This window comes from Cervus canadensis, chromosome 14, assembly GCF_019320065.1.
Source record: "Cervus canadensis isolate Bull #8, Minnesota chromosome 14, ASM1932006v1, whole genome shotgun sequence".
Lineage (NCBI taxonomy): Eukaryota > Metazoa > Chordata > Mammalia > Artiodactyla > Cervidae > Cervus > Cervus canadensis.
The window spans coordinates 42,354,494-42,575,634 of NC_057399.1; the positions used below are offsets into that span (position 1 = coordinate 42,354,494).

Genomic DNA, 221,141 nt, shown 5'->3' on the forward strand with positions numbered 1-221,141 from the left:
ACTTTCCATCCAAATTTTAGGAAGCATGAGTATTCTAAACTTCAAACAGAAAAAAAGAAAAAGAAAATATTTCCTCTTGTAATAAAGAAAAATATAGTCTCCAAAATATTATTAAAATGACTTTGCTTTTAATTGCAATATAGAAATACTGTTTAAAACTATTAATAATTTCATGATTATAAACTATACTTTATGTTTTACTAACATAAACCTTAAGTGAAAAAGAAAAATAAAAAGTGGAAAACTTTCACAGCTAGAATGAAGTCGTCTTTTTTTTTTTTTTTTTTTTTCCATTTAATATTTGGGTAGGAACAATTCTTGGAAATGACTGCAAACGCAATAATTACCGGCTTAATTCTAACTAGATTTGCAGTCATTTCTTTCCGTGTTATTTTTGGCATGCTGACTGTAGAAGTGGCATTCTATAATGTTGATATAACCATTTTCTCAGAAAACAAGATTTGTGACAGTTTGCTGCATTCTGCTCCAGAGACAATCTGAGGCTTTCAAAGTGGGGCTAAAAATGCACACAAATCTTCCCCCACACAGCTGCTTCTTGTTTAACATTGTCAATTTTTTTTTTAATTAAAATTTCAGATTTTATGCTAGGCTTTTTTTTTCCCCCTTTGAAGCTCAAATGACACTCTGCCTCTTTTAGATATTTGGGAGTCTGCAAAAAGCTTGATAAAGGCCCCAATTGTTTCATCAGAAGAGTTCATTTTTAACTCTTAATACTATTCATCTATATTATATTTTATTCAACCTAAACTCCAACAGGCTCAAAGCCGTTTTGAGAGTGAACAGAGCATATAATTCGCCCCAATTCATAACTACGGGTGAAATAACACAGGTACTCCTTGAGTTCTCCCTATAAAAGTTTCCAGCCACATGGCTTTCAATGTCATCTGTATGCCAAGGACTCCCAATTTTTTATCTCAGCCCAAATTCCTGTCTCCCAAATTCCACAGTTATTTATCCAACTGCCGTCTCAATACTAAGACATCTTCCATCTAATAGATATTTCAAACTCATTATACCCAAACCTGATTTCTGAGCAGCCCTCCAAAATCTGCTCCGTCTCTTTCTCCCTTCATCTCAGTTAATGAAATCCACCCCTCCAGGGGGCCAGGACCGAACCCCAAATATAACGCGCTGGTCTCTGCCGCCATTTTGTCTGTATTCCTGCGATAGCCTCCTGTCTCCCTGTTCTGCCCTTGTCCACCGCGTGCCGTTCCCAGCATGACAGCCAGGGTAACCTTTTCAAAACACGTCACCTTGTGTCACTCCTTCAAGGAAAACTCTGCAATGGTTCCTTATTTCAGTCAGGGTAAAAGTCAAGTGCTTGAAAGGGCTTGATTACTTCCCAAAGGTACCTTATAAATCTCTCACAGGGAAACAGTTTCTGATGGGTCTCTTGCTTCTCTGCACACCTCGCAAGAAGTGGCACGAACTCTGCTGTAGACCATCTTTTCAAAAATGTTTGACTAGCAAGCAGCTTTGCAAAATAGTGTCTGCTTCCAAAGCAGAGGGCAGGTGTGCTCACTGTCCAGTGTGACAGAAAATGTCTCCCTCTAGAGCTGAGGGCAGGCAGGTGGGCTTGTAGTCCATTCTAAGAGATTTGGGTTCCCTGAGCTCAGGGTTCTCAGCTGTGGTGCAAACCCACTGGAGGAGCAGCATCCACGTGGGTGCCACACATCACTCCCATGGGGCTGGGAGGGAGAAAGGGACTGATGGAGATATGTTGGTGCTCACGCTGCTTGAGGGGGCATGAGCTTGCCATGAGTAATAAGGGGGTTTTGCCTCTGACTCAGGGGTCTCATGTCTTCTGCCAGAATCCACAAAACCATGCAGGTTCAACTTGTTAGCTTGCAAAAAAGAGCAGAATTGCAGACTTTCCACAGTTTTGACACTCTCTGACCCAATTTCTACGGCAGTCCCCCTTGCTCACTTCAGGTGGTCCTCTTGCTGTTCTTTGAAAGTATTTAATGCCTTTGCTTTGATTTTGTTTTCTGTCTGAAATATTCTTCCCCTATATATCTAGTTAGCTCCTTCCCCTCTGTCAAGTCTTGGCTCTAGTTTCACCCTCTCGATGAGGCAGGTTCTAATCATCTCACTGCCAGTCTCAACAGACACTCTTCCCTATCTCAACACTTCCAGTTCCCTTTTCTTGGATATTTTTTCTTTTTTCCATTGTACATATTCATTTTGTACATATTATACCAGGGTCAGCAAATGTTCTCTTAAAGACCAGACAGTAAATATTTTAAGTGTGTGGGCCTTAAGGTCTCTGTGGCAGATTCAAATCTGCCACTGTGGTAGGAAAGCAGCCATAGATAGTATGTAAATAAATGGGTGTGGCTATTTGCTAGTAACACTTCATTTACAAAAATGGGCAGCTGGCTTGTAGGCCTTAAATTGTCAACCCCTATACTATATAATTTATTTGTTACATTACTGTTTGTCTCATCCCACTAGAATATAAGCTAGATGAAGGTGAAACTGTTTTATTCACTAATATTTTCCAAATACCTAAAACAGTATCTGAAAGAAATAGTAGGGCCTCAATAAATTACTTGCTCAACAAAAGTACAATCAGGGAACTTACACTTATACATCAATTTTTAAGTAACTTAAATCAGAATTATGTAAGACCCATAGACAATATTTGATTTGGTTAGATAAATATAACTTTATAATGATCCCTTCTCCTTAACTGTCCCACTCACCAGTCTACAGGGCCAAACTTTCAGCCACCATGTTTGTTCCAAATGACTACGTTTCCTTGATCACAATTGTGTGAAGGTAGAGTCAGCACTCCTTCCAAGCTAGGTCAATAAAAACTCCCCCTGCGGGACTTGGAACCTGGACTGAGAGAACCAGTCATCTGTGTGGCTAGAACCAAGACACATAAACTTGGAAATATGGACACATGTGGTAGAATTGTACTTACCTGTCCCTTTGAAGCTGGGTGAAACCACATGACTTGCTTAGACCAACAAAACATAAAGGGAAAGGATTTGTATGAAAGTTCTGGGTGAAAGCTTTAAAAGCCAGTGTGCTTCTGACATAGAGCACCAACAGAGGAAAGGGAGAGTGGGATAACTGGGAGATTGGGATTGACATATATACACTACTATGTATATGTATATGTATATGTATAAAAGAGATAACTAATGAGAACCTATGGTATAGCATGGGGGGAAAAAGGTACCATCTGTTTGTAGGACATATATTAAGTAAACCTGAAAATTGTATTCCAATATACATTAGGTGCAGACACCTGTTGTGTTATACACCTGTTAGACACCTATTCACTTATACAGGATACCTAGAATAGGCAAATTCATAGAGTCAGAAAGTGCATTGGTAGATGCTAGGGGCCAGGGGTAGGAGGGGAATGGGGTTTTAGTGTTTCATGGGGGACAGAGTTTTAGTTTAGGAAAGTGAAAACTTGAGAGACGGATGATGGTGAGAGTTTCAAAACATTGTAATGTACTTATTGCCACTGAACTGTATAGCTAAATATGATTAAAATAGTATGTTTTATATTATGTGACTTTTACCACCATAAAAAAAGCCAGTGTGTTTTTCAACAAACAACAGGGACAACTGAATATCCACATGCAAAAGAATGAAGTTGAATCTCTACCTCATACCATATACAAAAATTAATTTCAATGGGTCAAACACCTAAATGTAAAAGCTAAAACTATAAAATTTGTTGAAGAAAAAATAGGAGTAAATCTCTGCAAACTTGGATTAGGCCATGATGTCTTAGCTATGACACCAAAATCATAAAGAACCAAAGGAAAAAAACCCAATAAATTAAACCTCATAAGAAGTAAATTTTGTGTGTCAAAGGACACTATCAACAAAAGAAAAATACAACTCATCAAATAGGAGAAAACATTTGCTAATCATATATATATCTGGTAAAAGTCTAGCATCATTAATAAATAAAGAACTCTTACAACCAAAAAATGAAAAGGCAAATAACCAAATTTTTAAAGGGGTAAAAATATAAATAGATGTTTCCATCAAAGAAGATATACAAAGAGCCAATGAACATAAGGAAAAACACCCACCATCATGAGTCATTTGAGAAATGCATATCAAAAAAGTCACAATGAGATACCATTCCATCTCCACTAAGACAGCTATGACCAAAAGCTGGAAAATAAAAGGTGTTGGTGAAGATGCTGAGAAATTGGAACCTTCATATGTTGACTGAAGGAATGTAACATAATACAACTACTTTGGAAAAACAGTTTGGCAGTTCCCCAAAAAGTTAAATGTAGACTTATTACCCAGAAATTCTCCTTCAGTTGATTATACCTAGGAAAATTTAAACTATTTGTTCACACAACAACATGTACTTGCATGTTCACAGCACCATTATTCACAAAAGCCAAAAAGTGGAAACATCTCAAACGTCCCTCAACTAGTGAACAGAGGGGGAGAAACATGGTATATTTATGCAATGGAATACTACTCAGCCACAGAAATGAATGAAATACTATTACATGCTACAACATATATGAAACTTGAAAACATCATGGTAAGCAAAAGAGCCAGACATCGAAGGTCACATGATTCCACTAATATGAAATGGCCAGATTTTACAAATCCTTGCAGATAGAAATTAGATCCGTGATTGCCAGGAGATGAGAGGAGAGAATCAGGACTGACTGATGGGTACAAAGTTTCTTTCTAGAGTGATAAAAATGTTCTAGAATTGACGGTGGGGATGGGTGTATAACAATGAATATATGAAAAAACACACTGAATTGTATACAGAAAATTGTGGACTTTGAGGTAACGAATTCTATGTGAATTATTGCTCAACTTAAAAATATGTATCAAAATTATGAGACACCACTTCACACATATCAAAATGGTTAAAATTAAGAATGACATCATCAAGAAGTGTTGAGGATGTAAAGAAATGGGAACCTGCACACACTGCTGATAGAATGTAAAATGGTAAAGTACATTTAGAATACAGGCAGTTTACTAAAAAGTTAAGCATACACTTACATATAATCCAGGAAATCCATCCCAGGGCATCTGCCCAGGAAAATGAAAACGTATGTACACACACAGACTTGTATGTAAATGTTCATAGTGCTGTTGTTCCTGAAAGTCAAAACTAGAAGCAATCCAGTGTCTACCAATGGGTGAATGGATAACTGACACACAGTAAATTCATACAAGCTGAAACTCCAATACTTTGGCCACCTCATGCGGAGAGTTGACTCGTTGGAAAAGACCCTGATGCTGGGAGGGATTGGGGGCAGGAGGAGAAGGGGATGACAGAGGATGAGATGGCTGGATGGCATCACCGACTCGATGGGCATGAGTTTGAGTAAACTCCGGGAGTTTGTGATGGACCGGGAGGCCCGGCGTGCTGCGATTCATGGGGTCGCAAAGAGTCAGACACGACTGAGCTGAACTGAAATTCATACAATGGAAAACAATTCAACAATGGAAAGGAATAAAGTACAAATATATCCAACATGGGTGAATTTCAGAAACATAATGCTAAGTGAAAGAAACCAGAAACCAGACTATATTTTGTTTGATTCCACTTGTATAAGGCTTATATCAAAGATAAAACTATAGAGACACACAGGTCAATGTTTCCCTGGGGCCAGGAGGTTACAGGGGTAGGGATTGACAGCAAATAGGCAAGGGGAAAATTTTAAGGTGACAGAAATGTTCTAAAATCAGATTGTGGTGATGGTGACACAAGACTGTACATTTACTAGATTTAGAATTGTATATTTCAAAGGAGTAAACTATAGTATTTAAATTATAGCTCAATAAATGTGTTTTAAAAAGTAGGTGTGTAATTTACCGTAGTAATGAGTATCATTCTAGATGGTGAGTGTTCCAATGGCCTCTACAATAGTGAACAGAGTTCACTATTGACCTAAAATACACATACAGCATGAGCAAGAAATAAACTAGTTATTTTAAGCGGCTGAGAATTGGTTGGTTGGTTGGTTTGTTACTATGGCATATCCACGCCCATTCTGATGAATACAGAAATCAATTCCCGAGATGGTACTGACTCAAGTCAATATTATTCATATGTTTAGTCAATTAAGTCAAGGGAGGTTGGATATGGAAATGAGAAAAATGTCTTAATATTTATTATCTGGCTGTGCTGGGTCTTAGTTGCAGCACACAGGATCTTTAGTTGACATGCATGATCTAGTTTCCTGACCAGGGATCAAGCCTGGTACCCCTGCATTAGGAGTGTGGAATCTCAGCCACTGGACCACCAGGGAAGTCCCTGAAAAGAATGTCTTAGAAATACTTTGGTGATGAATCAAATAGATAAAAAGCACACTAAATTTTTGAAAGAATTGTATTGCCAAAGAATTACCTACACTGAAAGAGATGTGATTTTTTGATAGAGTGATTCTTTGGTCCCAACATGGGGCAGGAAAGGGTTGAGAAATTTGCTTGGTTCCTGAGGAGGGCAATTTCCCTGATGGTCACTTCAGATGTGACCAAAAAATTATGGGTGACGATAATCTCTCAGAAGGTGAAGGCAGATGCCCCAGAGAACCATGGACTAAGGGCCCTCCTCTCAGGAAATGGGATCAAGGTCTAATCAAGAAGCATCTCCATCCCCAGGGGAGGAGCCTCAAAAGACAGGATTTTAGAATTGTGACAGTGTTTGCTGTGTGTTTCCCACACTCCGCTTTTCATTTTCAGAATGGGAGTGTTTATTGCGATGTTCCTGCCTCTATTCAACCAGTATATAAACTGTGCATAGAGGGCAAATAAGTTTTAGTTCATGGTCTCCAGATGAGTCAGAGCCGCATCTGGATTTGAAAGAAACCACAGAGCACGTCATGAATATGCCACAGGTGGATGGGCTTCTCTCCCTTGGGGCAGAAATGAGTTTATTTTGTGTGCAGGAAGGAGAGTGAACCAAGTATCTAGACCACGGTGGTCACTACAACTATTTCTGATATTTCTCCTTCCAAACACAATATAGGACTGCACTTTCCCACCCTGCTGAAGTTAGGTAAAGCTCTGTGATTTGCTTTGAACGTGAAATATGTTCAAAATTCCAGGTAGAGGCATTTTTTTTATTGAGGTAAATATAGTACATAACATTATATTAATGTCAAGTGTACAACATAAAAATTCAATCTTTGTATACACTACAAAATGATCTCCACCTTAAGGCTAGATACCACCTGTTACCACACAATCGATGCCCTAGAACCAATTCTTATATACCATGTTCCCTTCCTTTCTTACACCAGAAGGAAAAGATTCCAATAGCTCAGGGCCTTGGATGAGAACAATGTGGAGTGGATCGTTCACTGACCTGGAACTGAGATGGAGCATAAGAGAAAAATAATCCTTTGTTATGGACATCTCCCTCCCACCATGTAGCCTGTGAACCACAGAGGTTCATCTTCTGAAAAGGAAGTGGATGACCAGGGAAAGACAGAAAAAAAAAAAAAAACAGACTCTAAAGCTATTCTAATTTGAATTCAAATACTTCCTGAGGATTTTCCATATTCCTTCCCCTAGGTTCCACAAGACCCCCTTTATCTGTCTAAATATATCTGTCTAGATCTATTACATCTCAAGTTTTTGTTTTTACCCTAACTAGCTCAAGTTGCTTTCTTTACTTTCAACCCGAAGAGCTGTAACTAACACGTCCCCAAACCCATCAAACTGTTCACACCAAAAACCAAAAGACCGGCATGAAAGCAAGGACACATTGAGAAAACCATGGTGGATACAGCCTAAGTGGGGATGTGGCAGAGACAGGCTAACTGCTGCCCACACACCACTTCCCCTTCTCTGTGAGCCCACATTTCTCTGCCTCTCTTGTCATTAGCTAAGCCAAGGTGACTGAGCTCCAGCCAGTGGAGAACATGGAGAGAGAACATGGAGAACATGTTCTCAGAAGAACATGCAGAAGATCATAGGCACCAAGCCCCTCATACCACCCTCCACACTGCTTCCCCTTCGGCAGCTTGATGCTAAAGAAGAAAGTGAGCTTAGCAGCCATGCATAGAAGATGGCAGAGCCACAAGACTGAAAGAACCTGGGTTACTGAATCATGACAGGCAAAGCCACCCTCTGGCAGGAACACCTGGTTTGTGACAGATTTTAGCTTGCTCTAACTCATGCAGGACTTCCCTGGTGACTTAGACGGTAAAGCGTCTGCCTACAATGCAAGAGACCTGGGTTCAATCCCTGGGTCCGGAAGATCTCCTGGAGAAGGAAATGGCAATCCACTCCAGTATTCTTGCCTGGAAAATCCCATGGATGGAGGATCCTGGTAGGCTACAGTCCACGGGGTCACAAAAAGTCAGACACAACTGAGCGACTTCACTTTCACTCACTAACTCATCCAGAGAAGGAGTAGAAGCAGCCATTTGATGCTGAATTAGCCCTGGTTTTCACCTACCTCCTCCTCTGATCCCCCCTAGAGCTGAATGAGGCAGTGGAATCAACCCCTTTTTACAGAGGTGTTAGGCAACGCTCAGAGAAGTTCAGTTGTTGGGGAGGAGATCACATGTCACTTACTAGATAAGTTCAGCCTCAAATACAGACCTTCTGATTTCGAGACCAATTTTTTTCTACTGTAAAACACAAATGCTAAAGATTCCTCCTTAAATTGAACATACTAGCAGCTGATCTAAATCTCTGAACTACAAAACAGATTTTAAAAAGATGAATGAGAAGGCAATCCCCCCTTCAAGACAACTGCATCATCCATTTACTACTGCATGCTCAGAGCTCAGCCAAGAACATAGCACAATGAAGGGCCTTTACACATGCCTGTAAAGGTTTATTTAAAAAGTCTTACCAGGATGCTCAACACTGCTAGTCATCAGGGAAATGCAAATGAAAACCACAAAGAGATATCACGTCACACCTGTCTGAATGGCTATCACCAAAACGAAGACAAATAAATGTCAGCAAGAACGTGCAGAAAAGCAAACCCTCCTACATTGTTGGTGGGAAAGCACTGTGGAAAACAGTTTGAAGATTCCTCAAAAAACTAAAATAAAACTACCATATGACCCAGCGACTACACTCCTGGGTATAAGCCAAAGAAAATTAAAATACTACTTCAAAAAGATACATGCACCCCAATGTTCATAGAAGCATTATTTACAACAATCAAGACATGGAAGCAACCTAAGTGTCCAAAAACTGATAAATGGATATAGAAGATGTGTACACACACACATAACCACACACATGGTGGAATACTACTCAGCCATAAAAAATGAAATATTGCCATTTGCAACAACATGGATCAACTTGGAGAGTATTATGTTTGGTGAAATACATCAGAAAGAGAAAGACAAATACTATACGATACTACTTATATATGGAATCTAAACCTAGATGTCCATCACCAGATGAATGGATAAAAAAGCTGTGGTAGATATACACAATGGAATATTACTCAGCCACTAAAAAGAATACATTTGAATCAGTTCTAATGAGGTGGATGAAACTGGAGCCTATTATACAAAGCGAAGTAAGGCAGAAAGAAAAACACCAATACAGTATACTAACACATATATTTGGAATTTAGAAAGATGGTAACAATAACCCTGTATGCAAGACAGCAAGAGAGACACAGATGTATTGAACAGTCTTTTGGACTCTGTGCGAGAGGGCGAGGGCAGGATGATATGGGAGAATGGCATCGAAACATGTAAATTATCATATGTGAAACGAATCGCCAGTCCAGGTTTGATGCATGAGACAGGATGCTCGGGGCTGGTGCATTGGGATGACCCAGAGGGATGGGATGGGGAGGGAGGTGGGAGGGGGGTTCAGGATGGGGAACACATGTACACCCATGGCAGATTCAAATCAATGTGTGGCAAAACCAATACAATGTTGTAAAGTAAAATTAATTAATTAATTAATTTTAAAAAATACTACAAACTAGTGAATATAACAGTAAAGAAACAGATTCACAGATACAGAGAACAAACTAATAGTTACCAGTGGGGGAAAAGGAAGCGGGCAGGGGCAAGATAGGGATAGGAGATTGAAAGATACAAACTACTATATGTAAGATAAACTACAAGGATATATTATGCAGCACAAGGAATATAGCCAATATTTTATAATAACTATAAATGGAGTATAACCTTTAAAATTCTGAATCACCATGTTGTATACCTGAAACTAATGTAATACTGTAAGTCAGCTATAAATAAAAAACATCTTACCAAGAAACAAACATTCAAGTGTACATCACACTACAAATAAATATCAGCGAAACAGGTGCTGTGTACATCTTTCACATGTAGACCAATCAGAGGACTTTAATTCTATTAAGTGTAATTTATTTAAATAACAATTCAATTGCACATTGTAGGTAAACCAGTGCAGCAATATGAAAATAAAGAATTTCAAGAGTATCCAGCAACTTAAACACACATCTAATAATGCAGAGTATTCTGTAATACTAAGGAATGAAAAATGAAACACTGACTTTCAAGATGGGGTGATTTATTTGCACTTAAAAATACAGTTTCTAAGATGATATTTGTTTTCAAAAATGTCTTAATGTTAAAAATAGGCTACAGGAACGGATGTCTTCATGTTGAAAATTTATATCTCATATCAGCATGAGCTTACACATCACAGATGATAACATTACACAAAATCAGCAAATAAACACTCATTTGGGAACACAGTTTTGATATTAAAAACATCAGAAGTTCACAGTTTTCTTCTTTCTTTTTGACTTATACTGATAAAACGCTTTTATACCACAAGCCATTTCACTTTCTAGCACCACATCCAGCACCAGATCCAATGCCTACTTGATCAGCAGATGGATGCTATTAAACACATTCTTCTTACTTAGAAGTCACATCTTCCATTTCTAAACATATTTTGCTCTGTAAAACTGTGACCACTGGGAACGGGGAAGACAGGATTTAAGTTCAAATGTAATGAGAAGAGAAAAATTGAGATAAAATGCTGAAAACGGTTACCAATAAAACATTAGATTTCAAAGTACATACAGGTAGGTTTGAGGATTCAACAGGAAACCAACATTGATTTGCAAAAACGCTATGGCCTACAATTAAAATTCCCCTACATGTCAAGGTAACATGAAGGTTTTTTAGGTGACCAGATCTCTAGACAGATTTGTTTGTGCGTTTTAAGTCAAAGCAAAATTTTCCAAGTGAAGTACCTACAAAATAAATTTGCTTTGGAAATAAGCCTCAGTAATAAAATAATACTTCTCACTTATTAAATATATATTTCGCCTTTACATATGATTCAGCAACTTACATCAAAAAATTCAAGAGTTCTATAAACATCTGCAAATAAATATTTTAAAACACTAGTATACAAATGAATCTGCTGGTATTCATTCAGGTGTTTGGATGTTGGCAGTTAGCAAAGGAAAAAAATTTTAAAATAAACTACTTAGTTATAAAATTCTCCCCTAACATAACATGAGAATGCAATACACTATTGAGAATTAAGTAATTTTTCTGGGTAGCACATATCAGTGAAACACATGTGTCTTCCTTCTGCAAATCTTAGTTATACAGAACCCAATGGTACTGTCTTTGAAAGCCGTTAAAGTAATAGCCTAAGATTTTTAATGTTTACCATAATCTCTCTTTATGTGTAAATTACTTTCTTAAAGCACTATATAGGACACATTTGTCCACTATGAAGAAAAAAATCACTTCAAGAAAAAAAGTGAACTAGCAAAAATTATTTAAACTTTTTTACTATACCCAAAGTTGCCACTCGGACGCTTGGCTCCAATAAAGACAAGAACGAATTAAAATGCATGACTCTAAAGCAGGGAGAGTCTTCCCTTCAAAATGAAGAAGACCTTCCAGCACTTCAAAATAATGTAATTCCTTTGAAACTGAAACAAGCAATATTCTTTAACACGTTCATTTTATCCAATTTCTCTGGTTTTCAGTCCTGTTACACTGAGACTAACTTTTTTTTTCCCCTAAATGATGTAGCACAAACTAAAAACTTAAAACTAATTTACTAAAAAAAATATTAAATAGCCATAAAACAAAAGTTCCCACTGGGATATACCAGCATCCCTTATATTCATCATTTAAATTACGTGTGTCTAAGAACTACTGGATTAACATATAAGGTACATTATATATTAATATGCAACTAGGTTTAACTTAATGTCGGTATTAAAGTACCTTGAGTTTTCCTATGAAATATCTAACCTGTAGGCACTGGTATGCTCTCTTTATTAGCGAAATACAGTGAGGTGGCTGCTTTAATTTCTTCCACGCAGAGTCATGTTACAGTATCACTACACTGACACATCTGTAAACTGGACAGAATGAAGGATGGACTCCTGTGAAGCTAGATCCACATAGTCCTATGGGGTAGATCAGGCCAAGAACCTGCTCAGCCTTCTCAATCTCCTACATAGCCCCTGTACCATTTCTTTCTGTGGTTATGAAATTATAAACAGACTGGAATGGACTTAAACATCAAGGTCAAACAGCAACCACTCAACACAGAAGTTATTACTCCTCAAGCTAAATTCTGGTGTGTCCTTTTCATTACACTTCAACATTCTAAAGTAACTAAGTCTAAGGGATGTTTAAGAGACAAAACTACCAACAATGAGGAGCAGAAACAGGGTTTTACAACAAACAGTCTAATAATATAAAGAAAAAATATGTAAATAATTGGTCTGGGGGGAGGGAAATGGGAGAAAACCCTGTACTCCTTCTGAAAGAACAGTATAAAATAATTTTATCTATTTAATATTTGTAAGCTGTTTTCTGTCTATTTATGTATCTGACCAAGAAATGTTTAGTCGCTAAGTCATGTCCGACTCTTTGTGACCCCATGGACCGCAGCCTGCCAGGTTCCTCTATCCATGGGATTTCCCAGGCAAGAATACTGGAGTGGGTTGCCATTTCCTTCTCCAGGGGACCTCCCCATTGGCAGGTGGATTCTTTGCCATTGAGTCACCAAGGAAGCCCCATAGGAAATGTCTAAAGAGCTTTAAAATATGTCAGCTATACGTATGCATATCACTTAGGTATCATACACACATGAAACATATTAATAATAAGAAGCAAAGACAAATACACAACTTTAAATAAACTATTTGCCGAATTATTCTCTAAATGGGTAACTAGTGCCTAAAATTTTTAAAGGAGAATATTGGCCTAGCTGAGTCAATGATGAAACACTAATAATATAAGGAGATTGAAGTGGTCACCCAAATTTTCAGAATAATGTTAATCCTAGAAAATATTTTAATCATATAATCTAACATCTTAAAAGTGACAGTCTCTTCCTCTACAAATCTAAGAGTTTGTGCTGTTACATCTCAAAAAGTAAGGAATGTCTATAAAGTCAGATTAAGCTAATAATCCTAAAAATAAGATCTCTCAGTCTAGTATATAAGGAACTGAAGAAGGGAGAGAATAATAATGTTCAAACAGGTCAATGATCGATGACCATTTGCAGAAGAAATATAATGAAATAAAAGTTTATGAGAGCTTAAATAGAAAAAGCAAACCTCAAAGATACATATTTGAACCATGACAGGCAATATAGCTATGGTGACTTAAGGTGATCACAGTAGGCAGCAGGTATAAGTCAGAACCCCAGGAAGCATAACAGGGGAAGGCATATATAAATGAACACTCCCTGACTCTCAGCATCATTCCAACATGTGCCATGAGCCAAGTTCCAAGTGCTCTATGGTGACACGTGGCCAGTGGCTACCATAATTGGACAGAGCCGGACTGAAGGAGAAACAGCAGTGTTGAGAGGTTGGGGAGGATAAATTTCCTGAGATCCATTCCATGCCCTATGAATCACAAAATCTTAGGGCATCAGAATAGTCACTGGAGTCTTCATTATTTTAACTAAATGTATTTGAATTTATGATTTACAAATATGGATTAAGTTAGAAAAAACAGAAATACAAAAAAATTAATGAAGAATTAATCAGAATAATGCCAGAAATTTTTTCAGTTGACTATAAAGATCTTTTTGAAATTATTTTTAAAGTTCAAATGAAGAAAAATCTCTATTCAGAAACATCAACAGACTCAGTTTAAAGAATGGATGAGAAGGGAAATCATAATGAGTATTAACAGCAGCAACTATTAGTGCCTATCACAATGTAACTGCCTCTAAAAGTAGCTTCAAAAGAGAAAACACTTTTCTTTGAAAGGTGGTAACTTTCTTCTTTACACAATCCCACTGATTTGAGTCCGAACAAAGACTCACAGTGACCTCAAAGCTCAAACCATAAGCTTCCAGGTCAGGTAGGAATGATCGTCACATAGCTCTGCTAAACTCACTCCTTTGCAAAAGAGATTGTTATACTCTTGTTGTTTCAATGATTAATAATCTTTGACGCTGATTAATCTGGAATTCATCCACAGCTTCTACTCACTTATAGTAGAGACAAAGAATCAATGAACCTCCTTTTCCTTTATAACTTGGGACCTTCTTGTATCCAGAGAAGCAAAGAAACATTAAAACATATGTTCATATAAGAGCTGATACAGTTGATCTTCCATTATCAAGCAGAAATCATGCTTTCCTTGTCACCAAAATTACAAAGGCTAATCTATTTAAGTCTTAAGTTTGTGTCTGTTAGTTGCTGAGTCATCTCTGACTCTTTTCGACCCCATGGACTGTAGCCTGCCACGTTCCTCTGTCCATGGAATTCTCTAGGCAAGGATATTGGAGTGGGTAGCCATTCCCTTCTCCAAGGGATCTTAAGTTTACATAAAGCCAATCTCTGGCTTTTCATTAAAAAAAAAAAAAAAAAAAAATTTAAAGGCAATTATACCAAGAATTACACAAATTGCACCAGCTGTCAGACACATTGGCAGCCCACAAATGCCCCTTAAAACAGCAGATAAAACATTGTCATTTCAGGACTCATTCTTCACAGAAAGCACCCTGAGTCACAAAATAACTCCATAAATGCAGTATTAGCAGAGGTCACAAGAAACTAGTGTTGCCATGGTATCTTGAACATGGCAGGAAACAGATGAATATTTGTAGCATTAATGATAGTACAACATTTAAAAATCCATTGGATAGGGTAGCAGATAGGAAATAAAAATACAAATATAATAAGAGCAAATAAAAAAGGAAAAATCTTAATGGGAGATATTAATTTTTTATATTTGTTCTGGTAATGCTGAGTTAAAACAAAAATAACCTCCATTAACTTAAACCATTTCCATTTTACATCAGAAACAGCATTTTGTTTTTACTTACTTTTGCTCTGACTCACAGCTTCTCACAAAAGCAATGAGCTTTTTTTTTTTTTTAATTAAAAAAAAAATAATGCTACCAAAACTCTTCTAAGGAATTTGGAAACTTTTTTCCCAAGTAATATTTAAAGAAATTGTTGAACAGATTTTCCACTACTAATTGTAATGGCAGTTAATTTATTTCCTCTTTGGTCCTCACGTAAAGTTTTATAATTCATATGAATAGCATGTGAGGAAATCTACCACCTATATTATCTGAAAGGGTGGTATTCTGACTAGAGTTGAATTCATCATTTTCCATTGGAAATACATCCTCAGTATTGGCCAAGATTTAATATGGTGAAGAAAATAAGATCAAATACCTGCTGAATACAGGCTCTTAGGCGTGCGTGCATGTGTGCGAAGTCGTTTCTGTCATGTCCAATTCTTTGCGACCCTATGGACCATAGCCCACCAGGCTCCGCTGTCCATGGGTTCTCCAGGCAAGAAATACTGGAGCTGGGTTGCCAAGCCCTCCTCCAGGGGATCTTCCCAGCCCACAGGTCGAATCCACATCTCTTATGTCTCCTGCATTGGCAGGTGGGTGCTTCACCACAAGCACCACCTGGGAAGCCCACAGCCTCTTATAACAGGAAATAAACATCAAGGCGCAAATTCACAACATGAGCTCAAGTCAGTGCTAAACACTGAATAAATCCAAACTTGTCTGAATCTCCACGCTTCTTTCACTTTACATCAGAGACCACAGACTCAGCCAATACTTTAGTTTTGATACTGTAATCTGTACATAAAAATCATAATATTACAACAACTCATATTCACACAACCTTTCAATTTGCAAAAAAGCTACCACGCACGTTATTCCATTGAGCCCTCACAAATGCCAAGCTCTGTGTTGCATTGGGGAAACTGAGTCCTAAAAAGGGTGGATGACTTGCTCCATGTTGAGGAACTATTAACTAACAGAGCAGGGCTCCTGACTGCCAGTCTGGGGCTGTTTTTGTTCAACTGCAGAGGCTTCCAGGACAAGGTATTCTTCATAACAAAAATAAGACAAAATTCTGATTCATCGATTCATACATCGTTTTTTGTCTCTCTGTATGCAATATTGTCCTGAGCCATTGCATATACATATTGCAGAGCTGGGGTGGGGGTGCAGGGGTGGAGGCAGTGGTGATTGTAAAATAAAACACACAGTAAGTGGGAATGGTTTGGATTAAACATTTTAACATTGGTTGCTGAAAATAAATACCTAAGACACTGACCTACAATTATAAAACTGAAAGCGACCTTGGAAGTCATCTGTTCTTTTTCCATTTCACAGATGAGGAAAATACGGTGATGGAGAGAGCATGACACTCCCTAAAGGTCACCCTGGTAACTGCTGACAGCAGACCCAGCACCATACAGAGTCGGGCTCTCTTCCACTCTATGCCCTGATTGTGTCTGCAAATTAAAGGATAAGCACAGTCCAGATATTTACAAGGAAACATCACAGTGCTAGAAAGATTAGAAAACTAGACCTCACACACCAACATTATGAGTGTAAAAATTATTGATATTTTATATATCATTTAAAGCAGCAGGAACTTTATAAGAAAAATAATCAATGTATATTTTTTAGCTCTCACGATTAAGATTGAGGATAATCTAAAATATAAATTTTCCCTTTAGATACATGGAGTTTTTTGAGTTTTGTTATAGTAATGACAGACTTAAGTACATTCAAAAATAGGATAGTCTCTCAAAAATGTCACCTTTAACTTATATGAAGAATAAAAAACAATAATAACATCTCATCTTTTCTAGATACAGGTCTTTCAACCAATTACCTATGTTACCTGTCCTGTTCACACCCATTACTTGTCTTTTTCAGGAGTTTTCTGAAAATGATTAAGCTATTTTTGAATGTAGGTTTTTCTTATTTTGTTTCTGAAACTTAAATTCTAGGCAACAAACTATCTCTGAAGTTTAACTGCCCAACAAATCTAAATATGGCTCAGGTTATAAGCCATTTACTACTTACATGATATTCATTTCCACATTTAAAAAAATAAATAATCTATTTATACTTTATTGTACCTGTGAGTCCTTTAAAAGACTTCTTCACTCTCCAAATTAATATGAAATTCCTTTTTAAGAGGCAAAATATAAGAGTTTTCAAAATATTACTGACCATCATTCCATAGAGAAAAAAAAACACTTAAGTAGACCAAGAGTAAACCACACAAATTATAGAAAACATTGACAGCAAAATTAGTTTTCTGTCTCTCATTCACAAGATCATTTTTTCATTTTAATACGAGGCCTAATCTATAGTAGACACTGGTACGAATTGAGAGAAAAATCCATCCTTCATGTTCTGATCAATCTGAAGATGATTTTTTCCATAGATGAAGAGCTGCCTGAATTCTGAAGTGTAGTCTGGACTCCAGCGAGTAATCTTTGTAGTTATTTCTAAAGACAGATAACAATAAAATTTTAATGTCAAAATTCCTTTATAAACCAGGGCACTACCACCCTACTCCTCTCCCTCTCACCTTGCATTCTTTATTTACTTCTCAAACATCACTATGCTTAACAGTGGATTTTGTTAAAATGCAGATTCTATTCCTGGGAGGAGAGGGGGATGACAATATTCTGTATTTCTAGAAGTTTCCAGGTGGTGGTCTAAAAATCCTACTTTGAATAGCAAGGTTTGTACTTCTCCCAAACAGCAAGAAGGTTATGCTGAGGGCTTAAAAAATTTTGTGAACTATTTTTAAATAGCTGACCTCCTTTTCTAAACTGCAAATTTTAGGCAATCTCATATAAACAAGGTGAATAGGATCACTCACCCCCTCAAAAAAAAATTTAAGTTAAATACACACACACACTCTTGAAACAACAGTGACAACAAAGATAGTAGGATTATTTGGTAACAACAAAATTACTTACTCCAATTCTCACAGCAAATATCAATGGTTTGGTCAATAATTATTATGTGACAATGTCAGGAGGGGAATTAGAAATCCACAGATTACTTTAAAACTTCACTTATATCATCCATGTTGACTTCTCTTTGCTAGAATTGTTCAGACTCAGCAAAATGGAGTGGCTTGGATCTTGGACTCTACTTTCACACACACAACCTTGGCCCATGGGAAAGCTATATCTTTCTCTGCAGTGGCATTCACTTCTTTCTACAGTCCTTTATGTTATACAGGTCTAAGGATTACTTACTAGTAACCTTGCCAAGAGTTATTATTCATAAGCTAAGCCAACATCTTACTAGAATTTACCAAAAGATGTAATTGAGTATTTCTTTAATTAACCTCAGCAGCTTTGCAAAAGCTCCTACTGTACAAGGAAAACTGCAGATAATCAACAGTCTTGAAATTATGGGGAAGTTTGTCTATGTTGGCATCACTAGCACTGTCTTGAGTCAGTGTTGACTTTTTGATCACTGTTGGTCTTGCTCTTTCTCAGTGAATTACTGGTCTTTTATTTTCATTGCTATATATTTGCTTTATATATTACTTGAAAGTGAAAGTTGCTCAGTCGTGTCCGACTCTCTGCAACCCCATGGACTGTAGCCTGCCAGGCTCCTCTGTCCATGAAATTCTCCAGGCCAGAATACTGGACTGGGTAGCCATTCCCTTCTCCAGGGGATTTTCTCAACCCAGGTATCAAACCCAGGACTCCTGGATTGCAGGCAGATTCTTTACCATCTGATAACACTAAATATGTCCACATGATAAATACTCGGAAACAGAACTTTTAGTCCCAAATTTTCCAATGGCTAGGTTTGAAGATACATGAACGTTAGCTGAAATGGGAGTCATACTCACTCTCAAGAAACTAAAAGTGACTTTCTCATATCTCTAGCTTAAAAAAAAAAAAAAAAGTGGACTGGCTGACTCCACTTTCTCACTTCACTTGTCAAGTTGCTAATGATCATGCTGCCAAATTCAGCAGCCTCTTCTCTGGTCTCACCTTGCATGACCACTTGGCAACCATCGTCACAAATTCCCACTCTTCTTTTGAAACACTGTGTTCACTTGGCTTTCAAGGATGTCATCCTAACTCATGGCCACTTCTTAATCTTACTATTTAATCTCTAAAATAATTGCATAGCTCAAGGCCCTGTGCTGGATCTCCTTCTCTAGCCATACAACTTTCCCCAAATGACCCCACCACAGCTTTAAATATCACTGTCTCTGTCCTGGTGACATTCAAATATCTACAACTGGCCTTCACCTTTATACTGAACTTCATGCTCATATAAATGACTGTTAACTCACCATCTCCACATGAATACCTATAGGCACCTCAAAATAACACAGTCCAAACAGAAATATGTTTTTTTCCTCTCTTCAACCCTGCTCCTCTAAGTATTCCCCATTTCAGGAAAGCATCATTATCACCCTAGTATCTTGACACCCTCCTCCTCTTATCCCCAGCCAGGAATGCTCTTCATCCAGACTTCTGGTGATAGATCTTCTCAGGACTGGCTTTATTTATGCTAATCTCAACAACATAGCACCTCCTCAAGGAAACCTTTCAGAATCAACTCAATCTAAAGTAACACCCAGGTACCTTGTATCATATCATAAATCTCAACAAAGCATAAATCATTGCTATTTTTCTTATCTGTGTATTTACCAATACCCCACAATTTAGAAAGCAGAAATATTGCCTGTTGATGCATAGTTGTTTGCCTAGAACCTTCTCTAGTGTCTGGCACATAATAGGTACTCAGTGGATACTCGCTTAATTTAAGGAAATGAAGAAACCAATGAGCTATTAAGCTATTTATGGCCTAGAGCTATCATGCCATTCTTTCTCCACTGTAAGTAGTGTTCAAAGCAAGCAAACCACAGGGTTTGTGTCTGTAGTAAACGAACCATGATCACAGGAAATCTGAGTGCCACTGTCCACCAGGATTGATAAAGTGCTTTGAAATTGCCACAATACCCAGAAAGAAGAAAGAGTCAGGAAGATCCAAAGGGCTTCTTCAAATCAGAGGCTTTTTAATGAAATGAGAGAGATGGTGGAATATACCAAAGGTCAGCAAACTATAACCAAAATTATGGCCAACTCTGGGCACACATATTTATTTACATATTGTCTTCTATGGCCACTTTCAATACAATTGAGTACTTACAATGGAGACCCTCTGCTGAAAAGCCAAAAGTACTAACTGGCCCTTTATAGAAAAAGTTTTCTGATCCCTGATACAGAAGAGAATAGGTTAGAACTCTGTCCTGTAGGTAGCCCCAAATCACAACATTTGTAAACACTCACAGGGTCAGGCATTAAGAAGGTTGAAAACTGCATAATTCCAACAAAAGCCACAAGTAGAAATTAAGCATAAATTAGCAAAGGTAATATAATGACTTTTTCATTAGTGTGTTCGTTTTTAAGTGTATCAAGTTACTGCTGTTGTAAAAATTGTACTGATATTCCTGACTCCATAGCAATGGAGGAAAAGCTGTCATTACCACTTACCTTGCAGTTTCTAGGACCTTTATGGCCTTGTCAATCTCTCCTTGGTTTTTATACAAAAATGCCAATTCAAACAGAGTAAATGGCACTAGGTAGTGGTCATACTTCAGTAGCTTTTCACTAAAAGAGTGAATGAAAAGTAATTAAATCTAAACAGAACAAGGAACATATCATTCTTTTTCAACATATATATTTTTCCCCATTCTTATGAAAATAGGTACAGCACTAAGTCTACTACCAGAGAAAAGCTGTCATTATACAGTTAAAGAATATAATAAACCATGGCAATAAACAGTATGCTTTTATTTTTTATTTATTTATTTATTTTTAACAGTATGCTTTTAATATATTACTTTTTTTTTTTTTTATCTCACTGTATGGGATACAGGATCTTCGTTCCCCAATCAGGGATTGAACTCATGCCCCCTGCAGTGGAAGCATAAAGTCCTAACCACTGGAACACCAGGGATTTCTTCTATTACTCTTTTATTTTATTCCGTGGTCTAAATCCAGCACTGAACATTGTTTACTGCCTTTCACATAGACAAAAATATGCAGATTTTTGAGGATTATCCTAGGAAGGACAAGATCATGAACATGTTCAGAAATGATTCCATTTAGAAAATGACTCCACTTATTTTTCACTAAGTTTTAACTCTCTTTACACTGTCTTATAATGCTTCAAAACATCAAGAAAGAAGGGGCCAACACTTCCGTTTACAGCAGTATGATGAAAATCACCTGACTTCCCAACATCTAGAAGCACTAAAACAAGTAAGAGCAGCACCCTTTTAAAAGGAGAGCTCAGCTCACAAGAACACAGGGAGGACTCTCACACTGAAAACAAAGCCAGAACTCTAATCGTGTCGATGATGCCAAAGCACTCCTGGGTCTGTTTCAGCCAAGGCTTTGTGTCTCTGTGTCCACACAGGAGGTGAGACCTTGGGCCCACATAATACGTACAGCAGGGGCTGAGACCACTCCAAAAAGCTGGGGCCCAGCTCCATCAGAGAAAGGGTAGAAGACGAAAACCCACTCATGGCACAGGAGGAAGACAAGGGCAGTGGGCTCTGTGGCCTATATTCTGGGCTCAGCTGCTTCAATCAATGACTCTTTGTGTCCCTATGGACTGTAGACCATCAGGCTCCTCCACTCATGGGATTCTCCAGGCAAGAATACTGGAGTGGGTTTCCGTGCCCTCCTCCAGGGGATCTTCCCAACCCAGGGATCAAACCTGCATCTTTTATGTCTTCTGCATTGGCAGGTGGGTTCTTAACCACTAGCGCCCTGTGGGAAGGCTGACCTATTCTCTAGGTAGGAAGAAAAAGCAAATCCCTTAATAAATTAATAATCAATAGGCCTGTCCTCACCTGAATTTGCAATTCAAATTTATGTGGCCCAAATGATCCAAGAAGCTCTAAGCAATGAAATTAACATGAAAGTGGCCCAGGATAAGAAAACCCTTTGGGGCATCTGGCAGAAATAAAAGCACAAGTGCTTAGAAAGAGACTCTTCCTCAATCCTAGCCTCACTGGAGTCTCAAGATAAAACTCATTGAAGTTGAGTTCACAATCCAAAACTATAAAACACACCAGCAAACTATCCACTATGAGATTCAAAAGACACAACAAACAGCCCAAATAGGTCATACTTTTGATCCTAATAAAAATGTCAATAAACGAGAGCTCAATGGATACTTCTTTAACATATTTACTAAAGACAGCATATTATTAATTTGAGAAATAGACATTGTCTCTTTCCTCTTCTTATAAGGAAGCAGTCCTCCTACATACTCAGAAAATATGGTCAGAAAAAGAGGATCAGTAGTTATAGATGGGAAAGCACATGATATCGAACAGAAGACGTCAAGCAGAAGTCCGTGGCTGTGACTTATTTGGTATACAAAATGGTTTCCAAAAAATTGAGCCAAGGTTTAAAAATCAGAAGATGTTACATAAAATTCAGATTCCAGGCTTTCAATCATAAATTGTAGGGATTATTACTAGTGGGCCCACACTGTCAAGAGTAATAATCAATTTGAGTTCAGGAGTGGCAGTACTCTTTAGAGAGACCACACAATCTCCCTGATCTGCAGTGCCCACCAATTCCCATTCCCACCATCACTCAGAAAGGTTACTTGTCTGGCCCCTGTAGGTAACTGCATCTGCGACTCCAGATGCAGAGAAGAGGGCCAGGCAACAGAACATTGACTCAACTCACTAATTAGCAAAGGAGCAAGACATCATCATCAATGCTACTGAGGGGATAAAACTCATTCATCTACAGAAAAATGCCCCTTGCCAAAAGAGAAGCTGTTATAGCATTCATCACAGTTGTTCTTTCCTGCCAAATTTTCATTACAATGATGGTTAGTCTGTTTATTCAACTCTGAAACCCTAGGATTCAGGTTCACAGTTTCTGGCACATAGTGGGTACTCAAATATTGGTAGAATAAATGAAATAACAGACAAATGCACAAATCAAAAAAGTATCAGGTGTTCAGTATGACACTGCCAGAATTTAGACAGACACCTGTCAGCTTGGCTGTAAATTTAGCTTTCGTGAGTCACCTCTGAATACCAGGTGGAAAGGCATAAAGCCATGTTCACTTAGGTTATCATTTTTTTCTCAAAGAATAAAGAAAACATTACTGAATTCTCTTTCTGATAACACCAAGTAAAAAAAGGTTAGCAAGGGAGATAAAAGCATCACTTTCTCACAGCAATTCCCCAGAAACTGCAATTTGCACTCAAGCTGGCTTCATTGTCTGCTTTTACCTTTGGACAACGTGATTGAAGCACAATTCCGCTTGCAAGGGCCGCTGTAAGTTCTTCAGGCAGCATCCTTTTAGCAGTTTCACTAAGCAGTCGTCATCTACGGAGTAGTCACTGGAGTCTTAAAGCAAAACACATACAGTTCACTCACAAAAACAAAAATATCCTACTTAAGAGGCAGCACTAACAGCTGTTAGGTTTCAGAGGGATCATTGAAAAATTAAAAAAATATATATGTTTAGCATTTTTATGCCTCACTAAATTCAGTGAAATACTTCAAATGAAAAGAATATCGCGTTCAATACTTCAACACACCATTTGATTAAGGGGTTCACTCTAGCCTTTTTTCACTTTATCACTCTAGCCACCTAAAAAAGTTTTTTAGGTGCTCACCTCTGAGTTAAGTGACCTTAGGTAAAATAATAGGAAGTTTGAACTGTAAATAAAGTAAGAGCTTTATTAATTTAATGAAAGGTAAAGCAGTGAGGATCAAACAGGCCGCCTCTTCCTGTGGCTCTGGCCCCTTACTGGGCTGGCTTCGTGCAGAAGAGGGTAACGCTTCCATGTGGAGAAGCAGATGGCCTTCTCCCCATTAAAAATTCAGGACGGAGAACACCCTCCCCAGATCATTATGTTTACAGCTTACCAGTTCTCCCAGGTTAGGTGCTTTGGGGGACGAAATTATATCATAAAATTAGACAAAGTGGTTCTGAAATACGTGTAAGGCACCTAAAATCCCCACAAACTTCTAACTGCATGAGGCTAACATAGAGGATCTTCTTTCAGGACATTTTTTCCTTTTGGAAACGACTCTACCTTCTATAGCCCAAGGCTAATACATATTAACAGAAGGAACCATATCGTGTGTGACATCTATCTGACAAAGGTGGCCATTTCACATCTACCACTTTTAAATTTGGGTTTTTCTTTTTTGCAAGTTAAGTAGAAATAAGAAGTCATTCCAAGACAGATTGATAATTTATACATTTCAGGCTGTGACAACCCAGGTGGGAAGGGACAAAAAACCAAAATGATGAGACTCTGAGAGTCCTTCATACTGAAATACTCTTGCTTTCAGGACAAATGTCAGAAATCACCACTAACGCATGCTGGTGTTTTAATAAGTAAACAGCTTGTCTATGGGAGGTTAAAGATGCTACTTAACCAAGTCAAAGAAGGTTGCTTTATTTCTAGGTGCTGAAAATAGCTGATGATCACCTCTAACTTCCAAGATCTGACAAGTTATTCACTATGAAAATCATAGATATCAATACTACATTACCTTCCCTACTAAAGACCATTCCCCCCCAATTCAAAAAATTCTACTTATGCTTCTAATCAACAAACCAGACTGGGGCTATGTTTAGGATCTGCGGCTGATTGAATCTGCGAATGAGGAATCTGTGGATACAGAGGGCAGAGTACGGAATTTGAGCATCCAAAGACTGTGGTATCCACAGTGAGTGTTGGAATCAATTCCACTTGGAAAATAAGGGTCTTACTCAATGGTGGTATGTATTAGTCTACACTACAAAGGATGGACATTCAAACATTAGAATTTATTCTATTGAACTAAAACCCTCGTCCTTGTAGGAAAACAGAAGCAAGCTAGCCTACTCCTTTGGAGGAAAAAATACCCTACAAATGTTTTCACTTAACTAAAAAAAAAAGGTTTTTCTTTACCTCCCATTTCTCACATATACACTTACTTTAAAACATATTCATTTTTTCATCTAATTTGCAAATATGTGGCATTTAATCACAAATAATTCCCTTGATGACAGGAACAATGTTTTTTCTACTATCACAATGCTATACCTGGTATGAAAAATAAGTGTTCAAAGGAACAAATTAATGAAAAGTGGCCAAATTAGTTCCACAAAAATAAATACTAGTAAATTTGTTCAAAACCCTTAATAGATTTAACTGAACTGCAATTTTCTGAAACCCATTTTTTAAGTAAATTTTTATGGAGTCTTATCTCAGTTAAATTTTAAAATGATGTGGCATTACGTTGAATTTCCACTCAAAGCAAAGTAAATATTTTTCCTTTTGAAATTATTCTACATTAAAAATTGTAAAAAAAAAATCTTACATCCATTAGCATGCCTACTACCAAAAAACAAACAAAACAGATAAAGAAAATTACTAGCATTGTCAAGGATGGAGAGAAATTGAAACCTGTGTGCATTGTTGGTGGGAATGAATGGTACAGCCACTAGAGAAAACAGTATGTCAGTTCCTAAAAAAATTAAAAATAGAAATGTTACATGATCCAGCAAATCCACCTTGAGGCATATATCTAAAAGAACTGAAAGCAGTATCTGAATGAAATATTTGCATATACATGTTCATAGAAGTATTGTTCACAGTTGTCAAAAGCGGAAGCAACCCAAATATACATTGATGGATGAATAGATAAAATTTGGTATAAACATCCAGCGGAATATTATGCAGCCTTAAAAATGAAGGCAATTCTGACACATGCTGCAACATGGATGTACCTGGAGGACATTAGGATAAGGGAAATATTAGGCAGCACAAGAAGAAAAAGACTGCACGATTCCATCTATATAAAGTCTCTAGAGTAGTCAAATTCACAGTAATAAAGAGCAAAATGGTGACTGCCAACCACTGTGAAGAGCGGGAAATGGGGAGTTACTGTTTAAGGGGTATGAAAAAGTTCTCAAAACTGGCTGCACAACTGAGTGAATATACTTAGCACTACTGGACCATACAGTTTAAAAAATGGTTAATATGGCAAATTTTATATTATATGCATTTTCCTACAATTAAAAATGTAGAAGATAATGTAAAAATGTAAAGAGGTTTATCTATAATAAAGTTTAAAAATGTATATAAAATTTTAATCTAAATTATAATTTAGCTATACAATTATAAAATCTATATCTATAATAATATAATAGATCTAAAAATTTTAAATCTATATCTATAATATAATTATAGCTAATTAATAGATATTAAAAGTTAATTAATAGACGCTTACCCCTTGGAAGAAAAGTTTTGACCAACCTAGACAGCATGTTTAAAAGCAGAGACATTACTTTGCCAACAAAGGTCCGTCTAGTCAGGGCTATGATTTTTCCAGTGGTCATGAATGGATGTGAGAGTTGGACTATAAAGAAAGCTGAGCGCTGAAGAATTGATGCTTATGAACTGTGGTGTTGGAGAAGACTCTTGAGAGTCCCTTGGACTGTAAGAAGATCCAACCAGTCCATCCTAAAGGAGATCAGTCCTGGGTGTTCATTGGAAGGACTGATGTTGAAGCTGAAACTCCAATACTTTGGTCACCTGATGTGAAGAGCTGACTCACTGGAAAAGACCCTGATGCTGGGAGGGATTGAGGGCAGGAGGAGAAGGGGACGACACAGGATGAGATGGTTGGATGGCATCACTGACTCAATGGACATGAGTTTGGATAAACTCCAGGGGTTGATGATGGACAGGGTGGCCTGGTGTGCTGCAGTCCATGGGTCACAAAGAGTTGGACACAACTGAGTGACTGAACTGAACTATTGATGGGAATCTAAAGTTAGAATAATTTCAAATATGGAAAGCAATGTGTACAAATATCAAACCATTACACTGTACATCCAAAACTAATATAGTGTTATATGTCAATTATATCTCAATGAGAGAAAAGGTTATGATATAATAAATAAAAAATATAGGCTAGAGTATGTCCAGATACACTATGATCATAACTATAAAAATAAATCTGGGAGGGCATAAACAGAAACTCTAAATTAATTGCGCATAGTAAGAAAAACATGGGTGACTTTTTTTACCTACATTTTTCAAATGTAATGTTTAATTTTTTAAAGGTAATTGTAAAGAGAAATCTCATTAAACATTTCAGCCCCATGCTGTGGCCAAAGTAAAAAATGATCTAAATGAGGTGCTCATCCCTGGAGTCACAGACGATAATTTAATCCTCCGTGTGGGGAGTACAGAACATGCAGCCAGTACCCCTTCAGTGCCTGTTTTCCTCAAGTTAAGAAAAGTGAGTTAACTGTGAGAATTTTTCCTGGCTATTCGTGAATTTCTATGCCTTTTACAATGTTTATCACCCTAGAAATTTTGGTTTTACTCCTGTGGTTCCAGAGGATAAGACCATTGTCTTGGAGTAACATCTAAATGATTTGAGGGTTGATAAGGGTACAATTAAAAGATGCTTACTCCTTGGAAGGAAAGTTATGACCAACCTAGACAGCATTTTAAAAAGCACAGACATTACTTTGTCAACAAAGGTCCATCTAGTCAAGGCTATGGTTTTTCCAGTGGTCATGTATGGATGTGAGAGTTGGACTATAAAGAGGGCTGAGCACTGTTTAAAGTCCCTTGGACTGCAAGGAGATCCAACCAGTACATCCTAAAGGAGATCAGTCCTGGGTGTTCATTGGAAGGACTGATGTTGAAGCTGAAACTCCAGTATTTTGGCCACCTGATGCGAAGAGCTGACTCATTTGAAAAGACCCTGCTGTTGGGAAAGATTGAAGGCAGGAGGAGAAGGACGACAGAGGATGAGATGGTTGGATGGCATCACTGACTCAATGGACATGAGTTTGGGTAAACTCCGGGAGTCGGTGATGGACAGGGAGGCCTGGCGTGCTGCGGTTCATGGGATCGCAAAGAGTCAGGCACGACTGAGCGACTGAACTAACTAACTAAGGATACAGTAAAAGCTATCACGTATGGCATTGTTTAGCAAAAAGATAAAGCCTCTATTCATGACAGAGAACTAGAAAATGTCAGAGCAAGAAAACCCTGGGTTTCATTTTAAAAGAACCCAAAGGCCCTCCTGGTTATGGACAAGTTATGTTTCCAACAGACTCACAGCTGCAGAGCTGGGACACTAAGCCCAAATCAGCTGACTTTTCTCCTATGGCAGCTGCTTCCACTATAAGGAGCATCCAGTAAAGTGGAGAAGGGCTCCCAGTACAACCGAAAGTAATAAGCAAAAAAAATCAAATTGTGACAAGATTTCAACTTGAAAACAAATAATTCTCTGGGTCTGTAAAAACGCAATAGTCATTAGAGAGCAATAAAGGAGGCATGGAAAAAGTTAAAACCAACTAAAACCAGAAGTACACACCACTCCCCTTGTACTGCTCTAAAATTAAAACTGTCTTCTTCATCTTTTTCTTTTTTTTTTGTAACAGCTTTAAGATAAAATTCCCATAACATACAATTCACCCATGTAAAGTGTACAATTCACTGGTTTTGAGTATATTACAGTGGCGTGCACCATCATCAGAATCAACTTTAGAACATTTTCAGCACCTCCAAAAAGAAATATCATACTCCAGGATGAATTGAGAGTAGTAATAACAGATATCACTACCATGTGTAAAACAGATAGCTGGTGGGAATGTGCTATTTAGCATAGGGAGTTCAGCACAGCGCTCTGTGTCAGCCTAGAGAGGTAAGACAGACACGTGGGAGGGAGATCCAAGAAGGAGGGGATATATGTATGCATAGAGTTGATCCATGCTGTTGTACCACAGAAATTAACATGACATTGTGAAGCAATGACACTCCAATTAAAAGATAACAAATTTTTAAAAAATAAGCAATCATGAAAAGAAGAAATGCCACACCTTTGAGTGATCACACATCCCCAGTTCTCCACCCCTTGGGCAGCCACTAATCTGCTTTCTGTCCTTATGGACTGATTTATCCTCGATATTTTATATAAACGGAATCACACACTCTGTTGTCTTGCCTCCGGCTTCTTTCACGGAGCCTCACGTCCCCAGCGCTCATCCATGTTGTATCAGGTTTCTTCCCCCTATCTTGACTGCAATCAACCGGACACGTGCGGCTCAAGCTCTTTTGTCCTCATCATGCACACAGATCACATGAGCAGGTGTGCACGGGAAAGGACGGGAGGGGCAGCCGTAAAGATTTCCAGGCTCTCGCTTTTCATACTTACTCTCACTTTGTAGAGCTGCCTCGGCCTTTTCCACAGTTACCAACAGATTTTCAGAAAGGTCTTTTCTTTTACTCACTAGTGGAAAACCATTCCAAACATACATCATTTCCTAATGAGGAAAAATGAGAAACCATTCGCAGTTATGTGAGGTCATTCGGTGTTCTTTACAACCACAAAGCTACGTGTGAATGTTTTGCCTCAGTTGCTAGTGCTCTCAAGACATTTAGAGATCATTTTTCTTAGCTTTCTTCATTTGGAGTTTAGTGATTTAATCTCCCCATTTTCACTTTATTTAATGCTTTTAATGCTTTTTGCCTTTTATACTACAAAATAGTTCAGTATATATAGTATATTGTGTCTTCACTGAAAAATTAATTTACTCATTTAAGAAGTATTTACTAAGCACCTACCGGTATCCAATCCTTCTGGAAGGTAATAAGATTACAGATAGAAATAAATATAATATTTTTAAAAGATATTATGAACAATTCAAACATAAATTTTTGTTGTTACTCTTAAGTAAAGTAAAGGGAAACATTTTTTCTATATCTGCCAATTGTTTACATAAAATGTTTCCAAGGACATCACTGCAAATGAACATAGGAAATATTTTACCTGGCTCAGGTTCTTTTATACCATTAAAAACATGTGGTAGTCCAGTAATGCAATCCAATATGCAGAAAATACATTCATTTAAAGGCCATATGGCAGAATGACAGCCCTCATTGCAAATTACATTTAATAGGCTAACAGATGAGAATTTTTCTTTTTTTTTTTTGAACCAAAAGCAAATGTGCTCTTGCTTGAAAATATTTTTCTAATCTTCCTGGTAGTTCAGTTCATATTTTGAAAGGTATGAAGTAAGCAGGATAATTAGAATCTCCTTGGAAATAAATAAATGGTAAAATATGTTAAGATTGTTTGAACAGCCTCTTACAGGGAAGCAGTAGAAACAAGAAAAATACACTGGAGTTAAGTGACAGCAAAGTCATCTTCACCTTTTGGGACTGAAAACTAAGATCACAAGATTCTTGTTTTACATCTAAATTTTCTTATTGCTAATCGTGTAAGAGTTCAATAACTTTTGGAATATTTATTTAAACTGATGATTTTTTTAAATTTTATTTTTATTGATCGAACATTTTATCAGAAAAAGAAAAGTTTGTATCTGAACTGGTCATTTTGTGAAATACAGGATTTTGGTAAAATTCCTAGTTACCACAAATTCAAGCCAATTCTACACCCTTAGCCCTGGAGAAAGAAGTGCTCTGAGTCAACCTTCCTTAAGGCCCTTAGTAATCAGAGCAACATATACATCATATGTATACACCAGCATCTAAGTTTTACGATGGAGAAAGGACTATGGTGCGCTAGAAAAATCCCAGGGATGTTCTGTGACATGGAAAGAAAAAAATCTCCCAGCATTAATCACTTGATAGAAATGAGGTAGGAGTGGAGCTGAAAGGTGTCATGGGTAAAACAGTAGCAGGCTCCCATTTTAGCTGGAAAAGGAGGATGTTTGGTCATTTTTGTGACTTGCATGGTGTTCTTCTTCTTACCTGTGCTCAGAAATGATTGACAGAGTGGCCATATTTTTATCTCATTGCATCACAGGCACAGACCAGGCACAACCTGGTCTGAGGGTTCTGTTCTCTGAGATTGTTTTTCTTAAGTAGGAAACACCTGGGCTGAGGTACTAGGTGCAGGCTAGCCCCCAAAGGACACCTGTGAGGAGCTGCAGTTTTCTTCTCACAGAATAGTTAAAGAGCTCCTATAAGTCAATGTGGCTTCCCTGGTGGCTCAGCTGGTAAAGAATCCGCCTGCAATGCAGGAGACCTGGGTTCGATCCCTGGGCTGGGAAGATCCCTTGGAGAAGGGAATGGCTACCCACTCCAGTGTTCTGGCCTGGAAAATTCCATAGGCTGTATAGTCCATGGGGTCGCAAAGAGTCAGACATGACAGTGACTTTCACTCACTTTGTAACTTATAAGTCAATGATAAAATAATAAATAAACTAATAAAAAAATTAAGGAAGTAAGCCCATGAACAATAATTCACGAAATAAGAAGTAAAAATGAACAAGCACATGAAAAGCTCAATCACACATTAAAAAAATAAAACACTGTTGGTAGGAATTTAAATCAGTACAGCCCTTCTGGAGAGCAATCTGGCAATGTCCAAGTATTAAATGCATATGCCCTTCAACTTGGAATTCTACTTCTAAACATCTCTCCCAGAGAATTATATGCCCATGTACAAAGAGAACTATAGAAGAATATTCATTGTAGCCTGTTTGTGGTAATAAAAACTGGAAACTAAGCAACTATTAAAGGGAAATAATTGAATATACTCTGGAATAAAAAAAAAAAATCAGGAACCTCCAAAAAAAGACAGCAGATGTCAGCTTGCACTAAACAGTTTCCCTGTGTTACTTGACTACTCACACAAACTAGACCCCAAAAGTTACTGTAATTTGATATATTCAGTACTTTTTAAAGAAATCTGCATTAAAACCATTTAACTTGAAATTGTGGTTTTCGTGAAGCCTAACCTAAATGGCACATTGATCAAGAAGGGGAGCTCTAGCATTAGGCTACAACAAGCCATCAGCCACTTACGGCTCTGGAGCAACGCGGCTGGTTCAAACTGAGACACACTCTAAGCATAAAACACACACCAGGCTTCAGTGGATGAGCACAATATAAAAGAATGTGAAATCTCATTAATAAATTTTAGAGATTACATGCTCAAATGACAAAATTTTGCATGCATGCATGTGTGCTCAGTCGTTCAGTGGTTTCTGACTCTTTGCAACCCCATGTACTCTAGCCTGCCAGGCTCCTCGGTCCGTGGAATTTTCCAGGCAAGAATACTGGAATGGGTTGCCATCTCCTACTCCAAAAATTTTGCATAAACCGGGTTAAACAAATATTTTGAAAACGATTATCATGTGTCCTTCTACTTTTTAATTTTTTTACCTTTTAATTTTTAGGGTAGCAGCTAGAAAAGGTAGTTACATATGTGGCTTGCATTATAATTCAACTCAATTTCAATTATGCCAACTCACCTCTCTCTGTCTGAATTTCCTTATTTGTCAAATGAGGCTACAAAGAAAAATTCCTCTCATAGAGTTACTGTAAGACTTAAATGATATATTTTATAAACAGCCTTTATCAAACACAATGATTTTTAATTGAGGAAACTTCACAACAAAAGTTAGATGTTCTCCCTGCCCCTGATACTAGATAATATATTTCTAGGATGCAAAGAGTAAGTAAATAAAGGCAGATACCAGGGCAGGCAAAACGAGCTTCACGGGTGCTGACAACGAGGGAGAGTAGCGTCGAGCCTTCCTCACAGCAAACTTCTCAGTAGGGATTGATTTCCCAGCAATTCTCTGCTTCAAGCCATCCACCTGTCTGTGACGAGCATCAGTTTCAGTGAAAGGTTGTTAGAACACATGCAATATTTATACCTGTCCCTGTTATGCCGCGCTCCCCAGAGCAGTGGATCGGCACCACCAGGAACCCTGTTCAAAATCCAAATTTAGGCTCCACCCCAGACCTAATAGTGGTTTCCCTGGTGGCTCAGATGGTGAAGAATCTACCTGCAATGTGGGAGACCTGGGTTTGATCCCTGGGTCAAGAAGATCTCCTGGAGAAGGGAATGGCTACCCAACCAGTATTCTTGCCTGGAGAATTTCACGGACAAGACGAATCTGATGAGCTACAGCCCGTGGCTTCATTGGTAAAAGTGGCTCAAAAAGAGTCATCAACTCATGCATAATTTAAGAAGATATTTCCCAAGCATAAGTGATTTTGAAAATAATCAGCTAAGAACACATAGCATGCTTACAATCTTCCTCTCAAAATTCTAAGAAATTCCAATTATAAAATTCACAAGCACAGAAAAATGGGAACAGAGGCTACATATTCAAAGGGCACTTTCTCATACATAGTCTTGTAAATGCACCAATGGGTCACCAAGAAGGAACTTAGGGAAATATCTAATTACACCACTGAAAGAAAGGGGAAGATGCAATGAGAGAAAAAGCATTCCATATGAAGACAAGCTTGTGTTACGTTATTTCTAGGCACAATCTTGGGATATGGGTTTTTTTAATTGAAGTATAATTGACGTATAACATTACATTACTTTTAGGTGTACAAACATGGTTTTAAACCAGGATGCCCATCATGAATGTTAATTAATATCAGTGGAAGAGGCGGTGGACATATGAGGTGGGGGTTGAAGGAAGGGGTCAGAAGTGTGCAGTGGACATGAAACCTCCTGATTTAAGGATCAGAGTCTGTAATGAAGAGAACATTCATTTGGGGGGAATTCTCCTCTCAGTATCTCAACAAGTTAGATGCTATCACACATATAGCAGACTTCAAGCTTTTGCCTGAAAATAAGATTAGTTACATGTTTCACAGAAATTATTTTGATGCAGAGAAAATTTATTTTGGAGTGGAGGAAACTGAGATGTAAAAGATCCCGATATAGCTTAACATTCCATTCCATTTGTTGTCGTGTGTGTGAAACAAGGAAATGCATTTTACCAGTAGCAGGTGGCATTCCATGGCTCCCACTAATGTAGATTCTACAGTCAGTATATACATGGTCCAGTTTCTAAAAAGCATGACAAAGTTGTCCTGGTCATACTTTCAAATCTGTCCTGACAAGTCTGAGGGTGCAGACAAGCCATTACTTCTCATAACGTGGCCACAGAATATAGTATTCCATTAAAAGTGTTTGTCATCAATTATGTTTAAAGAATGCAGTGGTGCTTCTCTGTTCCCCGACCTGCCTCATCTCCAGAGGTCACATCCTCCTTTCTACCACAGCCACCTACTCCTACAGTTGCATCTTAGGCCATTTCATCATCTGTAACTTTTCTACATCAGAGCCCAAACTCAGGCACACCAACCACCCTCCTCATTATAACCTTGGCTGTTCTAATGAGACTTTCCGTCCTCTTGCCTTTCAACTCTCTCCCAACTCAGCAGTCTCCTTCCTCCCCGTCCCTCCATACTCCTGCTTAGGCTGCCCTGCAGACAATCTTTACTGCTGCAGGCTCCAGCTTATTTCCTAGACTCCCTTGCCAGTGCCTCGTTGTTGCACTCATCTTCCTGCAATGAGAAGTTGGTTGGTATCACTGTACATTCAACACCAACCTCCGATGAGCCCTCACACTGCCTGCCATTCCCCATCCTCTGCTTCTCTCTGTCCCACTCTCCGCAACAACGATTTCAAACATTCTCCATCCTCCTCAGACCTCCAGCCCACTCCTTTCTCCTTCGCTCTCAACAGACAGCTCGGACTCCACACACGAGCTGGCGTGCCTCTGAGCCTGCTCTGGACTTCTTTCTGCATGATACAACAGAGGACCTGCTCCTCCATCTAAATAAAGCCGGTCCTGCCATCAGTGCTTTGAAGTCTATCTCCTCCTGACTTTTCAAGAGCCTTACAAAGATCATTTATCCCATTTCGCACTTGAATGTACAACTGTCTTTCTGAACTGGGTCCTCCCCAGTGGTTTTGAGAATGCTCAGATCTCTCCCATTAATATATTCTTTGATATTACATCTCCCTCTAACTTTCTCTATTGCTTAATGTATTTATGCTTAACTCTGTTCATTTCTTTGTATCTCATTTGTTCTTTGGCCAACCCCAGTCTGGTTTCTACTTCCATTCTGTTACCTTATCATTTCCTGCATGGGATACTAATGATCTCTGTGTCACTAAAAGACATCTTGCCTTATTTTTTAAGCCTACAGCACACAGTATTTCCAGGCAGCCTCCCATCCAAGTACGAACCAGCCCCGACTCTGCTTAGCTTCAAGGATTAGACAATATCAGACGTGTTCAGGGTGGTATGGCCATAGATGTCGTCTGTTTTTTTCTTTTAATTCTGTATTCTGCGAGACAGGTTTTGAGTAATCCTGGATATTCGTTTTACTTTGGCCTATATACAAAATGTAGCATTATGTCCTGCCAATATTGGCTTTGCTTTAGTTCGTTTAACATGCAGTGCTCCTTCCTACAACAGGGTCCTCGCATATGCTATTCCTTTGGTCTGAAACTGTATCAACACAACTCTCCACCTGCTTCTGCAGCTCCTTCAGACCTCATCTCAACTATTATTCCCCCTATGCTCTTATCTATACCTCTCCTCTCAATGGGGAACAGAGGGACAGGGTAGTGTTGGTGATACAAGTATTATGGGTTTTTGCCTTGCTACTAGCAGTTCCAATCACTGGGAGAGGAAAGGACATAGGTTTACTGGGGAGTTTTGAATGTTTCGACATACCTAAGTGAAGGTGGTAAATGGGAGCTGGGTATATAGGTCTGGAACTCATCATGAGCTTACCTGAATAAAGTTACCACATCCTCTTTAGTTGCTACCACATCCTCTTCTGGAAGCATACTCAAAATTGCAGCTTTTAAGAACACATATGTTGCCTTGAGAAAAAGAAAAGCAGTAGTTAGAGGACACCCTAGTACATGATATTTCTACCTTGTAAATCAAGAATGACCCACAGGACTTCCCTGGTGGTCCAGTGGTTAAGAATTCACCTGCCAATGCAGGGGATGTGGGTTCGATCCCTGGTCTGGGAAGATCCCACACGCCACAGGGCAACTAAGGCTGGGCACCACAACTACTGAACCCAACAGCCACAACTACTGAAGCCCCCATGCCCTCAATCCCATGCTCCGCCACAAAAGAAGCCACGGCAACGAGAAGCCCATACACCACAACTAGATTAGTCCCCGCTCACCACAATCAGAGAAAGCCCACATGCAGCAATGAAGACCCAGTGCAGCCAAGAATAAATAAATAAACAACAATTTTCAGAAAAGAATGAACTACAAATCTTCCAGATATAGTATCTGAGGTATCAAAGACAAAAAAGGGAAATGAAACCTCTTGCTACCTGTTCCAAATAAGATCAACACTTTCCACCAAATCTTAGCCATTCTCCTATTACACAACTTTAATGTTCACAGATGAGGAAGTGGACAAAATGAAAAAGAGATCATTATCTCATTCCTCCCAATTTCTCACAAATGGATTAGAAGGTTTTTAGAACTTTTTAAAATTGAAGCTTAATTGATTTACAATACTATATGAGTTTCAAGTATACAATATAGCAATTCAATATTTTTACAGATTATACTCCTTTTAAAGTTGTTATAAGATATTGGCTATATTCCCTGTTTTTGCAACCTTGTTATCTTATTTATATCTATTACTGTGTACCTCAATCTCCTTTGCCTATCTTGCCACACCTGTTAGAGTGGCTATCATCAGAAAGACAACAAATAATAAATGTTGGCAAAGATGTAGAGAAAAGGGAACCTAGTATATTATTGGTGGGAATGTAAATTGGTACAGCCATTATGGAAAACAGTATGAAGATTCTTCAGAAAATTAAAATAGAACTACCTATGATCCAGCAATTCCATGAAAAGATATATACATCTCAATGCTCATAGCAACATTATTTACAAAAGTTAAGATACAAAAGCAACCTAAGTATCCATCAACAGATGAATGAATAAAGAATTAATTTTTATTATTATGAAAAGCTTCGTTATCAGGACATCAAAAAGTCTACGAAAAATTATCAAAACTTGATATTTGATCATTTTTATATATAACTGAAATTCATCTTCAGAAACAAAGCCTCTTTGTTGAAAAGGGCTGCTTAGATGGCTTTTTAAAGCATATAGTGCTAAGGACAGTGGTTATAAACAGCAGGTACTTAATGCATACTTCCTCCTTTGATGGATCTCTATGTTGAGAAAACAGTGTTGATATCATACTATTGAACAAATAATCCTAAATGAAAATCATTCTGTGCACTTATTAGCAAACAGATGACAGTATTGAAAGTACTACACTTACCTTGGACCATTTACTCTCTTTGCAAAGCAGATCTGAATAGTAATATGCCTCCTTCCAGTTTTGTTGGAATACAAAAATCCACATCAGCTCCCAGTAACAGAGATGGTGAAACTGTTTCCATTCTTCTTGAACTGAAATGCATTTTCGAAATATCTCTTGTGCCTATAAGTCAATTGCATAAAGCTGATCATCCAGATATTAGACAAGGAGATAATAACCTAATGGAAAAATACATAAAACACTTTGTACAAAAAGAACAAAATCATGACTCATTAAACCACTCAGTATGACATGCTCCTTTCCTTACATGCCAACAATGCAGTTAAATTCTGTCTCCTTATTTAACTTTGTAGGAGGGCCATCGAACTTTATAATGTGGGAGTAGCAAAGTTCCTTCCTTAAGTAAGACATAAAATACAGAAGTCCTTTAAGAAAAGACTGACAATAAATTTAGAACTTCCAGAGGGTAAGATATACCTTAAACCAAGTTTAAGGCAATGGACAGACTGGGAGAAGATATTGCTATATACATAACTGGCAAAGAATTAACACTTATCATACAATAATTTTACTAAAAAAGGCAAATCAATGGGAAAATTGTTAAAGATATAAATAGGAAATCAGAGAAAAATATATATGAGTGACAAATATACATATGAAGGCTTTTTTATTGGAAAATATAAATTAAAAATTAGATTATCATTTTTCAGCCATCATACTGGAAAAATAAAAGATAAATAATGACCAGAGTTGGCAAAAAGCATTGGAAATAAGTATTCTCGTATCTTTGGGCTTCCCAGGTGGCTCAGTGGTAAAGAATCTGCCTGACAAGCAGGAGATGCAGGTTCAATCCCTGGGTCGGGAAGATTCCCCTGGAGAAGGAAATGGTAACCCATTCCAGTACTCTTGTCTGGGAAATGCCACAGACAGAGGAGCCTGGTGGGCTATAGTCATATCTTTATAGGAGTTTAAATGGACTAGCTTGAAGTAAGGAGGGCAATCTGTCTGAATTTATTAAAATGCAAACATCTTTGACCTAGAAATCCTGTCAGACTGTCTTATATAAATATACCTTTGCACTGAGATGTACACATAATAATGTTTACAACAGCATTGTGTATAATAGCCAAATGTCTATCAATAGTGGACCACTTTAATAAGTACAGTTTATCCATCTCACGGAATGAAACCCAGCCATCAAAAAGAATGAGGACGATTTAGATATACTGACCTGGAAAGAAATCCAAGATGTATTGTAAGTGGAAAAAAAAATCAAATCAAGGAAAAATAAATATGTTTGTCCCCATTGTGTAGAAGAAAATTGTTTGTGAGTATATTTATATGAAAGGCTCTTCACTCTTTTTCTTCAAGGGATTTAGTGAATAATTTCCTTTGATGGGAAGCACACATGTAGTACAATGAAGTTACCTTTATGGAAGGTCTAGATTCCAAAGTCAGTAAGTAATACCAAGATGGATAGTAATCAAAGTTTTCTGAAGGTCCCTTAAATTGCCCACCTGTATTTCTATATCCAACCCTGAACTGCCTCAAATACTTCATACATAAATGTAGAGTATATCCTACTATACATAGTACATTCACATTATATTCTATAATCTACTACACATAGTAGAATGCACCCACAAAATTAAAGTTTGGCTTTTTAATTACATATTTTCCCTCTATTTTTGTCTAGCACATACAGCTGGATTTGCTCATGTGGAATGAGTTTGCTTCGCAACTCTACTAAACAGACAGGCCCCCAAAATGACCCCCTCAAATAAGTTACCTCTTCCACATTGCCTTTTAGCAGCTCTATCCGGCCATGATAGAACAACACAAGGGAGCCCTGCAGAGGAAGGGAGAAACAGACTGTTCAGTACTTAGCCCTGGTAGAATGATTATGGCTGAAAACAGACACTTGAAATTCTAAGCATACATTTGGAAACTGCTGGAGGTAGGGTTCAAGGAGACTCTCTGCTTCCACAACATTCACTTCTCCCGTACCTAGAAATTTAACAGGAAAAGCCTCAGTCTTCATGAAACATAGTCAATATTTATACCTATTTCTCCAAATGTCATTAAAATATATAGCAAAGACCTATTCATGGAAAACATGAAAACTATTCACTTGAAGACAAGTCCATCTATGACTTTAGTTTAAGAAAGCTCTAGGGCAAATTCGTAAGAGCAGACGTGGTTGCCTTCAATTCTTAATTGAAATTTCTGACTTGAATACCAATACGAACTATTTTTTATAAAAAAATTTAACTTTCTGCTAAAAAAGAAATGTAATATGCTAAAAATAGATCACCTTAAGCAAGTCTTATAGAATTTTTTTAGCTGAGAACAGATTAAAAAAAAATTCAATGAAAGAAACCCTCCACCCCTTCTGCTAAATGTCATTATGACAAAGTCACTATTTTCCATCTTTCTGAAAAAAAAAAGTAAATATAGACTCCTATCTCTTACTGATTTTCCTAAATTTTTACTTACTCAGATGAAAGATAATCAACTTTCAATGATGTAAAATGTAATCCAGTCCTTACCAAGTATCAGGGAGATGTAAGTATGAAAAGCTAGTATAGTTAAGCAGCATAGTGGAGACCTCATGCTTCTTCCTAAGGCGCCTTCCCGTAACTGCAGGATGCCCAACTCCTGTGGGAATTAGATGCATTTTAGAATGAAAAGAGCATCATATTCAGAGACTTTAAAATGCTAGCTCATATATCCCCACCCTCCATGAAGGTGGAGTTTATTTTTCAAGGGCTTAGAACAGCAGTAATAACTAGATAGCATCACCAACTTAATGGACATGAACTTGAGCAAACTCTGGGAGATGGTGGAGGACAGAGGAGCCTGGTGTGTTTCAGTCCATGGGGTGGCAAAGAGTCAGATATGACTTAGCAACTGAACAACAATGAACAACAACTAGAAACAAATTTTACATTTTAAATTGGCATAAGACAATCTCACATATTCTTATATCATGTGATCTTAGGGGGAAAAAGATAGGTTTCATTTTATAGAAAATGCTGTTATTTCTCTATATAAATATCAATTTATTTAAGCATGAGGATCTAATTATAAAATGCTATGGTGGGTATGAATATTTATGGTTCTATTTCTTCAAGGATCTTTCCATCAAACAGGTCAGACAGTATTTGAACACATTTATTGGACCATGGTGAGGGCCTTAAGAAAGTTAAGTAGTGATTCTGAAAGTTAGGAATGTTTGAGCCTTGTTGGGAGGGAATAAGGGAAAGCTGTGTGGAACGGGCGACACTGATCTCAAACCTAATGGATTAAGAGGCTCTTAAGAGACCTGATTTGGGAGGGTGCCAGTTGGGAAGTATATCTAAAACAGACACCAGCAAAATCACAGAAGCAGAAAAGCACAAGGTCTGCTTGGAAAACCACCAACTGCCCAGTTTAACAGAAACACTGGGGAAGCAAACACGACAGGCAGTAAGGCTAGAAACTTGGGCTAGAATCAGATGGTAGAGCCCCTGAATCCATGCTATACTTTGGACTTTATTCAAGGAGCAATTTGGAGCCACTAAGGAAATAAAGTGGAAGATGAATGGTCAAGGGGAAGGTTAACCATGAAACACAGAGTCTTACTTGATAGACCATAAATACATGATAGCCAATGAAGACCATAAATAGACGATCAATATATTACAGTTTATGAAGAATCTGGACAGTGGGATAAAAGTAGATGGGGAATTTACAGTGTCTTGTACTTGTTCTCAAACAATTCTTGAAACCTGCTCTTTTGACTAAAAGGGCCAATTTCTGCAATAAGGCAACTCTGGTAATAGCATGTTGAATGTTATGATTGGTAACTATTATATACTGCACAAACAACCACACACAAATATAACAAACAAAACTCATGGAATATACACCACCATATGTAAAATAGACAGCCAGTGGGAATTTGCTATATAACTCAGGGAACTCAAACCATGGCTCTGTGACAACCTTGGGGGGGATGGGGTAGGAGGTGGGAGGGAGGTATCAGAGGGAGGGGACATATGTATACCTATGGCTGATTCATAGTACGGTAGAAACCATTCAGTGTATGGTAGAAACCAACACAACATTGTAAAGAAATTATCCTCCAATTAAAAATACTTTTTTAAAAAAGGAAACTGATGGAAAACAAACTTCTTTGTTTAGTTTTATAGTAAAAACTTGTAAAAACACAAGAAAACCCAAAATACTGCAACCATGCTTGACCTACACAAACCATAAAATGGTAGACATGGAAATCTAGCCTAAGTTCTTGGTTTAGCAGGGGTTGCAAAAGCTTAAGGAAGTATATTTTAACCTCATATGAGTACTAAAGATCCAGCAAGCATCAACATTAGTCAAACATAAATTTTTAATCCCAGAATTTAGATAACATTAAGATAAAAAATTTTAACTTTCAATAGAAAAACCATCCCCTAACTCCCCCAAAATATGATTAAGACCCAAAGTCAGTTTATTGTTCTGCAAAGAAACTGCTAATAATTTTCATGCTAATTATGAGGACATGTTATACTTCCCTCATACTCAATAAACATTTTTTATCTTCTTTGTCAAAATTAAGAAAAAATTAATTTTGTACCCTATTTCCAGAAAATCCTATAAATTCTAGTAGTCTGATAATCCGTGCTGGTAAAAGGGACAGCATCTGTAAGAAAAAAAAAATACAAGTGTACTGTGTGTTAGAATACCTAACTATAGGGAAATGCTACACTCTAAAAACTTAAAATTTTAATGATTCAGTAACATGAAAAATTAGAACCAAGTTTAAACCACTAGACATGTCTCAATCACCACATACTGCACCTCCTATAATCATTACTCGTGACAATTTCATTTAGCTAACCTAAAAAATTAAAAACAGAACAAAGAATCTGGCCTTTTCAGGATGCTCTAAAGAATACTTATTCCTTTGATGTGAAGTGATAAAAGTGTTGAGAAGGTAACCCCCAGTGCCCACCTCCAAACAAGATTTATTTCAGCAACCTTTTCTAGGAAGCAAAAGTTGATATATTCTTCATGATACGCAGGCAAAACCCAGAAGTGGACAGCTATAGCACTACAGCCGCTCTCTGGGACATCTGAGTAGGACGAAGGGAAGTTCTCTCAGGGCAAAACTTCAAGCAGAGACCTGGTTGTTCACTTTGCTTGGAGAAGAAATGCCCATACATGCAATTATTGCTTGGAGAAGAAATGCCCGTATATGCAATTATATACAGATTCATAAGCCAATGGTTTGATTGGATGGTCAGGGATCTAGAAAGAACATGATAGGACGGAATTCCCTGGTGGTCCAGTGGTTAGAACTCCAAGCTTTCACTGCCAAGGGCCCAGGTTCAATCCCTGGTCAGGGAATTAAGATCCCACAAGCTGTGTGGTGCAGACAAAATAGAGAGAGAGAACAAAGAACATGATGGGAAAATTGATGCCAAGGAGATGTGGGTAAGAAGTATATGGATATATCTCTTTGAATGGGAAAAAAAAATGAAGATATTTGTGTCCCACGTGAATGTTCACCAAAGGCTGTCCTCAGCAGAGAAGATTTTAATAATCAAGTGGGTAGAGTGATCCATTCCGTGGACAGCCGACAGCTATTTCCTCAGCTACCTCTGTCATCAACCAATGGGCTCATAAACAAAGCGACCCTGGTTGTACATACCAATTTCAGTCAAACCTTAAAAAAACATCAAAATCTCTAAATAATATTGAAATTGGACGGATATTTATTCAAACTCTTCATCTACCCCAGAGCATTATTACTATCCTTCAAGCTCTATTATTCCCTAACCTAGTTTCAATTCCAGAACCACCATTGCTATAGCAACAGTATTTCTGATGTGGGAATGGACCTGAATTTCAAGCTCCTTCTTACAAAAAAAAAAAAGTTACTAGTCCATTCAGAGGGCTATACGCTGCCCTTATTGTACAATCCAAAACTCTTCTGAGCATGTGCAGAACTTTACAGCATATTCTGACCAGAGCCTCCCCTGGGTCACAACAGAATAAAGTGGATCCCACTCTAGCCACTTGTCAGACAAACCCAGGCAGAGGTTAAGGGTGAGGTTCAGATGCAACAGCAGAGGCACTGAAAACCGAAGGTTCTTTTATAAGATTCTGGTTACCTTCTGATTACTTACCAAATTAAAGGCCCCTATTCCAAGCTTGACACCCCCTTCAAACTCATAGAAGAACTGCTGCTCAACCTTGTTCTTCTGAATTACATGCAGGATTGAAAGACATTCTCTGGATTAAAGAAAACAGTTATACTATAAGTTTACTATGACACTGAAAATTAAAGTTAAGTCAAATTTTGCATTTAAGTACCATAAGATAGATGTCATTAGCCAAAACACTGGAGAATTTTTAAGTGGATGATGCTATGCTGAGTTTACTCTTAATGCTACCATTGTTTATCAGGATCAATCTTTCTGCATTTAAAGCAAGAGAGAGTTCAAATACCAGCAGGCATGACTCAGGAGCCTCTTGGAACCTCAGGACTGTGAGCTCCCAGTTTCTCAGCAATGAGTTAGAGGAGATTTTCTAAGAATGCTCAGCCTCTCAGCTGCTGTGCTCCCTTCAGCAACCTACATTCCACTAAGAAACCGAGATGCTACTGACAAAAACAGTTGAATTTCAGTGTGATTACTATGGCCTCAAATAGACCAAATAAAGAACTTAGAACTAGGAAAGATTGAAAGAGGAAAGTAAAGTTCATCACAACTGCCTGCAACTTTCCTCTTAATTTTCTCTCCTCACCCAAGCCAATCTTTCTGATTTTTCACTTTAATTACTTTCTATTCATTTCTCCCTTTCCCTTCGTATCTTGAATGCAGAGAGTATTTCATCTGTATTCATCAGAGAAATGCTGATGAAAACAATGATGTAAAAATTGGCAACAACCAGAAATTGTTTATCAAATTGACAGATACATTTGTTAAAGTAATAAGAAATAGCCAGATGTTACATATCACCTGATGTGATGCAATTATAAAGGATCCAACTTCATTTATGATATATTCTAGCCACATGCATCTAAGTTGAATCTAGTAAGCCTATATATCTAACTTCCAGTTTATAGGAAATATAAGGAGCTAGAGAAATGTTATCAACTGGAATTATATTTCCCCCAAATCCATATATTGAAGTTCTAACTGTGCCCCCCTCCCAAAGTGTGACTATATTTGGAAATAAGAGATTTTAGGAGGTAATTAAGATTAAATGAGGTCACTGTAAGTGGAATCTCTCTTTCTGCTCTGTGAGGAAAGAATGAGAAGGTGGCTGTCTGCAAGCCAAGAAGAGAGCCCTCACCAGAACCTGATATGCTCGTGCCCAGATCTTGGGACTTCCAACCTTCAGAACTGTGAAGAAATAAGTTTCTGTTGCTTAAGTCACTCCGTGTATGATATTCTATTATGGCAGCCAGAACCGGCGAGAGAACACGCTAAACTAAAACTCAAGGAAGCCACCAAACAAAGCTGTGTGTATACAACTAGAGGGCAACTGGACTGGGCTTTTCCACAACTGACATGAATATAGAAACTCTTGTATAAGAAGATATATTTAATGAACATAAACTGAATGCACAAGACAGTCTTGGGTTGGACCAAGGTGCTGACATTCCAGAAGTAAGAGAGTTGGGACCAACTGGCAAAATTTGAAGATGGATTGAATATTTGAAGATGGATTGAATATGAAATGAAGATTTGTTGACATGAAAAAAAAGATCATTAACTGCAAAAGCAAGTTATAAAACTGCACATAACAGTGGTCTCATTTTGGTTTTAAATATACATATCTTTAGATTCATGTAGAAAATATTCTGAAAAAGTATATATTAAGGTATTAACAATCATAATTACTAGATGTTAAGTACATGAGGTATATGTGGGTGTATTTTAATATTTGCTCATCCACATTTTCCTATTTTCTAAAATATATATCTTTTGTGATAAAAAGCATTATTTTAATTTTTTAAATGGAAAACCAGGGCTGGCAAAGGTAAGAACAAATAAACTCATTCATTTATTTATGATAAAATGGTATTTACAGTAAAGGGGTTGGCAAATATTGGAACATAGCCACATCTAGTTTTTAATAATGTGATTTTTTTTTAATCAATTTTTTTTTTGGTGACATGACACGCAGGATCCTAGTTCCCCAACCAGGGATCAAACCTGTGCCCCTTGTAGTAGAAGAACAGAGTCTTAATCACTGGACCACCAGGGAAGTCCTCACACCCATTTACTTAGAGTCTACGACTGCTTACACCCTGCAGTCAGCTACAGAGTTGAGTCATTGGGACAGAGATCTTATGGCCCACAAGCCTAAACACTTACTGTCTGGTGTTTTAAGGAAAAGTCTGCCAACCCAATTATTCTTCAGAGTAATTTTGCAATATATATCAGAAATCTTATACACAATGGTATCTTTGAATCAATAAATCTAATTTTATTCTAAGAAAATAGCATGGATACATAAAACTTGATCTATAAGGTAAGATATTGTATTACCACCTACAATGAAAACTTCTAAACAAATTAAAGCAGGCAACAACAGGAAATTAGTTAAGATGACAGTTGAATGCATGCATACATTTATGCATACACATGTGGCACATCCACGCAATGGAACACTACTGAGCCATGAAAAGCCATGATGAATTAAAAATATTTAATAACCAAAAATTTTCTGACATTAAGTGAAAAAGGAAATTTCAAAATGACAAAAGGCATACAGTTTCATTATATAGAAAGATAATTATATCTGCTTGTATACTTGCATAAAAAACTCAAATGTCAAAATATCACAGAATGGCAGGATACAAATATGATACTCAGAGTTCTTTTATATGTAAGTGATCTATTTGCCGAAAATATATGACTATTACAAAAATGTTCAGATAATATGGAGACAGCGTTAAGTATCCCTACATAACAATCCCACAGAGAGGTAGTCACTGTTAACAGTCTGGTACATAATTTTCCAGTTGTTTTTATGCTTTACTAAGAATGGAATCTTTAAAACACACAAATGGGGACTTCCCTGATGGTCCAGTGGTTAAGACTCTGTACTTCCACTACAGCGGACATGCCTGATCAAAGAACGAAGATCCCATGTGCCAGAGTCAAAAAATTTAAAAAAAAAAAAAACAATAAAAAAGTACATGATTTTAACTTTAATTACATGATTTTTTTTTTAATCTTTTCATTTATTTTTATTAGTTGGAGGCTAATTACTTTACAATATTGTAGTGGTTTTAATTACATGATTTTAAGTCTCATCAACCTATGCAAACCAAAGCTTGCTGTAAGATAAAGTTTTATATGCATTTTTTTTATCCTTAAAGACTAAAACTTCTGTTTTAACTAATAATTTAATTTTTTAAAGAATATACTGATCAGTTTCTGTCAGTAAAATATATTTTTAATTATAAAATCACAAATGGGATCACATACTACATACTATTTTATGGGTTATATTGACAATTTTCCACGAAAATGCATGAAAATTATCTTATTCTATAACAAAATGTATTATTCCATTCCATGGAATGATTAAATTAACCAAATTCCTCTTCTTAAATTTTCAAGTTGTTTCAAAATTTTCCACATTATAAACAAAGCTGCTAAGAGTGTTCTTACACATTCATCAAATACTTTTCCTATATCAAGTACTACAACTATAGTTATAGCATCCTAACTGTTCTTAGGATAACTTCTTAGAAAAAGAACTCCTGAGAAAAAAAGCGATACATATTCTTGATTTTGATATATACTGCCAGAACATGCTCCATAAAAACTCTGTCAGTTTAGACTCCCACCAACCTATGAGTTTCTCATACTGTCATTTGTCCTGAGTCATTCATATCATATTTCCACTTATAATTTTTATTATGGGGTATTTTTGTCATGATGAAAATTTAAATGTTTATTTGGTCAAGTCAATCTTTTACGGTTTCTGATTTTATGTCACACTTTAAAAGACTTCTGAAATTGATGTCAGGTTTTTCCAGTAGTCATGTATGGATATGATAGCTGGACCGTAAAGAAGGCTGAACGCCAAAGAATTGATGCTTTTGAACCGTGGTGCTGGAAAAGACTCTTGAGAGTCCCTTAGACCGCAAGGAGATCAAACCAATCAATCCTAAAGGAAATCAACCCTGAATATTCACTGGAAGGACTGATGCTGAAGCTCCAAGACTTTGGCCACCTGATCCAAAGAACTGACCCACTAGAAAAGACCCTGATACTGGGAAAGATTGAAGGCAAGGGGAGAAAAGGGCAGCAGAGGATGAGATGGTTGGATGGCATCACTAACTCAAAGCACATGAGTTTGAGCAAACTCTGGGAGATAGTAAAACCGGATAGACAGGGAAACCTGGGGTGCTGAAGTCCATGGGGTTGCAAAGAGTCGGACACAACTAAGCAACTGAACAAAAACATCTACTGCTGTGAAGCAATGAGAAAGACACAACACCACTTCTACGATATTGTGGCCATAGATGTGATCTGAACTTAATCACGAAGCAACATTAGATCTAAGTCCACCTTGAGAGACGGTCTTAAAAATAACGGCCAAGTATTCTTCAAAAATGACAAGGTCTTGAAGGCCAAGACTGAGGGGCTCTTTCAGATTAAAACAGACTAAGGAGATGTAACAACTGATTGCAACACCCAGGATTCCAGAGGGAATCTGAACTAGAATAAGAACACTGGTGGGACAGTTAGAAAAACTTGAGTCAAGTCAGTAAAGTAGTTAATAATATTGCACCAATGTTAGTTTCCTGATTTTAATAATTATACTGTGGTTCTATAAGATGCTATTAATATTTGTATATTTGAAGACTAAAAATTCAGAAATCATTTCCAAGTAAAAATTTTTTAAAAACCAAAGTTTAAAGGCCCTTGTGCTTTAGGACTATAAAAAGACTTCCCTATGTTTTTGCCTGTATCCTTCTACAAATATTTTAATACTAAATCTATATAATGTACCCTTTATATAGTCTTTTCTCCAAAGTGAAGAGTCAATTTTCCCAAAACCATTTATTAAACCAATAAATCACACCCATCTTTCCCCACTGTTTTTAAAGAGACTTATATAGATATAGGTTTTTCAGTAAGCTTTGAATTCCCAGATAAATATGTGTGTGTGTGTACACAGAAGTGCATGAATACACAGAGTTTCAAAGTCTTATGCTCGATTCCACTGATACATAATTTCTGAGCCATTACAAGACTATTTTAATTCCTTTCGACTTTAAGCTTTGATGACTGAAAAAGCAAGCAACTCTTTAACATTCTTTTGTATCTTCTAAAATATGTTTCAAAAGGAAAACTAAAAACAATATATCAGGTTCCCAAAGGTTACCTGCTTCCTCCAGGATTTCAAATGGGATATAATTTTATGAAATCATTTCAGGTAAGAGCATCTCTTAAAATACTAAATCTTGGTTCTACTTCTAGTAATGGCAGAGTGCCTTAAATTAAATTAACTGTCCCACAGATAACAATTATAAATTCTTAACAAAATGCAAACCACATGTTTAAAATATATTTGCAGACACTTAAAAAAAAAGTAGTGGGAAGCTAGAGAAGAGTTAAACTTTGAAATAAGGGAACAACTCTTAAAGAGACTTTATGTTTATATGACTAGTCACTTGAAAGTACTCCCCAGTACACTCAGCATGGGGTGCCTAGAACTTACACAGAAAGTTATAGTCTTATTGGCTTAAAAAAAGTGTAAGAGTTCAAATCTGCCAGAAGGCTGTAAGGTAATAGGGAAATTTTCAGATAGGAATGAACCACATAGGATGGAAATGCCAATATCAGTGTTAAAACTCCACTCAAATTCTTGGCTGACTCATGAACTATGTGAGAACTGGTGAAACTCCACAGAAAAGCAGAAACAAGAGAAAAGAAAAAATGGAATCATGATCTCAGATGTGGCCCAGTAGCAGGGATTAAGAGTATGGACTCTAAGTCTAGTCAAGTTAAATGCTTCCCAGAACAAAAATCAGCCTTCTTCTGAGAAAGATAACAGAACCTAAAGTCTTTACAATGAATCACTATCTAGTATACAATCAAAAAATTACTGAATTGAAAACTGAAAAACACAACATACAGTCAAGAGAAAAAGCAGGCAGTAGATATTGACCCCAAGACAACCCAAATGTTGAGATAATATCTAATCTGAAAAAAAGAAAAATTTCAGTGACTTATTGAACAAAATCAGGCTGACATGTAATTGGAGTCTCAGAAGAAGAGTGAGAATGTAGCAGAGAAAAAATATTTGAAGAAATAACAGCTACATGGTTCCGAAAGCCACACCTTAGCACATCAGTCAAAGATATGAGTCTTCAAAGCATCCAGAAGAAATGACACATTACAGACAGGGGAACGATAACAAAATATAACAGCTGACTTATGATCAGAAACAACAGAGGCCATGATATTGGGCTGGCCAAAAAGTTAACTCAGGTTTCTCCATAAGAAACCCACACAGAAAAAAACAAATGATCTTTTTGGCCAACCCAATATGACAACTGATAGCTTTTAAGGAGTGAAAGAAGAAAAGAAAAAAGGAAAATCTTGTAACTCAAAAATACTATACTGAGCAAAAACAGCCTTCAAAAATGAAGGCAAAGAATCAAGACATTTTCAGATAAATAAAATAGAGTTGTTGAAAGTGGATATGAACTATAAGAAATTCTAAAAGAAACGCTTCACTCTGAAATTAGAAAGGAATGAATGAAGAACATCAAAAATGGTAAATATTGGTTTAACAGTGGGGACTATGACATAAAACCGTTTAAAGCAAAAGTTGGACACCACATTGTGGGGTTTATAATACACATAAATGTACTACCATAAAAATAGTATAAAAGACAAACGGTGGTAAGTAAAACTATACTTTTGTAAGTTTCTTCTATTGTATGTGCAACAGTACAATATTAACTCTAACTGGCCTATGATAAGTTAAGAAGGCTATTATAATCATTACAGCAAACACTTAAGAAAAATTAAAAGAGCTATAGCTAAGAAAATAATAGAGGGATTCTACTGGAATATATATATATATTTAATTAAAGCAAAAGAAGGCAGAAAAATAAGGAAAGGGGACAAATAAGGCAAAGAAAAAAAGCAAAATGGCAGTCACAAGTGCAAACATATTAACTGTTATACTGAATAAAAAAGTAAGACCCAATTAAACATATTTACCAAAAAAAATGTAATTTAAATATAAAAACAAAGATAGATTTAAAGCAAAAGAATATATGCCATGCAAACACTAATTACAAAAAAGCATGAGTAGCTTTATTAATATCAGACAAAACAGATTTCAAGACAAGGAATATTATAAGGAGTTACATAGGAACATTTTATAATGATTAAAAAAAGGTTACTTAATTAGGAGATAAAACAATTTAAAAATATATAAGCCCAATAACAAACATTCTAAATACAAGCAGAGAGTGACAGAACTAAAGAGAGAAATGGATGACTCCAGAATCAAAGCTGAAGATTTTTAACACTGTGAGTAAAAGATAGGACAACTAGATAAACACCAGTAAGGAACACTGAAGATACGTGAATGACACTATGGTCCACTCTAACTGACATCTGCATCACTGTAGAAATTCAATGGGACAGTGTTGTTTCAGAGTCTGAACCAAAGACATACCTATATATACCTGCCATTTTTAATTTACAAATTGTTTCTAGGAGAGAGAAACTAAGATTATCTAATCAGAAATTATGTAAGTACTTTTCAGCTATTTTTCTCTCAACACTGCATTTATTCTGTTATCCTTTAGCATTGAATACACACTCAGTAAGTCAAAATTCAAGTGCATTTTTACCAACACTAAATTTTAAAAATCTAGTCACACTTATTAAAAAACTTCAAAGTACAAAGTGGTATATAATACAAGAATTATTTTAAAACCACTAGAAGGTGGTCATAAAGGTACAAACCTTGTTATAAGATTTTTCATCAATCTTAATTTTTAACTTACTTATATATTTGGTAACTTGTTCTAATTTTGAGTCCACCTTTGATGAAGTTGATCATATTTTCATCCTGAAAACAATTCAATTACATAATTAGATCATTTAGCAAATGATTCTTAGACTGTCCCCACAGCTGTGTAGCTGCATGATTAGAACAAAACATTATCTTTTGAGGACATGATTTTTAAATTAAAATATTCTTCTTGCTTTACATATGAAATGCCTTTTTTGTCATCTTTCTTCCAACTTAAGAGGACAAAAAAAGGAAACAATTTTTAAATCCTTGCATAACTTTAAGGATGTAACTAAGAAAGTAATCCTCACCAATTAGGGGCCATAGAGTTAGTCCAAACCTATTTCGATAAACATCAAATACTGAGCAATTTTCTTTTAGGTTCAATGGAGTTCAAAATGGCTGCTCCAAGGACCTTCCTGTCTGTCATACTCCAAGTAGTGGGATTATGGTTCTTCATTAGGGGGTACTTTAGCAGGCTGTCTATTTAGAATTGTGAATTTCATTTGTATACATTTCCAGACCAAAAATAACTGATCTGGATTCTAAATTTGTCATCACTAGCATGAAATTTTGTTTGTTCTCTTTGCCTGATGGTCATCAACCATGCAACTGAGGCAACTGGCCTAAATGAATGACCTTTTTAGGGTGAGCATTCTAGGATTCTAAGAGTCTCTTAATACAGTATATAAAATAACTGCTTTAAAGATGTTACTCTAATAGATGGTGCCAATGGAGAATGCTTTTCTAACCCATTAAGAACAGAAACGTGCTCTGGTATTTAGCTCCGGTGCACTTGAGCATCCTTCAAAGCCAGAGAAAAACTGGTTTTAGTTTGTTAGTTTCATCACTTACTTAAATACTCAATACTTAAATTATTAAAAGAATCAATAAATGTAAAATTTACTATGCAATTTAAATGCTCATTTTCTGATTTTAAGGTAGCTTACAGTCACACAAGTTCCAATAGTGGCCAGGAACGAATTTCTTAAGTTGTAATAAAATCTGCTTCAAATAAGAATATTTAATGATTCACCAAACATTCGCGGAATGCCTATTTTACAGCAGGCACCAAATTGCAAAATGAGACAGAAGCAAACACAATGCACTAAGGGATGAAGACATGCACAGACGGATGGAAACAGGCACCGGTTGCCATGACAGCACAGAGGTGGGCTGGGATGTGAAGAGGTCCAAAAAGCTGCCGGGAAGCATCAGTGCTTGAAGCATTAAAAAAAAAAGATTAGGCAATAACCAAATGAAGGAAGAGAAGGCAGATACAAACTTTGCAAGCAAAAATAAAAACCTTTCAGGGGAAAGGCAAGGAAGCATTAAAGATCATGGTGCGCTTGGCTAGGCGCTGGCTTCTATAACACGGCACTGCTACAGAAATCTATTTCAGAGACGGGAATGACTAAGGAGTAAGAAAGCTACTTGTACTGGTTCCACCAAGTGCGCCACCAGCAGGCGAGGATGTCGGTAAGAGGGGAGCAGGGAACTGGGAGAGACGCCAGCTGAGTTTTTAAAATGCCTTCCCCATTTGTGATTTTCTGACACAGAACCACTGCCATCGTCAGTGAGGGCTACGAAATGCTGAAGCTGAGACATGAGCAGGCGAGATGCTGACCTTGGAGAGGGTGCACAACGGAGAGTGAGCTGGAGGGAAGAGAGACTACAGACCAAGGGTCCCGAGGCTGCCGTGAAGTCTAGGGAGGAGCTGACGAGCCCCTCACTAGAATAATTATGGTCAGAATAAAGAAGAGATGGGGCTGATAAACCTTCAAAAGGTAAAACAGCACAGTCGTGAGCCTGACTGGACACGGAGGCATGAGGAAGAGGGAAGAGCCATGGGTATCTCCCAGATACTGAGTTACAAGCCCCTAAACATTTTTTTAAAAACCCTTTGAATCAAAGATTTTACTGTCAAATTCCCATTTGAAAAACACATTAAAAAAAAACACAAAAAACTGGGGGCCTCTGTGCCTAGCCTTATGTATACTAAGGCAGTGAGACTGCTTCAGGCATCATAATATATAGAGTATTAGGAAACAGGGTCACAGACCAGATTGATTCAATTTTCCTTAACCAGACTCCAACCTATCAGGTCAGTCAACCTCCAGAAAAACAGAAAAGCACTCTCAGTTCAATGTAAAGCATTGAAATTGAGGAAGACTTTTTCCATCTTTCAGTTGAATTTTTGCCCCCTCACCGTCTCCACCCCACTTCTACCCCACCGTAGCCATCACTGCCACCTGTGTGGCCACCTGTTAATAATAAATCCTAGCGGTGAAATTTAAATGCCCCTGAGAAAAAGAGTCATTGTTTTGTTTAGTGACTTCTTTCAACTGCTCTTCCAAAAGAAGAAATAAAAGGGGATGAGAATACAAATAGCAGGGAAATAAAATCTGAGGTCTACATGCATAACTGAGCTTTGCCAAAGCATCTGGCGCAAGAAGGGAACAGCCAAAGATGCTGAAGCCAGTCACCCCTGTGTGCAGCCCTCCACCATTAGCAAGCACACAGAGGCATAACCTCGCAATTCTCACACAGAGAAGCATCCTGAAATTAGGTGTGATAGGTGCAAAATAGCTTCTTTAAAAGACAGTGGTTCCCAACAGACTGAAGTTCAAAACAGCGTCTTTTAGGTGCATTTGAGTAGGAAAAAAAGATCCCCCAGAGTCTTCTTTCAGCCAAAAGTTTACGAGCAATAACAAATATCTTTCATTATAACTCTAAGTCGAAAGAACTGAAGTACTGACACAGAATGAGCCGCATTTTTTTCTTTGTCGTACTTAGCAGGCTTCCTGGGTGACACTGATGCTAAACCAAATGTTCGTTACCTGCACAAACGTGAGGGCTGCTTTCTGTAGGAGGCACTCGGCATAACAGATTTCAGCATGCATTTCCTCTATTAAAAACAAATAAAAGTATATTAAGGAAAATCCCACACCCACAGTAATTGCTCTAAGACATTCAGAAAAGACAGATAGATAAATGAGCCCAGAGGAGACATAAAAACCTAGGTTGCTTCGTGACTGCATAGAAGTGGAATGATGACCTCAGTTCTCTGGGCCTCAGCAAGATTTTTCCAGAATGTGAGAAATGCTTCGGGAAAGTCATCTTTGGCTCAATTCACATATAACCACCAAGAGTCAGGCCCTTGGTGTCAGAGACCCAAACTGGGCTCACAGGAGGAAACCAAAATGGAAAAGCACTTTTAAGGGAAAAAAGAAAACCACTCGTGTTTTTAACTTAATGGTAAACTTCAAGTCTACCACAGGGATGGATTGAAAAACTAACTTGAATATACTAATTCTAACATCAAAAATATTATGAAGGCATGATGGTCATGACAATGGTTAGGCACACTATCAACCTGAAGAGAAAGCAGTAATTCCTGAGGATTCTAGGAAAAAGAACTGGCCTGCATGTCCAACTCATGAGGCCTCATTCAGGGAAGACTTGATGTAAAAAAGTTAGCACTAGCAGAGTTTGGGGCTACTTGCTTTGTGCATGTGTGCATGTGGGTATGTGTGTCTGTTTTTCAGCTGCTCTACACGTAGGGTCTTAGTTTGCCGACCAAGGGTTGTACCCACACCCGCGGCATTGGAAGCATGGAGTCTTAACCACTGGGCCACCACACAAGCCTCAGCTTGAGGCTATTCGGATCATTGAGGTATCCAGCGCAGGAACAAGGCAATCACAAGAGGGCTACATAAAACCTTGTCTGTATCCCCTGGGCACAGAGTGCCCCCAAACACGTGGCCTATCTTCCTAAACAGTTCATGATACCCGTAGAGACTGGGGAGGGAGGAATCTTTGCTTTTTTTTTTTTTTCGTATAAACAAAATCAGCAATTTACTGTTTTATCCATAGGATACAAACTAGTGTATTATTTAAGTAAATGAGCTTTGGGGTTGGGGTAATTAACAGCCTGGATTGTAGGAAAGGCCCTGCCACATACTAGTTACAGAACCTTGAGCAAGCTACCCTCCCTCCCTCTGCGGGTCTCCTCATTCTTCAAGTCCAGATAATGACAACTCAATTTCAAAGCTGAAGAATTCAAGTGATGCCTGTAGAGTCACTGTGCAGAGTAAGCCCTCAACATGCATCAGCTCCTTCCACTAAGATTACTCCTCTTGGCCCATGTCATGCTTTCTGAGAAAACTTCAAAAAGTAGTACATTTGTAAGTGATGTAAGTAACTGAAAAACGGGATATTTCCGTGTTGATGGAATAATGTTGAATCTAACTGGATAAGACCTAGTGCTTTCTTTCTTTCACTTACACACACACACACACACACACACACACACACACATTGTTCTCACAAACTGGTTCACCTTCCTGCCATGCTCATGTTCCAAAGGCTGACTGACAAAGAAGCAACAATGCAATGAAGATCTTCCAACAGCATGTGTAAGATGAGGCCAAAACCATGACAGGCCAAATTCGAGGAGCTGCGGTCAGCAGCACACACTCTGGCAGCATGAACAGCCAGGGTCTCCATCTTTCAGAAAGCCTCACTTTAAAGGGTGCCCCTTGGATTTTCTCAGTGGGTTCAGTGGGAGAAAAACAGGTAACTTTTACAGAGTGATTTGAACAGCCTCTTCCCAGGGAAACTTGTCACAAAGTAGGAACTTTCAGTAATGACTCCCTTTGGAAGCCGGCTCAGTAACCCAGATGGCTGGCTTGGGGCATGTGTTGAGGGGGTGGTGAATTTCCTGCGGGGGGAGATCCAGCGCGAGCAGAGAGGCGGGGCACAGAGCTCTGCGTGGCAAGGCCAATGGTGCGCGTCTGGCTGGGGCGCAGGGAGGTGTGGGCTGTGAGCCTGGGAAGGAAGGCGGGGCTGAATGATGGATGACCTTGAATATCCGAGTCTGGGCTTCATTCAGCAGGCAGTGGTATTGCAGCAAAAATAGAAATGAGACCTTTCTTAAATAAAAATGAGACTTTTCTGATAAACAAGGAAACAATGAACAGGCCAGGGAAACAACATAAACAGGCCTGAATGAGTTAAGCAATCTTGGTTACTGTCTAGCTGTTACTACTAACAAACACTTGTGGCTAGACTGGTCCTTTCACAAAGCTAAATAAAGCTAATTACTCTCTGATTCCATATGTATTATGAATTATACTCTGCACCTGGCATTCTTCCCCCTACACACCCTTGCAGCATTCTTCCTTTCAGAAAGGAGGTCACAGGCTTATAACTTCTGAAAAGACCAACCCCAGTTACTGAGTTACCTGATGTCAGCTGTGGCCGTTTTTAAATTTTGCAAAAGAAAAAAAAAATGCAAGACTTTCCTTAGGATATAAAACCTCTCCTTATTTCTGAGGAAATGGGGCCCAGTTCTTATGGCACTAGCCTACTGTGTTTCACCTTTGACTGGCAAGGAATAAAGCTACTCTTTCTGTTTTTTTCCCTCCAAACTCTGTCTCTGTATTTCTATTTGGCATTGGTGGACAGAGAGCCAAGATTTTGGCATCAATGGTGAGACCTTGCAGAGATCTGAGCAGAGGGGTAGATGGATTAGAGTTAAGCTAAAGATGGACAAATCAAAGAGGAGCATAAAGGACATAACACGAAGGCAGAGATAAAAGGCAAGAAAGTTTGAACTGTATACTCTATGTATAATGAATCTTTGAATTAAATCCCTTTTACATCCTAAGAACTGCATACAAACATGTGTTTTTAAAGACAATTTGAAAGCCATTTAATATGCCAGCCATGAGAAGAATGGGTGTGCCCCATCTTCAATCCACAAAAAGTTTAATTAAATATCCTTACTCCTACAAACAACCAGCCACTCAAGGACAGAAATGGAAATTACCTATAGGAAAAACAAATTGCACACTAAATCTACAATGTTTTGACATGCTCCCTTGAACACAAAGTCTGTTTGGATTGCAGCGACAGCCAAATTCATTAGGAATAAATGCAACTTAATTTATAAAAGTCTTATCTCTTCACTCGGATTGATTTATATTGGGCAGCCCTTAGCTCTCAAAATTAGACATTTGGCATTTATAAGTAGGTACCTACCAGAACATCTCTTAATTATAAATTCCTTAGTTCACTGAAGGAAATATCTTCATTATGCAGTGAAGTGTTAGCTAAGCATGCTTTCAGACATAGGAGTCTAAATAAACCTTATTTCAGAATAGTTAAAGTCACAGGCTGATGTATTTTCATAATTTTTAAATTAGGATCTTATTTTTTTGAGCAGTTTTAGGTTGGAAAACTGAGGGGACGGTAGAGAGATTTCCCATTTATCCCTTGCTCCCTGGTTCCCCTCAACGTGCACAACCTCACCTATGATCAACACGCTCTCCCAAGTGGCACATTTGTTACAATTGGTGAACCTCCACTAACATGTCATAATTACTGCCATAGTTCTTATTAGGGTTCACCCTCGGTGTTGTACATTCTATGGTTTTGGACAAATGTATAATGACATGTAATCATTATGATTTCACTGCCCTAAAAAACTCTCTGTATTCCACCTGACCATCCCTCCACCCCATCCCCTGGCAATGACAGATCTTTTTACTGTCTCCACAGTTTAGCCTTTCCCAGAATCTTACTTAGAATCATATAGTAGGTAGCCTTTTTCAGATGGGTGTCTTTCTCTTAAGAATATGCATTTAAGGTTCCCCCGAATCTTTTCATGGCTTGACAGCTCATTTCTTTGTCGCACTGAATAATATTTTACTGTCTGGATGTACCATACTTCATCCATTCACCTAGTGAAGGACAAGTTTTGGCAATTCTGAATAAAGCTGCCATAAATATTTCTTTGCAGATTTTTGTGTTAACACAAGTTTTCAGCTGTTAGTTTTATAAGAAACTGTCATGCTATCTTCCAAAGTGGCTGCACTCTTTTGCACTCTGAGTAGCAATGAATGAGTGTTCCTGTCCCTCCACATCCTCAGCAACATTCGCTGATCTCTGTGTTCTGGATTTTGGACACTGTGTTGTTGTTGTTTTCGGTCACTCAGTCGTGTCTGACACTTTATGACCTCATAGACCAGCATGCCAGGTCTCCCTGTCCCTCACCATCTCCTGGACACTGTGTAGTGGTATCTTATTACTGTTTACTTTCTAACACTTCTAAATACGCCACGCCTAAAGACAGAATTAAGAGATGAGAACACAGTATCGCCTATTTTTAAGATGTCTAACACAGAAAATAATTCAACATTTCCTTCACCCACATGTGAAAACATTTCATGCCTGTTTCTACCCACCTGCAGAAGTTGCAGGGAACAGAGGAAACAACTGTGGCTTAGGGAAAGGAAGATCAGGTCTGAACACCGCTCTGCTAGGCAGGTAACCTTGGACCTTTTGTCTAATCTCCCTGATCCTGTTTCTAGTCTATAAATAGGAGGTTATAGAGGGTGGGCTTCCCCGGTGGCTCAGAAGAAAAGAATCCGCCTGCCAGTGCAGGAGACGCAGGAGACACGGGTTCGATCCCTGGGTCAGGAAGATGCCCTGGAGGACGAAGTGGCAACTAACTCCAATGTTCCTGCCTGGAGAATCCCATGGACAGAGGAGCCTGGCAGACTACAGTCCATGGGGTCACAAAGATTTGGAGATGACTGAGCGCATGCGCGCGCGCGCACACACACACACACACACACACACACACACACATACACACACACACACACACACACACACACACACACAATAAGCCCAAGTTTTCCAAAGTCCATAGCAAGTTGATAATATTTTTCTAACAAAGCAAAGAAAACTTTACAATGAAACACACTAAAAAATGTGCCTAGCACAGACTCGACCACTCGGAATGATGAACAGCATTATCCAGAATTGCTCTTGCCTTAACTGGCCACTGCTACCCTGACAATTTCATGTTACCTCCCCCAGAGAACACTCTAACAACGATAGCTCCTCAGATGGCAGAGGCTTTGTTAGACACTGGCCACATTTGAAGGATGTTTTCTCTCCTACAGGAGTACTGCGACGCTCCTTTCTTATAAACCATTCTGACTAGAGCATAATGCTAATATAACAGGACTCATCATGGAACCTCTGCCCTAATCTCTGTGGGAACATCAAGGAAACAGCAAAAGGAGTCAATTTCTCCCAGCCATCTGATCAACATGCTGAAGATATGTTGGATTCTAATAGTCCTAAATGTCCACATTTAGGACATTCCTGAATTCTAGTAGTCCTAAATGTCTACAAACCAAACATTTTCTATACTGTAAAACATCATCGTTATTTTAAAGGTATCAAAATTACTGACCTTGAGAAAAAAATTAGTAGCTTATAGAAAAATAGAAACTCTCACCATGGATGATAAGAATATAAACTGACCTAATTCTTTGGAGAAAAATTGGTGATATCTATAAATGTTTTCTATTTTCAAACCCTCGGTCCCAGTAACTCCACTTTTAGCCATCTATCCTATGAAATACTAGCAAAAATGCAAGAAGTTATATGTACAAGAATTTTAGGCCAGCATTATTTTTAGTAGCAAAAAAACAATATAACTGTCCTTCGATACAGAAAAACTAATTTATGCTATTTGTCCTAATGAATGCTACATGGCTATTAAGTAGAATGAAGTACATTTTATATGGGTTGACCTGGAAAAAGTCAATGCCGAAAATCACATTGTAGCACATGTATCACATGCTTCTGTACTTGCAAAAAATGAATAATAATAAATTACTATAAAAATCCTATGTATATGTTCTGCATATATTTGTATATGTACAGAGAAGAGTGTGCAAGGCATGAAAACCAACTGTTAACAGTGGTTATTTCTGGAGGGTGAGTGATGATGGGGAAGAGAAAAAGACATTCCATTTACTTATATTATTCACTTAAATGTTGATTTTATGAGTATGACCATGTTTTAACTTTTCAAAGAAAGGAAAATACCCACTCTTTTAAATGCCCCTTACCTTCAGTCAGCTGTTCCAAAGATCCTCTTGAAAGAAGACTTGAGAAAGACTCTACAACTGTGCATTTCTTCCTGTATCTGCACAGAAGAAGTAGAAGAGATGAGAAGTAGAAAGAAAAAAGTAACAAATCAAGCTCATTTTCATTTCACATCCATTTCAGTTGTAATCTCACCAAAGGGTCACCAGAAACAGAACTCTAAACCCTAAAATCTGCAGGGCAGAGACCACCGTTTTGAAACCTGCATACCCAGTTCCCAGCACTGGCAACCTGTGGGCATTTAATACAAGCTCACTGAACATGTTTATGTGTGTGGACAAACCTACATATAACAGTCAATACTGGGAGCTTTCCTGGTAGCTCAGTCGGTAAAGAAACTGCCTGAAGTGCAGGAGACCCAGGTTCAATCCCTGGGTTAGGAAGATCCCCTGGAGAAGGAAATGGCAACCCACTCCAGTATTCTTGCCTGGAGAACCCCATGGACAGAGGAGCCTAGCCAGGGTACAGTCCATGGGGTCGCAAGAGTCGGACACGACTTAGTGATTAAACCAAACCCAACCAATACTAACTCTGTCATGCCCCTTCCCTGATCTCTGTGGCTAAAATCAGGGTTTTTGTGGTTAAGGGTCACTTCACCACTGGTTAAGAATGCGGTTAGAGTGCAGTGTTTGGAAACTCTCTTCATTTGAGGGGCTAGAAACATAATTACAAGAGGGCATAATTTCACTGTTAAAATTCACCAATGCTAATTAACAGCTTCTGCTAGAGGCTTCATATACACACAAAACTGAAACTCCATGTCATTTTCACCAAGAAAAACTGTTCAAATATGTCCATTTAGGCAAATAAAAGACCCGCTTCTGCATTTACAGAGTTTCCCACGTAAAAATGCTCCTTGGTGGGCCTGGAGTACCAGGCCAACATGTTGTACCTAATCTATCCACCAGGGGGACCCCAAGAGATGCTTGCTGCTAACCCCGCTGAAATCCTCAGCACTTTTCCGTAGCTCAAATACCAAAAAGAAAAGAGGAAGGTATAGATGCCATGTGCTCAGCCACACCAGCATCATAGGATAATTCCTTAGGGGAAATATTTTTAATCTCTCACAAAAGTACAGGAGGCCAGGAAGCTCTGATGCTCTAAGTCCTTTTCTATAACCATGGCCAACTTCCCACAGAGCTCTCAGTGAAGCAAAGAACATCCATTTTTGTAACACAGACAGAAAAGTTTTTAGGCATATCTCAAGTATTTAATTAGTCAGCTCATACTTTTGGCAGGTTTGTAAGGCGTCCTTCATGGCAGAAATGCCGTTTTGGATGTCCTGTTGCTCGAAGGTCATGACAGCCTGCAACACCACAATGGTACTGTAGCCCAAGGCATGGTACATGCTCTCCTTAGCCCTGGGAAGAACGTGGAAATGACTGCATTTCAATTCAACTGAAAAGCATTCAGGTCTCATCTGACAACAACCACAGGAAATTCTAGTTCATCCATGGCTTGACTTTCACAGTAACGACTTTCACTCCTGCACCATGATCACTGAAATAACGTGGACTATTAAAGACATGCCCCAAAAATACTCAAGCACTGGGGACTTTCCAGTTCAAGTCCAGGCAGGCAGCAGGAAACGACAGGTTGAAGCAGAAAGCGACATATGCTTTTCCCTGTTTGAGCACAAGGGGGCAGCCTGCTGATTCATTTCTTAGAAAATGCTTCTAAGCAATCCTAATTTTTCCCAGTTATACAAGAAGCAGTCCTTAGCTCTGAAATAAGTGTAAAATAAAAGCCATTGAAAATATATTTTATGACACAGAAATTATGAAAGATAAGGTTTATTTAAAACCATCCCCTCCCTTCTCCCAGGCAGAAACCATGAGGAAGCAAGATCTGGACAACCAGTTAGGTCAGCCACAAAGGGCCGAGACAAAAATTCATGGTAGACCTCTTACCAAATCTCATCTCATTATCTAGGAATCCTGATTAAAGTTCTTGATGATTCATATTATCAGTAAGAAGTGCTTCAATTCTTGAGGACATTTAGTCTCAACAGATGGTACAACCCAGACTCTCAGGCTGTGAAAACTTCACTATGTCTTTCCTCAAAACTTCTCAATCTATGTTCATTAGTTAATTATAAGATTTACAATATCAACGTGCGGTTTTGTTTTTAATTAAAATACAATATACAACAGCCTGCTGCTCTGCAAAACAAATACAAGCCACATTTATTCCTTCCCCACCAGAAAGAGTCTAAACATCCTTTCAGAATCTGCAGTTAGTCCCAAACAGTGAGGGCACTGCTGATTTAAAAAAGAAAACAAACAAACAATATGCAAGGAATAAGAGCAACCCAATGTAAATCAGTAATTGTGGTTTTTAAACGTCACCTTTTAAAAAAAAAAATTCTGTATTTGAAGTATAGTTGATTTACAGCGGCTTCCCGGGTGGCTCAGGGGGTAAAGAATCCGCATGCAATGCAGGAGCCACAGAAGACTTGGTTCGATCCCTGGGTTGGGAAGATCCCCTGGAGGAGGAAATGGTACTCTACTCCAGCATTCTTGCCTGGGAAATCCCACGGACAGAGGAGCCTAGTAGCTACAGTCCATGGGGTCTCAAAGAGTTGGACACAACTGAAGCGGTTTAGCAGACAGCACACATGCATAGCTGATTTCCAATGCTGTGTAATTCTCACATTTCAAACCAAAAGTTCTTCCAAGAGGAAAAAAAGTATTTGAGTGGGGAAAAAAAAAAAAACATGTTTAACAGTGAAACATTCAGAAAGATCAGAGGATATAAAACTAGACTAAATATAAGATCATGTTGTTTACTTTCATTCCATATTATGACCAGTGTGGGTGTCAGTGGAAGAGGAAAAAAGGAGCCTTTTTGAATAAAAAACACAGGAGACAGGCAGGAAGAATAAGAGAGGGGAAATAAGGAGAGAATGACTGGCAGAGAAGGAGGGAGAGAGGAAGACAGACGGACACAGAGACAGAAGATGATCTGAAGGACAGGCAGACATCTGAAGACTAAACAAGACAAAGGGGAAAAGGTGGCAACAGGCAAGGTAGAAAATGTGAGTGTTGGATGGAGACAGCACTGGGTAACTTCCTCAGGCCAGGGGCTTCACCATCTATTTTGTTGTCTATTCCTAACCTCTGAAATGCTAACTGATTGCAACTCATCTAAATCTCAGAGTTTAATGTGCCTCAGTAGGCACATTACTTTAAGTCCCGTACATACGAACCTTTGAGAACATTCAAAGATTCGAATGTGCGTTCTATCAACATCAGGAATCAGTAAAATTTCAGCTTGCCCTCCATCTCCTATTCCTGATGATTTTTTAGCTCTGTCATTGCCCACCTCCTCTCCCTCCTCCAGGCAGTAACTCTTCTTGCCTGTTCACTGGATGCCGGCCCCTGTATGCCAACTGTTGTACTCTACTACTGTACTTTTCAAGGTACTGTACTGTAAGATTTAAAATGTTTTCTTTTTGTGGTTTTCATATATTATTTGTGTGAAAAGTATAAATGTATTACAGTACGGTATTATATAGCCAATTGTGTTAGTTGGGTACCTAGGCCAACTTTGTTGGACTTATGAACAAACTAGACTTATGAATACGCTCTCAGAACGGAATCTGTCTGTATGTAAGGAACTTACTGTAATTTCTAAGAATCAAAGTCAATGACCAGAGTCACATCACCCTCCCCACCCTACTGACTCCTCAAAGCAAAGAGTCCCACTCTCGTGCCCACAAGGTAACCATCTTGAAATTATGATATGAGGTCTAAGTTTCATCCAGGTCAGTGACTGTGTTTGAAGGCATGCTGCTGCTGCTGCTGCTAAGTCACATCAGTTGTGTCCAGCTCCGTGAGACCCCATAGACGGCAGCCCACCAGGCTCCCATCCCTGGGATTCTCCAGGCAAGAACACTGGAGTGGGTTGCCAGTTTCTTCCCCAGTGCATGAAAGTGAAAAGTGAAAGTGAAGGCATGAGGTAAGCTTATTCCTGGCAAGCTCCAGTCACACTGCACAGAGGGGCACTAGGGTCAAAGGGAGGCCTAGGAAGAAGGCTAAGCATAGGTTTTCCTGCCACACCATCAGAATGGATAGGTACTAGTCACTGAAATGGGGCTTCCCAGGTAGCTCAGTGGTAAAGAATCTGAGAGCTAATGCAGGAGATGCAGGTTCGATCCACAGGGCTGGGAAGATCCCCTGGAGGAGGAGATGGCACCCCAGTCCAGTATTCTTGCCTAGGAAATCCCTTGGACAGAAGAGCCTCATGGGCTACAGTTCATGGTGTCGCAAAGAGTCGGACACGACTAACCCTACACATGAGTGCTGTTAATTGAAATGAAACTGATGTATCACATGAATCAGGAGTCACAAGAATATTTTCATTATCTTGAATTTCTTTTTAGCCTCCAAGATTAGCATATTTTAGTTCTTCCCATGTCCATTTCAAAGGAAACTTTTCTCAAACATATTTAAGTTCAGAGGAATACCCATAAAAATATTTCATTGAAGAAAACCAAATGAAGCTCTACAATACTAATAAGATGACGTTATTTGAACAAGTATAGAAAAAGACAGGAGAAAGAATCAGAAATGCTCTAATGATTAAAGTTCACAAGACAGGTTTCTTAACTGGATATTAAAACCAATCAAAAGAAGTCTCAACTAAATTAGCTTATAAATATTCAGATGGGAACGCAGAAAAATTAACTGAAAAGTATGACATCAGAGACAGAATCATCAAAAACATATGAAAAACATATTTTATACAAAAGAAAATTAATTACCATGGTCGAAGCAATTCTAAGGCATCTGTAAATTTGTTACTTAGAAATAAGTTCAATGCCATTGCACATTCTTCGAGGCCACTCCTAAGATCCACCTTAGTTGACAGTGACCTAAAGATCAAGAAAAAAAAAATACACAGAATTTTTACAGTTTTTACTTGTAGCAAGTTATCACAGGGAGTGTGTGGGTATGTACACTTTGGAGACAAAAAGACAGACTAGAACTCTAACTCTGCCACTTACTAGTTGTGTCTTTAACCCCTGAAACTTGACTTTCTCATCTGTAAATGGGAATACCACCACCTACTTCATGGGACTGTTTCAAGAATGGAACTAATTGACAATTAATGCTCTTAGCAGCCACTTAATAAATGATTAATTACCCCCATCACTTCAAAAAGCACAAGCATAGGCACTATCTCTATTCATGAGGGGAAGCAGAGGTTATTTTGTTTTAGTTTGATTATGTAGGGGTAAGAATGTGCTTCAGGCTTCCCAGGTGATGCAGTGGTAAGGAATCTACCTGCCAATGCAGGAGACTCAGGTTCAATCCCTGGGTCAGGAAGATCCCCTGGAGGAGGAAATGGCAACCCACCCAGGTACTCTTCCCTGGGAAGTCCCATGGACAGAGAAGTCTGGTGGGCTACAGTCCGTGGGTTCGCAAAGAGTTGGACACGACTGAGCATGCACGCACGCACTCAAGAATGTGGTTGGTGAAAAACTGCATCGTCCAAAATCTAAAGAAGACTCCACCAGGTTATTTGTTTTTGCCTCCACAGGAGCTATCTTACAGCTTTGTAAATTATATATAACAGATAGCAAGGCAAAATAACTGTTGTCTACAGATCTGTGTTTAAAGAGAGACAACAGGCCCAAGATGGAGTCCCTTATGCTAAGACTCACCAGGACCTAACCAGTTTCAATCTTCTCCAAGAATGTGACCTATAACCAGTCAACCTGGAATATCCTGAGCAGCACTAGGAAGTCTGCTGAAAGGCCCCTCCCACTCCCCCTTAGGAGAGAAACCTAGCCTAAAACAATGCATTCTTGGCTAACAACTTCCTTCTTTCCCCTGTTTCCTCTCAGCCTAGAAAAACCTTTCCTTTCCCGCAGCCTGAAGGAGCTCCTTTCAAATGCTAGTTGGGATTCTGCCCAATTCACAAAGAGTTTAATAAAGACAATCAGATCTTCAAATTTATGCTATTGAACCTGTTATTTAACACATGTAAATTCTGTCCCAGCCTTCAATTGACTTCCTGCCTCCACTATAGAAGAAGCCAGTTTTGCCTGAATTTGCACATTCATTTCAACATTCCTTTACTCCATATAAATTTGTGCTGTTTTGATATCGCCTTCAAATCTGTTTTAACATCTGCCCAGTTCCCTCCCTGATTAATGAGTTAAGCAAACTTTTTAACATCTGTTCATGTTTACATCTGTGTGAGTCATAATTTTACCCTTTTTAGAAAATCATGTAAACTACTTATGATTGACAGAAAATCCGCCCTTTCAAACAAGAGCCATCTCTAGAAGTGTTGCAGAGAAGCCAATTCGGACTCCATGTTGGAAATTGTTTCTTTGACTTGCTTTTTCATTGTTTTTGTTATTATAATCATACGTAGTAGCCTGCCTCAGAGGACCCTGCCCCTCTGCCTGACTGTAAACTAAAGAGCCTTTGTTCGGCTCACAGAGAGAGAATCTGACTCTGCCCACCTGTGAACAGAAGGGATTAATACACTCCTTCCAAAGGCTGACCCTTCCTGGATACGTTCTGCAAAACTGAAGATTCTTTTTACTTTACTTCTTCACTGTCTCTCCCTCTACATTCTGTCCTTTGACTTCAGTTCCTCATATGCTTCTCTCTCTCTCTCTCTCTCTCTCTCTTTCTCTCCCAGATTTAATAAAAAGAACCTGGCATCTAGGCTCCAAAAAGATGGTTACTTTGAGACACTAATCTGCCATCTCCTCGGTCAGCCGGCTTTCTGAATAAAGTCATTCTTGCCTCAACACCTTGTCTCTCAGAGTCATTGGCCTGTCAAAGCAGAGTTAGCTTGGACTTGGTAAAAAAATGTTTTGTGTAACATTTCTTCACAAGAAAATAGGTCAGTAAGGAGACAAGCAGTACAATGTTTCATTTCAATGCACCCAAAGTTGAACTTCTGAGCAACCAGTCCGCTCCATATTCACTTTTTAAGCAAGAAAACAAAGTCCCACTTCAGTTACTCATCTTCCAGAAGCCGGTTCCGAAATTGCTACAGGGAACCACCCACTCTCTGCTCCAAGGGCTTCTCATGGCTGGTTCCTTCTTGTTTTTCAGATCTCAGCTCAAAAAGCAGGGAATCAGAGTGCCTTGCTGATCCCAGCCCATCTTATCTCCCTGTTTTGTACGCTTCATACCTCTTATTACCATCCAAAATATCTTGTGCCTATATTTGTGGACCTGTCTTTGGCTACCTTTTCTCTCTAGGATATAAATGCAAGGAGGTTGTTTTCATCACTGCTGCACCCCGAGGGTCTTTGCTTGTACCTAGAACATAGTAAATCTGAGTAAGTAAGTACTGTTGACTCAGTAAGTATTGCTGAGTGGGCAGGTGAGGGGAACAGAAAGGCTGCTCTGGGTAGAGACAAAATTCCTCATGCCTGGGACCTGAAAGCATATCTCCTCCAGGATGGTGCAGACAGGAGACAAGCTCTTAGAAAAGGAGTGAGCTGCAGAGCTCAGAAATTGTGATGGTTAATTTTATACATCAATTTGAATGAGTAAGGAATGTCCAGATAGCTGGTCCAATACTACTTCTGTGTCTGTGACAGTGTTTCTGAAAGAGATTAGCCTTAGAATTCGTGAACTGAGTAAAGCAGATGGGCTTTCCCAACGTAGGTGGGCATCACTCAATCTGCTGAGAGCCAAAACAGAACAAAAAAGGCAGAGGAAGGATGAATTCGCAATCTCTTCCCTCTTTGAGCTGGGACATCTATCTTCTGCTCTCCTCTGCTCCTGGCTCCCGGCTCGTCGGGCTTGAACTGGATTGCACCACTGGCTTTCCCGGTTCTGCAGCTTGCTGACAGCAGATCCCGGGACTTCTTGGCCTTGATAACCACACGAACCAATTCCCATAATAAATCAATCTCTTTCCCTCTCCCTCAATCTCTCTTGATATATCGCTCCTATTGGTCTTGTTTCTCTGAGAAACCTAAATACTAACAAACCTCTCAGGAAGGTTCTTCACAAGTTGCTTAGCACCTCCCATATGAGTCCACCATAGAATTTTGTCAGTGTTGCTTCCTCAGCATCTCTTGGATTCGTCCTGCGACACCTCCACTATCCGCCAAGTGAGCAGTCATTTGCTGCCCAGTGTCTACAGACATCTCTCTTCCCTCACTTTCTCCCCCCACCTCCCCGCTCTCCCAATTAAATCTCTACCCAAAATTCATTCAACTAACATTAGAGAGTTCTAACTATGCACCAGGCACTCTTCCAGGTTTCGGAATACAACACTGAACCAGACCCACAGGGTCCCTGACTGTGGAAGCCCTGTCCTTCTCCTGAGGAGGGACGGCAGACTGAGGAAGACCAGTAACTCAGATGACCTCAGCCTGCAATAAGTCATCTGGGAAAGAAACTGCTGGGGAAGCAGGCGGGATGAGGCTCCACATTACAGAGGATGCTCATGGAAAGCTCTCAAAGAGGGGACATCCGAGTGCTACAGAATGAAAGCAGATATGGGAATAGCTCGGCTGAGGGGAAAAGAGAGATTCTAAACTGGGCATGTGGTGAGCATGGCAGACAGTGAGGGGAAATGAGGATAGAAATCAGGCAGAAACCAGAAGCCACAGGGGCAGAGAAGATGGATTTTACTCAAAGAGCAAAAGGAAATTTCTAGCTCTGAAATCCCCACTCTTTCTCATCACCCCTTCCCTTCACCCAGTAGGTTTTCCAGTGGACCTTTCACCTGTTCTCTTAATTCCACTCCCACCAGTTCTCTCAGCACAGCTCATCTTTTGTTACCAGGAAACGGGCTGGAAACAGATATGGTCCCCGTGCCATACAAACAACCACCTGCGCATCTCAGCTGGCCACACTGGCCCCTGGGGGGATGTATTTGCAAGCCCAGCTTAGAAGGAGAAGCAAACGCAGGTGTTCAGCACCTCCCAACACAATGAACTCAGCCCTTCTTAGCACTTTACTAACCTGCTCACATGAAACTAAGCCTCCTTCCCCTCCAGAATATCGGTCCTACCGTGTATTCTACAAGGAATGACCAAGACAGCAAGTGTCACTTCGACTAGAACTTCTCAGACATCTTGGGGTCAGTGGTTCTGTCCACTTCCGCCGCCACCACATTAGCTGAGAGCTTCATCACATAAAGTCTGAATTCTGAAATAGTCTCCAAAAATCCCCCCTGATTCTACTTTGATTAGGTGGCTCTCAAACTTTAGCGTGCGTTCAACTCACCTGGCACTACTGGTAAAGAACCCGTCTGCCAATGCAGGAGACCTAAGAGATGCGCATTCAATCCCTGGGTCAGGAAGATGCCTTGGAGGAGGAAAAGGCAACCCACTCCAGGATTCTTGCCTGGAGAATCCCATGGACAGAGGAGCTTGGCAGGCTATGAGCCCAGGAGTTACAAAGAGTCAGACATGACTAAAGTGAATTTGTACACATACACAACTCACCAGAGGGCTTGTTAAAATATGCTGCTCAGCTCCACCACCAGAGTTTCTGACTCAGTAGGCCTGTAGTGGGCCCAGCAAGTTCCCAGACAATACTATTCTGCTTTAATTCACCCAGGATACCACTCTCAGACTATTCTTCCTAAAACAGATGTTCAGTCATACTACCTCCTTAGATTAAGGACCTCAAGTGGCTGCTCACACTTATCACATAAAGTTCAAACCCTTCTGCCCTGCCCACCACACCTGTCCAATCGGACTAGAGTGACAAGTACTACTATTTAAAAACAGCCAAGTATCTCCAGCAAGCTCGTGACCATGGCATCCTCCTCCTCAAGCCTGATGTGATGTAAGAAAACCCCTGGGCTGGCGATCAGAAGTCATCATGGTCATTCTCAAGCTGTAACTTTCAGAAAGTCACTTCATGACTGCTTCTGTGTGTCCACAGATTTGAAGCGATGACCACAAAACTTCATAAATGTCTGAATGAAACTTCCGCTACTAGTGCCCCTAAGGACACAGATTAATAACTTGAACTCAAAGAATTCCAGAGTTGCAAGGCATTTCAGTTAGCCATGTGCTCCTCGGAGCATCAGGATCCTTCTACGGAAATCCTTCCTGGCTCTTTCAAATTGAAGTATAATCAAAAGAAACCATGGTTGTCAATGCATTTTGTGAGGCTAAACAAACGAGAGGAAATATAACCAGGGAGGCAAATGGGCTCATTAAAGATGCTCTGGCCAGGAAATGAGAAGACAGAGCACCAGGATACAATTCAGCATTTCCTGGCTGTGGCTCCTTGGGTATGTCACCTGTCATCCAGGACTGCTAGCTTGTGAAATAGACTACACTCCCTCCTTGACTACCACACAGCTTGGTATGGAGGAGCAATACATTGGGTGTTGGTAGAACAAACAGTCACATGAGAAATAAGTACTACATGAGGTAAGGTACTATTATTCTCTAGGCGGTCTAACTACCCACATACTTGCTCAATTTTGGAACACTGCTCTGCTTTGCAGATGTCTCTCTGGGCTGTTTCACAATAAATTTACAAGTACTTACTTTTACAAATGCATTAGAAAACCTGTTGATTAAAAGGCAGAGTAGGAGTTTTCATTAATTTTTTTAAAGAAAAATCTTAATTTTGAAATGAAACCTAGGAATGCAATACTTGAACACACCTTTACACGATTTCTTACATTTCCTTTCTTTTTCTTCCTTTATAGATCTTTAACTTCTTCCTCTCTGCCCCCTTTCCAACTCAGAAACATGAACAAACCTCACTCGTTTCTACTTAAAAATCAGCAAAAAAAGATAACTTTCTCTTGATTCTGTTTTTCTCCTGAACCTCTCCCACTCTTTCTCTTCATGGACAAGAGCTTCAAAAAGGAGTTGATTCTCACTTTCCCTACTTCTCTCCTCCCGTTCATCTTCAGCCACTACAGTTTTGCTCCTGCCGCAATTTCCTTGAAACCGTCAAAGCTAAAGGTCTCTAATGACCTAACTACAAATACAAAAGATGCTTTCCAGTCTGTATCCATATAGACCTCTTTACAGTACCTGGCTCTGCTGACCTTATTCCAGAACTCACCTCTCCCCAACCCACTGTGCATACTGCAGCCACCATCTCACGGAATCTTCCTGTCCCTCAAACCTCCATAGCTCAGCATGCTATCATTCCATTAGCTGTTCTTCATTGTTCATTCACAGGGCTCCTTTCTCCACTCTCATATGTTTTACTCTCTCTTAGAAAGAGCATGTACAGTTCATGCCTTCAACAGCTACCCGTATGTTGAAAATTCCCAGTCTACTGATCCAGCCCAGATCTCTTATCTCTGACTGCTACATACACCCTTTATTCATCATAGCTTTCAGTAATATTTTAATTTAATCTCAGCTTTCAAACTCAGCACTATAAATGTTGAAGCAGTGGTTACCTAGGAAACTATTGAATCAGTTGGAGAACAATTATGAGGGAGGAATACATATTTCTGAAGATAGCTCAGATTTCCATAAACAGAGACATATGAAATAAAAAAGTAATGTGGAAAATAAATGCCTTCAGATCCTAAGAAGTTATTTTCAACTCCATCTCCATTCCTCGATCCTTGGAATATTGCACCCCTTCCTTATATTGTGGGGGTTGAGTCCTAAGAAAAACTGCCAAGTGCACAAATATTGTGAACACACTCAAAAATAGCTGAAATTTCAAATGGAAAATCTAAAATGCTGACGATGTACTGTATGATTTAAAATTTAATAAGCATGTAAGGACAGATAGAAAGCATTTTTTCATGGTACTAAAGCCTTAAAAGAGTTGTCTTAATAACCAATAAAGGAGCAACTTACATATTCAAAAACAGACAGCTGACTAAAATAATTCTAAAATAGGCAGGAAGGAATAGTACTTAATCAAATATGATATTACAAAACATATTCAGTGGAAAGGGAAAATGTCATGATATGCTTCAAAAAGGTAACCAAAGAATAAAATTAATATGATTCCCGAGGGTGGGATGTTTCAAGAGAACAGCATCGAAACATGTATATTATCTATAGTGAAACAGATCACCAGCCCAGGTTAGGTGCATGAGACAAGTGCTCGGGCCTGGTGCATTGGGAAGACCCAGAGGGATTGGGTAGAGAGGGAGGTGGGAGGGAGGATCGGGATGGGGAATACATGTAAATCCATGGCTGATTCATGTCAATGTATGACAAAACCCACTACAATATTGTAAAGTAATTAGCCTCCAACTAATAAAAATAAATGAAAAAAAAATATGATCCCAATTTAGAAAAAATTACTAATAATATCTCTATATATGAAGAGAAAAAGAAAGAATACACACCAAAAAAGCTTTAGTGATGGTAATACATATTTTATCTCTTCTTTGTGCTTTTCTATATTTCCTGAATTTTCTCTGATAATTTCGTAAAATGCCCTTTTAAGTCAAAGTTACAAGAAGAATATAATAAGAAAAATAATCATAATATTCAATGAAAAACATTTGACCACACCTATATCCAGCAGCACATGCCTACTGGATATAGCGATGAAATACACCAAAATTCTAACAGTCTGTATTAAAGTGCTCATAATTCTTTCCTCCATCTTCCCCTCCGCCTTCCCAGATGCCTGGCAATATGGTTATATTATTTTACAATAAAATTAATAGTTAAACACTTTTAAGATAAAAAAGGCCCCAAAGGGAGTTGTGACCCAAGAGGTAGATCTGGTTTTGTTTCAGCTTTTAAGTAACAGGGCCATCTACTCACTAAATGCCTTAGCATAGCTGTCCTCTTCCTTTCTGGCACCAGGGACAGGTTTTCGGGAAAACAATTTTTTCACGGATGACGGGGGGAGGTGTTGGAATGATTCTCACAAGGAGCCTGCAGCCTAGAGAGCTCGCAAGCGCAGTTCATGTAGGGTTCGTGCTCCTATGAGATTCTAATGCTGCCACTGGCCTGACAGGAAGTGGAGCTCAGCAGTAATGCAAGCTCCAGAGCGCGGCTGTAAATACAGATGAAGCTTCGCTCATTCACCTACTGCTCACCTCCTGCTATCTGGCCTGGCTCCTAACAGGCCATGGACTGGTACCGGTCCGTGACCCCGCCGTTGGGGACCCCTGCCCGAGCAGCTCAGAGAAGCCTTCCCTAATTTGTAAAATGAGCACTACCCCTGCCCAGACCTCTCCCCACCTTGCGTGTGCATGCTAAGTCGCTTCATTTGTGTCCGACTCTTTGCGACACCATTCCTATTGTCACATCAACATCACAATTTACCAAAAGGTTGGAGTGCTCTCCCCAGCCCCCCAGGAACACCCACACCCTCTTCCTGACCTTTTCACATTAGATGTTCGGTGCTGTCCCGGTGCCTGTTTTGAATCAAATGATGAGAAGTGCTGGCTGCTTGTTGCCATATCTACACGAGAAGGCCTGTTGATAAAAAGGCAGTGAGGTTTTCATTTCTTTGTCTTACAGGAAAAATCTACATATATTCAAGAACACAACACAATCCCTTCAGTTATTGATAATATCTCACCTCCATTTCTTACCAATTTTGCAAATCAAACAGCAAAATATACTCAATTACAAAGTGAATATTCCTGAAATACAGCCGCAATAAAATAAACTTATTTTTCTTTTCATTCCAGTCCAACAAAAAAGAAATTCATGAAATCGCCCCCTCCCAAAACTCTCCACCCAAATGTAACATTGTAGCTTGTATATATCCTTCCAAATCTTTTCCCATGTGTATCTATATATATTTCTATCTCTAGTTTTCTTAACTGAAATGGAATATTATTTTAGAGGAGGAAAGAGTTTCCATCAACTCTCTTAGGGTCCCTGGCTGGGTCTGAAAATCAAACTGACAAAGACAGATCAACAAGACAAAAGCATAAAAATGTGAAGTTATACACATACATGTGAATCTCCAGAAGAGACTGAAGAAGACCCAAAAAGTGACCAGAGCAGAAATCTTTTCTACCTTTCAGACAAAGAAACAATATATTTGTGACGAATTGGCAGGACAAATGGTAAAGGGCTAGGAGTAAATGGTAAAGATGTAACTAGGAAGATGAGGGTTAATCTAACAAAGTTTGTCTGCAGACCCTCTGAGCTGTAAGAGTCTGTCTCCAGTAAAAAGAGAATTTAGGTCCTACTTTTGGGCAGAAAGAGGGAATTTTTTCAGTTTTTACTGCTTCTTAGTTGACTTCAACTCAAAATGATGTTTATGTCAAAGAGGCATAGGCATTTCAGGATAGCATATTTGGTTTCCTTCATTATATGCTTAATTTATCCTGAATCCACTCTTCTCAACACAGAATTGCTCTGCCATGGTAACTGTCCACACAGCAATCTACTGAATAGAGGGAACATATTTGTTACCCATCCCTCATTTTGAGGCATGTTAGGTGCTCCCAATATTTCACAATTACAAACAATACTAAAATAAGCCCCTTTACTCACTTTCCTGATTATTTCTTAAGGATAAATTCTGGAGGTAAAAGGCGTGCATTTCGTAAAAAATCTTACATTTAAAAAACCGCCTATTTCCCATGATATATACCCCACAGAATGTTGAGGTAACACAGAAGATGTGGAGACCAATCTGGTTTGCAGAATCTTAGGCCACTTTTTGACCCACATCTACCCTCACAGACACCCATGGAGGCAAGTCCTCTGGAGAGAAGGGAACTTCCACGGAGCTTAAGAATAAGTCCTGCCCTGTGTATAACAGAATCTCCAACCTCCCACTGATGATTCACCTTCCCCACACACAAGCTATAGAGCAGAGAGGGAAAAGTTACTGACCATTCCTGTAGGAAAGCTTTTTCTTTCTGTGTTTTTAATTCTAAAATGTCAGTGCCTTTATTGTAGATTAAGTAGAGTTTGATTGTATTCTACCTTCTGACTTTCCAATACCCGGTAATATTTTATATCCAACATTCATCTTTTCTTGAACATATCAAGTTCCCTAAATTTTATGCATCAAATTAGAGGAAATCAAGGTTCTTGTTACTAGAGTGGCTAGCTGTGGGTGGTGAGAGACAATAAAATGTCAAGGATAAGAGGAAATGTATCTTAAAGGAAGGTTATTTTCCATCACAAGAACTTTTTACCAGAAGAATCAAGGAAGTGCTAAGCACTCAGATAAACCAGACTCCAGGGCAGTGACTGGCATCTCTGTTTACAAGCAAGGAAGGAGAAAAGACAGATTCAAAGGGCTGTCTAACCTTTTGGACCATTCTTGCCTATCTGTTCCCTTATAGGTTCATTTATAAGGGCTAGAAAAACATGTTCTTTAAAATGTACATTAAAATGCCCCCCTGTTTGTCATCTGCCTTACCTTTAATTTTAATGTTCTCCCCAACATTGAAATTTTTATTTAATCAAAACTAGTCATTTCCCTTTAATATTTCTGATTTTCAAGACATACTCAGAAAAACTTTCCCTCCACAAAGATTATATAACATAATTTTCCATGTTGCTTACTTTCTAAATATTTAATGTGTTGATCCATTCATAATTTAAGTATATGCTATAAGATCATGTGTGCATTTTTCTTATTCTTTTGCCATTTTTTCCAAGATAATTTTTAAAAACCCATATCTTTACCCCAATGACTTGACATACTATAAATATACATATAAAATACTGAATTAATTAAGTCCTGTTAAAATCAAGTCTGCTGTGCCAGGTAAAGGGTGCACATTTCAAAGCTATAACTATAGCATCTTTATCAAGCATGAAAACACTTGGATTTATCAGAACTTAGTAATTATTAAAAACAATACTAGGGTTTTTTAATTTTTCTGAGGTAGAAGAGCTTAGTTTTTTATGCTTTTATATATATATGTATATGAAGTCCCAGACATTCTACAGTATTTTCAAATTTATATTAATAGCACAATAAGTACATCATGCTACAGATTTTTTTAAAATAATCGTATTTAGATCTAATTCACTCATTTAAACTACTATCTAGTATTTTATCAAGAACCTCTTTTTCCTTTTTTATGAGAAATTCTTCAAATACATGGAGAAAATGGTTTAACATGCAGGTATATCTCAAATCCACTTGGTGTACAGTGTGATCTAAACTTAAGTATTTCCCCTATGGATAGGCAATTATACCAATAGTAATGAATAGCCTCTCCTTCAGCTATTCATTAGATTCTAAATAATACAAAAGAAAGATTGCATGCCTGCTCAATCAGGCATTGAGGTAGGCTCAATTGTATGCCTACCATCTTAGAGCACAAAAAGGCCCACCCAAGGAATATTTCATTTTGTAGGGGATATACCTTTGATTTGTTATTTTCTATACATTAAGGTCTATATTTTATAAAATAATATGCTAATTTGTAGATTTTTTTGGTCTGACACATATGCAAATACTTTGATAAGGTTATGGTTTTTTCGCCTTGTAGGAAATTAATCAGTTTTGTATATTTGTATATAACAAATCTTATTCAAACATTCTTTCTTCAGTTCCCCCAAATGCTCTTGGAAAAATTTTAACCATCTTGCTGATTTTGTCATTGATAAGTAAATCTTTGACATGTGTTCATGTTATACTCATCACACTCCAATCTGCTGAATGACACTGTAATCTCTAACCCAGGGCAAGTTTTCATACATGCAAAAAGCAGTTTCAGGCACTCTTTTGATCCATTCACGTATCTGCCTCTGTTTGCACCAGTCACACAATTTTCATTTTCATGGCTTTCTTATATATGCCAGTGGCCAAATCCTCTACTACCTTAAATGCTCTTTGAGAGGGTGTTGGCGGGAGGGGTGGGTCTTGGGCTGCTATTGCAATTTCATTCTTATTTATTAATTTTAGAATCAGTTATTATAAAGTTACAAAAGAAGTCTGCTGAGTTTTGAGTGGGACGTCATTACATTTTCAGAGATTTTACCGAGAACTGCTATCTTTACAATATTATATTTTCATACCTATACACGTTTATCCAAGTCTTCTCTTATTTTCTTGAGTAAAGGAAGGAAACATACATAAGACACTGCACTAAGGTACATGCACCCTCGCAAAGATGCCATGCTAGATGTTCCTTATGTTGCTTTAGTTTTAGAATGTGTTCCACCAAAGTAAGCACAGCTATGAAAAACTTAACAGAATGACTTGCCTGTTCCACTTTTGAGCAAAACCTAGATGTTATGCCCAGATTTTAGAAAAAATGTATTTTTAGCTAAAGAAAAATTTTGTTATTTGGTTTATAGAGGAAAAATATCATATTTCATTTATACTATCATTATGCTAGAAAATATGTCCTTATCTTGCCCTGATTTTACTGCTTTAACTTTTTAAACAGCTTTATCGAGACGTTATTCACAGACCACTCAATTCACTCATTTGAAGTATACAATCAATTGTTCTTAATATTCATAGATAGTATATCACTTTCATCATTATCTAATTTACATTTTGTCACCCAAAAGATACTCTATATCCATTAGTCATCACTCCCCATTTCCCTCTACCTCTAGTCCTAAGAAACCACTAATTTACTTTCTACATGTATAAATTTGCCTTTTCTGGACATTTTATATTAATGATATTAAGTAATATGGTCTTTCATGATTTGTTTTTTTCACGGAGCATAAGGTTTTCAAGATTCATTTGTGTTGTTGTATGTATCAATGTGTCATTCTTTTCTATTGCCAAATCATAATCCATTGTTATAGATATAACACACTTCATTTGTCATTTCATTAGTTGATAGGTACATGGGTATATTTCTACTTTTGGGCTATTATAAATAATGCTGCTATTAACATTCATGTACCAGTGAGAGCTGTCAGGCCATTTTCTAAAATGACTGTGTCATTTTACATTCCTACCAATAACATATGAAATTTTCAATTTCTCCATATCTTGGACAACACTTGTTACTGTCCATCTTAGGGTGTATTATAGTGTTAGGCAGTTAGAATAGGAAAAAGGAGTCCAAAATGGCAGTGGCTAAAAGACAAAGGGAAAAGCCTGTGAAAAGGGAAAAAAAGAAAAATCGGAGAGCCTGAGTGTTCTGAGACCCTCGGGTGAAACAAACACGCCCTCTTCCTGGTGAGCCTTAATTTGCAGAGGGCAGGCTTGCGGGGAGGAGACAAACATATAAAAAGAGGAAGCCAAGCCAGGTTGGGGCCTCTCCTTTGGGATCCACCTGCACTCAAGTCTCCGGCGTGTACTCTTCTTTGTTGCCGAATAAAACCTTAAGCTGTAATCGAGCTGTAACACTGGTCTGCAGTTTCAAATCTTTGTTTTGCAAAGACAGAACTGAGGAAATTACACTCGCTCCCAACTTGTGACTTTGACTTGCATTTGCCTAATGACTAATGATACTGAGTAGCTGTTTGGGTACATATTGACCTTTGGAGAAATGTCTATTCAGATGCTTTGGCCATTTTTTAATTGGGTTATCTGTCTTTTTATTACTGAGCTTTATACTGCTTTAATTTCTAATCTCTCGGTAGAACTAGTCTCAAATGAAAAGCTTACAACTTCATTGTTTATACTTTTTCTCTCATTCAAATCACAATTAGTAGAATCAATACAAAAATTTCCCCCAATAAATCCAACACAATGGGCTACGTTCCTGCACGATGAAATAAAAGCGAGCCCATTTTAAAAAGAAAAAATGAAATAAAATTTCAAAAATTAATAAAATGACACAATAACCTTAAAGCTTTTCCATCAAAGTCAAAATCTCTTTAGGGGACAAGAGGAATGAATGGAGAAAGACTAACAGATATACTCTGGGAGGCACCATTTATATAATATAACCTACAGTCTGAATCCACTCCAGTTTTCTTGCCTGGAGAATCCCCATGGACAGAGAGCCTGGGAAGCTACAGTCCATGAGGTCACAAAGAGTCAGACACAATTGAGCCACCGAACACACCACCAGCACGGTCTGAATGGTACCCACTGGAGTTATGAACGCAGGACTCCAGTGGACACCACCACCAGATTTTCAGTGAATCTACTGCTTAATATTATTGACCATATAACCCAACTCATCTTACTAAAGAAAACTGCTCATCAGACCAAATTCTGTCCTATGGATGATGTTTTCAAATAGCCATCCTCATGGCCAGTGATCAGAGGAAAAGGAGAGGTGCTACTTATGCTGCTGGGAGAGAAAGAACAGCCCAGAAATTACCAGGCACTCCCCCAAAATACATGTTACTGTCAACTTCACCCCCAACCCTGTCACCAGCACTATCAGAATCAAAGGAAAGAAATTTCAACATTTTTTTGCCATACTAGTCCTGACCTTTAGAGGGAAGCCATAAAACTCTAAAAAAATGCCAAAAAGAAAGCATCAACGTAAAATATAATTCTTCTATTAGGTGAGAGACTAGTAGATTTATAAACTAGATAAACTACCCCTAAATAATACATGCTTAGACTTATTACAAAAGTTTCCTCAATCAAAATTATAATCCTTCATATCATCTGAAGAACTTGGGTGGTTTTTATATTCTTTGTGCTTTTCCATAAAAGGAAGAGCTCGGGAAGCTTGACCTGGAAGAAAGAAGACTTAGAGGAGAGCAGAGAAGAAGAAAGAACACAAGGGCTATTTCCAGACACTTCCCTCCCTTATTCACTCGGAAGGTTACAATTCATCCTTCTAGACCAGCGGTTCCAAACCTTTTTGGTGCCAGGGACCAGTTTCATGGAAGACAATTTTTACATGGACCTGGCATGGAGGGATGGTGTCAGGACAATTCAAGCACTTATATTTATTGTGCACTTTATTTCTAACCTTAAAGCCACCACTGATCTGACAGGAGGTGCCAGGTCCATGGCCAGGCAGTTGGGGACCCATGTTCTAGGCCACCTTTTCTGGAGCTGTATCTTACTCCCAAAGGATTCAGAAAAATACATAACAATGTGTATCCAGAGAAAGAATAAAACACAAATGTGGCAAAATGCTAAAAAAGAGATTCAAGGTGGACAGAAGTTCTCTGCATGATTCTCATACTTTTTCTCAAAGTATGGAGATACTGCAAAATAAAGCTGTTTTTAAAAGACAGCTCTGGTGGCAAAGGGCAGAGAACAGGGATCAAATGAGAGCGGCCACTGGCCTCTGGCATCTGTGGACCAGCCAGCACCAGTGGACAACGCCAAGCCCTCGGGGTCATGGGTGCACCAACAGGTCCAGCCACCGCAGGTAACTCAGAGGCAGGCACAACAAGGACAGAGGTCACTGCAAAAATGACCGATGGGACGCTCGACCAGAGAGTAACACCCAGATTGGGCTCCATCCCCGTGTCACTTCCTCCTGCCCCCAGAGGCCATCTGGGAAGGAGGGGAAGGAGGGGGAACCTTTGGGATGGGAGATGTCAGCCTGACGCAGAGTTTAAATTTTTACTTGCATGGGCATTTACCTCCCCTACTCCATCAGGAAAACCTGAGACTCTCCCAAACAGGCTGTCTGAATGTTGAACAGATGATGTCATCTTTAATTGACAACTTAATGTTTTTTTTCTCATCCTCAAGGGAGATGAGAGTTCCAAAGCAAAGTGAGCACAGTTGAAAAGAATGAAAATTCATTTTTGGATGAAAGATAAAGCTTGCCCAGACCCTACTCACTGAAAACATGGAGGGTGGGACTTACTGTCTCTTTAGAAAATAGAAAGGACCCCAACAGATGCTGTTTTCCTTGCCCACAGTCACAGCAGATCACTGACAGAGTTGGAAGCTAAAACCAGAGGCTGCATCTTTTCAACGTATTTCCTTAGGCAAAGCAAACTGTACTCCTTCACTTTATTCAAAACAAATAACAACAGGATGTTAGTTGGCAAGAGATATATACAGCTCCTGTTTCATTTTGCTGGTTTTCTTTGCTGATTTTTTTCAAACTTAAATGAAAATTCCTTCCCTACTGCAGGGTTCTCTTATTTCTAGTGGAAAACTTCTACCAAATCTATTAGTGATCCTTCTTCAGTTCCCCACTGTAGTGTGATTTAGGAGAAAGCACGATGGACACAAGCAGAATGCTGGGTTCTGTCCTAGGTGTGCAAGCAATGAGATTTTGGGTCAGTCGCTCACCTCTGCCAGGGGCTGGGAGGGGCGGCCTGGGGAGAGGAAGGTGGAAGCAAGCGGGGTGCGTAGGCTACAATTTGATGTACGTATAGTTTCAGTTTTACAAACAAAAAGAGTTGCAGAGATGGACAGTGGTGATGGCTGCACCACATTATGAACATACTTAGTGCTACGGAAGCAGTGGTAATGATGGAAAAGTGTATATGACATGTGTTTTACAACAATAAAAGAAAATGAAGGGAAAAAACTGCACATACACACAAAAGCCAGAAGTGGGCTAAAAATTCTTTTGTCCTGTTTACCTCACAGGAATGTTGCAAGGAAGCAATGCATTCCACTTTGTAAAATCACTTTTTAAATTGAAACATGACATAAATGTGGTCTGATGTTGTTAAAAGAGTTAAGTGATTGGGGCCAAGAACTCCCCATTAGACAGACCACTGCACTCGGCTACTCAGCAGTTTGAGCTTCCCGCAGAGACAGCCAGAGGCCACTTAGCAGCACTCTGTCATTTTCATCAGTCCCTCCAGGTAGGGATGCAGACCTTCTCAGGACACAGAACAGATGCAGCTTTTCAGCATGACACTGAATGAGGGTAACGTTATCATTTCTTTTAAAACACCACCTAAAACACAGAGCAAAAAAATAAATAAAAACCTTTCTAAAACACAAAGATGAAAAAGTTTGCCTTTCATTTAGCTCGTGATCCATGAAGGAAAGAAAACCCAACGCTACCCAAAAGTACCCAAAAGTTTTCCAGGCTAGAGAATATGTCTCTCCTCTGGGTTTCATGGTCAAAATTTAAAACTCATCACAGTATGATGAGTGGTCTACTTTTCAGCTGTTGTGAGTAGATGATGAGCTTTTTAAGGTCAGGAATTCTCTTAGTCCAGAGAAGCTCAATAAATTTTGACTGAATGAATGACATTTGTATTGATTCTATATATGTATTAGCACCCTTGTGCCAAATACAGTCTCAATTCTTGTATTTTATGTCACATATGTAAATCATGGAAAGCACCCATGATTATATGATCATGGAGTCCTCATTCACAAGCAAGCAACTGTCAGTAAATATTAGGGCTTCCCCCACACACATCTGGGCTTCCCTGACGGCTCAGCCGTGAAGAATCCACCTGCAATGTAAGAGATGCAGGAGACGGGGGTTCAATCCCTGGGTCAGGAAGATCCCCTGGAGGAGGAAATGGCGACCCACTCCAGTATTCTTGCCTGGAAAATCCCATGGACAGAGGAGCCTGGTGGGCTATCATCCATGGGGTCACAAAGAGTCAGACACGACTGAACAAGTAAGCACGCACGCACATACATCTATCAGAGGAGACAGGCAAAACAGAAGGGGAAACATAAACACACAAGTAATTAAGTGCCAACGTTTAATTTTCTTTAACTCTTCAATGTACAGCTGTTTTCAGAGTTGGTATATTGTATATATTCAGCCTGTGGTACCAAGTGGGCACATACAGTGGTTTGTTATACAGCAATGCTATTGCCAAAAAAAAAAGCCTACACTAATATTAAAGAGGTATGATGGCACATAAATGCTACGTATTAAGGCCTGATTTGCTGGCTCATGGAAAAGGCTCAAGTTCTGCCACATCCACCAACTAAGAAGATAATGACTATAGCCCCAAACCACAAGAGAAATTCAAATCTTGGTCCCATACTTCCCTGCTTTCTAAAATATAGCATCTGTGATGCCCTGCAATAAGATACTCTATAACCCACTAATCTAAAATGATCACCAAAGAAATCCATTCATACCACTTGAATGGTCATGAAAGACTTTCCACACCTGTGAACTGATGAAATCGCAAAAGAAAACCAAGCCATGTATGAAATCCATGCCAACCTCATGTCCACATAATTTGCCCGTAGGTGAGTCCTGCCCTTTTGAAAATAAGCCAAAGACGTAAATGTAAATTTAGTTGAAAAGTAGAAAGCAAGTCAAAACAACAGGAGGATCTCTGAGCCTGAGGTCAAAAAACCTAAGCATTTTTCATGACACATGTCTGCAGAATACACTGAAATTTCATTTACAAAAAGGGAGGGGGGCTGCCTACATCCCCTCAGTCAACCCAAGGCTAAGAAACACAATAAAACAGATCTGCCAACTTTCAGCATGATGGAGTCATGGTCAGCACCTTGAATGACTGTGGACAACTGATTTAACCTATCCACCTCACTTTTCTCACCAGTAAAAGGGGAAATTAATTAACACAGTAGTTGCTTAAGATCCAAAACAGACTCACCATGGGTACTGGGCCTGACACAGAAGACATTTTAAGAAGAATCTAGCCTATTTCTTTGCCATTTCTAGCCTATTTCTTTAAGACATGAACATCATGACACAGCAAAGAAATGCTAAACCTCCCTCACTGCTTTGTTCAGGAAACCACATAGAGCCTCAAAATGCCTTATCTCACGATAGGCCTCAAAGACTTCTGCAAGTCAAATGAGAGATTTGGTGCAAAAAAAATGGGAGATGAAAACTATATACAAGTCACAAGTGAGTGATATGTTTGTTTATAAGTTACTGGGCTGGAAATCAAAACATACTTCCATAAAAACAATGATTGATATATATCTATACCAATATATATATCTCTATGTATATGTGTTAAACATGTGTATATATATACATAAATATATGTACACACACACATATATATAGCATAAATCTCTATATACATTCATATGTACAGGCACACAAATATGTTAAATTCTCAACCTAAGCCATCAAAGCCTATTTAAGCGCTAAATTATTAACAACTGGCCAGAGTCTTAGAGCCAGGAGCAAGGTGACTCCACTGTTCATACTTTAGTGACACTTCAGTGGCTCATCACTGTCCTTGCCACAGCTTCTTGGCAACGAACCTTGGCACCTGTCTTTCACTAACCAGCCTATCCTCACTAGAACTGCAGAGCACCCAAGCTTCTGGACAAACCCTGAAGAGATCATGGTGAAGGGGATCAGAGTATGTCACCCCAAATGGCATTTTCACATAAAGAGTATTTTGAGTTGAAGGCAATTAGCTCTCTGCTCCCCTCCTTTCTTTCTAAAATCAGGGCATCAATTTCATTTATTAAAGATGTTTCCCTCTCCCACACCAGGAAGCAAACTAGTCCAGAGATGACTCTTACCACCTGAGAGGATTCTCATCTGTATGTGTGTGCCTGCGTGCATGCTCAGTCGCTTCAATCACGTCCAACTCTTTGCGACCCTATGGATTGCAGCCCACCAGGTTCCGCTGTCCATGGGATTCTCCAGGCAAGAATACTGGAGTGGGTTGCCATGCCTTCCTCCAGGGATCTTCCTGATCCAGGAATCGAACCCGCGTCTCTAATGTCTCCTGAATTGGCAGGCTGGTTCTTTACTAGTAGTGCCACCTGGGAAGCCCCTTATCTGCATGAAAACCTTACCAAACAATTCTTATTTAGCATACATTTTCTAATCATCTTCCCATAACTTACCCTCATCCAGTAGCCCCCAAAATCCTTTTCTTTTCTTTAGCCTCTTCTCCACACTTCAGCGTCCTCTGTTTAAATGATAAGTTCCCAATTCCAACCACCTCCTCGAGGCACATTTCTTGGCGAACTTTCATATGTATGTATGCAGTTAAACTTGTTTTTCTCTTCTCTTGCTAATCTGTCTTTTGTCCATTTAATTTACAGGCCCCAAGTATCCCCAAGGGGATAAAGGAGAAAAGTTTCCTTTCTTGCAATGGTCTCTCATATCTCAGGGACTTTGGCATAATAAATCCTGCTGCTATACCTGATTGCCACCAGTATCTAGCAACATCAGCCTCAATTCAGACATTGCCCTCTTCCAGAAAGCTCCCTGAAATCCTGCCATCACCCAGACTTGAGTCAACTGTCCCTCATCTTTGCTCCCACAGATCACTGACCTTCTCTATACTATAAAATTCATCCCATTACATCTCAATAACAGAGTTCCTTGTCTGTATCCCCCAATAAACTGTAAGTGCCTAAATGAATAAGTCAAAACATCTGCCTTATTTATTTATTTACAAGTCCTGACTAGTTCACTCTCAAGTAATAACCCTCTGACAGCACAGGGAGACCTCTGAATCCAGGCTGGCAGGGCAGGTCTGCCAGGGGTTCTTCTTCAGAGTCAAGGCCAGCCAAACACTTCACAGGTTCAGGTTCTTACTGTTTTTATTTTTTGTTTTGTCAAGTTGGCTGGTTGGTTTGTGTCTGCTGCTTGCTCTTGATTCTGGTTTTGATTTCTCAGTATATGTCTTCCAAGACACTATAATGGAATGAATGGTGGCTAAGAAGTCTAGCTACTGGCCGCATTTTAACTACTACTATATGATCTCTATTTGCTCCCCCATCTGTAAGTTGAGGGGATAGTCTAAGAGTGGTTCCTAAACCTCACTACTCACAGTCCTGAGGGATGCCTGTAATGCTCTCTGTCTAGCAGAGAGAACTCTACTCAGCGCTCTGTGGTGGCCCAAATCAGAAAGAAATCCAAAAAAGAGGGGATACAGGTAGACATACAGCTGATTCACTTTGTTCTACATCAGAAACTAAAACATTGTAAAGCAACTAGACTTCAGTGAAAAATAAATACATAAAAGTAAAAATAAACACTGTTCTCCCTCTAGAGCTCAGGGAACTGATAAGCAGCCAGGTGTGGGGGCCACTGGAAGCGGCAGAGATTTGAAATCAAGTCACATCTGGGACCGAGTTCTAACTCCCCCACTCACTTCCTGTGTGACCTTTAGCAGATTTCTTAACCTCATCTCCATTTACTTGCATGTCAGAGCACAGATAGTAAGTAGTTTACAGAACTGAAGGGAAGGAAGATTAATGTACAAAAGAAGAGTACCAACTCGTGGCTGGCCCAGTGCAAAGGCTCAGTAAATGGTAGTGACACCCCTCCACGCCTCCTGTGTATTCTCATGGCATCCAATCATTTCTCTGTCATGGTCCCTAAGAGCTTCCAGAGAGCAGGGCACCTCTGTTTTATTCTCCACCCCATCCCCAGTCCCAACACACTGCCTATGACACTGCCCAATGTTACTTAATAAATATTCATTCAATTAGTGAATCAGTAACATATTAGAATATACTAACATAACTAATTTCCCTCCCTCTCTCAATAGACTAAACTGTAAGCTCCTCCAAGGCTGGCACTATTCCTTGTTTAATGATCTAAAATTCAGTACTTTATATAGTGCCTATCACATGCTTGTTGAGCTAATTATTTTCAAAATCTCTTTCTAGGTCAAGCGTACCAAGGATCTGTGGTTCCAGAAGATCTGAGACAGAATTAGTTGCAAGTGTTTGTATGTCTTTTATATATTTGGCTGCAAAGTACCAATATTTCTACAGTTGAAAAATTAGCACACATATAATGAAATAATTATGCAGTTTCTGAAGGTTTCCCTCACCTGCTACCAGTTATCTGCTCCATGAGGGCAGATATAATACCTTGTTCAGCATCATGTCCCCAAAGCCTAACAAGAGCTTTGTGAAAAATGTAAACATTTGTTGAATGAATGAATATAAGTTCTTTGCCAGTCTAGGTAAGGTAGAATTTCCTATTTTTAGGACTCTTTCCTCATTGAATTCAAAGTTGCTGCATTTAGAAATGACGGAATGTTCAAAAATAAGAACAGCAGATGTTTCATCTCTGGGTGGTAGAGAATTTCCTTTTTAAAATCCTTGATTTATTTTACACTGCAGAAAATCAACCAAAACACTAGCACCCAAAAAACTCACATAATACATCACCTTAAGTCAAATATATTCTGCATCTACATAGATGACTATTACCAGTTGGTATTTTAAAGTATTATGACTATTGAGCTCTGAACTTAACTTTGAGAAATTGTTTTAGCCAATGTGATTTTAAAATAAAGGAATGAGATCCAAAACCAGATATGAATCAGATCACTAAAGTAAGAAGACTTTCATATAACAAAGATTAATCAAGAACATACGGGGGTTATTATGAAAACCAAAATTTTACCTCTGTCTATAGAAAAGATTCAAAATTGATTCAATAAAAATTCAGCCAGGATACAGTTCTAGCCTCCAGTGAATTCCAAAGAGGGAAAGTGGGACACAATGACTAAGGACAGATGTTTAGATTAAAGGGTCTGCGTCACCAGAAAAAAATGGCACCGATTCAAATGCACAATTAGAACAGGGTGGTCAGGCAAAGGTCACTTTGGGGTAACTCCCATTTACTGTGATCTGCTACAGAGACTGAAGGAACCCCAAGCAGCATGGAGCGAGGTGAGGTCTATGACTATCTCCCGAGGCTATTCTGCCAGCTTGCCACAGTACTTAATTTTTCTTTAAGATTTTAATCACCCTAACAAAACAAAAACGCACCACGAAGCCAACAGAGGATATAAGACAAACACAACGAATACAAAGTAAGCCGTCATCATCTTTCCATTGTTCTGCAGCCTCACGCACACCTTGCAAGAGCAGTAAGCCAGCCATAGCATCCTTCTCAGCAGCAGAATCTTGCTGCTATTTTCTCCCATTTCAGCACTCACTCTCAGGAACTTCAGAAAAAAAGACACAGGGGGTCCAGGCTGGGGAGCAGGGGGAGCCCTGGCAGGCTTGACACGAAGGCTTTAAAGAAGACAATATCAACTAACAAAAACTGCTAGTCTCCAGTGAAATTTCACTGATTTTTTTTTTAATCGGCATAGCTTTCCTTAAATTAAATCCTCACAGATCCAAAGAGAATGCTGCAATCATACCCCCCAGGAACAGCTAAATAAATGCAACATACTCACAGGTTTAGAGCGGCTGTAACTTTGAAGAAATGAATATAGACGCCTTTTCTTCTTTCCTACCAGATTTTTTTTTTTAAGCCAATGGAAAGAAGAGACAGTTCTCAATTTAAAAGGCAAAAAAAAATCCTCAAATTCTGATTTATGTCTTGGTCTCCTGTGAGACGCTCAATTAATAAGCGTAAGAAAAGAAGTTGCCCGGCTGCTGACAAGCGTCCCCGAGCTTCCCAAGGCAGAATTTAAGACATGTCAGTTAAAAAAGTGGCAGCTACACTCACTGCCGAAAGCTGACGCTCCTGCAGGAAAGGATGCCGGGAGATTTTTTTTTCCCCCAATCTCTGCTGCAGCCTAATTCTAATCCATCACTATTTAATTATCCTAGAGAAACAAGCAAGAAAAACACAAATGCCTGGATTTATAAAATCTACAAGGTCTTTTAATGATTTTTCACCTAATCCCAGGAATTCACTGCTATCTAAAGAGGGTTAGCTGAAGAATAAAATGAATTACCTCTTTTGTTTTAAGGAAAATGTAAAAGCAGGCTGATGGACCCATGTCAGACTTGGGTTTAATATCCTATTGATTATTTAAAAACACTAAATAAGGGAAAGTCAAGTTCTCGTAAGTTTTTTTTTAGTCTGATGAATTAAATGTGCAAAAGTTAAATTAGTGAAGTGAATGAAATATACATATGACCTAACAGTCATTCCAATATAGATGGGAACTGCACTTTAAAATTAATATTAGATAAAGAATACTTGAATTGGTTTTGATGAAACTAAAAATAAAAATAAAGTAAGCTTAGAGATGGTCAGTGACTTGGCAACTCGTCTTGCCTGATGGGCACTTACACATACTAGAACTGGGCTGTTTCTGTGATGGGGCTCACAATTCCATCTGATTATAAAAGTATCAGGTAATGTGTTCTGGTATTTTCTAATGGTAAAATAAACTACTTACAGAGAACTGGAACAAAGAAGGAAATCAAAACCAGCAATAATCTCGAACTAGAGATAGCCAACTGTTAATACTTTACTTCTAGTCTTCTTTCTCTATTTCTTTCTTTTTTTTTATTACTATTGTTTTACATTTTGTATACTACCTTTTTCACAGAGCATTATGTTATGATTATTTACCTATCAATGTGACTCATTTCTGAACATGCTAAGAAAGCTGACATATGCTGTGACAGACAGTCAACATGTATTTATGTGCCTACTATAGGCTGAGCATGGAAGAGAGGATCAAACAGAGCATGTGTGGTCCCTACTCCCTTGAAACTCTCAACCCAGCAATGAAGCCATATATTCATCAAATAGTCACAAATGTGATAGGTACTATACTTCAGAGGAGACCTACAGGACTCTTTAGAAATATGTAAGAGACCTGGTCTTGCAAAGCTCAGGATTTCTCAAGGAAGGGCAAGCCCAGATGCAAAATCATCAGTACAGTATATTTCACATCTACATTTTCCAATCTTTTATCTAATATTCTTTTTTTCTTGTATCAAAAGAAACTTTGAGTCCAACTATATTCTTGTGAATAACATATAATATATAAGAGAATAATTGATCTGACTTTGAGAAATTACAAAAGGTAGACCATCCTGCCTCCCTAAAATGGTGAGTTCCCACATGTTTCTAAGAAATCTTCACCCACCTACTGTATAGCACAGGAAACTATATTCAATAGCTTGTAATAACCTACAATGGAAAAGAATCTAAAAAAGAAGATATATATGTATATACATGTATGTAAAACTGAATCATTTCACTGTGCATCTGACACATCGTAAATCAACTATACATCAATTAAAAAATTAAGATTAAAAAAGAAAAGAAATCTTCAAGCTAAAATTAACTGAGCCATGTTCTGAATCTCATAAAGGCTAAAAGATTACCTTGAGAATAATACTGGAAATAATTTGACATGAATTTTCTTTTAACTTAATGATATTGATGTAATCTGACAGAAAGAAAAAAAAAAACCCACCAAATATCCAAATAGTTTGTGAAAATTCTCCACATGATCAAAGTCAACAACAATGAACAGTGATAAATCATTCTGACAATATGTACCCTGAATATGTGATGATAATAGCATTTTATATCTGTGGTCTTCCTCCCCAAATCCCATAACTCCAGTCTTAACCATGAGAAAAACACCAGACAAATTCCATTATAAGGACATCCTACAAAATATCTGCCTCGAATTCCTCAAAAGCATCAAGGTCATCAAAAAGAAGACACAGTCTGAGAAACTGACACAGCCAATTAGGTAAAAACTTAGTAAATCTGAAAAAAAGTATGGACTTTGGTTAGTGATAATGTTGGTTAATTAACAGCAACAAATTATGACACTAATATAAGATGTTAATACTAGGGGAAACTGGATATACAGTAGATGGGAACTCGCAACTTTTCTGTAAATCTAAAACTGTTCTAAAAAATAAATCCTATTTTTTAAAAGTCCCTTTCCCAAAATGAAAGTAACTTTATTTTTTCTGATCATTAATAAAACATATCCCATAAAAATGTTTTGACAGTGCAAAAAGATCATAGAGGGGATATTTTGAAATTATAAGTACTCTGTAATTCCACCATGCTGAATAACAAATCACAAACACAATATGTATGTATATATACAAGTGTGTATGTGTGTGTACATATACACATATGTGTGTGTGTATATATATATATATATATTCCACTATTTTTAGCTGTGGTTAGGCTGACTAATGACCCCCAAATTACCAAGTTTCAATCCGTGGAATCTATGAATGTTACCTTAAATTACACTTGCAAAGAGACTTTGTAAGTGTAATCAAGTTAATTATCATAAAATGGGGAGATTATCCTAGATCATTGGTTTGGTTCCTAATGCAATCACAGGTATTCTTATAACAGGGAAATAGAAAGGCATTTTACACAAAAGGCACAAGGTGATGTGACCATGAAGACAGAATGATTTGAAAAGACTATGCTGCTGGCTTTGAAGTTGGAAGAAGGGGCCATGAGCCCAGGAATGCAACAAATCCAGTAGCCTTACTGACCTGTATCTCTTCTCTTCGGTTTTTCTTTTCCCCAATTTTTCCATCAAAGCATTCAGTTTCCTGAACTTTTTTTTTTATAAACTTTTTTTTTATAATAATGCATATTTATTTCTTTTTATTAAATTAATTTATTTTGATTAATGTCAGTGTATGGCAAAACCACTACAATATTGTAAAGCAATTAAACTCTCTTTCTTTATGCTCAAGGTTTTTCCCAGCTAATTTTCTTTTAACTGAGTTTATGAGGATTTTGTCATCACAGTCAAAACTGTCAGGTTTCTTCCTGCTGGTGTCAGGCTTAAAAAATAATTTCCAACCCAAAGAACACAGAATGATTTACCTTCATTTGCTTTTACTATTTAAACAATAAAATCTCCGATTTAATTTCTTTGTTGTTAAGAACCATGCAAAGCCATAAATCCTCCAACCACTGTCCCTCCACCCATTTTCCCCCGGAGCAGCATCAATACGGAGACTTGGCTGGAGCACAAGTGTTGAAGGGGGAGACAGGAGACCTCCCAGAGACCCCCGTCTGTTAGGGGGGAAGCACACTGACCGAAACCACCCACCCCGGCCAAGCACCGCAGTGACCACGTGCGTGAGTTATCTTACACAGCACGTCCTGGTAAGGAACTAACCAGCCACCACCAACTGGGAGACTTTGGGAAAAGTCAAAAGGGAACGCCGTGTGTCCTACCACCTCCCCAAATTATTCTTGCTGAAATCCATCTTGGCTGAGCAATGTGTGAGCCACCAGGCAGGACCCTGAGTCAGAACACCTGGCCAAAGACAACCCGGAAGCTAATCCTATCACCATAAAACCCGAGACTGTGAGCCAAGTGGCTGAGCAGTCCTCCTAGGTTCCCTTACCCTCCTGTTCTTCACCTGGGCGCCCCTTCCCAGTAAAATCTCTTGCTTTGTCAGCGTGTGTATCTCCTGGGACACTTCATTTCCCCGAGTGTCAGACAAGAGCTCCCTTTTGGGCCCTGGAAAGGGTTCCCCTTCCTGCAACACATCCACACCCACGTTCCCTCTGCAAAATCTCTCCCCACTGACTAAATCAATGCCTGTTAAAGAAAAAGAGCTCAACAAACATTTGTTAAACCACACGAAGGAGGATACTCACCCTGTCCCCAGTCCAATGAGGTGGGTCTCAAGACAGGAAGATGGTCAAGGATCACTGCCACTCATGTCTCAAAAATTTCACAAAGTCTTTTATGTTTTTCTTTGAATTTTTTTAAACATTTTCTATCTTGAAGCAGTCATCCTAAGACTGCTAAGAAAATAGCCATAGCAAAATTTCTTGTACTTTGTAAGGAATTGTGGTTTTAGAAAATGTTCCCTATACAACATTGTACATTAAGTAATTGGTATAAAAATTATATTACATTTGGTTTATTCTTTGCAGTTTTACAATATGCTTTCAAACAAATTATTTCATGAGTTAAAAATATATTTAAAAATAATATTTTTACTTACACTGAATTATCTAAAAAGGCATCCTTATACTATTTTAGTAAGTTCTACTGAGAATATAGGCTCCATCCATGGAGCTGAACAATAAAATACTACCAGACAATGATAATGCTATTTCAAAATACATATGCTTTAAGTAGGCAATGACAGAATTAACTTCCTGGTATCAACTACCAAAGAATTATTTTAATCAAAGCAAACAACACACTGTTGGGAAAATTTCTTTTAAATTGGGGCCAGAAATTTTTAATGACAAAGAATCTCTTAAATCAGTAGGGAGATCTGACAGACAGAGCTTTATACACACACACACACATTTTTTTTTTAACTGCATAAAAGCAAAGTCAAGGTACCCTCACAGGAGATTTTCTTTACTGACAAAATAAATAGAAATTTTTTAAACATTTTAAAAAAACAGAAATTAAAAGCTTGTAACTGCATTGCCAAAGGGGAGACAAAAGCTATGCCTATACCCCTAAAAATGTTATTTTATCAGAACTACATGGAGCTTTAACACATTTTGAGATCATTCCCTGCTTATAGGTGATAAAAAAAAAAAAAAATACTCCTTGCTGGCTTGAATACTTTCACTCTGCACAATAAAAATAAAATAGATAACACGGAAATTACTTTATATGAAAATAAAAATCACACATAAATCCCCAAATACCTCTTCAGTGTTAAGTAATTTCAGAGGCCTTTAGATTTGTTAGTGGCTAAATCTTCAGACTGTTTATTATTAAATGTGTATGATACATGACACTGAACTACTCATAATTTACAAATGTGCCTAACGCAAACATCACTCCATCTCTGAGGAGCTCTAGATACAATGTTCTACAAACATGATGGCACGAAGGGGAAGGTAGGAAGAAGAGGAAAGAGGGAGAACCAGGGAGACTGATTAATTTTCAAACCATAAACAGTGGAGAAATTTGACACATACAAAAAGCAAAACTCCCAAGTATCTGCTTTTAGAGTGTGTTATTACTTAATTTAGGTTGCTATTTTTATCAAGATGGATAAACATATCAGAAAACAAGACAGATAAAAAAATGACAGAAAGTGAACAAAGGCAGTAAAGCTCACTATATCCCCTAAGAGTCTGACAGCTCATTTCCATAAACTTCAGATGGAAATGGAGTCACCCCAGAGTTGAGAAACTGCAGTGGGGTCACTGACAATCCTGTATAGTGCTCACTATGCCCAAACAATTGGACATTACCTAATCATGCACATACTGGTTGATTAACACAACCAGCTGTAATCATCATTAAAAAGAAGGAAAAAAAAAAAAAAAAACACGTCCGAAAAGATCCTTTAACTCATTCTCCTTTTGAACAATCACAGCAATATTATTGTGCCCTATACTTCCTAAGTTCTCAAAAAATGATGGCTGCATTTTTTTAACGCATTGCAAATCCTTGCAGTTTTATTCATCTACGGTTTTTGATTAGTACATCAATTCAACAAACTTATTAATTCGACAAATACATATTGAGCTTCTGCTACAGGCCAAGCACTGCGCTTGGGTACAAGATGCACCATGATAAGCAGGAAGAACAGTCCCCTCCTCATGGAACTTAAAGAGTTCAGAGAAACAGGTGGTCTGAAAATAAGCAGGAAAAAAAAAGCTACAAAATATGAGAAATGGAGTGAGAGGAACAAACAGGTTGCCAGGACAGAGGAATGAAGGAGAAGTAACCTATTCGGGTGGAGTCATTAAGCACAGTGGGAGAACAGAGCATCTGAGAGCTGAGGATGACCAGGAAGAAACTGGAGGAGTGGCAGGAAGTGCTCCAGTCAGAGACATCAAACATACAAATCCAGGGCAGCAAAGGTCTAGCTTGAAAGAGGCTTCCGGCTCAAGGCAGAGAGTGAGGGTGCGAGTTGGCCAAGTGGAGGCAGTGTGTGGGGACCTGACTTTGATCTCAAGCCTTGTAGGCTGCGGTAGACTGGGAATCTTCACCCTAACAGGCCAGCAAACTCATGCCCAGATTCTAAGCAAAAAAAAAATGACATCATTCAATTGAATTTCTAAAAGGATCACTCTGTCCTGATTCAAATGAACCTGCTGTTAATAAATTATGAGACACTGGGGAAATTTGAACACTGACAGGATATTTGATGAATGTCGTTAATTTATTTTATGTGTGACAACAGCCTTGCAATTTTTTTTAAAAGACCTATCTTTTTACGCATACTAAAATACAGATACAGCAATGCCATAAAAGGCTTATAGATTAGATAATAGTTCTGTTTCAGTGCAACTTCCTGACCTTGATACCTGAATGGTAATTAAGTAAGAGCACAGTCTGTTTTCAGGAAGAGCATACTGAAATATTTAGAGGTAGATTACAGATGAGATAAGATAGCCTTGACTGCTATCCAAAAGTCTACAAGCAGTAAATGCTGGAGATGATGTGGAGAAAAGGGAACCCTCTTACACTGTTGGTGGGAATGCAAACTAGTACAGCCGCTATGGAGAACAGTGTGGAGATTTCTTAAAAAACTGGAAATAGAACTGCCATATGACCCAGCAATCCCACTCCTGGGCATACACACTGAGGAAACCAGATCTGAAAGAGACACGTGCACCCCAATGTTCATCGCAGCACTGTTTATAATAGCCAGGACATGGAAGCAACCTAGATGCCCATCAGCAGACGAATGGATAAGGAAGCTGTGGTACATATACACCATGGAATATTACTCAGCCATTAAAAAGAATTCATTTGAATCAGTTCTAATGAGATGGATGAAACTGGAGCCCATTATACAGAGTGAAGTAAGCTGAAAAAGATAAACACCAATACAGTATACTAACACATATATATGGAATTTAAAAAAGATGGTAACGATAACCCTATGTGCAAAACAGAAAAAGAGACACAGATGTACAGAACAGACTTTTAGACTCTGTGGGAGAAGGCGAGGGTGGGATGTTCTGAGAGAATAGCACTGAAACAAGTATACTATCAAGGGTGAAACAGATCACCAGCCCAGGTTGGATGCATGAGACAAGTGCTCAGGGCTGGTTCACTGGGAAAACCCAGAGGGATGGGATGGGGAGGGAGGTGGGAGAGGGGATCGGCAAGGGGAACACATGTAAATCCATGGCTGATTCATGTCAATGGAAGGCAAAAACCACTACAATATTGTAAAGTAATTAGCCTCCAACTAATAAAAATAAATGGGGGAAAAAAAAAAAAAGATTGGCCTTGAGTTAACAACTGTTGAAGGTAAATGGTGAGTACATAAGAGCTCAGTTGATCATCCTCTCTATTTTTTATATGTGTTTGAAATTTTTCACATTAAAATTTTAAATCAGGAAATGTTGGTTGCTACATGGAGAATGAATGGGATACAGTTGGGAGCGTGTAAGACTAAAGAACAAAGGAAACAAGAAAACACGTGAGGAGGACAGGGCTCTTTAAGTAATCCAGGCAAACCTGACAGTACCTCAAACTAATGTAAGAGAGAAAAGAGAGAGAAGGTGAACAGATGGGAAATATATCTGGGAGGTAGAAATCATCAGACCTGGTAGAAGGAAGTTAAAGAAAAGGGAAAAATCAAAGCTGTCCACCAGGCATCTGCTTTGAGCAAGTGAGTGCAGACATTTACAAAGATGGAGAAGACAGGGGGAGGAAAAGGTTTCTGAGGGATGAGGGAGGCGGCTGTCAAGAGTTCAGATTGGAACACATAAATTAAGGTGTTTGTGAAATATCCAAGTGAGGGATCAAATAGGCAAGGATGGGGCCTATTTCCCATTCCAACTAATAAGATAGTGGCAGACAGAGGAATAGGCATGTCCAGAAGGTCACTGATGGAGGAGGTAAGGAAGCCAGTACTGGGAACAGAGCTTCTCTGACTTGCAGACATATCTTGGGTGTCTACCTGTGGTTGAATGATAGAGGCTCCTGAGCCTGCAGAAAGGGCAATCACAGTGACAAAGGCCCTGTTCATAAGGGTTCACAAGTCATTTTCCATTCATTTTGCCACCAACACTACCAAGTCTTCTACCTCTCCCTTGGGCCTCCTTGGTAAGATGAGACAACTGGACCAAAGGATCACTAAAAAGATTCCCTTTAAGCTAGGAAATCTTGTCACTCCTCCTTAGAGTGAAAAGGAGCATTCATACTGGATTGAACAAAAAGTTCATTTGGGTTTTTCCGTAACATCAGACAGAAAAGCCCAAACAAACTTTTTGGCCAACCCAATAGAATATACAAGCCTTAGCTTAAAATATGGATACAAACTCCCTCCCCTAGTAGCCTTATACAAAGAACTTCCTGATTTGGAAGGTCCCAATACAAAAGCAAGCCACTAAAGAAGACCTAATAGTACAAAAGAAAATTCACAGAGAAGCAATTCAGTGCAGGAAAAAGATACCTGGGGATACTACTCACTCTGGGCTTTTTAGTGAAATTTATATGTTCCTTTCTATATTCCACTGACTCTATAACAAATGATTTATGACCTGCTTGAAGGTGTTTGGGCCACACTGGTGTCCAACATTCAGACCACAAACAAGCTTGTGACTGAAATTATGAAAGTGTTGAAAAGATAAACACAGGCTTCCCATGCAGTCTATCAGCTCTCCTCCTAGGTATGTATGCCAGAGAATTGCAAACAGGTGTCCACACAACAAACTGGATACAGTTGTGCATAGCAGCGTTATTCATAACAGCCAAAAACTGGAAACAACCTGAATGTTTATCAATTTATGAATGGACAAACAAAATGTGGTATATCCACATAGTTGAGTATTATTCAGCCACAAAAAAGAATGAATGAAGTACTGACACCTGCTACAACATGGATAAACTTCAAACTCTTAGACACAAAAGAACAAATAGTGAATGATCCTATTTTTTATGCAATGTCTATAGAGACAAATCTAGAAGCAGAAATTAGATTAGTGGTTGCCTAGGAGTGGGAGTAAGAAAGGCAAGTGACTCTAAAGGGGCAGAGGGTTTCTTTTCTGGATGATGAGTTTTTTTAATTAGATTATAATGATGGTTGTACATAGTGCTATAAATATAATAAACTTCAATGAATTGCAAATATAAAAGATTTCATGGGATATAAATTTTATAATACAATAGAGCTATTTTTAAAAGTTCCAGGGCAGAGAATCTCAAGAGAATTATTGTCCCCTCCTTACCTAGTACCAAGATTGAAATATTTTGGTACCTAGTACCAATATTGAAAATATTGACATATTTTCTTACTGTGTCTTCTTCTTTTACTTTTCCCTTCTCTTATACAAAGTCACCTGTAAAATTCTCCACATGTTTTTTTCCTTCCTTAGTGGTATATACAATGTCAACGGCATCTTAGATCCAATAAAATACTTAAAGAGCAACCTAGGTTAAGAAAAATCAGGTGAGGTAGGGGTGGGGAGGTCCCTCCAAACCTAAGCAACACTTGGATTATCTAGGCAGGGAAGTTGGGTCAAAGAAAAGATCACAGAAAAATGAAAATAAATCTAACTCGATCTGAAGTTATACTAGTTATAATTTAACCACTACGAAGAAAATATTAACTAGATGTTTTCCAACTATCATTCACCAAACTTCAACCTGGAATAACCTTAAAACAGACCAACCTATTGCACCATAATTAACTGATCTAAACTGACAGGGGCCAGCGGGTTGCCTAAAAAGCTTTATCTCATTCTAATTTACAATTTGTGATTCAAAAGGGAAGGTGTGAAGAAGGAGGAAGTCCCTGAGGGATGCTAGGCTACAAAATATCTTTATTTCTATTGTAACCATTTTTATCACCTGGCTAAAACCATCTGCCTCTTTCAAATTCTAGAGGTAAGAACAAATTCACCGTAGCTGCTGCACCTGCTGCAGGTGAACACACACATCCCACCGCATTCACACTGCCTCCAGACTCAAAATACCTACGAATTCCTGCATAAGGATAAAGTCAAAATTTTAACAAGGTGCTATGGAATATAAGAGAACACTGCTGAAGATATGTTAAACTTGCATCTGTTCTAACAGTCTTGGCACACAAATTTGATGTCTCCCTGACTTCTCTAAACCATCATAATAAGAAAATCTTGATTTTCTAGTACCCAACCAGGTCCTCCAGTTAATTAGATTTTGGGGCCATTGCCCACTGTAGTTTACATGACAAAGAGGTTAAACACTACCAAGTCACTTGAGTCCAAGTAATTAGTCTACTCTCCGCACTCTCTGGAGGCCAGGATCCTGGGTGACCCAAATCTGATTATGTCCACAGGGTCCCAGGTAACCCTTGTAGCACTCGAAACTCAAAACAAATGCAAGTCGCTCCAACCTTCCAATAGGATAACAGCTCTTTGGAACCCCTGGAACATTTTATTTACTCTTCACATGCCATATTGAGGCAGGAGGTAGACAGAACCTCCCCACCCCTGCCCACTGTCAGCAACTGGAGTTCATTCCCTGTGGACAGGAACTCGAAAATATCAATATTTTTTTTATATTCTTGATATTCAATATCAATTCTTGAATGCAGGGCAATCGAGACAGAAGGCTGGGCCTACCCAGATAAGATATAAGAGGCCACATATTTCTTATTCTCAAAGTCAAGGAGACCTAGAAAGGTCCTTGGAGGTCAAATGGAGAGTGATGCCAAGGCCACCCATAGGCCTCTTCGCTGGAATCCATCTTGGTTGAGAGATGCATGCACGCATGGGAGGACCCTGAGATATACTAAATATGAACTCAGAGCAAGGCAAAGCAAAATGACTGGCCAAAGACAAGCTGGAAGAAATGCCCCATAAAAGTGACTGAAACTACCACGAGGACATGGCTCTCTCTCTCTCTCTCAAGTCTGCCCATGTGTCTATCCACACATACTGTTCTATTTCCTCCTAATAAACACTTTGTTTCACTCCTTTCCATCTCTGTGAGAATTCTTTTTACACAAAGCCAAAGGGCCAGAGCCTTGTCTGCCATAAGCTGACCTCAATCAGGCCAGAAACACAAACCTTGCTTCAAGCCACTGCAGGCTGAGGCCACCCAAAATCAATATCACAGTTAATTTATGAACAGACTTTACTTACACCCACCACTACATTGTCAGATACAGTAGTTGTCCTGGGCATGAAGAAGACCCAGCCATCAGGGCACCAAGAAGCACACACCAGCATGGAACTGTTAAATTAAGAAGCCAGAAGCTATGGCAGAGCTAACCTTCTAGCAAAATTCTATTGACCATTAAATGGGACTAAAGTATGGTTCCTCCCTAAGAGATGACATCCTATGCAAATAAGTCAGAAACTTTATAAACAATTTTAATTTTCAGAAAGGACATGTTCAATGTGCCACTGTTTTATTTTTTTTTTAATCTAATTTTCCTTCCAGTTCTAAATGTTAGAGATGTTTGTACGATCTACCAGCTGGCAAATCTAACAACTTTCCAAAATAGTTAACACAGTCGTTATCACAATTGTTACCACAAAGATCCAGAACTAGGAAAGACTACATCTGTGGTAGTGAATTAACTAAGCAGAAAAGGAAAGTAGGAGATAAGTTTTCTTTAATGGAAACACTTGAAGCCCCTCCTCATCTGTTCCCTTGTACCTTTTCATTACAAATTCAGAAGAAAATATTCACAGGAGGAAATTAATCACCAGGTTGGCAAGAGGACCACATCCTCCTACAGCGAGATTGAAGCATTGCTATCTGCACATAAAACCAAAATATGCAGTTTGATCAGCATAAGGAAAAAGAGCTCTACTGAGTTTAGCAGCTAACAGATCACAAAAGAAATGTCCTGGCATGATAAATTTAAGAGGGAATCAGAGATAAGTGTTGGGAAACCCTGAAACTAGGACAAAATAAAAGTTCACGTAAAAAACAGTTGAAGAATTTTTTACAATTAACATATATTTGTAATCAGAGAGAAAACATACAGAATACGTTAAAAGAAAAATATAGAATAACAGATTTCTTCAGTAATATATTCAATTTCAGAAAGGGTCAATACATCAGGAGAGATGGTACAGGAACATCACACTCTATGTTGTGGAATAGAGAGAAACATCCAAGAGAGCCTCCCCTGTAAATAAAACATATATGTGCTCAGTCGATCAGTCTCCTGCATCTCCTATGTCTTCTGCAGTGGCAGGCGGACTCTGTAACACTGAGCTACCTGGGAATCCGAAGTGAAAGTTAAAGTGTTACTCACTCGGTCCTGTCCAACTCTCTGCAAACCCCTGGACTGTAGCCCTCCAGATTCTTCTGTCCATGGGATTCTCCAGGCAAGAATACTGGAGTGGGTTGCCATTCCCTTTTCCAGGGGATCTTCCCGACTCAGGGATCGAACTCACGTCTCCTGCATTGCGGGCAAATTCTTTATAGTCTGGGCTACCAGGGAAGCCCAAAGTACAACCTACTGACTTTCAAATGTTATCTGGAAACATTTTTAGTCATTTTGGAATCTTCTTATATATATGACACAAGTTTCTATCCTCTTAAATAGAATACACTAGATATAATACAACTTTTTCCCAATGTCTCAGAGACAGCATTATCAACATGACTTTCTCAGTGGAGATTGACAGTGACCAGGGTGGGGGAGCAGTAAAGTACTGATATTTACTGAGCACCTACTATTTGTTTATACCCATTATAACATTTAAATTGAATTTCATTTTATCTCCCCGATAAATCTGTGAGCGCATGAAGAAAGTGAGACTCAGTGAAACTGTCCCAACAGGTCCCCCAGGTAGTAAATGAAGCCGAAACTGGTCATCAAGTTCACTGTCAAGTCCAAGGGCTTGACTCTCCAGAAAGGTACATCTCAGCATGTGTACCTGAGCCAGGTAAAACCACACTGCTGTGCTTTGGAGTTCTATGACTGTACATCATACTTACTTTCTTCTTTCTCCGCCATTTTTTGCTACTATCAACAAATAACTATATCTGTTATACATAGTAATAGTATATTACTACCAACAAATATAAAACCACCCTCTCACCATACCTCCTAGAACTCCAGCAAAATTATACTAAAAAGCATAAGTCTATTCAACCTTACTTGTAAACAGACTCCAGATGGAAGTCTGTACTATAAGTAAAGGGCAAGATTTTTAGAGCATTGGCTCTAAGATCTACTTTGGCTACCCTTTTTGGAATTGGACTCTATTTCAAATAGGTAAGGTTCTCTATTAGGTGAAATGTTACTATTATTGTTGCACCAAGATGAGAGAAGTGTGTACCAAGGACATTTTGGCAACACCAAAAAGGAAACACAAAACTGTTTAAGGAACAGTCTTAGGTGTCACAAGTAATAATGCACATCAGAAACCTAAAAGAACAAGGCAAGTTCTAGAACGGATAAGTCTTTGGATTTGCTAAACTGAGCATGACTGAGCTGACAGGGAAGTTAAATTTGGAAGTAAAAAAAATACTTGCATGGCGGGAGAATGGATACATGTATATATATGGCTGTGTCTCTTTAGCTGCTCACCTGAAACTATTACATTGTTAATAGGCTACACCCCAATACAAAATTACAAAAAAAAAAAAAAAAATGCTGGCAACAGCTGAAGACAGGCTGAAAGAGGCAATGAATGGAAAAGAAAATGTTAGATAATCAGAAAGTGAGGTAGCATTAAAAAATTATCATTTTCAAGATGAGAGAAAAAAACGTAATATATGCTTGACAGATAAAAGAAGCTAAGACATACAAATTTTCCAAGAATTTCAAATTTTCAGAGTTCACCGTGGGTTTCTGATAGTCATCAATCAAAAACATCTCTGTCACAGGAGTCATCTTTGGAGGTTATTCTCCTGAGAACCAGTCATACTAATATTGAAACATCTAAAGCAGATAGAATAGTTTTATACAAACACAAAGACACATAGATCAAAGGACCAAAACAGAAAGCCCCCAGAAACAGAGAGTTAATAGTTTAACGAGTTTATTATTTGATGGAGGAGGCATCATACATACATTTTCTTTTACTCACAGACTTAGCAAACGGTGTTGGAATAGTGTGCTGGCAATGTAGGGGTTGGCATGAGATAGGGATCTAAATTAACTTCAGTTGGGTTAAGTTCAGGGTTTCTTTAGTTCAGCTAAAATCTTCTGCCTGCTGGGTCTATTTCTGAAAAAGGGAGTTGAAGTCACCAATAATGGTAACGAAATCATCTATTTCTCCTTGTATAATAATTCTATTTTTGCTTCATGTAGTTTGATGCTCTGTTGCTAGGTAGCTACACATCAAGAACTGTCACGCCTTCTCAGGAGATTGGCCCCTTTATCATTAGCTAATGCCTTTCTTTATTCCTGACAATTTTCCTTAAAGTCTGCTCTGTCCAAAATAAGTACAGCTATTCCTGCTTTCTGATGGTTACTGTTAGCATGGTATATTTTTTCTCAATTTACTTTTATTCTATATGTGTCTTTTATTTTAAATGGGTTTTGTTGTAAACAACATATAGTTGGACCATATTTTTTGGGCTACTCTGATAATGTCTTTTAATTGGTAAATTTAGACCACTGACATTCAAAGTGATTACTGATATAGCTGGATTAACATCTACCATGTTCATCACTATGTTTATTTCTTGCCCTCACTTTTGTTCCTATTCTTGTCTTCCACTCTTTTTCTGCCATATATTGTTTTAATTGAACATTTCACATGCTCCATTTTCTCTCCTTTCTTAGCACATCAGCTTTACTTTTTTTTTTTTTTACTTCTTTTTTTTTTTTTTTGGTGGTTGCCCTAGAGTTTGCAATACACATTTACATCTAATCTAAGTCTACATTCAAATATACTGTACCACTTCACAGGTAGTGTGAGTACCTTATAATAACAAGACAACACTATCCTCCCTCCCATTCCTTGTATCACTGAGGTCATTCATCTCACTTATATGTAAGCATACACAAGCATATATATATATATATATATATATATATTTACCTTTTGTGTATATATATATATATATATACAAACACATAGAAATATAAACATAAGTATATATAACCAAATACACTGTTGGTATTATTGTCAACAAACTGCTATCTGCTAGATCAATTAAGAATATGAAAAAGTGTTTTACTTTACTTTGACTTATTCCTTTTTTAATGTTCTTCTTTTCTTTATGTAGATCTGAGGTTCTACAAATTATTTTCCTTCTCCATATAGAAATTCTTTTCATGTTTCTCCTAAGGCAGATCTATTGGTAACAACTTGCTTTAATTTTTGTTCGCCTGAGAAAGCTTTTATTTCTCCTTTACTTTTGAAGATAATTTCTAGGTTGAATTAGAATTAGAAACAGAATTCTAGGTTGGTGGTTTTATTCTCTCAACACAAATATTTCACTCCACTTTCTTTTGCTTGCCTGGTTTCTGATGAGAAGTTAACTCTGCTCCTCTAGAGGTAAGGTGTGTTTTTTATTTTAGGAATTTATCTTAGGAATCTATCTATAGTTTGCAGGTGATAGATATATCTAGAGGTTATTTTCTGGTATTCATCTTATTCAGTGTTCTCTTACCTTCCTGGATCTATGGTTTGCTGTCTAACATTCATTGTGGAAATTATCAAACATTATTGTTTCAAATATTCTTCTGTTCCTTTCTTTTCCTCCTAGTGTTCCCATACAAGTACAACACCTGCTGTACTTGTCCTACAGTCCTTGGATATTCTGTTCTGTTTTTATCAGTCTTTGTTCTCTTTGCTTTTCAGTTTCTGAGGATTCTATTCAGGATTATATTGCTCTAGCTTCTAGCTCAGAGGCTCTTTCCTCAGCCATGTCCAGTCTAATAAGTTCATCAAAGGCAGCTTTCATTTCTGTTAGAGTGTTTTGATCTCGAGCATTTCTTTTGGTTCTTTTTTTTATTAATTAATTTATTTATTTTACTTTACAATATTGTATTGGTTTTGCCATACATTGACTTTGACTTCCATCTTTCTGTCTACACTACCCATCTGTTTCTGCAAGCAGGCTCTCTAGTTCACCCATAGAGCCCACAGCATATTCACCATAGTTGTTTGAAATGTCTGGTTTAGATGTTTACTCTGCCTCCTCAAACTGTGTTTTTTGCCTATTGGTCTGCCTTGTAATCTTTCTTGGTGGTTAAATATGATGCACATAATAAAAGGCACTGCTGTAAATCAGCCTGTGGTCACATGGTGGTGAGGGGTCGGGGAGGGGAAACATTCTACACCCCTAAGACTAGGTCACAGTCCTTAAGGGAGCTTGTGCCTCTGGACTGGGAACTTCTCAATGTTTCTCAGTTTTTCTTCTCACGTAGATGGGACAGGATGGCCAGAGTGGGCTGGAGTTCCCAGGTCAGTTCAGTTCAGTTCACTCTGGTTAACTACTCTCCCCGAGGGTAGGCCTTGTTAAGAATAGTCAACTCCAGTATATTTCAGAATGGTTCCTTTTCTCCTTACCCTGCAGGATGCCCAAAGAGATTTTTCTCCTCTGTTTACTGTGGGAATCTGGTAGAGCTTCTAGAGGCAAATCTCACATTAGGAGGGGAGGGAGCTTCACATGAGGAGTTTCCCTGTGGTTCTTAAATCCCAGAGCAGTTCACACTAAGCCTCCACCAATTCATCCATCACAGCTGAGGTCTTCCAGTCCTGGCTTAGGCTCTGTACACCATACCCCCTGTATTTGCCCTTCGGACCCTCTAGTACTGGGGGTAGGGATCTGCCCTGTATCCTCCCCTTTCCTTTGGCTCTAAAATGAACTGAGGATTTTTCAAGTCTTTTAAGCTCTTTACTTGTTGTTAGGACAGAGTGGTGACTTCAAGCTCCTTACATGCAAAACCAGAAACCAGAAGTCAAGTTCAGAAGGTTTTTGTTTCCCTATAATTTGATTTTTTAAAAACTAGTTGGTGTTAGAAATTGTTGACAATGCCTTTCAAACCCAGAGGTAAACTCGCTGCCAGTTTAATGCAACCAGTGAAAATTCAAGGAAACACAAGTTTTAATGTGTATTGCCCATTGGTCACATCAATTACACCAGCCCGACCTGTTTTCATCTCTGAGACCTGAACCCCTTTCTGATGTGTGTCCAGTGTTCCAGTTTCTCACTGGGAACAGCAGAGCCTCCACTGTGAATTCCAGTCACCAGCCCCATAGTCAGACCCTCTGCTAACCCCTGGATTTCAGTCTACCATGCACCTCAAGCTCAGTTCCTGCCAATGCTCAGAGAAGAGCAGCAGCAGCAGAGAGGAATAAGATTTCTGGATGGCAAATAATGCACTCACCTTAAAAGTAATTTTTAAAATTACACAAGCAGATTATCTTCCAAAGAGTAAAGCATGAAAAGGGAAGGGGAGGAAAAGTAACTTTGCAGTGGCAAGACCTGACAAACACTATCTCAAGCCAAGTGATTAAGTTTAGCCTCAACAGTAGTAAGCCAGGTTGATAACTTGTACCTTTGATATAGTGTGATGAGAATGACTTTACATCTGTGGTCTACCTCCCCAAAATACATGAACTCAGTCTAATCATGAGGGGGAAAAAAAAACAGACACATCTCAATTGAGAGATATTCCATAAAACAAATGAGTAGTCTCAAAACTGACAAGGTCATCAAAACCAAGGAAAGTCTGAGAAACTGTCACAATCATGAGTAGGCTAAAGAGACAGGACAAATAATTATAATGTGGCGTTCTGAATGAGATCCCAGAACAGAAAAAAGGATACTACATAAAAACTAAAGATATCTGAATAAAGTATGGACTTTAGCCCTAACAACACATCCATATTAGATTATTAATTGTGACAAATGTACCATTCTAATGTAAGAAATTAATCATAGGGAAAACCAGCGTGGGATATATATGTTTTTCCATACTATGTTTTTCCAAAACTATATATATGTTTTTCCATACCACACTTTCCATACTATGTTCATAATAGTTCTATAAATCTGAAACTATTGCACAGTAGCAAGGTTATTTTTTTAAATCCTAATCAAAATTAAGTTCCTTTTAATCACATATACATTCAATGACAAACACTAAAAACTTTTGGACAATAAAAAAATGTGCAACTCTAACATAAAAATAGCAATTAAGTATCTGTAGCAAATAGAACCAAAGATGAAGGTGTATATATATATATATGTAAGTTCATAAGTATGTATGAGAAACAGTGAGAAAAAAGTTAAATAGGGAAGAGAAGACTAGAATTCATACATAAGGGAATACAATGGACTAAACAATGAGTATAAGAAAAAAAAATTGGGGTGGGAGGGGTACACCACATGGCTTGTAGGATCTCAGTTCCCCAAGCAGGGATTAACCCCAGGCCATGGTAGTGAAGGCCTGGAATCCTAACCATTAGGCCACGAGAGAACTCCCAGAAAAAAAAAATTTTAACAAAACAATTAGGTATCACTAAAGTAGCAAAGGGCTTCCCTGATGGCTCAATCGGTAAAGAGCCTGCAATGCAAGAGACCCAGGTTCCATCCCTGGGTCAGGATGTTCCTATGGAGAAGGTAATGGCTTCCCACGCCAATATTATTGCCTGGAGAATTCCATGGACAGAGGATGCTGGTGGGCCACAGTCCACAGGGTCGCAAAGAGTCAGACACTACTGAGCAATTAACACTTTTCACTTTTTAAGCAGCAAAATGGTTTCAAATAATACCTAGGGATGATGATGCTACATGTACACATTGTTCATACCTAAAATAAGATAAAATTCAAAAGATAAAATTCTTTTGAAAGTGCTGTGGACTGAATTCAGTTCAGTCGCTCAACCATGTCCAACTCTTTGCGACCCCATGGACTACAGCACGTCAGGCTTCCCTGTCTATCATCACTAACTCCTGAAGCTTGCTGAAACTCATGTCCATCGAGTCGGTGATATCATCCAACCATCTCAGAATTGCATTCCCCCAAAATTCACATATTGAAGTCCTGATCCCCAATGTGATGGCATTTGGAGATGAGGCCTTTGGGAGATAATTAGATTTAGGTCAGATCCTGAGAGTGGGGTCCTCAGGACTAATGCCCTTATAGGAAGAACCCCTAGAGACCTCTTTCTCTCTCTCTCTCTCTCTGCCTGTGGAGACACAATGAGAAGGTTACCGTCTCTAAACCAGGCAGAGAGCTCTCACCAGAACCAAACCATGCTAGCAACCTGATCTCTAACTTTCAGGCTCCAAAACTGTGACAAAATTAATTTCTGTTGTTTAAGCTACCCAACATATTTTGTTATGGCAGCCTGAGGTTGACCAGTACAGAAAGGCAACTTGAGAAATATCACATAAAGAGCAATAAAAGTAGTCATCCCTTTTATAGCCAATAATTCTACATAGGTGAAGTTAAACTTTCAGAGACAATTCAAAAATATAACAAAACAATACACATTAAAATATTCACTACTTAGTTTTACTAAATGTCTAAGAAAGGAGAAATGAATAAGCAAACTAGTGTTCCACTTGATCTAATATGACATCATTTAAAATCATTACGAAAATTATATAGGCTTATAGGAAATGATTATAATAAAACTAAGTGCAAACCAAAAGCAAAAATCTACAATATGAGGCTAACCATGTAAAGAAATATGGGCAAGATATAAAAGGGTTAGCTATAAACAAATTTAATTTGTTGGAAAACATTTTCTCTTTTATTTTAGTTTAAGGTTACAAGAAATCTACTCAAAAATGTATTTGACAGTAACTTTGGATAGATCCTTTCTTAAGCTTAATCACATCCTAAATGTTAAATTATAGAGAATTGTGTTTTTCCAACAATAGTCACTATATTCAAAAGAACGAGAATGAAATTTTTCTTTTTTAAAGAAAACCATCAATTTTCTCTACTACATACTTTTTTATTATGTTACTACTTACACAGAGAGGGTTTCCAAAGCATCTTCAAAGATGTCCTGGGGGAACAAAAAACACAGTGAATGTCTCAGGAATCAAGAACTTTAAATATAAAAGAGATGTGTGCGCGCGCGCGCGTGCAAGTGCCCAAGCACATGTGTGCATGCCTCCCTGCAACAAAGTGGGGAGTTTGGGTGGGCTGCAGTAGAACTACTCCACTTAACACTCACTAATGTAATTCCTTTCAGAGAAATCAAGCACATGAATGTAAGTGAGATTTAACTTAGGTAAGTTTTTCTAAAAAAAATAAGACTAGTAAAATATTCAGCTAGCAATCGAACTGGGCTAATCTGAAGAAACTGTGACTCCTCTAAAGGAGTCTTCACTCTCATTCAACCCAGAAGCACAATGAAACAAATAACAGGACTGGCCAGATTCAGTCATGTCTTTCTCCCTGGCTGGCCACGTTAGCGCCCCTGGGCCTTTATGTCACATCCACCTCCACGACCCACCCAGCAAGTCTCCCTGCCGCCAGACTGTTCTCTACAGCATAGCGGGCAGCCTTTTCTTTATGCCACTGGCCTGTTCAAAAGTTGCATCAGGAGAAAAAACCCAAACACACACACATGCACACTCACATCTGCTGACAAATCCACACTTGCTCCCCACACTCATACACTCACACACTCACAAGCTCACCCATAAACTCACAGACACACACACACTTAGAAACACACATACGCTCACACACAAACTTACACATACACAAAGTTCCCTCATAGCTGCAAAAATCAAATCCAAGCTCCTCATCCAGTTATCTGGGACCCACTATAACCTAGTCGAATCTTCTAAGCCTCCTTCCCTCACATTCCTACCACCATTTCCACAGCCACACACAGGACCTCCCTGGCCTCCCAGCCCCAACACTTCACACTTGCCATTCAATTCTTCACATAACAGCTGAAGTTACTCTTATCTTTCTCTTCTTTAATAAGCTCACATCATACTACTGCTTTAGACTTCTTTAAAAGTCTTCCACTGCACGTAGAATAAACCCAGATTTAATAAACATCCAAGACCTACTGTATAGTATAAGAAATATTCAATATCTTATAATAACCTATAATGGAAAATTTTCTGAAAAAGAATATATGTACACAATATATGTTTGTGTTTGTGTGTGTGTATACATGGGTGCTTAGTCGTTCAGTCATGTCTCTTTGCGACCCTTTGGACTATAGCCCGCCAGGCTCCTCTGTCCATGGAATTTTCCAGGCAAGAATACTGGAGTGGGTTGCCATATCCTTCTCCAGGGATCTTCCCAACTCAGGAATCAAACCCAGGTCTCCTGCACTGCATGCAGACTCTTTACCGACTGAGCTACAAGGGAAGCTTATATAATATAAACTTGAAACACTGTAAATCAACTATATTTCAATTTTTTAAAAGAACAAGGTAGAGTCCTGAAAGAAAAATAAAATTCAAATTCCTTCTCAAAAATCTATGAAGCCCCTAAACGACCCTGCCAGCCTCTGACTACCCCTCTGCCCACTGGCCCCCTTACTCACTCCACTTCAGCCACAGGTCTGACCTTCTGTTCCATGCACAAGCCAAATTCATCCCATGCCTCTCTGCATGTCTCTTTCCTAGAATGTTCTTCACTCAACTCTTCCTATGGCTGACTCACTCTTATCCTTCCATTTTCAAGTCCTCTGATAAACCAAATTAAAATTACTAAGAATAGCAGCATACTAAGTATCCCATCATCTGATTTCTTTCATTCTCAATACCATTCTTAATATCATAATCTCTAATCATCTCATTTGTTTACTTGGTTACAATCTGTCTCCATCAGGGCAGGTTCTCATTTATCATGTCTACAGAAATCACTAGGGCTTGGCACAGAGTTGTTGCTCAAAAGATACATGTTGCTGAATGAATGAATTGAGCTTGGGCCAAGAAGGCAATGATCACATCACCTCATTTAGACCTATAACACAGAAATGAAGAAAGAGGACCCAAGAGCTTTTCTCTCATTTGATTATTAATACTGAACAATGTGTACACCATACTACGGCTTCCCTGGTGGCTCAGATGATAAAGAATCTCCCTGCAATGCAGGAGACTAGGGCTCAATCCCTGGGTCGGTTAGATACCCTGGAGAAGGGTTTGGCAACCCACTCCAGTATTCTTGCCTGGAGAATCCCATGGACAGAGGTACCTGGTGGGCTACAGTCCATGGGGTTGCAAAAGACTCAGACACAACTGGGAGACTAAACACGTACAACATACTGACTCTGCAGGCAGGCAGGACACAAAATGTGTAAAAACGAAAAAGAAGAAACATTCTAAGTAGTGGCAGAACTGAGCTGAGAATTTGGGATCCCTGATCTACTGATCTACAGTCATACCATATTCTGTAAGGGAGGTGGAGTCAGGGGCAATTCCATCTTATTCCTCACTCTCCAGAGACTAATGACTGGAGCAAAATCAGAAGCTCATAAACCAGCCACTGAAAGAAAAAGGAGCTGGTCCTATAGCAAAAGAACCTAAGCCAAAAGTAAGAAGCTGCTTCTCTGGCCTATATAAAAATTTCTAAGAAAAGACTCCTTTCTGCAAGTCAAAAGTCTGAAGAGGCTCTTGGCATCACCAACCTTGTCATTTTGAATCACAGCCCAGTGTCCCACATTCTAGTATAAGGTTTACCTTCTGAAGGGTTGCAGATAAGGTGAAAGACTAGGCTCTCCATGAACCCAGTTCTAGCTGTGATGACCAATTAAATTTACCTGTGCCAGACACCAGCTCATGGTCCCTCCAGCATTCCTGCTAACCCCACCCAGGCTGACCTGTACCAGGAAGGAGGAATGCAGAGAGCATGCTCCTGAGAGCTTCTGTGCATCTGACCCCCTCCTCAAAAACCTCAACCCAGAGCAGAGCATACAGAAGGCAAGGAGAAACTGAGTGGGCTTCAGGAAAGATAGCTCAGAAAGCTGGCTCTCCTTTTAAAAAGAAACAAGGCTAATATTTACATTTAAACAAGTACTACCCCTATACCCATCTCAGTGTTATAGTTTTTCCATTAGACATATACTGATGTGAGAGATGTACCATAAAGAAGGCTGAGCACCAAAGAATTGATGCTTTCGAACTGTGGTGCTGGAGAAGACTCTTGAAAGTCCCTTGGATAGCAAGGAGATCAAACTAGTCAATCCTTAAGGAAATTAACCCTGAATATTCACTGGAAGGACTGATGCTGAAGCTCAATCTCCAGTACTTGGCCCACCTGATGCAAAGAGCTCACTCACTAGAAAAGACCCCGATTCTGGGAAAGACTCAGGGCAAGAGGAGTAGGGGGTGACAAAGGATGAGATGCTTAGATGGCATCACTGACTCATGAGTTTGAGCAAACTCCGGGAGATAGTGAAGGACAGGGAATCCTGGCATGCTGCAGTTCACAAAGTCGCAAACAGTCGGACACGACTTAGTGACTAAACAACAGCAACAGTCCATCTCAAAACAAGAAACACTAAGTTATATCCAGTAAGAAATCATCTTCATTTGAGTAACACTTCTCCCTTTAACATATGCAGTGTGTGCCTGAGTGCTCAGTCGTTTTAGTCATGTCCAACTGTTTGTGACCCTATGGACTGTAACCCATCAAGCTCCTCTGTCCACGGGATTCTCCCCACAAGAATACTAGAGTGGGTTGCCATGCCCTCCCCCAGGGGATCTTCCTGACCCAGGGATCGAACCCATGTCTCCAGCATTGCTGGCAGATTCTTTATCCCTGAGCCATGCGGGAAGCCCCTATCCTTTGCAGCAGGTTCTCTAAATAAAACATACTGTACAGCATGGAAACCACAGCTAACAATATTTCATTGCATATTTGAAAGTTGTTCAAAGAGCTGATCTTGAACATTTTCATCATACACACAAACAAATTATGACTATGTGACATGATGTATGTGTTAACTAACATTATTATGGTAATCATTTCACAATACAGTCATGTATCAAATCATTAAGTTGCACACCTTAAACTTACACAATGTTATAGGTTAACTATAGCTCACAAAGCTGGGGGAAATTTCTTAATTAAAAAATAATGTTAAAATCAATTTTTTCCATTTAGATGAATAATAAAAATTTAATTGAATGCCTCCACATGACAGAGAAAATCCACCAGAGTTCTGGGATATTATTCTAATAAACTAGAAATGAGAAAGAGAAATAGAAAAAAAAGCAAGACAGAAGGATAAAAAGAGGAAGAAAACTTTGGCTCTAAAGACCAGACAAAAGATGATTTTTTTTTTCACCTAAAAAACAAAAGGAGTTTCCCTGGTGACTCAGATGGTAGAGAATCTGCCTGCAGTGCTGGAGACCCAGTTGGATCCCTGGGTTGGGAAGGTCCCCTAGAGAAGAGAAAGTTACTCATTCCAGTATTCTAGCCTGGAGAATTCTATGGACAGAGGCTACAGTCCATGTGGTCACAAAGAGTTGGACATGACTGACACACAAAGAGAAGAACCAAGATTAAATGAGGGCCTAACATGTGTCAGGCACTTTACAAAGCTCCTCCCAATTTGTATCAAGTAAATTCAGTCACAGGTAAATACCTGAGCAATACTACACAGCTGGTAAGTGAAGGAACTGAGATTCGGCTCCAGATAACTTCAAAGTATTTTTTTAATGTTAATTAAAAAAAAAAAAAACATCCAAAACTTGGAGCTAAGGCAATTGGGCAGGAGTGGAGAGGCAGAGGAGAGAAGAGGGCATCATATCTCTGGAGGTAATACTGCAGACTGTTGCACAAATCCTCCCAAGGATTCTTGAATTCTCTCAGATGATGTCCTTGTGTTTGACTTTGCTATTTACTATCAGATTAGAGCCAGAGCACCTCCTTCAGAGGTATGGGTCCTCAGTTACCTGCCGCAGGGGCAGGGGGTCTGGATGCAGCAGACCTGGTACGGTATAAGCCCTCTTGGAGGAGGTCGCCATTAACACCACCAAAGAGCCGCCAGAACTTACACAGGACTGGGGGAACAGACTCTTGGAGGGCACAAAGAAAATCTTGTGTGCACCAGGACCCAGGAGAAAGGAGCAGTGACCCCACAAGAGACTGACCCACACTTGCCCATGAGTGTCTAGGAGTCTCCAGCAGAGACGTGGGGCGGTGGTGACCTGCTGCAGGGTCTGGGCACTCAGTGTAGTAGTGCATGCTGGGACCTTTTGAAGGAGGCTGCCATTATCTTCATTACCTTCACCAACAACAGGGAGGGAACACAGCCCTGCCCATCAAGAGAAAATTGGATTAAGGCATTACTGAGCATGGCCCCACCCATCATAACAAGACCTAGTTTTCTCCTCAGTCAGTCTCTCCCATCAGGAAGCTTCCATAAGCTTCTTATCTTTATCCATCAGAGAGCCAACAGAATGAAAACCACAATCACAGGAAACTAATTAAACTGGTCACATGGACCAAAACCTTGTCTAACTCAATGAAACTATGAGCCATGCCATGTAAGGCCACCCAAGATGGACGGGTAATGGTGGAGAATTCAGACAAAATGTGGTCCACTGGAGAAGGGAATGGCAAACCACTTCAGTATTCCTGCCTTGAGAATCTCATGAACAGTATGAAAAGGCAAAAAGATAGAACACTGAAAGATGAACTCCCCAGGTTGGTAGATGCCCAATATGCTACTGGAGATCAATGGAGAAATAACTCAAGAAAGAACGAAGAGATGGAGCCAAAGCAAAAACAACACCCAGTTGTGGATGTAACTGGTGATGGAAGTAAAGTCCAATGCTGTAAAGAGCAATATTGCATAGGAACCTGGAATGTTAGGTCCGTGAATCAAGGCAAATTGGAAGTGGTCAAACAGGAGATGGCAAGCGTGAACATTGACATTTTAGGAATCAGTGAACTAAAATGGACTGGAATGGGTGAATTTAACTCAGATGACCATTATATCTACTACTGTGGGCAAGAATCCCTTAGAAGAAATGGAGTAGCCATCATAATCTACAAAAGGGTCCAAAATGCAGTAGGTGGATGCAGTCTCAAAAACAACAGAACAATCTCTGTTCCCTTCCAAGGCAAACCATTCAATATTACAGTAATCCAAGTCTATGCCCCAACCAGTAATGCTGAAGAAGCTGAACAGTTCTATGAAGACCTACAAGATCTTCTAGAACTAACCCCCAAAAATGATATCCTTTTCATTATAGGGGACTGGAATGTAAAAGTAGGAAGTGAAGAGATACCTGGAGTAACAGACAAATTTGGCCTTGGAGTACAAAACAAAGCAAATCAAAGGCTGACAAGTTTTGCCAATACTACACACCACTCATAGCAAGCACCCTCTTCCAACAACACAAGAGAAGACTCTACACATGGACATCACCAGATGGTCAATATAGAAATCAAATTGACTATATTTTTTGCAGCCAAAAATGGAGAAGCTCTATACAACCTCTATACAAGCAAAAACAAGACCGGGAGCTGAGTGTGGCTCAAATCATGAACTCCTTATTGCCAAATTCAGACTTAAACTGAAGAAAGTAGGGAAAACCACTAGACCATTGAGGTATGACCTAAATCAAATCCCTTATGATTATGCAGTGGAAGTGACAAATAGATTCAAGGGATTAGATCTCATAGACAGAGTGCCGGAAGAACTATGGACAGAGGTTCGTGACATTGTATAGCAGGCATTGATCAAGACCATCCCCAAGGGAAAGAAATGCAAAAAGGCAAAATGGTTGTGGGAGGAGGCCTTACAAATAGCTGAGAAAAGAAGAGAAATGAAAGGCAAAGGAGAAAAGGAAAGATATACCCATTTGAATGCAGAGTTCCAAAGAATAGCAAGGAGAGATAAGAAAGCCTTCCTCAGTGATCAATGCAAAGAAATAGAGGAAAACAATAGAATGGGAATGACTAGAGATCTCGTCAAGAAAATGAGGGATACCAAGGGAACATTTCATGCAAAAATTGGCACTATTAAGGACAGAAATAGTATGAACCTAATAGAAGCAGTAGATATTAAGAAGAGGTGGCAAGAATACACAAAGAACTGTACAAAAAAGATCTTCATGACCCAGATATCCACGATGGTGTGATCACTCACCTACACCCAGACATCCTGGAATGCAAAGTCAAGTGGGCCTTAGGAAGCATCCCTAGGAACAAAACTAGTAAGGTGATGGAATTCCAGATGAGTGATTTAAAATCCTAAAACATGATGCTGTGAAAGTGCTACACTCAATATGCCAGCAAATTTGGAAAACTCAGCAGTGGCCACAGGACTAGAAAAGGTCAGTTTTCATTCCAATCCCAAAGAAAGGCAATGCCAGAGAATGCTCAAACTATCGCACAATTGCACTCATCTCACATGCTAGTAAAGTAACACTCAAAATTCTCCAAGCCAGTCTTCAACAGTACATGAACCATGAACTTCCAGATATTCAGGCTGCATTTAGAAAAAGCAGAGGAACCAGAGATCAAATCGCCAGCATCCGTTGTGTCATCGAAAAAGCAGGAGAGTTCCAGAAAAACATCTACTTCTGCTTTATTGACTATGCCAAAGGCTTTGACTGTGTGGATCACAATAAACTGTGGAAAATTCTAAAAGAGATGGGAATACCAGATCTCCTGACCTGCCTCTTGAGAATCCTGTATGCAGGTCAGGAAGCAACAGTTAGAACTGGACATGGAACAACAGACTGGTTCCAAATCAGGAAAGGAGTATGTCAAGGCTGCATATTGTCATCCTGCTTATTTAACTTATATGCAAAGTACATCATACAAAATGCCAGGCTGGATGAAGCACAAGTTGGAATCAAGATTGCAGGGAGAAATATCAATAACCTCAGATATGCAGATGACACCACCCATATGGCAGAAAGTGAAGAACTAAAGAGCCTCTTGATGAAAGTGAAAGAGGAGAGTGAAAAAGTTGGCTTAAAACTCAACACTCAGAAAACTAAGATCATGGCATCCAGTCCCATCACTTCATGGCAAATAGATGGGGAAAGAATGGAAACAGTGAGAGACTATTTTTGGGGCTCCAAAATCACTGCAGATAGTGACTGCAGCCATGAAATTAAAAGATGCTTGCTCCTTGGAAGAAGAGCTATGACCAACTTAGACAGCATATTAAAAAGCAGAGACATTCAGTTCAGTTCAGTTCAGTTCAGTCACTCAGTCGTGTCTGAGTCTTTGCGACCCCATGAATTGCAGCACGCCAGGCCTCCCTGTCCATCCCCAACTCCCGGAGTTTACTCAAACTAATGTCCATCGAGTCAGTGATGCCAGCCAGCCATCTCATCCTCTGTCATCCCCTTCTCCTCCTGCCCTCAATCCCTCCCAGCATCAGGGTCTTTTCCAATGAGTCAACTCTTCAAATGAGGTGGCCAAAGTATTGGAGTTTCAGCTTCAGCATCAGTCCTTCCAATGAACACCCAGGACTGATCTCCTTTAGGATGGACTGGTTGGATCTCCTTTCAGTCCAAGGGACTCTCAAGAGTCTTCTCCAACACCACAGTTCAAAAGCATCAATTCTTCGGCGCTCAGCTTTCTTCACAGTCCAACTCTCTACTTGCCAACAAAAGTACATCTAGTCAAAGATATGGTTTTTCCAGCAGTCATGTATGGATGTGAGAGTTGGACTATAAAGAAAGCTGAGCGCCGAAGAATTTATGCTGTCGAACTGTGGTGTTAGAGAAGACTCTTGAGAGTCCCTTGGACTGCAAGGAGATCCAACCAATCAATCCTAAAGGAAATCAGTCCTGAAAATTCATTTGAAGGACTGATGCTGAAGCTGAAACTCCCATACTTTGGCCACTTGATGCAAAGAACTGACTCATTGGTAAAGATTCTGATGTTGGGAAAGATTGAAGGCGGGGAGAGAAGGGGACGACAGAGGATGAGATGGTTGGGTGGCATCACCGACTCAATGGACATGAGTTTGAGTAAGCTCCAGAAGATGGTGATGGACAGGACAGCCTGGCATGCTGCAGTCCATGGGGTCACAGAGTCAGACACAAATGAGCAACTGAACTGAACTAGAAGCCAGATACTATGAGATTTTTTGTTAACATGCAGATTTTGGAATGGTAAGAAAACCTCAAAGATTAGTTTTATGATCCTGTAGGACCCTATCCAGTTTTATCTGTAGCCTAGGGATCTTAAGCTAACACTGTTCTTCTTTGAAGTCTATAAATACCCAGTTCCACAAACAGGCCGTGAATCAATTTACCATCTCACTGGTTTCCCTCAGTGATGGGTTAAATAAAAGTTTCAACATGTCCACTTTATCCACTCCTTTCCTCAGTGGATTCCCATCAGGACTGCTAGATTTGGCACCTGATCTGCAAGAAACTGCTAGTCAACAGTCTCCCATCCAACACTAAATATCTGTACATCTACATGCATTTCTCACAGAGCATAACAAGATTTTTCTACCTCTGGTCTGTTTGCTTCTCCAAACTCACCATCAACTTCCCAATGCTTCACCACTGCTGGTCTTCACTTCCCCAGTGATTACGACAACTGGTTTCCCTGAAACTTCCCACCACTAGGTAAATGTACCATGTGGCTGCTGCTCCTACCTCACCTCAGTTGTGTCTGATCTTTTGTAACCTTATGAACTGCAGCCTACCAGGCTCCTCTGTCCATGGGATTCTCCAGGCATGAATACTGGAGTGGCTTGCCATGGTCTTCCCTTTAGGAGTATCTTCCCAACCCAAGGCTCGAACCCGCATCTCTCATGTCCCGTGCATTGGCAGATGGGTTCTTTACCACTGCACCACTTGGGAGGCCCATGCACCATGTAGGGTCCAGCTGAAAGAAATGCAGCCAGAGAAGCATCCAGAGTCCTTCCAGTTTAAGGAAAGTAATACAAGAAAGGCTTTAGCGTAGTCGATGAAACAGAGATAGATGTTTTTCTGAAATTTCCTTACTTTCTCTATAATCCAACAAATGTTGGCAATTTGATCCCTGGTTCCCCTTTCTTTTCTAAACCCAGCTTGGACATCTGGAAGTTCTGGTTTGCATAATGCTGAAGACTAGCATGCAAGATTTTAAGCATGACCTTACTAGCATGGGAGATGAGTGCAACTGTCCGATGGTTAGGTTAGCATGTTTTTGGTACTACCCTTCTTGAGAACTTGGGATGAGGATTGACCTTTTTAAGTCCTGTGGCCACTGCTGGGTCTTCCAGAATCTAATGGCAGAAAGCAAAGAGGAACTAAAGAGCTTCTTGTTAAAGGTGAAGGAGGAGAGTGAAAGAGCCGGCTTAAGACTAGATACTAAAAAAACTAAGATCATGGCATCTGGCCCCATTGCTGCATCGCAAACAGTAGGGGGAAAAGGTGGAAGCAGTGACAAAATCCTCTTCTTGGGCTCCAAAATCACTGCAGATGATGACTGCAGCCATGAAATCAGAAGACAATTGCTTCTTGGCAGGAAAGCAATGACAAACATAGATAGTGTGTTGAAAAGCAGAGATATTACTCTGCTGACAAAGGTCCATATAGTCAAGGCTATAAGGGTCTTCCCAGTGGTCACATACCATGGTCACATAAGTGGTCACATAAGAGTGGAACCATAAAGAAGGTAGACCACCAAAGAACTGATGTCTTTGAACTGTGGTGCTAGAGAAGACTCCTGAAAGTCCCTTGGACAGCAAGTAGATCAACCCAGTCAATCTTAAAGGAGATCAACCCTGAATATTCACTGGAAGGACTGATGCTGAAGCTGAAGCTCCAGTACTTTGGTCATCTGATGTGAACAGATGACTCTTTGGAAAAGTCCCTGATGCCGGGAAAGATTGAGGGCAGAAGGAGAAGAGGACGTCAGAGGATGAGATGGCCAGATGGCATGGTCGATGCAATGGACATGAACTTGGGCAAACTCTGGGAGATGGTGAGGGACAGGGAGGCCTGGCCTGCTGCAGTCCATGGGGTCACAAGGAGTCAGACACAACTGAGCAACTGAACAACGACAACAACACAAGAAAAGTCACGCTGCTGACAAAAGAGATGTGCTCAGTGGAAAGCCTCAGCATTTAGTTCCATCCTTAAAGACTGCTGCATCAGCCTCCCCAGCTCCCATGCTGGGGCCAACCCTGAGGAGATACTACTCTTGGGCATAAGTGTAATAAATGTTTATTTGAAGCACACCTGGCTTCTAAGCACATGCTGCCTCCAACGCAACATCACTTTCTCAAGAGCCTATCTTGACTCCTGGCTGCAGTCAAGGGCCATCTGACTTCTGAATTCACTTGATAACCCAACACAGTACTCTGCACTTCAAAAACTGTTAGCAGATAATTGTTAGAAGACTGGCTAGCTGAGAACCCTTGTCCTGAGATGAGAGGTCTTTACTTTGAGCAGTTTCATTCTGCAATTCAGCAAATGGACTAACCTTGTTAGGTGAGAGATCCCCTGGGGGGGAACCTTCCAGATGCCACCCACCACTCCAGGGCCTGCTCCCTGCTGGGTGGGGAGCCTGAAACTTGACTTCCTTCCCCTAGAGGGATGGAGGATCTGGACATGGAACAGAGAAGTGAGGAAAAGGAATGGGGGTGCTGCATCACTGCTAAAGCATTTCTAAACCATTTTCATTTTCGTTTGTAACATTCTGAGTAGCAAAAATGCATGCAAGTGCATTTAAGTGACAGCAAATTTTTAATAAGTGTTTATTTCTTTAAGACTCTTAAATAATGGAGATACTAATGATGAAGATAGTCACATTATTTTTTGCCCTAAGGGAGAGAGGCAAAGACTAAAGATAACAAAGTGAAAGTGAAGTCGCTCAGTTGTGTCCGATTCTTTGCGACCCCATGGACTGTAGCCTACCACGCTCCTCTGTCCATGGGATTTTCCAGGCAAGATTACTGGAGTGGACTGCCATTTCCTTCTCCAGAGGATCTTCCCAACCCAGGGATCGAACCTGGGTCTCCCACACTGTAGGCAGATGCTTTACCGTCTGAGCCACTAGGGAAGTCCTAACAAATATGCTATTAAAATATGCAGGAATTTAAATACTCTATTAATTTCCAAAGAGACCAAGTAGATTTACAAATTTTTCCGGTCTCCCCATCTGAATTTTAATTCACTTTGGGGTATGAAAAGAAATATGTGGTAAATATTACTCTAAGAAGGAAGAGGGAGTAGGAAGGAACACGATAAAAATTAAAAGTAGGTACTGCAAATCCGGTAAGTTGAATCACTTCTCTATGGCCTCTTCCTTTCTCCCCTTACCTTTTCCTTTTTCTCGTCTTCCTCCTGTGCCTCTTTCTCCACTTTTCCCTCTCCTATTTTGAATGATTTCAATAGGACTGTGAGCCAAAGTCACCATGTTCTCATTCATCTGTTGTTCTTCAGGGAGGGATGACAAGGTCTGAAGGGGCTCTGCTGACAACTTCTTCCTCAATGAGAACCACTCCCCACCCCATAGCATCAGACCCTTCCCATTGGAGCCTTACCCAGCATTCCATTCTATTGACCAATGAAGCTGTGTGTTTGATACCATGGACTCAAAGAACTCCAGAGCTGCCGAGAACTCTGACAAGTAACAGATTCTACGCTTGGCTCTGGGCCACATTTGGACTATTCCCAGGGAGATGAGACATAAAGAGGATGCCCTAGCCTCTCAAAGGATTAGTGCAGAGATTAAGAACCATGGATATTAGGGTCCTAAGAACCACAGACACTCCTCCTCATGACATTGTCCCCTGGTCGATCAAGATGTCCAAAATGGGAAATCAAACTGACATCAGTTGTTACACTTCATTTGTCATCTTAGTGACACACCAGAAGGGCTCCTCAAATATTGGATGTAAATCTTCTCACACGTAAAAGGAAAAAGTACATCGCTAAAGGAAGCATGTGGGAAATGCATAAACCTAAGTGATATAATTCCCTACTTCAATAAAGTGTTGGTTTTCCTAAATCAAAATTAATTAACTTAAAATACACATTTATTATTTATCCATGAAGTGACTCTTAGAAAATAATCGGGGCAGAGAACTTTTTAATATATGTGTCCTGAGCTCATGTGTCAGGGAGAATTTTTCATTCTGCTCACATCTGCCATCCATGGCCTTTTGGAGCATTTAAACTCTTCCAGTTGCATTTTATAGGCTGCATTTTTTTTTTATAAGTTCCTATTGTAGGAGGGAACATCAATGCCCCAGACTCTCTGGAGCCAAATGTAAAACTCAGCTTCAGTTTATTCCCAGTACTGGATCTAAAGGGTGCAATCACTGCTCATACCTCCCCTTTAAGGATTAACATTAAAACTCAATTGACCCACAGAGCTCTTAGTCAGAGGGAAGGAAAGTGATGGGGGCCCATACACTAGAGATTCTTCATACCCCCACATGCCCACTTGGCCCCTCAAGTGCATAAAATACAACCTTCCCAAGGTTATGAACAGAATTCCTAAACAGAACAGACAAAAAAAGAACCAGACACAGAGTTTATCTTCCACATTTGCCCAGAAGGTTTATAAAATCTACTTTCTGGGATATGCTTATCAAAAAACTGGAGATTTTCATACAGTATTCAAAACCAGAGTTTTTAAATTTCAGATAAATACAAATAGTAAAAATCAACTGCCAAAAGAAAAAAAAAAAAAATGTGTGCCTGAGAAATTTTTAAGCACTCATCACTTGTGGTTGAAAATGATTTCACACATTCTCCAAATACAATATTAACATAATTCTCGAGTTTCTCTCATGCCAGGGAAGTCCTCTAATATTACCCCATAAGTCCTGTCTTTTTTTTTTTCAAGCTTCATATTTACAAAAAAATCATAGATCTCATGGTGAAAATAGGAAATATGGAGTGACAGTCACTTCATTAGGAAAGATTACATTGAGCACGTAAATAAATTGAGCATATTTTAGCTAAGCCACTATCACGTGTTGGTAAGTCAGATTTTATTCAAAGATTCACTTAAGTGCATTTCCAGGGCAAGAGAGTGGAAAACATAAATTTAGGCCAGGAAGTGGAACCCATGTGGGTCTCAATCTCAGCTCTACCCCACCCCTAGGGAGGTCTAGCCTTCTGAATCCTGCTCCACTGATTTTCCTAAGAACCTATCAGAACTCCCTTACTGAAATCAAGGGCTATCATACTCCTTTTGAATCCACTCTGTAACCCAACACAGTAGTTTTGCACTTTGCAGACTCTTAGCAATGCGGATTCCAACCATCTCCCCAAATTGTTGGAAGGATGTTAGAGAGACAATAGCATGTAAAGGTCCAACTCAAAACAGACTCAGTAAATACCATTCCTGAGGATACTAACTTCTCAGATAAGGGGTGAATTTGGTAGCCTCATGAACACAGAGCTGGGATCCCTCACTCTACTTCCTCAAGAACTCTTTCCCACTAAAGATTCTGCATCTTCTTTTGAAAGAGAGAAAAGAGCCTGAATGTGGGAATATTTATAGCAAATAGGTACTCAAAAAATGTTAACTGCCTTACTTCTCCCATCCGAAAATGCCTTCATCTCTTATCCTTCAGTGCCCAGACTCTTCCTCCTCAGTGGGTTACTCAACACGATAAACATAACTTAGAAGCACAGAGCCCAAGACCTCAGCTCACTGGGGAGCAGTGACCTTGGCCAACATGATCTTGGTTAATACACTCAACCTCATGGGGCTCTAGCCTCCTCATGAGGAAAGCAGAGAGGCTGGCATAGATACCATCCCTTACTCAAAAGCCTAGATTCTCTGAATTCAACACAAATCCTCCCCAATAAGGGAGCTGACTGTCCATCACACAGGCTGAAATAAAATTCCTCGATGAAGGCTGGCATCCAGAGGGATTGCGTCCAAATGAAGGGCTGGGCTGTCAGAGTCCTATCAGTTGTACTAACTCAATCCTCAATAGCCAGCTAGTGTGTTAAGGACCAGGCAAAGCAGTTTATATGATGATTCATTGGCGTTTCTAACAACCAAAACACAGAGAAAACATGAAATTAAAAAGAACCACCAGATGTCACCCTCACAAATAACAAATGAACTGGACAGCACTGCTTTAACTGTTAGTCGCTCAGTCGCGTCCAACTCTTTGCAACCCCATGGACCCCACCAGGCTCGTTTGTCCATGGAATTCTCCAGGTAAGAATCCTGGAGTGGGTAGTCATTCCCTTCTGCAGGGGATCCTCCCAACCCAGTGATAGAAGCCTGGGTTGCAGGAAGATTTTTTTTCCTGCATTGCAGGAAGATTTTTTTACCCACTAAGCCACCAGGGAAGCTCAGCATTGCTTTAGTTTCTGCTAACATATGGAGAAGTGTGTTTTTTAAAAAATGAAATAGTTAACTTCATGAAGGGGGAAATATTTTCCTTTCTGCATTTCATTATAAATATGGAGTTGAGTTGCAGCTTAAGGCAAGGGTTAAGTTCTAAGTCAAGTACATAAAAGGAAAATCACATATAGTCAAAATTGACATTGAACAAATACTTTAAATTGTCATTATTACAGAATTCACACGGTTTGGGATATAACCTCAGAGAGGAATGGGCATGTACAAACCCAAAATGTGTAGAGCCATGTGCGGTGTGTAATAAAGAGTGTATATGCAAAACCTAAGTTCTTTTACAAAGGTGTACTGTTGAATTTGTTTAACAAAAATTAGTAAATTATTTTACTTCCCTGTACACAGCCCTCAGCTACTATTTTTGTGGTTGTAAAATGAACCCTGGCAAGCACTTAATATGTCAAGCACTCCTGTCCTCCAGTGCCAGTCCTACAAATCTACAGTAAACAGAAGAATATCTGGGGCATACTATTTTTGCAGGAGAATAATTTCATACAAAACAAACAGCTACAAACAGAACCAAGAGACTGCGTTTTAACATTTCAAGCTATTTAATTTTGAAACCATCACAAATAGAGGCATTTTTAATTTAAAATGAACAGAGCTGGGGATTCCTTGGTAGTCCAGTGACTGAGACTCTATGCTCCCAAGGCAGGGGGTCTGGGTTCGATCCCTGGCCAAGGAACTAGATCCCACATGACGCAACTAAGACTTGGCACATCCAAATAAATTAAACAAGTAAATAGTAAAATGAAGAAAGCTGATACTTCTTCCTATGAATAAATAGCCATAAATTCAATCTGTTGATGTCTATTCATGTCAGACATTTTTATATAATTTTATTTATTTAGTTTTGGCTGTTCCAGGTCTTCATGGCTGCGCAGGCTTTTCTCAGGTTGCAGCAAGCAGGGTACACTCTTCCTTGCAGTGCGCCAGCTTCTCATTGCAGTGGCCTCTCTTGTCACAAGCACAGGCTCTGGGGGCGCAGGCTTCAGTAGTTGATGGACTCAGTAGTTGTGGCCCAGGGCTCTGGAGCACAGGCTCAAGAGTTTTGGCGCACACGCTTAGTTGCTCCATGGCATGTGGGATCTTCCTGGATTAGGGATTCAACCCGTGTCTCCTGCATTGGTAAGCGGATTCTTTACTGCTGGGCCACTAGAGGAGCCCCTGTGTTAGACATTTAGATGCCTATTTCCAATTCACAATCAATCATTAAAAAAAAATTTCACCTGGACTTCCCTGGCAGTCCAATTAAAAATCCACTTTCCAATGCAGGGTACATGGGTTTGATCCCTGCTCGGAGAAGATTCCACACGGCACGGGCAATTAAGCCCTTGCACCCCATCTGAGCCCACTACCCTAGAGCCCATGTCCCACAACAAGAGAGGCCACCACAATGAGAAGCCCGTGGACCGCAACTAGAGAGGAGCCTTCACTTGCCACAACTAGAGAAAGCTCTTGCACAGCAACAAAGATGCAGCACAGGCAACAGTAAATAAATAAAATTTTAAAAAAACCTTTTATCTCTACTATTGCTACTGTTAATATATTCTGATAATAACAACAATAAAAAAAATAAATAACAACAATAATAAAAGGTTATTGAGTGCCAAACACTGTTCTAAATCCTTAATGTGCACTAACTCATTTAATCTTCATAATGACTCTATGAGATACAGTTATTATTATATCCAAATAAGGAAACTAAGACTTGTGGAGGTTTAATTAACTTACCCAACATCTCATAGATGAGCCTCTGTTTTTCCGTCTGTGTGAGGGGAATAATACCACTAATTTATAGCACTGTTGTGAGGCTTAACTGAGATAATGTACTTAATGCACCCAGCTCAGTATTGACACAATACTTACAAATAATTTCTTTTGTGATCATTAAAGTGGTTCTACAACTGATAGTCTCCTGAGCAGCCTAAGGATAAGCAAAAAGAAACCTCTTGCATCATCTTATTCAACCCTCAAATTTTCCAGCTATGACAGAAAAATGGCAGAATTAGCATTCCCTTACTTATAGCTCTGCTCCAAAGCAAATGTTTTTAAAATAGAATATAGATCTTATCTCTTAACCATTGGGAAGAGGCAGTTCCTGAAGAAGAAGGCTTCAAAGGTAACTTGAAACTGAGAAAGCCCATTACACGGGATAGACTGGGAAGCGTCAGACTTGAGCTCAGGTGCTCACAATCAGCCTCCCTGAGTTCAAATCCATTTCACCACCTATTAGCTCCGTGACCTTGGGCAAGCCTTTTCCTTTCTTGTACCTCAGTTTCCCATCTCACTGGCATGTTCACTGATTAAATTATGCATTGAAGAGCACACAGCACAAAGCATCCAGGATAAAACACTAGTTATTATCACCACTATTACTGATGGGACTTGAAACTTCTAAAGGCACTAGTGGGGGTACTAGGTGCTACCACCTGGAGGAGGTAGGGGAGTGCACAGGGCACACTTTGCACTAGGAATCTGGCTTCTGCCCCCGCCCCCCCCCGGCTGACACGCCCCAGTGTCCTCACAGAGATCAGTCCACCACCACAGCGATCACCAAACTACAACTCACGAGCCAAATCCAGCCTGCCCCCTGTTTTTGTAAATAAAGTTTTATTGGAAAGCTGCCACTCTCAACCATTTACATGTTGTCTATTTATATACTTCCTCTCACACCCTCAGAGCTGAATAGTTGCAAGTGAGACCACAGGGTCTACAAATCTGAAAACATTTACTCTCTGGCCTTTCATAGAAAGTTTGCCTACCTTTGCATAAAGGGATAAAATATCAAATTTCCTTCCCTACCCCATTGGATGTTTTCAGGATGGAATAAGAAATAGATGTGAAAAATCTATATAATAGCAGGAATTTATTTACCCAAAAAACCCACAGCTTCAAGCTTCAAATTCAAGGGGGAAATAAATAATGCTAAGACTATGGGTGTAGAGTCCCACTAACAGCTCCATCAATTCTTAACTTTGTGTGGCTTTGGGCAAATTATTGTAATTAGTTTCTCTAAGATTCATATTCATCATAATAACAATACTGAACTTATGGGATTCAAAGAATTAAACGAGATGTATTAGAATTAGGCATGGTGCCTGGTCAATATCAAGTAATTGATGATGTCAGCTCTTATTAAATGATTGCATTCATTACTGCAAGAAAAAGGTTTATGTCAAATACTGGACCACTCAATACTTTCCCTCCCAGGATATACACTCTTTTGAGAATTATTGGTGCTAGCAAAGCAGAGATGCTAAGGACAGTAATCTGGTCTTTCGAGGAGTCTAAGAAAGAAAAGGTTAAAATTTCAAGGCTAAATTTTCCTTCACTCCCACAGTCAACACAATACTCCTCTGTCAACATCAGGAAAAATTCAGCAAGAAGCTAAATTGCATATCTACATATTTGTATTATACAGAGAAATAAACTTTATACTATAAGACAAATTAACTGAATCAATCCAATGCAAAATGCTGACATTTTGCTTCTAACAAGAAGCAATTAAATATAGAAACTTATTCAAAAAAGCAGAAGATGTGAAGTAATTAGCCTCCAACTAAAAAAAAAAAAAAAAAAAAAAGCAGAAGGAAGAGACTCCCAGAGAGGATTAGCAGAATAGATCATGTAATTTGTATCTCAAACTTGATACACACTATCCATCAAAAAAATTTTAATGAATTAAAGATTCTAAACATGCTAAAAGACAAATACTATAATTCTGATAAACAAATGCATTAGAAAGAACTTGAAATGACTACAGAAGGGCACCAGGAAACTGATGCATTTGAGGCTAATGCAAATGTTCAATATCTTAATCATAGTGGTGGTTAAATGGGTGAACACATTTACGAAACTTAATTTGTACAGTTAAGATGGGTCATTTTATCACATGCAATTATACCTTGATAATATTGGTTTTTAAAAGAATTTGAGAAAAAGTAAATACTTCCATGAAAGTGAAAGTGTTAGTCGCTCAGTCACGTCTGACTTTGCAAACGCACAGCCCACCAGGCTCCTCTATCCATGGAATTCCTAGTGGGTACCCATTCCCTTCTCCAGGGGATCTTCCTGACCCCGGCATCAAACCAGGGTCTCCCACATTGCAGGCAGATTCTTTACCATCTCAGTCACCAGGGAAGCCCCAAATAATTCCATATTAAGGGTTAAAAACTTGGATGTTGATGACGTCATAATAATAGTTTACACTTCTACAGCACTCTTTATGTACCAGGCAGTGTTCTACACACTTTCACATATACTAACTTCTTTGCTTTCCATGACAACCCCCTGAAGTAGCTTAGTATTACCCCCAGTTTACAAACGATGCAAGTGCAACACAGAGAGGTTAAGTAACCTGCCCAAAGTCACAAAGCATCTAAGTGACAGAATCAGAATCTAAACCCATAAAAAACTTCAGAATCTGTGATCTATATTCACACTCATTAAACTTTTTAAACTGTTTTTGAGAAGTCAATTTTTTAAATTCAACAAACTGAGCTAATTGACAAAATGAACATCATCAAACTGAGCCGGAGCTATGGAGACACTCTAACTTCTCTTCATGCTGTATATCTCATGTGCATAGTTGAGTGTGTCGTTATTCGTATCTTGTCTATCTTCTCTCCAGCCTTTAAGTTGAATGAGGCATATCCCCAGGCATCAAGCCCAGGGTCTACACATGGCAGCCACACCAGAAATACTACTTGAAAGAATGAATAAAAAGTGAGAGGATCCAGGAAAGCACTTCATTATATATTAATCATCACTGTAGACTGAAATTTTGTTCACGTACATGTCTGTATGTGCATGTGTGAGTAGGTATACATGTACCCTACAATTTCTTGAAAGTAAAGTGTTAGTCGTTCAGTCATGCCAGACTCTTTGCGACACCATAAACTTCTCTAGGCAGGAATATTGATCTGGTATTGATCCCCTTCTCCAGGGGATCTTCTCGACCCAGGATTTGAGCCCAGTCTTCCGCATTGCAGGTGGATTCTTTACTAGTGAGAAGCCTGACAGTTTTAAGTCAATGAAAAATGTTCTCTCATTAATAAACTACAGAACTGTGATTGAATATATCAGCCCTGTTAATATATAAAACATTTTAGCACATACATGCACCAATATTATGCTTTGCATTTCAATATATTATCTCATATAAGCTAGATAGTGTTTCTCTAAAATAGGTGCAATTATCATTCCAGAGCTAATAAATGGTTTATTACCAGGTCTGACTCCATAGCCTGAAATCTTACCCATTATGACCTTAGAACTTTTTCATGTAGAGTTCAGTCAATCAAAATCCCAGCAGATTTTCAGTGGAACCTGACAAGTAGTTCTAAAATTATCTGAAAAGGAAAATATATTACAGAATTTTCCCTGCCAAATTAAAATTGTGGAAATGGCACAGGAACATACATATATTTTGATCAATAGAACATAATAAAGAATGCAGATATAAACTCCTATAAACATAGGAATTTATTTTATGATTCAGTTAAAATTTAAGTTGGAGAAAGAATAATGAAATTATTTAATAAATGATGCTGAAGAAACTGGTTATCTGCTGGGACAAAAGTGAAATGAAACCCATATGCAAATTTCTAGATACATTAAAAAGATAACTACGAAAACAAGAGATGGATGTATGGAGAGCATTCTTTACAACATTGAAACAGAGACGATCTTTCTAAATAAGACACCAAACTAAAAGCCATAAAGAAAAGAGTAAAAGTTCTGGCTACATAAAAAATTTAAACTTCTAAGACAGGCAAGGAGAAAATATTTAAGGTACTGTATATGGACAAAAAATTATTATCTGTAATTTATAAAGAACTCTTTCAGGCCAATAAGAAAGAGACAAACAGCCAAGAGAATAATAGATAAAGGATGTGAAGAAACAGTGCATTGAAAAAGAAATCCATAGCCAATAAACTTGGAAATGTGCACCTAAAAAGTAGTAGTATTTTGTCCACAGGATTGGCAAACATCTTTTTAATTGATAATACCCACAGCTGGCAGAGATGTTGGAAAATAGGACATATACTGTTGCTACTATTTAGAAGTTAGTCTTGCTATATTTATATTAAAAAAAATTTAATGCATATACAATCTATTTGGAAGCCTTGCTGTATTTATTAAAGATTTAAATGCATGTATTATCAAACATTTCAAAGAATACACAGCAGTACTGTTCCTAGGATTCTATACTGTTAAAACACACACATATGCAAGGGTCCACCTATTATAGTACATACTGATTGGAACAACCCCAATGCTCTTCACAGGGAAGTAGTTAAAGTATGGTATAATTATATTACCTAACTCTCTTCCTTCACTGGGTAAAAAGTAAAGCAAACAGAGGAAATATCTCCCAGATACATTAAATGCAAAGTCTATTCCTGGGAAAGTCAAACTTCAATGCTGATTTTTTCTAAGGATGGGCAGGGAAGGAATGATAAAGTGAAAAATCATATTGTAGCATCAGAATGATTTACAACAGGAATGCTTTGATGTACTACTTCAGTAATGTAAAAAAACAAGGAACAATTTGAACAACATTTTCAGAAAGGTTAAAAGCATTTTGCAATAAGCAGATCCAACATACCTAGAGAAAAATTCACGCACAGTAAGGTAGGATGACATTTCAACTAAATTTGTTTTATAACTCTGATCCTTTTGTGCCCAGTATAAGTGAAAAGCACTTTCTAGAAATGTCTAGACAACTTTTTAAAAAAAGTTTTTGTTTAGAAATAATTTCAGACTTTCAACAATAGTACAAAGAAAGCCTGTATGCCATTTATCCAGATTCATCTAATGCTAATATTTTGTCTCATTTGCCTTATACTCTGTTTTTCCCTCTCCCTTCCCACCTTCTTTTCCCTTCTCTATCTCAATAGATTAAAATTTTTTTTCTAAACCATTTGAAAGTAAATTATGAATATTGTGACCCTTTACCTCTAAATATTCCAGTGCATATTTTTTTAAATACAGATATTCTCTTACCTAAGCACAGTACAGTTATCCACATCAGAAAATTTAACTACTTTAAACTTCTGTCCATTTTCCAATTTTGTCAATTAACCCAATAGTGCTCCCTTGCAGCATTTTTCCCTGCAGTACAGGAGCTCATCTCAGTTCACTATTGCATTTAGCTGTTCCATCTCCTTTGCCTCCTTTAATCTGGGACATTTTCACAGCCTTTCTTTGCCTTTCAAGACATCGACGTTTTTTGAGTACAGCTCTTTTTTTTTTTTTTTTTTAATAGAACCTTCCTTATTTAAAGTTTCTCTGACATTTCCTATGATCAGATTCAGGTTAGACTAGAACAGAAGAGACCCTGTGTCCTCGTCAGGTCACTTCTACCTGGAGGCACAGATCCTGTCTGCCCCCACTGGTGATAGTAACTTTGATCACCTGGTCAAAGTAGTATGTGATCTTTCCACTGCATAGTTACTATTTCTGTCTTATAAGTCACAAGGACTCCGTGGTGAGACCAGGCTAAGACCAGATCAATACCAGATCAAGAACATGCTCCTCCCCTAAACTTGTCTCTGTCACCTACAATGATGGCTGCCTGACTCATCTTTCCCAGGCTAGCTGATCACTGTTTTACCACATCCAGCACTCCCTCCACTTTTACCAGTTGGCCTTTAGCATTCTGCTAAAAGTAAATCCCTCCCATCTCCTCCACTTGTCTGGTTGGTCACCATCCATATGGACTCCAGGAGACCTATCTTCAATGGTCTGCAATACGTTACTGTACTTATTTTGATGCTCAGATTGCCCCAGAATTGGTCTTGGCAACTTTCACATTTCCCACTCTTTACTCCCTCAGAGCAAATTCTAATACTCAGAACTTGCTTATTATGAGAATTATGTTTTGCCAAGGAATCTTACAAAGTGAGGCATATCAAAACGTTAACAATAAGACTCAATGATTTTTCTGAGCCCCCTAATGAAAACTGAGGCATGTAGCCACTGACCTATATACTTGACACCCTGATATACATTACAAAATGGACTTTGTTAAAAAGAGAATATTAAGGGTCTACTTGATTTGCTGCCATCTGAAGCTGAGTTTCCTTACTAATCCTTAGCTGATTTAAACACCTAAGAGAAACTAAAGGACCGTCAGCATTTGTATCAGAATAATGGTGCTGGTGCTGCAGATCTCTAAAACTTAGTCTTTTTAATCATTTCCTTTTAATTAAGAGGAAGAGGGTCATGTTGATGTATGGCAGAAACCAACACAATACTGTAAAGCAATTATCCTCCAATTAAAAATAAATGAATAATTATTTTTTAAAAAAGAGGAAAAGCTATCTATAGTGAAAACTGGCAAGAGTGTGCAGCCAACTTGAAAATAATTCCCTGGTAGACCAGACGGTAAAGAATACGCCTGCAATCCTGGAGTCCTGGGTTCAATCCCTGGGTTGGGAAGATCCCCTGGAGAAGGGAAAGGCTACCCACTCCAGTATTCTGGCCTGGAGAATTCCATGGACAGAGGAGCCTGGCAGGTTACGGCCCATGGGGTCGAAAATAGTAGGACACAACTGAGCGATTTTCACTTTTCAAAGTTAAGAAGCCGAGAAACATCTGGAAACAACAGAACATGTCAGAGCAGTCAATGGAGTTTTAATCAATACGAGAGAAATTTGAGGAACTATAGTACAATTTACAGAGACAAGAGTTCCTGAGAGTCTGATAGATTTATGACTGTAGAGGAAGTAAGTTGTTTCTGGGTTAGAATTAGGTTACACCCATTGAGATATAGCCATACAGGATCCAAAAGGCTGAGGTCATCTTCCTGCCCCTTTCTGATTTTTTTCTGCTGTCAAGCAAGGGTGAGAAACAGAACTTGTTTCAACAGCAGTGCTCAGCTTCCTTTCTCTGCCGTGGAGCATATAATAGACAGAGGCAGCAGAGGTGTCTCTATTCTGGCTTCCTGATCCCTCAGCTGCCATGTGTTGGGAACATGTTCTAGAATCATCAGTCACAGCATACCAGCAGCTCCCCTGAGGAGTCAGTTCTGGATGGTACTGAGAGCCTTTCTCAGAGGCTCAGCCTAGAACCACGTCTATAGCCCCAGCCCCTTCGTGCATTTTTAAGACAATTGTCTTACATAAACTCGTACACTCTTTCTTACGTAAACTACCTACAGCAGTTTCTGCTTCCTGCGCTGAAAGCTGATAGAGGGATGACAGAGAAGAAAATAAGCAAACAAGATAATACAGATAGTGATCACATCTATGAGGAAATACAGAGGGTGTGTAATACAAGAAAGAGAAAGACTGCTTTGAATATGAAACCCAAGGAAAGCAGCAGTTGGAACTTGATCTTTAAAGTGAGGATAGAAAGTCGAGAAGGAGCTGGTCATGTGAAGAACTGGTGCAGTCTGCCAGGCTGGGGAAATCCCTAACGCAAGAGCACTACAGTGGAAAAGAACTGAGCATGTTCAAGAAATCAAATGGAAGCTCAGGTGGCTAGAGCAGAGGAACAAAGTGGAGAAGGGCAGGAGATGAGCTGTAGCAGGAAAGCAAAAGAAAAGAGGTGTGCATTTCTTCCTAAATAAACAGTCTGTGGCACAGGAGTAATGTGATTACCATTTGTAAAGGAGCACTTGGATTGCAGATGAGAGTGGACTGCAGAAGTGAAACAGTTTGGGTGTCATTTTGAGGACTCCAAAGAGCTCTGGTACCATAGTTCTTTATGTCTCAGCGCAGAAAAGAATTTAGAGAGGGGCAAAGTGATAGACAAGAAGTGATTTACTAGAATAGGATGCCTGTGCTATTTACAAGCAGGTGGGTGAGAGGGGGCTGTGCCTCCAGAACTTACTGGACTACAGCTTTATAATCAAAGGAAAAGTGGGGAGGGGAAGAACTTCTCTGTCTTTCTTGAATAGACATCATGCTTCCATCATCAGCTCCTCCTTCAGTTTGAGCAGGGGAGTTTTCTTGTTTCTACCTGGTCAAGTTAGATTCACAAAGCATCATTTTTGTGTGTGTGCAGACAGTATATTTTAGGGATCATTAACTTAAGTGAGCTCACAGGGCGGGATGTGGGTCTCGGGCCATCTCTATTTTATTGTTTGGGGGCAAGTCTTGGGCTTCTGTTACATGGTTTCACTGCTTAGCAAGCCTGCTTGCTTTGGGGGTTAAAAAAAAACCTGTTCTCTTGAGTAAATGTGAATTTACAGGCATCTCCCCTAGTTTTTCTACTAGTGGATTAACCATTTAATTAATCCCTAGTGGGATTAATTATTTAATCACCTACTTTGTCCCTTTACTCTGTCAGAAGGCAGGGAGGAAGTGGGGAGACCAGTAAGGATGTTCTCCCAGGTGTGCAGGGTGAGAAGATGGTGGTGTGGCCTGGGGACACAGTGTGATGGAAAGGAGCCATGTTTGGGGGGTATTACTAGATTCAACAGGACTAGCTGATGAGAGACTGGGGGTGGAGGGTGTAAAAGAAGCCTAGATTGAGGGAAACAGGGAAGTAAGGCACAGGGAGGGCTTTTTAGGTTGAGTAATGCTGTTTTAAATTGCTCCCCCAAAGTCTTGCGTTTGCTCCTAAAATTATTATGGAAAGGGTGCTTGTCACTAAATTGACACAACTGAAATGGAATGCTTTTCGGTCTTTAACAAAGAGACAGGAGTTCATTTTAGCATGTCACGTGTCCCTCAGTTTAACCTAAGCTACTGTCACGTGGAACCTGCTCCCTGAGGCATGCAGACTTAAAATTTCTGTTATACATCAAAAAGGATGATTCTTATCTAAGTTAAAATGAAATCTCCTTCACCATAAACTACAAAGGGAAGTAAAAGCAAGCACGTCTTCAGAAGGGGGAAGAAAAAAGATTCTAAGCTAGTAGCTTTACTTTTAAAATTTCCAGTGTAATTAGCAATACAGATGGACTTGTGGATGCTCACACTTTATAAAATCATCTCTTATAAAGTCATTTCTACTATTTATGAAGTCAGAGTAGATTTGTTTGATGAGAACGAAAATCTGAGAAAGAAAATCTCAATGTTTTCTATTTTGAAAAGTTGGGAGAAACCACCTGTGCACACATGCTAGTACTAACTAAGCAAATGTGAACACTTCAGGTTTCTAACAGCATTAAGTGTGTGAGTAAATTATAGAAAGTGAAAGTGAAGTCGCTCAGTCGCGTCCGACTCTTTGCGACCCCATGGACTATAGCCCACCAGGCTCCTCCATCCATGGAATTTTCTAGGCAAGAGTACTGGAGTGGGTTGCCATTTCCTTCTCCAGGGGATCTTCCCAACCCAGGGATCGAACCCAAGTCTCCCGCATTGTGGGCAGACGCTTTACTGTCTGAGCCACGAGGGAATCCCAGAATAAATTATACTCATCCTCATTTTCTGAACATTCCCTATTTAGCCCAACCAGATTACATGTGTCATTTCACTCTGTCCAACTCTAGGAATGAAGAAACTACGGCTCCAAGTGCCTTGCCCTTGGTTACCTGGCTTAAGCCAGCTGTCTGCAAGGACATTTACCATTTTTTGTATTTTTTTATAATTTTATTTATTTATTTATTTTGGCTGCACTGGGTTTTCTTTGCTGTGTGGGCTTTTCTTTAGTTGCGGCAAGCAGGGGCTACTCTCTAGTTACAGTGTATGGGCTTCTCATTGTGGTGGCTTCTCTCACTGCAGAGGCTTCCCTGGTAGTTCAGTTGGTAAAGAATCTGCCTGCAATGCAGGAGACCCCAGTTCAATTCCTGGATTGGGAAGATCCGCTGGAGAAGGGATAGGCTACCCACTCCAGTATTCTTGGGCTTCCCTTGTGGCTCAGCTGGTAAAGAATCCACCCGCAATGTGAGAGACCTGGGTTCAATCCCTGGGTTGGGAAGATGCCTTGGAGAAGGGAAACACTACCCACTCCAGTATTCTGGCCTGGAGAATTCCACGGACTGTATAGCCCATAGGGTCGCAAAGAGTTGGACACAACTGATCGACTTTCACTTCCACTTTCTCTTGTGGCAGAGTGTGGGCTCCAGACCATGAGCTTCAGGAGTTGTAGCTCCCAGGCTCTAGGGCACAGACTCAATAGTTGTGGCATACAGGCTTAGCTCCTCTACACAGCATGTGGGATCTTCCCAGACCAAGGATCGAACCCATGTCTCCTTCGTTGAGAGGCGGATTCTTTACCACTGAGCTATCAGGGAAGCCCCTGTTTGTATTTTTAAAATGAAAACAAAAACAAAACCTTCTCTTCCGAAACCAGATCTGAAAATTAATACCAGCAAATGAATATGGAATATCAAGGTGTTCAAATATGACTGGTTGAAATATTTTACACAATCTTTCTAGAATTTTTTTCTGCTCTGTAAAATTCCAGCCATCCTTATATATGATAAAAAGCAAAATCCACACACAGTTGCTATTCAAATGAATGACTGCAACTAAGCATTTATAGTTTGGCAGGCTCTAGATGAGTTGTCAAAGTTGCTAGTTACAACTCTCTGAGGTGGCCATTAGAATCCCCCATTGACTGATAAGGAAACTCAAGCTCACAAAGAGATTAAATAACTTGCCCAAGGTCACAGTGCCTGCAAGCGACAGAACCCAACCTACGTCCACTAACCTGTAAGTCCATCCATGTTCTTTCCTCTCTCTCACATGCCTTCCTAGGAACAGACACAACAAATCTGAAACTCAGGGGTGCCTGAAAAGGGGCAGATTTCATTTGAGACTTCTACTAAGGTGACAATTCCTTTTATTTAACTGCTAATAGTTTAGAAATGCAAATGAGTGTTTGTCCTTGTAGCAGCAAACTAAACATGTTAAGTAGCCTCTGCCTTGGCGAATGAACTAGAAAATCAGGGAAAACTATCATCTGTATATACCACACATCTTCTGCTGTATTACAAATGAGACAAAATGATTCATCTGGACAAGGGTAATTCACTCAGCCCTGGAGCCCGTCTTCTGATGATGTCAGAGTGTGAGAGCCATGTAAGCGCTGACCCAAATGTACTCTGCTATGCAGTCTTCTTTTTGATGCCTCACACGTTTGCTTTGTCCTTGTCACATATAACGGCTGCTCTTTCCTTCAACCTGGGAAATTCTATTTTATCCTGATGACTTCTAATTTTTCAATTAATTTAAAGGTGAAAAACATATTGAGGTGAGAACAGATGGGCACAGGGAATGTTTCTGGGATCATGAAAATATACTTGAATTGGATTGTGATAGCTGCACAATTCTGTAAATTTATTAAAGATCATTGAACTGTATGCTTTAAGAGGACTGAATGAATGGCATGTAAATTACACCTCAATAAAACTCCTTTTTTAAAAAAAAGAATATTGAGATAATGCTAACAGATTATGGAGGTAAATTCTCCTTTCTTGACAGGCTAAAGATATGTTGTCAGAAAGCACTGAAGGGAGTCCCTTTGCTGCCTTCTGTGGGTGGAAAATTCCATCCATTCCTTCCAAACATCAAGGCTCCTACATCGTACACCCTGCTGGCTGTCATAGGATATATGGCCAAAGAGGAATATCTCTCCTTGGAAGCAGCCGGGAATGCTAAATAGTCATTGAACACCTGGAGGGGACTGGAGGAGGGCATGGCAACCTACTCCAGTATTCCTGCCTGGAGAATCTCGTGGACAGAGGAGCCTGGCTGGCTAAAGTCCATAGAGTCACAAAGACTCAGACGGGCACCCAGAGGGGAGGGGGAAAAGGGAATGTCTGGAAAGGCTGGAAGAGAAATGGTACCTGAGGGAGGTCTTCAGTGATGAACAGGAATCGGCCGGGTGAGGGAATGAACAGTGGATGAAAATGCTGAGAAGTGAGAAAAGCAGATGGAGCCTGGAAGGGGAGCTATAAGCACTTTAACACGGCTGATGCTCAAGGTCCTCTAGGAGGGCAAACTCCTGGAAATGGCTCCAGAACTACTGAAGAAGAATGGTTTGTGGTGAGACCTGGGATCATGCATCTTAAAAAGCAACCCACTCCCCTCACCAGGTTCCCTAAGCACCCTAAAGTATGAGAACCACTGAGCTAGGTCTTAATAAGCTAGGTCTTAATACATCATGCTAAAGTAAGATCATGGCATTCAGTCCCATCACTTCATGGCAAATAGATGGGGGGAAAAATGGCAACAGTGGCAGATTTTATTTTCTTGGGCTCCAAAATCACTTCGGACAGTGATTGAAGCCATGAAATTAAAAGACACTGCTCCTTGGAAGAAAAGCTATGATAAACCTAGACAGCATATTAAAAAACAGTGACATCACTGCTGAGAAAGGTATGTGTAGACAAAGTTATGGTTTTTTCAGTGGTCATGTATGGATGTGACAGCTGGACCATAAAGAAGGCTGAGTGCCAAAGAACTGATGCTTTCAAATTGTGGTGTTGGAGAAGACTCTTGAGAGTCCCTTGGACTGCAAGGAGGTCAAACCAGTCAATCCTAAAGGAAATTAACCCTAAATATTCATTGGAAAGACTGAAGCTGAAGCTGAAACTCCAATACTTAGGTCACCTGATACGAAGAACTGACTCATTAGAAAAGACACTGATGCTGGGAAAGATTGAAGGCAGGAGTAGAAGGGGGCAACAGAGGATGAGATGGTTGGGTAGTATCACCAGCTCAATGGACGTGAGTTTGAGCAAACTCAGGGAGACAGTGAAGGACAGGGAAGCCTGGTGTGCTGCAGTCCATGGGGTCGAAAAGAGTCGGACACGACTGTCTGACTGAACAACAACAACATCATGCTAAGGTGTTTGCATAATACCTCAAAAGTTAGGAGACGCTGTGGACAGATTTTAAGCAGCAAGGTGAGGGTGGATTTGAGCCTCAAAAAGAGCATGGCACATAGCTTTGGAGGCAGAGCAAGAACCCCAGCACACCCTCGAGGACCTAGGAGTACACACACACTGCCACCTCCTTTACCTTTTAACCTCTTAGACTAAGTGCATGATAAGTCGCTTCATTCGAGTCTGACTCTTTCTGCCCCTATGGACTAGCCCACCAGGCTCCTCTGTCCATGGGATTCTCCAGACAAGAATACTAAAGTGGGTTGTTATGATCTCCTCCAGGAATCTTCCTGACCCAGGGACTGAACCTATGTCTCCTGCATCTCCAGCATTGCAGACAGATTCTTTACCTCTGAGCCACCTGGGACACCCCTTAGACTAAGTAGTTGAACACAGATTTACCTCTTACAGGCCATAGTCTCCTATTAATATCTAGATGCTTTATGATCTTATGAAAATATCATAAGAATTTTATGATATTCACTAACATGAAGGAGGGGACCATCCTGCCCAGCCTCACATTTGGACAAACTAGAAGTTACCACATATATCATTTGGGTGTCAAGGGGCAAGTGTCATTTTCAGAATATTAGGGACACGGCCAAGTCTCTTGCTGACTAAAACGAACACTGTTCTGCTGAAACAGATGGCCCATTGAGCCCATGTTTGTGGTCTCTTTTGTGGTAAATGGTTTCCCCTCTCCACTCAGAGAGGGAGAGGTGTGAGGACTATAAACTAGCAGAAGTAACCTCGCCGGAATCCTGAGATTAGCCTATGCTGGAATCCAGTTGGAAGAGCAGTCTTGCAGGACTCTGCATGGGCCTATGTTTATACAAGGTCAGTTCTTTACTGGGTTGAGAAATCTTTGTCAAGTATCCGCAACATGCAGATACTTAATAAGAATCATGATAAGAGCTGACATTTGCACTCCAAATGCTAAGTATTTCATAGCGCATTAATCCCCACAATAACCCTCTAAAGCAGCTTCTATTATCCCCATTTGACTGATGAAGAAACTGAAGCTCAGAGAGATTAATTCATCCAAGGCTGTACATGAAGAAGCAGGGATTCCAACCCATGTCCGTCTGACTCCAGAACTTGTGCCATAGCACTTCAGGGGATGCATCAAGAGTTTGAGTTTCCCAGTTTTTGATGCCTATATGCTGCTACTGCTGCTAAGTTGCCTCAGTCGTGTCCGACTCTGTGCGACCCCACAGACGGCAGCCCACCAGGCTCCACCATCCCTGGGATTCTCCAGGCAAGAACACTGGAGTGGGTTGCCATTTCCTTCTCCAGTGCATGAAAGTGAAAAGTGAAAGTGAAGTCGCTCAGTCATGTCCGACTCTTAGCGACCCCATGGACTGCAGCCTACCAGGCTCTTCCATCCATGGGATTTTCCAGGCAAGAGTACTGGAGTGGGTTGCCATTGCCTTCTCCAAGGATGCCTATATGAGTATTAAGGAAACAAGAAAATTTAATTCATAAAGCTTACAATATTTTATAAACAAATTCACATACAGCCCTAGAAACCACACAGTACAAGGGTCAGCAAACTGTTTCCACAAAGCATCTGTATGTATTTAGGCCACATAGGCCAAACAGCCCATGTCCCAACCACTAACTCTGATGTTGTATGAAAGCAGCCACAGATAACACCTAAACAAACGGGCAGGTCTGGGTTCCAGTAAAACTTTATTTATAAGAACAGGCAGGAAGAAGGCTACATTTGCCCTTGCAGCAAAGTTTGCCACCCCCTGACCTAGTGGAAAGGGCACTGAATGCAGAAAGTTAGAACACATGGCTCCTAACCCTGACTCCATGCCTAAGAGAGTTGGGTCACCTTGGGTTGGTTACTGCCTGACTGTGTCTAGGCTGTGTACTTCTGCAGAAGTTTCTCCCCTATGAACTGCAAAAATGAGGTAAAATTATATTTGGACACACTAAAACAGATTCCCCATCAAACCCATAAATAATAAACAGTGGCAGCAATCCTTTAAGGTAAAGCAGATTCCCCATCAAACCCATAATAAACAGTGGCAGCAATACTTTAAGGTAAAGCAGAAGGGAAAAGAGAACTAACATATTAAGGGTGCTACTATCAGTCCTGAATATTCATTAGAAGGACTGATGATGAAGCTGAAGCTCCAATACTTGGGCCACCTGATGCAAAGAGCCAACTCATTAGAAAAGACCCTGATGCTGGGAAAGATTCAGGGCAGGAGGAGAAGGGGCCGACAGAGGATGAGACGGTTGGATAGCGTCACTGACTGAATGCACATGAGTTTGAGCAAGCTCCGGGAGATGGTGAAGGACAGGGAAGCCTGGAGTGCTGCAGTCCATGGGGTCGCAAAGAGTCAGACAGGACTGAGCGACTGAACCAAAACGTGCCAGGTGCTTTGTAAAGCAGATTCTTATTTCAACCAGGGTCAGCCTTATGGGGTAGGTATCATTACTCCTCTTTTATAAATGAAAAGCATTAGACGAATTAAAGAACGTGTCCAAGGTCACACAGCAAATGGCATGAGAAGCCTAGATATGAACCCAAGCCAGGAGCGGCTGGAGCAGCTATTCTTGAACAAGGGCCAGGCTGACGATTTTGCACAGAAAATGGCATCTGAGAGCTTCCGGGAGGGGGTCGTGGAGTCAGGCCTCACTCTCCTCTCTTCAGGACTCTCCCACTCTCCCATCCATGTTGTCTGCCTCCTCTCAAAAATATCCTACCCCATTTGGCCAGAGAAAAATAAAGGGAGACTCTGAGGTTTGTTGCCTTTAGTTCTGAGTGGAAAGACTGTGACTCATGCTTGGAAAAAAGACTAGGAAACCCAGAATTCCGGGCCAAAGGCATCGATAGAAGCAGAGCGAGAGAAAAGGAAGACAGAAGACAGGCCTCAGAGGAACCAGGACTGGTCCTGCTGACCGCACCAGAGCTGTGGGTCCAGGCAGCTGTGCGTCTGAGAACTTAGCTGAGGGTGAGAGTCTGTGTGACAAAACACAGCCTGTGGAATTACTAGAACACGCCTGACTTGTCTGCCTCCTTAACCAGCGCATGTCGGTTTACAGTCATCAGCTTTAAACTAAGTACTTTGGAAATGGAGCCAGGAAACAAGAAGATAAAACCAAGAAATGGGATCATCATTGCTGCTTCTATTAAAGAAAAAAAAAGTAAAAGATACACATTTCCCAAATGTGGCAGGATACCTGTGTCAGACAAGAAAACTGGAGGGAAAAAACTCCTTAGCTGAGTGTTCGAGGCCTATCCAAATCTGCAGGAACACACACAGCACTGCCTTCCTGCCTCTCACACACTTTGCTTCAACCTCCACCAAGCTCCCCTCATGCTTGAGCATGTTCCCCATTGCTCCTGAAGGAATCAAGCAGTGACTGGCTGCATGGCTGCCTGCTAAAATTCCACCCCTCAAACTCCAGATCACAGGTCATCTTCTAGACCACAGATATCAAGGTTGAGAACTTCGGAAACAGATCATCGATGTCAACTGCTCCAGGTTACACAAGAGGAAACCAAGGCCCAGAGGGGTTCAGTCACACAGCTGGGCAGTAAAGATGAGGTCTGGAAACCATGTCAGTTGACTTGGGGGTGGGGGTAGGGAGACTTGTCACTACCATCCTCCAGGAGAGTGACTACCCCAGGAAAGCTCTCTTTTCCTCCTCCTCCCAGAGCACCTGGTGCCATTACATGCTCTCCAAACTCTCTGCTCCATGCCGGCTAAGAGTGGATTTTGTGTCCATATTCCTCATCACCTGATCCAGAGAGGTCAAAATCATGTCTTACCCATCATGTTATCCCAGTACCTAGCCAGGCCTGCACAGAGTGGGCCTTCACGGGACTGTAACACTCACTCAACAAAACAAAATACCAGAAACTCCCCTCCCTCCCCACCTTTGGTCCTGTCTCCCTCCAGTCAAGCCGCCTCCATGCTCTCCAGAGGAGCTACCTACAGCCGGAATCTCACCACGCCTCTGCTCAGCTGAAACCCTTAAATGCACACTGTGTACTACACAATATCCATGACTCCTCATGAAAAACCTACAGGGGCCCTTCCTACCCTTCCAACCTCATTTCCTGCCACCAGGAGAACCACAATCACTTCTTCACTTCCATAAAATGCAAGTGTTAGTCGCTCAGTCGTGTCCAACTCTTTGTGACCCCATGGACTCCCTCCAGGCTCCTCTGTCCATAGGATTCTCCAGGCAAGAATACTGGAATGGGTTGCCATTCCCTTCTCCAGGGGATCTTCCTGACCCGGGGATCAGACCCGGGTCTCTCGCGTTGCAGACGGATTCTTTACAGCCAGAGCCACCAGGGAAGTCCTCACTTCCATACCTTATGCCTGCTATTCGCTCTCTCCAGGATGCACTTCAGTCTCTTCTCCATGCCTAACCCCTTGTTCCTGAAAGATCCAGAATGTCTAAGAAACGGCCTCCTCAGGGACACCACCCCTGATCGCCCATTCCCTCCCCTCACTCCAGATGAGATGCCCTCCTCCATCCTCCCAAAGCACCCCAGCATCCCTCCTCTAGAGTTCTCAGCAAAGACAGCTGCATCTATTTGTTCACACACCTGCCCCCACCTCTCACTAGACATTACTAAGGACAAGAGCACCTGGCATAAACCCGATGCTTCAGACTGAATTCTTGTTAGCCTGTTAGACTGAATTCTTCTCCCTCACTAGTTACAATCAGACCCAAAAAATATACACAGTGCATTATTTTACTAAAATATTTCAAAACATACATCCACAGATCTCAGGGGGAAAAAAAAAAAAGAGCTCTTACTACACACCCTCATCTTTCAATAATGAGCCAAAGATGCATAACAGCATGATGAACTGCCAGGCAGTCAACACGTGAGGAGTCCCTTTGAGAGAGGTGTGGTGACCTAGCCAGTATGGTCAACCAGCCAGAGTCACTCTGGGTGTGTGACTGACCCCCACTAGGGACAGGGATAGAAAAGAAGAGCTCTGACACGGTTGGTGACCAAGGGGAGGTCTGACAAAGGGAAGCCCTACCGAGTCCTGGGTACTCATCTCCCGGCAAGTGAGCACACAGTGACTTCAGGAGACCCTCCTGAGCTGGCTGCTAGGGCCGCTGAGACTGGGAGCCAGTGAGCTGTCAACAGATGGCCAGATGGAAACCGGGAGCCTCACAGAATTCACGGTATCCATTTCACACTGTGGATAATTACTAACAGCACCCGTGTGCAGGGAGCTAAGATGGGAGAGCAAACAGCGCACCCAAAGAAGGACTGACTCCTGCCAAAGAAGCACGTCTGCACTGCTGGACTCAAGGGGGAGGAGGGAGGAGATGTGGGGCAAAGGGGACAGGAGAGAAAATGAGGGCAAGTCTCACCCTCGTTTCTCATCTGAGAAAGTAGCATTCCCAGGGACAGATGAGCTTTCAAATGACTCAAAATTGAACATGCCAGGAAAATTGCCTGTCTGTTCACTAGAGCTGACATCCAGGCTGGCAATAAGCTGCTGCTAATTTTTCCCATCTTACTCACCTGCAGGACCAATTTACAACCTCCCTTCCATAACCTTGCCCAGATCCATTCACTCAGAAACAAATGGCTGAGCTCCCTCAATGTGGACAGTCACAGTGCGCCACGCAGGTGAGTTTATTGTGCCTGAGGTCCGCACCCTCCACACCCATCTTGAAGGCTGAACCCTACCCACTCTTCTTCTCAGGGAACAGCACCTCTGCCAGTCATCGGTGACCGGCTCCTCCCTTCCCACTGCCTTTCAAATAGGCCAATTCCTCCTCCCAGTTCTCGCTGAGAAATCCCTCCAGCCAGGCCTCCTCTCTTCAACCCCATAACTTCTGCTCCACCCCAGTCATCACTTCCCACTTGGAACTGTAGAAACAGCCTCTTTGCCCTTCCTGCCACCACCTCCACAGTGACTGCAGCAACTTCACCAGATTTAGCTTCCTAAAATAAGTGTATCACTCTTGCCTCATTAAGAAACCCTCTGGGTCCTCATTTTTTGCACGTCTCAGCCCTCCAAGGCTCTCTGAGCACCCTGCTGACCCCAGGGAGTGCTCTCCTCCCCGCCCACACCTAGGCCTCATCACACTTGCTCCGCCCAGCACATCCTTCTAACCCAGTTCAGGCAGCCAGATTCCTCCAGCTCCATTCTTCTTTCCCAAAATTGCCTTTCCTATTGGGGTCTCTTGTGTTTCCATACACATCTTAAAATTTTGTGTTCTACTTCTATGAAACATGCCATTGGTGATTTGATAGGAATCTGCAGGTTGCCTTAAGTAGTATGGTCATTTTAACAATATTGATTCTTCCAATCCAAGAACATAGTATATATTTCCATCTGTCTGTGTCATCTTCCATTTTTTTCATCAGGGTCTTACAGTTTTGAGAGTATAGGTCTTTGCCTTCTTAGGTAAATTTATTCCTAGATATTTTATTCTTTTTGATGCTAATCTAAATGGGATTGTTTCCTTTCTATAGACACTACTATACACAAAACAGATAATCAGCTGCTGCTGCTGCTGCTGCTAAGTCGCTTCAGTCGTGTCCGACTCTGTGCGACCCCATAGACAGCAGCCCACCAGGCTCCCCCGTCCCTGGGATTCTCCAGAACACTGGAGTGGGCTGCCATGTCCCTCTCCAATGCATTAAAGTGAAGTTGCTCAGTCATCTCCGATTCTTAGCGACCCCATGGACTGCAGCCTACTAGGCTCCTCTGTCCATGGGATTTTCCAGGCAGGAGTACTGGAGTGGGGTGCCATTGCCTTCTCTGAGATAATCAGCAAGGACCTCCCATATAGCACAGGGAACTATACTCAAAATCTTGCAAAAATATAAAATGGAAAGAATCTAAAACATACATATATTATATATACATAAATATACATACATGTGTATACATATAACTGAATAACTGTGCTGTACACCTAAAACTAACACAAATCAACAACGCTTCAGTAAAAATTTTTAAAGACCCAGTTCAAATACCACCTCTTCTTTAAAGTCTTTGCGTGTGTGCTAAGTCACTTCAGTTGTGTCCAACTCTTTGTGACCTGACAGACTGTAGCTTGCCAAGCTCCTCTGTCCATGGGGATTCTCCAGGCAAGAATACTGGAGTGGGTTGCCATGCCCTCTTCCAGGGGATCTTCCCAACCCAGGGATCAAACCCAGAGATCAAACCCGCATCTCCTGCAGCTCCTGTATTGCAGGCAGATTCTTTACTGCTGAGCCACCTTTGCCAGCCCCTAAACGAAGGCAATCAACCATTCCTGTTTGCACCTGTTGTCCTGGAGTAATTACTGAAAGCACCATATTGACTTCCCTAGGTCCCTGCTGTGGATGATAAACTATATGGCTTTCCTACCTAAAATCTGTGCTGTGCTATGCTTAGCCACTGAGTTGTATCTGACTCTTTGTGACCCCCAAGGACTGTAGCCCAGCGGGTTCCTCTGTCCATGGGGATTCTCCAGGCAGGATACTGGAGTTGGCTGCCATGCCCTCTTCCAAAGGATCTTCCCAACCCAGGGATCGAACCCATCACAGGCAGATTCTTTACCATTTGAGCCAGCAGAGAAGCCCACCTAAAATCTACCCTGGCCCAAAGACAGCACTTGTTACTTTTCTCTCTTGCTTCAGTGTGCATTCCTCAAGAGCCATCAAGCCATCTCATCTCTGCGTGGACTTCCAGCATCTGAAAACTGCCTGCACCTGAGGAGGTGCTCAGTGAACACAAATGGAATGAAAGAATGAATCTGATCAGAAGAAAACTATAGCAATCAGTTTTATCTGGACAGCATCTAAAATGCCACTAGGGAAATTTTCTAAATCACAATTAAACTACAAAAATCCTGGGCAAAAAAAGCAAGCCATGGAAGCATCTGCCACATAAACCATTTCTTTCCCTAATCCAGTGTTTCTCAACTTTTTTTCAATATCGTCCTCCTCCCTTTAAAGCCTTTTCAGACATTTTTCTTCTAACCCCATGACATGTTAATAGCACAGAAATATTTCTGTACTTTATACATAAAAAAGCAAGTATAAGGTTTATTCTTTTTATTCAAGAATAGGTTCAGAATGACAACAAAAATGTTAAGTTACATTTTAAATTTTAAGGCTACTAACATTAAACTTTATAACTGTATTCACTGAGCAACTTTTAATGCAATTTTCATGTAAAATATGATATATCAGATTACATATAAAAATTACCAATTTCTACATAATAGCAATGTAACCAAATTTTTCAAAGACTTTAAAAACTGCTCCTTTTCCAGCAAAGGTAAAACAATTGAAAAAAAAAAATCTTCCTAAAAGTTATTTTTAATGAACTTAACTTTTGTTTTATATGAGAAAATCATTTTTAACTTATCCAGCTGCTAAATATTCATTCAGGTATCATCAATATTTTTTCTTTTTGATACTTGACATAGTTATTGGTGAGGTCAATAACTCTAATAAATAAGAAAATATAAACTACTTTAATTTTCAAATCCCAAGTCACACACAGAACAGTAAGGGCCAAACATAAGCACTTAACATCCACAAAACAGCTAAAAGCAGCCCATACGTATAAGGAGGTCACCAAGAGAGATACGACTTCAGGATTAAGCTATTGATGGTCAAAAAGGTCTCCAGAGATAGCCATATATTTGCCATAGGTTTGTAATAATGACCTTGCATACATTCTGCATATCTTCCATGAACTGGATATCAAAGTTGCTTGTGTGATACACAAGAAAAACCAATGAGAGAAATTTAAATGTTAAGAAATAGTATTTTGGCCACCAAGGTTTGAAGGAATGTCTGGAACCAATGGAATGTCTAAGAAGTTTCTGTCTTCCTCCAGAACTAATTTTTGCTGCCTCTGAGGTTGCAAGCCCTACCCTCTTATGGTTCCCACATTTATCCTCCTAGCACCTAAAGATAAAAAAAACAAAAACACCAGTTTACCTAAGAAAACACCCATTCCACAGCTATCATAAGAGCCCCACTACTACCATCATCTCCTTGGGTACTTCAAAAGAAAAGGGATTCCCACATTATCAGCATTTTCCCAAAAAAAGGAGCCTCCCTGCCTCTAAATGTATAGACTTTCAGAGCTTGGAAGAACACTCAGGGCTCATGGCACCCCTTCATCTTCAGATGAGGAAACTTAAAGGGCCCTAAGAGGTTGAGAGACTGGCTCAATCAAGGTCACTCTATCGTTATAGACAGAGACCTTGTCAGTCTGGGTCCCTGTTGTATCTTCAAGCTAGCACCAGGCTTGGCACATAACATAATCAGATGTTTGTACACTTAGTGAATGAATGGCTATTGGATAAATGAGTGGCAGAATCGAGAGCCCAGCTCACCTAATTCCTAACCTACTACTTTTCCAACTAAATCACCTGGCTCCCTTTAACTTCCATTTGAATATCAAATAGTGACCTCAAAGACCATCAAATTTAAATTAAGTGCTTGAAAAGCTTCCCAGCTCTTTTAGTTTCACACATCCAGTAGGTTTAAGACCAGGGTCTTGTGCACATGTGATAGAGCACTTCAGCCCATTGAAAGTGAGGGACTTTCCACAAATAAGCTAAGGGTAACGGGTCTACAAGGCAACATTTCTTACTTGCTTACCCTGCCTTTAGCTCTTTTCCAGAGTTCTTGTTCACATGCCACATCTCCCTACCCAGACTGAGAACCGTGGAAAGTCAAAACTGCCTTCCCTCTCTAAGGCACCTGCCAAGTTTAAGCACAAAGCAAATGTTCAATAAATGTTTGCAACATTTATTCTGGTGGAAACGGGGCATCATGAGGGACAAAAGTAGATTTGGCATGAACAAAAGAATTCGGTTTGTACTTTGCTCATTTCCTAGAACCAGTATAGTCCCTAACATGTAACAGGAGCCTAATAGTTGTGGGATTTTAAAAAATGAATAAAGGATATGGCAAAAAGTGAGTAATTATTAGGCTTTGTCTTCAATTCTGTAGTCATTCATTCACTCCACAAATACATATTACCAAGTATCTTTTTTTTTTTTTTATTACCAAGTATCTTGTGTGCTAGACTCTCTGCTGCTTTGAAACCTCATTTCCCCCACAGAGTTAGAGCCATCCTCCCTAGCCAATGCCTGGCATTTGGTTCACCTTTCAGGCAGACGGCACAACTAGCATAGCCCTATGTCTCAATACCTATTGTCCAAGCATTCTCTCCCAACAGTGCCCTGACCTAAACAAATACATCTAAGTGTTGCAAAACAAATAATCACAATTAAGTGCTGCAAATCTTTTTCATCAAGCCCAGGAATTTAAATTTTTCACTCCACTTTTACTAGCTACTCCCAATCTTATTTCCTCAGGCATAACACTTATTAAAATTGTTATACATAGAAAAGTGGCTGGGAAGTAGGCTAGCACATCAGATTGAGACCACACTGTAAAGAGCCTTGCATGCCAAGAACGTACGTGCAGGCTAAGTTGCTTCTGTCGTGTACAAATCTTTGCAACCCTATGGACTGTAGCCTGCCAGGCTCCTCTGTCTGTGGGATTTTCCAGGCAAGAACACTGGAGTGGGTTGCCATGCCCTCCTCCAGGGGGATCTTCTTAACCCAGGGGTGGAACCTGCGTCTCCTCTGTCTCCTGCATTGTCAGGCAGGTTCTTTACCACTAGGGCCATAGAGCTGAGAGTCATAAAAACCTTTCAGGGAAACAGTGAATGTATAGTCAAAGCACCAGGAAAGTGTTACGACTTTGATTACAAAAAAGATCTAACACAGGAGGAACGAAAAAAAGCTGGCTCCAGGTCATACCAAAAAGACAGTCTAAAGCTACAAATAAAGAAAGGCTGTCACAGACGAAAATGGCAACGAATAAGCCATTTCATCCTTTGCTTTTATGTGTAATTTAAAAGGTTCAACAATAGATGCAGCCATGGACGCTCTAGTTCATTGATTGGTCGTCTTGAGTTCCTCCTTGGAAGGCACAGGCTGTAAGAAAGCTTCTGGATAGTCGTGTAAAAGAGCTGGAGTTTGGGTTTGGTTTTGTTTTGTTTTGTTATTTTAAGGGCTACATTTAAAACACAGTATTAGTTGCGAGGAGTTTCCCGACATTGAAAAGATGGACAGGAATCTTAGCCTGCCAACTCCAAGGTCTTCCACTATTGCATCATTTGAAATGAAGCCTCCTCAGGCAGCGACTCGTAAAATTCAAGTCAGGTAAAATGGCAGCAGCAGCAGCTGCCTGTGCCGCCGCCGCTAGCGGCTTCAACTTCAAGAGCGAGAAAGAGAGCGTGTCTCTGCGGAGCTGCCAACTGCTCACAGCAAGTCAATAAATCAACAGGTCCTGCGCGCGCGCCCGAGGGTGCTCAGACCCCGGCGTGCCAGCCACAGGAGGAAGTGGCTAATTATTTAAAGACAGTATAGAGACCGCAGTTGAAGGTCGGAGTCGGTTCTCCCCGGGCTTCCCTCCGTCTACCACCCACTCTGGGAATCTGATGGTGAAAGCACCAATTTCTGGGCTGCTGCTCCAGGCCCCTAGCCCTCCAACTCAAGGACAGCTCTGCCTTGCCCGCTGGTGCAGACACCCCGAGGGCTCCTTCTTCCTCCTGCTGGCCCCCTCCTCTCATCGACTGCAAGCCCTTCGATTCTGCCACCGGAAACTTCCATAGAAGGTGAGATTCCCAGATCAGGAGACGGTTCCACAAACTCCAAACCGCCAGTGTCGGAACTTCAGGGTCAGACCCCATAAAGCCTAGGCGTCCCTAGCAAGGCTCAGAACTGCTCTATACTGCGGGTCCTGCGCTCCGCGTGCTCGCACCCATCCACCAGCCGCCCGGTGCCCTCGCTTCCCACGACCCCAGGCGTGATGCCTGGAACCTCAGCAGCGCCTCCGATCCGAGCGCCGCAGAGACCCTCCTCGCTCCAGCAGGGACGGACTTCCCAAGGTCGGGTGTCCCCACTCGCAACCCCCGTCTCCTCCTCCGGGCGGGAGACTGTAGGTTCCAGACAGGCAACCGAGGGGGCGGGGCCTTGGCCGTCCCTGCCGAGCTCGCTCAACCTTGCCGAGCTCGCTCATCCCTCCCGGGCTCCAGGGGTAGTGCCCACACTCCCCACCGGTCAGTACCTCGTCCACTTCCAACTCTGCTCCGTTGCCGACGAGCGCCATGTTCCTCCTCCAGCTGCCGCCGCCCAAAAACCAAACAGGGAGCTCAGAACCAACTCAGTTTCTCAGCCCGGGGCTCAGCCCAGCGCCAGCACGGGAGGAAGAGGGCGGCCCAGCGCTCCCGCCGGGTCCCAGGCGGAGCCAGCGCGCTGCTGAGCAAGTGCTTTCCCCGCCCCCGGCGCCTGCACATCCGCCGAGCATCCATTTCTCAAGCCGGCGCCGGGTGGCCCCCTCGACATAAGCTCCGCCCCTTGCAGGCCTCGCCCCACCCTCTACGAGGCTCTGACTAGAGAAGCCAATCAGATTCTTGCAACGCGTCTCCACCTCCAGACAGCATCCACTTCGGATCCCCTTGGGCCGTCATTCCGTGGGCGGAGTCACTTTGTGGGCGGAGTCACTCGCGAACCTCGCAGGTCTAGCCCACCCTGTGGGAAGGTATTGAATACCTAGGAGTATTCTAGCGCTCTGTGCGGAGGCTATTGCTCGCCAGCGGCCAAGAGAGCACCGGCTTAGCGTGGCCAAAATGAAAGCCACGCTATCCCCGAGACCCGTTTGAAGCGTCCACCTGGTCCTGAGCCAATGCCAAGTCCCTTCCCTCGCCAAGTGGGCACTGCGTCTCGCAAATGGTGAGGCCAGAAAGCAACTTCGCCTCAAGGTCACCAGTCACCCAGAGGTCTTTGTCATTCCACCTACCCAGACACTAGGTGAGGGACATCGTCTTCCCATACAGGGATGATGTGTTTGCTTCTGTGTATGTCTGATAAATAAATTAAAAATCATGGGACAGATATTTATGCAACTTAGAGTTCTCTTCTTCCAATATTCTGTCACAATGAACCCTTTTGTAATCCCAAACATATGTGCATAAGTCGTGCTTTGAACTATATACCCATGAGGGTAGGGATGGGTTGCTGTGTCTTCTTCAAAGTTGTATTCCCAGCACCTAGAACCGTGCCTTGCAGTGGGTGCTCAAAAAATATTTACTGGCTTCCTTTAGAAATTGATTCCTCTGTCTAACACAACTGAAAAATTATGAGCTGAATTTTGGGAGTATTGAGGGGGGGCATTAGCCAGCTTTATTTTACATACAATAAAATTCACCAGTGTTAAGCTTCTAATTTGATAAATGTTTACAAAACACCATTCCAATCATATTTTAGAACACACTGATAAAGTTCCCTGTGCCTGTTTGCTGTCAATTTATTTCATCCACTCTCTGGCCTGGGGCAACCACTGATCTGCTTTCTATCACTTCATCTTGCCTTTTCTAGAATTTCATATCTATAAGTTAATCATAGAGCACATGGTCTTTTGTGTCTGGCTCATGAAAGGCATTTAATGGTCATCCAGTGACAACTACAAAGATTACTAACATTGATTGAGTACTTCCTATGTTCCAGGACTATCCTGAGCCCCTTGTTTAACTTACCTCATCTATCCTTCGTGACCCCATGAAGTAGATACTGTTAACTTACAGATGAGTAAAATGAGGCTCACAGGGTTCAAGTAATTTGTTTGCAGTCAGACATCTATTAAGGAAGTAAGGATGCCAGAATCTGAACTTCAGCCATCTGACTTAAGGGTGTGGTAGTAATCATTGTTCCACACTGCCTCCAACCACCACCTTCCCCTTCTTTCTCCCTATTTCTGTAGAGCAGCTGCCAGCACACGTCTGTTACACGTACTTTCAGTGAGTCACCTTTGCATCCTTGAAACTTGCTCTACAGTTTTAATGAGTCACTATGTACCTTTATACTAGAAAAATGAAATGGTTCTACCTCACAAGCAGATTAGATTATGGTGATGACTGCACAACTCTACGATTCATTACAAATCCTTGAATCGTATAATGTAATTGGTGGATTTTATGCCCCTATATATTATATTTCAGTATCACCACTTTTAAAAACAGGCTAATACATTCTTGCAGCACTCTTAGAATCAGGTATGTGAGGCTAGAAGGGACCTGGGGTCATTTAATTACAATACCCCTGAAAGTTTCCATTCCTCCCCCAACCTCCTGTTTATACTTAGATTTCTGAGGCTGGATTTCCTGTCTGGGTCCAGATCCCACTCCTTATTACTCATGCATGATTCCGTTTTTTAAAGTTCATTGGCTCCCAAATTAATATCACTTTTTTTAACATTAAGCCATCTCCTGGTGGCTTCTTCCTCTCCTGAATGCTTTGTTACTTTCTTTCAATTTCAACTCCTCAAATTTTAAAGAGATACAAAAGAACTTGGCTCTACTGAGTGGCATGATGATGTCAAAGTGAGAATCAAGTTTAATTTTTCAGAAATCATTCTTATAAATAAAATTTGGTAGTCTCTTTTTTAATCAGAGACCAAATCTGAAACCCTGTGTATTTTAAATTCATGTCACTAGATGAGTAGCATTCCTGTTTCTGAGGGAGCCAATTATGAACACAGAATGAATAAGTGTGACCTAGCCCCTGGAACATATAATCAAATTTGCTGTGCTCATGGCAGATGCCAACTTCCCCTTTTTGCACATGTGCGATTCTACAAGATTATGAATCACAAATATAAAAGAGCTTTTTGCAAAGAATAATTAAAATGAATTCATTTCTGTAACAGAATTCCCCTTTCCAGTTTGCTGATCATGATGTACTCTATCAGTCAAGTGAGATTAGTCAAACATTCCATTTCCCAAAAGAAGCTAGAATAAAATATATATATAAGAAGCTAGAATAGAGGTTCTGCAAAAGCAGTGTCCGAATTTTTTTTTTTTTTTTTTGAAGATACATCTACTGGGAGTTGTTTGAGTTTCAAATCTTGCAGACAATCTAATCTTTAGTATTCCTAAACCTGTTTACCTTTAGCACTTGTAAGGTTTTTTTTTAAGTTGATGCATGTGTGCTAAGTCACTTCAGTCATGTCTGACTCTTTGCAACCCTATGGACTGTAGCCCTCCAGGCTCCTCTGTCCATGGGATTCTCCAGGCAAGAATACTGGTTTGGGTTCCCTCTTCTAGGGAATCTTCCTGACCCAGGGATCAAACCGGAATCTCTTATGCGTCCTGCATTGGCAGGCGAGTTCTTTACCACTAGCACCACCTGGAAAGCCCTTTTTAGTACCTTCGTCATTTGTGTAGGAGAGAGAATGATTTTGCATTTAGAAATGAAAAATTTTAGATGCTTGTTTCATATCATTGTAAGTCATGCGTTTGTCAGTGGCTTTGTCTCACATTCATATCTTAGCTCAACAAGGAGAACTTCCCCTTCTAAATTATCCCTCCTTCTTGTCACCCACAAGGTGTCTTCCTGCTGCCTTAGCACTTATCACTATCTGAAAATATCTTGTTCATTTTTCTGTTTACTTACTTGTGGTCTATCTCTGCCAACAACAACATCCACACATTAGCTGTGATGTAAGCTCCATGAGGGAAGGAACCTTGTGTTTTGTGTCTACAACAAAACCCTAGTGCCTAACACTTAATGGATATTTCATAAATGGTTATTGAGTGAATGAATGAAAGTATATAAAGTTCATAGTACACAGAGCATTTTGTTTAGACCTTGTAATGTCAATGTTTCAGCACAGTGATTTTTTAAAAACAGAGAAAACCAGTAAAGATGGAGAGTAAAGAATGCAAATTACATGAAGTCTAAAAAGTAAATACTGTTTTTCTTAGGGTGATGTGGTAGGCATGATGACTATCTTTAATGACTACTCTTTTTTTTTTTTTTTTCCAAAATTATATAAGAGGTCCCTTAGTGACCTAAAAGAGTTTAATTCTTGTCACTGAGAGAGGCTTAAATGCTAGGGGGGAAAAAACCTCATTATTTAGTGGAGACTGAAATCCTCCCTTAAGAATATCCCTGTTCTCAGCATTGGGAGCTGGGTAACCACTCATTTTGCCCTGTTTATCAATTGTTCACTTTTTCACACACATATAGATTCATCTTTCCCATCACTTTCCTATTTATTTTCACTATTTCTCTTTAGATTAATCTCACTTTTTCCAGATGAGGAGACACCCACAGAAGAGAAAAGCAGAACAGAGACTAATTGTGGCAATATGAAACCTCTGAGTGCAGCATTGAGGATTTAAAAACAAGAATAAACAAGGACTCTGTGGCAGAGGCTGCTCATTGCCACCCACTGTTTGTTCTCCCTTTGTTCTATTGGTAAGAGAACCTGAGTTTATATAAGGCAGCATGGTGTCCAGCTAAAAGATTGCACTTTCAAGAACTCCTTCACAGCTAGAAATGGCCAATGTAACTAAATTTCAGACAATGAAACATATTTTACTTCCAGGAAGGCTATTTAAAGGGAAATGACTGAACAGAGGCATGTGGTACCTTTGCCCTTCTGCCTCTTCTCCTTCCAACAGCCTGGAACAGATGCAATGGCTGGAGCTCCTGCTGCCCTTTTGGACCATGAAGTAATACCTTGAGAATGGAAGCCATAAACTAGAAAAGTAGAACAAAAAGACAGGAAGAGTCTGGATTTCTGATGACTGTGGAGCTGCCACACAAGCACTTGATTACCAACCTCCAGATTTCTATTATTCTAAATTACTATTAATTATATTCATTTCAATTACTACCTTAAGTCACCATTATACTGAGTTTTCTGTTAGATGCAAACAATCTTAAATCTATATGTAGAAGTATATAATTCAAAGTGTTATTAGATGTTCTGGGCTCCCATATACCTTCCCATATGACTTCAGCTGAAGCATTTGGAACTTCTACCCAATGTTGGATTGGAGCAGACTACTTGGAGCAGTTTTTAAAGCCATGTACACCTTCTTTCCTGAAGATATGTCCTTCAAGTCCTCTTTCTCCTGGTTCTGTTGTGCTTTCATTTCTGGCATATTTTGCCTCATACTGCTAGACTCTGTTATTGTCCTACAATCCAAATATTCTCCAGATTCTGAAAAATATTGATACTAGCATCTTTTTTTATCATATTCTTATTTTGTTCCATGACAGTTTTAGCAAACCAATAATTATTTTTGGCCATCTTCAGCAACTCTATTCTCATAGCCTCTTATAGACCTAGTATTTACAATGTTTCTTCCTTTTTTGTTTTGTTTTGTGTTTTGGCCATATCTCATGGCATGAGAAATCCTAGTTCTCAAACAGAAATTGAACCTGTGCCTCCTGCTGTGGAAGTGTGCAGTCTTAACCACTGGACCCCAGGGAAGTCCCTATAACAATTTGACTGAGCACTTTGGTTTTATATTAGGCAGTTCCTATAATCACTGAGAGGAGTCACATACAAACCTTCTCTGTAAGACATACACATAGCAACATCTATATTCTAAAATCAGTTTTGTAAAAATAAATGAAAAAAATAAAAAATTAAAAAATTTTTAAAAAACAGTACAATATTGTAAAGTAGTTAGCCTCCAACTAATAAAAATAAATGAAAGAATAAATAAATAAAAATAAAATAAAATCAGTTTTGACTTAGCACTACAACGTAGCTCTGAGTGTCTCTAAAGCAATGGTTCTCAAACGAGCACATCAGAATCACTCAGAGGGCTTGTTAAAACACAGGTTGCTGCTTCCAGTCCCCAGAGTTTCTGATTAGACAAGTCTGGGGTGGGTCTCCTTGTTGCTATGAATTCAAGAACCATGTCTAGAGAACCACTGTTCCAGATCATGGCCAGCAACTTGAGTCCCTCAGGCATAAACAGCCTACCTGTGTGCTAAGGGTTCAAGATGAAACACTAGAAAAGTGCTTTGTGCATACAAGGACTAACATTCTATGTAAAAGAAAAAGCTGTAACTGTTTTCTCCTTGATATTCTTTCAACAATAAGGAAAACAATTTAAGTGGTGAGAATATAGCTTTATTTTCATGTGATTCAATAAAACCGCTTTCATTTTATTTTCATCAATTTTTACTTTTGCCAAGTGACCTATGTAAAAAGAGGTAGGTCCCCTCTACTCCAAGAGAGCCTGACTCCCACACAGATACTGGACCATCAGCAATTAAGCCTCATCTAGTTCCTTGAGGTATTGATTTGTGATCTTTGGTGTTTTTTTTTTCGTTTTTAACTAATTTATTTTTAACTGGAGGATAATTGCTTTACAATGATTTGTGATCTTGAGCAACCCACTTCAATCCTTTCAGATGTTTTTGTGGCAACAAATATAGAATGAGTATTTCCCTGGTGGTGCAGTGGATAAGAATTCACCTGCCAATGCAGGAAACGCAGGTTTGATCCCTGGTCCGGGAAGATTCCACAGACTGCAGAGCAACTAAGCCCATGCGCCGCCACCATACTCAGCCACCGCCCACCCACCCCCAACAACCCACTACAGAACCTGTGCTCCACAACAAGAGAAGCCATAGCAATGAGAAGTCCACACACCTCAACTAGAGAGTGACGCTGCTGGCTGCAACTAGAGAAAGCCTATGCAAAGCAACGAAGACCCAGCGCAGCCAAAAATAAATAAATTTTCCCCTAAAAAGTTATTAAAAAATGTAGAATAAGGACATGACTTTCCATATCCATAAGACTACAATCCTGGGATTTATTTGCAGTGAAGGAAGTTCCCTTTGACTTGCAGTTATGAGAGAGTGGGATGTGGTAACAGGAAGCAGCCAAGAAGGCAATTTTACATGTTCCCAAATTACCAGGTAACTCAAAGAATTCAGCTCCTCCCCCCACCCCACCCCCCACCACTAGCTAATATGCTTGGAGTGGGGGAGACTTTTAAGGAGAAATAATTCACACTATTCTCTATCTATATACCATCACTGCTTTTTGATGTTTCTAGCTGACTTGGAATTCCCCATTGACTTCTGAAAACATGTCTAAATATTGAAAAGTAAGCTCTAGGGTGATGGGCCTTAGGTGCATTCTGGGAACCTCTGGTTTGGCTCAGCAGTTATGTCTGGGCTTAGAGGCAGCACGGCATAATTTCCATGTGTCTGAACTATTTCATTGCCTTCTAAGCACTTTATAAAAACCCTGTGAGGTGAGCAGAGCTTACATCTTACAGATGAAAAAACTGAGGCTCTGCGATGTTACATGACCTGCCCAAAGTCATTATGGAGTGGGAGTAAACCGCATGTTAAGGCCCTTTACTGAAAGGTATATTATAAAGGATAGAACTATGGCTGAACTTCCCAGTGGCTCAGTGATAAAGAATCTGCCTACCAATGCAGGAGCTATAGGAGAATTGGGTTCAATCCCTCCATGGGGAAGAGCCCCTGGAGGAGGAAATGACAATCCACTCCAATATTGTTGCCTGGGAAATCCCATGGACAGAGGAGTCTGGTGGGCTACAGTCCATGGGGTCGCAAGAGTCAGACACAACTGAGCACGCATACCTAACTGTGGCCTGTTGTTGGAGAGATCAGGAAAGGCTTGAAAGTGAAGTCGCTCAGTCATGTCCGACTCTTTGCGACCCCATGGACTGTAGCCCACCAGGCTTCTCAGTCCATGGAATTTTCCAGGCAAGAGTACTGGAGTGGGTTGCCATTTCCTTCTCCAGGGGATCTTCCCAACCCAGGGATCGAACCCAGGTCTCCCGCACTGCAGGTAGACGCTTTACCGCCTGAGCCACCAGGGAAGCCCATGGAAAGGCTTACATACTCCCAAATCTGCCTCACTACAAGAAACATACCCCAGAAACTTCTAAGCCCCCCTACAACTCACACACCCCGCCCCGATGTTTGTTTTGTCTTTATCAGATAGTTCCAAAGTCTTTGACCATAGACCCTTGGTGGACTCAGATGTATTTTTGTGACACTGTTCATGCACAAGGATTCTATAAATGTCAAACTGTGAAGAACGCTGACCTAAGTCCAGAGACGGACCTCCTGCAGGTAACAACCTTCAACCACAAGAAACCTACCTGAAGGCACTGACGAGAGACCCAAAGAAGGTAGATTCTGAAGGCTGTTCGGGTCTCATGCTTGAGAGAAACTTACTCTGTGGCTTTCTTGTTTTTTTATGGCTTTAGCCTGAGGAAAGCCTGTGCAATTTGTTAGTTCAAAGAACCAAGGACAGAATACAAGGCAACCACAGCAGCTGGAAACTGAGAGGAGATATCCAGGAGAGGGAAGGGAGGTTGGACTCTTACCTATGCACACGTGAGGCCAAATGCAAGGAGCCCAGATGAGGTTAAAAGAACTGAACCGAATTCTCAGCAGCCACTCACGACATGGGAACGTGTGCTTATTGCTTGTGTTTATCCAAATTAACTGATTAAAAAAAATAATCATCCAATACTCTTCAGAGTCTCTAAAAGAATCCAACTCAAAGTCTGGCACTTTTGATTCCAAAACTACCTTCCCAGCCGCTTCCTATCAAGTAACCTCCTTTCAGGCATTGTAGGTAAGAATGGGAGAATTAGCACATCTTCCTTGAAAAGTTTGGCAACAAGGATCCAGAGTTTAAAATCCCACAGCTGGGAATTTATCCTAGAGATATATTTACATATATGTAAAATTACTAGCCCACACGTTTACCCACCGTGGCAATATTTGAACAAAGCTTTTCTATATACCTGGACACTTCAGCACTGTGCTTGAGGGCCAGTTTAAGCAGTGGATTCACCAACAAAAAGCACAAAAATGCAAAAAAGAACAAAAACAAAATGGCAGTAACTAGACTATCAAAAAGACACTGGTTTTCAGCAGGACAGTGAAATGAGAAAGCAGAGTACTGCCTCATTTGGTCTCAGTGGGATCTTGAGCGTTGGATAACTCAGATTTTCTAGTACTATCTTGTCATCTCAGCTTTGTAACACCTCTTCTCTCCATCCACCCAAGATCTGAGGGGCAGCATCTCTATTTCTCACTTGAATTTTCAGCTGATCTCGCCGAGTTCAATTACTTGGCTCACATCAGGGAGGCAGTATGGCACATAGTAAGCAGCCATGTTTCAACGTGGGTTCCAACAGAACTTCAGCTCCCTTGATCTTTGGCTCCTAGCAAGTCAATTCAACTAAGCTTTGATTTCCTCATATAGAAAATGGAGGCAGTTATAAATTGCAAAAATTCTGTAAAGAGTACACACAATAATCTATATAAAATGTCTAGCACATAGAAATGCTTAATGCATTTTACCTGTTATAATTCATATCTCTGGTGGCTCAGATGGTAAAGAATCTGGCTGCCATAGAGGAGACCTGGGCTCAATCCCTGGACCAGGAAGATCCGCTGGAGGAGGGCATGGCAGCTCACCCCAGTACGCTTGCCTGGAGAATCCCCATTGACAGAGGAGCCTGGCGGGCTACAGTCTATGGGGTCGCAAAGAGTCAGACATGACTGAGACTAAGCACACATAATTCATTTCAGAGTTATGATCTAAAAATAGAAGCTTGGTCTTGTGTTAGACATTATTAGAACACACTATATCCTGGCTTTTTCTCCTTTGAGGTATGGGAATACTGCTTCCTAGCTGCTTTCTAATTAATGGAGCCATGTGACTAATTCTAACAAATGGACTCAAATATAAAAGAATAGGTATGAGAATTTGATGTGCTTTCTTCTCCCATTGGTTGACAAAGGAAGCCATCTGTTCCACATGGTGCTTCTACAAGGTAGAGTTTCCATCAGACCGTGTCCATCTAAGTGACCCCAGAGCAGAGTCCCACAGCAATTTTTTAATAAACACACAGTGTGAGCAACTCATATCCAGGAGGTTTTTAGGTTATTATCACAGCAGAGCCTAGCTGCTCTATCCTGACTAAGACAGGGCACTTCATTTCTCCCTGCTCAAACACATGTAAGCTCTCCTAATGAACCAGCAAACACCAAAAGTTCTAGTTATGTAGAAACAAAAAATGTCTGTAGCTTTCATTTCTTTTTCAAAGTTATTATTTCTGTATACAGTTACTTGGAAGTGACTTTTTAAAAAAACACACAAATGAGGCTGGCTTAAAGAAATAGGACATTTATTAAGCAAAGTAGGGAATTTACTAGCCTACATAAATTAAAATCCAAGAGTAGAGTGAGCATGGGGCATGCCGAATACAGGGGCTTAAGCTAAACATCAAGGACTCAGTTTAGCTGTTACTGTAATTCAGCTCTGTATGTGTGTGTGTGTGAGTATGATAATGTTTTCTGGCAAAATCTCTTCTCTTACTGGAAAAAAAGAAAAGAAAAAAAGGCTGCCAGTACTTCCAGTTGCTTATACTATTTTGTCTTATGGCAACTTGAGCTCAGAGTAATTCTCTCTCACATGGTTCTGAGAAAGTCCTGGCATTCCCTCTCATTGGGCCAAATTGAGTCACTTACCCACCAACAGAACCAGTCACAGTGACCAGAATACAATATTCTGATTGGCTGCTGATTCTGAGGAGAGTGTAGAGGTTCCCCGGGGGAAAAAAAAAATCAAGGTACTGCTACCAAAAGCAGAGTGAATGAACACAGGATAGGCAAAAATAACACAAAAATATGTGACCAGATAAGGAACTTTAGGAAGAAGTCACTTTGTTTTACAGCAGGGATTAACACAACATTTTAAAGCAGTTATCTTTCAATAATAAAACATTTAAAAAAAATTTTTAAAGCTGTACAGGGAAATTGAAAAAAAATTAAAAATATAAAATTAGTCGAAGCTTTGTGATATTAGATTACTTTTACGTAATTAATGTTAGCAAATGTGAAATCTAAGGACTCCCTGTCAGTCCAATGGTTAAGACTCTGCACTTCCCCCAAGATCCCAAATGCCCTGCAGTGCAGCCAAAAAAACGACATTTACAGGGGGAAAAGTGTAATAATATAAATGGTTTCCTTTCCTATGGTTGGGTTGTGGAGGTGGATGAGTTTGTGTGTGTGTGTGTGTGTTATACACCCACATGAATGCACATGTTTATCCTTTTCTTTTTTTGCCTCATCTATCAAAGGCGGGGAGACTTGCTGTCTTCCAAGATGGAGTGAGACTCCCCCATTAGCCATTTCACACTCCACATCTCTATTCCCAAGTGGGGTGTTCCTGTTTCCCAGGAGTGTGGCTTCAGCAGCTTGAGTGAAGCAGTAACAGCACAGAATCAAACATCGCCGGTTTAATCTGCTTCTTACTGTGACAGGGCCTCAGAAACTGAGACGGGGCTCTGATCTTTGGCTCCTCCACAGCTTGTGAAAGACAGGAATTTATTGATAAAATCCTCTCCCCCACTGGGTTGTGAGAGCTTCAGGGACTTAGAACCCATTTTACTGCTGTCTGTCTCCACAGCGCCCAGTGTGAGGGACAGCAGACCTGAGGGACTCTGCCCCCAAGTCGTTGTTCATAGTCTAATGGAAACATTAAAGTGGTAACATGAATGACCAAACTACAGCCCAGAGTGTCAGACTACTGGCGAAAGGGCTTTGGGATTTCAAAGAAGGAAGCACTTTTTCTCTGGTTGAATGGACAAGAAGGTTTTTTTTACTAAGGAAGAAGCATTAGGAGTGGTAGCAGAAGGGCAGAGCTGAGGGCAGAAAATGCCAGGCAGAGGATCCCCCAGAAAAGAAGACATGAAGGGGATATTTTTGTCTTAATCACTCACACCAGAGTAGGAGAGAACACTCTTTGTTTGGAAAATACTTTGATAAGCTACTAGAATTAAGGGTGAGAACTTCAAGTTCGTGGGTGACTACATGCTTCAAGCAAATATCATATCACAATCCCTACCCTGTACTGGGCGAGGCAAAGGAGGGACTTGGACACACAGCCAGGTCAGGGGAACTATGCCCTGAGCCACACACCCTCCCATAGACCATGTGCTAAGCTTTGGGGAAATGGCCAAGAGCTCAGAGGGGCTGCAATGTTGGGGTTCCTTAAGCATGTCATGGAAGACTGCCTAAACATATAAGTTGGGGCCATATCATAAAGTGCAAAATGCTGTTTTATGAAATTTGGAATTTACCCTGATATCAGTCGGTTCAGGCTAGGACTCTTTTCAGTAATATCCCCATCTCTCTTCTTTTTTTTTTTTCCTTTAGAGAGATCCTTCATACACTTTCCCCAGTTTCCTTTAATGGAGTGCATGCATGCTAAGCTGCTTCAGTTATGTCAGACTCTTTGCGACCCCATGGACTGTAGCCCACCAGGCTCCTCTGTCCATGGGATTCTCCTGGCAAGAATACTGGAGTGGGTTACCATGCCCTCCTCCAAGGGATCTTCCTGACCCAGGGATAGAATCCTCATCTCTGGCAGCTCCTGCATTGAGGGCAAATTCTTTACCGCAGAGCCACCATGGAAGCCCCCTTTAATGGTAACATTTTGTGTAAAACTCTAATATAAAATCACATCCAGGATCTTAGCACTGATAACAATTTACCAGTCCTAGGCAGATTTTCCTAGTTTTATGAGTACTCTTTTGTATGTGTTTGTGTATTTTTTTCTATACAATCTTATCACGTGCATAGGTTTATAGATCCACAGTCAAGAGATTGGATTATCAGCATTTCAAAGATACCTCATGCTATCCTTTTATAGCTACACCCACCACCCTGCCATGTCACATCACCTCCAACCCTCATCCCTAACCCCTGACAACCAATCATCTGTCCTCCATTTTTAAGATTTTTGTCATTTCAAAATGTTCCATAGGTGCAATATACAGTATGTTATTTTGGAGGATTAACTTTTCCCAGTCAACATGATTTCCTTTTGAGTCATCCAAGTTCTTACATGTGTCAATCGATTGTTCTTTCGTTGCTAAATAGTATTCCACAGTGAGTTTAGCCAGTTATCTGGGTTGTCACAGATAAAGCTGTCATGACCATTTGTGTACATGGTTTTGTGTGAACATAAGTTATCGTTTCTCTAAGTTAAATGCCCAGGTTCAATCTCTGGGTTACCTGTCTGGGGTCTACACACCTGTAACTGACCATGGGGAGAATATAATCTGTCTCTCTGAATGACTAGGATGTGTTTCCTTTGGGGTTGCAATTTTCTGAAATAGTTTCTCCATGCAACTTCATCCAGGAATCTACAGAAACAAAATGTCACAAATCATGGAATATATTTGTTTATTTTCCTTTAGATATAGCAAGACTGATGTTCACTTATGTGAAGGAACTCCTCTGGAAGCAGCTGTTATGATCGGAATATGTCGTGTCAAAATCCACACATTGAAATCTTAAAGCCTAATGTGATGGTATGCGGAGATGGGGTCTTTGGAAGATGCTTGACCATGAGGGCACAACCCTCACGAATGGGACTAGAGCTCTTAGAGATCTAAAAGAGCTCCCATGCTTTTCTTACCGTGTGAAAAATCTGCACCCCAGAAAAGGGCTCCTGATTGTATCCCCATCTCCAACTTTCAGCTTCCAGATATGTGAGAAACACAGGGACTAAGGGACTAAGGCAGCAGCCTTTGAGTGTCTTTGACTTAATACATTAGTACTGCTGACGCATCTGCCTGAAATAGTCTTCCTACGTAAACTGGCCAGTGATAATTGGCCACCATCTATGAGCTACTTTCACTGTGGAGTATCAGTCTTAGGCAAGATGTCATGGAAAGTTGCCTTCAGTTATGATCATTCAGTTTAGCATAGACATTCCTTCTTCAGGTCTTATCATGGTCACATTCCTGTCTCTCCCTTACCTGAAGGGACCCACAAATTCCATCGTGCCTGACATCTGGAACCCTGGAGCTTACTCTCCCAGCCCCCACCCCACTGCGCTCTGAGGAGTCCACCTAGAATCACAGAGTCCAGCATCTCCCTTTCACTGTCTGCCCTCTCCCTCCTCACCCCAGAACCAGGTGCCCTGAAGCCTCTGACTGACTCATGCTCAGTTGCCTGTTTCCAAGGCAAGGAGCCCCTGCGTAAACTTGACCTGTTTCTAGCCTCTGGGAATGGAACGCTCTTTATCACAAGTGATCTGTCACTTTCAGGTACTCAGCTTAGAAGCACATTTCCAAGGACATGTGATGTATGAAAGTAGAGACAGCCCTGTACTAGAAATGAAACTGACCAAGAGTAACATAATGGACACATTGTGTTTGTTTGTAGGAGGAACCATCCCTGAAAGTATCAGAAGCAAATCTAAGAAAGCAAAATCCCTGAATATCATTTATAATGGTCAGTGCTGCTCTGATTTATACCTAAGGTGTGGAATGAAAAGATAAGACTAGAAGAGTCATCTCAACTAAGCTTTTGATCATCCCTCTGACCAACACACAAAATGCCAACACAATCATAAAGTCTTAGCCAGGAAAAATAGAATGTCATACACATGCACACACAAGCATTTACACACTCACCTTTCATGTAAAATGACCACACAGCTTTATGGGTGAAATTTGGAATGGTCATGGTAAAAAGCATTGATCTGAAAAAAAAGAAAAATTAACAACCATCACTGTGCAGGAGTAGGAATCGGCTGCTAACTGAAATTTAGTCATCCTCTCTAAAAGAGCTCTGTGTTCATTATGAATGACAAGGCAATATGTATTTTTGAGCTGATCAAGCTGGAGACCCCTGTGAAAATCGCACTGGAAGTAACAGGTCTCATGCACATGGTTGGGGCCAATGTGGTGGCTAGCACGGTGGCAGGTGTGGTGGTAAGTGAGAGGAGAGTGAAGCTCAGTCCTTGACCTTGTTAACCAAACCCAGCTTGGGTCCTCTCACCTGATGCGTAGTAAAGCCAAGCTTCTGACACCAGATGCTGGTAAAGGAGGGTACAGCATTTATTGTAAGATGCCCAACAAGAACCAAGCAAGGAGAATGTGCAATTCATGCTCAAAAGATACAAACTCCCCAGTGGCTTTCATGGGGGAGTTTCTAAAGGCAACATTAGGGGCAAGGGTTAAAAGGTGCCCGATCAGCCTGTGGACATTCTCCTGATTGGCTGATAATGAGGTAACAGTGTGATATTTCCAGAGTTAATGCTATCAGCCGAACTGGGGTCAACATGATTGTGGTCAGCATGCAGTTAACTTCTTCCAACTGGTGAGGGTTTTAATATCTGCAAAACAGCTCGAGGATATGGCTCAGGGTATTATCTATAGCCCTTGAGTAGGAACGAAAAGGCCCTTGACTTTATTTTATGGCTAACCTGGTACAATTTTGTCTTGCTTGACTGTTTTCTTTGTTTCTGCATTTCTCATTTCTCTGATTAAAATTGCTCTTTGGAACTCAGGGATGGCCTTAGAGGTTAAAGCTTTTCTACAAACAAGAGATGGGGAGTATGGGTGGGAGCAGATAAGGGGTGGGGGGAGTCGGGCGTGGAGAGTGTTGGGAATGGAGACAATCTGTCCCTGGGAAAACCCTGCAACATCCTGCTCAGTTTCAACCTCAAGACTCTTGAACATGAATAAGAATCCAACAGAATTCCAAAGGGGGAAGAAGGAAAGCCCAGAGGACCCTCCCATAAAAGTGTGCTTGGGATGTGGACTCAGACAATAAATCACTTGAAAATATTTGGAGTTCGACCAGTACAAATTGTAACATAAATGATTTTATTTTAAAGATAAGGACAACCAGGCCATTGTGGAAGTGTGTCACAAGTCATAATGGGTGCCCAGGTAGAGCAGTGAAACTCTTTCCAGTTGCTAGCTTTGAATGAACTACAATTTCTCAGATGTTTCTTGCCAGTCTGCCTGCAATGCAGGAGACGTGGGTTCAATCCCTGGATCAGGAAGATCCCCTGGACGAGGAAATGGCAACCCACTCCAGTATTCTTGCCTGGGAAATTCCATGGACAAAGGAGCCTGGCTGGCTAAAGTCCATGGGGTCACAAAGAATCAGACACAACTGAAGTGACTTAGCATGCACACAATATTATACACGGACTCAAATAATTTGCAGAAAAAGGAGAATGAACAAATAGTTTAAAATCAAACACAAGTCATATTTTCTTTATGAGGTCAAAAATAACCAATCATCAGACGATGAATGAGTTTCATAGATCATCTAATCCGTGGCTCTCAACAGAGTGTTCTGATTGATCAGGTTCTTCCTTCTTTTTTTTTTTAAGCTCCAAAGATTATTCTGTTAACTATCCAGGTTGTGAACGTTGTGAACCAGTAACCCTTTCCAATTATCTCACTTTATATGAGACTGGAAGGAGAAGGAATGTGCTAACTATTACTGAATGCCTACCAAATTGCTACCTTGGTTAACAAGGAGTGACCTGAAGGGAAGGTTGTCAGGGAATTTGCCCAAAGCAATTTGCCCAGTGAACTAGGTCATGGTACACCCATGTTTCTTCTCTCCTACCTTCAAATTCTTTCCTCTACCTGACTAAAGATCAAAGTACTTAGTTAGCATAAGGCTACATGATCACGTTTAATTTTTGTTTAAAAAGATATTACAAAAAAAAATACAAAAAAAAAGATATTACAAAATAGGTACTATTAATATTCCTATTTTTTTCATTTATTTTTATTAGTTGGAGGCTAATTACTTTACAATATTGTAGTGGGTTTTGTCATACATTGACATGAATCAGCCATAGATTTACATGTATTCCCCATCCTGATCCCCCCCCTACCTCCCTCTTTACCCAATCGCTCTGAGTCTTCCCAGTGCACCAGGCCCGAGGACTTGTCTCATGCATCCAACCTGGGCTGGTGATCTGTTTCACCCTAGATAATATACATGTTTTGATGCTGTCCTCTCGAAACATCCCACCCTTGCCTTCTCCCACAGAGTCCAAAAGTCTGTTCTCTACATCTGTGTCTCTTTTTCTGTTTTGCATATAGGGTTATTATTACCATCTTTCTAGATTCCATATATATGTGTTAGTATGCTGTAATGTTCTTTATCTTTCTGGCTTACTTCACTCTGTATAATAGGCTCCAGTTTCATCCATCTCATTAGAACTGATTCAAATGAATTCTTTTTAATGGCTGAGTAATATTCCATGGTGTATATGTACCACAGCTTCCTTATCCATTCATCTGATGATGGGCATCTAGGTTGCTTCCATGTCCTGGCTATTATAAACAGTGCTGCGATGAACATTGGGGTGCACGTGTCTCTTTCAGATCTGGTTTCCTCAGTGTGTGTGCCCAGAAGTGGGATTGCTGGGTCATATGGCAGTTCTATTTCCAGTTTTTTTAAGAAATCTCCACACTGTTTTCCATAGCGGCTGTACTAGTTTGCATTCCCACCAACAGTGTAAGAGGGTTCCCTTTTCTCCACACCCTCTCCAGCATTTACTTGCTTGTAGACTTTTGGATAGCAGCCATCCTGACTGGCATGTAATGGTACCTCATTGTGGTTTTGATTTGCATTTCTCTGATAATGAGTGATGTTGAGCATCTTTTCATGTGTTTGTTAGCCATCTGTATGTCTTCTTTGGAGAAATGTCTGTTTAGTTCTTTGGCCCATTTTTTGATTGGGTCATTTACTTTTCTGGAATTGAGCTTCAGGAGTTGCTTGTATATTTTTGAGATTAATCCTTTGTCTGTTGCTTCATTTGCTGTTATTTTCTCCCAATCTGAGGGCTGTCTTTTCACCTTACTTATAGTTTCCTTTGTTGTGCAAAAGCTTTTAAGTTTCATTAGGTCCCATTTGTTTAGTTTTGCTTTTATTTCCAATATTCTGGGAGGTGGGTCATAGAGGATCCTGCTGTGATACATGTCGGAGAGGGTTTTACCTATGTTCTCCTCTAGGAGTTTTATAGTTTCTGGTCTTACATATAGATCTTTAATCCATTTTGGGTTTATTTTTGTGTATGGTGTTAGAAAGTGTTCTAGTTTCATTCTTTTACAAGTGGTTGACCAGCTTTCCCAGCACCACTTGTTAAAGAGGTTGTCATTTTTCTATTGTATATCCTCGCCTCCTTTGTCGAAGATAAGGTGTCCATAGGTTCGTGGATTTATCTCTTGGCTTTCTATTCTGTTCCATTGATCTATATTTCTGTCTTTGTGCCAGTACCATACTGTCTTGATGACTGTGGCTTTGTAGTATAGTCTGAAGTCAGGCAGGTTGATTCCTCCAGTTCCATTCTTCTTTTTCAAGATTACTTTGGCTATTTGAGGTTTTTTGTATTTCCATACAAATTGTGAAATAATTTTTTCTAGTTCTGTGAAAAATACCGTTGGTAGCTTAATAGGGATTGCATTGAATCTATAGATTGCTTTGGGTAGAATAGCCATTTTGACAATATTGATTCTTCCAATCCATGAACACGGTATGTTTCTCCATCTGTTTGTGTCCTCTTTGATTTCTTTCATCAGTGTTTTACAGTTTTCTATGTATAGGTCTTTTATTTCTTCAGGTAGATATACTCCTAAGTATTTTATTCTTTTTGTTGCAATGGTGAATGGTATTGTTTCCTTAATTTCTCTTTCTGTTTTCTCATTGTTAGTGTATAGGAATGCAAGGGATTTCTGCATGTTTAATTTTATATCCTGCAACTTTACTATATTTGTTGATTAGCTCTAGTAATTTTCTGGTAGAGTCTTTAGGGTTTTCTATGTAGAGGATCATGTCATCTGCAAACAGTGAGAGTTTCACTTCTTCTCTTCCTATCTGGATTCCTTTTACTTCTTTTTCTGCTCTGATTGCTGTGGCCAAAACTTCCAACACTATGTTGAATAGTAGTGGTGAGAGTGGGCACCCTTGTCTTGTTCCTGATTTTAGGGAAAATGCTTTCGATTTTTCACCATTGAGGGTGATGCTTGCTGTGGGTTTGTCATATATAGCTTTTATTATGTTGAGGTATGTTCCCTTCTATGCCTGCTTTCTGGAGAGTTTTAATCATAAATGGGTGTTGAATTTTGTCAAAGGCTTTCTCTGCATCTATTGAGATAATCATATGGTTTTTATCTTTCAATTTGTTAATGTGGTGTATTACATTGATTGATTTGCGGATATTAAAGAATCCTTGCATTCCTGGGATAAAGCCCACTTGGTCATGATGTATGATTTTTTTTAATATGTTGTTGGATTCTCTTTGCTAGAATTTTGTTAAGGATTTTTGCATCTATGTTCATCAGTGATATTGGCCTGTAGTTTTCTTTTTTTGTGGCATCTTTGTCTGGTTTTGGAATTAGGGTGATGGTGGCCTCACAGAATGAGTTTGGAAGTTTAGCTTCTTCTGCAATTTTCTGGAAGAGTTTGAGTAAGATAGGTGTTAGCTCTTCTCTAAATTTTTGGTAGAATTCAGCTGTGAAGCCGTCTGGTCCTGGGCTTTTGTTTGCTGGGAGATTTCTGACTACAGTTTCGATTTCCTGGCTTGTGATGGGTTTGTTAAGATCTTCTACTTCTCCCTGGTTCAGTTTTGGAAAGTTATACTTTTCTAAGAATTTGTCCATTTCATCCAAGTTGTCCATTTTATTGGCATAGAGCTGCTGGTAGTAGTCTCTTATGATCCTTTGTATTTCAGTGTTGTCTGTTGTGATCTCTCCATTTTCATTTCTAATTTCATTAATTTGGTTCTTCTCCCTTTGTTTCTTAATGAGTCTTGCTAATGGTTTGTCAATTTTGTTTATTTTCTCAAAAAACCAGCTTTTAGCTTTGTTGATTTTTGCTATGGTCTCTTTAGTTTCTTTTGCATTTATTTCTGCCCTAATTTTTAAGATTTCTTTCCTTCTGCTAACCCTGGGGTTCTGCATTTCTTCCTTCTCTAGTTGCTTTAGGTGTAGAGTTAGGTTATTTATTTTACTTTTTTCTTGTTTCTTGAGGTAAGCCTGTAATGCTATGAACCTTCCCCTTAGCACTGCTTTTACAGTGTCCCATAGGTTTTGGGTTGTTGTGTTTTCATTTTCATTCATTTCTATGCATATTTTGATTTCTTTTTTTATTTCTTCTATGATTTGTTGGTTATTCAAAAGCATGTTATTTAGCCTCCATATGATTGAATTTTTAACAATTTTTTTCCTGTAATTGAGATCTAATCTTACCACACTGTGGTCAGAAAAGATGACTGGAATGATTTCAATTTTTTTGAATTTACCAAGACTAGATTTATGGCCCAGGATGTGATCTATTCTGAGAAGGTTCTGTGGGCACTTGAGAAAAAGGTGAAGTTGAGTGTTTTGGGGTGAATTGTCCTATAGATATCAGTTAGGTCTAGCTGGTCCATTGTGTTATTTAAAGTTTGTGTTTCCTTGTTAATTTTCTGTTTAGTTAATCTATCCATAGTTGTGAGTGGGGTATTAAAGTCTCCCACTGTTATTGTGTTGCTATTAATTTCCTCTTTCATACTTGTTAGCATTTGCCTTACATATTGCAGTGCTCCTATGTTGGGTGCATATATATTTATAATTGTTATATCTTCCTCTTGGATTGATCCTTTGATCATTATGTAGTGTCCTTCTTTGTCTCTTTTCACAGCCTTTATTTGAAAGTCTATTTTATCTGATATGAGTATTGCAACTCCTGATTTCTTTTGTTCTCCATTTGCGTGAAATATTTTTTTCCAGCCCTTCACTTTTAGTCTGTATGTGTCTCTTGTTTTGAGATGGGTCTCTTGTAGACAGCATATATAGGGGTCTTGTTTTTGTATCCATTCAGCCAATCTTTGTCTTTTGGTTGGGGCATTCAACCCATTTACATTTAAGGTAATTATTGATAGGTATGGTCCCATTGCCATTTACTTTGTTGTTTTGGGTTCACGTTTATACAACCTTTTCTGTGTTTCCTGTCTAGAGAAGATCCTTTAGCATTTGTTGAAGAGCTGGTTTGGTGGTGCTGAATTCTCTCAGCTTTTGCTTGTCTGTAAAGCTTTTGAATTCTCCTTCATATCTGAATGAGATCCTTGCTGGGTACAGTAATCTAGGTTGTAGGTTATTCTCTTTCATTACTTTAAGTATGTCCTGCCATTCCCTTCTGGCCTGGAGGGTTTCTATTGATAGATCAGCTGTTAGCCTTATGGGATTCCCTTTGTGTGTTATTTGTTGTTTCTCCCTTGCTGCTTTTAATATTTGTTTTTTGTGTTTGATCTTTGTTAATTTGATTAATATGTGTCTTGGGGTGTTTCACCTTGGGTTTATCCTGTTTGGGACTCTCTGGGTTTCTTGGACTTGGGTGGCTATTTCCTTCCCCATTTTAGGGAAGTTTTCAGCTATTATCTCCTGGAGTATTTTCTCATGGCCTTTCTTTTTGTCTTCTTCTGGGACTCCTATGATTCGAATGTTGGGGCATTTCACATTGTCCCAGAGGTCCCTGAGGTTGTCCTCATTTCTTTTTATTCTTTTTTCTTTTTTCCTCTCTGCTTCATTTATTTCCACCATTTTATCTTCTACCTCACTTATCCTATCTTCTGTCTCCGTTATTCTACTCTTGGTTCCCTCCAGAGTGTTTTTGATCTCATTTATTGCATTATTCATTTTTAATTGACTCTTTTTTTATTTCTTCTAGGTCTTTATTAAACATTTCTTGCATCTTTTCAATCTTTGTCTCCAGGCTATTTATCTGTAACTCCATTTTGTTTTCAAGATTTTGGATCATTTTTATTATCATTGTTCTAAATTCTTTTTCAGGTAGATTCCCTATCTCCTCCTCTTTTGTTTGACTTGGTGGGCATTTTTCATGTTCCTTTACCTGTTGGGTATTTCTGTGCCTTTTCATCTTGTTTAGATTGCTGTGTCTGGAGTGGGCTTTCTGTATTCTGGAGGTCTGTGGTTCCTTTTTATTGTGGAGGTTTCACCCAGTGAGTGGGGTTGGACGATTGGCTTGTCAAGGTTTCCTGGTTAGGGAAGCTTGCGTCGATGTTCTGGTGCATGGAAATGGATTTCTTCTCTCTGGAGTGCAATGGAGTGCCCAGTAATGAGTTTTGAGATGGGTCTATGTGTTAGGTGTGACTATGGCAGCCTGTAAGTTGATGCTCAGGGCTATGTTCCTGCATTGCTGGAGAATTTGCATGGTATGTCTTGCTCTGAAACTTACTGGCTCTTGGGTGGTGGTTGGTTTCAGTGTAGGTATGGAGGCTTTTGGACGGTCTCTTATTACTTAATGTTCCGTGTATTCAGGAGTTTTCTGGTGTTCTCAGGTTTTGGGCTTAAGTCTCCTACCTCTGGATTTCAGTTTTAGTCTTCCAGTAGTCTCAAGACTTCTCCAACTATACAGCACTGATAATAAAACTGCTAGGTTAGTGGTGAAAAGATTCTCCACCGTGAGTGACACCCAGAGAGGTTCACAGAGTTACATGAAAAAGAGGAGAGGGAGGAGGGAGATATAGATGAGCAAGAGGAGAAAAAGGGGGACTCACAAGGAGAGAGACAGATCTACGCAGTTGTCTGTTCCCAAAGTGTTCTCTGTAGCCCAGACACCCACAAAGATTCACAGAATTGGATTGGGAAGAGAAGGGGAAAGAAGGAAACAGAGGTGTTCTGAGGTAGAAAATGGAGAGTCAAAAGTGGGAGAGAGTAATCAACACCCTCCTGAGTAAAAATGGGAACTGAATATTGGCTTCTTAAATGTCCAAAATTTATATCACATACTGAAAAACAAAGATTAAAAATCTAGAGTAGAGGTTAGACTCTTAAAAATACAATGTTAAAAACAAAAACAAAAAAAATTTTAGAAATATATATGAAGTTCGGTTTAAAAATAGGGCTTCTCTTTTTTTTTTTGCAAGGTTATAGTGAAATGAAAATGAAACTTAAGGAGTAGTAGAGGAGTAATAGAGGACTTTAAAAGAAAATAAGAGAAAAAGAAAAAACAAGAAAAAAAATTTTTTTTCCTAATTTAAAAAATCATAAAATATATGAAAACGAAAGTTAAGGAGTAATGGGGGAGTAATAGGGAATTTTAAAAGAAATAAAAGAGAAAAAATAAAAAAGAAAAGAAAAGAAAAAATTTTTAATTTAAATTTAATTTAAATTAAAATTTAAATTTAATTTTTTTAAAAAAAGTAAAAATATATCTAGGAATTTCTCTGGAGCTGTTGTGGTCAGTGTGGGTTCAGTTCAGTTTCAGATAGCTCCTCGTTCTAGCTTATACTTCTCGATATCTATAGGCCCCTTCCGGTGTAGTCGGTGTTATCTACAGGGATTTTAATCTGTTGCACTGGTCCCTTCTGAAGCGGTTCCCTTTGTTTATTTGGCTTCTGTTTGCCGGTCTCTTCAGTGCCTAATTTCCGCCCTGACACAGGCGGGCGGAGGTGGTCTCTTGTTCAGGTTCGCTAGTTCCATCGCTGCGGGGAGGTGGGGGGCGCTGTTTTCCCCATCTACGCTGCTCAGGCTCCCGGCTGCTCTATGTGGAGCGTGCCCAGCGTTGCATGCGGTTCCAGTTTTCGGGTACTCCACAAAAGCGCGGACTCGGTTGCGCCTGCGTTTTGTGCCTTCCCCGGCCAGAGCAGCTCAGGCAGCCAGGAGCTTGACGGGCGCACTCTCCCCGGGTGCAGTGAGCCTTCTCCCCTCCGCGGCCCCAGCCTTAGTTTCCGCCCACACCAGTCAGGTGCGTGCGCCCTGTGTTTAGCCGCAACCCTCCCAGGGGATGTCGACCATCCAGAATCTCAGTAAATCTTTGGTTAGAAACTGGAGGCCTGTTTGTAGTGCAGTAGGGGATGCCGTCTTTGGGGCTGAGTGTGCCCCTTTCCCCTCCCCCCTGCCTCCTGCCTCCTGCCTCCCGCGGGGCTGGGCCGGTCCAGCGCAGGCTAGCTCTACTCTGGAGTTGCTCAGACCCTTCGTTCTGCGAACAGCCGGCAGTGTGTTCCGGCGGTTAATTTTCTCTCTCTTTTGCTGTCCCACAGTTTAAGTTGGTAACTCACAAAAGCTCCCTCTGATTGCCCTCAGGGCACTCAGGCCCGGTCCTTACCCTAAGCAATGCCGCCGGCTCCTCTCCGTTCCGCCCCCACTTGCTGGTGGCGGATGCGGGCATCTGGGGTACTTTTCTGCTGGGAGTTGCTTTTAGGCACGTAATCTGTGGGGTTTGTTTGTTTGTTTGTTTGTTTGTTTGTTTGTTTGTTTTCCTCCCAGTTAGGTTGCCGTCCGAGATTCGAAAACTTCCCCCAGACCCGCCAGTGCGAGGGTTTCCTGGTGTTTGGAAACTTCCTCTATTAAGACTCCCTTCCCAGGATGGGTCTCCATCCCTAGCTCTTTTGTCTCTCTTTTTATCTTTTATATTTTGTCCTACCTCCTTTCGAAGACAATGGGCTGCTTTTCTGGGTGCCTGATGTCCTCAGCTAGCGATCAGAAGTTGTTTTGTGAAGTTTGCTCTGCATTGAATTGTTCTTTCGATGAGTTTGTAGGGGAGAAAGTGGTCTCGCCGACCTATTCCTCTGCCATCTTGGCTCCTCCCCCCTTACTATTCCTATTTTATCTAAGTGAATAAACTGAGACCTCTACAGATGTAATCAGCCTAAAGTCAGTTTGCTAGTACATGGTGAAGGTAGGGCCTGAATGCAGAATATTTTTTAATTTTAGAGGTAAGTTTTAGTAGAACATGGAAGTTTGAACTCTTACACCTTAAACAAACAAAACTGTAAAATTTCTGTTTGTTTCAGAATAGTTTTATGGGGAAGGTAGTCTGTAAGAGAAAGTGGGCATTCAGTGCAGAGATGCCAAGGTTTTTCAACAAAGTGTACAAAAGTTCTTGTGGGGATTGGGCAAGGGGTGAGGGGCTCAGACAATTACAACAGCAAGTGTTCTCTCGTCCTCTTGATGGGAGGTGAGAGAGAACTCCTCCTGTAAGAGCTTTATCAAACACCATGTAGCTGCCTCGCTGAATCACAGCCCAGCACTCCTGGTATTTCACAGCACAGATCTCAACCATGACTACACCATAAGGATATGTGACAGCAGTCACGCTCTCCTTCAGTTTCACAGTCTTGTCTTTATCATACCTAAGGTCCCGTTTAATTCCCAGTAGTGCAACAAGGGTGTTGAGACAATGATGTCACATTTCAGGATTTAACTTGCATGGACATTTTCATAAGGTGCAGAACTCAGAAGGGAAAAGCAAATTGAGAACATGCCTATTTGCAAATCAAAACTATGTTGAGTTATCACTTCACACCAGTCTGAATGGCCATCATCAAAAATCCGCAAACAGTAAATGATAGTGTGTGAAGAAAAGGTGGTGGTGGGAATGTAAATTGGTATAGCCACAATGGAAAACAGTATGGAGGCTCTTCAAAAAACTAAAAATAGAGCTACTGTATGATCCTGCAATCCCTCTGCTGGGCATATATCCAGAGAAGATATGTGCATCCCAGTGTTCATGGCAGCCCAGTTTACCAAGCCAAGACCTACATGGAAGCAACCTACATGTCCATTGGCAGATGAATGGATAAAGAAGATGTGGTACACATATGCAATGGAATATTAGCCATTAAAAACATCTTGAACTCTCTTTCAGCAAAGATATCAGAGAAACCCATGCTGATTTTTGTTGTTTTCTCTGACTTTCACTAGTCATGTAATAACACAGCGGGTGAAGCAGCTATCAGTTCAGTTCAGTCTCTCAGTCATGTCCAACTCTTTGCTACCCCATGGACTGCAGTACGCCAGGCTTCCCTGTCCCTCACCAACTCCTGGAGCTTGCTCAAACTCATGTCCATCAAGTTAGTGATACCATCCAACCATCACATCCTCTGTCATCCCCTCTCCTTCCTGCCTTCAATCTTTCCTAGCATCAGGGTCTTTTCTAATGAGTCAGCTCTTTGCATCAGGTGACCAAAGTGTTGGAACTTCAGCTTCAACATCAGTCCTTCCAATGAGTATTTAGGACTGATTTACTTTAAGATGGACTGGTTTGATCTCCGTGCAGTCCAAGGGACTCTCAAGAGTCTCCTCCAGAACCACAGTTCAAAAGCATCTGTTCTTCAGCACTCAACTTTCTTTATAGTCCAACTCTCACATCCATACATGACTACTGGAAAAACCAAAGCTTTGACTTTACGGACCTTGGTTGGCAAAGTAATGTCACTGAAACAGCTATAGTTCACTAGTAATAACAGCAACTTGACATGTTCCATCATCATGTTCTGGATGCAACTGACTAAGAAAAACTCACATCAGAGCTGGATAATGACAAGATGCAAATGATGTAACTCAGTGCTTTGCCACTCTGCCCATGAAAATCACTTGGAAGCTTTTAAAAACATTGATGCCTGACTCTGCTCCAGAGATTCTGATTTATTTGATCCAAAGTAGGGCCCAGGCATTAATATTGCTTAAGTTCTACAGATGACTCTAATGTGTAGCCAGTGTCAAATAACTGATTTATCTATACACATAAATGAGAAATCCATTTGAGCCAGTTAAATTATTATGTAGGGTGGGAAATCTGCCTCTCTGAATGTGATAACATTTAGACTAGAGCCAAATACTAGAGCATCATTCAGTAGCCATAGAGAGAAGCTGAAAAGAATCCATCAAAATCAACAAATACACAGCTGCCCCCTTGTGCCCACAACAACGGTTCTCTTCCCCACTCAGTCATGGTCTTGCATCCCTACCCAAGAGATGTGGTTGTTACATGAGATGGAGCTTGAAAGTGAAGGGGTTAGTCACTGAGTCCTGTCCCACTCTTTGTGACCGCATGGACTGTAGCCCACCAGGTTCCCCTGTCCATGGAATTCTCCAGGCAAAAATACTGGAGTGGGTAGCCATTCCCTTCTCCAGGGAATCTTCCCAACTCAGGGATTGAACGTGGGTCTCCTGAGTGGCAGGCAGACTCTTTAGTTTTACATGAGATAGACGTACATTTAAAAAGCTGTCATAAAGCAATATTTATTAATAAACCTTGATCAACAACTTACTATGTTCCAGGACTTGTGCTGCTAGCAATATGAAGATGGTTAAGATGTGGTTCCTGCCCTCATGAATTTGGTCTACCAGAGAAGAGAGGGTGTGGAATGTGCTTTTGTGGCATTTATGTATACAGAGATGTTGGAAGAAGGAGAACCAAGCAACTGTTTGTGTCTGGGAGAATTAGGAAAGACAAGGAGAGTTGCCAAGTGTATTCAATCACAAAAGATTGAGTAGGAGGACTTCACCAGGCCCTCTTCAATGGAAAGGGCATTCCACCGAGGGAAGAGCATGTACCAGTGCAGTGACACATGAGAAGCTGTTGAGTTTGGGTGTATAAGTGGTACTATTAGTTGTGACTTCAGCCTAGAGGGAGCAGTAAGGACCAACAGAGGGTCAGGCTGGAAAGAAAAGCATTATGGCCTTTGTATGGCATTTTGTTGTTTGGATAACAGACAGCCAGCACTGTCCAATAGAACTTGATATTGGGGGAAATTAAGGAGGTGGTTCAAGTAAGAAAGTGGATTGGAATTTTAAGAGCAGGCCCAAACTCAAAGAGAAAGTCTTCAATCTATATCAAAAGTTTGAGAAATTAATGTATTCTCAAATGTTTTAAGTAGAACATTTTAATTATGCTTATCTTTTTTAAATGATTCTCAACTCTAACAAAATTTTGTGTTCATAGTCCAATCACCAACCCAGAAAGCTTCTTTTATATTTTTCAGAATAATCCTTTTTGTTTTAAATATGTTATTTATTTGGTTGCTCTGGGTCTTAGTTGCAGCATGAGGAATCTTAGTTGCGGCATGTGGAATCTAGCAGCTCCCTGACCAGGGATCAAACCCAGGCCCCCTGCATGGGGAGCTCTGAGTCTTAGCCACTGTACTACAAGGGAAGTCCCAGGAAGTTTCTTTTAAATATCACAACTAAGGATGTGGAGGTACTATTTATGCCACTGTACCTACCCAGTAATACAGTTTGCCAGAATGAATGAATGAATGAAACGCCAGGATTCTCAAAGAATGACGGTAATGACTGATGGGAGGGTAGCAGATGAGACCAACATGAAAGTGAAAGTGAAAGAAAGTGAAGTCACTCAGTCGTGTCCGACTCTTTGGGACCCCATGGACTGTAGCCTACCAGGCTCCTCCATCCATGGGATTTTCCAGGCAAGGATACTGGAGTGGGTCACCATTTCCAGTTTACCATTACTTAAAAGAACAGCCAAGATCTTCCATCCACCATTAAAAATCGCACTTCTGATCCACTTTTCTCAGCCTGATGTTCACTCTTTAGACTATCCTGATTTCAAACCTCCCAGCTATCAACCTTGATCCTTGTTTCACTGCCATGAGCTTCAACCTCAGTGCTCAATCCTGTTTTCCTAGTTGTAAACCAATTTCACTTGACAGACTCTATTTCCTCACTCAGCTATGCTGTCATGGGAAAATACCCCTCTTGCTTTGACTGGGCTGGAGATCCACCTCTCCCAGTGCCACCTCATGTGTGGTGATCCTAACAGGCTGGCTTCATCTTCTAAAGAAAGTCCGGGAAAAGGGGAAAAGGGAATCCAGGCTGGTACCTAGGTTTCTGTCTCAGATAATCAGGTGGACGGAGCTGACAACAGATGATGGCTTTCCAGAAAAGAAACATAGGAGGGCAGATTAAGAGAAGAAGATAATGATTTCAGTTTTAAGTGTGTTTGTTTTGGAGTGTTTCATAGCTTCCTCCTAAAATCTGTACAAAAATCTGGTACAAAACCTGATGAACTGCAGTTCAGTCTTTCTCAAGGAAGTACTCCCTTTCATCCCTTCTTCCACCTCAACTAACCCTCCTGTTTACTTCCAACTTCCCTGGTTCCTAGCACTTCTCAAAGTTTTGTGTGAGCTGCTTGAGGGCCTGTGCTTTGTCTTTTATCTTTGAACACCGCTGCAACCATAATATGTAATAGATAGCACATGTTAAATAAAGTATGATGGACATAAATGAAAATTTATTGAACTGGTTATTGTTCAGAGATCAGAAGTTGTGGGATTAAGTTTGAACAAGGAGGGTTAAAAGGGTGCCTTTTCCAAAGAAGGAAGGAAGGAAAGATAAATTATAGAAAAGTTGTCCCCAAGGAGTGAACATTGTTTCACGTCCTTGACCAAATCAAGTTGGGAGTTCATGATTCACTTTTATTAGGGGGAAAAAGCCCTCAATTGGCTAAGCAGAAGTTTGTGAAGTTGAATCAGAGTCAATTCCCTCGGACCTGTTTGAATGTATAAGTTCCATAAGTGCATTGCTTACTCCATTGTTAGCACTTATTGAGACATTCGATCTTCCATTTAGGAGGCTAGCCATAAACAATTGCTCTATGAATGCAGGGGAAAAAAAAAAAAAAAAAACTTGTGGTTTGCACTGGGAATATGGCCACCAATGGCAGAAAGTCAAAAGATAAACATTTTTAAAGTTAAATAGATTGTCTTTAACCAATCCCAAGTGTTCACTTCTCTCACAATCACTCCTAAAATCTGGGTGCGAACGAGTACTTTATTAACTTACTGAAGCATTGAGGAGCCATTTAAATTTTAAAAGGATAAGATTCAGATGTTAGTAGATCATTTCTTATTTACAGAAGGAGTAAAGAACACAATACAACAGGACCATCTATGCTGGGCACTTCAAAAATACCCGTGATAACACTTACCTACTCTTTGCATGCATGGGTTGTGTCTGACTCTTTATGACCCCATGGACTGTAGCCTGCCAGACTCCTTTGTCCATGGGATTCTCCAGGCAAGAATATTGGAGTGGGTAGCCATTCCCTTCTCCAGGGGGTCTTCCCAATCCAGGGATGGAACCTGGGTCTCCTGTATTGCAGGTGGATACTCTAACACCTGAGCTACCAGGGCAGTCTCTTTACATTTGGCTACTGTTTATATTTGGGCAAATTGTGGAGTACACTTTATAATTATTTGCAGAGGGATTGTTGAACAATAACAATTGTTTGGCTATTTATAGTTTGGCTTTGATTATGTTATGCTTTGGGTCCTCTCTAGCTTGGTTCAAATTCTCCCTGTCATTGGTTCCATATAGCCAGTTAGGACAAGAACTTAATTTTCAAGATAATGAGACTGCATATTCAACAGAAAAGTCAACCCACCTATTCTCAGCTGCCCTCTGTTGCGACTATGGAAACAAATAAACCCACATATACAAACAAACCATGTGCTTGCTCAGTTCAGTAATAAGAACTCCCTTCACAGTTCCTTTCTCTGAGTGTTTTGCTGATTTAATATCCTTAAATGTCACTGTCGAATGGATCAAACATTGCTTTTCTCTCATTAGCCTTTTTAAAATTAAAATAATCTTTTTTCTTATTATAAAAGCAATACATTGCATTGCAAAAAAAAAATCTGAAAATTCAGATAAAGAAAAAGAAGAAAAGAAAGTTATCCCTGAGGTAATTGGACTTTCAGCTAATAGGTCAATTGGGACTTGAGTGTTTAAATAAAACATAGAGAAAAACATCTAGTGATGTTCTATAACTACTACTTAATCTCACTGTCTATATTAGTGATTAGCATATTTTTCAAATTTGCAAAACCTTTTCATCAATCAATCTTATGTAGGAGATCAATACATAAGACAGATTAAAAAACAGAGAGGATGATGGTCTGAAAGCCCAAGGGGTTGGCCCTCAAAAAACCCCCAAGTTGGCACCTTACAATTCTTCAAAGAAAAATATAAAAATCCCTTGGAATTTATCATTCCAGACCTTTTTCCAATGAATAATATTCATGTTTCAATTTATAAAATGAGGACCATAAGAAGTATGTACTTTAATCATCTTGTTTCATTTCACATTATAAATCATGAAGAGCTTTCCCACATCAAGATATTTGCTTCTACAACATCATTTTCAACAGCTGCATTGTATTCCTTTGTTTTGATTTACCATCTTTATTTAACAATCTCCAGATATTAGACAGGTCATTTGTTCCCAGTTTTTCCCTATTTTTAAGCAACACTGCTGTCATGGGTCTGTGCTTGGGTTGGAAATGAATTTCCAGACATGAGGCAGAATGAGGGGAGAATAAAGTTTATTAGAGGGGGAGACACTGTTAAAACAGCAGGCTGGCTCAAGGGAGAGTCAAACCCTTTCACAAGCTAGTAGCTATATTTTTATAACCCCAAGACAGAGAAAATTCCTACTGGAATGGTGGCATTAGGTGATTGGTTAGGATGCTGTAGGGTGGAAATTTTACTTATATGGGATGAGGAAACTGGCTGGTTTAGATCTGGAAGCTTGTGGCAACAGTTGTTATAGGGCTTGGTCAGTTTCAGAGATTTTTATCCTGTGACCTTGGTACTGGGCTCCACACTGGTAACCTTGGTACAGGGCTCCACAACTGTGACTGGCATCATTTTAAGGAGTTAAATATGTGTGTGGATTCTTCATTATTTCCTAAAGATTCACATTTTAATGTTTTTCCAAAATGTCTTTTAGGATACGTACATTGATTGACATGCATTGCCCTGGTGAACCTGTGTATATGACTTGAAATAGTGGTCCATGGAGAGACAAACTGATGAGATGGGCACAGAGAAATACTGCTGACTGGTAGAGAGACCTGAAACATGTGTTAGCAATCTAGTCCTGGCTCACATGTCAGGGTGGCTATGAGTCATATGGAGTCCCAAGACCAGTTTTGCCACATATAGTACTATTAGTTAAGAGATATTCAAATGAGTGTTCATCTCTTCTAGAACTTTGCAACTTGTTCCATACAGTGGATATGCAAAAAATGTTCACTGAATATTATCACAGGTGTTTGTTTTAGGGGACAATATACCATTTCTCATAACCTTATCACTATTCTACATTTAATTTTATTAATACCTCTTCAAGATAACCCCCTTCAAATTTTGTCTTTTATTTGCTAAGGATTATTCATTTTGGAAAAAGCCAAAAGTCACTCACAACTGATTTTAGAAAAGTTTGGCAGGGTCAAAAGCAATTTCAGAAAAGCCAGGCTATGAGCCCTAGATGCCATCTTTGGTTTTTGGTTTGTTTTTTCTCAATACTGGCTTCTACTCACAAAACCATTGGGTTGATCCATCCAGATGGTCTGATTGATTACTTCTGCTTACAGAATGATTTCTTGATTGTCATAGAAGCTCTTCAACTTGCATTCTGCTATGATTTTTTATTCTCTGTTTTTTTTCATTGAAGTATAGTTGATTTACAATGTTGTGCTAATTTCTGCTCTACAGCAAAGTGACTCAGTTGTACGCATATATACATTCTTTTTTCATATTCTTTTCTATTATGGTTTATCCCAGGACATTGAACACAGATGCCTGTGTCATACAGAAGGACCTTGGTGTTTATCCTTTCTAAATGTAATAGTTTTCATCTCATACAAACTCTCTCACTTCATCCCTCTCCTTCCTCCCTCCCCTTGGCAACCACAAGTCTGTTCCCTATGTCTGTGGGTCTGTTTCTGTTTTGTAGATTGGTTTCATTTTTGCCATATTTTAGATTCTGCATCTAAGTGATATCGTATGGTTTTTGTCTTCACTCTTTCTGACTTACCTCACTTAGTATGGTAATCTCTAGGTCTATCCATGTTGCTGCAAATGATCCTGCCTGTGATTCTGACAACTTGGGGTTCTGGGGCAGTGTTCTGCTGTAGACTTCAATATGTGTTTTCCAGTTCAGGGCAGCAAATCAAGACTACTGCCTACTGCTAAAAAATAATAAAAACAAACAACCTTTTTCCAGTTTTCTTAATAGAAGAGAAGGATATTCTAGGCTGCTCTGTTTATCAGTTAGCTGAATATTTTCTGACTCAAGTTTCTTTTTTTTTTTTTCAGAACAAAAATTTCTTTAGCGAAATTTGGGTCTCGTGTTCATTTTGAAAGATAATCTCTTTAGGGTTGGGTAGGATAGGAAAAAACTTTTCCCTCTGCCCTCTTATGTTCTGTGAATTGCTGTTGTTCAGTTGCTAAGTCATGTCTGACTCTTTACGACCCCATGGACTAAAACACAACAGGCTTCCCTGTCCTTCACTATCTCCCTTAGTTGGCTCAAACTCATGTCCATTGAGTCAGTGATGCCATCCAACCATCTCATCCTCTATTGCCCCCTTCTCCTCCTGCCCTCAATCTTTCCCAGCATCAGGATCTTTTCCAATGAGTCAGCTTTTTCATCAGATGGCCAAAGTATTGGAGGTTCTGCTTCAGCATCAGTCCTTCCAATGAATATTCAGAGTTGATTTCCTTTAGGATTATCTGGTTTGATCTCTTTGCTGTCCAAGGGACTCTCAAGAGTCTTCTCCAGCACCACGGTTTGAAAGCATGAATTCTTCAGCACTCAGCCTTCTAAGGGCTTCCATTGTGGCTCAGCTGGTAAAGAATCTGCCTGCAATGTGAGAGACCTGTGTTCAATCCCTGGTTTGGGAAGATCCCCTGGAGAAGGGAAAAGGCTACCCATTCCAGTATACTGACCTGTAGAATTCCATGGACTACATACAGTCCATGGGGTTGAAAAGACCCGGACATGACTGAGCGACTTTCACTTTCAGATTTCTTTATGGTCCAATTCTCACAGTGAATGGGACCCTACAAATTAGGCTGACAAAAACCAGATTAACAGGAGGGAAAAAAAAAGGATATCATGTGTGCATATGAGAAGTTTAAAGAAATAAATGAAAGCCCCAAAGAGGTGATCAGACTCAGAGGCTTATACATCATTTTAACAAAGGGCAATAAATTTGTGGAAGGTTTCCCAGGTGGCTCATTGGTAAAGAATCCACCTGCCAATGCAGGAGATGCTGGTTTGATCCCTGGGTTGGAAAGCTTCCTCAGAGAAGGAAATGGCAACCCACTCTAGCATTCTTGCCTGGGAAATCCCATGGACAGAGGAACCTGGCCCGCCACAGTCCATGGGATCATAAAAGAGTCAGACATGATTTAGCGACTAAAGAACGACAACAATAAATTTGTGGAGAAGTGATAAGACAAAGATAAAGGGTTTTTAGCTTCTAGGGGTAGTAAATTGTGAGAAGAAAATATATGGGGATATATGTGAGACAGCAAAAGAGACACAGATGTAAAGAACAGACTCTTGGACTCTGTGGGAGAAGGCAAGGATGGGATGATTTGACAGAATAGCATTGAAACATGTATATTATCATATGTGAAACAGATCACCAGTCCAGGTTCAATGCATAAGGGTGCTCAGGGCCAGTGCACTAGGATGATCCCCAGGGATAGGATGGGGAGGGAGGTGGGAGAGGGGGGTTCAGGATGGGGAACACATGTACACCCATGGCTGATTCATGTCAATGTATGGCAAAAACCACTACAATACTGTAAAGTAATTAGCCTCCAATTAAAATAAATTAATTTTTAAAAAGAAAATATATAGGGAAACTAAAGGAAAATAAGTATTATTTACTTATTTATTGTTTGGCCATGCCACATGGTTTGCAGGATCTTAGTTCCACAACCAGGGATTGAACCTGGGGCCTCAGCAGTGGAAGCACCAACTCCTAACAACTGGCCTGCCAGGGGATTCCCAATCTACATAAAGGGGTTTTTTATGTATTATTTTAATAACGTTTGTTTGTGCAGGTCCATCTTGGTGCCCACTTTCCATCTTCTTCATGGCCAGAAAACTCCCCAGGAGAGGGGATTTCTGGCAGTACTCATTTATCAGAAGTTTTTGCTTTTAGTCAGATTGGGATGCTCTAAGAGGACTTCTTTCTGCATCTGTTGATTCTCAGTCATCTTCAGTTCAAAATAAATATGCCAAAGTGCCATTTTAGGGGTGGCATACTCTGACTCCTTTACTCTCATAATTAATCATCTATTTGAATACGCTAAACCTCTAGAGAAGAGCTTGCTGCAGTATCGGAGACATCTTTCCCCCATCCGTTTGAAAAGAAGCTCCCTGTTTTCTTTCCATCACTTATGTTGGTTATAGACATTTACTTTTCATCTTAATTATCTTCTTTTACAGTCCATATTCTTTAACTCCAATATCAGTAACTTGTAGGACTCAATTTATCCTATCAATTATGCATGCCTATTCACCATAGGCGATAGAACAAGCCTAAGCACCCAGGATATGTAAGTTTCCCGCCGTGACTACACCTCTCCTTAGTTTAAACCACCTAGGGAGCTGATGTCTTTAGACATATACCCTGAGTTGAGAAATTCCCGACTATGTCAATAATTCTCAAGAGCCTTTATTTGCTTTCAAAATATCTTCATTCAATTTTATTCCTACTAATTATGTGACAAAAATAGCTATGAAGGATAAAATAGCAAGTCTAGCCTGGGATAAATTTGTGTACAGCAAATAAGTTTAGAAGCAAATTTTAGTAGAAGAAACAACTCCTGATTGCAATGATCATTTGTTGGTGCACATTGTTCAGAGCAAGAAATATGGTAACAATATGGCTGCTCTTTAGATGGGAGCTTTAACAGTTGTGCTTGGAGGGGGGCAATGAGGAGAATGACGCTCTAAGTCAGCTTGTAAGTCAAAAGGCTTATGAAAATCTCCTACATGAAAAGAAACAATGAGGACAGTGTATACCTCTGTATGGGTGAAGAGCTACATGATGAGCATCAGATGCATTATTAACTTTTATTTCTTAAATTTGAGAAGAAGAAAGAGGAGGAAGTAGAAGGGGAGGAGTTTGATATGGCAATTTAAAAACAAAAAAGCCCCAATTGACTCCATCTCAGAGATTCTGATTCAGTTTTTCTGGATTGGAGCTGGACTCGGCTTTGTCGGCTTCTTCTTCTTTTTGTTTTTTTTTTTTAATTATCCAAGCAAAGCCAAAGTTGAAACAACTCACTCACAGAACAGAAGAGCTGTTAACATAGGAGGGGGGATAACTGGTCAATGGTGGACCATTTCAAAGTCATTTTAACCATCTGTAATTTTTTCAAAATCAAAGCAGTTAATGTAATGTTTGTTTTCCTAGTATTGTTTTAAAAAAAAAAAAAAATAGCCGTTGAGGAGTGCATCACATGGAAAAAAAGTATAAATTGGTTGCTTTATAGACTTGAGAATGTGGTTTAGTACAATAAAAGTTAAGTGCATACCCGTTTGACAAAACAACTTACATTGATGACAGATTAATCAATGCAAGAAGCTGTTGTTCAAGCAGTATTTTATGCTTTATTTGTTTGTTGTTTAGTCACTAGGTCGTGTCCAACTCTTTTGCAACCCCATGGACTGTAGCCGGCCAGGCTCCTCTGTCCATGGGATTTCCCAGGTAAGAATACTGGAGTGGGTTGCCATTTTTGTGCTTGGGAGGCTCCAAACTGGGAGCAGCTTCTATCATTGTTTCTATTTTCAGGTTTTCTTAGCTAATTTTTTATATGTGATTTAAGATCAAGTTTTCAAAACTAAAACACTTTCAGCAAAATAAATCTTTGTGGAAAGTGAATTAAATTTATGTTACCTTAAGAATTAAGATATTTGTAATGGTGACTTTTACCTTCCAAGAACATTATATGTCCTGCTATTTGGTCAAGATTTCTTTCACATCTTTAAGAGAAGTTCATCCTCACATGGGTCTTGCAACATGTTTTGTTTAGTGTATTCCTAGGTATTTTACTTTTCTTGTCATTGTTGCTATTTTAAATGAGTTTTTCTTCCTTTTATCTGATTGTGATTTGTACATATATGTTATTAAGCTTGTACCTAACATTGATTTTATCAGGTAAAGTAGTTTCTTGTTCAATTATTTTGTGTTTCCCAAGTTTTGCAGTCATAACTTCTGCCAATAGTTGTAGCTTCACTTTATAATTTTTATACCTCTAATTTCTTCCTCTTACCTAATTGCATTAGCTAACATCTCCAGCACTCTGCTAAATAACAGTAGTGACAATGGACATTTTTATCTTGTTTGTGACTTTATCAGAAATATTTTAAGTTCTGCCATAAAGCATGACATTGGGTTTCAAGCTGAAATCATTTTACAATGTTATCTGTATTTTTTCAGTATTTTCATCAAGCATAGTTGTTGAATTTGGTCAGATGTACTTTCAGCATCTTTAGAGACACTTATATGATTTTCTTCATCCAATCTACTAATATGATAAAACTTATTAATGTATTTCCAGTCTTCAGATTTCTAGAATAAACTCCAGCTCATATTTCATTTCCTCCTGCTTCTGGCTGTGTCCTCCTTTTTCTCATTATCTTGGGCATAAGTTCTTACATTTCTACATTTGTGTTTTCCTTTAGAGAAGCAATGCTTTATATTTTTTAAAAAATTCTTAGCATGTTTAGTGCTTCATCACTATTTTCAGCTGAATTTTCTCTGGTTAGTTTTGCTGCTCTTTCTTACTTTTTTTTTTAGACATTTTATTTTATATTGGGGTATAGCTGATTAACAAATAACATTGTGATAGTTTCAGATGAACAGCAAAGGGACTCAGCCATACATATACATGTATCCACTCTCCCCCAAACTCCCCTCCCATCCAGACTGCCACATAACATTGAGCAGGGTTCCCTGTGCTGTACAGTAGGTCCTTGCTGGTTATCAATTTTCAATATGCCAGTGTGTACATGCTCTTTCCCATTTTTTGCCTTTTAGGATTTTAGGATTGGTGTCATGCCAGTTCTCTTGTTATTTCTCATTGTGGAATGAGTTGAGATTTCCTGGCCTTGCTATTTGCAGTATTTACTCCCAGAGAGTATATTTTTGCTAGCATTTTTTTTAGGTCATTGGGCCACTGTGCTATTTTTATATATCCTTGTTGCATGCGCTGAACTCCTGCACCCCTCTCTAATTTTTTCCTTCAGTCTTATACATTTTGTATTTATAAAGGCTAAACTGCCTGGATTAGCTATGTTTATGTAAGTAAAACTTTTTTTCACTCACATGATATCCATTATTTTCAAGTATTTAATGATTTGGTGACGGATGCAGCAACAGAAAACAAGTCTTGTTTCTTTTAAAAAGTGGAAATAAATTTGTTTTTCAAATTAAAAAGCATCTTAATGGAAAGTGTTGGCTCTATAGTCCTGCCATGAGTAATTTATTACTGTTCCTAGTTTGTTGTTCTAAGCTTCCAAGATTTTTTCTAAATATACTCACAAAATATACACATTCACATGCATTTTTAAAAAATGAAATCACAACTCAATATTCTGCTTTGCGGCCTGTTTTTTCACTTATTATATCATGCCCACTTTCTGTGTTAATAAATACAGACCTTAAGTTTTTAATGGATTGCTCAGTTGGTAAAGAATCCTCCTGCAATGCAGGAGACCCTGGTTCTATTCCTGAGTCAGGAAGATCCTCTGGAGAAAAGATAGGCTACCCACTCCAGTATTCTTGGGCTTCCTTTGTGGCTCAGCTGGTAAAGAATCCGTCTGCAATGTGGGAGATCTGGGTTTGATTCCTGGGTTGGGAAGATCCCCTGGAGAAAGGAAAGGCTACCCACTCCAGTATTCTAGCCTAGAGAGTTCCACCCATAGGGTCGCAAAGAGTTGGACGTGACTTAAAAATAAACAAACACATTATTTATGTCACCCATCTTTTATAGATGATCATTTAGGTTACTCCTCATTTTTCACTGCTATAAACTAAATTTGCATGAATGTCCTGTACTCTGCCTAATTGTTTTCTTTGAATACACTACTAAGTGGAAAATCACTAGGTCACTGGATATAGCTATTTAAAAAGCAAATCTCTGTTTACCAAACATAACTTTGATTAAGTTTAAATATAATGTACCATTCATATGTTGATTTTTCCCACTACATTAGTTACAAAATGTTACTATTCTAAAATAATCTATAAATAAATCTTAAATAAATGAGAATTTCTAGTTCACAGAAAATTTTGGTTATCCCAGAGAAAAAATTTTGTTATAGTCCATCAAGTACTTCTGAAAAATGTAATGATTTACTAGAATTCATTTTTTTCTACCACATCTTCTCACAAAATAAAAGATTACAAAAATGACCATAAAAAGACTGAGGGTTTTTTAATGTGATATTCCTTAAGGTATAATTTGTATACAGTAAAATCATCCTTCCTAGTGTATAGATTTATGAGTTTTGACAAGGACTTATGGTCTCATAACCATAATCAAGATGTAGAAAAGTTCCTTCACCCCAATAATTTCCTTCATGCTTCTCTGTTGTCCTTCCTACCCCCAACTCCAGGTGCTGGTGACCACTGATCTGTTTTCTATTCCTACAGTTTTGCCTTCCCTAGAACCTCATTTAAAAAGATTCATGAAGACTTTCGAAATTGGTTTCTTTTTTCAGCGTGATGCCTTTGAGATGTATCCAGGTTATTGTGTGTACCAATAGTCTTTTCCTTTTGTGTTGTTGAGTAATATTGTATTGCATGAATGAAACATAGTGTGTTTCTTCATTCACCACTTGAAGCATATTTGGGTTGTTTCGATTCTTGGTGATTATGAATGAAGTAGATAGCAACACTCACATACAGGTTTTATTTCACCATAACTTTTTACTTCTCATAGGTAAATACCTAGGACTAGAATTGATGAATTTTATTTGTGCTATGCTAAGTCGCTTCAGCAAATTTGGAAAACTCAGCAGTGGCCACGGGACTGGAAAAGGTCAGTTTTCATTCCAATCCCTAAGAAAGGCAATCCGAAAGAATGCTCAAACTACCACACAATTGCACTCATCTCACACGCTAGTAAAGTAATGCTCAAAATTCTCCAAGCCAGGCTTCAGCAATACATGAACCAAGAACTTGCAGATGTTCAAGCTGGTTTTAGAAAAGGCAGAGGAACCAGAAATCAAATTGCCAACATCCACTAGATCATCAAAAAAAGCAAGAGAGTTCCAGAAACACATCTATTTCTGCTTTATTGACTACGCCAAAGCCTTCGACTGTGTGAATCAAAATAAACTGTGGAAAATTCTGAAAGAGATGGGAATACCAGACCACCTGACCTGCCTCTTGAGAAACCTGTATGCAGGTCAGGAAGCAACAGTTAGAACTGGACATGGAACAACAGACTGGTTCCAAATAGGGAAAGGATGGGTCAATGCTGTATATTGTCATCCTGCTTATTTAACTTATATACAGAGTACATCATGAGAAATGCTGGGCTGGAAGAAGCACAAGCTGGAATCAAGATTGCTGGGAGAAATATCAATAACCTCAGATATGCAGATGACATCACCCTTATGGCAGAGACTGAAGAGGAACTAAAAGGCCTCTTGATGAAAGTGAAAGAAGAGAGTGAAAAAGTTGGCTTAAAGCTCAACATTCAGAAAACTAAGATCATGGCATCTGGTCCCATCACTTCATGGGAAATAGATGGGGAGATAGTGGAAACAGTGTCAGACTTTATTTTTCTGAGCTCCAAATTCACTGCAGACGTTGATTGCAGCCATGCAATTGAAAGACGCTTACTCCTTGGAAGGAAAGTTATGACCAACCTAGATAGCATATTAAAAAGCAGAGACATTACTTTGCCAACAAAGGTCCGTCTAGTCAAGGCTATGGCTTTTCCAGTGGTCATGTATGGATATGAGAGTTGGACTATAATGAAAGCTGAGCACCAAAAAATTGATGCTTTTGAACTATGGTGTTGGAGAAGACTCTTGAGAGTCCCTTGGACTGCAAGGAGATCCAACCAGTCCATCCTAAAGGAGATCAGTCCTGGGTGTTCATTGGAAGGACTGATGCTGAAGTTGAAACTCCAGTACTTTGGCCACCTCATGCGAAGAGTTGACTCATTGGAAAAGACCCTGATCCTGGGAGGGACTGGGGGCAGGAGGAGAAGGGGACGACAGAGGATGAGATGGCTGGATATGGCATCACCGACTTGATAGGCATGAGTTTGAGTAAACTCCGGGAGTTGGTGATGGACAGGGAGGACTGGCGTGCTGCGATTCAAGGGGTCGCAAAGAATCGGACACAACTGAGCGACTGAACTGAACTGAAGTCGCTTCAGTCATGTCTGACTCTTCGCAACCTATGGACTGTAGCCCACCAGGCTCCTCTACCCATGGGATTCTCCAGGCAAGAATACTGGTGTGGGTTGCCATGCCTTCCTCCAGGGGATCTTCCCAACCCAGGAAGCAAATCCCATCTCTTGATTCTCCTTCATTGGCAGATGGGCTATTTACCACTAGCACCAACTGGGAAGCCCGTATGGTATATTAGGGTTCTCTAGAGAAATAGAACCAATAGGAAATTCTATTACATCTATACACCTATCCTTCTTGAGAGACATTTAAGAGTTGATGTTGCAGTCCTGAGTCCCAAATCTTCAAGGCAGGCACTGGCAGGCTGGAGACTCAGGGAGTGTTTCTATGTTGCAATATTAATCTGTTTTGTTTTCTTAATAGTAATTTATTTTTTGGCCACACCAGGTCTTAGTTGTGGCATGTGGGATCTAGTTCCCTGACCAGGGACCAAACCTGGGCCCCTTGCATTGGGAGCATGGAGTCTTAGCCATTGGACTACCAGAGCAGGTGCCTATGTTGCAGTCTGTAGGCAGAATTACTTTTTCTTCAGTAAACCTCAGCCTTTGCTTCTAAGGCTTTCAACTGGTCAGACTGAGACCCACCCATAGTATGGAGGGTATTTGGCTTTACTCAAAGTCCCCTGATTATAAATGTTAATCACATCTAAAAAATATCTTCATAGCAACATCTAAGCTGGTATTTGACCAAATAACTGGGCATCATAACCTAGCCAAGTTGACACATAAAATTAATGATCACATATGTAAGTGTGGGTTTCCCTGGTGGCTCAGACAGTAAAAAATCTGCCTGCAGCTCAGGAGACCGGGTTTGAACACTGGGTGAGGAAGATCCCCGGGAGAAGGGAATGGCTACCCACTCCAGTATTCTTGACTGGAGAATTCCTTGGATAGAATAGACTGGTGCCAGGGCTACAGTCCACGGGGTTGCAAATAGTCGGACACCACTAAGCAACTAACACTTTCTCTTTTGTGGTAAGCGTATGTTTAACTACCAAATTGTTTTCCAAAGCAACTATGCCCCTCTGTATTTCCACCAGCAATGTATGAATATTTATGTAGGTGATTTATTAAAAGCATTTACTTTTTCAATACTTATTTTACAAATACCATTTGCCACAAACACTGGGGATGTAAAGAAAATGTCAATACTATCGTTAGGACTTTGTAAACAAACATCTAGAAAAGTCTCTTCTGTTTCCAACTATCAACCTTTGGAGGAAATACATGTATTCCCACACAAGTTTAAAAGGTTAAGTATGCTCTTCAGTGTTACATAGCTAACAAACCCAGTTTACTAGCCAGTATATCCCATCCTTCAAATTTTGGCTGATATTTTAAAATTTAACCACTTTATACATCTCTTCAGCAGAAACCAATGTCTCTCTATCTTTTTTTGCAAGATTAATATTCCAACAAAGGATCAAACCTGGGCCCTCTACAGTTGAAGCACAGAGTCCTAACCTTTGGACTGCCAGGGAATTCCCACCAATATCTTAGTTAGAATCTTACAACAGAAAACCAAGATAATGTTGGTTGAAGAACAACCCTTTGCGACCTTGACCATTGTTCTGACTTTCTTTCCCAGTAGACATCAGCTTTTAATGGAAAGTGAAAGAGTTATTTAAAACAGCTATGACTCATCAGGGGAGAGTAAAGAACAACTTCTTCCTGCCCTTCTACAGGAGGGTGCTTAGCTTTGTGTTCAGCCAGTCATCTAATCACTATGGTAACACCCTCTCTCCCTCCCACTCTGGGGACCTCAGCAGATAGAAAGGGCACTGCTGAATTTGCATCGGAAGTCAAATAATACTTTGCAATAAAAACCTCAATGACTAATACATGCATGAGAACCAAGGCATAGGGATCAAGGACAGTGGCCTGATAGAAATGAGCAAAATTAGCCCAATATTTACAATAGTCATCATTTCACCCATTAGCAGCACAGGAAACCAATGACCCAGAAATCAGGAAGCTGGTAGATGAGCAGAAGTTAACACCAAATAGGAAAATTCCCTCTTCTCCAAAGAAGTAACAAAGAACTGGAGCTTTCCACTGCAAACATGCCAGGTTTTCATTAGGACTGCTCCCAGCTGACCTGCCCAACACCAGCCTGACATTGCCTCCATGCTCGTTCATGATCTCTCTTTCCCTCTTTTTCTGCCTCCCTCCACCTGTCCTCTCTTTTCTCTCCTTCATTCTCTTCTCTTTGCTTCCATTTCCTTTCAGGTGTGTGTGTGTGTGTGTGTGTGTGTGTGTGTGTGTGTCTTTGATATTCATTTGGCTGCACTGGGTCTTAGTTGCAGCAAGCAGGATCTTCAATCTCTGTTACAGCATGTGAACTCTTAGTTGCAGCATGTGGGATCTAATTCTCTGACCAGGGATTGAGCTGGGGCCTCCTACATTGGTAATGTGTGGAGTCTTTGTGACTCATTGGACCACGAGGGAAGTCCCTCCTTTCAGGTTTGATTTTGAGTCACTGCTTGCCTGGATGATCCATCCATCCTGCAGGGGAATTTGGTCCCAGGACATCCCCCCAACCACAGTTCATGTCTCCTCCCCTCCTATCTTGTCACTGGGGACGGACGCTTGGACACTGCAGTGTCTGGAAAGGGGACCCACTTATTCCTCATCCTGGCATTTGTTTTCATAGTCTATCCAGCCATGTGTTATAGAATCACTGAGTCAGAATAACTTCATTACCCTGGTCTGGCTATGTTGGGGTCCTTTATTGGACCGGAACCTGGTGGCCTGGAGTTGACGATAAGCAAGTGAAAGAGAGAGCTGGAGGGAGGGGGAGAGAGAGAGAGAGAAAGAAAGAAAGAAAGACACGGGGACCCAAGCTCTGATGGAACAAAGGTGATTTAATGATCTTTCTGTGAGTATATATAGGTTGTTGTACAAGAAATTTCTTTTGACAATGATAAAGATCAGAAAACCAAATGTACAGCAACTGTTACCAAGGGAACAAGGGATTAATAATGGTCACAAGGTCAGGAGAAAATCCATATCTCAAGAAAGGGGATGGAGACTAAGCAGTTTTGTCATAAAGAGAATGTTTACTGAAGGAGATTCAAGCCTGTCTCACATAATGACCTCAGTCCTGGAGCAGCTTTGCTGTTCCACTAGTTTCTGACAACAGAAACTGATAAGGAGCAGAGGATTTATGAGAAACAGCACATAGAAATCCTCCTGTTAAACATTCCCTGACAATTCCCCCTTATTTATTTATAATATTTGTAAAAAGGGTTCTGACCATTAGAGTTTGTTTAGTTTTAACAATTTTTGCATGAAGGCAATGGTAGATGACAAGTATAATTGTTAGACAATCACCAAAATTATAGTTCCAGACCGGATGCTGTGAGTAATGCTTTGAAACTATCCATGTGGGTCTAGCCCAGATAATTGATCAGCTAGGATCTTCTCCAGACAGGAAACACAGAAAAGGTGTATAAACTTGAACCCAAAACAACAAAGTAAATGGCAACGGGATCATACTTATCAATAATTACCTTAAATGTAAATGGGTTGAATGCCCCAATCAAAAGACAAAGACTGGCTGAATGGATACAAAAACAAGACCCCTATATATGCTGTCTACAAGAGACCCATCTCAAAACAAGGGACACATACAGACTGAAGGTGAAGGGCTGGAAAAAGATATTTCACGCAAATGGAGACCAAAAGAAAGCAGGAGTAGCAACAGTCATATCAGATAAAATAGACTTTCAAATAAAGGCTGTGAAAAGAGACAAAGAAGAACACTACCTAATGATCAAAGGATCAATCCAAGAAACAGATATAACAATTATAAATATATATGCACCCAACACAGGAGCACCACAATATGTAAGGCAAATGCTAACAAGTATGAAAGGGGAAATTAACAATAACACAATAATAGAGGGAGACCTTAATACCCCACTCACACCTATGTATAGGTCAGCTAAACAGAAAATTAGTAAGGAAACACAAACTTTAAATGATACAATGGACCAGTTAGACCTAACTGATATCTATAGGACATTTCACCCCAAAACAATGAATTTCACCTTTTTCTCAAGTGCACACAGAGCCTTCTCCAGGATAGATCACATCCTGGGCCATAAATTTAGCCTTAGTAAATTCAAAAAAAAAAAAAAAAATGAAATCATTCCAAGCATCTTTTCTGATCACAATGTGGTAAGATTAGATGTCAACTACAGGAAAAAAACTATTAAAAATATAAACATATGGAGGCTAAACAACATGCTTCTGAATAACCAACAAATCACAGAAAAAATAAAAAAAGAAATCAAAATATGCATAGAAATAAATGAAAATGAAAACACAACCACCCAAAACCTATGGGATTCAGTAAAAGCAGTGCTAAGGGGAAGGTTCACAGAAATACAAGCTTACCTCAAGAAACAAAAGAAAACTCAAATAAATAAATCTAATTCTACACCTAAAGCAACTAGGAAAAGAAGAAATTAAGAACCCCAGGGTTAGTAGAAGGAAAGAAATCATAAAAATTAGGGCAGAAATAAATGAAAAAGAAACAAAGGAGACCATAGCAAAAATCAACAAAGCAAAAAGCTGTTTCTTTGAGAAGATAAATAAAATAGACAAGCCATTAGTCAGTCTCATCAAGAAACAAAGGGAGAAGATTCAAATCAACAAAATTAGAAATTAAAATGGAGAAATCACAACCGACAACACATAAATACAAAGGATAATAAGAGACTACTATCAGCAACTATATGCCAATAAAATGGACAACTTGGAAGAAATCGACAAATTCTTAGAAAAATATAACTTTCCAAAATTGAACCAGGAAGAAATAGAAAATCTTAACAGACCGATCACAAGCACAGAAATAAAAACTCCCCTAAAGTCAGGAGCAAGACAAGAGTGCCCACTCTAACCACTACTATTCAGCATAGTTTTGGAAGTTTTGGTCACAGCAATCAGAAAAGAAAAAGAAATAAAAGGAATCCAGATTGGAAAAGAAGAAGTGAAACTCTCACTGTTTGCCGATGACATGATCCTCTACATAGAAAACCCTGAAAACACCACCAGAAAATTACTAGAGCTAATCAATGAATATAGTAAAGTTTCAGGATATAGAATTAACACACAAAAATCCCTTGCATTCCTATACACTAACAATGAGAAAACAGAAAGAGAAATTAAGGAAACAATTCCATTCACCATTGCAACGAAAAATTAAAATGCTTAGGAGTAAATCTACCTAAAGAAACAAAAGACCTATATATAGAAAACTATAAAACACTGATGAAAGAAATCAGAGGACACAAACAGATGGAGAAATATACCATGCTCATGGATCGGAAGAGTCACTGTAATGAAAATGGGGATACTGCCCAAAGCAATCTATAGATTCAATGCAATCCCTGTCAAGCTACCAACGGTATTTTTCACAGAACTAGAACAAATAATTTCACAATTTGTATGGAAATACAAAAAACCTCGAATAACCAAAGCAATCTTGAGAAAGAAGAATGGAATGGGAGGAATCAATCTGCCTGACTTCAGGCTATACCACAAAGCTACAGTCATCAAGACAGTATGGTCCTGGCACAAAGACAGAAATATAGATCAATGGAACAAAATAGAAAGCCCAGAGATAAATCCATGCACCTATGGACACCTTACCTTTGACAAAGGAGGCAAGAATATACAATGGAGAAAAGACAATCTCTTTAACAAGGGGTGTTGGGAAAACTGGTCAACCACTTGTAAAAGAATGAAACTAGAACACTTTCTAACACCATACACAAAAATAAACTCAAAATGGATTAAAGATCTGAATAAGACCAGAAACTATAAAACTCCTAGAGGAAAACATAGGCAAAACACTTTCTGACATAAATCACAGCAGGATCCTCTATGACCCACCTCCCAGAGTAATGGAAATAAAAGCAAAAATAAACAAATGGGACCTAATGAAACTTAAAAGCTTTTGCACAAGGAAGGAAACTATAAACAAGGTGAAAAAACAGCATGGGAGAAAATAACAGCAAATGAAGCAACTGACAAAGAATTAATCTCAAAAATATACAAGCAGCTCATGCCGCTCAATTCTAGAAAAATAAATGACCCAATCAAAAAATAGGCCAAAGAACTAAACAGACATTTCTCCAAAGAAGACTTACAGATGGCTAACAAACACATGAAAAGATGCTCAATATCACTCATTATCAGAGAAATGCAAATCAAAATCACAAAGAGGTACTATCTCACGCTGGTCAGAGTGGCTGCTATCAAAAAGTCTACAAACAATAAATGCCGGAGAGGGTGGAGAGAAGGGAACCCTCTTACACTGTTGGTGGGAATGCAAACTAGTACAGCCACTATGGAGAACAGTGTGGAGATTCCTTAAAAAACTGGAAATAGAATTGCAGTGTATCCCACTGCTGGGCATACACACCGAGGAAACCAAAATTGAAAGAGACATGGGTTCAATGTTCATCGCAGCACTGTTTACAATAGTCAGGACATGGGAGCAACCTAGATATCCATCGGCAGATAAATGGATAAGAAAGCTGTGGTACATATACACAATGGAATATTACTCAGCCATTAAAAGGAATGCATTTGAATCAGTTCTAATGAGGTGAATGAAACTGGAGCCTATTATACAGAGTGAAGTGAATCAGAAAGAAAAACACCAATACAGTATACTAACGCATATACACGGAATTTAGAAAGATGGTAACAATGACCCTATATGCGAGACAGCAAAAGAGACACAAATGTAAAGAATAGTCTTTTGGGCTCTGTGAGAGAAGGCAAGGTGGGATGATTTGAGGGAATAGCATTGAAACATGTATATTATCCTATGTGAAACAGATCGCCAGCCCAGGTTCGATGCATTGAGACAATGTGCTCAGGGCTGGTGCAATAGGATGATCCTGAGGGATGGGATGGGGAGGGAGGTAGGAGGGGTGTTCAAGATGGGGAACATAGGTACACCCATGGCTGATTCATGTCAATGTATGGCAAAAACCACTACAATATTGTAAAGTAAATAGCCTCCAATTAAAATAAATAAATTAATTTTTAAAAAATAAATAAAATAACCCTTATATTCCTAGTTCCTGCTTCAACATTTACTACTCCCAGCCCAAACTCCTTTGTCTCATCAGTTTCTTCACAAACTTATTGTTTCTTTGTCTAAAAGGTATAAAAGTTTCCTGCTTTAGTCACTTCTTTGGGTCTTTGTTTTCTTGTGAAGCTTCCCACATACATGTAAAAATTCAGTAAGTTGTGTATACTTCTCTCCTGTTCATCTGTCTTTGTCCATTCACTTTTCACACCCAGCCAGGGACCCTAAGAGGGCCAAGGAAAAGTTTTTTCTCCCCCTGTAGTAGATGATTCCTGTGACCACTCTAGGGGGAAGATTGATTAAATTTAGTCAATATATTCCCTATGTCCCAGCAATCCCACTCCTGGTAAACTGTACCAAAAACATTCTCACATAGGTGAGCATGAGGCCATGTATACAAAGACACACACTGCAACATTTCACTGTCAGAGCATTAAGTCAGAGACCTGGTGTGGAAGCAAGTCCATATGGCCATTAAATGCAGCACACTAGACATACAGCAAAACAGATTTTTTTTTTAAGTTTAGCACTGAGATTTTTTTTAAAGGTACAGAAGAAAAAATTTCCAAGCAAAATACTATTTGTGTAAACTAAAAAACAGGCACACAAAACACTACATTTTGTATAAGAACACATTCAAAGACATAGTTAATACTCTAGAATGGTCACGACTTGGAGGAAGAAGGAAGTGGGAGTGGGGAATTCATCAGTCAAAGTTAGTCCTCGGTTCAAAGATGAAATGGCAGGGGTCAGAGCTCTTAGCTCTAAAGAGCAGAAACTATGATTTAAACACACGAGGGGAAAGATTTAAGGCTCTTGGGTAGCACATTGAACCAACTGGAAGGCCCAGAGGCTTTGCAATCAGAATCCCAATCACAAATCACACCACAGAATTGGTCAGGGGACGCCACCCCTAGTCTCTGCAGACTGGATGGCTCGCGATGCCTGAATGAAAAAATGCTGAGAGCTTCAACCACATTCTCCATAATCAGTGAGAAGTCTACTGTCCCTGTTATTTGCATCACTGCTGGATTCAACGTCTGAAGCAGATGCATCAGAATAACCAAGCTTACCTCACAGGCAGTGCCCTCTCTCAAAGAGGCTAGCAATGACTCTATTTTTAGCATCCATCAAGAGAAGTAGTATCTGCCTCCCCAGTGATCGTGGAGTGAAGAAATCATTCAGCAGAAGAGGGCTCTATGTTGGGCAGCCAAAATAATTACAAAAGCTCTCTAGTGAAAAGTGCCATCAACCTTCAACAACAGTGTATATTGGGATCAAATAAGAGTCATTGACTTTTCCAAGAAGGTCACTGATAACATTTTTGAGAAAAGTTTCAATGGACTACTGTGGACAGGAGACAGATGTTAGTAAGCTGGAGAAATAATGGGAGATGAAGACACACAGGTGATGAGTGTAGACCTCCAAGGAAATTCACCATGAGTGGAAGCATAGGAGGGTTCACAGGTAAAGGAAAATGTAGAATTCATGAAGAACTTTGGTTTTTGTTTGTTTTTGTTTTTAAGGGAAAACAGACTAGATCACATTGTTAGGCTGAGAAGGAGCTAGGAGAGAAAGGTCACCATGGTTAGAAAGAAAATAGATGATTTTTTGAAAGTCACAACCTAGTCAGAGCCTAAGTGGAAGGATTAACCTGAAAATGCTGTAAGGAGAGACAGCTGCTGTGAGTGAGAGAAAAGAAGTAAGAATGCCTGTGGCTGTATATGTGAAGATGTGCAGATGGTAAGTTAGTATCTGTTGGCCCTCCATTCTATCTATAAAATAAATGAACAGGAACAACTGAAGGGGGCTTCCCAGGTGGCGCTAGTGGAAAAGAACGCGGCTGCCAATGCAGGAGACAAAAGAGACTCGGGTTCAGTCTCTGGGTTAGGAAGATCCCCTGGAGGAGGGCATGGCAACCCACTCCAGTATTCTTGCCTGGAGAATCCAATGGACAGAGGAGCCTGGAAGGCTAGAGTCCAAGAGCTGCAAAGAGTCGGATTCGACAGAAGCGACTTAGCATGCATGCACACACAACTGAGGGAGGCAGGATTGGAGATGAATTAGAGGCCTGGAGGAGAATGCTGAAATTTTCTAACTGCTAAACAGGAGAGGAATTGATTATTATCAAATAAAGAAATTACTGAAAGATGAGGACAGGGAATTTCCTAGGACTTGGTGTTCTCAGTGGTTGGGCCCGGGTTTAAGCCCTGGTTAGGAAGCTAAGATTCCACAAGCCTTGGGGCCAAGAAAGAAAAAAAAAAAAAAACAGATGAAGATTTAAAATTGAAGATTTTAAACTTGAAGTGATTCCTATCTGCTTAATGATTGTTTTTCCTTCAGCAAAACTGCTACCCCTATGTGGAAGAAAAGTAGGTCAAAGTCAGGCTCATGGAAGTATGAAAGTGAAGTGAAAGTTGCTCAGTCCAACTCTTTGCTATACAGTCCAGGGGATTCTCCAGGCCAGAATACTGGAGCGGGTAACCTTTCCCTTCTCCCGGGGATTTTCCCAACCCAGGGATCGAACCCAGGTCTAGCACATTGCAAGCAGATTCTTTACCAGCTGAACCACCAGGGAAGCCCTGAAGGTATAGAAACTAGGATGTAAGCCTTTAGCCTCTCAAAGAGAGAGTGGTTACATGATAGCACATCTGGCTATGGATTAGATAAAGAGGGAAATGTAGCCAGGAGTGAGGAGATGAGAAGATTAAGGTGTTTAAAAGTTGCTCTGAGATTGAGAGTCAGGGGTTAGAGCTACAGTGAGAGCTGGAAGGTTGGTAGTTTGTGGTCAGAGCGTGGGCTTTTATAGTTTTAGGTTTTAGAAATGAAGTTCATCAGGTCCAAGATCTGACCACTGAAAAGTGGTAAGCTTTGATATAAGGTCCAGAGGACAGAAACAATGTAGAGAAACATCTACAGAGAGATAACCATCTGACCCTCTGCTTGGAAACCTGAAATTAAGAAGCATAAACCTTAGCAAAAACCAGTCCTAGAGATCATGCGTCCCCCTCTGGTAGCTGTAGGTGACCTGGAATGAGAATTTGATAAGAAGTTGGTGATGAAGAGGAAAAAACTGCCCTCTGTGAGCTGGATTATTCTATTGAGTTGGCCAAAAATTTTGTTTGGGTAAAACCCAAACGAACTTTCTGGCCAACTCAGTATAAGCGAAGAATGAATCTTATCAGAAGTTGGCAAACTTAATGTAAACAAAAGGATGCCAAGATTCCTAGGCCAGCCAAGGTAACCATAACTTGAAGTATCTTTTTTAACGCAGAGTGTCTGTCTGGTTATGGCTGGGTTGGTAAATGAAGTATGAATGAGAGTCAGAGACAAAAACACTGACTTAATGCTTCTCACACCAAGCCAATGTGCACACTGCTGTCCCACCCCTGGGCCAGGATAGCCTAACAGCCAGATTCCTGCCATTTATCATTCCTAGATGACACGAGTCATTAAAGTCATCCAGTTTTTCTCCTTTGTGCTAATCCCGTGCCCTCTAAATAATCTTCTTATTGGATTCTGGCTTCCCACATGGATTTTGCATATAGGACAACAATGTGTTGGTCAGCAACATAACTCTTTGATCATGATCAGTATCAATCTAATGGTTAACAGGAATTTTAAGTTTATATATGTGGATACAGTCAAGGGGAGTCAGGCCCCCAAGCCCAAACACTTTTGAATGCCCTAACAATTGTATTTCTGATTCTAAAACTCTAAGTACCATCCCTTGGAAAATAGCACAAAATATGGCCATGATATGAAGTGGGATTCGGAGGCAACCGTCCTTTCCTAGGTCATGCTTCTGTAATCTACTGCCCTCCTGCAAATCCACAACAGATTTCTGCACACAATCTAAGCAGAAACAACACTCATCTTCTTTTTCTAGCTAACCAGAGAGTACAGATCTATAGTTAAACTAATCAAGCTGTGCTGTTTATTACATGGTGCCATGCATGCATGCTAGGTCACTTCAATTGTGTCCAACTCTTTGCAGTCCTCCAGACTATAACTCACCAGGCTCCTCTGTCCATAGAATTCTCCAGGCAAGAATACCAGAGTGGGTTGCCATGCCCTCCTCCAGGGGAAGGGATTGAACCCATGTCTCTTACATCGTCTGAGTCGTCTGAGCAGGTTCTTTACCACTAGCGCCATCTAGGAAGCCCTTATATGGTGCCATGAAGTGAAGTGAAGTGAAGTCGCTCAGTCGTGTCCGACTCTTTGCAGCCCCATGGACTGTGACCTACCAGGCTGCCCCATCCATGGGATTTTCCAGGCGAGAATACTGGAGTGGTTTTGCCATTTCCTTCTCCAGGGATATGGTGCCATATAAGGATATAAATATTATATATCTGCAGGTCAGTGTGATATTTATAAAAGATTATATCGAGGCAAAGGAATAAGAAGAAAATGTCCTCTGGTCATAAAATGATAAAGAAATGAACAGGTGCTATCTTAGTAATGATGAGGTTGATTATTTGGTATCCTGTCTGCTGCTGCTGCTGCTGCTAAGTCACTTCAGTTGTGTCCAACTCTGTGCGACCCCATAGACGGCAGCCCACCAGGCTCCCCCACCGCTGGGATTCTCCAGGCAAGAACACTGGAGTGGGTTGCCATTTCCTTCTCCAATGCATGAAAGTGAAAACTGAAAGTCAAGTCGCTCAGTCGTGTCCAACTCTTAGCGACGCCATGGACTGCAGCCTACCAGGCTCCTCCATCCATGGGGTTTTTCGGGCAAGAGTACTGGAGTGGGTTGCCATTGCCTTCTCCATGGTATCATATCTAGAGCTAAGTAAATAGGCAAGCAAAATCCAGGTTTGGTCCTGCCCGCGTGACCTGTGCTGTGCAAGTAAGTCTTTTTGGAGCTCTTATTTTGTAAGCATTATATTGAATAGCGTGCTCTTGGTGTTAAGCATATATTTGAATAGCGTGCCCTTGTTGTTAAGCATTATACTGAATAGCGTGCCCTTAGTGTATGAGAAAAACAAATTTATCTCCCACTTTCCTTTGAAATGTACTCATGGTGCCTTGTTCTTCCTCTTCCTCTGCATAGAAATGGAAGCAGACCTCATGATTTTTCTATTCACTCTCAGGTAATACAAGATTCCCTAGTCAATTTTTAGCATTTCAAGTCTCAGGTAATAGTCAAACTTTGAACTTCATGTTAAGCTGGGGTCTCTCCTCCCAGCTCTAGATTATTGCCAGATGTTATCAGTTTCTTTTCTTCTATCTCTTTGGGTTTTTACTCCTCCACCTCTCTTTCATTACCTGTGATCCTTATGTTTCCAGAAAAATTATTACCTGCACTGTTAGAGTTAACTGTGTGTTTGTGTGAGTCGCTCAGTAATGTCTGATTCCTTATGACCCCATGGACTGTAGCCCACCAGGCTCCTCTGTCCATGGGGATTCTCCAGGCAAGAACACTGGTGTGGGTTGTCATGCCCTCCTCAAGGGAATCTTCCCAACCCAGGGATTGAACTCAGGTCTCCCGCATTGTGGGCAGATTCTTTAGAGTCAGAACTACCAGGGAATCCCATGGTTAACTAGTTGGCACTCTTTCAAACTGCCAGATAATCAAAGATTTGTCTTTCTCCAGAGTGCATTTGTGAATCTTGGGGAGATCCCTGATCAGTCATGGTCCTAGCAGAAAATAACATTTGCCCCACATGGTAACAAAGAGACTCTAGCGAAGGGCCTTCTTATAGAGGTGGGCACAGGATTCATGGAACACAGAAGGGATGAGGTCATATACAGGTTTGTAACAGCGAAAGCCATTACCACTCCAAGCAGTAGAGGGAACGTTACACATGAGAGCCCAGTGAGGGTGAGACTGCAAGGGAGGCCTGGCTACAATGTAGTCCTGGAAGGATGCAAACACTGCCAAAGACACAATGCCTGTGCAAGGAGACAGCGGAAAGAAATGCCTGGAATGCCCTCCTCTTATTAGTGATTTCTGCCAGTGCCTCACATTGGCCAAACTCAACTGGTAGCTAGCCAGCAAGGGAACTCAAATAATAGAGCTCTCAGAGATTAGCCTCCTGGGAAGAATAATGTATCCAGGAGGACACCCCTGCCAGTACACCCCTGCCACAGGGGACCTCTCCCCCTCCACATCTCCTGCCCAAGGCAAATATATCTCTATTATGATGAGTTTGTTACTCTTTCCTAACCCTCTGGGATTTATTCCTGCAATGTTATCACTCTGTGTATGGAGGGCCACAGAAAACACATACGTCCTTTACATATCATGTTTACTATTTAATATTCAACATGTGACATTTAACATCCTGTTACATGTAATATTTAGTAGTCATTGAACTACTTGGAGCCAGGTGTTGTGTTAGGGCGTCCTGTATGTGTCCTCTTTGAACATCAAGATTGCTCATCAAGACAGATATTAACTTTGAAGAGAATGACTGTGGGAGAGAATACAGAAAGAGAAAGGCCAACCCACAGTGATCAAGTGACTTAAGCCACAAAACCATCTTTCTGTACCAGGTTGCCTCTGGGAACCTCAAAACACATATTATCATCCTTTGTTTGCTTTTTGTTACTACTCCACCTCATCTTTGAAGTCAGTATTGGTATACCTAGCTTAGACATTGCAAACTGAGCTTGGCTTTGCACTCTGAGATTTCCCCTGGGAATTGCTTTGCGTCAGACTGGTGAAAGAAACCAAATCCCATGGGTTCCCTCCTACACCATTGCTGGCTCCTGCTTTTAGCTCATTGGCTGTTTCATTTGGAGTCTTTTAAGAAAGGACTGCCCTTCTTGTTCTCCCTTGAGTAAAGTTGAGGCATAACTTAAAGGGGATCCCTCAAGGGATATCAACAGCATATGGTACAGTTATTTCATTCTGGAAATTTCTGAAATGGCAATGTGCAGCTTTTGCTGGAAGCTTGGTTTTCATCACAAGCTGTCTCCTTTCCAGATCAGATATTTAGAGAAGCAGAATGTGAGCCTACGTGTTCAGCCCTGCGGGAACCCTCCAGAGTGAGCTCAGGACAGAACAAAGACTGCATTTCCACTTACAAGTGTGTTCCCTTTGGGCTATTCTGAGTGTGGAGTGAAGATAGCTGGCAACCCTCTTCTGATACCTTAATTTAAGCAAAGTGTGAGTAGGAGCAAGTGTAGGAACATGTGGGAATCTTTCTTGAGTAGGAAAAAGACAGCCTTACCTTGACTGCCAGGTGTTAATAAGGAATCCTCTATTGAAGATTCAAGGAATGCAGGTCTATTGTGTGGTGTTGTTAAACCTAGCTGATCTCTAAGCGACCTCTTTGGATGTCTCTTTTTTTTCTAGTAAGCATTATAGAATTTCACTCTGAGTATTATTAAACACAAATTGAAGTCTGAACTTGATAGTCTATTTAGTTGCTATATTTTCAGAAAAGCTATAAGCTTTATTTGATTTAATAAGTAAATAAAATAACTCTAAAGGCAATATTTTTTCCTAAAAATTAGTTTTTATTGAGATGCAATTTGCATACAATAAAATTCATTCATTTTAAATGCAGACTTGATAGGTTTTGACAAATATAAACAGTCCTATAATCATGACTCCAAACAAGATGCAGAACATTCCATCACCTGCAAAAGTGACTCATGCCCATTTGTAGTCTTTCCCCTACCCCAGCCTTCAGGCCCAGGTGACCACTGATTTTCTGTCACAGTGATTTTAGAAATAGAAATTCTTCTTTCACTCAGCATGATGCATATGAGATTTATCACTGCATTGGTATGTGTCAGCAGTCTGTTTCATCTTACTGATGAGTAACATTCCATTGTAGGGGACAGAATTGGTTTTTGTGATTTTTTTTTTAAACATTACAATTTGTTTATCCATTCGACAGTTGCTGGACATTCAGATTATTTCCAGTTTTTACTATTGTGAACAAAGCTGCTATGAACATCTGAATAAAAGTCTTTGAGTGGACAAATGTTTTTATATCTCTTGCGAAAATATCTAGTGAGTTCCTGGGATGTATGGTAAGTGTATTTAACTTTACTTTTTAAAAGTCCAACTGTTTTCCAGAGTAGCAGTTGCTTCAGATCCTTACTAAAAATTAGTATTGTCATTCATTGAATTTTATCATTCTAGTGGTTTGTAGTGTTTGTGTTACAGTGGGTTTTGGTTTTTTTTTTTTCCATTTATTTTTATTAGTTGGAGGCTAATTACTTTACAATATTGGACAGTGGTTTTAATTTACATTTCTCTAAGGTATAATGATGTTTAGCACCTTTTCATGTGCTTATTTGCCAGTTTTTAAAACATTGTTCTGTGAAATGTCAGTTCTACTCTTTTGCCCATTTTAAATTGCATTGTTTATCTTATTATTGAATTGCGATGTATCTATTTTAAATATAAGTTTTTAATAAGATATGAATTTTACAAATATTTTCCCTATGTGGCTTGCCATTAATTTCCTTAATAGTGTTTTTGGAAGGGCAAAAGTTTTTCATTTTGATGTAGTCAAGTCTATTCATTTTTATCTTATGGTTATAATTTTGTTTCCTACCTAAGAAACTGGTGCCTAACCTAACACCATGAAGATTTTCTCATGTATTTTCATCTAGAAAGGTTATAGTTTGTGCTCTTATGTTTATATCTATGGGATTCCCTGGTAGCTCAAAGAGTGCAAAGCAGAAGAGCCAGGTTCAATCCCTGGGTGGAGAAGATCCCCCAGAGCAGGAAAGGGCAACCCACTGCAATATTCTTACCTGGGAAATCCCATGGACAGAGGAGCCTGGCAGGCTGCAGTTCATGGGATCACAAAGAGTTGGACACGACTGAGTGACTAAGCATGTAGGCATGAAGATATAAAATAGATTACTAGTAAGAACCTGCTGTATAGCACAGGGAACTCTACTCAACCCTCTGTAATAGCCTATATGGGAAAAGAATCTAAAAAAAAAAAAAAAAAGAAGAAGTGATCTTTGTGTATGTATAACTGAATCACTTTGCTTACACCTGAAATTAACACAACATTGTAAATCAACTATGCTGTAATAAAAATTTTAAAAATAAAATAGAGATTAGTAATAGTACCTAGTTCCTATGGTGTTTAGATTAAATGTACCAAAAATGTTTCCTTGACACCTAAAATACTTGATACATGATAGTTCCTGCTTTCAGTGAATTAATTTTGTTTATGTGGCACTCAGCCCTTTTCCTTATTTTTTTGCCCTACTCACCTGCCCTACATACACAGATAAAGAACCCCTCTCACATAAGGATGTTTATGTGTGTTGCAACGTTATAGAGATGGACAGGATTGTCTTCTGTTGACCTCCTCCTATTGACAGGCGTGATGCTGGCTAGGAATGCCTGAGGTCCTCACCTGGGCCTGTCCTCCTTGTGGCAGCCCCCTCAGACATCTTCCCACGAGAGCCAATGCTGCGGTAGGACCAGTCCTTGTGGTTTTCCCTGTAATTGCAAGACTCACCTAAGCTAAAGATCACCAGGGAACTTTCCAGAACAAGATTTGCTATCCACCATTCCTGGAGGGTTCCTGGCACACCTGAGGCTACAGAGCAAGGTAGAGAGAGTGAGCGAGGGGTCTTGAACCTGGGGCTCTGCCTTTGTTTGGATCGAAGGTGTGGTGCCTAGGGCTTTACAGGTTTACTCTTCACTGGCAAATTTAAAACGTAAGAGCAGAAATTAGGGTGCAGGAAGGGGAGAGCAGGATAGCTCAAGCTGACAGTTATCTAGGTTTCCAGGGCTTTTCATATGGGGAAATCCATTGGTGTGGGCAGGCTGGTTCGTTTATCTAGTTTTTTAACTAGTAGCTGTGATATACCACTGGCAATATGTATATTCAAGATAGGTATCTTTGAAATGGATGCCTCAACAATCAAAAACTTCATGTTAGGCACTTCACTCAGATTTCCATCACAGAAACCTTAAGAATTCAAAATAAAATATTAGACATACCTCACTCCTAGAAAGGTCCTTCCATCAGTTTCAGGGGCCTTGAGTTCCAGCCTAATGCTATACAGCTGGGCCCTTTTCTCTATTCTCTTATCCTTCCACCTCTAAATTTCTGTTCACTTCTGTTGCAGGAAGGTGGACCCCTTCCAGGGCCTGAAAGTGGGCTCTTGTCTGACACTCGGAAATGACTTGTCTGAGGAGACACATGCTGACAAGGCAAGAGATTTTATTGGAAAGGGGTGCCCAGGCAAAGAGCAGGAGGGTAAGGGAAACCAGGAGAACTGCTCTGTCACATGGCTTGCAGTCTCGGGTTTTATGGTGATGGGATTAGTTTCTGGGTTGTCTTTAGACAATCATTCTGACTCAGAGTCCTTCCTGGTGGTGCACGCCTTGTTCAACCAAGGTGGATGCCAGAGAGAAGGATTCTGGGAGGTGGTTGGACACATGGTGTCACTTTTTAACCTTTCCTGAACTCTCCCTGTTGGTGGTGGCTTATTAGTTCTGTATTCCTTACCAGGACCTCCTGTCTTAAAACAACTCATGCAAATGGTTACTATGATGCCTGGCCAGGGTGGGCGGTTTCAGTCAATGTGCTTCCCCTAACACTTCTATTGCTTGAAAGTTTAAGCCTCATTTTCTATCCATAAACTTCTTTTCTAATCCGAAACCCACTTTTCTCCTAGAAAGATTTTTTTCTCAGCTGTTGTTTCTTCCTTTTTTAAAAACAAAAAAAACCTTTTTTATTTTGTATTGTTCGGTTCAATTCAGTCACTCAGTCGTGTCCAACTCTTTGCGACCCCATGAACCACAGCATGCCAGGCCTCCCTGTCCATCACCGACTCCCAGAGTTTGCTCAAACTCATGTCTATCGAGTTGGTGATGCCATCCAACCATCTCATCCTCTGTCATCCCCTTCTCTTCCTGCCCTCAATCTTTCCCAGCATCAGGGTCTTTTCCAATGAGTCAGCTCTTTGCATCAGGTGGCCAAAATATTGGAGCTTCAGCTTCAACATCAGTCCTTCCAATGAACACCCAGCCAATTAACAATGTTGTAATAGCTTTAGATGAACAACAAAGGAACTCAGCCATACATATACATGTGTCCAGTCTCCCCTAAATTCCCCTCCCAACCAGGCTTCCACATAACACTGAGCAGAGTTTCATGCACTATACAGTACATACTTGTTGGTTATCCATTTTAAATATAGCGATATGAATCCGAGAGACAAGGTGTTGAGGCAAGGAAAATTACTTTGTTTGGAAAGCAGCGGATGAAGAAGATGACAGGCTAGCACCTCAAAATAACCATCTTATTGGGGTCTGGATGTCAGATTCTTTTATAGATCAGAGAGAAAGAAGCAATGAGGAACTAAAGTCAAAAGGCAGAAGAGAGAGGGAGAAGCAGTGGACAAATAAAGTGAAAGGGTCTTCAGTCTTGTAAACATCTCTGAGAATGGCCTGCCTTTGGAAAGGGTGTGTTAATCTCTCTTGTTCACAGGTGGTTTTGGTGATGGTTTAGTTGCTAAGTCATGTCTGACTCTTGTGACCCCATGGACTGTAGCCTGCCAGGCTCCTCTGTCTCTGGGATTCCCCAAGAATATTGGACTCGGTTGCCATTTCCTTCTCCAGAGGATCTTCCTGCCCCAGGAATTGAACCTGGGTCTCTTGCATTGCAGGCAGCTTCTTTACTGATTGAGTTACAAGGGAAGCCTTGTAGTTCACAGGTGGATAGGAACAAACTATCTTTCCATGAGTGAACAAAATCACTTTAGTTTGCAGTCAAGCAGAGGGGCAGGGTCCTCCAGGTAAGCCATGAATTATGATTAGAATAATAAGAACAACGAAAGGCAAATCAAAGAAACAGTTTCCAACATGGAGTCGGAATTGTCTTCCTCCCTGAAACATGTGTACATGCCCATTCTAAACTTTCTAACTACCCCTTCCCCTGCCCCCACTGCAACCATAAGATCATTCTCCAAGTCAGTGTAATAACTTACTTTACACATGCAGTTACATTTGGCTTACATTTTGGAGTTCTAAGTCATAATTTCATTTGAAAAACAATTTTTACTACTAAAACTACAGGAGAAAGTTTAAAAACAACTTTTATGGACCAATCCTGAAAGTGAAGACAGCAATGTACCTCATCCCTGAGAAACCATATAGGTAACTTCAAAGACTCTTTGGGAATTCCAGAGCACTCTGATGTGGTATACAAATCTGCTTCACTGAATCATATATGATACCACATGAGGAATAAAGAAAAACATGTGATTTAGTTGCTAAGTTGTGTCTGACTTGTGCAACCCCATGGACTGTAGCCTGCCAGGCTCTTCTGTCCATGAAATTCTCCAGACAAGAATACTCCAAGCAAGTGCTCCTCTCTGGATCTGAATAAATCCACATCTTACCTATTATCTTGTCTCTCACTGAATTCTGTCTGCAATGAGGCATCAAGAACTTGAGCTTCATTAGGACCTGAAACCAGATACGGTGTGTTTTGACTGGGTTCGAGTCCCAGCCATGTGCGTTCAAGTTCCAATCTGAGGTAAACAGTTATAGTTCCCCAACCAAGGATGAAATCTGGGACCCCTGCTTTGGGAGCATGGAATCTTACCTGCTGGACCACCAGGGAAGTCCCGAGACATGGCATAAAAGAGCTTTGATATCAGTTAGTTCAATCCCCTTACTTCACAGATGTGAAAACAAAGCCACCACCTAACTGATAACACAACTGAGCCCAGCATTAGGGATTCCTTATTCCAAGTACATTCCATTGCCTATGACAATATGGCTGTCATACAGTCACTCTCAGGAAAACAGGTCGAGTGTGTGTCTTTTGATGAGGTCCAAAAGAGTCTAGAGAGCGCTGTGAAGAAGGAAATATGAGCCCTGGGGTCTGAGAGAACCTTGTTCAAATTACTAGGCCTTCTGCTCTGGTCTGAATGTCTGTGTCCCCCAGTATTTTTATGTTTCTCCAGGTAATTCTATCAGGTGACAGGGCCTCTGAGGGGTGACTAGGTCCTGAAAACAGAGCCCTTACGAGCAGGATTAGCACCCTTATAAGAGAAGCCTCAGAGAGAATGTTCCCTAGCACTTCTGCTATGTGAAGTTACAGCAAAAAATAGTCATCTAGGGAGTGGGCCCTTATCAGACGCCAAATCTGCCAGGGCCATGTTCTTGGACTTCTGAACCTATAGAACTGTAAGAAATAAACATTTGTGTGGTTTATAAGCTATCCAGTCTGTGGATAGCTGTCTATTATAGCTGTCTGAACAAAGACACATTCCTTGCCTCCATTAATTTATCTATAGAAAGGAGCCTAATCCTTCCCTCGAAGGGCTATTCTGAGGATATTTTTTAAATGCAATAACATACATTAGATCTCTATCACTCCCTGGTGGCTCAGTTGGTAAGGAATCCACCTTCAAGGCAGGAGACCCTGGTTCATTCCCTAGGTTGGAAAGATCCCCTGGAGAAGGAAAGGCAACCCACTCCAGTATTCTTGCCTGGGAAGTCCCATGGACAGCAGAGCCTGGCAGGCTACAGTCCTTGGGGTCCCAAGAGTCAGACATGACATAGTGATTAAAGCACAAACCAACACCCACTATGTCTAGAACATAGTAGGCAAAAAATGAATGCTAGTACCCTCCCTTTTCTTAGTCACACCAGCACATAATTTAGATTCAAGGCCAAATAACAACAACCAGAAAAAAATAATACATGTCAATAACAGAGAGACAATCAAATACATGAGCATTGCTGTTGGTACATTCCGCTGGGATTGAGGCAGGCTGGGCTGGTCCTTCACACTGCCAGCTGGCCCACCGGTGAAGGGAAATACATTTGAAGGAAGAGCTGTGTTCCAAGTTCTGTGTTATGGGATGGGCCATGCCAGGCCCCGCCTACACGTCCTTCCTACTGGCTCCCCAACCCATGGGGAGGCTCCATCCTCTTCTAGTTCCCAGATCCAATCCTGACCTGGGACTAGAAGTGCTCAGCTGACTCCAACCCCACACAAGTCTGCCTGCCAGTCTACTTCTGACCTTTGCCGAGGGCTTGATGCCTAGGCCTCTGCTTGCTCTCCTACCCTGTTCTTACCCCCACTGACCTGACTTTTAGGTTTCCCTGGCTTCCTTATCATTCTGTCTGTCAGAATCATTCATATCATTCTGACATACACACCAGATAGGAAACTCATTACTTTATCACCTTGGTTCCTCCGGAGTCAAAAATGACAGTGGTGGCCTGGCACCTAATGGTTTCCCGAAAGGCTGAGCCTAAGTTACTCATTCTGTGCTTTAGGTATTCCTGAATGATCCAAAGGAAGAGATTCCTAACCTATCAGGTTCTTTTCTGGGAACTTTGAGAACTTAATCAGGTTCAGAAATGTTAAGAGCTGAGTCATCTCTGCCAGTGTTCAGGAAAGAAAGCCACAGACTCTTCTTGTTTCTAAAGGATTGACTCTGCTACCACCCCTCCTGAGGGTTGGCTGTTCAGTTCTGCTTTCCACTACCAACTTCTACAATAAATCCGATTTTTGCTTAAGTAATAGAAGATATGTTTCTGGCTCTTGTATCCATACGACCCTTATCTGGTACAGATCACAATTGCTGACTACATATGTGAACTCAGTGGGTACTGCTCCTAGTTCAGAACCTCTCTTTCTGTCAACTTATCCAGCCAAGCCTAATGCATAATTATGCACACTTGTATTTAACATTGATATTTGTCCCAGGTTCTCTACAGGATAATTTTTTGAACTTTCCCCAGTAATAGCAATTTCTTTGGTCATATTTATTTATTTAGCCACATCCATCCATCCATCTGTATTTAGTATCTGATAAACACGAGGCACTGTCCATGATTCTAGGGTTACAGAAATGGACAGGCATCATCCCTTCGAACAGCATGTCTATAACAGTGACAGTCACTGCCACACCAGTAAATAATCTCAGTACAAAAATCCAAGAGCTAGAGTGAGGGTACACATATGAGGCAGTGAGATCACTGTTGTGGGAGCAAATGACAAACAATCTTTAGAGAGGGCATCAGGAAGTCTTTGCAGAGTAGCAAATGTTTAAAATGAATTTTGGAGAATAAGGTTAAATTCATGAAGGGAAGAATGGTAGGATTGCTTTAGGAACACACTGCAAGAATGTCAATCTGTTAACTATTCAACCTTGCAATCTTATTTCTGGGGTTTATCCAATAGATGTGTTTGTACATGTAACAAATGACATGTATAAGATGAATCATTATAGAGTTACTTGTAAGAGACTGAAAAATATCCACATTTAAATTAATGAGCACTGATTAAACAAATATGGTGTATCCATTTGATGGGAGACTTGTGTTTGTGTTCAGTCACTAAGTCGTCTCCAACTCTTTGGGACCCCAAGGACTGTAGCCCACCAGGCTTCTCTGTCCATGGGATTTCCCTGTCAAGAATACCAGAGTGGGTTGCCATTTCCTTCTCCAGGAGATCTTCCCGAGCCAAGGATCAAACCCATGTCCCCTGCATTAGTAGGCAGATTCTTTACCACTGAGCCAATGGGTACCCTTAAAAACACAGACATGAGAAGAGATTATGGCCTGTATGAAACCAAAATGTTCTTAACAAGAAAACCTACAGGTTTGGAAGCAGACCTTTTATCCCTTCTGACGTGGGTGTATTCTTTCAATTTAAACAGCATTCCTTCTGCCTTATTCCTGAGAGGATGTGAAGGATTTTCATTTAAATACTTGGGGGAGGGAAGGAAACAAATAAAACTTCTTATCCTGAAGTCATCTTCCAATTTAAAAAAATTCACTGATATTTTGAATTTTGGAAGCTTCCTTTGTGTAGGCTATAAGACACAAGGCTGAAAACTTTTGATTTAACCTCAGGCAATGTGCCAGTGTATGCCATTAGATTTTTTTTTTCTGTTCTTTCAAAACTAACTGTCCTCCTCTTGAAACAAAGGAGAATAATAATCCTTCTGAGACATTCCATGCCATCTATTATTATAAAATTCACTCAGGGAACTTCCCTGGTGATCCAGTGGTTAAGACTCCCCACTTCCAGTTCAGGAGATGCAGATTAAATCCCTAGTCAGGAAACTAAAATTCCCATATGTCGTGAGGCACAGCCAAAAAAAAAATTTCATTCAGATACTCAAGGGAAAGAAGGTATAATTAAGTAAAATCAGTTTCAGTCAAATTAGAGTGTCCTCTGATCTTTACCATTCCCTGAGAGTTCAGTCCTCAGTATAACAGTTGCAAAAATTTTGTTTTCAATTTCCCAAAGGACGACCAGATTCGAGGGGATTGGTTTATTCTACCAGAAGTCGGAAGAATCTTAATTTTTGTAGACAGCTCTTATTTCTGTCTGCCCATGACTACCTTCCTTGCTTTGGGATACTGTTCTTCTCCCATCCACTTGCCAATTTTCATCCTGACAGAGCGATCGGTCACAGTATTTAATCTCGTGGCCACAAAGTGATCTCAGTTCATTTCGATTGAGTTCAGTTCAGCTGCACTGTCGTGTCTGACTATTTGCAACCCCATGGACTGCAGCACGCTAGGCCTCCCTGTCCATCACTAACTCCTGGAGTTTACTCAAACTCATGTCCATTGAGTCAGTGATGCCATCCAACCATCTCATCCTCTGTCATCCCCTTTTCCTCCCTCCTTCAATCTTTCCTAGCATCAGGGTTTTTTCCAATGAGTCAGTTCTTTGCATCAAGTGACCAAAGAATTTGAGTTTCAACTTCAGCATCAGTCCTTTCAGTGAATATTCAGGACTGATTTTCTTTATTTTCTTTTAATTTTTTTTTAGTTCTACCACTTTATTGCTACCAACCCATTTCCCTCCACCCTCGTGCACACATGCTCAGTCATGTAATCCCATGGACTTCAGCCCACCAGACTCCTCTGTCCATGGACTTTTCCAGGCAAGAATACTGGAGTGGGTTGCCATTTCCTTCTCCACTGATTTTCTTTAGGATGGACTGGTTGGATCTCCTTGCAGTCCAAGGGACTCTCAAGAGTCTTCTCCAACACCACAGTTCAAAGGTACCAATTCTTTGGCGCTCAGCTTTCTTTACAATCCAACTCTCACATCCATACATGACTACTGGAAAAACCATAGCCTTGACTAGACGGACCTTTGTTGGTAAGGTAATGTCTCTTCTCTTTAATAAGCCGTATAGGTTGGTCATAGCTTTTCTTCCAAGGAGTAAGAGTCTTTTAGTTCCATGGCTGCAGTCACCATCTGCAGTGATTTTGGAGCACCACCCCCCCCCAAATAAAGTCTGTCACTGTTTCCACTGTTTCCCCGTCTATTTGCCATGAATTGATGGACCACATGCCATGACCCTAGTTTTCTGAATGTTAAGCTTTAAGCCAACTTTTTCACTCTCCTCTTTCACTTTCAAGAGGCACTTTAGTTCTTCGCTTTCTGCCATAAGGTGGTGTCATCTGCATATCTGAGGTTATTGATATTTCTCTTGGCACTCTTGATTCTAGCTTGTGCTTCATCCAGCCCAGCATTTCTCATGATGTACTCTGCATATAAGGTAAATAAGCAGGTGTCAATATACAGCCTTGATAGACTCTTTTCCCAATTTGGAACCAGTCTGTTGTTCCATGTCCAGTTCTAACTGTTGCTTCTTGACCTGCATACAGACTTCTCAGCATCTCTTAAAGAATTCTCCACAGTTTGTTGTGATCCACACAGTCAAAGACTTTGGCATAATCAATAAAGCAGAAGTAGATTTGTTTTGGAGCTCTCTTGCTTTTTCAGAGTGATCAGAGTGATCTAGAGCTGATCACAGAGAGATCTAGAGCTAGCCAAACATATCAGCTCATTTCTCCAGTCATAGTCACTGATTGAAAGGAATGAGATAGTATGTGGCTGGGCATGTGCTCTATGCTGGGTTAATCATTCTCATGGTTTGTCACTCTGTGGAGCTAAGTGAGAGGGAGCCTTGCCACTCAGGTCACAAAAATTGGAAAGATTTAAGTATGGGACAGCAGTTAGCACATATATGTGATATATGCATATTACAAAACTTGGAAGGTTACTCAAAAATTTTAAAGTCATTTTAGGTTGGGATTGTTGGCATTGCAGGTACATGCGTCCTCAGTTGTGTCCGACTCTTTGCGACCCCATGGACTGTAGCCCACTAGCCTTCTCTGTCCATAGAATTTTCCAGGCATGAACACTGGAGTGGGTTGCCATTTCCTATTCCAGGGGATCTTCCTGACCCAGGGATCAAACCTGTGTCTCTTGTGTCTTCTGCATTGGCAGGCAGATTCTTTATCACTGCACCACCTGGAAAACATTGCTGACATTATGAGTGATTTAAAAGTTTTAGCCTATGAGTTTGATATTCAATTTTAAAAAAAGGAAACAGACTTAGGCCAATTAAGCTTTTGAGGTAATAAGGACAATGCACAAAGTTTGGACAGAACAGTACAGATTGGAGTGGAAAAGACTTGTTGGAATGGAATGATTTTAGTTGGGCCTTAAATGATTTAGCTGAATAGAGTTTCGAAAATAGTGCAGAAAAAGAAGCAGGCTAGAAGGTTACCAAGACAGGAGCAAGAGTGAGTGTCAGTAGACAGATAAGCAGGCCAAAAAACATCAGAGTCACATTTGAGAGTCTTCAGAGGAAGGGAGGAGAGGGGTCAGCACTGAGTTGAGGTAAGGGGTATTAGAAAAGGAGCCTCTTCTTGCCTGAGGTAGAGAAGTGGGGGAGGAGAAGGGCTGGAGTGAGGGAGCCTGCTGGCAGACAGAAGTGTCCTGGATATAATGACAAGCCTAGCTGCCTTCTATCTGTGTAAACAACTCTGTATGTGCCCCCACCCCCCACCCCAATAGCCCATGGCATGGCCACTGTTGGTTAGACCAGAGCAGAGACATGACATTGGCCATCTGAGTGCTGACCAACAGCCTGGCGTGGCCTGGTACATAGGGCTTTTCCAAACAGGGAAAACTAGGCCACTCCTGTTCTCTTTCTGCCTCTGGCTTTTGGTCTCTTTCTCAAAAGATCCAGAGGGAAGTTTTCTTGTAGATCCATGAGCTGATCTGAAAGGTTATGAAGCAGGCTATAGACCAGGCACAGCATTGCCAGATAAAATAAAGAATAGTTAAATTTGAATAACAGATCCACAAAAACAACAAAAAAACTTTTTAGTGTATCCCAGATAGTACATGGGATGTACTTACACTAAAAAGCTATTCGCTCATTATTTATCTCTGAAATTCAAATGTAAGTGAACGTCCTGCACTTTTCACTTGCTAAATCTGGCAACCTTATCACGTGTCCTTATGCATCATGTGAATATGAAGCATGTGGGGCAAAGCAGTGTACATCTCTTCTCTGCCTTTAGAAAAAACGCAGTCCAACTCTCTCTGGTGCTGGGAGGCACTGTCCCAATGCTGCAGGCATGTCTCCGCTCTTTTTGCTGGCGCTCCCCTAAAGCCATCAGAGGGTACTAAATATTCCTTCCTGACAATCTTCACTGCTCAGTCTCCCCTGACCAGACACACAGTATTATGAGCAATGTACCGAAGTTCATCACCCAGTCTGTAACAGTGTCGGACTTTATTCTACTACACACCAGCAAATGCCTTCCAGACTAGATCTTCAAAAACAGGGAATCTCATATAAATGCTCCATCTCTCCCTCCTTTGTCAACTCTTCTCCAGCTCTCCTTGTGGCCTCTCCTTGAAGCCCTCAGTGAAGTGCCCCCACACCTGCCCACTCCCTCAGTAAGCCCTTGCCCTCCCTGTAGGAAGAGGACAGTCCTCCTCTCTATCTTTGGCTGGGACTTGCAAACTTGAGCCCCTGAGAGGCTTTGCTCTGTTTAGTCACTGCTGACTCTGGGAGGGTGAGAGCAATCCCTGGTGTTTGATATGCTTGACATCTTCAGAAACGTCCCTAAAAAGCAGGGCACACTCTCCAAGGTGAGTGGTTTCTTCTCAGCTACCATGACCAATCACATACAAAGAAAACACATGTGAAAATGGCATTAATTTGACAAGTTGCAAAAGAGTAATTGTGTTGAGAAGGAATTGTTTTTTTTCTTGTCTCCCTGGGACTAGCTTTCATGACCAGAAGTGTACATTGGCTCTCCTTACCACCCGGGGAGCGGGGGGTAGTGGTGCCAACTTTAAATCTTCTTTACTATCTCCTCCTTTCTAACCTGGCTAGAAGGGAGATTTCCCCCCCACCATTTAGCAGTGTACATAAGGAGCCAGTGAGAACTACCTGATAGAGAAGAAAGGAATGGAGTGGATGTGCACAATGAAAGCCAGAAAGCCTCGGAAGAAAACGTAGTGTGGATTTCTGGTGTCAGATGCCATGAACACGTCAGTTCATGTTTTGGATTTCCATAAGACCTCTATTCTTAGAGAAATAAGCAACATAGAGAACAGACTTGTGATTGCCAAGAAGTTGGGGGAAGAATGGATTGGCAGTTTGGGATTAGTACGTGCAAACTATTATACGTAGACTGGATAAACAACAAGGGAACTATATTCAATATCCTGTAGTAAACCATAACAGAAAAGAATATGAAAAAGTATATATATATATGTATAACTGAATCACTTTGCTGTACAACAGAAATAAATGCAATCTTGCAGAACAACTATACTTCAATAAAATAAATTTTAAAAAGCACATCACCATCTAAAAAAGGAGTCAGCAAACATTTTTACTATAATTACATATTTTTTATTTTTATTGAGATATAATTGAGATATACTAGTTTCAGATGTACAACATAATGAATCAATATTTGTATATATTGTGAAATGATCACACAGTAAGTCTAGTTAACATCTATAAAGGGCCAGATAGTAAATATTTCAGGCTTTTCAGACCATTCAGTCTCCTGAAACTACTAAACTCTGCTGTCGTAATGCAAAAACAGTCATAAACTATATGAAATTAAATAAACATGACTGTGTTCAAAAAAAAATTCTATTTCAAAAATCAGTGGTGACACCATTCAAGTGAGGAAAGTAATGCTCAAACTTTGAGAGCTCATGTCTCCCTATTCCTACTTTCCAACCAAGAGCCATGATTTTGGTTTGTGCTACCACTATCCCATCTCTCAACTCTTTGCGACCCCATGACCTTGTAGCCCCCGCCAGGCTCGTCCCAGACGAGAATACTGGAGTGGATTGCCATTTTCCTTCTCAACTAATGCCACCATCTCAACTCAAGTGGTTGGTTCCAACATCCACAATTGGGAAACCTTAGTTTTTTTGTTTTTTTCTTTATCAGAAATCATACAAAACTCACCCAGATTTATAAGGACTATATCCTGCGATGGTAGACTCCTTCTAACTCCTTTCTGCTTTTGTCTGATCCTAGTGTTAGGTCTAACAATAGTCCCATTTGCTGCCAAATTTGCCACAGGGCCAGAAGCTGCCTCTGTCCCAGCTTTGTTATCAGAGAAAAAACTTTTTCTACACACTTATATTGTCATTTGGGGCCTGTGAATGAAATGGACAAGACTGATTAACAAGAGTTCACAGAAAAATGTGACTCTAGGAGGCAGTTAGAATTTGGGCTTTTGAACTATCTTAACAGGATAAGGGGGAGGGGAGCAGGCAGTTACAGGAAAGCAAATGACTTTCAAGTTCTCCTTAGGAGAACCGAAGGATGATACCGCTTTATGACCATGTATGCCTGTGATGCCCTCCTCTAGCCCATCTTCTCTAGTTGTGAAAGTGAAAGTCATTCAGTCACGTCTGACTCTGTGGCCCCATGGACTATACAGTCCATGGAATTCTCCAGGCCAGAATACTGGAGTGGGTAGCCTTTCCCTTCTCCAGGGGATCTTCCTAAACCAGGGATCTCTAGTTGTGGGAGGGGCTTTATGAAAATGGAGTCCTTTGGGAAGGCTCCACATTTAGGTAGACAATGGAGTTCAGAAAAAAATTCAGTTCTCAAATGCTTTCAGCTTAAAATAATTTTTATGCTGCAGAGGCTCTTCCAGACTCCTTCAGCCTTATTCCACAGAGGGGCCTCTGATGAGAACACTCAAGGGAAAGCTGCTGGTGCTCACCACTGATCCTTCCCTACTGACCCTGAGACCCACACAGTTCAAGATGCTGTTCCAAAGTGAACCATCTTCCCCTGCTGTGTTCCACCTGGTCTCGCCCCTTCCCACTGCTTCTCAGGAACCATCCTGATTTCCACGTCCAGAGAAAACGTTACTGAATCCTCAAATATATGTTAGAGTTCTTCTACCTGAAACTGTAACCTCATTCTCTGTAATAAAGGGATTTGGACCAAGGTTTACAGGCCCTGCAAAAACTAATTGTACTCAGATTGCAAGAATTCAACTCAAACTAGCTAAAGATTAAAGAAATCACAGGCTTACATCATAGCAAGTTTAGGGGAGAAGGCGGCCTTAGCCCCACTATTCCAAGTCATTCAACTTCTGTCTCATTTTCTGCCTTTGCTTACTTAAACCCTGGGCTTTTCCCCCCTTCTAACCATTTCAGTGGCTGACACAAGCTTTGCCTAGGGTACCTCCTTAAGTCTTAAATATGGAGGGAGAGTTTTTTGTTTATAGATAAAAGCCCAGCGGTTCTGACCTTGCTTCTGTTAACTAGCAGTTAACTCCTTCCTCAAATAGCACA

General features: G+C 40.0%; 1 protein-coding gene across 1 annotated transcript; it reads right to left on the reverse strand.

Moving 5' to 3' along the window:
- Window positions 1–10,507: 10,507 nt before the first annotated feature.
- TTC39B (tetratricopeptide repeat domain 39B) lies at window positions 10,508–151,658 on the reverse strand. The gene is made up of 20 exons (XM_043486747.1): window positions 150,833–151,658; window positions 108,626–108,660; window positions 73,724–73,819; window positions 65,210–65,320; window positions 61,674–61,805; window positions 60,408–60,484; window positions 54,312–54,379; window positions 51,464–51,528; window positions 43,587–43,692; window positions 42,032–42,097; window positions 39,963–40,071; window positions 39,353–39,420; window positions 39,203–39,262; window positions 37,414–37,575; window positions 35,875–35,966; window positions 32,794–32,920; window positions 29,502–29,610; window positions 23,549–23,666; window positions 20,775–20,891; window positions 10,508–17,741 (listed from the first exon to the last, which is right to left on the reverse strand). Exons 1-20 carry the CDS (start codon window positions 150,872–150,874, stop codon window positions 17,651–17,653), a joined length of 1,851 nt encoding a protein of 616 aa, XP_043342682.1. The 5' UTR covers window positions 150,875–151,658; the 3' UTR covers window positions 10,508–17,650.
- Between the last annotated feature and the right edge of the window lie 69,483 nt (window positions 151,659–221,141).

What these genes read in the sequence shown, in the direction of transcription:
- TTC39B (XM_043486747.1), bottom strand. Translation starts at nt 150,874, where the DNA reads ATGGCGCTCGTCGGCAACGGAGCAGAGTTGGAAGTGGACGAG. An exon ending in GAATAGGGGCCTTTAATTTG is followed by an intron (nt 42,098 to 43,586) that starts GTAAGTAATCAG and finishes TTTTTCTTACAG; the next exon opens with ATGCTGTCCCTTTTACCAGC. An exon ending in GATGTGGTAACTTTATTCAG is followed by an intron (nt 32,921 to 35,874) that starts GTAAGCTCATGA and finishes TGCTCGTCACAG; the next exon opens with ACAGGTGGATGGCTTGAAGC.